The sequence below is a fragment of the Salvelinus alpinus genome, chromosome 17, assembly GCF_045679555.1.
Source record: "Salvelinus alpinus chromosome 17, SLU_Salpinus.1, whole genome shotgun sequence".
NCBI classification, from domain to species: Eukaryota; Metazoa; Chordata; class Actinopteri; order Salmoniformes; family Salmonidae; genus Salvelinus; species Salvelinus alpinus.
Window position 1 is genome coordinate 21325433 of NC_092102.1, and position 287560 is coordinate 21612992.

The window sequence follows — 287560 nt, forward strand, 5'->3', positions numbered from 1 at the left end:
GACTCGTAATTTAACAATTTTATTCGTATTTACTGATGGCATACAAGTTTGTTATTAAGGCACATGAAAGTTTACATGTTCCAGAAGGCATTTCTGCCCCCAAAAAATGCATTTCAAATGGCTCTCCTGTGAAGTACATTGCGTGCAGAATTATCAGGCAAGTGAGTATTCTGATCTTATCATTATTTCTATGCACATTTTCCAACTCCAAACCATATAAACTTCAATGCTTTTGGATTTAATAATTTTCAGGTGATATGTATTTGTGTAATGAGGGAGGGTGTGGCGAAAGTGAATAACACCTTATCAAGGTGTGCATAATTATTAGGCAGCTGCATTACCTCAGGTAAAATGGGCCAAAAAAGAGATTTAACTGACACTAAAATGCCTTTCAGACGGATGCAACACTCTTGAAATAGCTGAACTATTGAGGCGTGACCACCGGACAATCAAACGTTTTGTTTGCGAATAGTCAACTGGGGCGCAAAAAAACGCATGGAGAAGAAAAGGCGCAAATTAACTGCAAAAGACTTGAGAATAATTAAACGTCAAGCTACCAGGAACCCATTATCCTCCAGTGCCACCATATTCCAGAACTGCAACCTACCTGGAGTGTCCAGAAGTACAAGGTGTCAAGTGCTCAGAGACATGGCCAAGGTCAAGAAGGCTGAAACACGACCACCACTGAATAAGATTCATAAGTTGAAGTGTCAAGATTGGGCAAAGAAATACCTGAAGCCAGAATTTTCAAAGGTTTTATGGACCGATGAAATGAGAGTGACTCTTGATGGACCAGATGGATGGGACCGTGGCTGGATCAGTAATGGACAGAGGGCATCACTTCAAGTTAGGCGCCAGCAAGGTGGAGGAGGGGTACTGGTATGGCCTGCTATCATTAAGGATGTGGTAGTTGGACCTTTTCGGGTTGAAGATGACCTGAAACTCAACTCCCAAACCTACTGCCAGTTTGTTGAAGATTCTTTCTTCAAGGAAGATGTCCTCAGCATTCAAGAAGGCCATGATCTTTGTGCAGGACAATGCTCCATCACATGCATCCAAGTACTCCACTGCTTGGCCTGCCAGCAAGGGCCTCAAAGATGCCTGAATAATGACCTGGTCCCTTTCCTCACCTGACTTAAATCCTATTGAGGACTTGTTGGCCCTTCTCAAACGTGAGATTTACAGCAAGGGAAGACAATACACCTCTTTGAACAGCATTCGAGAGGCTGTGGTTGCTGCTTCAGTGAAAGTTGATTGTGAACAGATCAAGAAACTGACAGGCTCCATGGACGGAAGGCTCATGGCAGTTATTGAACAGAAGGGTGGCTAGTATATTGGTCACTGAATATTTTTGAAAGGCAAAAATGTTATTTAATTGTAATTTTGTGTTACTTATTTGTTACACTTACTCAAAAAATTGAGAATAAACAAGTGAGTTGGGAGAAATTATTTTTGTAATTTCATTGCCTAATTTAACCAGGTAAGTTGACTGAGAACACATTCTCATTTACAGCAACAACCTGGGGAATAGTTACAGGGGAGAGGAAAGAGAAAATTGTAAGCTGGGGATGATTAGGTGACTGTATGAGGGACAGCTTGGGAATTTAGCCAGGACACCGGGGTTAACACCCCTACTCTTACAATAAGTGCCATGGGATCTTTAGTGACCACAGAGAGTCAGGACACTCGTTTTAACATCCCATCCAAAAGACAGCACCCTACCAAGGGCAGTGTCCCCAATCACTGCCCTGGGATATTTTTTTAGACCTGAGGAAAGAGTGCCTCCTACTGGCCCTCCAACACCACTTCAGCAGAATCTGGTCTCCCATCTAGGGACCGACCAGGACCAACCCTGCTTAGCTTCAGAAGCAAGCCATTAGTGGGATGCAGGGTGGTATGCTGCTGACTGGTATCCTGCTGGCTATGCAGCTAGTGAAATGCAGTTAGTGAAATATGAAAGTGTAATGAAAATGAAATGGCCAATTGGCTTCTCAGCACAATTACCGTTTGAATATTTACTCATTTCAAATATTTAAATAGCCCCCCCACTCTCCAAATAACCAAGCATATACAGTATGCACACCTTGTTCTATCAGGCCACTGCTGAAATTATTTAAAGGTAGGCCTATACTGCAGCTATAGGCAGTGTATTCATCAGGATACAGGGCCAAGATTTTGGAATAATTAACCAACCTCACTCTTCAAAGGGCAATGCTGAGTCTTACTTTACCACTTCATGCTGGGGTCCAGAGAGGAAGTTTAAAGAGACAGAGCTCCCTGTGTGAAGTGCTTTAAAGAGACCCCTCTGTTGGGTTGAAATTGGTGGCAAAAGGACTTCAGGAGGTTATCGGAAATGATACGTCTATGCAGGGGCTCAATTTTGGTTTTAGAAGTGAGGGGGGGATTTTTTTCAGTTGGATAAACACTCCAAACAGCCTACCTGACCGCTTGTCGGCGTCCGCATGGTCCTAAAGCGCACCGTTGCCTCGTTTTATATGACATTCCAATGATAAAACTGTGGGTGGGGGGGGGGGTAAAAATGCAATTTCAGAATGTGGGGGGGGGGGCATGTCCCCAGTGAAAGTTGAGCCCATGCGTATATGTATCAACTATTTGACTCTTTAAACCTGGAGAATATAAAAAGTTGTTGGCTAAAGGATTCAATGATGCAATGGTCCCAGCAGGCCTGCCCTGGTTAGCCTAGTGCTGGAAGTTTGTTTGTGAACCCAAGTGATTGATATTGTTTGGCCTGCCTCTTAACACATTAAACATCTCCACAGGGAAAAGTGGATTTCTTTTAAAAGGGATAGAAATGATGAATGCAGGTCCCGGACCTGATATAAAGGCGCCGTACACACAAAGCTGCTCGTTTCTTTAGCGTCCGCTTCTCTACAGCTCAGGCCTATGCTGATTTATTCCTCAAGGGCAGAGTATGTGAGCAGAGTTGAGTGGTCAGAAATCCCGCTCATCTGTAATGGAGCGATGCTTGTGCACCACTCCAGCGCTCCATGTCCTTTCCAAATGCTCTGCTAAAAACCGTTCCGCACTCACAAAAACAAACTGTCACTCCAAATTCGCTCCATTCATTAAAATCACAATTTAACCAACACCCATCTATTTTTGGGACTATCTGGACCTACCATTTGGTTTTAAAGTATTGAAAACAAACTACATGGTTTGAGTGAAAAGTATTTAAATAAACATGAAAAGGTGAATGTAAGAAGCGCTTATCATTTCAAATAAACTACATGTCATATTAAACAGCATATAAACACAATAGGTCAGGAGCCAGACAGGGAGCCTAAAAAGCAACAAAAATGAATTATTTATTCTATATTATTTCAATTATGTCAAGGCTTAAGCCTACAAAGAAATACATTGTAAAGCATTTGTGAGTGCGACACAGTAGGCTGGCAGGGACATACAACTTTCAGCATTTAAACCACATTTTGTTGTATTATAGTCTATAAATTGCGCATATAGGCTGTTGCTTACTTAGAATTAAATGCAAATTAAACAAAAAATGCCTTATTATGTTCAGTCTACAATGCCTTGGAATTCAATTTTAGAAACACAAGTTTGGCCAGTCTGTGTCTTCAGGCTCATGTGATGGTGCCTGGAGAGCAGGCCAGCAGCCTTGCAGAGCCACTGAGGATGATAAACACCCTTTTGGCCACTCTTGCCAGGCTGGGCAGAGATGCCGAGTAGTTGTTTTATTTTTCTATAGGTAGTCCTAATGGTTTTTAGGCAAAATAACCCAATCGAAACGAATATGACCTATTGTATAGATAATAGAACAAAAATGAACACAACTTTTAAGAGATCCGATTTTTTGTTTATAAATACTTTGCTACAATGACACACTTACATGCTGACCACAACGCTTGTGCGCTTGCGTCCACGTGCGTCATCACGTGCATGTTGATTTTGTCCACCCATACCAGACACAATCAGGACACGCAGGTTGAAATATCAAAACGAACTCTGAAACAACTATATTAATTTGGGGACAGGTCGAAAAGCATTAAACATTTATGGCAATTTAGCTAGATAGCTTGCTGTTGCTAGATAATTTGTCCTGGGATATAAACATTGGGTTGTTATTTTACCTGAAATGCACAAGGTCCTCTACTCTGACAATTAATCCACAGATAAAATGGTAAACCGAGTTTGTTTCTAGTAATCTCTCCTCCTTCAGGCTTCTTCTTCTTTTTTGGATTTTATGTGGCAGTTGGCAACCAACTTTAAAGTGCATTACCACCACCAACTGGTCTGGAGTGTGTACCCCAGTTCATCTTTCAATCACCCACGTGGGTAAATGCTCCTAAAAACCAATGAGGGGATGGGAGAGGCGGGATTTGCAGCGCGTCAAGCATCACAAATAGAACCAACTTCTATTTTATCACCTGGCTACGCAGACGCTTGCGAACAGTGCGGATGCAATGATTGAATAACATGTATGTGTACATTTATTTTGCAACGCGAGCTGTGGTCAGCATGTGATTTATCTACCCACCACTTCTCTTTCTGTTAGCATGTGATTTATCTACCCACCACTTTCCTTTCTGTTAGCATGTGATTTATCTACCCACCACTTTCCTTTCTGTTAGCATGTGATTTATCTACCCACCACTTTCCTTTCTGTTAGCATGTGATTTATCTACCCACCACTTTCCTTTCTGTTAGCATGTGATTTATCTACCCACCACTTTCCTTTCTGTTAGCATGTGATTTATCTACCCACCACTTTCCTTTCTGTTAGCATGTGAGTTATCTACCCACCACTTTCCTTTCTGTTAGCATGTGATTTATCTACCCACCACTTTCCTTTCTGTTAGCATGTGATTTATCTACCCACCACTTTCCTTTCTGTTAGCATGTGATTTATCTACCCACCACTTTCCTTTCTGTTAGCATGTGATTTATCTACCCACCACTTTCCTTTCTGTTAGCATGTGAGTTATCTACCCACCACTTTCCTTTCTGTTAGCATGTGAGTTATCTACCCACCTCGTTCCTTTCTGCACATAGCACATAGTAAGTAGGACTACACCAGCATGCTTACAGGATTTCTTGAACTGCACTGTTGGTTAAGGGCTTGTAAGTAAGCATTTCAAGGTAAGGTCTACACCTGTTGTATTTGGAGCATGTGACAAATACAATTTGATTTTGATTTGATACGTGTCTTTTCAGATTATTTTTCAGAATTATTATTTAGTTGTGGACACTACGTCACCGCACTCCCTTTCTTGCGCTTAGTCCTGCTCATCTTTTTTAGTCACTTTGAATTTGCACTTGTGCGTTTTTATTAGTTTCTTTATGAAAATATTTTGCGAACTCCATGACAGTAGCTAATGCAAGGGGCTATAGCAACACACAAGTGCATGCTGGGACAGGAATGCACTGAGCTCATGAAGTGTGCGCTACTGGAGCGAATTTGGAGCGGGCGTGAAGGCCAACGCTCTAGCCTTTGGGAATCTCGTGCCATGCTCCAGTCAAATTGGGCACACTCCGCTCCATCTCTGCTCCGCTCACATACTCTGCTCAAGAGCAAATGACCTGCTTGCCTGCTGAAACTGGAGCCCAATCTGCCTCAGCCCTCCCTGCCTCCCTCTATCTTCTCCACACAGCCAGACCAGATTGGAGATACATTATTGAATGCACGTGGCCTTATTTACACATGAACAAATTGCCAGTCTGAAGGCGGAGACAGGATGCTCCATTACAACAGTGGATGTACTGTAATAAGACCGTCTATGCAGTGTGTTCACACTATACTTGTTTAATAAGGTATTCATTGATCAATGCGTGTTGTTGAGATTAAGTTATAATTGCGTTATTCTAACCTTGAAGTTTAAGGTGTCTGGCTCACCACTTAGTTTTGAAGTTCAACTCTATATTTTGTAAAACGTACTGTATTTCTTTTTCGTTCTTGTTGTGTTATGTTGTTTTGCTAGAGGGTGATATCAGTGTAGTGAATCAATTGCCGTGTGAGTCTGAAGGAGAGGTTGGTTATCACTGAGGGATCTGTGCTTCTTTGTGCTTCAAGACAAAAGAGCAGCCAGTCAGAGGACCTTTGGGGCTCCAGCCCTGTTGCTTCTGCTGTGATAGCACGCTCTGTCTGTCACTCTCTCTCTCTCTCACACACACACACACACTGCTTAGATTAATAAAATTGTCTGAAAAGCAGACGGGGACCAGAACTTCCCAAAAGTCTTGTAGTGCTGCTGAATTGATAAAAAACAGAGGACGTTTCAGCAGTCTGTTCTGTGCTGTAGTGCCAGACAGAGATCATTACTCACACTGGCTTTACAGTTTACACTGGAAAATGTTTACAGCCATAGTGCCGCACATTACTGTTAGGGTAGCTCAGCCGTCAATTAAAGAAATTGAGAAATTATTGGGAAAACTCGGAATCAACAACATATAGTGCCTTCAGAAACTATTCACACCCCTTGACTTTTTCCACATTTTGTTACAGCCTGAATTTAAAATGGATTACATTTCGTTTTTTTGTCACTGGCCTACACACAATATCCCACAATTTCAAAGTGGAATTATGTTTTAGATATTTTTACAAATTAATTCAAAATGAAAAGCGGAAATCTCTTGAGTCAATAAGTATTCAACTCCTTTGTTATGCAAGCCTAAATAAGTTCAGAAGTACAAATGTGCTTAACAAGTCACATGTAATAAGTTGCATGGACCCACTCTGTGTGCAATAAGAGCAGACATTGAATATCCCCTTGAGCATGGTGCAGTTATTAATTACACTTTGGATGGTGTATCAATACATCCAGTCACTACAAAGATATAGGCGTCCTTCCTACCTCAGTTGCCGGAGATGAAGGAAACCGCTGGGGGATTTCACCATGAGGCCAATGGTGACTTTAACACAGTTAAAGAGTTTAATGGCTGTGATAGGAGAAAACTTAGGATGGATCAACAACATTGTATATAGTTACTCCGCAATACTAACCTAATTTACAGAGGGAGAAGACGGAAACCTGTACAGAATCAAACATATTCCAAAACATGCATCCCGTTTGCAACAAGGCACTAAAGTAATTCTGCAAAAAATGTGGCAAAGCAATTCACTTTTTGTCCTGAATACAAAGTGTTATGTTTGGTGAAAATCCAATACAACACATCACTGAGTACAACTCTCCATATTTTCAAGCAAATTGGTGGCTGTATCATGTTATGGGTATTCTTGTAATCCTTAAAGACGGGGGAGTTTTTCGGGATAAAAAATTAACAAAATAGAGCTAAGCACAGGCAAAAAAAAACTGGTTCAGTCTGCTTTCCACCAGACACTGGGAGATTAATTCTTCTTTCAGCAGGACAATAACCTAAAACACAAGGCCAAATCTACACTGGAGTTACTTTCCAAGAAAACAGCGAATGTTCTTGCGTGGCCGAGTTACAGTTTGAAAATCTATGGCAAGACCTGAGAATGGTTGCTTGGCAATGATCAACAACCAATTTGACAGTGCTTGAAGAATTTTGAAAATAATAATGTGCAAATGTTGTACAAGCTCTTAGAGACTTACCCAGAAAGACTCACAGCTTTAATTGCTGCCTTTAATTGCTGCCAAAGGGGCTTCTACATAAGTATTGACTCAGGGGCTTGAATACTTATGTAAATTAGATATTTATGTATTTCTTATTCAAACATTTCTAAAAACAGGTTTTCACTTTGTCTCTGTGGGTTATTGTGTTCCAAGTCATTTTAATTTGGTAAAACTATTCCAAAGTATTCCTGCACATAATAGAGAGAGATACTGTAGATGTGATCGTATATACAAATGTAAGCAAGGTTTGAAATGATTATGTTTTAGTCATAAGTTTGAGAGAGAAAAATCTATTTCATCAATTTTGAATTCAGGCTGTAACACAACAAAATGTGGAATAAGTCGAGGGGCATGAAAACTTTCTGAAGGCACTGTGCGTTATTGGAGAAAACAGATGGTGTAACTGCATCTAATTGATTATATTTGTTGATCAGTTACATTGATGCATTAAGTGCCTATCCATTCAATTACAATGAGTGCTCTACAGTTATAGCGTTGGACCTCACTGGCCCTAAGGGGAAAATGGTTCATGATGGAATTAGTTCCAGTCAGATAGAATCTTATTCCAAACAGAAAAGGTCTCTGTGTCTCTGTGTGTCCAATCCTACATTCACTTACAATGATGGCTTTTTGAATTCTGTCTTTAGCATATTTAAAAATGAAGTGTTCTATATTGTCCAAAACTTGAATGTTGCTTGTATATAATGATCCAAGTTATGTTTTTGACTCTCTTCTTGTGGTATCAATGATCCTGCTTTGCCAGTGAGTCAAGTGGAACTGTCTGCCAGAGGAGGTGGCTACTCTGGCCAAATATTTACTGCAGTTAATCAATGAAACCAATCACTATAGTGATACAGAGACACAGTGCTACAGGCTTTAACACTGGCTGGTATCAGCTCTAAACAGCCCTCCTGTATTACTAGGGTTGTACTATAGCAGGGTTCCCCAACTGAATTTGGCCTGCAGTGATTTTACTTCATCCCCCCACCCCAAAAGTGTTCACACAAAAATAAAATAATAATATAAACAAATGTTTATAACATTTGTAGGGGGGCGTATAAGACTGTAAAAACACCAGCAAATCAGTTCCAAGTCATTTTAATTTGGTAAAACTATTCCAAAGTATTCCTGCACATAATAGAGAGAGATACTGTAGATGTGATCGTATATACAAATGTAAGCAAGGTTTGAAATGATTATGTTTTAGTCAAAAATTATATCTGTTTGGCCTTCTTGCGGTCAATTTCAAGTCTACAAATGATTAAATCTGGTCCCCTGACCATCCATCCGCTCAAGAAAAAATCATCCTGAGGCTGAATCTCCTTGATGATCCCTGTACTATAGTATACATTTTAAGGGAAGTTACTGTATGTTGAGTGAGTAGTAGTAGTAAGTAAGTAGTAAGAGAGAGTGGTACTTCTTCTTTTCTAGCTTTGACTCATATCTTGTAACTTGGAGCTCTTGGAACAGTTGACATCCTGGAGCTGGTGTGTGGTGTCTCTTTGTGAGAAGAGTAATGATCTGTTTGGCCTTATCAGTACAGCCACCAGCATTGGGTTGTTTGACCAGCTGCCTCAGAGAGGGAGAGAGACAGGGAGGGAGAGAGAGAGAGAGAGAGAAGAGTGAAAAACAAGTTCCCAGTAGATTGTGAAGATAAATAGCTGCATCATGTTTCTCACAACGTTGAACTTCTTGTTTTCTGTCATCTATGACATTACCTCCAATGACACTCCTTTTCTGTCCTCAACTACCTTGTATAAATAGTACTCTCATTATTTCTACCCATAAGCAAATTATTGAATTGTTCATTATACCCCCCCCCCCCCCTGTTTGTTAAGGAGGCATGAGAGGGGACGAGGGAGGGAGAGAGGGAGGGAGGGGCAGTGGAGCTGAGTGAACAGCCACACGCACTCCCTCTCTAACACACACAGTCAGCGTGAGGGAGTGAGTGACAGAGGTAGAGGCTCCATTCAGTGCCGAGTTGACTCACTCACTGTTGGTCTACTTCCCGCCCCATTAGCTGGCATGCCGCAGAGAAAGAGGAGTTTCACTTTTGGAGCGTATGGAGGGTAAGAGGGAATACGGTTCTCATTTACCGAGCTGAGCTGCTCAAACTACCTCTGCACAGCACCTTTGACTGTGTGTGTGTGTGTGTGTGTGTGTGTGTGTGTGTGTGTGTGTGTGTGTGTGTGTGTGTGTGTGTGTGTGTGTGTGTGTGTGTGTGTGTGTGTGTGTGTGTGTGTGTGTGTGTGTGTGTGTGGGCATGTGTGTGTGTGGGCATGTGTCAGCCTGCCTGCTTTTCACCAAGGGATGTGATTTCTGCTTGAATAGATTATTAGTCTTTCCTCTGTGCTTGTTAAAAAACATTCCGTGCTCCCATGTACATTACAATGCAGTTGACCCTGGTTGTGCATTATTTAACATCAGCTATGACAGACAGACTCAACACCAGCTAAACCCTGTTTTCCTGACTGACTGATAGTCCCAGGAAGCTTGGCAGGGTGCAGCGTGGTGAGGAGGGAGAGAACAGTGTTTCACTGGAAGCTGCACAGACAGGAACTCTGATAGAATAAGACAGTGTAAAGAACATCGTAGAGGGAGGCAGGCCCATGAGAGCTGAGGGTATGATTGAGTTTGGATTGAATTAGAGTAGACAGTGTGGCTCACTTTGCAGTTAAACACACACGCACACATACACACACACGGACAGGTTGTTAACTGTAAACAAATCAGAGTGTATTTACTCAATCTATCAAGCGATCTTGATTTGATTGACTCTCTTTATGCAAAAAGTTGCCTCACTTACAGACAAGCAGAGTCTATATGCAGTTTGTGTGTCGACATGTGTGTTTGTGAAGTCTTCTATGTCTCTGTGTTGTACTGTACAGTATCCTAGAATTCCCAATAGCAGCTAAGTGTAGATAGAGCTCTCAGGTGGCTGTAGTCTCCCCTCTGACTATACTGGATACTCCCCTATCGACAGAGACTATGTAGGAATTTACACCACATCCAACAGGTGCTCTATGGTATGTATGAATAGCTTCTCTCAAGGACAAGTTGTGGGTGTGTGTCATTCAGTCTGGGCAACCCTGAGGAGTAGAGATTATTCCACTTGCTTGTCGAAAACAGATTGGAAAGAATTAGGAGGATTTTAACTGTAGATCTGTTTGCTATGACAGGAAAACGACTTGGCATAGTTCCTTTTGGTATTGGCCTTGCACTTTGTACTTTTGGCATTTAGATAGGTCTGTCTGATTTCCCACATCACCAGGTGGCATCATCCTGGCGCTTGCGCACCATTGGTATTCACTGTGAGGAATTAAACTATTCTGTTGTCTACAGAGTGGTATTTCCGTGACTCGACTTTGTCTAATTTAAATGTCAGAAGAGCAGCTTCTCAACTCCAAACCAGGGCTTCCAACACCAGTTGTCACATCATCCTGTAGAGGTTTTTTAGTTTCAACCTCATGTAAGATATTTCTTGAGGTACATTTCATGGCTACTGATATTGATATGCTATCCTCTCAGAATGTACCAGTCTGTTCACAATCCAACGGATTTAGAGTGGAGCCAGCACCAGGATTCCCCATTCTAAACTATGTTTAAGGCATTGGGAAGAAATCTACAGTTGAAGTCGGAAGTTTACACACACTTAGGTTGGAGTCATTAAAACTCGTTTTTCAACCACTCCACAACAAATGTCTTATTAACAAACTATATTTTTGCCAAGTCGGTTAGGACATCTACTTTGCATGACACAAGTCATTTTTCCAACAATTGTGTACAGGGAGATTATTTCACTTATAATTCACTGTATCACAATTCAGTGGGTCAGAAGTTTACATACACTAAGTTGACTGGGAAAATTCCAGAAAATTATGTCATGGCTTTAGAAGCTTCTGATAGGCTAATTTACATAATTTGAGTCAATTGGAGGTGTACCTGTGGATGTATTTCAAGGCCTACCTTCAAACTCAGTGCCTCTTTGCTTGACATCATGGGAAAATCAAAAGAAATCAGCCAAGACCTCAGAAACAAATTGTAGACCTCCACAACTCTGGTTCATCCTTGGGAGTAATTTCCAAATGCCTGAAGGTACCACATTCATCTGTACAAACAATAGTACACAAGTATAAACACCATGGGACCACGCAGCCGTCATACCGCTCAGGAAGGAGATGCGTTCTGTCTCCTAGAAATGAAGGTACTTTGGTGCGAAAAGTGCGAATCAATCCCAGAACAATAGCAAAGGACCCTGTGAAGATGCTAGTATAAAAGTATCTATATCCACAGTAAAACGAGTCCAATATCGATATAACCTGAAAGGCCACTCAGCAAGGAAGAAGCCACTGCTCCAAAACCGCCATAACAAATGGGGACAAAGATCGTACTTTTTGGAGAAATGTCCTCTGGTCTGATGAAACAAAAATAGAACTGTTTGGCCATAATGACCATCGTTATGTTTGGAGGAAAAAGGGGGATGCTTGCAAGCCGAAGAACACCATCCCAACCATGAAGCACGGGTGTGGCAGCATCATGTTGTGGGGGTGCTTTGCTGCAGGAAGGACTGGTGCACTTCACAAAATAGATGGCATCATGAGGGAGGAAAATTATGTGGATATATTGAAGCAACATCTCAAGACATCAGTCAGGAAGTTAAAGCTTGGTCGCAAATGGGTCTTCCAAATGGACAATGACCCCAAGCATACTTCCAAAGTTGTGGCAAAATGGCTTAAGGACCACAAAGTCAAGGTATTGGAGTGGCCATCACAAAGCCCTGACCTCAATCCTATTGAAAATTTGTGGGCAGAACTGAAAAAGCATGAGCAAGGAGGCCTACAAACCTGACTCAGTTACACCAGCTGTCAGGAGGAATGGGCCAAAATTCACCCAACTTATTGTGGGAAGCTTGTGGAAGGCTATGCGAAACGTTTGACGCAAGTTAAACAATTTAAAGGCAATGCTACCAAATACTAATTGAGTGCATGTAAACTTCTGACCCACTGGGATTGTGATGAAAAAAATAAAAGCTGAAATAATTCTCTCTACTATTATTCTGACATTTCACATTCTTAAATAAAGTGGTGATCCTAACTGACCTAAGACAGGGAATTTTTATTAGGATTAAATGTCAGGAATTGTGAAAAACCGAGTTTTTAAAAGTATTTGGCTAAGGTGTATGTAAACTTCTGACTTCAACTGTACATGACACAGTATACATTACAATACCGCTATGTGTTGAGTTCCTTTCTGCCTAGCTGCAAGAGGTTTAATGGGGGTGTGGTTTTGGGGGTCACAGTTGAGGCTGTTCTGAGATGATCTTACCAGACGTGTGAATGTAATGCTGATGTTCTTAGTAAAAACCCATAAACGTTCATCGGTCTTCTGCTGTCCTTCCTACTATTTGAGAGATGTTATATGTATATTCTGTGGTGTTGCATTAGTCAGTCCTTCTCAGTTCCTCTTTTTTAAGGGGTTTCTTTAGGCCTGTTTTCTCCATGCAGGGGATTTTGTGTAGACTAGACACGGGTTATGGTTTGGTTTCCCCCGATCAAGCCAGCCCAATACATGGTGAGCCATGGTGAGCGTCAGTCATATCCTAAATGAGAGACAGTTACATTTGTTGTCTCTCTGTACTCTCCTCCATGTTGTCGTCTCCTCCATTGTCTCAACCTCAAGCCCACATCTCACAGGCCCCTTCCTCATACAGTCTTAATGGGACTCATGAAATAAACAGTGAAGTATGTCTTTGTCCCAGATCAGAACACTCTCCCCCCACTGGGCACAGACGTCAATTCATAATCTATTCCACGTTGGTTCAACATCATTTCATTGAAATGAACAGAAGAGGACGTGGAAACAACATTTAAATTAGGTGGAAACAACATTGATTCAACCAGTGTGTGCCCAGTGCGTCATCTTCCCCATGGCCCAAGATCACAGAACCACAGACTAATGATTGGCATCTTACATTCAAACAATGAATCCTGATCTAGGATAACTTTTAAAACATTAAATTATTTGGCTTGCTCTAAAAGGATTTGGCTAAAAGCAAATAAAAAAATAAATAAAAAGTAGGTGGTCACTGTGGATGCGCTCACTGTGGATTTTTACTCTCCTGTTCTCTTGTCTACAGTGCAATGTAAAGCACTGAGGGGAAAAAAGAGAAGGATTAGTGTGTGTAGACCAGGGTTCTCCAACTGGTGGTCTTATGAATTTTCCTTGTTGGATATAAAAGACTGTAAAAACACCAGAAAATCAGCGGCAAGTATTCCCACGCATAATAAAGAGACACGAGGGGGTGTGGTATATGGCTGTTTTATATACCACAGCTAAGGGCTGTTCTTATGCATGACGCATCGCGGAGTGCCTGGACACAGCCCTTAGTTAGCCATGTTATATTGGCCATATACCACAAACCCTGAGGTGCTTTATTGCTATTATAAACTGGTTACCAACGTAATTAGAGCAGTAAAAATACATGTTTTTTCATACTCGTGGTATACGGCCTGATATACCACGGCTGTCAGCCAATCAGCATTCAGGGCTCGAACCACCCAGTTTATAATATGCTTTAGTCAAATATTATTTCCGCTTGGGCTTCTAGCGGTCAATTTGCAGTCTACAAATGATTTCTAATTATGTTATGCTCCCCCGATCATCCGCACAATAACAAAACTGCCCGCGGATGTATGTACATGATGATCCCTGGTGTAGACTCTGTTCAATAACATACAAGTGGAAAGGGTCATTGTTGTGAATGTGGATCAGACCAACAGCAAATTATATTCTAAGCAGTCAGCTGATTTGAGTAGAGCAGCTTCCTCCAATGATATTCCCGGTCAGTTGATGAACAGATGCCTTACAATTTAATGTTGTTTAGGAGCAATACTCATCTACAGTACAAGAACACCCTGTTTCTTCCTTATGAGAGGGTTGTATCCAACCTTGTGGGTTTTAGTTTTTAAATTATTGAATTTTTTAGTCTCTACAGAACACAACAACAACATGGAGTGGGCGTCTATTCTTTGTCCTGATGGTCAAGTTTGCATGACAAAAGATCAGCCAATGATTACACGGGAAGGCAAGGCCTCTTGAGTTTTAGAGACTGTTCAAGTGGCTCTCTCAGGGCAGGGGCAAAACAAACAGGATATCTAGGCCATACAAGAGGGCTGGAGAGGGTTCTATTCAAACACTGTGAACAGTATTCATATTCACACTGACATTCACATTCACATATTTATTCACAACGGAAAGCTACCTTGCTTTGGAGAAAAAGGGGGAAGCATAGGTTGAACTAGGATGTACATACAGTAGGCTACCCTTAGGGCTAGATACCATGCTTATGATTGATGTAAAAAATAAAAAATCCACTGGGGCTGATTTGCTTGATCCTATCTTGCTGAAGCTTTCTACTCCCCTGATTGTGGAGTCAGTGACACATATTTTAAATCTGACGATTATCTCGGGTGCTATCCCCAGGGTTTGGAAGGCGGCCAGTGTGCTCCCTCTCGAAATTGTCTTGCCTAGCCAAAACCTTTGAATCATTAATCAACTGTCAGCTTAGATCCTTCCTAGCTACGAGATGTATAGCAACATCTCTGCTGCAACTTTGGTGTTAAATGATGTGGTAAAGGGTATGGATAAGAGGAAGTGCTGCCCTCTGACTTATCAAAGGCTTTTGATACTGTTGACTGCTTTTTATTGATTCAAAGATTGTCTGTAATCAGTATGGATCTGGTGCCATGTAATTGGTTTGAAAATGACTTGACAGAAAGGACACAATGTGTTTTTTCTGATGATGTTCAGGTTTCCTTGATTTTACGAAAGGTGTCCCACAGGGATTGATTTTAGGTCTTGTACTTTTTACTGTATATAAACAATGTTGGTCTATCTGCAAAAAAAGTGTAACATACACCTGTATGCAGATTACACTGTTGTGTACGCTATTGCCCCCAAGGTTGACCAGGCTCTTTCAGAGCTTCAATCTGCCTTTATTGTTTTGCAGAAAGCCTTTGTTGAACTGATGATTTATGCATATGTACATTAGATGGTGCCCTCATTGATTGTGTCCCCCTTTTTATAAATATCTGGGCATCTGGATTGACGAAAATCTATCTTTCAGAAAGAATGTTGATGAGTTAGTTAAGAAATTATTATTTATAAGGGGATTATGTCATAGGAATAGGTAATGCCAAATCATACCGGTTATAGACTATGGCGATATTGTCTATATGAATGCAGCTGCCACTGTATTGAAGCCATTGGATGCAGTTCATCATCATGTTTTATTACGGGCGATATGTTCAGTAGACATCACTGAATTCTGTATTAGAAAATAGGCTGGCCCTCTGAAGTCTCGTAGATCGATGCATTGCACTCTTTTTGGTTATACTGTAAAGTCCTACAGCATAAACTTCCGCCGTACCTTACTTCATTGATAATTTACAGACATACGAGATACCCGAGCCGGTCTCAGGGATGGCTAACTCTGGAGATCCCTTCTATCTCCACTGAGTTAGGTAAATCTCAACAAAAAAAAATTTGCACCTTCTTGTGGAATAATCTCCAAGGCGCTCTAAAATTGGATGAAATGGTGCCTCTAGGGCAGGGGTGTCAAACACATTTTGGTTGTACAGTGCATTCGGAAAGTATGCAGACACCTTGACTTTTTCCACATTTTGTTACTTTACAGCCTTATTCTAAAATTGATTAAATAAAAAAAACGAATCCTCATCAATATACACAAAATACACCATAATGTCAAAGCGAAAACAGGAAATCTATTAAAAATAAAAAAACAGAAAACCTTATTTACATAAGTATTCAGACCCTATGCTATGAGACTCGAAATTGAGCTCAGGTGCATCCTGTTTCCATTGATCATCCTTGAGATGTTTCTACAACTTGATTGGAGTCCACCTGTGGTAAACTCAATTGATTTGAGAGGATTTGGGAAGGCACACACACCTGTTTATATAAGGCCTCACAGTTGACAGAGCATGTCAGAGCAAAAACCAAGCCATGAGGTTGAAGGAGTTGTCCGTAGAGCTCAGAGACAGGATTGTGTCGAGGCACAAATCTGGGTACCAAAAACTGTCTGCAGCATTGAAGGTCCCCAAGAAGACAGTGGCCTCCATCATTCTTGTTTGGAACCACCAAGACTCTTCCTATAACTGGCCGCCCCTGCCAAACTGAGCAATCAGGGGAGAAGGGCCTTGGTCAGGGAGGTGACCAATAACCCGATGGTCAGTCTGACAGAGCTCTAGAGTTCCTCTGTGGAGATGGGAGAACCTTCCAGAAGGACAACCATCTCTGCAGCACTCCACCAATCAGGTCATTATGGTAGAGTGGCCAGACGGAAGCCACTCCTCAGCAAAAAGGCACATGACAGCCTGCTTGGAGTTTGCAAAAAGACACTTAAAGGACTCAGACCATGAGAAACAAGATTCTCTGGCCTGATGCAACCAAGACTGAACTCTTTGGCCTGAATGCCAAGCGTCACGTATGGAGTAGACCTGGCACCGTCCCTACAGTGAAGCATGGTGGTGGCAGCATCAATGCGTGGGGATGTTTTTCAGCGGCAGGGACTGGGAGACTAGTCAGGATCGAGGGAAAGACACAAACAAATGCTCTGTTCATGTCAGTCTCAGAGGTGACTGGTCTGATCTGTTATGGCAGGGCTAGCGACAGCATAGCCTATACGCATCGCCATGTTCTGCTCTGGTACCATTGTGTGTTCACAGTCCCAGCCACACTGTACTCCACTGTATTGGAGCATCAATGTGCACATTCAGCCACTTCACTCTCATTTACTCCGTCAATGGGCTCATTCAGCTGCCCACATTATACAGTACAGTCAGCCTGCTGGCCCTGGACCTGGGCTCATTCACTATTGTTGTTGGCCAATATTTGTTTGTCAGACATTCATTTGTCCAGAGGCTTTTTGTGATTTCTTTCTTTCCAATCTATTTTTATGAGAAGTTTCTATTTCCATCACAGTCATTCTAGTCAGTTGAATAGTGGAAGGGTGAATGATAGAATCAGCTTTATTCCGCTTTATTCAAATGCAGAATAGACGTTCAACCACTTCTACAATAGTTTAGACATTCAACCACCTCTAGATATTCACCCACCTTTTATTTTACTGAACTCTATTGTATACAGAACATCTGGCCTTTGAATTCATAGTTACCATACCTTTTAGAAATCCCATGTTCATGATGCAAATGATGTGTGAACGAGAGCACAATGTTGTACAGCTTACTGTCAACTTTAATTAGTTTACATGGGAAATATACTTCACAAGTCATTATTCCAGTGGTGTGTGTTCATGGATGCCAAGGGAAGCAAGGCTTTCCCCCAGAATTTACCAACAAAAAAACATACAGTACAAAATAATTGTATCTTTCGTCTAATTAATAAATAAATGTCCTTCAATTCACAAGAGGCTGAATGTATCTCACCGGAGAAAGCATCAGAGCGAACGAAACAGCGCCCCTCTGCCTCAGTACGTGTAGCGTATCTATCTGATGCTGTCTGGTCAGAAAGAGTATGACATTGTTGCTGCCCGTAGCATTGAATGCAAGGGAAGCCAGCGAGCATTTGGCCTCCCTTGATAAAAAAATTAATAATAGCCAATCAGCGTTGAGCTAAACTGAGTGAACTCAGCTGTGAATGGTCCTGGCGCACCAACAAAAAAAAAGTGTCAAGGGAAGCCAGTTTGGATTTGGCATCTGACCAATCACATCACAAGTCAAAGGTCATTATTGACAGGAATAAATAAAATTGTTGCATCTCATTGTAGTGTTGTCGTCAGGTGGCTAGCCTGCTAGCTAAAATCGTCCCTTTCCTAAATTAGCTATGGATGGAGATAGGGATTTGGACTTGTGGTTTTACTTAATTGTCCATACTGGCCAATGATTTATAATGGTGATTCTGATCCAACCATTAATTCATACATTGTGCCCCTGGACTGAGAGGATGGAAGTTCAACACGTTAATTGAACTAAATCGTCTTTGGTATCTTTTAGTTGTCGCTGTATTAGACTAAGCAAAGGTGAGAGGATGTTGAAGTTGAAATGGTGCTGGAATAGTGGAGGCAGCTCCTGTTTTCTTTGCGACTTGCGGTAACTCTCTGGTTCTAAATCAATAGTTGTTTTAGTAGTCCAAAAATGTCAGAAACATTACCTTGCTTGACCATGCTGTAGGTCATGTAACTGTTTGTTACAAGCAATCAGTTTTGTGGACTTCACTACAAGATGTTGCTCTGCGATTTTGTACTAAAATAAATGTGTGTTTGAATTTATTCTGCCACTGTCTCTTCTTATTGTCTCGGCCTTAGGCCTATATATCACAGTGCCAAGTTAAATGAACTAGCAGGTTATAGAGCAAACAACGCAATTTTCACAACACATAGGTTGTAATATGGCTTTTTCTCTGGATTGGCTTCCCCAGTGATTTTTCCATGCACCGCTACTGCATTATTCCAATGTTATTCTGCATTTCAAATGATCATCAAATGAAAAATAGATGGGACAAGTCCTGGTAGTGTTGCTATTCTGTAACCAATACACTGGAGCTAGAAGAAGACAGTTGTTTGAGCTTTCAGCTGAATTTTCTTACAATCTCCTCACGACCTCCTTTGCAATCTTGCCCGGTGATGACTCAATTGCTTAAATTGACTCTATAATAAGTGTTGGCATAAGTTTATTTTAGAAAATGACATTTCTATTCTTACATTTTTTTTAAATTAACAGAGATATGCAAAGCAGTTTTTATGCCAAGTGGAATTGTGTGTATTACGCTGTTGCCTGAAGTGACGTCCCATGTCATGGTGGAAGCAATGTGAGGGCCCTGCTGTGCTCCTCCTGTGTTTCTCTATGGGACAGTGAATCATCTCACAAATATAAGACAAGGTGGGAAATGGTCAATTGAAATCTGAGGGACATGTAAAGAGCTAAACTTTAACACTGACAACTTCTTGGATGCTACGCCATTCAAGGTTTGGGCCAGTATCTGTCTGTGAGACTAGCCTCAAGCTGTCTTTTCCTCGCTGTTTCCATGGAAATGACTAGCTTATTTTTAAGCAATAAGGCCTGGGGGGGTTTGGTATATGACCAATATACTGTACCACGGCTAAGGGCTGTTCTTTCACTATTAGTCCCAAGACCCCAGCAAAAATCAACTTTTAATTTATCTGACTTTCATTTATCTGCTTGTCCAGCCTTAATATTTACCCTCACAATGAAGTGTTGAACCATGTTATTTTCAGGACAACAGGGCTACAAGTAGAACACAAAACAATTTGACATAAACAGTTGCATTCATGATTTTATTGACATAAGGTCTGCCTAAGCAAAAAACCTGATAAAAATTTATTTATATGAATGCTGTAAGTACAAAAATGGTTTTCTCAGTGGAAAATGAATATCCAACTAGTCAGTGACAACTGTGTGGAGTTTGTGACAGCAACTATGTGAGCTTCTTACAGTATTATAGGCACTATGTCCTGGGATTTTCTGTGATCTTCTATGTAGAAGAACTCCTTACCTTTTAACGACTCTTGTGTAGCTTGTGAGCATCATAGAGCAAAACATGTTACACGTGCATGTTCGTGGGAGTCTCAGCTTTTCATAGATTTGAGTAGTTTGTAGCTCAAACCATTCTGACTCTACAGATGTTTTTGTAAAAAAAGAACCTTCCCCGGGCCCCTTCGGGATCCGCCCTTGTCTCACAAACACCGCTCTTGCTAAGCTCCCACTAATCACACATACAGTTGAAGTCAGAAGTTTACATACACTTAGGTTGGAGTCATTAAAACTCGTTTTTCAACCACTCCACAAATTTCTTGTTAACAAACCATAGTTTTGGCAAGTCGGTTAGGACATCTACTTTGTGCATGACACAAGTAATTTTTCCAACAATTGTTTACAGACAGATTATTTCAATTATAATTCACTGTATCACAATTCCATTGGGTCAGAAGTTTACATACACTAAGTTGACTGTGCCGTTAAATAGCTTGGAAAATTCCAGAAAATTATATCATGGCTTTAGAAGCTTCTAATATGTTAATTGACATCATTTGAGTCAATTGGAGGTGTACCTGTGGATGTATTTCAAGGCCTACCTTCAAACGCAGTGCCTCTTTGCTTGACATCATGGGAAAATCAAAAGAAATCAGCCAAGACCTTGCTGCAGGAGGGACTGATGCACTTCAGAAAATAGAGGACATCATGAGGCAGGAAAATGATGTGGATATATTGAAGCAACATCTCAGTCAGGAAGTTAAAGCTTGGTCGCAAATGGGTATTCCAAATGGACAATGACCCCATACATACTTCCAAAATTGTGGCAAAATGGCTTAAGGACAACAAAGTCAAGGTATTGGAGTGGCCATTACAAAGCCCTGACCTCAATCCTATAGAAAATTTGTGGGCAGAACTGAAAAAGCGTGTGCAAGCAAGGAGGCCTACAAACCTGACTCAGTTACACCAGCTCTGTCAGGAGGAATGGGCCAAAATTCACCCAACTTATTGTGGGAAGCTTGTGGAAGGCTATGCGAAACGTTTGACCCAAGTTAAACAATTTTAAAGGCAATGCTACCAAATACTAATTGAGTGTATGTAAACTTCTGACCCACTGGGAATGTGATGAAAGAAATAAAAGCTGAAATAAATCATTCTCTCTACTATTTTTCTGACATTTCACATTCATAAAATAAAGTGGTGATCCTAACTGACCTAAGACAGGGAATTTTTACTAGGATTATTTGTCAGGAATTGTGAAAAACTGAGTTTAAATGTATTTGGCTAAGGTGTATGTAAACTTCTGACTTCAACTGTACCACTGGTTGGTACCAACAGATGCTAGAAATATACAAATCTAATGGTACAACCCAGAAGTCTGTAGCTAAAATAACCTATGTTTTAGACGGTTTAGAAGTCCTAATTCACGCCAGCATGATGGTGGGACTCATTGGGTTAAGATACCGAACTGTGGAGGAGAGGCATGAAGAAACAGTATTCTTGCTTGGATCAGGTGTATTTTTCACCCTCTTAGCTGTTTCACACCAGCTGCAGATCTGCAGTCCATGTGTGTATTTACCTGAGCTCTACTCAACCATGACTTCTCACTTTAACAAGAGACTTAACTAAAGCCACAGTACCTCTTTGCTTGGGGGCCATGTGGTGCAAAGCGTGTTAGTTTGGACATGGCCAGGCAAACAGGCTGAGAATGTGAAAATACAGTATGACTCAGACTCGTATTATAATGCATATGCTGCCTTGCCCCAAACACTCCATCATGCTCGGAGTCATAGAGACAAACAGAAAGTACTGTTGTCCTGCTGATAAAGGTGAAGGCTATGAATCACCATTTAGTGCATGGGTGTCAAACTCATTCCATGGAGGGCCTAGTGTCAGTTAAGACCTATACAACCAGGTCAGTGGAGTTCCTTACTAGTCAGTGACCTTAATTCATCAATCAAGTACAAGGGAGGAGCAAAAATCCGCAGACACTTGGCCCTCAGTGGAATGCGTTTGACACATGTGATTTCAGCACTTTTCTATTCGAAACCCAGCCCAAGGTAAGGCTAGCTTTGTGTTGCTAGTGGAATTCCACTCTGTGCTGGTAGCAGTGATATTGAGTCAGATAAAGGTCAGGTTCCATTGTGGGAACATTTACACTTTTTCAGTTGATAACATTATACCTCCAACATAATGATAACATTATAGCTGACTTAAGGCTATCATATATTAATACTAGTATTTTTATTTATGATAGTAAACAGATGTTTACAGTTTCTTCTCCAGAGTAATTTCTCATTCCCTTTGTATTGGCCTCACCCTCAACCCAGTTAATATAACTAGGGCAATTATCCTGTCAAGTAAAGTAGGCTACACCTTACAGTACATAAGTACACAAACACTCACACCCCATGGAATACACCTCACACTTCAATAACAAGAATGAAAATGAGCAGCTTCATGTCCTTATCTGTCAACATGTCTTCTTCAGTTTGTCAAATGTTGCCTAACAAATATTTAGTGTAGGCCTAGCGACATGTTTGACAGTGTGTAGCTTAGTGTTTAGAGAGAGGTCAGAGTCTTGTTTTGAAGTGAACCAAAGCTTATGTTTACACTAGCTTGCAACCCATGTTCGTCTCATCACATTGTTAAGCTGAGCAACCCCATTTCTGATGGAAAATAGAACAGGACAGAACATATTCCCAGCAGGTATTTTAGGTTGGAGCCTGCATTGACCAAGAATCTAGCCGCACCCTGGCTTGATTTCATTTTATGGGAATTCCAGGCAACCTGAGAATGGGTGGGACCCACAATGTAAAGATTCCAAAATATTATGCTTGTGATGCTCATGAAGCCTGCACTACAATTCTTAACATAATATCCCGATGCAGTTAATGCTTACTCCTTCCAAGCAGTTTAAAATAATTTATTCTACCAAAGGAAATGCATGTATTTTTTGTACTGTAAACAGTGTTATAACTACAGCACACATGTCAGGCATACAGCACCCTCAGGACTATTGTCACCACATGACAATAGTCCTCCTTTAAAAATGAGAAGGACAGTGATTTGTGAAAGTACCTTTACCAATCATCCTACCCCTCTGGATTATTGTCCCTTTCCCCTCAGTGAGGCTGTATTTTCTTTCTTTTATTTTTGTACCTTTTCGCCCCAATTTCATGATATCCAATTAGTAGTTACGGTCTAGTCCCATCGCTGCAACTCCCGTACGGACTCGGGAGAGGCGAAGGTCGAGAGCCATGCGTCCTCCAAAACACGACCCTGCCAAGTCGCACTGCTTCTTGACAAGTGCACGCTTCGCCCTGAAGCCAGTTGCACCAATGTGACAGAGGAAACACTGTACAACTGGCGACTGAAGTCAGCGTGTATGCACCTGGGCCGCCACAAGGATTCGCTAGAGCAAGATGGGACACGGACATCCAGGCCGGCCAAACCCTCCCCTAACCCCTTGTGCGCCGCCTCATGGGTCTCCCGGTCGCGGCCAGCTGTGACACAGCCTGGGATGTAGTGACGCCTCAGGCACAGCGATGCAGTGCCTTAGACCGCTGTGCCACGCGGGAGGCGAGGCAGTATATTCTGAGAAAGAGGAAGTTGCTTTAAGGATTTTATTAGTTCTGTAAAGTGACCACATGGGTCTTTCCTCAAACGGAACAAAATATCAGTACATGATTAAATAAGGCTGTGGATATTGCGTGTGCTCCCTCTCCGGGCCTCTAGGTCACCAGGCTCATTATTGCGCACACCTGTCACCATGGTTACGTGCATAATGACACTCACCTGGACTCCATCACCTCCTTGATTACCTGCCCTATATATGTCACTCCCTTTGGTTTCTTCCCCAGTCGTCATTGTTTGTTTCATGTCTATGCGTTGTTCGTGTTTCGTATTATGTTTTGTTTATTGATTAAATCACTCACTCCATGAGGTTGCTTCCTGACTCTCAGCGCACATCTTTACAGTGGAAGTAACACTGTATTCTATACCGTAACATCAGTATTTCAATCAACCACGTCTATATTTACATGCATTTTAGTCATTTAGCTAGAGTGACTTAGTTAGTACAGTACTTCCAGTGGAAAATGCCTGTTGTGTCCATTCAGATTTGAAAAACCTTTGAGTTTTGCTGAAAGATTGAGCCGATAGACAAGGCTGAAGGTGAAAACAGTGTGCATGACATTGATTGATTTGTTTGTTTTTGCTTGCAGTTTGTACCAAAAACAAGTCTGGCTCAAGTGATATATATATACAGTGCCTTCAGAAACTATTCACAACCCTTGAATTTTTCCACAATTTGTTGTGTTACACTCTGCATTTAAAATGGATTAAATGTAGATTGTGTGTAAATCAAAATGGAATTATGTTTTAGAAATTAAAAGCTGAAATGTCTTGAGTCAATAAGTATTCAAAAAGCAAAAAGTTGCTTAACAAATCAGATAAGTTGCATGTGCAATAATGGTGTTTAACATGATTTTTGGATGGCTACCCCATCTCTGTACTCAACACATGCTGTACAGTGCATTCGGAAAGTATTTAGACACCTTGACTTTTTCCCAAAAAATGTACGTTACAGCCTTATTCTAAAATTGATCAAATAAAAAAAAATGTCCTCATCAATTTACACACAATACCCCGTAATTATAAAGTGAAAACAGATTTTTATAAATGTTTGCAGATTTATTAAAAATAAACTGAAATGTTTACACAATTATTCAGACCCTTTACTCAGTACTTTGTTGAAGCACCTTTGGCAGCGATTACAGCCTTGAGTCATCTTGGGTATGATGCTACAAGCTTGGCACACTTGTATTTGGGGAGTGTCTCCCATTCTTCTCTGCATATCCTCTCAAGCTCTGTCAGGTTGGATGAGAAGTGTCGCTGCACAGCTATTTTCAGGTCTCTCCAGAGATGTTCGATCGGGTTCAAGTCCGGGCTCTGGCTGGGCCACTCAAGGACATTCAGAGACTTGTCCCGAAGCCACTCCTGTGTTGTCTTGGCTGTATGCTTAGGGTTGTTGTACTGTTGGAAGGTGTACTTTCACCCCAGTCTGAGGTCCTTAGCGCTCTGGAGCAGGTTTTCACCAAGGATCTCTCTGTACTTTGCTCTGTTCATCTTTCCCTCGATCCTGACTAGTCTCCCAGTCCCTGCCACTGAAAAACATCCCTACAGCATAATGCTGCCACCACCATGCTTCACCGTAGGGATGGTGCCAGGTTTCCTCCAGATGTGATGCTTGACATTCAGGCCAAAGAGTTCAATCTTGGTTTCATCAGACCATAGAATCTTGTTTCTCATAGTCTGAGTGTCTTTAGGTGCTTTATGGAAAACTCCAGCCGGGCTGTCGTGCCATTTACTGAGGAGTGGCTTCCGTCTGGCCACTCTACCATAAAGGCCTGATTGGTGGAGTGCTGCAGAGATGGTTGTCCTTCTGGAAGGTTCTCCCATCTCCACAGAGGAACTCTGGAGCTCTGTCAGAGTGAACATTGGGTTCTTGGTCCCCTCACTGACCAAGGCCTTTCTCCCCCGATTTCTCAGTTTGGCCAGGCGGCCAGCTATAGGAAGAATCTTGGTGGTTACAAACTTCTTCCATTTAAGAATGATGGAGGCCACTGTGTTCTTGGGGACCTTCAATGCTGCAGAAATGTTTTGGTACTCTTTCACAGATCTGTGCCTCGATACAATCCTGTCTCGGGGCTCTACAGACAATTCTTTCAACCTCATGGCTTGGTTTTTGCTCTGACATGCACTGTCAATTGTGGGACCTTTCTATAGACAGATGTGTGCCTTTCCAAATCATATCCAATGAAAGGAATTTACCATAGGTGGACTCCAATCAAGTTGTAGAAACATCTCAAGGATGATCAATGGAAACAGGATGCACCTGAGATCTCATAGCAAAGGGTCTGAATACTTACTTTGTCGTTATGGGGTATTGTGTGTAGATTGATGAGGATTTTTTTTATTTTAACCCATTTTAGAATAAAGCTGTAACGTAACAAAATGTGGTAAAAGTGAAGGGGCAGAATTTCAAGCACAGATTCAATGACAAAGTCCAGGGAGGTTTTCCAATGCCTCGCAAAGAAGGGAACCTATTGGTAGATATGTAAAAAAAAATATATATATATATATAAAAATAAAGCAGACATTGAATATCCATTTGTTATTAATTACACTTTGGATGGTGTATCAATACACTCAGTCACTACAAAGATACAGGCGTCCTTCCTAACTCAGTTGACCGAGAGGAAGGAAACCCCTCAGGGATTTCACCATGAGGCCAATGGGGATTTTAAACCAGTTACAGAGTTAAATGGCTGTGATAGGAGAACTGATGATGGATCAACAACATTGTCATTACTCCACTATACTAACCTAATTGACAGAGTGAAAAGAAGGATGCCCGTACAGAATAAAGATATTCCAAAACATGCATCCTGTTAGGAACAAAGTCATCCTGAAAAAAATGTGTCAAGGAAATTTACTTTTTGTCCTGAATACAAAGTGTTATGTTTGGGGCAAATCCAATACAACACATTACTGAGTACCACTCCTCAAATTTTCAAGCATGGTGGTGGCTGCATCATGTTATGGATATGCTTGTCATCTGCAAGGACTAGGGAGTTTTGGAGGATAAAAAGAAAAATAATAGAGCTAAGCACAGGCAAAGTCCTAGATGAAAACCTGGTTCGGTCTGCTTTCCATCAGACAACTCCATCTTTCAGCAGGAATATAACTTAAAACACAAGGCTAGATATACACTGGAGTTAGTTACCAAGACAACATTGAATGTTTCTGAGTGGCCTAGTTAAATTGGCTTAAATCTATCGCAAGACTTGAAAATGACTGTCTAGCAATGATCAACAACCAACTTGACAGAGCTTGAATAATTTTTAAAGAATAATGGGCAAATATTGTACAATCCAGGTTGGCAAAGTTATTAAGAGACTTACCCAGAAAGCTGTAATGGCTTCCAAAGGTGATTCTGACATGTATTGACTCAGAGGGTAGAATATTTATCTAATAAAATATATTAGTGTTTCATTTTACCATTTAATTATAAAAATATATTTAATTCTTCTTCCATTTTGACATTACAGAGTATTTTGTGTAGATCGTTGACAAAAAAAAAGACAATTAAATACATTTTAATTCCACTTTGTAACACAACAAAATGTGGAAAAAGTCAAGGGGTGTGAATACTTTTTGAATGCATTTTAAGCATATCTTGTGATGCAAAGAGGTCAACCATCAGAATGTTCATACCAGCTCTATTTCCACTAATGGTACTGGGATTCCTGGGATGTAAGTTGGGTTGTGAGTCCATAGAAAATGCAAACGATTCCTGGTGACAGAATTGACAGAGATCCATGGAAAGATGAGTAAGAGGCCTGGATTCCTGAAACTCCACTGGGAGTCTGGGTGGACCCTGTCAGAGGCCCATCTGTGGCCAGAGGGGCCATGGTTAGGGCCACGTTGAGCTGGGTTTAGTCCCAAAATGGCACCCTATTCCCTACATAGTGCACTTCTTTTGTCCAGTCATATGGGCCCTGGTGAGGGTAGTGTACTATATAGGGAATAGGGTGCCATTTGGGACGTGACCCTGGACATCTGACCATGGACTGTCATCCCAGCAGGGGGGAAACATTAGCGTGAGATCAGATCCACAGTAGAGGAGACAGCTGTAGGAGGTCGTTTAGACATCTTAAACATCCCACTCACTAGTTCCCAACAATCACTACAGAGCACCAACCCCTTAGTCATGCTAGTCCTGGAGGTCCTGGAGAGTAGACTGTAGGAGTCCAAAAGCAAGACTAGGCCAGATCAGAAAATGTCATGTCAGACATTGGTTTGTGTACCAAGTCCCATTGTACCATCTACTGACATAAATTGAGAATCACAGGCTGGCAGTTGATTTAATTCACATCCACGGTGTATCATTTGATCATATGACTAGAGCCATAGGAACACCACTGGTTTCAAAAAGTCACATGAAGCTCAGGAGGTCTTTAGGAAGTCCTGGTCATGCTAGCATGCTTTGTCTGAAAGACAGGTGCACCCTGCATTCAGTAATGGAACAAGTGGAGTTTGTGTGTTAGGAAATGCAGGACTGGCACCGATCCCTACAAGTGCCACTTAGTTATTTAGAGTAACTGCTACTCCCCAACGCATTTTCTGTATTATAGTGTTTACAGCACTGAGCTGAAATGGCCATATTTACTGAACTGAAGTAGTGTTGTACACCATCCTTTTTCTCAGCTTGTTTTTCAAAGACTTATACAGTGTTGACTCAGATCAAACTTAAAGCAATGTCTTGTGTAGCCAAGCAGACTGCTGTACTCCCTGTGAGATCAATATAAGACCTTATGTATAGCATTGTCTCTCTTTGTTAGAAGAAAAAAAAAACATTAACTATTCATGTTGGTGCCAGTGCTCTTGTCTCTTGGGTTACCCCATATTACAGTGGTTGATTAAAATAGATTGAGAAAGCTGGATTGTGAGAAGCAGCATTGGTACAAATGCCAGTTTTAGACAGCTATTCTATAACTGTGGATCACAAGGACAGTATTAAACATTATTACAGTAAATGGATAATAGAGGCAGCAGCTAGACTAACTCTCACCTCTCTCTTTCTTTTCAGAGTGGACAAGACTTTCTCCAGGGCCAGAAGCATATGGTGAGTTCCTCTTCTTCTGATTCTGCGCCACGTAGTATCAGTTACACTGCAACTTAAGGACAACTTATTGTATGTGAAGGATACATACAGGCAGGGCTCTAAATGAACTGTTTTCATTGATAGCACTGTTGCTCCTAACTTCAAAAAGTAAGGAGGACCAGACACAATTTAGGAGCACCAGAAGAAATATATACTCTTTTTACTGAAAATGACTGTCCTATCATTCTCAATTGTCTTCAGTTGTTACCATGATTATGTAGAACGCATCACAAGAGAGTGGGAAAGACATTAGAATAAAAACAACTTTTAATAATTGTATTCAAAAGTGCAACAAACCTATTTATTTAGGGCGTGTTCATAAATTCACTCTTGCTATCTACTCCGATTTCAGAGCACTCTCGTCTGAGTGTGCCAGAGCACAGAATAACTGATGAATTTAGAAACGTTCAACACCCATTGAATATGGCCAGTGTCAGTAAACATTGGCAAAAAAGCATAATTAAATTGTTGACAGCAGCACGGTTACAATCACCAACGCTCTGGATAACATGAAAACAGCCTAACTAGCTCTGATACGGTGAGTAAAATGGTCAGAGTGAGGTGTTCTCTAATTTATGTCTGGAAATAGCTAGCTAACTTTAGCCAGTTAGCTTGGGTGTTGGACTGCCGTTGTGAGGTCAGAACGCTCGGATCAACCATACTACTCGGTCAGAGCGTCCAGTGTGCGCTCTAAATGCTCCGAGAGCCATCTGACAGAGCTCTGAATTTACGAATGCCCAGACCACACACTGAGCATTCTCTGGCACTCCAGAGTGAATTTACGAACGCACCCATAGGTTATTGGGTTTGGACAGACAAATGTAACATACAAAACAGAATATTGATTGTATTCAAAAGTGCAAAATAATATTTATATAGGTGATTAAAAGATAACCTTTATTGTATTTAAAAGTGCAACTGTAAACTGTTATCCATTACTGCATTTAGCGAACAGATAATAACAAATAATAATCCAATTTGTAAGTCGCTCTGGATAAGAGCGTCTGCTAAATGACTTAAATGTAAATGTAAATAAACATAATACAAAACTATGTAATAAAATGAATGTTGTAAAAAGGCAACAAGCTGACTATGAACTGATACTTAATTAAATAAATGTTTAGTCTCCTCTCACAATGACTAATCAATTTCTTAGATCTAGAATGTAGTTAATAAATCAACTTGCTTTTAGGGTTTGTGTTTAGGGTAGGGACGTCCTAAGGAACCGGGATAGCACTAACCCTCTTCCCGTATAGTATCCGCAATGGTGGCAATAATGTTTGCACAGGACATCACGTTTCCAAATGTTGAGTTGATTTGTCATAAATGTTTTTTCTGGGTGAGTAACATGGGTCTGAATTTGGTAAAAGCCATCTACTCTTTGGTAATGCAGTAAGCGGTGTAAAATGTAATCTCTAGCTCTGCCTGTTGACCAGCTTGGGCTGTCACCTGTTGCCTGTCAAATACTGCTGGTAGCTAGTAGACATAGCGATGTTGCTCTAGCCCCTGTCCCGATGCACTTGTCCTGGCACTTGATGTGCTTTTGGCTTAAGTAATGTTTTAGCAACGACTTGTAATTTAGGTTGCTGTGGCAAAATAAGTCTTCCTGCTGATATTACTCCACACTTTCGACAGTACTCACAGAACATTGTGTTGCTAATTTTGTCCCTCCTTAGCTACTTGAATTCGCAAAGCCACCCCTCTCGGAACATGTAGAGCTTTTTATTTAACTGAGGAGATGGATCTGTAGCAGCATCTCCGACAGTGTCATCATCATCTTCTGGTTGTGGTTGATCATTTTCATCATTTGTTTTTTGTCAAAGAAAGATTCAGTTACACCGCATTTCATTGTTGTTGTTCTTGCTAGCTAATGCCATTACTTAGCTGACAAAAAGGGAAAGCTGACAGTTCTGAGGGAATGTTTGCATGAAAAGGGCCTGGCGTTTGATTGGTTTAAATAGCTATATTTAAACATTTGAAGCATTATGATTGGTTATTATTTGTAAACAGTGTATCTTGTTTGAGCAGTGAATAATATATGTTTTATTGTCTCACACCGGATAGGTGCAATGAAATGTGTTGTTCTACACGGTCAGTCATAGTAGTACAGTGCCCCTGGAGCAATATAGGGTTAAAGGGATACTTTTTATATTTACCCAGAGTCAGATGAACATGTGGATACTATTTTTACGTCTCTGTGTCCAGTATGAAGGAAGTTAGACGTAGTTTTGCAAGCCAATGCTAACTAGTGTTTGCGCAATGCCTTGAAGTCTATGGGTCTCTACCAGCATTGACAGAGTTTTCACCTTGACAGCTCGGTATTCGAACCAGCAACCTTACCGTTACTGGCCCACACTCTAACCAATAAGCTACCTGACATATTGGATTCTTTCTTTTTTGTCACACGGTCCTCCCAAAATAAAGGTACTGGTCTCACAGCAAAAATAATTGTCAGATATGTGACCAAATTGGTCGCACTTTAGAGCCCTGCATACAGGTGAATGATTTCCACAAAGTAAGGCTTTTGTCTCTCTACAGGACATTCTGTTTGTGAGACACTAGTGAGACACTAGTAATCAGGCGTCATGCACCCATTATTTTAGAAAGGGCACAAAGTATGTGAGGATGGAGGGGGGTTGGTCTGGAGGGGGGGCTGCATATTTTTCAAAAAGGCATTTTTCAAACACCTGTAACAATCTAGAGCCATAATCATTATGTCCAATTCTATGTAAAAGAAAATCTGCATAGTCTATCTAAGCATACCTCTTTACCTCATTGTCATTTTAATGAATGATGCACATTGATTCTTTGAGAACTTATATGCCTTAGGAGTTTAGTATAACTGCCACACTGGGATATAGTAGCATAACCCTAAATATGCTTCTCTGCTAAAATCTGGGAAAAGATTGAGAGGAATATGAGTCTTATTCAGTACATTTAGTACATCCTTGCTTTTCTAAAGCATAACAAACTTGCCAGCAGGCATGCCTGCTAAGATAGTTAGACATGCTACTTTATTGATAGCCTGAAATGGCTTGGTAGCTAGTTATCAGGTTGGGATATTAGAAACCTATCTAGCTGGCTAGCTAAAGCTAACTTCATAACATTTCTAGGTGGTTAGTATTACAGAGAAACAATAAAGCATATTGGTTGTATTTATTCATCAAGAAGGGATAAATAGGCTACATAGCTTGATTCATTTACAAACAATTAATTTACAAATATACCTCCTGCGAATCCTGCCCATCATCGACAGCTAAAATCAAACCAAACGCTGTGTGTGTCACTCTACACTCTCTCTCCTCCTCCACTGATGATACTGTCTGCACACACTAGACGTAGACTATCTAGCGTCCTGCCTAGCATATCTTTGCTCCTTGGAAGGAAGTTTCAAGTTTTATTTGTCACGTGCACAAAGAACCACTTGCTAGGGAAAATAGGGGGGTGTACTCTTTGCTTGGTCCAGTCAGTGTGGCACCTCCGCAATACAGCTTATACATTTTTTGATAAATAATTATGATAAAACCTGCGCTTGAAAAGGAAGTTTAGTAATTAATTGAACATCTGAAATACCTGGATAATTTTAAACAGGACAAATCTGAGGGGGCATGACACCTGCCTCTACGACGCCTCTATGATAAGAACTTGAACAGTTTTACTTGAGAGCCGACAGACTGAGTAAAGTAATATATGAGCCACTGATAGAGAGGGAGAGCAGCATGGGACACCGTCCTGCCCAGCCGGTCTGCCGCACTCCCCCTCCCAAGTCCCATTATCACAGTAAAGGCACTGCCTAACTGTTCTGCAGTGTTGGCAGGACAGGGTGGCGCTGTGGCGCAGGCGAGGTAAGGCTGAGGCTCTGTTCTGCTGCTGAGTGGAGCCTGGCACCGACACACAGACACACGGACAGGAGCAGATGGATCTCACCTCTCCCTGGCTGTCCTGGAGGTTGAAGGGTGGCACTGGATGTCAGCCCGACCTCCAACCCTCTCTCTCTCTCGCTGTGTGACCGCACTAGGACAGAGGCTCTCTGCTTAGTCCCTGTGGGAGTACTCACTCAGGAGCATCCATTCTCTGTCTGGTCGAAACCAGGCCTGCATTACTCAGCACTACCTGGAACACAGGAGGAGAGCAGAGTAGAGGGGAGTAGGACCGCTTCCTGATACTGCAGAACATTCTTCGTGATACTGTAAGACAATTCGGGAATACAAGGTTTTTTACATTTCTATAGTAATACTTATTAGCTGAATGTAATTTAGAGCTCAATAGCAGTCTTGGATTGGTCTGCGCAACCTCTTGGCATGGCCAATTGGGATTAAATCAATGCTAAAACGGAGAAAAGTTGAATGACGCAGGTTGTACCTGGTATCAGCTTTCCTTCAATATATTCAGCTGAAAAACAATAGGTGGAGATGAGTCATTTTCAAAAGAACCTCAAAGACCTTTCCCAACATCTCTCCAATGTGGAAAAAAACTAACTGCTAACAAACCAAGGAGAATCATGTGGCTGCATGTAAGTTGCAGGCTTGGACAGAGGTCTCCCAGAAAGTGCTGTTTATTTTGTAGGCCCACAAAGAGGACTTGTTGCAGGAAGTTAATCTGCTAAAACTTCCAAAATACAGTTTTGAGATCTTGTAAAAGATGCCTGGTGTTTATCAGTTAACCTCTAGACAAGAACAATAAAAACACAAGATACCAACATGCCTTGCTCACCTTTCCGAATCGGAAGACCAAAGAAAATCTGGTGAGTTTCCCTTTGTCTGTGCTATAGAAAGTTATTCCCTATTGTTTTGGCGTGTAGAAATAGCAATGCATTTCCTTTGCATAATCGCATATTGATAAGGGTATTTGTTGAACCACTTTACTTGGGACAGACCTGAAGACCTCAGTTTAAAATTCACCAAGTGCCGATGTTTGAACATTGTGTTAACACCTTTGACTGGCCCATTGGTACACAGTAGACAACTATATCATAAACGTGGAATTTGATTAGCAATAGATGCTGCTAAAATGCTAGCGTGGTTTTCTCTACTTTTCCATAATGGTGCCATGCTGCCAGTTTTTATTTCTCAGATAGACAGTTTACTTCCAACAGCAGATAATTGGGATAAATGTATATTTTGTTGTTTTGCCACCTCCATCTGCTCTGTGACCAGTCTAGTTCTCTCTATCTGTCTGTCTTCCCTGTGAGTTATGTAGGTCAGTGACTGTCCCTACCTGAAGACATTAGCATTAATACTGAGTCGTACAATAAAGACAGTCAGAGTGATTAGCTCTCCTCATGCTGTTTGGGCTCATTAGCATTTACTGTGGAACCATGATTCATCCCTCTGTGTTTGCTCATTGCTCAATGTTATGTCATGCTTATGAAGGCTCATGTCAATTCATATCACAATACCAACAAGTTTAGATCTGTTAAGGACAAAGTAGAGTTTGTCACATTTAGCTGTGTCTATTTCCATCCTATATCCCGCAGCAATGGCAAATATGAAGTTATGTAGAGTAGAGTGATTGCAAACACCCTGAAGGGAATGAGAATTTAGATAAAAGAGAGGGCCAGTCTGTGAACGATCTACTTACTGCTCTGCAGTCTGCTCCCTCTCTGAGGCTCAGTGTGTGTGTGCAGCGGTCACTTGCGCCCTTTCCCCCGCCACTCTCCGCTCCCTCCCTCCCTAGCCTCTCTCTGCTCTAGCCTCTTGTCCTCTCCACGTTGCTGCAGCGAGTGAAGTGAATGTATTAAATCCGGTACTTGTTATTAAATGACACCACAGCTCTCCAAGGCATAAATAAGAATATTTTTTTATGTAAAAAAAAAAAACGTTTTCGAAAAAGGTTACACATTTTTTTCTGTGCTGTTTAATTATTTAATCGGTTCCTTTTTGTTCTCCTTCAAACATTATATTTAGTTTTGCTTTGGAGAATTTGTCATTGCATGAGAGACTGAGGGACAGCGTAAGTGTAAAAGTGACGTCACTATTACATAATGACGTCATCTAGCGACTAACGGAGCAACCAACAGCTACTTTCCTTGAAAATAGTTAGCAACTCTGCTTTTATCATTCCTGCTGCTTCTGCCAGATTTGAATAGTACTCTGAATACTCCTGTGAATAACTCACAACATATTGTCATGGTCATCCACATTTTGACGTTACTTACTAGGTCTTAGAGGGAGCACTTGTCACAGAGACAGCTGGACCCCCTCAATCTGTGTCTCTCTAAAATCCTTTTAAAGGAATAGCAATAATTAGTTGGAATCCTGTGTTGGTTGGTAAACTGGCAGGAGAGGTTCCTAGTCTCCCACGCATGCTTTCTGAAACTAAATCATATAAAAACCAAATCTACATATTTTTAAACAACTATAACTAAGTGAGTGAATGTTATTTATAATAAGGGTTATATTGAGAAAATTGGACCTCTCTGAAATAAAAATGGATGACCCTCCCTTCAGCAAAATATATTTTTCCTAAACCCTCCCTGAACACTTGAAGAAAAAAAAAAGTTACCCTCCCCTATACCAAAATATTAATTAGAACAAAGTGGATAGCAGAAAACATGTTTACCCTCACTTGGACAGATCAGAGTCTTATGCAGTTTTAGAAACTGTTCTTCGTCCTGTAAGCGTTACATGGCAACGCATGAATTTTGATAGCGCACAGTGTGTCTTGTTTGCAACGAAACTGTACCTGTTTGCAAGTAGTTAAATATGAAAAGTTAAAAGTTAGGCCTAGCTTTCCACCCCAGACAGAGTAGGCCTACCGATGCCGCTTTAATTTTAAAACCTCTTACAGCTACCCCCCCCCCCCCCCCCCCCTTCTTTCAATTTCCGCCTGAAGACATACCCAAATCTAACTGCCTCTAGCTCAGGCCCAGGAGCAAGGATATGCATATTCTTGGTACCATTTGAAAGAAAACACTCTGAAGTTTGTGTAAATGTGAATTGAATGTAGGAGAATATAACATAATAGATCTGGTTTAGATAATACAAACGTTTTTAATTTTTTATTGTTGTATCATCATCTTTAAAATGAACAAGATAAAACAAACATTCAGATATGAATATGGGGACAATTTCAGTGAAAGACATAAGAGGGCAACACTACTTGTGCAAAGTTTCAGAATGATAACTTCCAAAATGAGTGTGCTACATGACATTTATCATGAAGTCACCCAGGTGTCCCACACAAGTAGCCCAAATGTACCCAAGTGGCCAAATTGGTGAAGGTATACATTTTGAAACAAATAACTATATACAAAATACCAAAATGGTATTCTAACACACCCCCCCAAAAAATTGAGAAACAAAATGGGGGGGGGGAAATATTGGGGGGAAAAAATATATACAGTGGGGAGAACAAGTATTTGATACACTGCCGATTTTGCAGGTTTTCCTACTTACAAAGCATGTAGAGGTCTGTAATTTTTATCATAGGTACACTTCAACTGTGAGAGACGGAATCTAAAACAAAAATCCAGAAAATCACATTGTATGATTTTTAAATAATTAATTTGCATTTTATTGCATGACATAAGTATTTGATCACCTACCAACCAGTAAGAATTCCGGCTCTCACAGACCTGTTAGTTTTTCTTTAAGAAGCCCTCCTGTTCTCCACTCATTACCTGTATTAACTGCACCTGTTTGAACTCGTTACCTGTATAAAAGACACCTGTCCACACACTCAATCAAACAGATTCCAACCTCTCCACAATGGCCAAGACCAGAGAGCTGTGTAAGGACATCAGGGATAAAATTGTAGACCTGCACAAGGCTGGGATGGGCTACAGGACAATAGGCAAGCAGCTTGGTGAGAAGGAAACAACTGTTGGCGCAATTATTAGAAAATGGAAGAAGTTCAAGATGACGGTCAATCACCCTCGGTCTGGGGCTCCATGCAAGATTTCACCTCTTGGGGCATCAATGATCATGAGGAAGGTGAGGGATCAGCCCAGAACTACACGGCAGGACCTGGTCAATGACCTGAAGAGAGCTGGGACCACAGTCTCAAAGAAAACCATTAGTAACACACTACGCCGTCATGGATTAAAATCCTGCAGCGCACGCAAGGTCCCCCTGCTCAAGCCAGCGCATGTCCAGGCCTGTCTGAAGTTTGCCAATGACCATCTGGATGATCCAGAGGAGGAATGGGAGAAGGTCATGTGGTCTGATGAGACAAAAATAGAGCTTTTTGGTCTAACTCCACTCGCCGTGTTTGGAGGAAGAAGAAGTATGAGTACAACCCCAAGAACACCATCCCAACCGTGAAGCATGGAGGTGGAAACATCATTCTTTGGGGATGCTTTTCTGCAAAGGGGACAGGACGACTGCACCGTATTGAGGGGAGGATGGATGGGGCCATGTATCGCGAGATCTTGGCCAACAACCTCCTTCCCTCAGTAAGAGCATTGAAGATGGGTCGTGGCTGGGTCTTCCAGCATGACAACGACACGAAGCACAAAGCCATGGCAACTAAGGAGTGGCTCCGTAAGAAGCATCTCAAGGTCCTGGAGTGGCCTAGCCAGTCTCCAGACCTGAACCCAATAGAACATCTTTGGAGGGAGCTGAACGTCCGTATTGCCCAGCGACAGCCCCGAAACCTGAAGGATCTGGAGAAGATCTGTAGGGAGGAGTGGGCCAAAATCCCTGCTGCAGTGTGTGCAAACCTAGTCAAGAACTACAGGAAACGTATGATCTCTGTAATTGCAAACAAAGGTTTCTGTACCAAATATTAAGTTCTGCTTTTCTGATGTATCAAATACTTATGTCATGCAATAAAATGCAAATTAATTACTTAAAAATCATACAATGTGATTTTCTGGATTTTTGTTTTAGATTCCGTCTCTCACAGTTGAAGTGTACCTATGATAAAAATTACAGACCTCTACATGCTTTGTAAGTAGGAAAACCTGCAAAATCGGCAGTGTATCAAATACTTGTTCTCCCCACTGTACATTTACAAAATAACATGGGTAACTATTTACACACTTTCAATATTTGGAAGACCCTCAGTCCTCTATCAAATCAAATCAATTTATATAGCCCTCAAGAGTAAATATGAACAGTTTACCTCTAGATGGCCCGGGAGGTGTGGAGCCGGAGACAGCAGGGGTCCAGCTGGATGAACCAGCTTCAGAGGGGGATGGACACGTTGGGGATGGACACGTTGGCGGCAGACACACGCATCTCGACCATGCTCCCTCTAATCCATAATATGTAGACTGAGTTGAGGGAGCATGCCACTGGAGGAAGTATAGCCAATGTGTACTTTACACATTTCATTACATTTTTATATATTGCAAATAAAATGTAAAAACAATCACAAATAATATTTTATATTATTAATTTCAAACAACGGCATTAGCATGAGAAGAACTTACCAGTCCAAAACAATGTCCTCTCCGTTCAAAAAAATATGCTTCCATTTGAGTCATGGTCGCTAACTGAGTCGTCTTCCAAAAGCATATGTTTCACTTTCACGATCAATTTCCTCTATAATTTTGTCTACATTCGTATATCTAGTCTTAGATTTAGCTTTCCCTGACTTATTCGCCATGATGTTCGATATATAAACATCTGAAGATGCTTGTTACCGAAACAGTGCTGTGCGTAATGAGTATGGCTCCTTCCAGTATGAATCTTCAATGGCGAATGACGGTCTTTACGCCGGAGTTTACTACATGGGTTGGTCTTCCAAAACACAAACATTACATATTGCCGTTTACCTCTGCTCATTGGCAATCTACCCATCTAGATTTCAGGACGTTCAGTGGTCATTGAATTAAAATACAGTCAATCAACGAAACAGCGGTCATATAATTGGTGCACAATGAGGTCGTTACTTGTTGTCTTCCAATCGGTTTCTTTGGGTCAATACGTCCCGCGAAATGACCCATCAAGTTTGGTTGTGTTACAAACAAACAGTTGATTGCAAGGAAACCAAACATTGCAAGGAAACCAACAGGTTTAGTCTGTGTATTTACGTCGAATGTTTCGTTGAAAATTGAATGACATGAAATTCAACGAGATAAGCGTTCACAAAATGTTTTGTGTTAGGCTATAAAAATGGATGTAACCGAACAAAAGACCATTCATTGTGTAACAATGAGCCTTGGGATTGCAAACAGAGCAAGATCTTCAAAGGTAAACAATTTATTTCATTGCAATCTGTGATTTTGTTACGCCTGTGCTGGTTGAAAAAGTATATTGGTATGGGGCTCTGTGCTCAGATAATCACATCGTATTCTTTCGCAGTAAATCCTTTTTTAAATCTGACAACGCAGTTGGATTAGCAAGATTCTAGGCTTTTGAAGCATGTGAGACACTTGTATTTTCAGGAATGTTTAATATGACTATTTGTGGCGATCACCGTATGTTGTCGAATTTAAACCCGCATCCGGATCAGAGAAGTTTTAACGGCTGACTACTCTTATTCCGGGGCTTAACCCAACGACAAAGTGTTTCCCCAAAAGCTGTCTGGGTTTAAACATCTTCTACTGTACAGCAAGTGAATTGCTTAATAAGTTGATAGTGACAGAATTAGATTACTTCCCAAGCAAATCACTTTTTTTCTTCTCCGGCTATAGAAGCCTCAATGTCAAAGAAACGAAACAATGATATCCTCATATGCATCGGAGTCTAGTCTTTCCCGGGTATTTTACAGCTTGTTTCTAGCATAATGCATCGCGGACCAACGCGCTGTTTTAGATCACTTTATATAACCGGATACTTTTTATTTACTTTAAAATCTTAAGCTAACAAGGGTGCCTGTCTTTTTTGCCATTTTCTCTAATAAAAGATTGGCCTATGTCATACCCTCTCATACCCCCTCAATTTCGAGTCTTGGTTTTAACTTAACAGCCCTTTATTGACATGGAGGTAGGCTATTTAAAGAGTGCATGGTGGGTGGAGGAATTTACCGACAAAATCTATGGATAAAGCAGCCTATAGCCTAATTTCGTCTATCAAACAGATATGCCTAACTCTTATTTCTTAAATAGGAAGAAATAGGCTCCAGCACAAAGCCCTCTTGTGGTTAGTAAAGTCTAATTAAAATTTAGACAGTTGAAATTAATTATGCTTACTCGAATTTGCCCACTTTCAGCACCATGAGCTGTCCTTTTCCGATTGATTTTGCCGCTACTGCTGCTTCAAGTTATACCACCACAATGTAAATTCCTTGAATCTGGCTTATTGTGAGGTCAATACCTCTGATAAATACATCAGGGGCAAGAAAAATATTGTTTTTAATAAAATAATTTGTACTAGTAGCAAGCTATCAAATTTGACCTCCAGTTCCCCTCTCATCTTTGTGCTCTACTTCTCAAACTGAACAGAACACAAGGCAGCTAGTTCTCATGCAAGATAGGACATTTTTTGGACTAGGCCTAATCAAAAAATATTTTCAGAAGAAGCCTTTGACTCTCCTCCTGAACTGCCACCTTAGGCCTACATAGCACAGCCATTGGTTAGACAGCACACAGCAAGAGCAAAGCAGGTCTCAGGGTTGGAATATCCATTGCAGTGTGTAATGCAGCCTAGTTTTATTTACACCATCCCAACAGCTATCTTAGAAATATAACTTTGCTCCACTGTGACTCTGTTCATTAGACTAACTCCTCATCTCTGGACTCTGAGCTTCAGCCAGGGCCATCCATGCCTCAGCTTAGCCTGGAGAGACAGCCTTCACACAGGCAGGCTACTTCTGCAGATACACTCACTATAAATACAGGCCACAGGGCCCAAGGTTTAGATAACCACAACCTCTATCTCAAGGAAGGATACAGATTCTTGGAATTGGTTTCACGGGGAAAAAATGTATCATGCTTGTTGCCAAATTATCTGTTTCAATGCATGTCTAAATGAGCAGAAACTGTTAATTTGTTGAGACATATGTCACAATATTACACTTCAGGCAAAGTGGTTTATATAAGGGTGTTGTATGGTGGTGTATGCTGTGACTTTGCCTGTGGTTGTATGCCCTCTAGTGGCCCAGTGTACCCAACCCAATGGATTCAGCCTCTAGCATAAATTCAGCAGATGAAAGTCTAAAAGATTTGCATTTGATTTTGTAATTATGTTCTGTGAAAACCCACTGCTGTGTGAGCCCTCCCTCTGTGTTGGGTAAACTGAGGTTAGAGATGTCATTGTGCACATTCCTCTATTTGTGTACAGTATACTGTATACTAAGAGCCAGAGGTGTCATTTCACATCTCCCTCTGTTTCTGACACCATGCCGTGTACATTACTATTTTCTCTGTGCACGCTCCTCGGTTTGTGTGACTAACCCGGGCTTATGTCACCATGCATGTGTACGCTTCTCTGTGCACGTAGAGCTGAGTTGTCTGGCTGGCATAGAGGGGGACAAGAGCGGGGAGAACACTGTCATACCCAATCAGCCAAGACTGTCTCCTCTCATCTCCTTCAGCCCGCTGTCTGTCCTGTCTGACTAAATATAGCAAGAGAGAGACAACCTAGCCCCCTGGTTCTCACAGACACACCAGTCCAAAGACAGGTTTCATTATTATATATTTTTCAAAGTCACACACAGCACCAGAACAAGTGTCATCATCACCACCAAACGTACTGAGGAAAGCAGTGGACTGGAGGATGAGACTGTTTGACTGCACCAGTAATTCTTCACAGAAAATATTGTCCTTTTCTCATTTGATATCGGGCTTGAATTTGTCATGTTAGAAGAAGTCATTTGGTAACCTTTCGAGCAGTTCAGTCCTATTTTCCCCATAATATTATTTTCTTGTGTGCTGACATCTTTGAGAAGGTACACACTTTCTTTAGGGTATGCAGTATACATTAAGGTACTTTAAGGATAAAGCATTGGTGACGTGTTTGGATGGTTAAACAACATACATAGGGATGTTCTATGTGAAAAGTCTATTGATAGATACAGGAAAACTGGTGTTTTAAGCCAACAGAGGCCAGACACTGAGCTGAGGTCAGATCAGTCGTGTACAGTACTTTTAACACTCTTCCTGTTTAGAGGAGCTTTAAGCCTCTCCCTGGGGATTTGGGATGTAATCCATTTTCCAGCACTATGCTGCAGGGGTTTATCCTCCCATGTTGTTATTGTTATCTGATTGACAGACTGACAGACAGCACTCAGTGATAGGAGGAATGACGTTTCCTAGCAGAATAATACAACAACACGGAGAGATGCTAGCGACTGCTTTTGTTTCCCACTATTGTATAAAAGGCACTTCCGCATCATGGTGATTTCCCTTGGTTGTTGTTTCCCCACAGGATCTCACGGTTTTACCGATTTGACTTCAGATTCTGACGTTCATCCACGTTTATCCAAACATCACATTTCAAAGGGTTTTTGACATCCTGGGTTGCTTAACCTGCCTCAGCATCCTTCTAGTTCTCCAAACTGAAAATGTTGAAGTGTTTTTAAGTTAATGGTTTAGGTTTGGGATATGCTTAAAACATTACGTTTAGGCATTCATTCAGAATGGTTTAGGTTTCAGATAGGCTTAAAACATTACGTTTAGGCATTCATTCAGAATGGTTAAGGTTTCAGATAGGCTTAAAACATTACGTTTAGGCATTCATTCAGAATGGTTAAGGTTTCAGATAGGCTTAAAACATTACGTTTAGGCATTCATTCAGAATGGTTAAGGTTTCAGATAGGCTTAAAACATTACGTTTAGGCATTCATTCAGAATGGTTTAGGTTTCAGATAGGCTTAAAACCAACAATTAAAACAAAACATTTCAAAACAAAAAAGTCTCTACCACTGAACATGCAACCTTCACATCCAGAGTCATGGGATTACATCCAGAGTCATGGGATTACATCCAGAGTCATGAGCGAGTTTATTAGCAAGTGCATCGGAGATGTCGTACCCAGTGTGACTATTAAAACCTTTCCTAACCAGAAACCGTGGATTGATGGCAGCATTCGCGCAAACCTGAAAGCGCAAACCACCGCTTTCAATCATGGTAAGGCGACTGGAAACATGACCAAATACAAACAGTGTAGCTATTCCCTCTGCAAAGTAATCAAACAAGCAAAGTGTCAGTATAGAGACAAAGTAGAGTCGCAAATCAACGGCTCAAACACGAGACGCATGTGGCAGGGGCTACAGTCAATCACGGGTTACAAAAAGAAAACTAGCCCCGTCGCGGACATCGACGTCTTGCTCCCAGACAAATTAAACAACTTCTTTGCTCGCTTTGAGGACAATACAGTGACACTGACACGGCTGCGTAACAAAGCCTGTGGGCTCTCCTTCTCCGTGGCCAACGTGAGTAAAACATTCAAACGTGTTAACCCTCGCAAGGCTGCCGGCCCAGACGGCTTCCAAAGCCGTGTCCTCAGAGCATGTGCAGACCAGCTGGCTGGAGTGTTTATGGACATATTAAATCTCTCCCTATCTCAGTCTGCTGTGCCCACATGCTTCAAGAGGGCCACCATTGTTCCTGTTCCCAAGAAAGCAAAGGTAACTGAACTAAATGACTATCGTCCCGTTGCACTCACTTCTGTCATCATGAAGTGCTTTGAGAGACTAGTCAAGGATCATATCGCCTCCACCCTACCTGACACCCTAGACCCTCTCCAATTTGCTTACCACCCCAAAAGGTCCAATGACGATGCAATCGCCAACACACTGCACACTGCCCTATCCCATCTGGGATAGGGCAGAATGCTGTTCGTTGGCTACAGTTCAGCATTTAACACAATAGTACCCCCCAAACTCATCATTAAGTTCCAGACCCTGGGTCTCGACTTCGCCCTGTGCAACTGGGTCCTGGACTTTCTGACAGGCCGCCCCCAGGTGGTGAAGGTAGGAAACAACATCTCCACCCCGCTGAATCTCAACACTGGGGCCCCATAAGGGTGCGTTCTCAGCCCTCTCCTGTACTCCCTGTTCACCCATGACTGCGTGGCCATGCACGCCTCCAACTCAATCATCAAGTTTGAAGACGACACTACAGTGGTAGGCTTGATTACCAACAATGACGAGACGGCCTACAGGGAGGAGGTGAGAGCACTCGGAGTGTTGTGTCAGGAAAACAACCTCACCCAACGTCAACAAAACAAAGGAGATGATCGTGGACTTCAGGAAACAGCAGAGGGAGCACCCCCCATCCACATCGACAGCACAGTAGAGGAGAAGGTGGAAAGTTTTAAGTATTTGAGATTCTTCAAAGTAGCCACCCTTTGCCTTGATGACAGCTTTGCACACTCTTGGCATTCGCTCAACCAGCTTCTTGAGGAATGTTTTTCCAACAGTCCTTGAAGGAGTTCCCACATATGCTGAGCACTTATTGGCTGCTTTTCCTTCACTGTACGGTCCAACTCATCCCAAACTATCTCTATTGGGTTGAGGTCAGGTGATTGTGGAGGCCATGTCATCTGATGCAGCACCCCAACCCGTTGCTGACAGGTGTATAAAATTGAGCACACAGTCATGTAATCTCCATAGACAAACATTGGCAGTATAATGCCTTTACTGAGGAGCTCAGTGACTTTCAACATGCCACCGTCATACACTCTAAAAAGAAAAGGTTCCTGGAGTATCCTTTAGGGGTTCTTCAAATTGAAACTGTGGGGGAACCCCTATAAGTTATTCAAATAACCCCTTTTAATGGATCCTCAAAGAACCTTTTGAAGAACCTTTTGGGTTTAATTTTTGAACTATCCCATCACCTATTATTATTAATATGCATAACAATAACACAATATTTTAGTTGTCAGTGTTTATTATGATTTTTGGCAAAGAAAAATACAAATATGAGGTAAACTCGCAGCAGAGCCCCAAGTCCAGTGGGTTTATCCCCTGCCATGTTAATGTTAATGTGTTGATGTTCTCCGTATCCACAGCCAGAATGATTTTGCAGTGCATGGTGATCGAACAGATTTCCTGTTATATTCATCAGAGGTGTAGGGAGGGTGAAGTCTGTGAATCCCAAAAATAGTAATTAGACAGATTATTAACAAAACATGCACACAACAGTATTCATACCTTGGTTTTTGTTGTGAATGTGAATGAAAGAAACAGTTTTGATAATGGTTTTCATACACATACCTTGTCCATAATGTAGAGGCCTATGGGATATTCATTGATGAGGTAAGGAAGGAGGATGGTAAATGTGATCTGCATAACATACCAATACCAATTTACATATGTATGCCTCCTTGTCAGTTCAGTCATCTGCACCCAATACAGCTACAGCTAGCCTTCAACATATTCTTATAGCCTACATATTCTTACCTCTTTGATTGATATCCATTGAATTGTGTCCATTTTCTGTAATAGAAAGATTTGCACAAACATGAAAAGAAAGAGGGTATCATCGTAAAACAATATGAATTTAGATCATACAAGGGACAAACCTTACCTTAAATTGAGGAGATCTTTACATTTTTACAGTTAAGTGCCTGCACCTGCTGTCCATTCAAATCCAAATGTTTCAGTTGGGCAGTTAGGTTCCTACAAGAACCCCCACCAACTAAGGAGGTTCCTCGTTGAACCCCACCACCTATGAGGTTCTTGGAAGAATCTTTTGGGGGCCATTTTCAGTGCCAAGAACTTTGAGGATCTTAGAAGAACCCTTGTTGAACCCCTCATTTTTAGAGTGAGAATGTCACCTTTCCAACAGGTCAGTTAGTCAAATGTTTGCCCTGCTAGAGCTGCCCCAGTCAACTGTAAGTGCTGTTATTGTGATGTGGAAACGTCTAGGAGCAACAATGGCTCAGCCGCAAGTTGGTAGGCCACACAAGCTCACAGAACAGGAGCGCAGAGTGCGGAAGTGCGTAGTGCATACAAAACATCTGTCCTCGGTTGCAACACTCACTACCAAGTTCCAAACTGCTTTTGGAAGCAATGTCAGCATGAAGCTCATCGAGAGCTTCATGAAATGGGTTTCCATGGCCGAGCAGCCGCACACAAGTCTAAGATCACCATGCGCATTGCCAAACGTCTGCTGGAGTGGTGTTAAGCTCGCGGCCATTGGACTCTGGAGCAGTAGAAACACGTTTTCTGGAGTGATGAATCACGCTTCACCATCCGGCAGTTTGACGGACGAATCTGGGTTTGGAGGATGCCTGGAGAATGCTACCTACTTGAATGCATAATGCCAACTGTAAAGTTTGGTGGAGGAGGAATAATGGTCTGGGGGTGTTTTATAGGGTTCGGGCTAGGCCCCTTAGTTGCAGAGAAGGGAAATCTTAACGCTACAACATACAATGACAATCTAGACAATTCTGTGCTTCCAACTGTGTGGCAACAGTTTGGGGAAGGCCCTTTCCTGTTTCAGCATGACAATGCCCCTGTGCACAAAGAGAGGTCTATGTCAAGATCGGTGTGGAAGAACTGGCCTGTAGAGAGCCGTGACCTCAACCCTATCGAACACCCTTGGGATGAATTGGAACGCCGACTGCGAATCAGGCAAGGCTTAATCGCCAGGCCTAATCGCCCAGATGTCCACATACTTTTGATCATGTAGTGTATTACTTCAAATAGATTCTGCCGTTCTGTCATTGTGTCATGCGTTACAAATGTCCCCATTTGAAAAGTCATGCTTCAAGCTTTCCAGACTGTGGTTTGTTTGCCATGGCAGCCAAACACTTCAATTCTCGATAAGGGTTAAGAAACAACTAAGAGAACTGTTTTCTTATCTTTTAATGTTGTGCCAAATGGTCCTTTACCAAATGGCTTTTGTTGAGGAACCCATTAAGAATGTCTCTGAGTCAGACTAATCTGCCTTTTTGACTGCTGTCCAATATTTCCATTATTTGGTGCCTCTTAAGGCTGCAGGTAGATTTCATTTTGAAGGAGAGATATGGTCTTAAAACACACTGTGATGCCAGAGGAGAATGTTGAGAATTGTGCACTTTTAGTAGGATATGCAATTCATCATATTTGCCCAGAGGTGACCTGTGTGTCACATTGCTCTGAGTGGATGGGATAGGACGTGTGTGATGCATGTGACACATGATGCATGGCTCCGTGCAGGAAAAACACACACAGAGAGGAATACCATTACGCCCATGCCGAGAAGTACTTGGAGGAATGTTTGGAGGAAAAAGGATTTTCCAAAGACTACTCTTGGGATGTGATGCTTGTGTTCATTTCCTCAACAAAAAAGTGACAAAAATATTTGTCAAACACCTATTTCTCAGAGGCAATTGACAAGACTATAACTGACAAAATAGACCCAGAAAAAACAGGTGCAACGTTTATGGTCATGTGGCAGCAGTGTGTAGGAAGGAGATGTGGTAAGTGTGCAGGAGGGCATGGAAGGATGGTCAAGTGTTGGTGGATAAAGTTGTGTTTGTTAACTGTAGGGGTGTCCATGTTGCTGGGGATCGGAAGTGTCAGGTGCTAGAGAGACCGATTGAGTGGCCAGAGTCAAAGTAGTGCAGAAAGTGCCGTATGCTGAGGCACTCGGACTCGAGCACAGGGGATTTGGCACTCGATTCGGACTCGAGGTTTAGTGTCTCGAAACAGTCATTCGCTCTCGTTCAAAGTCATTAGCCCATTCTACTTTGAACACCAATGTGGCTGCGGCATCCGTGGAACGTTGATGACAACGTGGATAACGATGGCGACGATGCTGTGAAACTCCTACTACTCTTATACATGTTTGTCATATTTCTGCTGTTGGGAAGAGAATAGGGTGGTATGCAGAACAATATGTTGGTAGGACAAGGTTATGTACGTTTGTGCACATGGCAGTCAGTGATTTCTGTTTACTAGAGGTTAATGAGGCAATGCAAATGTGATGTGACTAAAAAGGGAATATAGTTGACTAAAATGGCCCACTGTTTTTGTAATTTTGACAATAGACTAAATCAGTATTCAACTGACTGACTTATTTAGTCAAAATGACTACGACTAGACTAAATCTAAATGAGGGCCAAAATGAACACTGTCACCCACGCCACATGCACACATGCGCGCACGGATGCACACACACACACACACAGAGAGAGGAGACAGTGATGCATCACATTAGCCTGTCTAAAGCACTGCTTAAAAGGAATAGCTTTTTTCCTCGGGGACAATCGCTCTCCCATCCATCTGAAATTGTGCCCATTTGGGCCAGCTCCATCATAAGGCCTGAGGGCTGAGATCGATATTTCAAGGGCCCCTGAGGGGAGCAGGTGGATCTTAGTCCAGCAGGCTTTATTTATGTGTTCATTCACAACACATGCTCTGCTCCTGTCTGTGGCTGTTAAAGGACAGACCAGGACAGACCAGGACAGGCCAAGAGTGACTGGTGGCAGCCAGGTCAGTCCAGCGCAGGACAGAGAAAGTTTCTAGTTTTATTAGATGGTATGTGCAGGATACACATGGTATACACCGTCCAACTAAACACATACTTACATGTTCCTTCTGGACAATGCAACAACAATGAGAAATAATATAATCTAAGAGTAAGAGCTGGACAGCATGATGGGATGTGACCTGTTTGGAACATAGATGAGGTTAGAGGGTTAGGAGTAGTGGTGGCTATTCAGCATGATACATGTTAATTGGGGTGGGGACAGGCTATATGTCTGTTGAGGGGGGGGGCTCTGTGTTGAGGATCTGTGTGGAGGAGGTAATGTTACCTACATTCACCTGGGGGCGGCCCGTCAGGAAGTCCATGACCCAGTTGCATAGGGAGGAGTTCAGACCCAGGGCTGTGAGCTTTGTGGTGAGCTTAGAGGGCACTATGGTATTGAAGGTCGAGCTGTAGTTGATGAACAGCCTCCTCTTGTCCAGGTGTGTGAGTGCAGTGTGCAGTGCATTGTCCGTGGGAGGAGGTGATGTGGTCTTTGACTAGCATCTCGAAGCAATTCATGATGACCAAAGTGAGTGCTACGGGTCAGTAGTTGTTCAGTTCCTTTCCTTTTCTTAAGCACGGGGTTGATAGTGGACATCTTGAAGCAGATGGCCTGAGCTAGAGAGAGATTGAAAATGTTAGAAAACACAGCTTGCTGGTCTGCTCATGCTCAGAAAGCGCGGCTAGGGATGTCGTCTGGGCCGGAAGCCTTGCGAGGGTTAATACTTTTGAATGACTTACTTACATCATCCTTGGAGACTGTAAACACGCAGCCCTCGTTGTCCTCCGGGGCTCTCCTCGGCAGCTCAGAGTCGTTTTGCTCGTGTGATAAGTGTGATAAAAAAGTGTTTAGCTCGTCTGGTAGGGTGGCATTGGTGTCCGCGACGTGACTGACTTTCTGTTTGTAATCCGTGATCGTTAAAACCCCCTGCCACATACGCCTTATTAAGCCAGAGGCCGACTGCAAACATCTGCCATGATGTTAATGTGTCTGAGGGAATGGGGGGGGGGGGGGGGGGCATGGGGACTGACAGAGACACTGGGAGTGTTGCAGAAAGCACATGTTTACTGAACATGTAGGCAAAAGTAGAATACTTCCTTTACATTTTACATCTATCACAATGCTACTGTATGAATGTTGTTTGGAAATGAAATTAGCATGTACTGTAGGCGCAAATATGACATGTAAGCCAGCCAATGTTCATTTTTTAAGCAAGAGGCTAGATTTATAAAGAAAGACACGAAGGAGGACACACGCAACATATGCTTGCTATATTTCAAAGCAACAGGTTTATTTCCTCCTCATGTTAAATATCAATTAGTTTTTTTCAAGTTGTTGGTGTTTGATTGAAATGCTTGATGACCCAGAGCGAGTGGAAGGAATTAGAGTTAGTGATGCTAGATTGCATTGGGTGGGCCGGCCAATGGTTGGTCCAATTCCTCCAACAGTGATGCTGGAGCGTGTTGCCTTGCGTAGGCTGGGCTATCCCTCCTACAGTGATGCTGGAACGTGTTGCCTTGCGTAGGCTGGGCTATCCCTCCTACAGTGATGCTGGAACGTGTTGCCTTGCGTACTGTAGGCTGGGCTATCCCTCCTACAGTTATGCTGGAGCGCGTTGCCTTGTAGGCTGGGCTATCCAATGGAGGGTGGGTGGAAGGAGGAGGGGATGGATGCTGGGGAGAGGACAGGCCTCTCAACCCCCTAATCAACAGTCAGTAATACCGCCAGGTATCCAAGGCAGAGCCATATCAACAGTCAATAATACCGGCAGGTATCCGAAGCAGAGCCATATCAACAGTCAATAATACCGGCAGGTATCCGAGGCAGAGCCATATCAACAGTCAATAATACCGCCAGGTATCCGAGGCAGAGCCATATCAACAGTCAATAATACCGCCAGGTATCCGAGGCAGAGCCATATCAACAGTCAATAATACCGCCAGGTATCCGAAGCAGAGCCATATCAACAGTCAATAATACCGCCAGGTATCCGAGGCAGAGCCATATCAACAGTCAATATACCGCCAGGTATCCGAGGCAGAGCCATATCAACAGTCAATAATACCGCCAGGTATCCGAAGCAGAGCCATATCAACAGTCAATAATACCGCCAGGTATCCGAGGCAGAGCCATATCAACAGTCAATATACCGCCAGGTATCCGAGGCAGAGCCATATCAACAGTCAATAATACCGCCAGGTATCCGAGGCAGAGCCATATCAACAGTCAATATACCGCCAGGTATCCGAGGCAGAGCCATATCAACAGTCAATATACCGCCAGGTATCCGAGGCAGAGCCATATCAACAGTCAATATACCGCCAGGTATCCGAGGCAGAGCCATATCAACAGTCAATATACCGCCAGGTATCCGAAGCAGAGCCATATCAACAGTGTAATGTTTCCTCTATCAACTCTGTCACATTGACACATCAGATGTAGATAGCAGCTGGCCTTTCATTCCTTCAGTTTTATCAAAGCTTGAAGTGGTCAAATATATCCCGTTTTTTCCTGTGAGAAATATCTATTTGTACTGATATTTTTCATCACAGGTAAGCTTGTGGTGATTAGCATGTTTGTTTGAAGGAGCTGGTACAGCGTTCTATGAGAAATGAGAGCCCCACCAGCTCCTCACTACACTATATTACTGGTGGTCACAGCAGAGCCCCACCAGCTCCTCACTACACTATATTACTGGTGGTCACAGCAGAGCCCCACCAGCTCCTCACTACACTATATTACTGGTGGTCACAACAGAGCCCCACCAGCTCCTCACTACACTATATTACTGGTGGTCACAGCAGAGCCCCACCAGCTCCTCACTACACTATATTACTGGTGGTCACAGCAGAGCCCCACCAGCTCCTCTCTACACTATATTACTGGTGGTCACAGCAGTGCCCCACCAGCTCCTCACTACACTATATTACTGGTGGTCACAGCAGAGCCCCACCAGCTCCTCACTACACTATATTACTGGTGGTCACAGCAGAGCCCCACCAGCTCCTCACTACACTATATTACTGGTGGTCACAGCAGAGCCCCACCAGCTCCTCTCTACACTATATTACTGGTGGTCACAGCAGAGCCCCACCAGCTCCTCACTACACTATATTACTGGTTGTCACAGCAGAGACCCACCAGCTCCTCTCTACACTATATTACTGGTGGTCACAGCAGAGCCCCACCAGCTCCTCTCTACACTATATTACTGGTGGTCACAGCAGAGCCCCACCAGCTCCTCTCTACACTATATTACTGGTGGTCACAGCAGAGCCCCACCAGCTCCTCACTACACTATATTACTGGTGGTCACAGCAGAGCCCCACCAGCTCCTCACTACACTATATTACTGGTGGTCACAGCAGAGCCCCACCAGCTCCTCACTACACTATATTACTGGTGGTCACAGCAGAGCCCCACCAGCTCCTCACTACACTATATTACTGGTGGTCACAGCAGAGCCCCACCAGCTCCTCACTACACTATATTACTGGTGGTCACAGCAGAGCCCCACCAGCTCCTCACTACACTATATTACTGGTGGTCACAGCAGAGCCCCACCAGCTCCTCTCTACACTATATTACTGGTGGTCACAGCAGAGCCCCACCAGCTCCTCACTACACTATATTACTGGTGGTCACAGCAGAGCCCCACCAGCTCCTCTCTACACTATATTACTGGTGGTCACAGCAGAGCCCCACCAGCTCCTCACTACACTATATTACTGGTGGTCACAGCAGAGCCCCACCAGCTCCTCACTACACTATATTACTGGTGGTCACAGCAGAGCCCCACCAGCTCCTCACTGCACTATATTACTGGTGGTCACAGCAGAGCCCCACCAGCTCCTCACTACACTATATTACTGGTGGTCACAGCAGAGCCCCACCAGCTCCTCACTACACTATATTACTGGTGGTCACAGCAGAGCCCCACCAGCTCCTCTCTAAACTATATTACTGGTGGTCACAGCAGAGACCCACCAACTCCTCTCTACACTATATTACTGGTGGTCACAGCAGAGCCCCACCAGCTCCTCTCTACACTATATTACTGGTGGTCACAGCAGAGCCCCACCAGCTCCTCACTACACTATATTACTGGTGGTCACAGCAGAGCCCCACCAGCTCCTCACTACACTATATTACTGGTGGTCACAGCAGAGCCCCACCAGCTCCTCACTACACTATATTACTGGTGGTCACAGCAGAGCCCCACCAGCTCCTCACTACACTATATTACTGGTGGTCACAGCAGAGCCCCACCAGCTCCTCACTACACTATATTACTGGTGGTCACAGCAGAGCCCCACCAGCTCCTCACTACACTATATTACTGGTGGTCACAGCAGAGCCCCACCAGCTCCTCACTACACTATATTACTGGTGGTCACAGCAGAGCCCCACCAGCTCCTCTCTACACTATATTACTGGTGGTCACAGCAGAGCCCCACCAGCTCCTCTCTACACTATATTACTGGTGGTCACAGCAGAGCCCCACCAGCTCCTCACTACACTATATTACTGGTGGTCACAGCAGAGCCCCACCAGCTCCTCACTACACTATATTACTGGTGGTCAGAGCAGAGCCCCACCAGCTCCTCTCTACACTATATTACTGGTGGTCACAGCAGATCCCCACCAGCTCCTCACTACACTATATTACTGGTGGTCACAGCAGAGCCCCACCAGCTCCTCACTACACTATATTACTGGTGGTCACAGCAGAGCCCCACCAGCTCCTCACTACACTATATTACTGGTGGTCACAGCAGAGCCCCACCAGCTCCTCACTACACTATATTACTGGTGGTCACAGCAGAGCCCCACCAGCTCCTCACTACACTATATTACTGGTGGTCACAGCAGATCCCCACCAGCTCCTCACTACACTATATTACTGGTGGTCACAGCAGAGCCCCACCAGCTCCTCACTACACTATATTACTGGTGGTCACAGCAGAGCCCCACCAGCTCCTCTCTACACTATATTACTGGTGGTCACAGCAGATCCCCACCAGCTCCTCACTACACTATATTACTGGTGGTCACAGCAGAGCCCCACCAGCTCCTCACTACACTATATTACTGGTGGTCACAGCAGAGCCCCACCAGCTCCTCTCTACACTATATTACTGGTGGTCACAGCAGAGCCCCACCAGCTCCTCTCTACACTATATTACTGGTGGTCACAGCAGAGCCCCACCAGCTCCTCTCTACACTATATTACTGGTGGTCACAGCAGAGCCCCACCAGCTCCTCACTACACTATATTACTGGTGGTCACAGCAGAGCCCCACCAGCTCCTCACTACACTATATTACTGGTGGTCACAGCAGAGCCCCACCAGCTCCTCACTACACTATATTACTGGTGGTCACAGCAGAGCCCCACCAGCTCCTCACTACACTATATTACTGGTGGTCACAGCAGAGCCCCACCAGCTCCTCTCTACACTATATTACTGGTGGTCACAGCAGAGCCCCACCAGCTCCTCACTACACTATATTACTGGTGGTCACAGCAGAGCCCCACCAGCTCCTCTCTACACTATATTACTGGTGGTCACAGCAGAGCCCCACCAGCTCCTCACTACACTATATTACTGGTGGTCACAGCAGAGCCCCACCAGCTCCTCACTACACTATATTACTGGTGGTCACAGCAGAGCCCCACCAGCTCCTCACTGCACTATATTACTGGTGGTCACAGCAGAGCCCCACCAGCTCCTCACTACACTATATTACTGGTGGTCACAGCAGAGCCCCACCAGCTCCTCACTACACTATATTACTGGTGGTCACAGCAGAGCCCCACCAGCTCCTCTCTAAACTATATTACTGGTGGTCACAGCAGAGACCCACCAACTCCTCTCTACACTATATTACTGGTGGTCACAGCAGAGCCCCACCAGCTCCTCTCTACACTATATTACTGGTGGTCACAGCAGAGCCCCACCAGCTCCTCACTACACTATATTACTGGTGGTCACAGCAGAGCCCCACCAGCTCCTCACTACACTATATTACTGGTGGTCACAGCAGAGCCCCACCAGCTCCTCACTACACTATATTACTGGTGGTCACAGCAGAGCCCCACCAGCTCCTCACTACACTATATTACTGGTGGTCACAGCAGAGCCCCACCAGCTCCTCACTACACTATATTACTGGTGGTCACAGCAGAGCCCCACCAGCTCCTCACTACACTATATTACTGGTGGTCACAGCAGAGCCCCACCAGCTCCTCACTACACTATATTACTGGTGGTCACAGCAGAGCCCCACCAGCTCCTCTCTACACTATATTACTGGTGGTCACAGCAGAGCCCCACCAGCTCCTCTCTACACTATATTACTGGTGGTCACAGCAGAGCCCCACCAGCTCCTCACTACACTATATTACTGGTGGTCACAGCAGAGACCCACCAGCTCCTCACTACACTATATTACTGGTGGTCAGAGCAGAGCCCCACCAGCTCCTCTCTACACTATATTACTGGTGGTCACAGTAGATCCCCACCAGCTCCTCACTACACTATATTACTGGTGGTCACAGCAGAGCCCCACCAGCTCCTCACTACACTATATTACTGGTGGTCACAGCAGAGCCCCACCAGCTCCTCTCTACACTATATTACTGGTGGTCACAGCAGATCCCCACCAGCTCCTCACTACACTATATTACTGGTGGTCACAGCAGAGCCCCACCAGCTCCTCTCTACACTATATTACTGGTGGTCACAGCAGAGCCCCACCAGCTCCTCACTACACTATATTACTGGTGGTCACAGCAGAGCCCCACCAGCTCCTCACTACACTATATTACTGGTGGTCACAGCAGAGCCCCACCAGCTCCTCTCTACACTATATTACTGGTGGTCACAGCAGAGCCCCACCAGCTCCTCTCTACACTATATTACTGGTGGTCACAGCAGATCCCCACCAGCTCCTCACTACACTATATTACTGGTGGTCACAGCAGAGCCCCACCAGCTCCTCTCTACACTATATTACTGGTGGTCACAGCAGAGCCCCACCAGCTCCTCACTACACTATATTACTGGTGGTCACAGCAGAGCCCCAACAGCTCCTCACTACACTATATTACTGGTGGTCACAGCAGAGCCCCACCAGCTCCTCTCTACACTATATTACTGGTGGTCACAGCAGATCCCCACCAGCTCCTCACTACACTATATTACTGGTGGTCACAGCAGAGCCCCACCAGCTCCTCACTACACTATATTACTGGTGGTCACAGCAGAGCCCCACCAGCTCCTCTCTACACTATATTACTGGTGGTCACAGCAGATCCCCACCAGCTCCTCACTACACTATATTACTGGTGGTCACAGCAGAGCCCCACCAGCTCCTCACTACACTATATTACTGGTGGTCACAGCAGAGCCCCACCAGCTCCTCTCTACACTATATTACTGGTGGTCACAGCAGAGCCCCACCAGCTCCTCTCTACACTATATTACTGGTGGTCACAGCAGAGCCCCACCAGCTCCTCTCTACACTATATTACTGGTGGTCACAGCAGAGCCCCACCAGCTCCTCACTACACTATATTACTGGTGGTCACAGCAGAGCCCCACCAGCTCCTCACTACACTATATTACTGGTGGTCACAGCAGAGCCCCACCAGCTCCTCACTACACTATATTACTGGTGGTCACAGCAGAGACCCACCAACTCCTCTCTACACTATATTACTGGTGGTCACAGCAGAGCCCCACCAGCTCCTCTCTACGCTATATTACTGGTGGTCACAGCAGAGCCCCACCAGCTCCTCACTACACTATATTACTGGTGGTCACAGCAGAGCCCCACCAGCTCCTCACTACACTATATTACTGGTGGTCACAGCAGAGCCCCACCAGCTCCTCACTACACTATATTACTGGTGGTCACAGCAGAGCCCCACCAGCTCCTCACTACACTATATTACTGGTGGTCACAGCAGAGCCCCACCAGCTCCTCACTACACTATATTACTGGTGGTCACAGCAGAGCCCCACCAGCTCCTCACTACACTATATTACTGGTGGTCACAGCAGAGCCCCACCAGCTCCTCACTACACTATATTACTGGTGGTCACAGCAGAGCCCCACCAGCTCCTCTCTACACTATATTACTGGTGGTCACAGCAGAGCCCCACCAGCTCCTCTCTACACTATATTACTGGTGGTCACAGCAGAGCCCCACCAGCTCCTCACTACACTATATTACTGGTGGTCACAGCAGAGCCCCACCAGCTCCTCACTACACTATATTACTGGTGGTCAGAGCAGAGCCCCACCAGCTCCTCTCTACACTATATTACTGGTGGTCACAGCAGATCCCCACCAGCTCCTCACTACACTATATTACTGGTGGTCACAGCAGAGCCCCACCAGCTCCTCACTACACTATATTACTGGTGGTCACAGCAGAGCCCCACCAGCTCCTCTCTACACTATATTACTGGTGGTCACAGCAGATCCCCACCAGCTCCTCACTACACTATATTACTGGTGGTCACAGCAGAGCCCCACCAGCTCCTCTCTACACTATATTACTGGTGGTCACAGCAGAGCCCCACCAGCTCCTCACTACACTATATTACTGGTGGTCACAGCAGAGCCCCACCAGCTCCTCACTACACTATATTACTGGTGGTCACAGCAGAGCCCCACCAGCTCCTCTCTACACTATATTACTGGTGGTCACAGCAGAGCCCCACCAGCTCCTCTCTACACTATATTACTGGTGGTCACAGCAGATCCCCACCAGCTCCTCACTACACTATATTACTGGTGGTCACAGCAGAGCCCCACCAGCTCCTCTCTACACTATATTACTGGTGGTCACAGCAGAGCCCCACCAGCTCCTCACTACACTATATTACTGGTGGTCACAGCAGAGCCCCAACAGCTCCTCACTACACTATATTACTGGTGGTCACAGCAGAGCCCCACCAGCTCCTCTCTACACTATATTACTGGTGGTCACAGCAGAGCCCCACCAGCTCCTCTCTACACTATATTACTGGTGGTCACAGCAGAGCCCCACCAGCTCCTCACTACACTATATTACTGGTGGTCACAGCAGAGCCCCACCAGCTCCTCACTACACTATATTACTGGTGGTCAGAGCAGAGCCCCACCAGCTCCTCTCTACACTATATTACTGGTGGTCACAGCAGATCCCCACCAGCTCCTCACTACACTATATTACTGGTGGTCACAGCAGAGCCCCACCAGCTCCTCACTACACTATATTACTGGTGGTCACAGCAGAGCCCCACCAGCTCCTCTCTACACTATATTACTGGTGGTCACAGCAGATCCCCACCAGCTCCTCACTACACTATATTACTGGTGGTCACAGCAGAGCCCCACCAGCTCCTCTCTACACTATATTACTGGTGGTCACAGCAGAGCCCCACCAGCTCCTCACTACACTATATTACTGGTGGTCACAGCAGAGCCCCACCAGCTCCTCACTACACTATATTACTGGTGGTCACAGCAGAGCCCCACCAGCTCCTCTCTACACTATATTACTGGTGGTCACAGCAGAGCCCCACCAGCTCCTCTCTACACTATATTACTGGTGGTCACAGCAGATCCCCACCAGCTCCTCACTACACTATATTACTGGTGGTCACAGCAGAGCCCCACCAGCTCCTCTCTACACTATATTACTGGTGGTCACAGCAGAGCCCCACCAGCTCCTCACTACACTATATTACTGGTGGTCACAGCAGAGCCCCAACAGCTCCTCACTACACTATATTACTGGTGGTCACAGCAGAGCCCCACCAGCTCCTCACTACACTATATTACTGGTGGTCACAGCAGATCCCCACCAGCTCCTCACTACACTATATTACTGGTGGTCACAGCAGAGCCCCACCAGCTCCTCACTACACTATATTACTGGTGGTCACAGCAGAGCCCCACCAGCTCCTCTCTACACTATATTACTGGTGGTCACAGCAGATCCCCACCAGCTCCTCACTACACTATATTACTGGTGGTCACAGCAGAGCCCCACCAGCTCCTCACTACACTATATTACTGGTGGTCACAGCAGAGCCCCACCAGCTCCTCTCTACACTATATTACTGGTGGTCACAGCAGAGCCCCACCAGCTCCTCTCTACACTATATTACTGGTGGTCACAGCAGAGCCCCACCAGCTCCTCTCTACACTATATTACTGGTGGTCACAGCAGAGCCCCACCAGCTCCTCACTACACTATATTACTGGTGGTCACAGCAGAGCCCCACCAGCTCCTCACTACACTATATTACTGGTGGTCACAGCAGAGCCCCACCAGCTCCTCACTACACTATATTACTGGTGGTCACAGCAGAGCCCCACCAGCTCCTCACTACACTATATTACTGGTGGTCACAGCAGAGCCCCACCAGCTCCTCACTACACTATATTACTGGTGGTCACAGCAGAGCCTCACCAGCTCCTCACTACACTATATTACTGGTGGTCACAGCAGAGCCCCACCAGCTCCTCACTACACTATATTACTGGTGGTCACAGCAGAGCCCCACCAGCTCCTCACTACACTATATTACTGGTGGTCACAGCAGAGCCCCACCAGCTCCTCACTACACTATATTACTGGTGGTCACAGCAGAGCCCCACCAGCTCCTCACTACACTATATTACTGGTGGTCACAGCAGAGCCCCACCAGCTCCTCACTACACTATATTACTGGTGTTCACAGCAGAGCCCCACCAGCTCCTCACTACACTATATTACTGGTGGTCACAGCAGAGCCCCACCAGCTCCTCACTACACTATATTACTGGTGGTCACAGCAGAGCCCCACCAGCTCTTCTCTACACTATATTACTGGTGGTCACAGCAGAGCCCCACCAGCTCCTCTCTACACTATATTACTGGTGGTCACAGCAGAGCCCCACCAGCTCCTCTCTACACTATATTACTGGTGGTCACAGCAGAGCCCCACCAGCTCCTCACTACACTATATTACTGGTGGTCACAGCAGAGCCCCACCAGCTCCTCTCTACACTATATTACTGGTGGTCACAGCAGAGCCCCACCAGCTCCTCACTACACTATATTACTGGTGGTCACAGCAGAGCCCCACCAGCTCCTCTCTACACTATATTACTGGTGGTCACAGCAGAGCTCCAGCAGCTCCTCACTACACTATATTACTGGTGGTCACAGAAGAGCCCCACCAGCTCCTCACTACACTATATTACTGGTGGTCACAGCAGAGCCCCACCAGCTCCTCACTACACTATATTACTGGTGGTCACAGCAGAGCCCCACCAGCTCCTCACTACACTATATTACTGGTGGTCACAGCAGAGCCCCACCAGCTCCTCACTACACTATATTACTGGTGGTCACAGCAGAGCCCCACCAGCTCCTCACTGCACTATATTACTGGTGGTCACAGCAGAGCCCCACCAGCTCCTCACTACACTATATTACTGGTGGTCACAGCAGAGCCCCACCAGCTCCTCACTACACTATATTACTGGTGGTCACAGCAGAGCCCCACCAGCTCCTCTCTACACTATATTACTGGTGATCACAGCAGAGCCCCACCAGCTCCTCACTACACTATATTACTGGTGGTCACAGCAGAGCCCAACCAGCTCCTCACTACACTACATTACTGGTGGTCACAGCAGAGCTCCAGCAGCTCCTCTCTACACTATATTACTGGTGGCTTGGGTGATATACCGTATACCGGGGTATTTTCAAATATCAACTGTATGATTTTCAATACTGTTCCCAAAATTTTGGGGGTTGGGGGCACCCCTGTCTCGCTGGGGCTGCGGTATTACGCCGCTGCTTATAACTAAGTGAAGTACAACTATAAGAAATCTGAGATGTGTCAAATAAATTATATCCAGCTCAGGGATCCAGCTATGCATTTGGTTTGCTAACTTGCTAGCTAAGTGGCTAGATTTCAAGATCAAGCTTCTTGGTTACAGAAGAGGCATTCAATCCCCTCCTGGATCAAGATCCCTGTTGCCTTAATTGTTTGGTGCGTAAAAAAAGTGCACATGCACATTTGTGGCCTGCTGGAGGTCATTTTGCAGGGCTCTGGCAGTGCTCCTCCTTGCACAAAGGGGGAGGTAGCGGTCCTGCTGCTGGGTTGTTGCCCTCCTACGGCCTCCTCCACGTCTCCTGATGTACTGGCATGTCTCCTGGTAGCGCCTCCATGCTCTGGACACTACGCTGACAGACACAGCAAACCTTCTTGCCACAGCTCGCATTGATGTGCCATCCTGGATGAGCTGCACTACCTGAGCCACTTGTGAGGGTTGTAGACTCCGTCTCATGCTACCACTAGAGTGAGAGCACCGCCAGCATTCAAAAGTGACCAAAACATCAGCCAGGAAGCATAGGAACTGAGAAGTGGTCTGTGGTCACCACCTGCAGAATCACTCCTTTTTTGGGGGTGTCTTGCTAATTGCCTATAATTTCCACCTTTTGTCTATTCCATTTGCACAACAGCATGTGAAATGTATTGTCAATCAGTGTTGCTTCCTAAGTGGACAGTTTGATTTTACAGAAGTGTGATTGACTTGGAGTTACATTGTGTTGTTTAAGTGTTCCCTTTATTTTTTTGAGCAGTGTATATATATATATATACACAATACCAGTCCAAAGTTTGGACACACCTACTCATTGAAGGGTTTTTCTTTATTTTTAATATTTTCTACATTGTAGAATAATAGTGAAGACATCAAAACTATGAAATAACAAATGGAATCATATAGTAACCAGAAAAGTGTTAAACAAATTTTTCAAAGTAGCATTCTCTCAACCAGCTTCATGAGGTAGTCACCTGGAATGCATTTCAATTAACAGGTGTGCCTTGTTAAAAGTTCATTTGTGGAATTTCTTTCCTTCTCAATGCATTTGAGCCAATCAGTTGTATGACAAGGTAGGGTTGGTATACAGAAGATGGCCCTATTTGGTAAAAGACCAAGTCCAAATTATGGCAAGAACAGCTCAAAAAAGCAAAGAGAAACGAAGATCAGTCCATCTGGATTGAAAACGGAAACACAGTGGGACAGGACAGCAGGTGTCAGAGGTAAAGATGTGGAGCGAGAGAGGGAGAGAAAGGGAGGAGTCCATCGACGTAAGAGCCTCTCTCATCGCCTCCTTCTCAAAACCCATTGGAGAAGAAGGCAGAAGGGAGGGACCTACCCACTGGGCACACACTGGTTGAATCAACATTGTTTCTACGTCATTTCAATGAAATTAATATAGACGTTGAAATTAATGATAGACGTTGAATTGACGTCTGTGCCCAGAGGGTATGGCTTTCTCATAAAATGGGTTTTGTGAAAAAGACGAGGAGAGAAGGACGTATGTGAAATTTGCAGTTTGACATGTGAAAATCACATTTTCAAACGTGAACTAGATGTAAATTTAATGTGAAACCATATTTTGACATTTTTAGTTCACATGTTAACACCACCTTTTCAAGGGAAGAGAATTAAAACAATTCACCTCACATGAATGGCAGATGATTTTTACGATACGCAAATATAAAGACTGTTCAATAAATCACTTGTAATCTCTCCTGGCATACCAAACACCACTAGTAGGATGCATCGTACTTCTCCTGTATGACTATGCTCCAGAGCACATGTTTTAGTAAAGGCAAGTCCACTTAGTGTTTCTACGTACCTGAAGGGACAAACAAACATATGCTTTAGATGAAGAGAACATCGCCAGGGACATTGTCGTCTGTTAGAAGCTGAATGTGGCAGGAGGACTCAGGAGACGTTCCAGTAATGGATGAAATATGAGCTTTCCTTTTTTATTGCAGGAGTGTAATCACTGTTTCTCTGGTATTAGTCATGAAATGCTCCTCTGCTTTTATCTTCTCAATCCAAATGATTCGCTCTTACTGGAAAACTAATGATAGAAACATCATAAACCCACATTCAATATATGAAGTCCACTATTCACTCTGTGTGTGTGTGTGCTTGCGTGCCTTTTTGCGTGTCTGTCCGTGTGTCGAGGGAAGGGCAGATCTATTATCTCTTGTGTGTAACTGATTTGGTTGCCAGAGCATCCGGTCCTAGCTAGAGAGGCATGTTGTTTAATTAAGGTGAGGTGTAATGAACGCAGAGGAGAAGAGAACAAACCTCCATCAAACAGCCCTGCCTCTCAGAGCGGCAGGCTTCACTCTCTCCCTCTCCCGCTCTCTCTCTCGCTTTCTTTCTCCCAGTCCAAGCATAGGCGGGGGAGGGGCACCGTGCCACAGAGGGAGGGAGGAAGGGAGGGAGGGAGAGAGGAGGGTGCCAACACAAGAGTTTTGAGAGAGAACGAATGGATGAGAGATCTAGAGAGAGAGCGCTAGAAAGGGAGGAAAAAGAGGGCCAGCCTAGCAGCGCGGAAGTTGGTGTGACAGCCCAGAGAGGCGCCGCTTGTCCAGCAGGAGAGTGAGAGTGATCAGACGGGAGGAGAGAGAGAGAGAGAGAGAGAGAGAGAGAGAGAGAGAGAGAGAGAGAGAGAGAGAGAGAGAGAGAGAGAGAGAGAGAGAGAGAGAGAGAGAGAGAGAGAGAGAGAGAGAGAGAGAGAGAGAGAGAGAGAGAGAGAGAGAGAGAGAGAGAGAGAGAGAGAGAGAGAGAGAGAGAGAGTCTTAGCCATCTGCTTCTTGACTGGTCTCTGATATATTTATCTGGGAGAAAGACTGCGTACAGCTGACACAGAGTGAGTAACTTACTTATTTCTTTGTGTTCGTCATGTTTGCTCTGATAGTACCTACCGCTTTTACTATATGCCCCACTAATTTCATTCTGTAGCATAATATATAGGTTGGATTTGTTTTGCAATCTGTGCTGTGTTGTTGTGGTGGGGGGATGAAGCTGCAGTGGCTTAGTGCTGCCTGTAAACTGATATGCAGGAGGTTTACATAGAGGCACGCAGCGAGCAGGCAGCAGGCAGGCAGGCAGGTGGCAGGCAGCAGGCAGGTGCACAGAGCATACAGTATGTAATGTGGCATGCTTTTGTTGTGTTGAACAGCTCGTAATGAGGAGGAAAGAGGAGAGTTCCCCCGCTGCTCTGATGAGATGTTTTTGTTATTTAGCTATGTGCTCTGGCAGTGTGGAGTGCTGCACGGTACGGTGTGTTTCCTCCTGCCTGATTCCTGTCATGGGGAAATAATTATTCATCTATATTAGAACTATGCACACTTGTACACAGACACACACACATACTCTATACAGTTGACCATTTCATTCCACTCTTCTGATAGACCCCTTACCAGACATGTCTTAATTCAATTCCTCCCACAACCACCAGCACCTCTTCCTTCTCATTGTCCTCCTCCTCAGGGAGTCATAGTGTCTGCTAGCTGGTTTGTGTGCGTGCTTGTTGGTGTGTTTCTGGGCTCCCACACCCGTCCATCCACAGTGTGTGTGTCTGGGCTCCCACACCCCGTCCATCCACAGTGTGTGTGTCTGGGCTCCCACACCCCATCCATCCACAGTGTGTGTGTCTGGGCTCCCACACCCCGTCCATCCACAGTGTGTGTGTCTGGGCTCCCACACCCCGTCCATCCACAGTGTGTGTGTCTGGGCTCCCACACCCCGTCCATCCACAGTGTGTGTGTCTGGGCTCCCACACCCCGTCCATCCACAGTGTGTGTGTCTGGGCTCCCACACCCCGTCCATCCACAGTGTGTGTGTCTGGGCTCCCACACCCCGTCCATCCACAGTGTGTGTGTCTGGGCTCCCACACCCCGTCCATCCACAGTGTGTGTGTCTGGGCTCCCACACCCCGTCCATCCACAGTGTGTGTGTGTCTGGGCTCCCACACCCCGTCCATCCACAGTGTGTGTGTGTCTGAGCTCCCACACCCCGTCCATCCACAGTGTGTGTGTCTGAGCTCCCACACCCCGTCCATCCACAGTATGTGTGTCTGGGCTCCCACACCCCGTTCATCCACAGTGTGTGTGTGTCTGGGCTCCCACACCCCGTCCATCCACAGTGTGTGTGTGTCTGAGCTCCCACACCCCGTCCATCCACAGTGTGTGTGTCTGAGCTCCCACACCCCGTCCATCCACAGTATGTGTGTCTGGGCGGTTGATCTCTCATAGGACAGACTAGAGCTGCTTGCCTGGCCTCATTGAATTCCACTGAAGACACACTGGTGTCAACTTCATCTCCTCAAGAGACTCACTGCTGTCTGTCAGGAAGGTCTCTCTTTCTCTGTAAGATGAAGAGAGCAGCTCTCCCAGTCAGTCAGTCAGTCAGTCAGACACAGCAGACGTGATAATGACTTTACCAACAGTTATATCTCCACACATACTGTAGTGTGGCTGATTTAATAGTCCTTGTTTACATTATTTAATAGCTCCTTAACATGGACAAAGACAGTGGCTAATTAAACATTGATTAGCTTTTAACAAGAGGGGGGGATTCAATTTCTTATTTCTGCTTAAATCTCTGCATGGGCTGTGCTTGATGACTTAACCTATGGGATAGTGAATCTGTCTGTACAGGAACATCCGTGCCTCCGTGCTACAATGGAGAGAACTGCTACAGCACCACGTGAGAGGGGGTTCACTCCAACGTCTGTCAGGAGGAATGAAAGACCGAGAGGGAGAGTGCTGTTTACACACACACCTCCAGACTAACAGCAGTGTTGATATCCGCGTGTGTTTTTACAGTCTTACTGTAGGAGTTCTATGTCAGATTAGAATTGTCATATGATGTGTCAGTTCCAAAACCACCAGCGATCATTTTCAGATCTGCTGGTCCTATATGTTTGACGTGTCTGTTGATAAAAGATGACTGATGCAGTTTGTACAGTACTGTGCCTATATGTGCGTATCCATTTATTGTAATAGACTTGACCCACTGGGCACGCCACGTCATTTCAACGTGTGTAGTATTTGGTTGATTACGTTGATCAATGAGATTACAACCTATTTTCACCCACTCAAAAAAGAGAGTCAAAAATGTGTTACATTCCCAATGTATTCTCACTGTGCTTTAAATCATCTAAAACCACAACCAAATTCCAGTGAAAAAGCAATATGTCAGATTTCTGGTTTAGTTGTCACCTAAATGTAACATCCCTGCGGTTTCAACCATTTAAAAGCACAGCAAAGTTCAAATATTTAGATTTTGTTTATTTATACAACTTAATGTGTTATCACTGTGCTTCATCAACTAGCACTACCACATTTCCTGGATTGTAATTGAGACTATTTAAGTACGTGGTGCCAGTGGTCAATGCCGTTTGAGATTTTGCATAGATTATTATAGGAATTGTCTCCACAGCCCTGCAACATTTGCATGCTTTCTATGATTACATAAGTAGGCGTTTATTGTTACAGTAACCTGTATTGTGTTTGGTTTACAACGCAACCAAATATGAAGATTTAAAGGAGACGTATCTACTTTGTATCCACTGAAGATGCTATTTCCATCGCTATTCACATGGCCGTAACACATCTGGACAAGAGGAACACCTATGTGAGAATGGTGTTCATTGACTACAGTTCAGCATTCAACACTATTGTTCCCTACAAGCTCGACACCAAGTTCAGAGCCCTGGGTCTGGTCACCCCCCTCACCTACCGCTGCACCATCGAGAGCTTCCTGACCAGGGGCCCTCCAGCAGGTGGTGAAGACGGACCAGTACATCACTGGGACCTGGGCCCTCCAGTGGGTGGTGAAGACAGCCCAGTACATCACTGGGACCGTGCCCCCACATCTAGGACACCTACTGGAAACGGTGCCTGAGGAAGTCCTGCAGCATCATCAAGGACCCCACACACCAGCCACGAGCTGTTCTCTTCCTTACCGTTGGGTAAGGTTTGATACCAATAGGCTCAGAGACAGTTGGACAATGTATACCATGCGTATCCCATACATACGACTAATAAAACATGAAACTTAGGGATTAATATTGTCCCGAAAATCGGCCAAATTCAATACCGGGAATAATTAATCATTCAAGTCGGAAATGCCCATTTAATGCCTTTAAAACAAAGATATGGTCACTATGCAGAGTTCTCCCCAAATTAGAGGGGCGCTGCACCACCTTGTCTGCTTGGCTGCACCACTATGTAAAGATTTTAGAGTTAATGAAACTGATATTTAATAATGATAGAATAACTATCTTTGATCACCAATGATCGCCGTTCATAAATTCTGAGCATTATCATGTTCCTCAATTTATTAGCGCATTTCAGCAGTAGGCTATCTGGACACAGAGCGCTCTCAGGACACACCGAGTGCAATGTTGTCAAATCGTACAAACTTGGTGACGACAGTCAAACAAATGTCAAATGACCAAAGTTGCTAAGCTTGCTAGATAACATCCTTCAACGAATGACAGAATATCCCCTATATTTGGCAAAATCGAGTTGATGATTATACAGATACATTTAACATTTAAGTCATTTAGCTGACGCTCTTATCCAGAGCGACTTACAAATTGGGAAGTTCATACATATTCATCCTGGTCCCCCCGTGGGGAATGAACCCACAACCCTGGCGTTGCAAGCGCCATGCTCTACCAACTGAGCCACACAGGACCTGATAGCAGATCAGTTCATGAATAACGAAGAATAAAAAGTGGAAATATACTGAACAAAAATATAAAGGCAACATGCAACAATTTCAAAGATTTTGCTGAGTTACAGTTCATATAAGGAAATCAGTAAATGTAAATAAATCCATTAGGCCCTTATCTATGGATTTCCCATGACTGGGCAGGGGCACAACCATGGGTGGGCCTGGGAGGACATAGGCCCACCTACTTGGGAGCCAGGCCCACCCAATGGGGAGCCAGGCCCAGCCAATCAAAATGTGTTTTTCCCCACAAAAGGGCTTTATTACAGTCAGAAATACTCCTCAGCATCCCGGTCCCTCTCCTCTCAGACGATCCCGCAGGTGAAGAAGCCGGATGTGGAGGTCCTGGGCTGGCGTGGCTACACGTGGTCTGCGGTTGTGAGGCCGATTGGACGTACTGCCAAATTCTCTAAAAAGACGTTGGAGGCGGCTTATGGTAGAGAAATAACATTCAATTCTCTGGCAACAGCTCTGGTGGATATTCCTGCAGTCAGCATGCCAATTGCACGCTCCCTCAAAACTTGAGACGTCTGTGGCATTGTGTTGTGTGACAAAATTGCACATTTTAGAGTGGTCTTTTATTGTTCCCATCACCTGTGTAATGATCATGCTGTTTAATAAGCTTCTTGACATGCCACACCTGTCAGGTGGATGGATTATCTCGGCAAAGGGGAAATGCTCACTAACAGTGGTGTAAACAAATTTGTGCACAAAATTTGAGGGAAATGCGTATGGAACATTTCTGGGATCTTTTATTTTAGCTCATGAAACATTGGACCAACACATTACATGTTGCGTTTATACTTTTGTTCAGTATTTTTTCAGTGTTGCTGACACAGCGTCTCCTGGTTTTGCTATTGAATGTATCTGACTGTAACATTTATAGGTCCCCAAGGTTAGCCCTCGCAGCATTGTGAATGTTGTACATCCGGCAGCTTGGACTCTATTCTATTTCAGTTCCTACAGTCAATCAATCCTGCTTGCTGATTCATGTTGAACACCACTACAAGTTGTATTTTCATTAGTACACGTCCAGACTATTGATTGCCATGCCAACAAATTAAACCTCCCCTAGTAAATTGACTGATTAATCACGAAAGTTTGATTACAGTTAGGCTACATTCGATGGACCACTACTGTCTACACTGTATTGGTATTGATTAAGGCATTGATGCTGCCTTGAGGTGTTTGTGGCTCAATGTCTCACACACCTATGGCATGGCTAGTGGTTTCAGAGAGAGAGCAGATTATTTCAGAGAGGATACAGTAGTGCTCAGGAGTGCAACATCCACATTGTGTGGCAGGCAGACAGGCAGTTTCCTGGGTTGGAGATTGTGAGTAGAGAGATGTGTGGCAGGGAGGGTGGCAGGCAGACAGTCTCCTGGGTTGGAGATTGTGAGTAGAGAGATGTGTGGCAGGGAGGGTGGCAGGCAGGCAGTCTCCTGGGTTGGAGACTGTGAGTAGAGAGATGTGTGGCAGGTAGGGTGGCAGGCAGGCAGAGAGGTAGAGATGTGTGGCAGACAGGCAGAGATGTGTGGCATGGAAGGTGGTAGGCAGGCAGTCTCATGGGTTGGAGATGGTGAGTAGAGAGATGTGTGGCAGGCAGGTAGAGATGTGTGGCAGACAGGCAGAGATGTGTGGCAGGGAAGGTGGCAGGCAGGCAGTCTCCTGGGTTGGAGACGGTGAGTAGAGAGATGTGTTGCAGGCAGGTAGAGATGTGTGGCAGAGAGGCAGAGATGTGTGGCAGGGAAGGTGGCTGGCAGGCAGGCAGTCTCCTGGGTTGGAGACGGTGAGTAGAGAGATGTGTTGCAGCCTGGTAGAGATGTGTGGCAGAGAGGCAGAGATGTGTGGCAGGGAAGGTGGCTGGCAGGCAGGCAGTCTCCTGGGTTGTAGACGGTGAGTAGAGAGATGTGTTGCAGGGAGGGTGGCTGAGTGTCCTCCCTGGATCCCTGAAGTGACTCTACTCTCCAGAGAGACTCCTGCTTAATGGGACATAAAGCACACTTAGAGAAAATAAGATATTATTCACAGCAGTAGTTTGCACACTTTGTGTGCTTGTTTGGTGTAAGATATCATTATCTTATTTTATGATTGTGACATTGTGAATATTGCTGATTATTTTTTAGAGATCATTGTTATCTATGTGACTGAGCTTGATGAGTTTGTCATTGCTCTGGGAGGTCAGTGGGTTAACATACCGCTAATGGATTTGTGTTGACATATACTGTATGTTGTGAAGACCTAGGAAGTATCTTTACAATCTGACATCCTTTTGTTAGTGGTTTGTTTTGGCATGTAGATCATTCTAAATAATTTCACATTCACCCACACTACTCACCCCGGGCCCCTTACAAACAGTGCCACCCAAATCGGCTAAGTCTGGTCTAACTCTAGTTTTTAGAGATATAGTTACAGAATGTGAGGTTAGTATTACCTGTTAGAGCCTATTTCTCATCCTCTGTGGAATTTCACGTTTCCTGGGTAGCTAGCTTCGTAGTCGATATTCCACATTGTGTAGTGGTTTTATCTCAAGGTTAATAAAAGCTGCATCTTGTCAGCCTTGACAAACAAGGAGGTGAAATGGTGGACGTGAAGGTAATGCATTTACTCAGGAGTGTGGCGGGCAAGCAGCCCAATCTGGAGAATAATCACATTTCTGCTCAGAGAGGTTGTCTGCTGTGTGATGGATGGGGCCTTGGAGAGGATACCTGGGCACGCTGTTCTCGTGCACTATTTAATCAAACATCTGGAATAAAAGGACATGGGCTCACTCAAGACACTTTCTGATATTTCTAGGTTGACCCCAGTCAATCTCTCACACCACATTGTGCCACTTCAGGCGCAGTTAGATTGTGATCAGGACTATCTTGTCACAGTGGGATTCAAACTCGGGGCGTGGAATGGCAAAGAATTCACCAAAATGTTGACAAAATGTTGACTGTAACAAGTCTCAAGGTACGCTTGTTTCACATATAAAAACGTTGACTGTAACAAGTCTGAAGGTACCCTTGTTTTACATATCCAGTCTTTTGGAATGGTTTCTGTAAGAAAGAGAGCTCAACTCTCATAGCCCCGGGAACCGCTTTTGTGTTTTTCTCCAGTCACATGAGTCAACATGTATCTATGATATAATAATACTCCTGTCAGAACAATAGAGGAAGGAAGACAAAGCAGAGAAGAGAAGGGTTGGAATGATATTGGATTAGTTTACTCAATCTCTTCATATCGCTCTTCAACCTCAGTTCACTTTTTACACCATAGGCCAGAGATGGGAATCTTTGGTAGGGGTGGGGGCCACAAAAAACGGAACTCATTATGAGGGGCCGCAGTGGCTCATGGGTCTGCGTACCCACACCCACCCTTGTGACAGTGAAAAGAAAATTGCATTTCCTGCAATTCTACACATTTTACCATGGTGCGGAGAGAAGATTTTTGAAATTGTATAACTCATTTCATGGTATTCTTCTAATTTTGCCATGGGGCTGAGAGAAGTGTGCAGTTTTAGAGCTAATATCCTGAAATTCTACACATTTTGCCATGGAGGCAAATGTTGGCAGTCTTTAACATGATAACTGATGATCAATGGGCCCCACCCCGGTTGGTAATTTGACCATGGATGGAGGGGTTTGGGTTTGGGTTTGGGTCAGAGTGCTAAGAACCTTGGCGTGATCCTGGACAACACCCTGTCGTTCTCAACTAACATCAAGGCGGTGACCCGTTCCTGTAGGTTCATGCTCTACAACATTCGCAGAGTACGACCCTGCCTCACACAGGAAGCAGGTCCTAATCCAGGCACTTGTCATCTCCCGTCTGGATTACTGCAACTCGCTGTTGGCTGGGCTCCCTGCCTGTGCCATTAAACCCCTACAACTCATCCAGAACGCCGCAGCCCGTCTGGTGTTCAACCTTCCCAAGTTCTCTCACGTCACCCCGCTCCTCCGCTCTCTCCACTGGCTTCCAGTTGAAGCTCGCATCCGCTACAAGACCATGGTGCTTGCCTACGGAGCTGTGAGGGGAACGGCACCTCCGTACCTTCAGGCTCTGATCAGGCCCTACACCCAAACAAGGGCACTGCGTTCATCCACCTCTGGCCTGCTCGCCTCCCTACCTCTGAGGAAGTACAGTTCCCGCTCAGCCCAGTCAAAACTGTTCGCTGCTCTGGCAGCCCAATGGTGGAACAAACTCCCTCACGACGCCAGGTCAGCGGAGTCAATCACCACCTTCCGGAGACACCTGAAACCCCACCTCTTTAAGGAATACCTAGGATAGGATAAAGTAATCCTTCTAACCCCCCCCCCCTTAAAAGAGTTAGATGCACTATTGTAAAGTGGTTGTTCCACTGGATATCATAAGGTGAATGCACCGATTTGTAAGTCGCTCTGGATAAGAGCGTCTGCTAAATGACTTAAATGTAAAAATGTAAATGTTTGTGTACTGTTAACGCCGGTCTGTCTGTCTGTCTCTGTCTGTCTGTCTGTCTGTCTGTCTGTCTGTCTGTCTGTCTGTCTGTCTGTCTGTCTGTCTGTCTGTCTGTCTGTCTGTCTGTCTGTCTGTCTGTCTGTCTGTCTGTCTGTCTGTCTGTCTGTACTCACCCCGTCTGTCTTGTTTGTCTGTACTCACCCCGTCTGTCTTCTTTGTCTGTACTCACCCCGTCTGTCTTGTTTGTCTGTACTCACCCCGTCTGTCTTGTTTGTCTGTACTCACCCCGTCTGTCTTGTTTGTCTGTACTCACCCCGTCTGTCTTGTTTGTCTGTACTCACCCCGTCTGTCTTGTTTGTCTGTACTCACCCAGTCTGTCTTGTTTGTCTGTACTCACCCCGTCTGTCCTGTCTGTCTGTAGTCCCTATTTGCTCTGCCTGTTCCGCTGGGCTCATTCCTATGCTCACACTATCAACTGACTTCTGTATAGTCCTTCATTGACTCTGCAATATTCAACACTCATTGGGAGGGACATGTAACCGTAGAATACCAATTCTTTTATAGTAATCTTTTCTACAAGTTTAGATAGCTGGCCGCTAGACTAGCTGACCAATCTAAAATAAAAATGCTGACATGGGCTACGTAATTGAGTGACTGCTGATGCACAACCATATTATTCTAACTCTCAACATTAAGTTGAGACCTCGACTGAGTCCCCCCCCAACATTTTCAGAATTAAAAAAAAGAATAATAATATTGGTCTGCGGGTCTACAAAAGGGGCGGTTGCCCATCCCTACCGTACGCCATTGTGATGCTTCTCAGAATGGGCACCATGCAGCAGACAGTGTTTCCTAAATAGCTGTGTTGTATTGTGTTGTGTTGCCATTGTAAGTTCTGCTAATCGCTAACCCTAAAACAGTGAGGCATCCAGTCACATTGTTTATTCCTGTTCTCTCCCCTCATGACCTCAGTGTGATATACAGTATGGGACTTCGTCTGATCTGTCTGATGTTCATGTTTCTCTCTCTGTGTTTTCTGTGTTTCTAGGAAACAAGATGGGGGTGAACCCCGGATCTCAACCACACTAGATCCTCCGTTGTTACAGCCCCCACTGTCCCCGCTCCCGTACACCGCTCCACCGTTCCTCAAGGTAGGAGGGGAGGGAGGGAGTGGATGGAGGGGTTTGGGTTTGTGTACTGTTAACGCCGGTCCTCAGCTCCCAGCCCCAACATAACCTGAACTCACTCACCTTATGTGCTCTGTGTGTCACTTTTCTTGTACTCACCCTGTCTGTCCTGTCTGTCTGTACTCACCCTGTCTGTCCTGTCTGTCTGTACTTACCCTGTCTGTCCTGTCTGCCTGTACTCACCCTGTCTGTACTCACCCTGTCTGTCTGTCCTCACCCTGTCTGTACTCACCCTGTCTGTCCTGTCTGTCTGTCCTCACCCTGTCTGTACTCATCCTGTCTGTCCTGTCTGTCTGTACTCACCCTGTCTGTACTCACCCTGTCTGTACTCACCCTGTCTGTCTGTCCTGTCTGTCTGTCCTCACCCTGTCTGTCCTCACCCTGTCTGTACTCACCATGTCTGTACTCACCCTGTCTGTCCTGTCTGTCTGTACTCACCCTGTCTGTACTCACCCTGTCTGTACTCACCCTGTCTGTCCTGTCTGTCTGTACTCACCCTGTCTGTACTCATCCTGTCTGTCTGTCTGTCTGTCTGTCTGTCTGTACTCACCCTGTCTGTACTCACCCTGTCTGTCCTGTCTGTCTGTACTCACCCTGTCTGTGTGTCTGTCCTGTCTGTCCTGTCTGTCTGTACTCACCCTGTCTGTACTCACCCTGTCTGTATGTCTGTCCTGTCTGTCTGCACTCACCCTGTCTGTCCTGTCTGTCTGTACTCATCCTGTCTGTCTGTCTGTCTGTCTGTCTGTACTCACCCTGTCTGTCCTGTCTGTCTGTCTGTCTGTACTCACCCTGTCTGTCCTGTCTGTCTGTCTGTCTGTCCGTCTGTCTGTCTGTACTCACCCTGTCTGTCTGTCTGTCTGTCCGTCCGTCCGTCCGTCCGTCCCCCTCCCTATGCGACCTGTGTTCCTGTAGTCCCTATTTGCTCTGCCTGTTCCGCTGGGCTCATTCCTATGCTCACACTATCAACTGACTTCTGTATAGTCCTTCATTGACTCGGCAATATTCAACACTCATTGGGAGGGACATGTAACCGTAGAATGACTATTATTTGATATTCATCTTTTCTTTGACTTGTGGAATTAAAGTACGTGTTTGGCAGCTGTTATGATTACATTAGAATGATTACATTAATATCCAAATTGAACAAACCCAGTCCTATTTCATAAATGTGAACAAAAGAGCACCTGAATAATTGTCATTCCAAAGGTAAAATGTCCCTGTGCCAAAACTAGAATATGTCACTTATAAAGACTGGCTTGCCTTCTTACCTCACTAATGTACTATTCTGCTTATGGCTTACAGTTACCTAGCTCTAAATTAATTCACAATTCAAATTGTATCAATAGTACTTTTCACGATACATGTCAGCAGCACACATTTCCAAATGATCCCATTTCAAAGAATCTCTTTTGACACGTCTTACATCTGAACCAAAAGGATAACTAATCTTTCTTAGATATGTTGGGACGTATTAGATTGAAGGGAGCAGAGATTGGAAGATTAAGAGGATACAGTCTTGACGATATCAGTGAGGTTTAAGAGGGCCCTGTACACTTAGGAAGGAAGGATTTACACTTAGGTTAATCCTAAATGAATCCCACCCGTGAAGGATTGGACAGGGCTCGCCACCATGAAGTTCAAACCTTTACAGTCATCTGTAGTGTCACTGTGAGGAGATGATGTGTTAAGGCATTGCTGAGAAATAGTAGATTGTGCTTATTGATAGTTGTTGGAATGAGAGGTACTGTGGGGCAGGGCTGGGGTCAATTCGTATTGAAGGCAGTCAATTTAGGAAGTGATTTAAACATTTGTATAAAATAAATTGTAACTTTTGAAATAAATAGCTTCTACTCTTCAGTTTATTCAGAAGTAATTGAAAATAGAGGCAGTTCTTTCCAATTTTGAATTGTTATTGAAGTGTACTTCCTGAATTGACTGCCTTCAATTCGAATTGACCCCAGCCCTGCTGTTGGGGTCAAAGCCCTCTGCATAGGGCAGTCTTTCTTGTGCACACACACACCTAGCGTCAAGGTTGGTCACAGACTGCTTTGCATGTCACACGACTCCTACCAACTATAATTGAATAAAGTAAATATAATTTTTATCCAACTGTAGAGATTAGATTAGATATGACCTGCAGCTTCCTCTTCTAAATGTTTCCACTCTGAAATTACAATAAAACATGTTTGTTCTGAGTTCATGTAGATACATTATATTTCACTTGACTTTGACGTGAGGTGATGAACAGGGAGAAACATGATATTGATAACATGATATTGTAGCAATCACATAATTTCACAAGATGTAAACATTGTTGTCTATTCAGACCTGCTGCACTCAGTATCAATTGTCATTTTAACTAGTTGTTGACGAGGCTGCAGTCATATAAGTACAGTCATCTCTGCTTTCCATGACGTTTCACTCAGATAAACTGGAATGGCAATGTCTTCATGATTCTTCATGGTTCATTTACTGTATGTGCCCAGTACATTATAAAAAGAGGATGCAAGTCATTATACAGTTCCAAGCTGTTATTCTTTATCTTAGAAATACTCATGGATAATGAAGCATAAACATTGTCTTTACATAGTTACAAAACATATATCAAGAAAATAAGAGGAGGACAAATGAAATAGAGAGCTCTCTATATAGTGGACTGGACCCAGTAGACACACATACCCAGATAGGAAATAGAGAGCTATCTATATAGTGGACTGGACCCAGTAGACACACATGCCCAGATAGAGATACTCCTCTCCAAAGTTGTAATGATGAGCTCAGCTCAGACAGAAAGTGGGTGTGTGGAGTAGCAGCTGCCAGACAGGTCTGGTAGAGAGAGGAGTTATTGTTCCTTATCCTTATGAGAGGCCTATTAGTCCTCTGTAATGAGAGGTCCCATTTCTGACACCTGCACTAGGCCTACATACTGGGCAATGTGGCTGTGGCTGTTCAGACCTCCTCCTCTCTGGCTGGCTGTCTGGCTGGCTGGCTGTCTGGCTGATTCTGCTAATTCTGTGTTCTTTATTTTCTCTTTCTTTCTGAAAAGTCTTTGAAATGATGAATAGCCAAAAAGGAATTGCATTGGAATTGAGACATTTGATTAAGTTCCAATGAAGTTATTCCTAGCAATATGACCCCAAAACATTGTCTCTATTGTTATATAGTGGTGCTATCTGTCCACAACTTCTCTATCTCCAGTGTTGGTAGGAGGGTGCTGCAGGGACTTGTCTGAGCAGTAGAGTACATCACAGCCTGAGGAGTTGGACCATGCTCTACCTCTGGCCATCTGCCAGACACTCAGAGAGAGAGAGGGCTGGGGGACAGGGACAGGAGGAGTAGGGTTGTGCTCATAGTGCACTTTCAGAATGCATTACCTCCTTCTCTACTTCCTAGACAGAGTGGCATAGAGAGAAAGATAGTGAGGATTGCTGACCAATTCTTTGGACACACGGACAGTTGGACACACACCTGATGACACTTGCTGTGTACACACAACTCCGTGACTCTCCTAGTTTGGCTGTAGTTGTTTGGGTAACTTCTACACTGTGGGTGAGGGACTCTGCCTTAACGCAGTGGAATACAGGCATGCCTCTGGGGCAGCAGGCAATGTGCTCTTCTAATACTGGACACTTGAACTTAACAGTTGAACTCACAAACCAGTGACCGTGATTTATTTTCTGCTGGAGGATTTTGTTTCATGGAAAATAGCCTACTTGAAAAATGTCTAAAAGTTGTCAGATCCATCTCAATGCTCCACTGGTGACAGTGGGACCGTGGAGGAAGCACAGCAAAGTAAGTACTCGGATAGACTAGTCACACCTCTGACAGAGAGCTCTCCTTTGATTGTCTGATAATTATTAGGACCAGAGTAAGAACTAAGCAAGGGATCGTGACTCTAAACAGTCATCGGCTATGAAAAGCCAACTGACATTTACTCCTGAGGTGCTGACTTGTTGCACCCTCGACAACTACTGTGATTATTATTATTTGGCCATTTATGAACATCTGGCCACCCCTCATAGCCTGGTTCCTCTCTAGGTTTCTTCCTAGGTTTTGGCCTTTCTAGGGAGTTTTTCCTAGCCACCGTGCTTCTACACCTGCATTGCTTGCTGTTTGGGGTTTTAGGCTGGGTTTCTGTACAGCACTTTGATATATCAGCTGATGTAAGAAGGGCTATATAAATATATTTGATTTGATTACTCATTAGCTACCATGTGTGTGTCAGGAAAAGTGCCCGTTCTCTCTGGCAAGCATGCTAAATTAGACAGGGAAGAAGACAAGGACCGTGGTAGATTTAAGACCCCCATTCATGGCCCTTTTTTTTTTTTTAGATGTGAGCCTTGGGTTATTGTCAGTTCAAATTCAGGTCGGTGTTTTAGACTGAGGATGGATATAGTCAATACTACCCGGATTGTTGTATTTCCTTGCTAATTCAGTTGGAAAGGAAAAATATATGTGTATGTGGGCCTTTAAGAAAACTCCTATACTGTTGTGTTTCTGACAGCTAACAGTTCTGTAAGAAGTAGCAGCAAACAGTTCTGTAAGAAGTAGCAGCAAACAGTTCTGTATGAAGTAGCAGCAGACAGTTCTGTATGAAGTAGCAGCTGACAGTTCTGTATGTAGTAGCAGCAGACAGTTCTGTATGTAGTAGCAGCTGACAGTTCTGTATGTAGTAGCAGCAAACAGTTCTGTATGAAGTAGGAGCAAACAGTTCTGTATGAAGTAGCAGCTGACAGTTCTGTATGTAGTAGCAGCAGACAGTTCTGTATGAAGTAGTAGCTGTCAGTTCTGTATGTAGTAGCAGCAAACAGTTCTGTATGAAGTAGCAGCAAACAGTTCTGTATGAAGTAGCAGCTGACAGTTCTGTATGTAGTAGCAGCTAACAGTTCTGTATGAAGTAGCAGCTAACAGTTCTGTATGAAGTAGCAGCTGACAGTTCTGTATGTAGTAGTAGCTGACAGTTCTGTATGTAGTAGCAGCTGACAGTTCTGTATGTAGTAGCAGCTAACAGTTCTGTATGAAGTAGCAGCTGACAGTTCAGTATGTAGTAGCAGCTAACAGTTCTGTATGAAGTAGCAGCTGACAGTTCTGTATGTAGTAGCAGCTGACAGTTCTGTATGTAGTAGCAGCTGACAGTTCTGTATGTAGTAGCAGCTAACAGTTCTGTATGTAGTAGCAGCTGACAGTTCTGTATGAAGTAGCAGCTGACAGTTCTGTATGTAGTAACAGCTGACAGTTCTGTATGTAGTAACAGCTGACAGTTCTGTATGTAGTAGCAGCTGACAGTTCTGTATGTAGTAGCAGCTGACAGTTATGTATGTAGTAGCAGCTGACAGTTCTGTATGAAGTAGCAGCTGACAGTTCTGTATGTAGTAACAGCTGACAGTTCTGTATGTAGTAACAGCTGACAGTTCTGTATGTAGTAGCAGCTGACAGTTCTGTATGTAGTAACAGCTGACAGTTCTGTATGTAGTAACAGCTGACAGTTCTGTATGTAGTAGCAGCTGACAGTTCTGTATGTAGTAGCAGCTGACATTTCTGTATGTAGTAGCAGCTGACAGTTCTGTATGTAGTAGCAGCTGACAGTTCTGTATGTAGTAGCAGCTGACAGTTCTGTATGTAGTAGCAGCTGACAGTTCTGTATGTAGTAGCAGCTGACAGTTCTGTATGTAGTAGCAGCTGACAGTTCTGTATGTAGTAGCAGCTGACAGTTCTGTATGTAGTAGCAGCTGACAGTTCTGTATGTAGTAGCAGCTGACAGTTCTGTATGTAGTAGCAGCTGACAGTTCTGTATGTAGTAGCAGCTGACAGTTCTGTATGTAGTTGCAGCTGACAGTTATGTATGTAGTAGCAGCTGACAGTTATGTATGTAGTAGCAGCTGACAGTTCTGTATGTAGTAGCAGCTGACAGTTCTGTATGTAGTAGCAGCTGACAGTTCTGTATGTAGTAGCAGCTGACAGTTCTGTATGTAGTAGCAGCTGACAGTTCTGTATGTAGTAGCAGCTGTCAGTTATGTATGTAGTAGCAGCTGTCAGTTATGTATGTAGTAGCAGCTGACAGTTCTGTATGTAGTAGCAGCTGACAGTTCTGTATGCAGTAGCAGCTGACAGTTATGTATGCAGTAGCAGCTGTCAGTTCTGTATGTAGTAGCAGCTGTCAGTTCTGTATGCAGTAGCAGCTGACAGTTATGTATGTAGTAGCAGCTGACAGTTATATATGTAGTAGCAGCTGACAGTTCTGTATGTAGTAGCAGCTGACAGTTCTGTATGTAGTAGCAGCTGACAGTTCTGTATGTAGTAGCAGCTGACAGTTCTGTATGTAGTAGCAGCTGACAGTTCTGTATGTAGTAGCAGCTGACAGTTCTGTATGTAGTAGCAGCTGACAGTTCTGTATGTAGTAGCAGCTGACAGTTCTGTATGTAGTAGCAGCTGTCAGTTATGTATGTAGTAGCAGCTGTCAGTTATGTATGTAGTAGCAGCTGACAGTTCTGTATGTAGTAGCAGCTGACAGTTCTGTATGCAGTAGCAGCTGACAGTTATGTATGCAGTAGCAGCTGTCAGTTCTGTATGTAGTAGCAGCTGTCAGTTCTGTATGCAGTAGCAGCTGACAGTTATGTATGTAGTAGCAGCTGACAGTTATGTATGTAGTAGCAGCTGACAGTTCTGTATGTAGTAACAGCTGACAGTTCTGTATGTAGTAGCAGCTGACAGTTCTGTATGTAGTAGCAGCTGACAGTTCTGTATGTAGTAGCAGCTGACAGTTCTGTATGTAGTAGCAGCTGACAGTTCTGTATGTAGTAGCAGCTGACAGTTCGGTATGTAGTAGCAGCTGACAGTTCTGTATGTAGTAGCAGCTGACAGTTCTGTATGTAGTAGCAGCTGACAGTTCTGTATGTAGTAGCAGCTGACAGTTCTGTATGTAGTAGCAGCTGACAGTTCTGTATGTAGTAGCAGCTGACATTTCTGTATGTATTAGCAGCTGACAGTTCTGTATGTAGTAGCAGCTGACAGTTCTGTATGTAGTAGCAGCTGACAGTTCTGTATGTAGTAGCAGCTGACAGTTCTGTATGTAGTAGCAGCTGACAGTTCTGTATGTAGTTGCAGCTGACAGTTATGTATGTAGTAGCAGCTGACAGTTATGTATGTAGTAGCAGCTGACAGTTCTGTATGTAGTAGCAGCTGACAGTTCTGTATGTAGTAGCAGCTGACAGTTCTGTATGTAGTAGCAGCTGACAGTTCTGTATGTAGTAGCAGCTGACAGTTCTGTATGTAGTAGCAGCTGTCAGTTATGTATGTAGTAGCAGCTGTCAGTTATGTATGTAGTAGCAGCTGACAGTTCTGTATGTAGTAGCAGCTGACAGTTCTGTATGCAGTAGCAGCTGACAGTTATGTATGCAGTAGCAGCTGTCAGTTCTGTATGTAGTAGCAGCTGTCAGTTCTGTATGCAGTAGCAGCTGACAGTTATGTATGTAGTAGCAGCTGACAGTTATATATGTAGTAGCAGCTGACAGTTCTGTATGTAGTAGCAGCTAACATTTCTGTATGAAGTAGCAGCTAACATTTCTGTATGAAGTAGCAGATGACAGTTATGTATGTAGTAGCAGCAAACAGTTCTGTATGCAGTAGCAGCTGACAGTTATGCATGTAGTAGCAGCTGACAGTTATGTATGTAGTAGCAGCTGACAGTTATGTATGTAGTAGCAGCTGACAGTTCTGTATGTAGTAGCAGCTAACATTTCTGTATGAAGTAGCAGATGACAGTTATGTATGTAGTAGCAGCAAACAGTTCTGTATGCAGTAGCAGCTGACAGTTATGTATGTAGTAGCAGCTAACATTTCTGTATGTAGTAGCAGCAGACAGTTCAGTATGTAGTAGCAGCTGACAGTTCTGTATGTAGTAGCAGCTGACAGTTCTGTATTTAGTATGTAGACCATAAGGACGTCATGTGCTCTCTAAACCGTTCAGCTGGCCAAACTGTTTTGTGAATGTCATTGTTTTCGACAGTGTGTTTTCCAGGCCAGTGATGTTTGTCTGTAGGGTTTGTACTAGTTTGTACTGTAGCCGACATTTGTTGTTTGCGTATAGCGGAGGACTTTACTCATACTCACCCTGAACACTCAGACCATGTAGTACTGTACACAAACGGTTTGGTCAGCCTTGAGGGAGTGTGCCTTTTGGCTGGACAGCTTCTTTTGACAAACAACACATTTGAGACTGGAATTATCATACTCTTTAGATACTGAGTAACAACCTTAATCAACGCTACAATTTAAAAGAAATAAAACGTTACAATTTAAAAGAAATAAAACGCAACTTGTCCTAACTTCTCAGCGTGCGAAATGGTGAGGGAATGTTGTTACATGGAGATACATTCATTGTTGTGGTTAATCAGTTGAAACATGAATGAGCGTGCTTTAGTTTTGAAAAACAGGTCAGTCAGTGTTGAGTATGGAACACGGTCAACTTCAACCAGGGAGGGGTGGATTAGTTCACACAGATGGAATCTGTCAAAAGGTCCAGTAAAAGTGTTGATAAGAAATGGAGGATGACTAAATTCTACTGGGACGTTTTAGTCCTACATAACATGTGACTGTATCATACAGTACATGGAAGATGCTGCATTTTCCAAACTGTAGTTTTTTTGATGTTGATGAATGGTGTACTGGCAACCTGCCGAAGACTGATGCAGACCGACTGAGCGAACATGATGCAGACCCGACTCCTAACGTATAGCTTAGAAGCTTTTTGTGTCAGACTATATACTGTACCTCTTGGCAATACAGTATATCTCAGACATACAGTAGAGTGTCATGTTCTTGTTGTTATTGTCATGGAACATTGTCTTAACTGGTGTCATCATCAGTGGGAGAAAGATGTGGCTTGGACTGACTCTCTCTGTGAGATGGGGTGAGTCCCTCCATTCAGGCTCACAGCCCAGGCCCTTTAATATACTGTATCAATTGATGAGTACCACGCTGGTGATTTTACGTATGTGTTGCTCTCTGAGATGTAAACACCCTTTTAAAAGGAATATTCCAGTAAAAGAGGAGTCTCACTTCTGAGGGAAAAAAACTTAGGCGAGTGTGTGTTTCAACGGGGCCAGATGTGTAATGCCGTGGAGAACTAATGCATAACAAATGAATTGTGTGACGGTGCTATGAAAGCGTATGTTATAGTACAGAGTTCACACAGTCAGTATTCAGACATTGGAACATGTCCCTCTCTAACACTGATAAAGCAACTATCATAGAGTTTAATTCATGTCCACTTTCTCCTCTCTCCAGACCACAGATTTATTTGAAATGATTGAGAAGATGCAGGTAAGGTATATTGGATTTATTTTTGTTGCTTTTAAAAAATCTAACCTAAGCTTTCCAAGCAAGGCAGTGTCACTAACCAGTGAATTAGTATCTGTGAGCTCTGTTGGCTTTGCATTTCAGTAACAATGGCTTGTCTTACCTCTGTACTCAGGGTCAGCAGGGCTGGGTAAGACAGTGTTAAAGGAAAGATGTCAGGGGTGATATGTCTGGACAGATGATACTTATGATACTTCTACCCAGCCTCCCGCGCTGCTAATTATCTTGCTTCAAAGAACACCCGATAACCCTCTGTCCTTTGAAAGCCATTACCATCCTCCCTACCCAAAATAGAGGAATATAGGTTAACATGACAGCCTTTGCACTACTACAACACAAGATAAGACCGTGTTTGATACACTACTAAAAATTGGGGAACAGGGTGTCCTTTTTACACTGTCTGAAAGTACATTTTTACTTTAACAGATGACTTTATAGTACTTACTGTAACAGCATCAACATTAATATGTGATGTTCATCTCTATTTATGATGTTTTACTTCAAGATTATTATGAGAAAAGGAAACCAAATATGGACTTGAAGAAAAGGGGTTTTTATGCTCTGTTGACAGAGTTATGTGTAAAGGCATGTCTTTGAACAGAAGATAATCAGTTTGTTTGCCAAGTGCTCCAGGAATCCCTCCTCTCCTCTATCTCAGACAGCATATCAAACAGACAGCAGCACCTATCAGCTCCATCATATCAGACAGACTCACAGCCCTCACATGGTCAGTCCTTTACCCACATGTCTGTAGCCAGTATCTGTACACACTCATGGACTGAGGAACAAACACTCCACTTGTGTTTTAGGGGTATTCAGGCCTCATACTGTCCGTATGCCAAGTCTTTATAAGTGACACAGTCCCAAAGGTCTTATTACTGCATCCATGCCTTTGTCTTTCAGGTTAACTGGCTGCTCTTTTCACAGAATAATGAATTCTATGCATCTCCTTACCTAACTCTCTATCTCTCTCCAACTCCTCACTCTGCATCCCTTTGCTCTTTTGCCCACTTTCTGTATTACACACATGGATGGCTGTGTTACCTCTTAGTCTGTTGATAATATGATTAGTCATCCCTGTACTTTGTTACTCCCTCTGGAACTGTGGATTCAAATGTAACTAATCTGTCAGATAAGATGTACGACACGGTTGTGAATCAGTAATAATGATGAACGTCTCTGGACCTCTGATGACCTGGGTTTGGACTGTAACATCAGCTATCATGTGTAACTAGCATTCTCTTCTTCTTCTCTCTCTCTCTCTCTCTCTCAGGGCAAAAGAATGGAGGAGCAGCGATGCACCTTTCCTCCCCCACTCAAAGTACGCTGGCTCTCAAGACCTCTCTCACACTGACACACAGTACCTCCATTGTCTTACTGCTCCTCATATCTCTCTGTATCTGACTGCTGACAAGAGAAAAATGTTGTCCATGCTTACAGTCCACAGCACTCCAAATGCTCAAATCTAGCAGCCCTCCATATCTAATAATGTATAAACTAACATGGTTATAAGGATATAATAAATGTTACAGAGTAATATAATCATCACATCCCCGCAGCCTCATTGTCTGTATCAAAGCTGATAGGCACTTTGGCTTGGATTTAATGGTCACACAGCATCACATCATTCAATTAGTAGTATCACTGAAGACTACTGAGAGACAAATGTCTTACTTGGTGTGTCTGTGTTGTTCTCTCTGCAGACTGAGGAGGACTACATTCCTTACCCCAGTGTCCATGAGGTATGTACAGACTCAACTTAAATGCAGTCATTTCACCAGTAACATGGATTTGGGGTATTTGTGGTTCATGGTTGATATTTCAGAATTCATTAGAAATCACTATCACACTGCTTGGGCAAAAAGCCCCCAACCTCTCTGTGCTCATCTCCATGTTGTGAACCAGGTGTTAGAGAGAAAGAGCGGGTTCCCCCTGATTCTGCTACCTCAGTTTGGGGGTTACTGGATCGAGGGGAACAACCATGAGCTGAGTGATAGTACTGACCCAGACCAGATCCAGCCTCTGTCCCCCACCACACGCAACAAGCTGGAGAGTAACTGCACCGCCAAGATCTACAGAAAGCACTTTCTGGGCAAGGTGAGCCTGAACACTGGGACTGTTGTGAAGGAGTTTTCATTTCAGCATTTCTGTACTTTGTCTTCTCCTTCATCCCCCCTGTCCTTCCAATCACTTCCAACTGCCCCTACAATAATATGGCATTCTACTAGTATGGAGAGACCATAACTCATATAGGTAAGTGTTTTACAATCAATGTCCATTGCTATTCATTACAGTAATGAAAGTGAATGAGGGTTAGAACAATCCCACCTGGTAACCTAATAAGAGCAACTTATCGTGCCGGTTGACACTTCAGAGACTGGTGCTAATGAAGATAATGAAGATGCATTAGGCTTTGCCACATGTTTTACACCAGCCAGAGTAATAGGAAACACATTTAGTCTGCTCATAGAGGTGAGGAAAGATTCTGAATGGAATAGCAGCAGTTGCCTGGCACAGAAAGCCTACTGTTAATGAACTAATTAAAAGTGTGTGTGTGTGTGTGTGTGTGTGTGTGTGTGTGTGTGTGTGTGTGTGTGTGTGTGTGTGTGTGTGTGTGTGTGTGTGTGTGTGTGTGTGTGTGTGTGTGTGTGTGTGTGTGTGTGTGTGTGTGTGTGTGTGTGTGTGTGTAACCGCGCTTGTGTGTGCAATTTTAGAGAGAAAATGGTCTCTTCGGCTGACTGTGTGCTTGTGCTGCGTCACCAGGAGCACTTTAATTACTACTCAGTGGACGGCGCTCTGGGACATCTGGTGTTCTCCCTGAAGTATGACGAGATCGGAGACCAGGAACACCTTCGCCTCATGCTCAGGTAAAACAACCTTAGCCTCCCACCACCATCATCATCACCACCGCCACCACCAGCATCATCATCATCACATCCTTCTCTCTGCTGGCTCTCATCCCTCTCCCCTCCTCCCCTTCCATCCCCACGTTCTCCTTTATCAGGACACTGTGTATACATACAGTACATACAGTACTAGACTGTAAACATACTGATTCTGTTTACAGAAGTCTGTATCTCTACAGCTGAGTAATGCACAGTTGTAGCTCTGCTGTAATCAATGGAAAGCTGCTCAAATTAGAATTTCCATTCACTTCCAGTGTTTATATAAGTCGTTCCCTGGTGTTTATATAATCCCATTCTCCAACTGATAGTCCTGTCATAGGAGTCATGAAGCCAGAGGGAGAGTGAAAACACCGCACTGTCATTTCCTCATCCGCATGATGTGACAGATGGACTATTTAGGTCAGTGGGTGGGTGGAGGGATACGGACGCAGGGACAGAAGTGTTGCATCACTATGATCATCGTGAGAACATGTTGTTATGATTGTCATCACCAGGACCAAGCTGAAGACCTATCATGATGTGATCCCCATATCCTGTCTCACGGAGTTCCCTAACGTGGTGCAGATGGCCAAGGTGAGAGCATGGTTAGGAACAGTTTATCAAAACACATGTTCAAAAGTTGCAGTGTCATAATAGTATCATAATGACACTTGATGAAAGCGTCCATGATTTCATGTGTTCTTTTTGACAGCTTGTCTGTGAAGAAGTGAATGTGGATCGCTTTTTTCCTGCCCTTTACCCAAAAGTAAGCCTTGTGTTTTGAAGTGTTCTACTTCTGAGATATTTAACAACAGAAATCTACCTTTTACATGGATAGTTAACATCTGATTCTGACTATTCATTCAATCTGTGATCTGTCAATAGGCTTCAAGACTCATCGTCACTTTTGATGAACATGTCATTAGCAACAACTTCAAGTTTGGAGTCATCTACCAGAAGTTTGGACAGGTGAGCCTTGGTACATCAAGACCAGTTAAAACTATTGGTAACACTAAATACAGAGCACATCAAATCATCATCAGGCCGAACTCAAGTACTGACTGAGTCCTGAAGTTAGTTCATTAACATGAGTACCCTCTCTTGCAATTCTCATAAGAAAATTAATATGCTCAAAGGGTGATTAAGCAACATTTTGTGACTATCAACAGTGGACTAATTAAAAAAACATGTTTTTAGTGGAGTTTCCCTTTAATGCTTATACTCCTCCCCCATTACATTCATATAGTCTCTCTAAGCCTAAGTCAACTATATGTTTCTCTTCAGTATTCCTTCTCATTACAATCACAACACTATTGTTTACTGATAAGCTACTGGAGCCTCAATAGAGGGCCCTTGTATCTTTTCATGGAGCCTAGGGAGTGGAGCTCCACATCCTTGACCTTTAAACTCTAAAGGAGAGGACCACACTCAGCAGATATAGGCTCCATCTCACAGAGGCTCCAGGGGCCTCAATAACCATCTCCTCAGAACCCAGAGAGACATTAACATGCAGGAGAAACACTGGGGATTGAATACACATAGAAAAGCAAAGGAGAGAGGGAGGGTGGGAGGGAGAGAGGGCAAACAAAGATCTGAGTGGTCCCTCTCAACCTCACTCATAGATGTGTGCACACACACAGAGCCACTCCAGTCACAGCACAAACAAACTCACTAGAGAGACAAAAGCACTCTCTCTCGTCCGTCAAAGTGAAGGGCCTCTCCTGTCTTCTCATCTCACAGAGCTGTGTAATTGACAGCCAGGAGTGATAAACTAACCCTCACCTCATGATCTTCGCATCCTCTATACGTTTATTGAAAGCTTGGTCTTCCTTCCTCCAGGCACCTTAGAGATCTAACTGTGTTAAATGAGAACGGTGTGATATTATGATTGACCATGCTCCCTGTACTGTACGTTTGTAGTTAAGCCCAATGCTAATCATGCATTATGCTGATGGATGCTAAGGGTACTTCTGTCAGACGCCACTATAGATTTTCTAATGCAAGTGTTGTTGACAGTGTTTTGTCTTGATGTTTGTTGACGGGTCCTGAAGTATAGTTAGATTTTTACACAGCTCCCTATTTTCTGTGTATTCTGGGATCAGGGACAAAAGTGTTATTATTATTCACTCATTATTCTAGTTTTGTATTAGCCATAATAATGATAGTATTCACAATACAGCAAATAACTTACATCTTCTCAAGTATGTCATCATGAGACCTTCATATATATGACATGATAATAGGTTATGTAATCCTCATAGTGCTTTAGTCAATGGCAGTGTTTTTCTTCAAATGTATGACTGCCGTTAACCTCTACAAAATCCTTGTTTGCAGACATCAGAAGTAGAGTTGTTTGGAAACAGTGCCGAAAGTCCTGCCTTTGTTGAATTCCTAGAGTTTCTGGGGGAGAAGGTCGAGCTGCATGACTTTAAAGGGTAAGAAGTTGTTAATATACTCATTCAATATCAAACAACCAGGATCTTGTATGGATATCCTGAACAGTGTATTTGAGAAAGAGGCAGGTTTCACTGAGTGGTCCTATCTATTGGTCTAGGTTTCGTGGTGGGTTGGACGTGATCCACGGCCAGACAGGCTCTCAGTCCGTCTACCACAACTACCGCAACAAGGAGATCATGTTTCATGTGTCTACCAAGCTGCCTTACACCGAGGGGGACACACAACAGGTACTGTACCAGCCTCCCCTGCTCTACCTCTCCTGCTCTATACATTTGATGCAGACTGTCATCATCTGTCATGGATCACGTTTTAAAGATGGCTGTAGGACATGAGTATTGTTATTCATATGATCCATTATGATTGGAAACATCATGGAAACATTCATGCAGCGTATATATATTTCAGTCCAGTCTTACATGAGTCACTTTCTCAGTCTTCGCTCATCAGGGGAAGTGTCACAACTCAAACACAGACAGACACCTTATCCGGACTCATACACAAACAATGTCTTAAGCCGCTGCAGCCGATTGAGAGTAAAGCCAATCAGAGCTGTTGTCCAAGTTGATATGGTGGAGCAGCAACATTTCCCCAGGTGTTTGTTTGTCCTGGCTCATCTGCTGTGAGAGAGAGGGACGGAGAGGGGAGAACAGACAGACAGACAGACAGACAGACAGACAGACAGACAGACAGACAGACAGACAGACAGTTACACACACACACACACACACACACACACACACACACACACACACACACACACACACACACACACACACACACATACACACACATACACACACATGTTCTTGACCATTGCATGTGATATGAATGCAGAGTTTTTTAAAAACAAGTTGCTGTGTTGTGTTGCAGTTGCAGAGAAAGAGGCACATAGGGAACGACATCGTGGCCATAGTGTTCCAGGAGGAGAGTACACCCTTCGTACCAGATATGATCGCCTCCAACTTCCTCCATGCCTACGTGGTGGTGCAGGTGGAGAACGCCTGTACTGACAACGTACTGTACAAGGTGCTGTATCCGTCCCTGATCTTCATTAATAAACACATAGACGGTCTCATGTCGCCCACCAAACTATCATACCACACACATATTATCACCATTCATGGCACATCTGATTGTCACCTGTTAGGTGTCAGTGACAGCTCGAGATGACGTACCTTTCTTTGGACCTCCCCTGCCAGACCCGGCCGTTTTTAGAAAAGTGAGTTGGTCCAACTACAATCCCAACTCCGGTGGACTTTGGTCAGCTTCAGTGTTTTCTCCCCTCTCCATCATCTTGTCTGTCATTCAGTCCATTTCCTCTTTTATCCCAGGGTCCAGAATTCCAGGAGTTCCTCTTCACTAAGCTCATCAACGCTGAGTATGCCTGCTACAAAGCTGAGAAATTTGCCAAACTGGAGGTGAGTTATTCTCCTTCTCAGTCATGGTTTTCAATGTCAGACATTTTTTTTGGGCAGACAGTGTTTTCAGTGTTTCTCTGCCAAGGTATGACACCTACCATTACTTATCATCTGTGAATGCTTTTCTGGGAATTTGTAACTTTAACTAGGTGTGTGTGTGTGTGTGTGTGTGTGTGTGTGTGTGTGTGTGTGTGTGTGTGTGTGTGTGTGTGTGTGTGTGTGTGTGTGTGTGTGTGTGTGTGTGTGTGTGTGTGTGTGTGTGTGTGTGTGTGTGTGTGTGTGTGTGTGTGTGTGTGTGTGTGGTTATGCGTGTGTGTGATCAGGAGCGTACGCGGTCCGCCTTGCTGGAGACGCTGTATGAGGAGTTACACATCAACAGCCAGGCCATGATGGGTCTGGGAGGAGACGAGGATAAGATGGAGAACGGGTCCGGAGGAGGAGGGGGCTTCTTTGAGTCCTTTAAGGTAACCTGGCACAGCTGGGAAAAGGCTTGGGGCAGTAGGCTTAGTATACACTGACTAATGTGTTTTTACACATCAACACTTGTTCCTGAATATGTCACTTGTGACACAATAGTTATACAGTTATAGATGCACATAATGCAGTTTCAAATCAGTTTGAATTGAATGTGAAACTGAAACTAAAACAGAGAACCTTTACTATCTTATAGTGACAGTTGTTTCACTATTTCTCTGCTGTTCCCTCTTGGTTGTACAGGTTGTTGTTTGTCTGGTGGTGTCCATAAATAATACAGGACACTGGAGTAAAATGCTTGATCAATCTCCATTAGTCTGTCTGGGGAACAGCTCTGTCTCTGTGCTCTGCTGCTCTGTTCTGTGGGCTTACTGAATGAATGGCTCACCAGCTTCTCAATGTCAGGCTTCATATGTTGTAGTGTGTTCTTTCTGCAGCATGTCCTGTGTTTGTGACAACGCTGGCTTTATCTCCTTCTCTGTTTCACCTTTCCAGAGACATACAATACTAGTTCTGACAATGGGAATACAGTCATGTATCTCTCTCTCCATCAGATGCTCTATCTCTGCTTCTCTGTCTCTACCTCCAGCCAGGTCTCTTCTACAGGGCTACTCTGGGTTCATTGGTTTTGGATGCTCTCTGACTGGTGTTTAGTGTGGACACATAAGCAGGCAGATATCTCCCTCACTGCTCTACAACCCCGCCTTCTCTTCCCACCCGCCCACCCACACTGACTCAGCCCCTGAGTCCCCTTGGGGGTTACAAGCTTAGTGTTTCTCCTTGCAACTACCTTAGTGCTTGATGGGAACTTACTGGGTTATGTATCTTGTAGTTCCAGTGTCTTTCTCCTCGCTTGTCCTTCTCACTCTGACTGAAGTGGTTAGTTAGAGTTAGTCAGTGTTAGACCCAGCTCAACGTGTCTCCTCCTTGTCTCTCTCTGAAGTGGTTAGTTAGAGTTAGTCAGTGTTAGACCCAGCTCAACGTGTCTCCTCCTCGTCTGTCTCTGTAGCGGGTGATTCGCAGCAGAAGCCAGTCTATGGATGCCATGGGTCTCAATTTCAAGAAGCCACTCACTGTCTCCACTAGTCTCAGCGTCAACTTTACCCACAACCCACCTGAGAGTCCCAAATTCCCAGGGATAGTAAGTACACTAAAGTAACAGTCCCACTGACAGCTCTGGTCTTGAGTGAGATGAGCGACGCTCTCTCTCCCTTCCCTGAGAAACCCTTGATAGAGCCCATTCCTTGCCTCTTCACACGCCTGCCTAACTCACTAACCTCTCACACAATAGAAATAGATAAGTCTTCACTCACACAACCTCTATAAGCTAGAGTTACTAGACACTCACAACTGAGCCTTGCGTTGATATTTGTAGTCCGGTGAGTTACCTTGGATCAAAGGTGCTTTTAACATTGAATGCATTCTAAAATTGTTTTCATTTTGAAAATCTCCTGCCTATGCATTGCATCTGAAACGCTCCCTGCACTGTGTGCTCTGTGTACATGCCAGCTCCAGCTTGTGCTTGATGCTCTGTGATGTTTATATCAAGAACACACCTGCTTGTTATAAGAGTTCAAGGGGAGTATGTAGTGTGTACGTGATGTTTAGTGCGTACATGGTGAGTATTTCTGAGGCATTTGTCAGACAGATTGAATGATATGTCTGACACTCCAGTGACATTATCAAAGGGGGGTTTCTGGTTTATGATTGTCTCAATAATGTATGTGAAATTCTGTATATGTGGGGTGTAGTATTTCACTGACACTAACTTTGTTAATGAAATGTAGGATATTATTTTATTCATTATAACACCTCTATAACAAATCTAAGAGGAAGCTAATTTGTTCACTCACAAGATCATTGTCTACTATATAGCCTCTTGAAGCCACACAAATGTTAGTCCAAGATTTCACATCAAAAGGACAGGCTCAATGATACCCAATATGACTTATTGATCATTCAAAGCATAACACAAACAACAAGTGCTTTTCAAACGTGTATCTGACAGCACTGGAGGCTTTCTTCATGTTCCTGTCTGTTGTACTCTCTTACCCTGTAACGTATGTACTGCTGTGTTCTTCTATCCCCTTTCTGTCCTTCTCTTCGTTTCACTGCCTGTGTCGCACCCACGGTGCCCAAAGTCTCTTTCTCGGTCTCTGTTTTATTACTGCGCTTTGATTTGTAACCTCCAGCTGTAACATGTGCTTTAATGTATTTTGTTTTATTAACATAACTTGCTGCATGAAGTCTCATGGGGTTTTTATCTCCTCTCTCTCCCGCTCTCTCTTTCTCTCTCTCTCTCCCGCTCTCTCTTTCTCGCTCTCTCTCTCTTTCTCTCTCTCTCTCTCTCTGACTCAGTCATTGCTTGTCCCAGGGAAAAGTCCCAGTAAATATGGCCGTCGAGGCAGTGCCATAGGGATAGGAACAGTAGAAGAGGTTCATATCTAATTCTAACTACTTCCTCCTTACTACTCCTCCCCTCTGTCTCTTTTTTTTCTACTTGACTCCACTGCATCGTGACCAAACACTTTTCCTGTGGTTGATCAGTGAACCATAACATTAGGATTCCAGGGCAAACACTCCATCAATGCAAAAGGACAACTCCTCGTCTAGTGAAATGTATGACTTTCTGAGGAGGAGGTTGCATCTATAAAGTATTGTACACATACAGTATTTTTAAGCTGTAGTTTTACTGAAACAAGTGAAGTTTCTTGTCTCTCTCAACTGTTTGAACCACATCACACACTTTACATTAGTCTTTGATCCACGTAACATCAGATGAAGACACAACGCTAGCACAAATAATGTTTCGTATCACTGCATAAAGACACGTGGTCAGTTTGATGCTGTAGCACCTCCCCTTGGCCCTCACCTCACTAGTCTGTGTTGTCTTGCATATTTCCTTGTTTTGACGTTACATTGTATTGTGTGTTCCCCCTCTGTACTCTCCACACGTATCGCTCAACATGTAATTCTTGTTTAGCTAATTCTCCATTTGTTTAAAACTATGAATATTTATGGTTTAGAGAACCCCCCCCCCAAAAAAAAAGAGAACTGAAATGATCCTCAAGCTCTTTGAAGCTCACATGAGATAAAAGCTCTTTTTCAAGTCCTTATTTTGAAAGCTTACAAAGGGAGATTGAGTGAACAAAGCGTTCAGTCAGAAAGCACATTTTAGTGGTAAGCCCTGGAGTGCTAGAATCCATCTTTCATCTCATGCTCTGCTCTGCTCTCACTAGTCTAGCTGAAGCTAAACCTAATATTCTAACGTCTTCTTATCTGTGTTAGCTTCAACTCCAAGCCACGAGTCCCATTACTCTGTAGTCTGATAATAATGATGAACTCTCTTGTATTTTTCCTGTGTAGATGGTCTATACTCTCACTATTTAGTTCAACGATGATCCTGTACCTTAAAAGCTACGGCATTTTGAAAATACAAGTGATGATATATAATAGTACCTAACATAATAGCATTAACAGAAAAAGGAACAGCGCATAATGATGCAATAACCTTAGCGTTGACAGTAGACACAGATGCCATGTTGGGCTATTGATAGGCTGTTATTGTGATAGAAGGGATGTCATGGTTCTCACTGGTTGTTCTTACCCCTGCCCTCTCAGTCTCTGATCATCCCTGGGAAGAGTCCAACCAGGAAGAAGTCTGGTCCCTTCAGCTCCAGGCGCAGCAGTGCCATCGGCATCGAGAACATCCAGGAAGTCCACGAGAAAATGTGAGTGTGAACTCAGAACTCAGAGACATGAATATTGTAAACATGATGTTGATATGTTAGTGACTATGCCTCTGTGTTTCTCTCTGATACCCCGTCCCTGTATTTGTGTCCAATGCCCTGTCGCTTTGTTGGTATGTACCCTCCTGCCCTTCTTATTCAGCATTGTTCCCTCCCCTCTCAGCAGCAGCCACAGCAGTAGGGAGTGTTTACCTGGAACACAGAAGACACCTGACAGTGGCCACGTGACTCAGGACCCCAAGTCTGAGAACTCCTCCAATCAGAGCTCACCAGAGGTGCTCACCACAAAGAACATGTGAGTAGATGCAATTCCAGATATAGGCCAATATGATGATTCACATTCAAATGTAATCGTCATATCAACATGAAAGTTCAACATCACCAGGACAATGTGATTTAGGTACACCAAAGTAACCTCAAATATGTAAAAAAAAAAATTAAACTCAGTTTATTCAGTTTTACACACATAATGAGACAACACAATAAACAATATAAATAATATACTCAACTTGAAAACCAAAAAAATAAGAAATAACTACACTACTGGTCAAAAGTTTTAGAACACCTACTCATTCAAGGGTTTTCTTTATTTTTACTATTTTCTACTTTGTAGAATAATAGTAAAGACATCAACACAATGAAATAACACATATGGAGTCATGTAGTAACCAAAAAAGTGTTAAACAAATCAAAATATATTTTATATTTGAGATTCTTCAAATAGCCACCCTTTGCCTTGATGACAGCTTTGCACACTCTTGGCATTCTCTCAACCAGCTTCACCTGGAATGCTTTTCCAATAGTCTTGAAGGAGTTCCCACATATGCTGAGCACTTATTGGCTGCTTTTCCTTCACTCTGCGGTCCAACTCATCCCAAACCATCTCAATTTCGTTGAGGTTTGGGGGATTGTGGAGGCCAGGTCATCTGACGCAGCACTCCATCACTCTCCTTCTTGGTCAAATAGCCCTTACACAGCCTGGAGGTGTGTTGGGTCATTGTCCTGTTGAAAAACAAATGATACTCCCACTAAGCCCAAACCAGATGGGATGGCGTATCGCTGCAGAATGCTGTGGTAGCCATGCTGGTTAAATCACAGACCGTGTCACCAGCAAAGCACCCCCACACCATAACACCTCCTCCTCCATGCTTTACGGTGGGAAATACACATGCAGAGATCATCCGTTCACCTACACTGTGTCTCACAAAGACACGGCGGTTGGAACCAAACGTCTCCAATTTGGACTCCAGACCAAAGGACAGATTTCCAGCAGCCTATTAGGGGTGGAGTAATGGAACCACTCACAGACAGTAATGGCCATAGACTGACCATCCACTGGACCAAAATTAAAGTTTCCAAGTTTTTTAAATATTTTTTTTATACAATGTAAGTGTAAACAAAATAAGAAACAGGGCAAAACAAGCTCACATTTTAGGCTCTGACATGGCAAGAGGAATAAGGCATGCATAAGTCACGTTCAATAAGAATCAATAGGCACATCAACCAACCTCAATGTCCTCCCCCCAAGAAACACAAAGAAATGCTCCTCCAACCAGTAAGTCACAGGGGTGTCAAATACAGACTTATTTTTGTTTTAATAAGAATGCCATCTGAGGGTGGACTGTTCAAAGTAAGACCGGAATGAAGCCCAAGCATCATAAAACAGTTTGGAGTTCCTACGTGTATTGAATTGAAAAATAAATAAATTCAGAGAGCACAACACATCTCCTACCCAATATTTATAAGATGGGGGAGCTGCCATCTTCCAGTTCTGTAGTATTAGCCGTCTAGCTAAAGAGTTGTAAGAGCAACAGTGTCCAACTGAATTCTTGACAGGGGGGTACCTATGGGCAGTACTCCAAAAAGGGCTGTAAGGGGAGATGGCTCTATTACAGTGCCATATATATCAGAGAAAAATTGTAAGTAATTGTTCAGCTTGTCTGGTAGAGACCTTGTCAAATCCAGATTGGAGTAGCTGGCGTTCTTTATATAGATCAGAGGAAGGATCTGTAGCATAGATCCAATGTAGCCTTGGCTTCGCTCACATCTCAAAGCCGCTGAGAGTGAGCTTTGTTTTTCTTGGCTGTATAAGAAATAATTTGGCCATGTAGGTATGCTTTGAGGGACTCCCATATAGAAGAGCAGGACATATCTGGGGTTTTCAGCAGGGGTTTTCAGCAGAAATCAAATTGACAAACTCCTTAACTGAGAGTAAAATGGAGTTAAGACACCATCGATAACACATAGGAGGTTGCTGGGGTAACTCTAGCTCAAGCAGTAATGGTGAATGGTCAGAAATAACAATACTCTCATAAGTACACCTCTGAAGGTTAGGCAGAAGTGTTTTGTCCAAAAATAAGTAATCAATACGGGAGTATGTTTGATGAACATGAGAAAAAAAAGAATTCTGTCTATCTGTAGGATGTAGGAAACGCCAGGCCTCACACATACCATTTTTCTGAAGAAAAGATTGAATAAGTAGGGCACATTTAGATGGGCCTGTAGTTCTTCATGAGAACTTGTCAAGAACTGGGGATATTGTACAGTTGAAATCCCCCCCCCTAAAATCAACAAATGGGAATCTAAATTGGGTATAGCAGATAAAATGGTAGAAATTAAACTTGTATCATCCCAATTGGGGCATAAACACTAGCCAAAACAAGAAGGGTAGAAAACTGTTTACCAGTTACTATGACGTATCGTCCCTTAGGATCAGGAATAACCTCAGAAGCTACAAAGGGAGTACATTTATCATCCACAATGTCAGCACCTCTTGATTTACTATGAAAGTCTGAGTGGAACAGTTGGCCAACCCAGTCCCTGCGAATCCTACATTGCTCACCAGTCCTCAAGTGAGTCTCTTGTAGAAATGCAAAATGTGCCTTCAAACCCTTTAAATGTGTCAGCACCCTCTTACGTTTCACAGGGTTGTTAGCCCCTTTGATGTTCCACGAAATGTACTTGATGGTATTATTTTGCCCACCCTGAGCATTCCCGTTATACAACCCTGTCATTAGAGCGTAGAGTGGAAAAGCAATGAATACCCAAAAGCCCCAGGACAACTTGTCTCAGAGTAATAATGTACAGTGTAAGATATTTGTAAAAATTTACAGAAAAAGAAACTAAAAAGAAGACAGTGACAACATTAGAACTAAACAATTCAACCTCCTTCCTCCCCCCATCCATTCATAAACTAACTCAATAGGTCAATGAGACAGCATGGGAAAAAATGAATTACGTAAACCCTTAATAAAATAAAATAAAAATTACTGAATGCTTTTAAGGCAAGCACACTGGACCAAAATATTAAATCACATCAAATAAACCTGAGTGGGTTCGTCAACTCCCGAACTATACAGGAATAGTCCAAGTATAACTAAACATAAGAATACCACAGGTGGGCTACTTACTTACTATCAACAGTTAGCGAGCAACAGTTTCTAATCTATGAGCTTATTCAAGACTTCTTGATGTGACGTTGAATGTGAGCCATAGCCTCCTCTGGAAAATTGAAAGGTGTAGTCTTTACCATCATGAGAAAGCCATAGACGGACTGGGAATCGCAGTCTGTACTTCACACCTGGATGGTCCCGTAGTAGTTGTTTGGCCTGCCCGAAAGCTGTGCGTTGCCTGGACACAGTGGGGGAGTAGTCCTGGTAGATGGAGAAGCTCTGTCCTTGAAAGCTCAGAGTGGTATTGCGGGCTCGTCAGAGAATCTACATCTTCTCATGGAAAGAATGATGTCACAGAGCCTCTCACCGTCCCGGGGCATTGGGCGCAGCAACCAGTGGGCACGATCAATCAGGGACTTCTCATCCATGGCGAGAACCTATTTCAGTAGCCCGGAGACGAAATCCGTGGCGCGAGGCATTTCCGCTGACTCTGGGACTGATTCCAGTCTCCGGTTACTGCCGGGAGAAAATCCTTCTAAGTTCACACAGGTCTCCTGTACCTTTTTCAGATCCGCAGTCAGGCGTTTGACGTCAGCCTCCAGGGAGGTAGTTAGGTCAGAGACACTGGTAGTGGAGGTCTCCAGTGCTGCAATCGTCATAGTGTGCAACTCTGTTGTTGTTTTGTGTGATGTGATTGCTGGCACCGTCTCGTTTCGCAGGAGAGTTAAATATGCTTTTAAAGTATCAGAAACCTATTGTATTCAAACCTCAATCATAGCAGCTACCTCTGTTTTCATTTCAACTATCTCCGAGTGTAACGTTAGTAGCTTGATGGCCTCGAATGTTAATTTCAGCTCCACCAGGCAAAGCCGCACCCGCAGGTAAAGTGCTAGTCTCCGGGTCTTGGTTATTACGGAAAGGAATCACCAAACTAATATTTGAAAATAAATACGGTTTTGCTGCAAAATTCACAAACTTTAAGGATACTGCGGGATCAAACAAAAAACACGTCAGTCGTACATTGCGCCAATCAAATATGTACATCTTCTCTAGACAGTGTATGTGTAACTCATTGTATAGTTCTATTGGTGTATCAATAACCCAGTCATGGTTCTGTCATAGTGTTGCAGGCTGACTCAGGGTGTAGGTTTGCTCTTTGTAACAACAGGGCCCAGTCTATCCCTGAGGGTCACGACCTTTCCCGCTCCTCCTCCAACGCCAGCAGCTTTGCCAGTGTGGTGGAGGAGAATGAGACAGAGGCCATTGAGGACTACGACACTGGCATGGTGAGTGTGCGTGCGTGTGTGTGTATGCTAATGTTTGTGTGTTTTGCCATGCATCTAACTGCCAGCATGTATGTGTTCCCCAGGAGAGCCTGTCTTCAGCGGGGACGCCCCACAAGCGGGACTCGTTAACCTACAGCACATGGCTGGAGGACAGTATGAGCAGCACGAGCACCACCAGCCGAGGCTGCTCGCCAGGTGAGAGGAGAGAGAGAGATGGCAGTGGGGACTAGGGGGCAGGGTGGAGATTGAGAATATACATAAAAGAGAGCATAAGGTACATATGAGGTTAGTCAATTACAGTTGCTTGCCAGGTCGTGTTTGTAAAAGAAAAGATCTTCCCCATTGGCGTCGGCTAATGGGGATCCTAATAGATCCAAATAAATGACCTACCTGGTTAAATTAAGGTCAGCATTTGGCAGTTTGATGATGTAGGAATATCTGATTTCTAGCCGTATTGAGTCAGAGAAGGCTATATGTCTCACATAGTGCAGCCTGATCCTGGAGTTTCACTATTCAGGTCATGTGTTTTATTACCCAGGTCCTGGTAAATCTGATGGGGGTAAAGGGTCAGAAATCCGTATCAAACTGGACCGGCCACAGGATCATCAGTCCTCATCGGTATGAAATCCTCCATCCCGAGTCTGGGCCTGACACTTTAAATGGATGTCTGCTCTCTCCCTTTGCATGAATTATTCTTCTGTTGTGTGTTGTATGCACTGGTATTGTAACTTCTGATGTCGTTGTACTTCTGAAGCAGTTGTACTGTAGTTGATCTGCTGTTCTATCAGTGCTGTGTGCTGTGGTTACCACTGTTGTTGTGTAATTCTTCCTTGCTCTCTCTATGCATCTCTGTCTGTGTGCCCTTCCTGTCCAGAACTGTTAGCCTCTCCCACCTGATTGTTTCCTGGATGTCCATCTGCAGGTTAGCACTTTCTTCATACTGTCTTGAGTCTCTCTCTCCAATAAGTACCCGTACGTGCACATAGAACAAGTTTGTCAATGATATTTTAAAGGTTACTCCAAAGAAGAAACAAGACCTGCATTGCTTATTCTCATAAAACATTGTATGATGTTTTCACATGTATTTCTATATTTTGCTGTCAGCCTTTAGTAAGAGTCTGATGTCTCCTATCCCTAAAGCATTCCCATAAGACACAATCCTTCTGGGAGATGAGACGAGCGCAGGCTTTCGCCGTAACCAATGACGACGATGAGGAGGTGGACCCTGGCCAGCCTGCTGGTCAGTGAGGCCAGACCACCCCTTCCCAGAAGCCCCGGCGGTGGCGTGGGCGGCGGCTGGCATGCCAGGGAAGGAAGTCAGTGTTGTTTATTTCTGCTCACTCCCTTACCTGTCTGTCTGTACACACATCTTCTGCCTGGCTTTGTGTTTCAGAAGCACTCTTTTTGTTACCCATTAAGTAAATAGGTTTATTTGTCCCAGTGAACAAATGGTACCTGTGGTTCAGTTTTGTTGAGGCCTACTGTATATAGCCATGCAGATCACACAGTGTAGCCACAGTGCCATTGAACTCAGTGACTTTGTTAGGTGACTTTGCCAGTGACTTTGTTAGGGGCATGTTGGTGTTGTCGTATGGATTGTACATTATAGTGACAATTTGATTGAACCCATTCAATCTCACATACCAAATATCCAACAACAAAGATGTGTGCTTTTTAATTAAATGTCCATTATTGGTTATGTTGAATGCAGTTGAATGTGTTAGTGATTTTTCAGGTAAAGTGATTGTAATGTGTCTGTTAGCCATAGCTTTAACTTACTGTATAGAACTGTAGAGCCAAAAACAGTTGCTCTGACAGAGTGAATATTTTCTTCTCAATATACAATAACTGGGATATTGTCATCACAATATACAATGTACTTCAAGCCTCACCTGCTCATACTGCAAATTAAAATGAAGATGGACATCTAACAAGAAAGAATGGAAATATAGCCTTGAACCTTTAAAATGCAGTTTTTCTATAGCTTCATTATTCATTTATACCCTTATCAACATGGTCAGAAGCAGACAGTAATTGGACAATGCATGGTTTCAGATTATATGTTATATGATCACACTGTTTTTGCACACAGGATGCTCATTGCTAACTGCTACCGATTTATTATTATTATTGTGAACCACCGTCATTTTGTGTAATTGTAACCTAACAGGCAATTTTAGCTTTGCACTTTCTGTCCACAGAAATAGTTGTCTATTTTGTTGTGTATCAAGCAGGTTACTGAGGTCAGGTATGTAGAGATGTGTTGATGACTACAGGGGTAATTCATAACTGAATTGAATAACGTACTGTATTAGTTCATCCAATCAGCTAGTTTGCCGGTCTAATCTACATTACAAACCCTGCAGCCTAAGTGTTGCCATCAGTACCCGCGGAGAAATATGTTTGTATTTATTTATTTGGGGATGGGATGGGGGACTACTGTATTATTATACAGTATATTTGCTGTTGATATATTTCTAGTATATTATGGGAGAGATGTACAGAGATGAATACTACAGTTTGTGCATGTTATACAGTATAATCCTACCCTCCACTCCATGCCAAATCTAATGTAACCTGACAATGACATTTATTTTTGTGAAAATCATGATGGGGTTCTACATTATACATTTACATACAACTCTGTTTCTTCTGTTGAGCACTGCCAAATGAACACAGTGTGTGGCATGTACAATTTGAAAAGTATGTTTTAAAATAAACAAAAACTATCCCACACTGTCTGCTCAATAAAAGAGAACAACGCATTACCATGACAGAGCTGACAAATGTGTGAAGAAAGGTATCTGAGCTAAAGAGTTTGAATGGAGAACATATTGAACAGAAACTGTATATGTCTATCTAACTAAAATTGCCCTGATAGCTTTTATATTCAACTGCCTTTTGGATATGATTTCATTCTTAGATCTTTAGTTTGTGAATAATGTTACTGTACACATTCATCTCTTGCCCTAGATCCTTGTTTAGAGATGACTTAAAGACGCCATCATAACATTTGTGACAGTTAAACAATGAAAAGTGTGTTGCCTACTGTTTACCTCTTTATCATTTTCCTGAACTGAATGAAACCGTTGAAGGAATGTCCTATAAATAAGTTATTTGATGTGGCTAACCACCACCAGTCTCTAAAAGTAGAGCGCTGTAAAAGTTGAGGCTTCTCTCCTCTCCTCTTACATAACTGTGCCACATGTACGAGATCAGCATAAAATATGATTGAGTCAGTAACTCATCATCATCAAGGCGGGAAGAAATGGTATCAATGCGTGAAAAGGACTGAGACGGATGCAGTTTTTTACAAATATAAATGATATACTGGTACTACTCGCAACTTCTAACCTTACCTATGTCTTTATGTTAGACTATACTCTTCGGTCTTCACATTAGTCCAGTGTAGACAGAAAAAGCTACATTTCCAATAACTCAACAGAGTGATGGTGCCCTCCAGTGGTGTACACTTACTTATATGTGCATATTATTGTTTTATGCGAGTTGCTGTGCTTATGGGATAGTCACATTGGAGATGGGGATCTAGTAAAACACAATGCCGCACTGTCACATCAGGTTACTGGAATTTAAATTATAAATTATTTAGAAAATGTATGAACACTGCTTCAGTGTGATCTATTCAACAGATTGTATTTGTGTTCTGTCTTATTAGTGCATTCCTGTAAGAAATTAACTTGTAAATATGTTTTCCTTCATTTGTAAATATAGCCAAAATATGAAATAAAGAGCCTGGATTCATTCAGATGTCTTACTGAGTTTTCTGCAGAGAATTGTATTATGTTTAACTCACTACTGTATCCTAAAGTTGTCTGTTTATAAAGGTTTTATGGTCATGGCTAGAATGGATCCAGCTTTGGTCAAATTAACGTCAGAATTAGGAGAATTAGGTTAGGAAAAGGGTTAGGGTTAGCTAAAATGTTACGTTAATTTGACAAAAGCTGCATCCCTTCTAGCCATGACCTGGTTTTATGGGAGGCATAGTTTGATGGATCCGTTCCATTTATTTATTTAACCTTTATTTAACTAGGCAAGTCAGTTAAGAACAAATTCTTATTTACAATGACGGCCTACCAAAAGGCAAAAGACTTCCTGTGGGGACAGGGGCTGGGATTAAAATACATAAATAACATATAAATAGAGGACAAAACACACATCACGGCAAGAGAGGCAACACATACTACATACTACAAGAGAGACCTAAGACAACAACATAGCAAGGCAGCAACACATGACAACACAGCATGGTAGCAACACAACATGACAACAACATGGTAGCAACACAACATGGTAGCAGCACAAATCATGGTACAAACATTATTTGGCACAGACAACAGCACAAAGGGCAATAAGGTAGAGACAACAATACATCACACAAAGCAGTCACAACTGTCAGTAAGAGTGTCCATGATTGAGTCTTTGAATGAAGAGATTGAGATAAAACTGTTCAGTTTGAGTGTTTGTTGCAGCTCGTTACAGTCGCTAGCTGCAGCGAACTGAAAAGATGAGCAACCCAGGGATGTGTGTGCTTTGCAGACCTTTAACAGAATGTGACTGGCAGAACGGGTGTTGTATGTGGAGGATGAGGGCTGCAGTAGATATCTCAGATAGGGGGGAGTGAGGCCTAAGAGGGTTTTATAAATAAGCATCAACCAGTGGGTCTTGCGACGGTTATACAGAGATGACCAGTTTACAGAGGAGTATAGAGTGCAGTGATGTGTCCTATAAGGAGCATTGGTGGCAAATCTGATGGCCGAATGGTAAAGAACATTTAGCCGCTCGAGAGCACCCTTACCTGCTGATTTCAGGGTTAGTTTGGCAGCTGGGGTGAAAGAGGAGCGATTACGATAGAGGAAACCAAGTCTAGATTTAACTTTAGCCTGCTGCTTTGATATGTGCTGAGAGAAGGACAGTGTACCGTCTAGCCATACTCCCAAGTACTTGTATGAGGTGACTACATCAAGCTCTAAACCCTCTGAGGTATTAATCACACCTGTAGGGAGAGGGGCATTATTCTTACCAAACCACATGACCTTTGTTTTGGAGGTGTTCAGAACAAAGTTAAAGGTAGAGAAAGCTTGTTGGATACTAAGAAAGCTTTGTTGTAGAGCATTTAACACTAAATCCGGGGAGGGGCCAGCTGAGTATAAGACTGTATCATCTGCATATAAATGGATGAGAGAGCTTCCTACTGCCTGAGCTATGCTATTGATGTAAATTGAGAGTGTGGGGCCTAGGATTGAGCCTTGGGGTAGTCCCTTGATGACAGGCAATGGCTGAGACAGCAGATTTTCTGACTTTATACACTGCACTCTTTGAGAGAGGTAGTTAGCAAACCAGCCCAAAGACCCCTCAGAGACACCAATATTCCTTAGCCGGCCCACAAGAATTGAATGGTCTACTATATCAAAAGCTTTGGCCTAGTCAATAAAAATAGCAGCACAACATTGCTTAGAATCAAGGACAATGGTGACATCATTGAGGACCTTTAAGGTTGCAGTGACACATCCATAACCTGAGCGGAAACCAGATTGCATACCAGAGAGAATAGTATAGACATCAAGAAAGCCAGTCAGTTGATTATTGACAAATTGTTCCAACACTTTTGATAAACAGGGCAAAATAGAAATAGGCCTGTAACAGTTAGGATCAGCTTGATCTCCCCCTTTAAATAAAGAACGAACCGTGGCTGCCTTCCAAGCAATGGGAACCTCCCCAGAAAGGAAAGACAGGTTAAAAAGGTTGGAGATAGGCTTGGCAATGATAGGGTCAGCAACCTTAAAGAAGAAAGGGTCTAAACCATCTGGCCCAGATGTTTTTTTGGGGTCAAGTTTCAGGAGCTCCTCTAGCACCTCGGACTCAGTGACTGCCTGAAGGGAGAAACTTTGTAGTGGGGGAGGGGGAAAAAGAGGGAGAATCATCGGGGATAGTCGCATTAGAAGGGGTGGGAGATGTTGGACGGGCAAGGAGGCATGGCTGAGTCAAATAAGATTTCTGACTTAAGGAAGTGGTGGTTAAAGAGCTCAGCCATGTGCATCTTGTCAGTAACAACCACATCATCAACTTTAAGGGACATGGGCAGCTGTGAGGAGGGTTTATTCTTTAACAGGTCTTTAACCGTTTTCCAGAACTTCTTTGGGTTAGATCCACAGAGACAGAACTGCTCCTTAAAGTAACTAACTTTGGCCTTCCGGATAGCCTGAGTGCACTTATTCCTCATTTGCCTGAACGAGAGCCAGTCAGCCTGAGTATGCGTGTGCCGAGCCTTCGCCAAATGCAATTCTTGAGGTGGAGTAACTCTGCAAGATCACAGTCGAACCAGGGGCTGAACCTGTTTTTAATTCAAATTTTCTTTACGGGGGCGTGTTTGTTAACAATACCAATGAAAATATCAAAAAATAAGGTCTTCGACAGAGGGGATCAAGCTGATTTTATACCATTTTACAGAGGCCAGTTCATGAAGGAAGGCTTGCTCATTAAAGTTTTTTAGCAAGCGTCTATGACAAATCAGGACAGGTCGTTTCACTGAGCAGCCATTACGAACACAGTCTGTAAAACAGTGATCACTAAGGTCATTACAGAAAACACCAGACTGACACCTATCAGGATTATTTGTGAGGATAACATCAAGAAGAGTAGCCTTTTCTAGGTGTTTGGAGTCATACGTTGTGGGATTGGTAATAATCTGAGAAAGATTTAGGGAGTCCCATTACTTTAGAACTTGGTCAGGTGGTTTCAGCATGTCCCAGTTTAGGTCACCTAGCAGGACAAATTCAGGTGTAAGGGGTGTAAGGGGCCAGGAGAGAGCTTAGGGCAGGTAGGGTACAGGCCGGTGCTGATGGAGGACGATAGCACCCAGCAACAGTCAACAAAGAGTTATTTGAAAGTTTAATACTTAAGACCAGAAAATCAAATTGTTTGGGGGCAGACTTGGTGGAGACAATCAACACTGAAGGTGATCCTTGGTATAGATTGCCACTCTCCCACCTTTGGAAGATCTGTCTTGCTGAAAAAGGTTATAACCAGAAAGGTTAACATCAGTATTCAAAACACTCTTCCTTAACCACGTCTCAGTAATGACCAACACATCTGGATTGGAGATCTGAACCCACAATTTCAATTGATCTATTTTAGGTAATAAGCTTATAGTGTTAACGTGCAGAAAACCCAGGCTTTTACGGGAGCAGAAATCAGTGAAGCAGATATCAGAGCACAAGTCAGAATTGGGGCTAGCAACAGCAGATGCTTCCCATCAGAACATGCCTCCCTCCTTCAAGAATGAGATTTTAGACAATCCTACAAGAGCCCGAATTATACGAAAGAAGTTATTGAATTTATTTAGGTCATAAAGCCTTTGTTCAGGGTTACCATAATAAACCAAATATATACCGTGTATTTTCAAATATTGAGCACATTCAGGTCATTACTGAAGCGGAAACATGTCGAGGGAGATTTTGTAACAAGAAAAGAGGAAGAGTGTTTTAGGTGGACCGGAAGTTGTCTCCCAGAGTCACATTGAAAAACGAAAATCATTGATAACGTTAGCCTCGCGTGTAGCTAGTGTCAAGTAAGTCATTGCGAAAATATGAATTTAATTACCGATTTAATCTTGTGTTGTTAGTACACAGCATAACTTTTTATACGTGTGAAAACTGTTTGGGATTATTCCCTGAGACGAGTACTCCATGATAGTGTTAGCTAGTTAGCAAGAGAGCTAACAACCAGTCATAGAAATCAACAGAATCTCTAAGCTAACGTGTCAGCAGCTAGCTACTATTTTTACGCCACTTTGATGTCGAAGTGACTATTTCGTAGCAGGTTGGGAGAATTTACGCAGTAGAATTAGGATAATTAACGTAGAAGGTCAGGAGACTTGGGTGGTAACAAAAATGCTTTCATAACGTACTACGAAAATTACCTTGTATCAAAGCGGTATGAAAAGATTGTGTCTCAGCTAAATTAGTTAAGAGAAATACTATTTTCAGTTACGATAGTGACTTTTTCGTAGTAGGTTAGGATAATTTACGCAGCATGTTATAATAATTAACGTAGCAGGTTAGGAGACGAAGGTTAACGTTAGAACATAGTAGGTTAAGTTTAGCGAGAATACTTTCCTACCCTGCTACGAAAATTACCTTGTATCAAAGCGGTCTCCTCAGGGGGAAAAGGTTTTGTCGTGCCCTCTTCACGACTGCCATGGTGTGCTTGGACCATGTTAGTTTGTTGGTGATGTGGACACCAAGGAACTTGAAGGTTTTTACAATTGACATGAATGGTCTTTTCCATAGGGCACGCACTGGAGCAGCCTACAGACTCATTAATTCCTGATGACTCCACTTGAATAATCGTAGATATGTTTATCTCAAGGGTGGCCCCTCGCCTCAGTCTGCTTTGCAGAGCAGCTGGTAAGTTTGTCAAGACACACATCATATCTATAGCTAGCTTAAAGTGGAACTGACAATGTTTTAACTACTTTGCAGATGTGAAACAGACATTCATAATATCAGTAAAAAATATCAAATGACCAGTTTATGCTACAAAACCAACTTTATAAGAGGTTTTAAAAATAGGTTATATTTCACTCAACATTCCATGACGTACACTAAAGCATTGTTGGCAGAATAGATGGATGCAGGTTAATGCATGATTAATATAATTCACCACTACATTTCTTGGTAGTCCCAAAAATATTGCTATCGGGTTGTAATTCACAGCTGGCCTGGTGCATTGTTTGCTGCCTCCATTCGGTTGTTTCGTTTTCCATGACAAAAACGGACAATGTAACTAAGGCTGGGAATGTCAATACAATCAAACTAGCATGGGCAATGATCACTAGTCAGTCATAACATAGGCTTGCATATCTATTTGTGTAGCAAGCTAAAAACACAGCGCCTAACGCTAGCTAGCTGGGAGGATGTCATGTCACTTTCTCCTCATATCGTGTTTTTGGTGGCTATACATAGCTAGAGATCCAGGTGTCATTTGGTTAGCTAGCAAGAACTTGAACGACTTATCCAGTTAGCATATCTCATGCGATCGCAACTTCACTCAACTCGATTTCGGAGCACTTTCGTCTGTGTGCCAGAGCGCAGAATAACTGATGAATTTTCGACCGCGAACAGCGGTTGAAATATATGACCGATGTCAGTAAACGTAGGCAAAACAAATAAGTTAGTCACAAAAGCTCTAGATAACATGTAACCAGCTCTGCTAGGGCGAGTAAAAAGGTCAGAGGGAGGTGTTCTCTCATTTGTGTCGAAGTAGCTTGCTTGCCAACTTTAGCCGCTTATCTTGGTTGCAGGCAAGCTGCAGAAGGATGAGTAGGCTACAATTCCCCATATTTTATCAGTGGAATTTTGACGGCCAACTAGCTGAAACAGTTTGAGAGGGTTGATCTATTGTTCCTTCTAGAGGTCGACCGATTATGATTTTTCAATGCCGATACCGATTATGATTTTTCAATGCCGATACCGATTATTGGACGACCATAAAAAGCCTATACCGATTAATCGGCCGATATAAAAATATATATATATTCAATTTTTTTTATTTCTAATAATGACAATTACAACAATACTGAATGAACACTTTTATTTTAACTTAATATAATACATCAATCAAATCAATTTAGCCTCAAATAAATAATGAAACATGTTCAATTTGGTTTAAATAATGCAAAGACAAAGTGTTGGAGAAGAAAGTAAAAGTGCAATATGTGCCATGTAAAAAAGCTAACGTTTAAGTTCCTTGCTCAGAACATGAGAACATATGAAAGCTGGTGGTTCCTTTTAACATGAGTCTTCAATATTCCCAGGTAAGAAGTTTTAGGTTGTAGTTATTATAGGAATTATAGGACTATTTCTCTATACCATTTTTATTTCATATACCTTTGACTATTGGATGGTCTTATAGGCACTTTAGTATTACCAGTGTAACAGTATAGCTTCCATCCTTCTCCTCGCCGCTACCTGGGCTCGAACCAGGAACACATCGACAACCGCCACCCTCGAAGCAGCGTTACCCATGCAGAGCAAGGGGAACAACTACTCCAAGTCTCAGAGCGAGTGACGTTTGAAACGCTATTAGCGTGCACCCCGCGAACTAGCTAGCCATTTCACATCGGTTACACCAGCTAATCTCGGGAGTTGATAGGCTTGAAGTCATAAACAGCGCAATGCTTGACGCATTGCGAAGAGCTGCTGGCAAAACGCACAAAATTGCTGTTTGAATGAATGCTTACGAGCCTGCTGGTGCCTACCATCGCTCAGTCAGACTGCTCAATCAAATCATAGACTTAATTATTACATAACACACAGAAATACGAGCCTTAGGTCATTAATATGGGATCCGGAAACGATCATCTCAAAAACAAAACATTTATTATTTCAGTGAAATACGGAACCGTTATGTATTTTATCTAACGGGTGGCATCCATAAGTCTAAATATTCCTGTTACATTGCAAAACCTTCAATGCTATATCATAATTATGGAAAATTCTGGCAAATTAGGTAAACACAGTCCAGTTCAAAGTGAATGATTGCAGGCCTGTGTGGAAAATGGCTTGTTTGTATAAAGGCCTACTGTAGCTCTGATTGGCTTTGGTAAACCGGTCTGTGTAGTCTCCGGTCCTGGATGAGACATGTTTTTATTCTGTTTTATTTACTGCAGTGTCTATTAATTGTCCAAACGCATGGCTGATTTCCCACTCTATATTGCTATAGAATTTCACCAAATGCCTTAGTAAAAGCAATTCCCAAACATTTTAAGAATTGATCAAAATGACCATAGCTAAGTGCTTGCTTGTCAGAAAATGTTTTAAAAGTGGTATATTCTTCCTGGGGGTCTATATGAACAGATTTAAATACCATTTTATGTTGCTAAAATGCTGTCAGTTCCACTTTAAAATGTGGCACTATCACTTAAACGGTACACTGATACAATTCTGTTTATTCTCCTTCAACGCTCAGGTGCACTTCAGACTCCAGTACAGTCATTGCGTGGGGCTCTACTGCCCGTCTTCCCTGCTTGCTGCTCTTCTCTAAATGGAAAACCTAGAAACTATGGAACAGCAGCAGATAACTCGCAGCCTCCTCAACCATGGGTGGCACTGGAGCCAGAGCTGGAAGAGTTCCTCGTCCCTCGTAATCTATCAGTGTCCCCACTGGAGAGCTGGCTCTCCCTGCACTACTCCCTCCCTCCCCTGCTAGAGGCTCCTCAGCCCCTGGAGGAAGGAGATGTGATGGTGGACACCAAGGTGTTGCCCCCATTTGCAGTCCCTCTACTGGAGGAGGGTGATGGCGCCGTCACGCCCCTCAGCTGTAAGAACGTGCTGGAGATCCGGCGGCGGAAGATGAACAGGCACAAGTACAAGAAGCTGCTGAAACGCACCAAGTTCCTGCGGAGGAGAGTGTTGGAGGGCAGGAGGAAAAAGAAGCAGGTCAGTGTTTTGGTTGGAGATGGAAGGAGAATGTTGTGCTCTTAATTGTTGTTCTTATGAGTATAAACTCTTAAAGGGATACTCTGGGATTTTGGCAATGAGGCCCTTTATCTACTTCCCCAGAGTCTCTGGGGAATTGTCCATTATGAAGGAAGTTAGAGGTAGTGACCTCCGATGGACTTCCAATGACTGGAAGTCCATCGGTATCTGTTGGATGCTACCTCTGAATGCAGTTTGAAGGAAGTTAGAGACATAAAAATGGTATCCACGATTTCATCTGACTCTGGGGAAATGGATAACGGGTGGCAGGTAGCCTAGTGGTTAGAGCTTTGGGCCAGTAACCGAAAGGTTGCTAATCGAATCCCAGAACTGACATGGTAAAAATCTGTCGATCTGCCCCTGAACAAGGCAGTTAACCCACTTTTTCCCGGTAGGCCGTCATTGTAAATAAGAATTTGTTCTGACTTGCCTAGTTAAATAAAGGTAAAATAAAAAATGACAATCCTGAAGTATCCCTTTAACTGCTCATCACTCACAGCTTATGTTACCTCAGTAATTATGTCCCCACTGCTTTGAACAGATTGTAACACTTATTACAGTCCCTGTGAGAGCTCTAATAGTGTATTTTCTGTACTTGTGTGCAGAAACGCTTCGAGAAGGATCTGCAGAGGATCTGGATGAGAGCTGGACTGAAGAAAGCCCCAGAGGGATGGAACACACCCAAAATCTTCATTAAACAGTACAAGTCCAAGAGGGGATGAAGAAGAGTACATGCAAGGCTGAGAGCCTTCTGGCACACCGCTGACTGACCCACATACTGGGTCATAACAGGACACGTACGCTTTTCCTCAAACACAGCAGAGCAGCCTGCTCTCCTTTGCTACTTGTCAGTGATGTGGACATTTTCCAGATGTTCTCTCCTGTTGAGAGTGATGTTCATTGTAAGTAAGTGAAAATAAACAATAAAGCTTTGTTTCCCATCCTTATAATTGTATCTACTCATCTTATTTAATATATCATACCAGTATGTTCATACCTGCTTAGCATAGGCTGCTATATTATTTTATACCTTTTCCTTTGCTATTCCGTGAGAAAAACTGAGTGGCAGTATTGTACAACCTCTGTTTCATTGAACTTGGGAGTCTGAAAGATGTTAAGCTGATTATAGTCCATTGCTGTTCAGTGAGTGACAAAATGATAAAACAATATTCCGGTAAGGTATCACGTGATATTAGGTCAGAAGAATTGGTCACTTTCAAAGATGCCAATGTGAAGCAGGAGACTAGAAGATGCACTCCGTCTGTTCACTCTGTCGCAGTGTCAGAAGGTGTAGGGTTTCACAGGCACGTGTAGGAGGGGCATACACTGCTGGTCTAGACTCTGGAGAAGTCTGTCGTTTTGTTGATGAACTTTCTTCAGGTGTTGCTTTCTTCTGTCCGTTGATGCGCCACCGTGTTGCAGCCTACCATCTTTTCTCCCATCTTTTGAGGAGAAGTTGAAAAAGAAAAACAAAGACATGTTGCTGCTGTTTCTGAGTAAGTTCCAATTTCTGTTTTTACTGTATCGGAACAAAAGCTTCAATGTTTGTCGACCCTGCGCCAAAGTGATAACGCTAGTTGACCCTGCGCCAAAATTATAACGTTAGAAGACCCTGCATCAATGCAGTCAATGCAGATTAATTTAAATGTATTTAGTATAGTATTTATCTATCCTGATGCCTAGTCACTTTACCCTGCCTTTAGGTACAGACAGTATCTACCTCAAATACCTTGTACCCCTGCATCAATGATCTGTTAAATGTACTCTCTGTATATCACTAAATTCTTATGTTAAATAGGTAAAGAAGAATGGGCAATCATGTCTGCCTCGGGTATTTGGTGGCGGTTGGGTGCTTTTCTTATGGGTTCACTCCAATGTGTTTTGAGTTAACTGCGGTCAGAGTGGGAGAGTCAGCACAATCCCTGTAGCCTGTCATTATATGTGCCAGTAAATGAGGGAGTGTCTCACCATAAGTGGGCTGGAGTTACTCAAGATACAGGGATTACCACTTAAACTCAATTTAGGGCCTTAGACAATGTTATTCAACATAGGAGGCTATCAAAATGTAGAGTCACCGATTTTCATGAATTCTTACTTAAAATTGTAATTAAAATGACAATGTTCATTGAATGATTTACCAATATCGTGGTTGTTGCAGAAATTGGTAGGAAGGAAACCAACTTATTCTGCGTATCAAGCGTCCATGCATGCCCTAGCCTAGAGGCAAACTGCGATTACAGGAATGGACAGGAAATTCACACCCTCCTGTTAGGGACGGTTTACAGATTCAGATATTGACTGATTCCAGTCTCAGCATAATGTCAACAAAATGGTGCTTATCAGGCAGGATGTGCCTTCTAGAGCAAAGAGTGTCTCTGAGTTGACCCTTGTGTGTATATGTAGCTGAATCTGCAGCTTGGTTGAGTTATTACTGAGCTGTGCTGTGTGCTCATCAAACTACAGTGTCATTGGGGGAGAGAGAAATTCCTGCACATAGTTAAAAATAATAATAATAATTTACAAACTGTCTCTGTGCAACTAAACTATGCATTACCCTCCTGAGCAAAATAATACAGCATGTACATGTTTTTTTAGTTAAATTATTTTTCCACATTCAGTAATGTGTATCATTGCTGTAGCGATTCACCTTCAGATTTAAGTTATTGTGAAAGTGGCAGTCATTTAACATGGCAATTCAGTAGCAGGTAGTTAAATCTTTAAGTGTTAGCTTTGTATGTCTGCACTAGAGACCAAGGAGACATTCACAGGGTTTGATTATTATTTATTTTTTCTGTCCACAGAATAGTTTATATCCTTCAGTGCTGCTCATACCACAGTTGTCCAGTATGGTGGCGCACATAACCAACCTTGGACTATTATGAGCTCATGGACTCGCATAAACATGTTGATCATAGAGATGAGACATTGCCTCGTCTAGATGGTTATATCATAAGAACCTTCAGCATCTCAAGTTCAATGACTTCACCAAACAAGAAATAGTAATTTTAATCGTAGGAGAACCTTTGAAAGAAATGTTATTTATAGAGACCAGCAACTAATCACATAGGGAGTAAGTTTACTGACCGTAAATAAGTAAAAACCACAGTTGATGTGAAACCATGACAGGACTGTATTGGAGGTCATCAGAGGAGATGAGCAAGCATTTCCTGTTAGTCTACACCAGTTGTATTTGGAGCATGTGACATTTGACATTTTAGTCATTTAGCAGACACTCTTATCCAGAGCAACTTACAGGAGCAATTTGGGTTAAGTGCCTTGTTTAAGGGCAAATTGACAGATTTTTCACCTTCTGGGCTCGGTGATTCGAAACAGCGACCTTTCGGTTACTGGCCCAACGCTCTTAAAACACCTTAAGGATCCGTACCTTTTCAATTTTTGCCTAAAATGACACCCAAATCTAACTGCCAGTAGCTCAGGACTTGGAGCAAGGATATGCATATTCTTGATACCATTTGAAAGGAAACGTTGAAATGTTAAATGAATGTAGGAGAATATAACACATTAGATCTGGTAAAACATAATACAAAGAAAAAAAACATGCATTTTATTTTTGTCTTTTTTTTGTACAATCTCTGAAATGCAAGAGAGAGGCCATAATGTATTATGAAAGACCAGGCGCAGTTTATATTTTGTCCACTAGATGGCAGCAGTGTATGTGCAAAGTTTTAGACTGATCCAATAAACCATTGCATTTCTGTTAATTTTATTTCAAGACTGCCCAAATGTGCCTAATTGGTTTATTATTATTACATTTTCTTTTACATTTTCAAGTTCATAACTGTGCACTATCCTCAAACAATAGCATAGTATTATTTCACTGTAATAGCTACTGTAAATTGGACAGTGCAGTTACGTTAACAAGAATTTAAGCTTTCTGCCAATATCAGATACGTTTATGTCCTGGGAAATGTTCTTGTTACTTACAACCTCATGCTAATCACATTAGCCTACATTAGTTCAACCATCCCGCAGGGGACCTACCAATCCAGTAGAGGTTTTTAACCACTTGATTTGACGAGTGTCCCTGAGTCATATCACTTTTCCTTATGTGAGGGGATTCTGTCATATCAGCAGATGAACAAAACACCTGGTATCTACTGTCTCTGAAAACCCCACAACTACCCCTTAAAAACAGCATAGTCCTACTCAACTGTTAGGACTTTCCATTTTTATGGTGTTAATTTAAACAAAACATAAGCCTGCCTGCTAAACCTCTAGGATTGAATGAGAATAGCTCCCCTAACATTGGTGTATGAAGTACAATAGGCATCTATGATCTAAGTAATGGTCACCCAGTTGTAGCACTGGGCTGTGGCAGTGGGCACGTTGACTGGTGAGGGCTGGCTGGCTGTGTTTACCCCCAGGACTTTGGCCTTGACAGTTTTTAGCAGGGGAATGAATAGAGCCTCTGTGTTGCTGCCTGGGCTGTATGCTTCTCTCTGCAGCCAGCCCCTAGGTAAACAGCAGATGTAATAGCGCTTAGTGAAAATCTGGGTTAGAAATAGCAGACTTGCTACAGGAATGCCTTCAGTCCCAAAAGGCGAAACATTGAAATATAGAGAAGTGTATATACTTCTCCCTGTTTCATTCTTCTTCTTGTTGTTTTTCTCTTGACCTATTTTTCACTCTTCCTCCACCCAGTTGTCTCATTGAAGCAGCTGTTATACCAGTCAGCCTTAACTACTGTATAAGCTATCCGTTCACAACAGCGCAGTGACCACCACTCTGTGGTCAGCTCAGGTCCAACCCTGCCAGATGGATAGTTATGGTTCCTATGATGACAATGGCATTTTCTGTTATTTGTTTCAGTTTCTGCTGTCTTCTTCATGCCCAGTGGTAAGTCCCCATAACATGTAACCTTCATTGTATTACACATGTTTATCCACAACATTTATGCATCTATTTGCTGTTTACATTTTAGTATAAGTGTGTGATTTTTAGGGTTATGTTTTTTTTTCTCCCATGATCTTGTTGAGAAATGTTTTAATTTTGTGTATTTTTTTCTGTTGCAAAATGTACAAATAAGTCCTGTGTGTGTTGCATTAGCATGGGGCCAGAGCAGCAGCAGTCTAGGTGTGGTGGTGGTGGAGGCCCGCAACATCACCCTCCCAGCCGGAACACAGGCGGTACTGCCCTGCAACAGCCCCCGCATGGTGTGGACCCGGGACCGCCTGAAGGACCGGCAGAGGGTGGTCCACTGGGATCTGGTCCGGAGCATACCAGAGTACTCTGTGGAGAGGATACTGGACATGTCCCCCGGGGTCAAAGAGAGAGTCTACAATGGGTTCAACAAGGGCCGCATAACCATCCCCAAAACCGCCTTCACTGACGGGAACTTCTCCCTCGTCATCAACAGTGAGTTGGGCCCGTGGTATACTGTATGCTCATGACTGTATATAATATTACACTCATTTATATTACTCAAGAAAATGTCATTGGAATGTGTGTTATGCCAGATGTGGGAGCAGCTGACCGAGGTGTTTATAGTTGTAACCTGCACCACCACTACTGCCAGCTGCACCAATCCATCAAGATACAACTCAACACCACCAAGTCAGGTGACTATCCACAATATGTATCTGAATCATGATGATTTGAATAGTCTTCCATACAGTATCTATTATGCTTAAATCAAAAACGCTATTCACCCTGTTCCATCTCAGCCCGTAAGGAGAAGCGGTACTGGGACGGGGACAAGACAGTGTTTGTGGTGTTGCTGGGGAGCTCAGTGGTGTTGCCGTGTGTGAACCGGCGGCCCCTGTGGACGGAGGGCCAGCAGGAGGACCAGCAGCAGGTAGCCCACTGGGACTGGCAGCCCCCTGGGGTGAGACCTGATTTGGCTGACCGCCTGGTGGACCTGTACGCTTCCGGAGAGCGCAGACAGTATGGACCGCTCTTCCCCGTGGATAAGATGAGTGTTTCTGAGGATGCCTTCTCTGTAGGGGACTTCTCTCTGACCATCTCTAACCTGCAGCCCATCGACAAGGGCCTGTACTCCTGCCACCTGCACCACCACTACTGTGGCCTGCACGAGAGACGTATCTTCAGACTCATGGTGGGGTCTCCACTCCCCCCACCTCCTCTGGTCCTCACTGCAGCTCCTGCTGTCCCCCACGCACTCCCCAATGACGACCCAAGTAAGACACTCGGCATATCTCTTTCTCTTAGGATTTATTCTCTGATTGGAAGTGTGAACCATTTTTAAACTTCATTAGAACATGGCGGGCATAGTTAGAATAAAGCCCTTTCTCCTTTCGTTTCAACTATAAATCATTATATCTTCTCTCTATATTCTCTTTCACATTTTCCCTGAGCTTCGTTTTCTCTAATCTGATTGGTGTGTGTGTCTGCCTGTCTTTACAGCAGCCTGTGTGTAACTGAGAACACTGTTCCTGGGGTATATTTATAGGTCATATTTATAGGCATTTTTGGTCAGTTATGTCAGTGCATCTTTGTGCCAGATCTCTTCTCAAACCTTTTCTCTGTCTGCACAAGAGGAAGGGGGAGAGAAAGAGGGAATGAAGGAGTGGGCGAAAGAGGCAACAAAAGAAAGATGGAGAAAAAGAGGGTGAGGGAAAAAAGAATGAAAGAATGCATTTGGCCGCAGATGAGCTGACAGCGAGGGGGAGAGAGCGAGAGAGCATTGAGAGCTCTGGAGTGTTGAGAAAGGGAGGGGGTTTTGTTTGGGGAATCTGGCTGCAGGCAGCCTGTCTGAAAGTCTGTCTGAAAGGCCACTAATTGGCCAAAACGGAAGTGCTCTCATTTTCATTGGAGACCTTTTTCATTTTTCTGTAGTTGAGCAAATGGCTTAGTTTACAGGAGGAGCCATTATAGCTCAACAGGGGCAGTAAAGCCAGACTCCAGGGGAAGGATGGAGCATGGTGAGGCTTTGCAACTGGTGAATTGGGATTTCTGTCAGTCTCTTTAAGTTTCATTATCTCTCGACAGTAACCTGTCTACAGAGCAGTCTCTCTCCATCACTAGTCTGATTCTCTCCTTCTCTCTGGCCCTCTGGTTGGGGCGTGTTTATCAGCAAAAGGAGGAAATGTGCTACATCTGTTCCGCACCTGGACCAGCTGGGACATGAAAGGGAACAGTGGGGGGGGTGTTGGCAGGGGTTCAGTGTTAGATGTGGATCCTCCTTTGTCCTTTTAAGATGGGTTGATCCATTTAACAGCATTGTAAAGTATGCAGGAAGAAATTCACGTGGATCAATGCAGACATGTCTTGAGTTCTTTGCTTTGATTTTTACTTTTTGACTTCAGCTTTCTTCTACTTAGTTGTGCTTTTTCCTTTGTTCAGTCCAGCCAACTCTTATCTGCGTACTCTGCAATTGCAACAGCCATTGTCCCACTTTTTTGTTACACTGTAATCATTTATGGCAAGCTAAAGTAGAGCTCGGTGTTGTTGTGAGCGCCAGAACCTGGATAAGGCAGCCAAAGCATTTAGAATAGAAAATAACCAGAAATGCAGACCAGGTCGGATTCCTTCAGCTCATTGGCTTGCTAATTAACCACAGTCTTTCAACAAGACTAAAACCACTAGCTGTGTGACCTCTGCACGGCACATGTCACATTGTGTTTCTGCGTGTAAGTTCTTGTCTGATCTGCCAGGGGAATGGGAACAGGCAACAGCTGAGATACGGAGAGAGAACTGAGGCAAGACTAATTGTTCTCCAGAGATAGTTGACCTTGACCATGACACTGCAGTTTCATGCATATTAACAACATTCAAAACAGACGAGATAATTAGCAACTCTGATGCCACTTGGGAAGTGTTAAATTAGATTAATTCAATACAATTTGTTCTGTAAGACTGGTGCAGTTTTCAAGATCCACCCAGGGATGGTATCTGTCCTCTGCTAATTTCTTATTTGAAGCCTGCCTCAAGCTAATACCTATCCTCAGGCTAGTTTAATCAGTCATGATGTGTCATAACATACAGTACCAGTCAAAAGTTTGGACGCACCTACTTATTCAAGGGTTTTTCTTTATTTTTACTATTTTCTACATAGTTTTGATGTCTTCACTATTATTCTACTATGAGATAACACACATGGAATCATGTAGTAACCAAAAAAGTGTTAAACAAATCAAAATATATTTTAAATTTGAGATTCTTCAAAGTAGCCACCCTTTGCCTTGATGACAGCTTTGCACACTCTTGGCATTCTCTCAACCAGCTTCATGAGGTAGTCACCTGGAATGCAAGTTAACAGGTGTGCCTTGTTAAAAATGTGTGGAATTTCTGCGTTTGTGTGTTTGAGCCAATCGGTTGTGTTGTGACAAGGTAGGGGTGGTATATAGAAGATAGCCCTATTTGGTAAAAGACCAAGTCCATATTATGGTAAGAACAGCTCAAATAAGCAAAGAGAAATGACAGTTCATCATTACTTTAAGACATGAAGGTCAGTCAATAAGGAAAATGTCAAGAACTTGAAGTTTCTTCAAGTGCAGTCGCAAAAACCATGAAGCGCTATGATGAAACTGTCCCTCATGAGGACCGCCACAGGAAAGGAAGACCCAGAGTTACCTCTGCTGCAGAGGATAAGTTCATTAGAGTTAACTGCACTTCTGATTGCAGCCCAAATAAATGCTACAGAGTTCCACTGTTCAGAGGAGACTGTGTGAAGCAAGCCTTTATGGTTGAATTGCTGCAAAGAAACCACTACTAAAGGACACCAAGAAGAGACTTGCTTGGGCCAAGAAACACGATCAATGGACATTAGATAAGGTCATTAGAGTAAACTGCACCTCAGATTGCAGCCTGAATAAATGCTTCACAGAGTTCAAGTAACAGACGCATTTCAGCATCAACTGTTGAGGAGACTGCGTGAATAAGGCCTTCATGGTCAGATTGATACAAAAAAAACACTACTAAAGGACACCAATAATAAGAAGAGACTTGCTTAGGCCAAGAAACACGAGCAATGGACATCAGAGCGGTGGAAACTTTAGATTTTTGGTTCCAACCACCGTGTCTTTGTGAGATGCAGAGTAGGTGAACGGATTAACTCTGAAGCATGGAGGAGGTGGTGTGGTAGTGCTTTGCTGGTGACACTGTCTGTGATTTATTTAGAATTCAAGGCACACTTAACCAGCATTGCTACCACAGCATTCTGCATCGATACACCATCCCATCTGGTTTGCGCTTAGTGGTGCTATCATTTGTTTTTCAACAGGACAATGACCCAACACACCACTAGGCTGTGTAAGGGCTATTTGACCAAGAAGGAGAGTAATAGAGTGCTGCGTCAGATGACCTGGCCTCCACAATCACCCGACCTCAACCCAACTGAGATGGTTTTGGATGAGGTGGACCGCAGAGTGAAGGAAAAGCAGCCAACAAGTGCTCAGCATATGTGGGAACTCCTTCAAGACTGTTGGAAAAGCATTCCAGGTGACTACCTCATGAAGCTGGTTGAGAGAATGCCAAGAGTGTGCAAAGCTATCATCAAGGCAAAGGGTGGCTACTTTGAAGAATCTAAAATATATTTTGATTTGTTTAACACTTTTTTGGTTACTACGTGATTCCATATGCGTTATTTCATAGTTTTGATGTCTTCACTATTATTCTATTCTGTAGAAAAACCCTTGAATGAGTAGGTGTGTCCAAACTTTTGACTGGTACTGTATCTGCGGATGGGCCAAGGAGAACAGATTTAAAAGAAACAAATGCCTCTAGGTGATGGAAAGCAAAAGTATTTTAGTGTCATCAGCCTTCCCAGGCTTGGTTAATACAGGTCTCCACCATCATTATCCCCAATGACTATAATTTCTGTTATCACCCAGCAGGTGAGAGAGACCTGTGTAACAGTGGCAAGCTGATTGATGGTTATGGTGCAATAAACGTGTAATGGGAAGGTATGGTACATGTTATTGTGTGCAGACGGTTTGAGTAGATCCTAGCCAGTGGAAGAAACACCTCAGTGAGGGAAGTAACAATTTGATATGCCAATTTGTAATAGCTATTTTCATTGATTTAAATCACATGGTTTTCACAGTTAGCAAATCCCGTTCTCCCCCGTCTGTTATTTAGCTTAATTAATTGTCTGAAACCTGGCAGAAGTGGTGTTTGTGTTGCACAGAGCATGACTGTGAGGTGAGTGTTGTCAAATGTCTGCTTACACTGACCAGTCGAACTGGTGGAGTTTCAGTGACTGAGAGAGACAGCAACAGCTAGGGTTAATTCTTTATACTTTGCAAAACATTGTCTGTGTTTATGAGAAAAGGTAAATATCTGGAAAACTAATTCGGACAGGCTGACCGCACACAACAGAATTCCTCCCCTCTGTCCTTCCTTTCCTCCCTCTCCTCTTTCTTGGGTAATAGGTATTTCTCTTTTTAAGGTATGCAAGTCGTTACAGCTGAACCAGGTCAACTCTTCCTTTACTCACGGTTTCTGAAAGAAATGAAAACCAGCTTAACAATTGTTTTTCAATGATGCAGAAAAAACATGTAATTGTCGTTCAAAATGCAATATCAATGGCAAACACTGAGTGTACAAAACATTATGAACACCTGCTCTTTCAATGAGACTGACTGGGTGAAATCTATGATCCCATTATTGAATGTCACCTGTTAAATCTGCTTCAGTCAGTGTTGATGAAGGGGAGGAGACCGATGAAAGAAGGATTTTTAAGCCTTGAGACAAGTTGGGGGGGGGGGGGGGGTTCGCAACTCAATATTAGGAAGGTGTTCTTAATGTTTTATACACTCAGTTCAAATTAAACACTATGTATTGGTTATATACTATCATTATTTTCACTCAACATGGATATAACAAAATGTGACTAATATAATGTTCCACAACCAGCCTGTGTTTATAACACAATGAGTGTTAATAGCAGACCAGTGAACCCACAGTGTTGTCCTTACACCTTCAGGCCACAACGTGGTTGAACTTGAGAGGCCACGAGTAGTCAACGTCATCCTCCCTGAGCACCGAGGGCACTTCTTCCAGCAGCTGGGTTACATCCTGGCTACCTTCTTCCTCCTAGCCTTCATCATCACAATAGTCATTGTGCTTACCACACGACGCAGAAAGAGAGGTAGCGTGTGTGTGGGTGTCTCTACTGTATGTATCTCTGCATGTCTCTATCACACACAGACACACTTTGAATGTCCTCAATTTACACACTTTATATTTGTATAAATGTCCTTGATTTAATATTTAAATCAGTTGAATGGCTGTGTGATTTTGTGACCTGTAAATGGTATGTTAAAGGTGTGTTAATCTTGTTTTAGGGCTGGAGTATGACTTGCAAAGATCTAAACGGTGAGAACCGATTTAGTAAAGGTGGTCAGCGGTCACACTTGATAATGAGAATATTACTCATTTTAAGGAGGACCTGAACTCACTGAACTTTGACGACTAACCACCTCCCTCTCTTACTGGTAAACAGGAGGGGTCATGTGACTGGCCATGAGGACATTGCATTGGACGCCACAGAGCTGAAGGTCTGCAACCAGGAACACCTGAATTCAGGTAAGGCTCTCATGCTGCCTGTAGGCCCTACCTCATATAGACTAGAGAGTTTGAACAGGGCGACTGGTATCAATAATGGCTGTTGCTGCACAGAGCTCATACCGTATATCATGACATGTCAAATTGAATGACCAACCCTTTTGCATTTCTATCCTTAGATTACAAAAACAACTTACTGAAAGAGAGAGATATGTCCAAAGACCGCAATAAAGGTAAATATATGTGACATTATGGGTTCCAAACAACAATTTCATGCCTAATTGAATGGCTTTCTTTTTGTTAATGTCACTTCTCATTTCTTTCCTCTTATTCTCTTCCTCCGTATCTCTCTAGAAATGGATGGAAAGTTGTGGAAGTGAGACAGAAATAGCTGATATGCTGCTGGCTGGTCCAGGGCAGACATACAGGATAAGGAAGTAAAGGATTATAATGGTGGAATTCAAAGCAGAGGACAGGAGGGGGGGGGGGGGGGGCGTTCTCTTTTTATAGACACCCCCTTACCAAACTCTCTTACCAAAACATTTCTATTGCTGCGCCAGTCAATGGTTTTTTGTTTTATATTTTCATACTGGTAAAGTCTGTATTCTGATCTGCTGTGATTTCAACATGGCTAGATATGTCTTCAATTTTATATTACACAGATATTTGATGTCAAGTATTTTATATAACAAAAACACAGTGTACTGTACAACCTTCCTTTTTGTATGTAACAAAACACTTTCTATCACTGTATTCCTTTAATTCACTCTTCAAACTTTTCATTTTCAGAATGCATGTTGTCTTTTATTGTGTGTGGGAAAACTGTCATGCTCCATGTATGATTTGAGTGCAGCAAGCTCATAACGCGTTGAGTATGTTTATTAAAATATTTGCACAAACCTTTCTGTAATTTACTGTTAACACATTACATTTAGCCAACGTATCCTTTCTGTAAAGAGTCATAAGTAGTTTATAGCCAGGCTTTTAATTATTCATTGGTAGATTGCTTATAAATGAGTAATAAGCCGTTATAACTGTATTCTTACCAAGTCCATTTGTGATTGATGATCATGGACCACAAAGAAGGCTATACATGTAATGGAACTCAGGAAAACAAGCCTTGAACAGAATCCAGATGTGTTTTTTAGGAATGTATGTTAGGATATGTCCGTTTGTATGTGAGTGATTGTCTAATTGTGTAATGCAGGCTTGCAATACACTGTAAAGTTTGGAGCTGTCAAGTTGACAAGACAAAGAATCTTGCAATCTGGGTTATTAGGATTCGTGTAGAAACGGGAACGAAGAGGACTAAGTAAGTTTGTAGAAGATGTCATATGTTTCAATTACTGTAATTGAATAAAGGGGTCCTGACACTTTCAGTTTGGAAGCTTTACTTGCAAGCAAGTTATCTGTGCAGTAGCATCTGGTTCATTATCTTCGCTCTAATAAAGATTAATAAAAAAACAATACTGGGTTGGCCATTATTTAATAATTGTATTACAATGTGTACATTGTGTTACTATTGTACGAATAGGAAGAAAATATAAAGCCAAGCCCATAGCTTTAAATGATTGGTTAAATAAGCTCTCTTTTCAAGAAAATCTTATCAAGAAAAATTGAAATGAACCTTATTCAAGAAAATAACTTTTGGCATTAATGGTCAAGAGTATTTGCTGGTAGAGGTTAGAAACCACCATTCATTCCATATCTTTCAAGCAAGTTGCTGTAGATAGACGCTGCTGCCACTGTACAGCAGCACAAGACTACCACCTACTGACAAATTGGATGGAAAGGTGATCAAGAAAATTTGTACACCTTGATGATAATATTGATAATAATTATCATAATTATTGTAATGAATTAGTAATTATTACATTGATTTACAGTGATATCGGGTATTGGATATATTGTATCTAGGTTGTAATAATTAGATGACTGTAAAGAAGGCTAATAATAACGAAGATAATGATTTAATATATTTAGATATATATCATTTTAGTAATCAATATAATTATCAATATTATCAACAGTTAAAACTATTACTGAAAATCACCACCAAAGGTTTACTGAATAAAATGTGTTCTCCAAACCCTTCTCTCTTTATGGTGCAGACTGCAGTACTATCTGTGACTAGTACCGTATAATGGAGAACATTAAGCAGTCTAGCCTCAACACACCACTAGATGACAGCACTGTCTAACGAATTACTGGGAAAAATTGAAATATTCCCAACTCGATATCGCAAGGATGTGGACCGTCCCTTCCTGTTTTAGTACCGAGAGAGCCACCGTACCGAGACACATTGGAGCTGGAATACAGTCATTTAGAACTCGATTATGTCTAGATTTCTACTTAATTTATCAAAGACAAGGTTATTTATTTTCCAGCGTGAGGTCTACAGTTATATTTATTCATGCTGTCACGGTAGCATTTCGTCTTAGACAGATAGATAGACAGATAGCCTCATAAACCTATTTATTATTGCACTGCCAACCCTTGTTCCTTTCCTGTGTCAATGATTGTCCTACCCTCACTCTCATGGCGGAGACTAAAATAATATATCACATTGACGAGGAGGAGACTCCTTATCTAGTGAAATTATCCGTTTCTCCTGAGAAAGTCACTTTAGCGGATTTTAAAAATGTCCTTAACAATCGTCCGGTCAATAGCTACAAATTCTTTTTCAAATCCATGGACCAGGATTTTGGGTAAGTAGCCACCATGAAAGCTTACAATTTCTTCGCCGTGTATGTTGTAGTCTTGTTATTTTTTTTATCATAGAAGTAAACATGTAGCCCAGCCCTGGTTGGTTACACTGACAACCATGTGTCCAATTTCACAACAAAGGTTGCAACATTGTAACATTCGCGCAGGACTGTGCGGTGTCTAATCTGCTGTTGGCACCTGTTCATTCATTGTATCCAATGCGCAATAGAATAGATCATCCTTTGAAGTTCGGACCCGTCACACCAATATCCCATGATGACATTTAACATGATCCGCTTATATTGTAGTCGATGTTGGTTGAGAGGTTACTGTAGACTAGACGTTTATAAGGCGGCGCTGTGTTGTCATCATCATGTAATAAGCATATCTAATATGATATGTTACGTTGACAAAGCCTCCACATGTTCGGTGTTTGGCATTAACTCGGTATCGATTCCAAATTAATTATTGCCAGACAGGTTTCTCTTGTGTGTTTATGACTATGTAGCACGTATGTGAATAGGGAATAAAGAGAGAAGAACAGAAAAAGTAGAACGGAGATTGATGCCGATAATGGTCACATAGCCTAACTGTAGCCAATCATGATTTTCAGGAGACAGTCATCAAACGTGACTGCATGACTATATGATGACAACTTTGACATATATATGTCTTGTTAATCTTACTTAATGTAATAAAATAGGCTATTACATTTCATCCGATGCGTCAAATAAGCTTCTTAAATATTCCAATTGACTGAATGGTCACAGTAGGGATCATGTATCCCTCTCATGGCCCTCTGTTTTACAGGCACGAGCACGCGCACGAACACACACACACACACACATCGTTTACATACAAAGGTAATGTCCTCCGATGCTAGGCAGAAGGTGAATCAAGCGAACATGGAAAACACAACGCGACATATGCTCGTCATACATGTTACAACGAATGGGTTAAACATCACCTCATTGATTTAAAAACTTACTCTTCGTTGTTTGGATTTGACCATTTTTGTCATTTTGCCATGGGACTGTAGGCCGCAAATCAGCTGAAAATGCTCTGAGTAGAAACATGGCTGCCCGGTAGAAGAGCACCCCCAGAAAGAAGCGAGTGTCGTGGACTGACGGCCTGGCTTAATCGTCTAATATAGCGCAAGAATTTGCTTGACATACCTCACGTAAATGTGCCGAACAACCTTCCTAACACTAATACTCTATTTAATAAATAACGCGCGTTTTAATTGCCCATGTCACTGCTTTTATAGTTATGCCTATTGTCCTGTGAATGGACAGTGTACAGTGGACTATATTGGCCAATAGATTTCCAGTGATAGCAATATAACTTTATTCTTTGTGACATGGTGGCATGTCATCAGACATTTAATGAATTATCACTGACATCAAATAGGTTGGTATATAACTGACTGACTGATTAGATGTTGAATAGAGATGTTTTTATTATAACCTATGGTCTATTCACAGATTGTTTTATTTATTGTAGAGGGGATATACCCTCTTTTTTTTCAAACGGTATTTACTAGTATTAGTTCAGAATTAATACAGGAAATGTTCATGAGTAATTCATCATACATGCTAAATATAAGTATGAATGATTGTAGTTACTTTTTATTATAAGTAGTATATCCTCTCAACCTTTTCTTTGCGCTCATTATTATGTTGTCATCACTCAGTCTTTCTACACAGACCGATACTCCCCCAGTCATACAGGCCTATAGAGATGGTAACGTTTCTTGTTATGGGCCTGTTAATAGAAGGTGTTTGACCTCTCTTTCCCCTGCCCGCCCCCTGCTCCCATACATTCAGACAACATGGACACCTCCAATAGTAGGAGGTCAGAGGTCCACTTGTTATAGAGTTCTCCTTGGAGGATGACATATTTGTGTCAATGTCTGTTTCTCCTCTGACAAGCTCACACCATCACAAGCATGTTGCCAAGCACCACGCACGCAGGCAGGCACGCACGCACACACACAAAGTCATAGTTCTATAGAAGCCCTAACTCTCCATCTGGTGTGAATATGATTGTACTATCCTTATTTGGATTGAGTCATCACATTGAGTCATCACATTGACTGATGTATTAGCTGGTGACTTTATACTGAATGCAGTCAGCAGCTATCCAGTAGCCAGTAAGGTACACTTAATTCCTTTTACCAATAGGTTATTGTGCTACTGGACTATTGTTCCAGTTATTCTGCTATTGAAGATGTTTAGAGGCGATTGGCGAGCCAAGCTGTTTTTAGTACCAGGTTATCACAAACATCAAAAGATGAAACCCACACACAGAGAGACAGGCAGTCCTTTGTCAAACACACACAGGCTAGAAACGTCACTACCTCGGACGTTTCCCACAGCAGGCAGCACGACCTTGTGAGGGAACTGGTTTTTTCTGGTAGCAGGTTAGTTAGTTCAATTCAATTCAATTTTATTTTATATAGCCCTTCGTACATCAGCTAATATCTCGAAGTGCTGTACAGACACCCAGCCTAAAACCCCAAACAGCTAGTAATGCAGGTGTAGAAGCACGGTGGCTAGGAAAAACTCCCTAGAAAGGCCAAAACCTAGGAAGAAACCTAGAGAGGAACCAGGCTATGAGGGGTGGCCAGTCCTCTTCTGGCTGTGCCGGGTGGAGATTATAACAGAACTATGCCAAGATGTTCAAAAATGTTCATAAGTGACAAGCATGGTCAAATAATAATCATGAATAATTTTCAGTTGGCTTTTCATAGCCGATCATCAAGAGTTGAAAAACAACAGGTCTGGGACAGGTGGCGGTTCCATAACCGCAGGCAGAACAGCTGAAACTGGAATAGCAGCAAGGCCAGGCGGACTGGGGACAGCAAGGAGTCACCACGGGCGGCAGTCCCGACGCATGGTCCTAGGGCCCAGGTCCTCCGAGAGAAAGAAAGAGAGAAGGAGAAAATTAGAGAGAGCCAAGATTTTCAAAATGTTCATAAATGACAAGCATGGTCAAATAATAATCAGGAATAAATCTCAGTTGGCTTTTCATAGCCGATCATTAAGAGTTGAAAACAGCAGGTCTGGGACAGGTAGGGGTTCCATAACCGCAGGCAGAACAGTTGAAACTGGAATAGCAGCAAGGCCAGGCGGACTGGGGACAGCAAGGAGTCACCACGGCCGGTAGTCCCGACGTATGGTCCTAGGGCTCAGGTCCTCCGAGAGAAAGAAAGAGAGAAGGAGAAAATTAGAGAGCGCCAAGATTTTCAAAATGTTCATAAATGACAAGCATGGTCAAATAATAATCAGGAATAAATCTCAGTTGGCTTTTCATAGCCGATCATTAAGAGTTGAAAACAGCAGGTCTGGGACAGGTAGGGGTTCCGTAACCGCAGGCAGAACAGTTGAAACTGGAATAGCAGCAAGGCCAGGCGGACTGGGGACAGCAAGGTGTCATCATGCCCGGTAGTCCTGACATATGGTCCTAGGGCTCAGGTTCTCAGAGAGAAAGAGAGAACGAAAGAATTAGAGAGAGCATACTTAAATTCACACAGGACACTGGATAAGACAGGAGAAGTACTCCAGGTAACCAACTGACCCTAGCCCCCCGACACATAAACTACTGCAGCATAAATACTGGAGGCTGAGACAGGAGCGGTCAGGAGACACTGTGGCCCCATCCGAAGAAACCCCCGGACAGGGACAAACAGGAAGGATATAACCCCACCCACTTTGCCAAAGCACAGCCCCCGCACCACTAGAGGGAAATCCTCAACCACCAACATTACAATCCGGAGACAAGGCCGAGTATAACCCACAAAGGTCTCCACCACAGCACAAACCAAGGGGGGGCGCCAACCCAGACAGGAAGATCACGTCAGTAACTCAACCCACTCAAGTGACGCACCCCTCCTAGGGACGGCATGAAAGAGCACCAGCAAGCCAGTGACTCAGCCCCTGTAACAGGGTTAGAGGCAGAGAATCCCAGTGGAGAGAGGGGAACCGGCCTGGCAGAGACAGCAAGGGCGGTTCGTTGCTCCAGAGCCTTTCCGTTCACCTTCACACTCCTGGGCCAGACTACACTCAACCATATGACCTACTGAAGAGATAAGTCTTCAGTAAAGACTTCAGTAAAGACTTATCACTAGTTGGGTCTATACTGTGGCCTCAGCAGGGCCTTCTGTCCTGTCCCTCTCCCTCCAGTCAATCCTAGTGCAGGGCCGGGGCAGACTGCTCCATGGGGCCCCAGGAGAGATGATCCACCACCTGATTAGGAAAGCAAACACAACATGTTTGCTCTAAAGAGTTAAAGTTAGGGTTTGGAGTTGTTGAACGCGCTACAGTACAGTGTTTTAGGCCTATTCAATCGTTCACAAGAGCTGGTGCTATGTGTCTTGTCATGTCAATCAACAAATTCTATCTATTGGTATCTGTACTAGGATATCATTGTTAGATTGTTTCACACACTGAACATCACATGTGAAAGTGAAATCCTTGAGCAGGCAGTGTTGTACTGGCTGTACAACTGGCACAGTATGGAAACAACACTGATGGTCAGGGACACACAAAGGATAATATGGCTGGTATCACATAGACTGCATAGGTTGCCTTTAGACACTAATTGGTCTTTTGACCAATCAGATCAGGTCAGATAAAGATCTGATGTGAAAAGATCTGATGTTATTGGTCAAAAGACCAATTAGTGGGAAAAAAGATCAGAATTGAGCTGCCTATGTAAACGCAGCCATAGAGTTGCAGACAGTACTGTATGGCTGTTAGAGAAAATAACTGGGGAATAATAAGACTCCAATAGAGAGGAAACACAACGAATCCCTTGCAGTTATAGACAGTGTTTGATTTGTAAATGTTCAGTCAGTGCAAAGTCTTACATAGTAGACCCCCTGTTGTGAAGGGGAGGAAGACCATGTTTTATTTAATTGTAATGAAATATTAGTTTTGTGCTAATGATATCAGGATTAGTGAATGTGCAACACATCATTTTTTAGGAATTGTTTGCCCAGAAAATGTATGAAGTCCGTCTGTGTATGATTATGCATAGAATGTTTAGCTTATATCTCTTGACGTGTTGTGTGTCTGTAATTAGCAGTTAAAGCATAGATTTGTGTAGCATAGAATTTAAATCTGGGTTGCTGTTGAGTTTTTATCCCACAACTGCCTGGTAAAATACTACATTATACTGTAATGTTGTTCCACCACACAAATTAGTAGTGATTTGTATTTTCCCAGCAAATGTACAGTAAATGGACAATTCATTCAACCCATGTAGTAAAATAGCCTTACAGTCTCAGTATCATTTGATAGCTTTGATGTTGATAATATGCTGTTTTGCCGTGGCAATGGTTGAGATGTTTGTTTGAGACCTTAGTAAAAATCTTTGTCATAGAGGCTCACTGAAGCTAATGATATAAGGAAAGGACGTCAGTGCTCTTGGTATGATGAATACTCAGCTCCATATGGAGGGTCAAATCTGCTGGCTTTGCACATGCTCTTCTCATTTACCTCACTTAAAATATTCATGTTGTTATTATTACTGTACAGTAACTTGATGGATACGTTTGAGAACCTGAAGTTTCAGGAAGAGGAGGGAGGGTTGAGGAACTGATCCTCTTCAATTATTAAAGACATTTTCATCCTCATTTGAATCACACATATTTTGTGTACTCTGTTATGGTGAGTGAAAGCCTTGGACTATAGGCCAGTGTACAGTCGGCTGGTTGGTCGCCCCTCCTGACCCTGTGCTGTTGGCCCAGACTATAACCAGCCGGCTGGTTGGTCGCCCCTCCTGACCCTGTGCTGTTGGCCCAGACTATAACCAGCCGGCTGGTTGGTTGTTCCTCCTGACCCTGTGCTGTTGGTCCAGACTATAACCAGCCGGCTGGTTGGTTGTCCCTCCTGGCCCTGTGCTGTTGGCCCAGACTATAACCAGCTGGCTGGTTGGTTGTCCCTCCTGACCCTGTGCTGTTGGCCCAGACTATAACCAGCTGGCTGGTTGGTCGCCCCTCCTGACCCTGTGCTGTTGGTCCAGACTATAACCAGCTGGCTGGTTGGCCCAGACTATAACCAGCTGGCTGGTTGGTCGTCCCTCCTGACCCTGTGCTGTTGGTCCAGACTATAACCAGCTGGCTGGTTGGTCGTCCCTCCTGACCCTGTGCTGTTGGTCCAGACTATAACCAGCTGGCTGGTTGGTCGTCCCTCCTGACCCTGTGCTGTTGGTCCAGACTATAACCAGCCGGCTGGTTGGTCGTCCCTCCTGACCCTGTGCTGTTGGTCCAGACTATAACCAGCTGGCTGGTTGGTCGTCACTCCTGACCCTGTGCTGTTGGTCCAGACTATAACCAGCTGGCTGGTTGGTCGTCCCTCCTGACCCTGTGCTGTTGGTCCAGACTATAACCAGCCGGCTGGTTGGTTGTCCCTCCTGACCCTGTGCTGTTGGCCCAGACTATAACCAGCTGGCTGGTTGGTCGTCCCTCCTGACCCTGTGCTGTTGGTCCAGACTATAACCAGCCGGCTGGTTGGTTGTCCCTCCTGACCCTGTGCTGTTGGCCCAGACTATAACCAGTCGGCTGGTTGGTCGTCCCTCCTGACCCTGTGCTGTTGGTCCAGACTATAACCAGTCGGCTGGTTGGTAGTCCCTCCTGACCCTGTGCTGTTGGCCCAGACTATAACCAGCCGGCTGGTTGGTCGCCCCTCCTGACCCTGTGCTGTTGGTCCAGACTATAACCAGCCGGCTGGTTGGTCGCCCCTCCTGACCCTGTGCTGTTGGTCCAGACTATAACCAGCCGGCTGGTTGGTCGCCCCTCCTGACCCTGTGCTGTTGGCCCAGACTATAACCAGCCGGCTGGTTGGTCGTCCCTCCTGACCCTGTGCTGTTGGTCCAGACTATAACCAGCCGGCTGGTTGGTCGTCCCTCCTGACCCTGTGCTGTTGGTCCAGACTATAACCAGCTGGCTGGTTGGTCGCCCCTCCTGACCCTGTGCTGTTGGCCCAGACTATAACCAGCTGGCTGGTTGGTCGCCCCTCCTGACCCTGTGCTGTTGGCCCAGACTATAACCAGCTAGCTGGTTGGTCGCCCCTCCTGACCCTGTGCTGTTGGCCCAGACTATAACCAGCTGGCTGGTTGGTCGCCCCTCCTGACCCTGTGCTGTTGGTCCAGACTATAACCAGCTGGCTGGTTGGTTGTCCCTCCTGACCCTGTGCTGTTGGCCCAGACTATAACCAGCTAGCTGGTTGGTCGCCCCTCCTGACCCTGTGCTGTTGGTCCAGACTATAACCAGCCGGCTGGTTGGTCGCCCCTCCTGACCCTGTGCTGTTGGCCCAGACTATAACCAGCCGGCTGGTTGGTCGCCCCTCCTGACCCTGTGCTGTTGGCCCAGACTATAACCAGCCGGCTGGTTGGTCGTCCCTCCTGACCCTGTGCTGTTGGCCCAGACTATAACCAGCCGGCTGGTTGGTCGCCCCTCCTGACCCTGTGCTGTTGGTCCAGACTATAACCAGCCGGCTGGTTGGTCGCCCCTCCTGACCCTGTGCTGTTGGCCCAGACTATAACCAGCTGGCTGGTTGGTCGTCCCTCCTGACCCTGTGCTGTTGGTCCAGACTATAACCAGCTGGCTGGTTGGTCGCCCCTCCTGACCCCGTGCTGTTGGCCCAGACTATAACCAGCCGGCTGGTTGGTTGTCCCTCCTGACCCTGTGCTGTTGGCCCAGACTATAACCAGCCGGCTGGTTGGTCGTCCCTCCTGACCCTGTGCTGTTGGCCCAGACTATAACCAGCCGGCTGGTTGGTCGCCCCTCCTGACCCTGTGCTGTTGGTCCAGACTATAACCAGCTGGCTGGTTGGTCGCCCCTCCTGACCCTGTGCTGTTGGTCCAGACTATAACCAGCTGGCTGGTTGGTCGCCCCTCCTGACCCTGTGCTGTTGGCCCAGACTATAACCAGCCGGCTGGTTGGTCGCCCCTCCTGACCCTGTGCTGTTGGCCCAGACTATAACCAGCTGGCTGGTTGGTCGCCGCTCCTGACCCTGTGCTGTTGGTCCAGACTATAACCAGCTGGCTGGTTGGTCGCCCCTCCTGACCCTGTGCTGTTGGCCCAGACTATAACTAGCTTTCCTCCTGTCCTGGATATAAATAAACAACTCTAATCCCAACAACACACACACGCACACAGACACATACACACAGCTGGCCCACCACTAGAATATGTAGCAATCTCCCTGTAAATCTTCTGTCATTATCCTGTAAAATAAATCTGTTAAGACTCGTTTAAACTGCCGGCTTTGAGAAGTGAGAGTTGTGAGGATGGGATAACCAAGAGTCTGACACCATGTCCCTTTTTAAACGCAGCCCTCCTGTGTGTGTGTCACCTACTGAGACAGCTTCTGGATGTATTTAGGCATTGGGGAACTCGGTGTAGCAAATTCTGCTCCTGAATTCTGTTTGAATATGAAAGTATGCATGAAGAAAGGTCATGGTTTACAGAGTGCACGTCATTTTGTTTGCTTTGGATGTGTGTCTGGATTCCTTTGGTTTTAATGCTTTTAACAGAAAGTGTGAGAGAGAGAGAGAGAGAGAGATGATTCATGTTATAGGTATCCTATTTGATCAACTTATATCACAAACGCAGGATACTTTACCATTAATTGATCAATATTATGTTGTTAAATTTGGAACAGGATTCAATTAGCACTCACTTCTAACAATATATAAGAGGCCCATCCCAAGACCTTAAGAGTTAAAAACTGTTGATTTTGACTGTAGGCTATTTGTTTGTATTGACCGCTCCCACATCCTCCCAAGTTACCTACAGTTGGTCATGTGGCTCTACAGCGAGGATGCAAACACTTCCTACCTAATGATGTGAATCACACCCCCTCTTCCTCTCTGTGGTGGAACAGAACAGGCCACACACACAGAAGCATTCTCTCTCTGTGTTAGTCAGTTCCAGCCACAAGACTATGTTATCTCTCTCTTCCACTCCCACAATACAGTATAATACAACCACAGCAGCACACACAGTCACTCGCTGTCGTCATGTGAGTAGGAACTCCTGGAAAAGTGAAGGGGAAAAACTGTAAATCAATAGAGCAGCAGTTTCAGAGAAACCCGGTGTAAAGTTTTCATCAGAGACTTTGTTGCTTTTCTTTGAAGTAGTGTCTTTGTCCTGTTCATGTTCCAAGACTCTCTGGGAGACAGTGAGATGTTGTTGGGTGAACTATATTGGTTAGATGAACTGAACTGATCTTTTCAGAATTCACACCTATATTAGCTAATTATTAGCTATTAGTTTCCCACCTCTAAAATAGGCATAACTGCAGCCCTGTAGCCCAGGATCCAGGATACTATGTGTTTGTGTGTATCCCAGGCCTCCAGACCAGGGGCCTGTTGCACAAAACTAGGATAAGGGATTAAGCCAGGATATCTTGGTGATCCTGGCTCAATTGATCCGTAATCCGGTTGCACTAAAGATGGATAGGGGGCAGGAGGATATGTTATGGTATAAATTACCATGGAGATTTATTCTGTGGAGCTAGCCTGCTCCAGACCAGGCTAAATTCCAGGATCTATTTAATCTCATCCCTAATGTCAGTCAGCAGTCACCACAAATGGAAACCAATAGTTATTTCACTGCTCACTATACATTGTTATCACATATAACTAGACCCACTGTTATTATTTAAACGTTTGTGATCATTAATTTCAATGATTTTGGATAAAAAAATGATTTTTAGATGATGTTGCTATCATTAGATAATTTACAGTTTCCCATAGACTATAAGGCTATATATAAAATGATAGAATATTAGGGCCACAGAGGGGAAAAAAACACAAGTCATAATATTGTAACCAGTTGTTTTAAAGGAGGACAGTTGTTAAAATGACAGATGTGGGGCATTTCGTGAAATTGTACTTCAGTATGGTTTCATAAACAAAGACATGCTGATGTGCCAGAATATTAAGTATCACATTGTCATAAGTATCAAAACTGTAAAAACAATATGTAGCTTTTCTGCAGAAAGAACCAGCCTCATAAATTTATGACTTTATCCTTTTTCTTCAGTGTGGCCCTAGTACTCTGTCATATAAACAAATACACATTCCATATGAATATAAAAACACAATGTGTAACATTATGTTCCTTTATTGAATAAGGACAAAACAAAGCAGGTAAACCATCAGCTCCTTTCGAAACTGAAGTCACAGTGACTCTACAAGATGGAAAGCACAGAATCCAAGCATATTATACAAAATGATACATACACATTCAAAGGTCTGTATATAACACACCCTGCATGTCTGCACACTAAAATAAATGCAGGACAAATCCATACACATCAACTGAACAGACAAATGAATGGATGCAGTAGCCTCCCTGCAGCCTTGTATTACACACAGTATACCGCACAAACATCATAAGAGGCCAAATTCGTCAAAAAACGAACCCAAAAAAACCCAAATTCCTCTGCCACCGCAGGACATATTTAACCAAAATTGAAAGCACACATACTAACTAAAATAATTCAACACATATTGGTCCCTCAGCAGCCGACCACTGTCGTCATCAGGGAAGATTGCCGGATTGTCCCAGTCCATGGCTGGTGGCACTCTGGGGGCCCTCTCCTTCCTCAGGCAGGCCACATTGTGGAGGACAGCACAAGCCACAGTAATATCACATGCCCTAACAGGGCTGACCCTTAATTTGTGAAGGCAGTGAAAGCGTGCCTTCAGGAGGCCAAAGGTCATTTCAACTCTGGCCCTGGTCCTGGCATGGGCATGGTTGTAGGCCTGCTGTGCTTCCTGGGGGTCTGTGAAAGGTGTCAGGAGAAAAGGCTGGCAGCCATACCCCCTGTCTCCCAGCAACACACCAGAGAATTCACCTGTCAACACAAAATCTCATCATTACTACCTCATAAACACAGTGATATTCTTGACACAGCCATGATGGTTATAAATAGGGGTTGTGTGGCTTACCTTGTGATAGGCACTGATAGATTTCAGAGGCCCGAAAGATTCTGGAGTCATGGACTGAGCCAGGCCATTTTGCCACAACATTGCTGATCACACAGTCAGCATTGCAGACCATCTGAAATCATAAGATGAGGAATATTACACCAATCAATGCACATCACTGGCAATGCAGAGTGTTCGTCAATGGACAATATCAAAAAGTTATGTTCACCTGAACATTAATGCTGTGAAAGGATTTCCTATTCACAAAATCGGCCTCATGGGCACCTGAGGGGGCTTTTATCCTTATGTGTGTGCAGTCCACTGCACCAATGACATTGGGGAAACCTGTCACACAAAGTAATGAGTATCCTACTATGTGTTAACAGTTGTCCTGTAATTTGTAGATCCTCTTACCTGCAATCCTATAGAACTCCTCTTTGATGTCACAGAGTCTTCTGTGGCCAGGGAAGGAGATGAAGACATCTGCTAATGCTTTGATAGCCAGACACACACTCCTTATTGTGCGGCAAATTGTGGCCTTGTTCAGCTGTTCTGCATCCCCCACTGAGTACAGGAAGGCTCCACTAGCAAAAAAGCGCAAGGCCACACAAACCATTTGCTCCACACTCAGTGCATGGCTCCGTGCAGTGCGGTGCTTAATCCTGGGACCCAGTAGTCTGCATAGATACCTGATGCCATCTGCAGAAAACCTGTATCTTTCATATAGATGGTCATCAGGGAAGGCCAGTGGGTCCAACCGGTCCCTGAAGACCCTTTCTCGCCTGAAGGCTCTCCTCAGCACAAGTGCTTCTTCATCCACCACATCTCGCACGAATGGGCATGCCATTGTCAGAGCAGAAAGGAACACACAATTTTGGGCCTTCATATAGGCAAGTGGCGACACCTGGTGCTGGGGGGGTGGGCAAAAGAGGGCGATGCCTTATAACGATGACTTGGTTGTACTGATTGCTGGGAAAATAAAAAAAACCTTAGAAAGATGCCACCGTCCTGTGTGCTCACAATAAGAGCTCATATGTCATGGCTCACTTGACTTTACGAGAATATACCTAATTTTTATTTTGAGCTATGTCATCTTCTTGGAGCTGGGGGAGGAAAGAAAAATAATGATTAATACATTTGTGTTACAGTTAGCATACAGTGTACATTGAAGGCATATCTCACCTCCCTCTCAAGTTTTTTTATTTCAAGGTCCAGTTTCCTAATTGTCCTCTTTTTTATTTCGGACTCCAGTGCAAGATTTTCCATCTTTTTCTTCTTGTACTGAATGTCTATGTCTGCCAGTTCTATTTGGCGCCGGAGGTGGTTGCCATACAACTTTCTGATAGCTTGTGAGCTCTGTGAACACAATACAATTAGCGCAGCTGGAATTTGGCAGGATGTGGTGTCCTTTTATTAATACGCACTATGTTGCCAGGCTGGTTTTCCCACTGTATAGCATCTGGGTCCTGTAAAAGAAATTAGATTTTTTGATTTTGATGAGGACTCCTCACCATTGTAGAGTAAATAGTACTTTCACAGTCTTAACATGATACCTCATGCCTTCTGGAATCCAGAGAGATGGTCTCCTCCTCATCATCGTCTCTATCATGTGCTGTTGCTGCTGCACTGGGGCCTTCACCCTATCACATTTAATCGGATTCATATTGAAGCTAGTAGACAAGACATGCCAGGCCTACAGTATGCCTTTGATGGAGTACTCACTGGATCAGCATCGTCTGGTGCTTGTGCTGGTGGCTCTAACAGGAACACAGTGCTGCCAGACACTGCAAGGCAATAGGTAAACCAAAGTCAGACAGTCCAAATTGATTCAATATGAATGTGGTTGTATCCCATGTAGAGATGGAAGGACATACCTTGAATGAAGCGGGTGGCATCTTGGGAGGAACCTATGCTCGTCTCTTTCCCCCCAGGGATCCCCTCTAAGACGGGCCTGCCTTTATTTAGCTCCAAGGCCATGTCCTCTGCTGGGGTAAGGTCAGCCTTTGGTGACCCACCACCCGTGCCTTGTCTGTGGGTATTCTTTTTCACTGCTAAAACAGTACAGACAATGTGTGAGCAGGCACCTTCTGGGTACAATATATGCTTGTGCTTTGTTAAATATTAGTCAGGGACCATACCATTCTGCAGAATGTTCTTGTATTTGATTTTGACCTGCTGCCATGTCCGTTTTGGCCCGTTCATGTTTAATCTACACACACACACACACACACACACACATTTAATGGAGTCACACTGCAAAAAATTACTTGGTATTTTTGTCTTGTTTTCAGTAAAAATATCAAAAAATGTATCATAGCTTTATACAGTGTGATGGAGTTACTTTACACAATTTCACTCATATCTGCAGTGCATTTCAATTAAAAATTTAACCGTTTCATAATTACAGTACAACTGCATTTTTGGAGATGTGAATTAAATATTTGAATTGTAATTGTGATGTTTCAGCGAGTGTGTAATTGTGCACTACTTACGCATTCAGGCGGTCTGCAATACTTTGCCACGCTTTTTCTCTTTGCTTTATCACTGTGGCGGTGTTGCCTTTCTTCTTAATTATATCTTTTACCTCCTCGTATGCCTCCATGAGGATTTGTGCTTCCGACGGGGAAAAGTACGCGGCTCTAGTTGCCATGGTAAATCAGTTAATCTGTGATCTGTGGCGGGGTCTATTTGAGTGAGCCGTGAGCGCGCACCTATCCAGGATTGGTTTCACCTGGCTTAATGAATCCGTGTCTGCTCATCCTGGCTTGGTCTTTGTGCAACCAATTAAGCCTGGACGCACATGTTTTGGCTTCATTGAGCTCAGCTGAGTCATTTATCCCGGATGTCTTAATTCTACTTTTGTGCAACAGGCCCCAGGCCTGCTCTGAGTCTGTAGTCTGTACTCTGTGACAGGAGCCCAGCAGGTGTGGCTGGTTAATTCTAAACGCTGTCCTACGGGTCAGAGGGTAACTAGGAGGTATTTTTGTGGGGAATTTACGATCTGAGATGTACACACTGAAGTAGACTCACACTCAATCCCTCTATTAATACCCCTTTTAAATCCTGACAACCTGGCAGATACTACCCTGTCCCTGGGTGAAGAGGTAGGGTATAGCCTATTTGGAATGTGGATATATTATGACGATAATGTATACTGAAAAAATATGAGCGCAATATTTAAAGTGTTGGTCCCATGTTTCATGAGCTGAAATAGAAGATCCCAGAAATGTTCCATATGCACAAAAAGCTTATTTCTCTAAAATGTTGTGCACAAATTTGTTTACATCCCTGTTGGTGAGCATTTCCCCTTTGCCAAGATAATCCATCCACCTTACAGGTGTGGTATGTCAAGAAGCTGATTAAACAGCATGATCATTACACAGGTGCACCTTGTGCTGGGGAATATAGAAGGACACTCAAACGTGCAGTTTTGTCACACAACACAATGCCACAGATGTCTCAAGTTTTGAGGGAGCGGGCAATTGGCATGCTGACTGCAGGAATGTCCACCAGAGCTGTTGCCAGATAATTTAATGTTAATTTCTCTACCATAAGCTTCCTCCAAAGTCGTTTTAGAGAATTTGGCAGTAAGTCCAACTGGCCTCACAACTGCAGACCACGTGTAACCACGCCAGCCCAGGACCTCCACATCCGGCTTCTTTACCTGCGAGATCGTCTGAGAGAAGTCACCTGGACAGCTGAAGAAACTAATGAGTTTTTCTGTCTGTAATAAAGCCCTTTTGTGGGGAAAAACTCATTCTGATTGACTGGGCCTGGCTCTCAAGTGGGTGGGGCTATGCCCACCCATGGCTGCGTCGTGAAATCCATAGATTAGAGCGTAAAGAATTTATTTCAATTGACTGATTTCCTTATATGAAATGTAAGTCAGTAAAATCGTTGAAATTGTTGCGTGTTGCGTTTATATTTTTGATCGGTATATATTGTGCGCAAGATAAATACAAATTCAATGTATTTCCCCAATGCCCAGACCTGTCACATATACACGCCAGCACAATGCACATGCTGTTGAGCGGTGTGCTTGTACATGTCATGTTTCTGCACCATTATCATGTTGTTGTGCTTAGTCAGGGCCAGCAGATCACTTATGGAGGATGAGGCTCAACATCTATCTGCATTCAATGGACTAAGTCAACCGTAACTATGTGGTGAAGCTCGTTACGGTTAAAAAGTGGAAATTCAACTTATTAAGCATGAATCACTCGCGACATGCTTTAGCTGTGCAGGGCAGGCTAGTAGAGATGATTCCTGGGTGTTAGGCTAACAGCTGTGCAGGGCAGGCTAGTAGAGATGATTCCTGGGTGTTAGGCTAACAGCTGTGCAGGGCAGGCTAGTAGAGATGATTCCTGGGTGTTAGGCTAACAGCTGTGCAGGGCAGGCTAGTAGAGATGATTCCTGGGTGTTAGGCTAACAGCTGTGCAGGGCAGGCTAGTAGAGATGATTCCTGGGTGTTAGGCTAACAGCTGTGCAGGGCAGGCTAGTAGAGATGATTCCTGGGTGTTAGGCTAACAGCTGTGCAGGGCAGGCTAGTAGAGAGGATTCCTGGGTGTTAGGCTAACAGCTGTGTGCCTAGTGTTGACTCATTCTCTCTCTCTCTCTCTCTTTGTGTGTGCTTGTGTGTTTGTCTGTCCGTTCCACAGGGTTGTCAAAGAGGAGATTTCCGATGACAACGCCAAGTTGCCCTGCTTCAACGGGAGAGTGGTGTCCTGGGTAAGTGAGACGGATGGCGCGTCGTTTCCCCACGTCGTTTCCCCCTGTCCAGTAGCCCCCGCTCCTGTTGCTCTCCTCTCCTCCTCGCTGCGGCTCGCTGGCTCAGCGTGTAGATAAACATACGTGTAGTGTAACGGCCCGTATAGTGTATCTACCTAGAGAGATCACACTGTCACGCCTCCACAGTACAGCACTCAAGACTCTACAGTAGAGAGGGATTCACTCGTTGTTGAGCTTCTATGCTATGAGCCTTATACAGGTGTGAGCTCAGCCAATGGGAGATGAACCAAGGCATGGTTGCACAACGACATCACACCTGACCAGGCTTGACAGTTTTACTAACAATATTATACAGTATCGACATATAATGACAGTTAACAATAATTGCATCTTATCACAAGGCTAACATAGGCCTTCATGATACCATACACAGGTTAGTTTGGTATAGTTGTACATGGTGCTAGGAGCAGTGATGCATAACATTATCATGACAGGCAGTTTTACATACACATGACATGCTGTGATGAGAGAATACTTCCATCCTGTCGAACAAGAGGGTGATTTACTGTATCACCATCAGGAAACCAAGTCAACTGTAACACAGCACAGTGGTGAAACAAGGAGAGTAGGGTAAGAACGTGCCAAAACAATTGTGAGACCTTTTTTAAGAAATAGGATTGTCGGACAATCCCAAAACATAACAGGTAGATGAAAAGTCAAGTATTGCAAATTTCTAATTGAGATTTTGATAAAAGGCTGTATTTTACCTGATGTTTTCCCCGTGTCTTAAACATGTCTGGGTTATTAAGTTCTCCTTCCTTCCTTTAACACTCATTATTATGGTTCACATGAAAGCGGAGCAGCTGTATCTATGGGCCATTTTACATAAGCCTTTGTGCTCACACACACACAGTCACCAGAGTGAAAGCAATGTGCACGGTGACGTTTCCTAAGTTATTTATGCATAGCAACCAGTTATTCCTCAGGACCCTTCAATGTGTCTAATTTAATGCGTCTAGTTTCAACGTAATTTGTCAACTTATTGTTACGGGGAATCTACACGGAAAATACATTGGATTTGCAAAAAGTCATCAACGTAAACTGTTTTGAGGGTGAAATTTCAACCACAGGACTATGTCATCATGGTAACCAATTTTCAACCTAGACAAACCTTATATAAAATATGTTACCTTTTTTACCTTTGAAACAACTTCAGATTTTCAAGTTGTATCCACTGTCAGAAAACCCAATAGGCTGGGACTTCATCTGGTCTCCCATCCAGAGTCAAAGTTAAAGAATAGGACAGAATGAAATCACACTTTATTTAAAGTGCATTCAAAGTTTGATTTGGTTTTGTCCTATTCTTTAACTTAGATTTTTGGTTGAGATGGAGACGTGAATCCAACATATTATTGAAATCAACCATAAGCTTGAAACTCATAGGTCTGTATGTATTGTCTATTATTAGTTGAATCCTGGGCTGAATTGAAAAAATAGCTGTTGACTTCACAAATGTTATATTGGCCTAAATAGTATCATTGATTATATTTAACTTCTGAAGCATGGCTATGTTTCATTTGCTCTGTTAAACCTTCCCTTTGGAAATACTTCGATAGCAGCACTGAATCTATTTAGTTAGTAAGTGAAGATCTCGCAATAATCATTCTCAAGATAGCACGTTGGTAGTGGTCAGTGACAAATATCAAATGAGATCCAACATATCAATTATTCATTTGTAGACACACTGGATATTGAATTGTGTTTGGTTGTTAACACAACCAAATATCAACATATACTGTATCTTCTGCTTGGATAGTTCCACCTGTGCCACTGATTTATATTAGTCTGGCTTTAATTCCAGTTTATCTACAAATGAATCATTCATATGTAGGATTCACGTCTCCATCTCAACTAAAAATCAAAGTTAAAGAATAGGACTAAATCAAATCAAAGCTAATTTTAAATGCACTTTAAATACATTTTGGTTTGATTTAGTCCTATTCTTTAACTTTGATTTTTAGTTGAGATGGAGACGTGAATCCAACCTATCAATTATTAATTTGTAGACAAACTGGACTAAGTCAGTGCGCAGAAGATACTCCTTGAAATGTTAATATTTGGTTGTGTTGACAACCAAACACAATTCAATATCACTTTTGCAATGCAGAAATAATAACCTATTAACAGCCTATTAACTTGTCGACAAGTTAACAAATGATATATTGGATTCACGTCTCTAACTAAACCCAAAATAAAAGTTAAAGAATAGGATTAAGCTAAGTAGCTCAGATGAAACTATCCAAGCATTAGATGCATTTCCTTCAAATTGAAATTGTGCATGTTCAAGATATCATGCAAAGGTCGCAGGTCTGTGGAGATCTTGCTATAATATCTGTGCAGAATCTCCGACAGCATTGGTCACTTGCACTATGTACTTTTAATGTCATCTCAACTGCAATCAACGTCATTTGGTTGTGCTATTAGATGAAGCACAGGGATAACACATTAACTTGTTATCTGATATTGTTTTCTCATTTGAACTTTCTTGTACTTTAAATGGTTGAAAGCGCAGTGATAAAACATTTACATGACAACTAAACCAAAAATCAGACAACAGTATATTTTTTATTGTTTTATTTTTACTCACACCAAATACAAACATACACATACGAACAACAATTTACAGACTGACACAAACAACGACTATATCTCCACCTTTTTCCATTGGATTTTGGTTGTGCTTTTAGAGCATAGTGATAAGTTGAAATGTCATTGATCAGCGTCTCAACCAAATATTACCCAATTATCCACGTTGAAATGGCATGGTGTGCCCAGTAGGGAATTTGTCTCTTATGTCTGTCAGATAACTCTCTTAACTATGTATGTTTGTGGCTCTGTGTCTGTGCCTGGATCTGTCTCTGTGCCTGGATCTGTCTCTGTGCCTGGATCTGTCTCTGTGCCTGGATCTGTTTCTGTGCCTGGATCTGTTTCTGTGCCTGGATCTGTCTATGTGCCTGGATCTGTCTATGTGCCTGGATCTGTGTCTGTGCCTGGATCTGTCTCTGTGCCTGGATCTGTCTCTGTGCCTGGATCTGTCTGTGCCTGGATCTGTCTATGTGCCTGGATCTGTCTCTGTGCCTGGATCTGTCTCTGCATGTCTTATGTATGTTTCTATGTCTGTTTTTGTGACTGAATATATATGTACCTCTCTTTGTCTGTTTTGTACCTCTTTTTCGAACCTCGATTTCCAGCTTTCAATACAAGACTTGGGAACTATAGCAACACATGAATGCTCTTTTTCAGTCTGTCTCTTTTTTTGTGCATCTCTATGTCCAAATTGGTCTCTGGTATTCTGTCTCTGACTCACAATCTCTCTCTCTCTCTGTCTCTGACTCTGCAGCTGGTCCTGGCAGAGAGCTCCCACTCTGATGGGGGGTCCCAGTGTACAGAGAGCCACCCAGAGCTGCCACCCCCCCTGGAGAGGACAGGGGGCATCGGTGACTCCCGCCCACCCTCCTTCCAGTGAGTACACTGCTCTGGCTGCGTCTGTGTCCTACTGCACATAAACACCATGCACACATCATTACACACATTACACGCACAAGTACACACAAATACGCACACACACACCATGTGCACCATGTGACCTTTCTAATTCACCACAAGCCATATGCTAATCAGAATCTGGAGAGCTCATCACAGAGATTCAACTCACACGGGGGCCGAGCGCATACGGGAGGTGGAGGTTTGTGTGTTTGTGCGTTCTTCTGTGTGTGTATGTGTGCCAAGGTTCACGCTAGCTAACTCTCACTTACTGCTCACCAATGAAGTGGCTGCCCACCCATCTGTGTGGTAACACGCTAGTCTGCTCATCTATGTAGCTAGCTAAGAGTCGTCATGATGAATATGCACCCAGAGCGATGGCAGAAATAGCTATGATAGGGTAAACATCTTCAGGGAGAGACTGCTGCTATTCAATGTTTCCCATTGTGTAGAGCCACTAAAAGCACCCATCCAGACCCATACTGCAGTTAATCGTTAATAAAGAGATATGAGGACAGACAATGTGTGGCATAATTACATAGCTGGGTTAAACGCTTGGAAGCCAGACCCTGTTTCTCAAAGCTTGTTTGACCCGAATGCAAGCACTAGACTGACTTCAAACAGACTTACAGATTCTCACTGCACTTGTTAAAGGAAGGCCCCAAAGCTAAATGTAGCAGGACAGGCTGTGGGCCCATGGGCTGAAGCTATTACCATTATATTACAGCAGTGTTTTAGCTACTGCAGGAGTCTGTATTGAGAGCATGCAATCTGTCATGTTTCAGTATCTCTTTATCCGCTGTTTGACGTCGTGGCTCTTTCTTGTCCTCTGCGGCCTGCTGGTCGCTGCTGCTTGGGTGTCAGCCTGCCTGATGATTTTATTCTTCAAGCCTCTGCTCTTTCTGCTGCATCTAGTGCCACCTTGTGGTCAAACATAGACATGTCGGCTGTCAGCTCCCTCACCACCACACTGCTGTCACTTTAAGGGCTTACTTTAAGGGCTTACTTTAAGGGCTTTATTTAAGGGCTTTATTGGCATGGGAAACATATATTCTACATTGCTAAAGCAAGTGAAATCAAATCAAATCAAATTTTATTTGTCACATACACATGGTTAGCAGATGTTAATGCGAGTGTAGCGAAATGCTTGTGCTTCTAGTTCCGGCAATGCAGTAATAACCAACAAGTAATCTAACAATTCCACAACTACTACCTTATACACACAAGTGTAAAGGGATAAAGAATATGTACATAAAGATATATGAATGCGTGATGGTACAGAACGGCATAGGCAAGATGCAGTAGATGGTATAGTGTACAGTCTATACATATGAGATGAGTAATGTAGGATATGTAAACATTATATTAAGTGGCATTGTTTAAAGTGGCTAGTGATACATTTTTACATCATTTCCATCAATTCCCATTATTAAAGTGGCTGGAGTTGAGTCAGTATGTTGGCAGCGGCCATTACATGTTAGTGGTGGCTGTTTAACAGTCCGATGGCCTTGAGATAGAAGCTGTTTTTCAGTCTCTCGGTCCCCGCTTTGATGCACCTGTACTGACCTCACCTTCTGGATGATAGCGGGGTGAACAGGCAGTGGCTCGGGTGGTTGTTGTCCTTGATGATCTTTATGGCCTTCCTGTGACATCGGGTGGTGTAGGTGTCCTGGAGGGCAGGTAGTTTGCCCCCGGTGATGCGTTGTGCAGACCTCACTACCCTCTGGAGAGCCTTACGGTTGTGGGTGGAGCAGTTGCCCTACCAGGCGGTGATACAGCCCGACAGGATGCTCTCGATTGTGCATCTGTAGAAGTTTGTGAGTACTTTTGGTGACAAGCCGAATTTCTTCAGCCTCCTGAGGTTGAAGAGGCGCTGCTGCGCCTTCTTCACAACGCTGTCTGTGTGGGTGGACCAATTCAGTTTGGCCGTGATGTGTACACCGAGGAACTTAAAACTTTCCACCTTCTCCACTACTGTCCTGTTGATGTGGATAGGGGGGTGCTCCCTCTGCTGTTTCCTGAAGTCCACAATCATCTCCTTTGTTTTGTTGACGTTGAGTGTGAGGTTATTTTCCTGACACAACACTCCGAGGGCCCTCACCTCCTCCCTGTAGGCCGTCTCGTCGTTGTTGGTAATCAAGCCTACCACTGTAGTATCGTCCGCAAACTTGATGATTGAGTTGGAGGCGTGCATGGCCACGCAGTCGTGGGTGAACAGGGAGTACAGGAGAGGGCTCAAATAGATAATAAACAACATTTAAATAAACAATAAAAAATGTACAGTAAACATTACTCACAAAAGTGCCTAAAGAATAAAGACATTTCAAATGTCATATTATGTCTATATACAGTGTTGTAATGATGTGCAAATAGTTCAAGTACAAAAGGGGGAAAAAATAAACATGAAAAAAAATATATATATTTACAATGGTGTTTGTTCTTCACTGGTTGCCCTTTTCTTGTGGCAACAAGTCACACATCTTGCTGCTGTGATGTCACACTGTGGTATACAGGAGTTTATCAAAATTAGATTTGTTTTGGAATTCTTTGTGGGTCTGTGTAATCTGAGGGAAATTTGTGTCTCTAATATGGTTGTACATTTGGCAGGAGATTAGGAAGTGCAGCTCAGTTTCTTCTCTAGCAAGGCTATGCTCACTGAGTCTGTACATAGTCTGTACATAGTCAACGATTTCCTTCATTTTGGGTCAGTCACAGTGGTCAGGTATTCTGCCACTGTGTACTCTCTGTTTAGGGCCAAATAGGATTCTAGTTTGCTCTGTTTTTTTGTAAATTCTTTCCAATGTGTCAAGTAATTATCTTTTTGTTTTCTCATGATTTGGTTTGGTCAAATAGTGTTGCTGTCCTGGGGCTCTGTGGGGTCTGTTTGTGTTTGTGAACAGAGCCCCAGGACCAGCTTGCTCAGGGGGCTCTTCTCCAGGTTAATTTCTCTGCAGGTGATGGCTTTGTTATGGAAGGTTTTGGAATCGCTTCCTTTTAGGTGGTTGTAGAATTTAACTGCTATTTTCTGGATTTTGATAATTAGCGGGTATCAGCCTAATTCTGCTCTGCATGCATTATTTTGTGATTTACGTTGTACACAGAGGATATTTTTGCAGAATTCTGCATGCAGAGTCTCAATTTGGTGTTTGTCCCATTTTGTGAATTCTTGATTGGTGCGTGGACTCCAGACCTCACAACCATAAAGGGCAATTGGTTCTATAACTGATTCAAGTATTTTTAGCCAGATCCTAACTGGTATGTCAAATTTTATGTTCCTTTTTATGGCATTGAAGGCCCTTCTTGCCTTATCTCTCAGATCGTTCACAGCTTTGTGGAAGTTACCTGTGGCGCTGATGTTTAGGCCGAGGTATGTATCGTTTTTTGTGTACTCTAGGGCAACGGTGTCTAGATGGAATTTGTATTCGTGGTCCTGGCAACTGGACCCTTTTTGGAACACCATTACTGAGATTTACTGTCAGGGCCCAGGTCTTACCGAATCTGTGCAGAAGATCTAGGTGCTGCTGTAGGCCCTCCTTGGTTGTGGACAGAAGCACCAGATCATCAGAAAACTGTAGACAATTGACTTCAGATTCTATTAGGGTGAGGCTGGGTGCTGCAGACTGTTCTAGTGCCCTCACCAATTCGTTGATATATATGTTGAAGAGGGTGGGGCTTAAGCTGCATCCCTGTCACACCCCCCGGCCCTGTGGAAAGAAATGTGTGTGTTGTTTGCCTATTTTAACCGCACACTTGTTGTTTGTGTACGTGGGTTTTATAATGTCGTATGTTTTTCCCGCAACACCACTTTCCATCAATTTGTATAGCAGGTCATCATGCCAAACTAGTCAAAAGATTTTTTTAAATCAACAAAGCATGAGAAGACTTTGCCTTTGTTTTGGTTTGTTTGTTTGTCAATTAGGGTGTGCAGTGTGAAAACGTGGTCTGTCATACGGTCATTTGGTAAAAATCCAATTTGACATTTGCTCAGTACATTGTTTTCGCTAAGGAAATGTACGAGTCTGATGTTAATGATAATGCAGTGGATTTTCCCAAGGTTGCTGTTGACGCGTATCCCATGGTAGTTATTGGGGTCAAATTTGTCTCCACTTTTGTGGTTTGGGGTGATCAGACCTTGGTTCCAAATAGTCCTTGGTTCCAAATATTGGGGAATATGCCAAATCAAATCAAATGTTATTTGGTACATGCGCCGAATACAACAGGTGTAGACCTTACCGTGAAATGCTTACCTACAAGCCCTTAACCAACAATGCAGTTAAAGAAAGTGGGTGGGGGTGACTATCCTCGTCTGCAGGACATTTTGAAGAGGTGTGATCAGATTCACTCAGGATGGAGGAGTCGTCACAGAGAGAGAGCTTTTCCTGCTGTAATCTCTCTTTGATCCCGTAAAAGGCCTGCTGGAATTCTATGAGGATGCCCTGCACCATTACTGTCCTAGACTTGTACACGTTGACAGAGGTTGTTTCAATTTCCTCAATGTCTGGTATTCTGAGTTTCCACCCTGAGCCAATACCCTCTCTCTTGACATAGGGGTAGTGTGCTCTTATAGCACAGTGCAATGCCAGGGTGATGGTCTGTGTGGAAAATGAAGTTGCTTACATTCCCTTCTTTGTAGCAGTCAGCAAATAGTGTCTCTGGATTGTGCTTGAGGAGCCTTTTATGTACTTATTCCGTGCAGTGTTATTTTTAATATCCATGGGGTACTGTATTGTAATGACCTTTGGACAGAAATAAGCTATTGGGGCTTCAAAGGCCTCTGCATTTGGGTGGGTGGGGCTGTGAAACTCTCCTGCCATTGTTAGGCTCAAAATCATTTTCACACCTCTCACGTCACACTTCAGTGCTAATTGAAGTTGCAGCCAGCTCTCTGTCTCTGTCTCTCTGTCACTTCCTTCTCTCTCTCCCCCTCCCTCTCTCCCTCTCTCTCTCTCCCTCGCCTGACTCTCTCACTCTCTCTCTCTCTCTCCCCTGTCTTTCTCTCCCCTCACTCTCTCTCCTCTGTCTCTCTCCCTTGTCTCTCTCCCCCTCCCTCTCTCCCTCTCTCTCCCTCCCCTGACTCTCTCTCTCTCTCTCTCTCTCTCTCTCTCTCTCTCTCTCTCTCTCTCTCTCTCTCTCTCTCTCTCTCTCTCTCTCCCCCCTGTCTTTCTCTCCCCTCACTCTCTCTCCTCTGTCTCTCTCCCTTGTCTTTCTCCCCCCACTCTCTCTCTCTCTCTCTCTCTCTGTCTTTCTCTCTCCTCACTCTCTCTCTCTCCTGTCTTTCTCCCTCTCCCTCTCTCTCTCCCCTGTCTTTCTCTCCCCTCACTCTCTCGCTCTCTTTCTCCCCTGTCTCTCTCTCTCCCCTCCCTCTCTCTCTCTCTCCCCTCCCTCTCTCTCTCTCTCTCTCCTCCCTCTTCCCCTCTCTCTCTCTTTCTCTCTCTCTCCCCTCTCTCATTCTCTACACTTCAGGCTCATTCTGGAAATAGCCAGTATTTGACGGGGATAGAATTTGGTCTGAGTGTGGTGTAGAGCGTGCAGAATTGATGCGCTTCTGCCTCGTAATCCTGATTAGCGGACAGGCATTAAAAGCACCCATCTCTGTCTTCCAACCCAGCCCCCCTCCCTTGGTAATCTCACACAACATCAGCCAACACAGGCGATCAGCCAGGTGTCTCTTACCCTGCTGCCCTGAGGCTAAAGCCTCTCACCCCCTCTGATAGAATAACCTGCCGTCTAGCATATCCCATCCAGCCCTGTACATGTCTCAGCTCAGCCTGCTCTACCCGTCCACCATACGCGCATGCACACACACCACACACACACACACACACACACACACACACACACACACACACACACACACACACACACACACACCTCCACAGGCACCATCTGGGCTTTCAATGGCCCTCCTCATTAGTATCAAGCAGCTTTGGACAGAACGCATCCATCTCCTCTCAGGGTATCTGGTCATTAATGACACTTAGTGAAACACATACCACACACACACAATAACACATCATTTCATTTGAGATGAATCCCTGTGAGGTTCTCCTCACTGTACAGATAGTGCCAGACAGAGGTGCATTGAACTCGGGACAATGTAATAGATTTGGAGACATGGTATGGAATTATGATGGTGTTTTGTGTGTGTTTCATTGTGGATCCAAATAAACTGTTTAAATGTGTGTATTTCAGTGCCAACGCAGTAAGCAGTCGGGATGGCCTGGACACGGAGACGGGTACAGAGTCCCTCCTGAGCCACCGTAGGGAGAGGGAGAGAGAACGCGCACGGAGGAGAGCACGAGAGACTGAAAGTGAGGAACAATACACACATGATTGGGCGAACTACCTAAGTACAGTACGTGTGGTACTGTAACACCAACAACACAAATCACAACATTATTACACTGTATCAATATACCAATCTGGTGACATTGTTCACTCATATCCCAAAAGGGTGGAGAGTAAACAATATCTGAAACAAATCAGAGGGTTCACAGAGTGCAGAATTGTGTGAGAACAATAACAACATAGATCCTTTGGTGGCAGGTAAGTGGGATACTTTGACCAGGATTGCTTGTGGCGCTGTCTGTCTTTCCCAGCAACCTATCTTGTGTTACCTAAGTGGGACTCAGGTTCATGGTCAGAGGCTATTTTCCACCTGATGGTTTAACCTCAGGATCTATGGGAGTGTGTTGATCTCATGACACTGCATGATGTATAGCTGCCTCTTGGTTATCGTGGAGATATGAAACCAGCATTGTATGTTTTTCCTATTGGGAAAGTACTGCAGTTTGTATTTAAAGAAACTCTTTATTGTTGGCTATTTTATCCTTACTGCGTGTACACATGTCATAAACAATGGACATGGTAAACTGTCAGTAAACTCACAAGACAATTGGTTCAGAATAAGTCATTCAGTATGTATTTGGTTCAGAATAAGTCATTCAGTAGTGTAACGACCCTGGGTTTATAAGCGCGGAAATCGACTCTGCCGTTTGAGCATGCTTTTGCGGCACAGTCGATAGCGCGCCGGACCTCGGGCTAGGAGGTCGAGGGTTCGAGACCTGCTCCCTGCCTGTTTCATTACATTGGTGTCAGAAGTGGGATCGGACCTTGCATCCACGACAGTGCGTGTGCTTGGCCGGTGAGCGCGTTCCTGTAAGACGTAGAGTCGCAAGCTAGCGCGAGGACGCGCTCTTTGAAAGGAGGGAGTAGTGTAACGACCCTGGGTTTATAAGCGCGGAAATCGACTCTGCCGTTTGAGCATGCTTTTGCGGCACAGTCGATAGCGCGCCGGACCTCGGGCTAGGAGGTCGAGGGTTCGAGACCTGCTCCCTGCCTGTTTCATTACAGTATGTATTTGGTTCAGAATAAGTCATTCAGTATGTATTTGGTTCAGAATAAGTCATTCAGTATGTATTTGGTTCAGAATAAGTCATTCAGAATGTATTTGGTTCAGAGTAAGTCATTCAGTATGTATTTGGTTCAGAATAAGTCATTCAGTATGTATTTGGTTCAGAATAAGTCATTCAGTATGTATTTGGTTCAGAATAAGTCATTCAGTATGTATTTGGTTCAGAATAAGTCATTCAGTATGTATTTGGTTCAGAATAAGTCATTCAGTATGTATTTGGTTCAGAATAAGTCATTCAGTATGTATTTGGTTCATAATAAGTCATTCAGTATGTATTTGTTGTTATTAACCATGTTTGCTTCCACAGTTCTTTTTTTGCGTATAAAAAAATCACGACAGTTGTGATGGAAACAGGTAGATTTGGTACAATTTTATAAATGCAGATATATACTTATTTTTTTTGACATCGTGGGATCTTGTTGTGTCTGTAAAATGAATTATGCAAGAAATGGTGGTGGAAATGTCTTTATGTGCAAATATTGATATAATAGCCTTTATGCGCAAATACACTTGGAGTCACGCGATGACATGTTGTGTGGTCCTCCCACTACGACTCAGGAAACCATGCAGTGTATTAGGCGACAGATGAAATAAGTTATGGGGAACTTCACTGGGTGGTGAAAGTGCACAGTGATGAGCTTGATGCACCTTTCAATAAATATGGAGTGGCTTATTCTGGTGACATGATGCTTGACTGCTGTTTGACAATTGTAAATATTCTCTCTCTTATCCATAATAATCTCATACTATCCTACCCCCACTGAATCTGCCAGCCGTTGGCTAGAGTGCACGTACGTAGACCAGAGTAGACACATTTTCTATTTTACCCAACAGTTTCTGTGTCAAAACTATCAGTAGAGTAGAAAATGTGATGGAAACACATTGAACTTTCAATTTTTATTTGGTCCATGAAAACTTAAGCGAAAAAGTACATTTTGTGTGCACTTATCCACAACAAGTCCGTTTGGTGTAAATACCACTGTTGGAAAATGCATATATTTTCTTTATGCAGATTTTAGAATCTTCACGTGAAAATCCGTCGCCAATTGGATGGAAACCTAGCTACTGTCATGGACATGTTTTGGCACGGCGCTCAGTCGAGAGTTCTAAGAAGGTTACTTGAAGAGGAGGAAGGCTTCCTCTCTGTATCCTCCTTCAGGGACATTCCTCTCATCACACCACTCTTATTTGTCAGAGAGTAACTAACCACAGGACATACCTACACTCTTTCTACACTCACAATTCATTTGTGCAGCGTGGTGCTTTAAGAAATACAAGGTGTGTTTAACAGCGTAGTGTGAAAAAACAATGACAAGATTTAAGATGTCCGTTTGGACAATTGGTATATTACGAGCAAGCCTGGTTCTTCCAATGATGATAGTCACTCATTCATCCACCCTTATTCCTGTTTATACAATACTCCTGGATGTGGTTAAAGAGTGACGATATGGGTGTCTATATTTTCCATTCAACACAAGGTGAAGGACTTTGTCTCTACTGTAAAGTGTCAGCTTCCAGTCCCTGCTGTCCCTCTGTTTCTCCTCTATCCATGCCCACAGCAGATAGAGACGGTCCTTTATCTCTTTATCTCATCACTCCATCTCTTCCCCCACTGATCTGCTGTTCACAGCGAGCCTGGCTGTGTGGATCCTGCAGCTCCAGGCTCATTAACCAAATAGTCATTCATTTATGTGGCTTAATTAGGAGGAGCATGATAACAGATCAGGCTGGTTGGTGCTGTAGGGAAGAGAGAGTACAACTCAGGAGCATCTGTGTGTGTTTGTGTACGTGTGTGTGTATCTGTTGTCCTACGGGGAGGCAAACTACAGAACTGGAATCATGTAACCTGACTCTTCTCCTTTCACTACAGCCTTTGTTTTTATAGTCAGTCTCTTAAGTTCTGATTTGAGAAACAGAAAATAGGGCTGTGTGTCATGTCCCTGTGTCCTTCTCTAAAAATATTAGCTATTAGTAGCCCCTATGTTGAAGGAGTAGTAATCTCTCTCTCTCTCCTCACCCCCTACCTCCCTCCCCTCCCTATGTTTGGTTTCCCTGCCAGCCTGCCTGCTAGTTAGTTAGTGGTAATTAAATGAGTGTCAGGGAACAGGGCATGTCCCTCTTGGTGAACACACTGCTTAATGGATCATAAAAGCTGCCCTACACTGCTCAATATAGTCCAATTCAATTAGGCTTTATTTGTTTAGGGCTCTTTATACAATGTCATGGTGGCCACTCTGTCTGTGTCCTTGACTTAGAGACTCACGCCCATGCAGCACCGTGTAAGTTATCCTGCCTGGCCCTGCAGCGGTAGAATAGCAGGAATTCCCCTCTTTCTTTAAGTGCCACTGTGTGAATGCAGTGAACAGAGAAGGGTGAATCAAAGTGTTTTAACCGAGGTTAACATATCCCCTGTTCTCTCGTTTCTGGCTGTAGGTATGTGAGAATGAATGGATGAATAATGCAGTGTTTGACAGGTAGAGGAGTGGACATAGCTATAGGGCCCGCAGGATACTGTGGATGTATGTGAGAGGATCTGTTCAGGGGTTTTAGCTCTGCTACCTGCACTGGGAGAGGAGGGGGGTAGGATGTGAACTGACGTCCATGACTGTCTGCCTGGGTATATCACGCTATGGCTTTGGCAGGACTATTTTGACATCTACAATAAGTGTATTGATTCTGGAATAGTCTTACTATTCACTGTATAATAGCCTAATCAAAATGTAGACAACATTAATGCAGTATATTTCTGTTCAATAAGAAAAGTAATGGAGGTCAAATTATAAATTCCTATATTTTTTATATACTTGGAACCTAGTGTTTTGCAAAAAAAAATTGTTTAAACATTTGCTATTATGCGAAGTGCATTGTGATCCAGGCTTTGGCGTTAATGACCTGATAGCACAATCACCTGTGGCGGTCAGAGGTATGCTTGTGCATAATATCAAATCCCTTCACTTGCTGGGCTCTCTCTACACGCTGTGGAAGGCATTTCTCTGATAGGTCAAAGAGGGATTATCAAACATTCTATAGTCGCGCGCCATGGGATGGGAGTGCTGGGTAAAAAATGTGCGCGCTCCCAATTTCTTCAGTTTCTCAGTGCGTCGCAAGAGAGCACTGTCTCTCTCATCTGACTCTCCCGCGTTTGAGGTAAAGCAATCAAATTTACTCATGGAATCGCTGTATAGGATGGTTTGTAGTTCACTAGCTGTTAAATTATAGATAGATGTGATGTAATTAAATAATAGCATTTGTTTTATTTTAGGTTAATGCAGGTTATTGTGAGTCTCACCTATTCAGCAACACATTGAAAGGCTATCTGTAGATTACCTGTTATTTTGTGTTAGATTATTTAGACAATTTTATATGTTTGCAATACTAGTAAAGAAATGCATTCTACTATATATGGCTGAACGTGGAAGGAACTATTAATTGTCTTTCAGCTGCAGAAGAAAATATAGATGGGCTACTGTTTATGCTTAAGAAAGTGTTTTCTTCCTGCTGTAGACTCTACCTTCGATTGAAGAGGTTGCCACATTTATTCATGGATTAAGGAAATGTATTTTTGGAGAACCTAATGTATTCATTTTCTCCTGTCATAATTCTTTATTACTTATCAATTATAGCCTACTTAATGACCTTATAATACCGTAGGCTAATACCTTAGTTTGAGCCGACATATGACATTTCCATCCCTCAGGATAATTACTTCATGGCTCAAAAATAATGAAATTGGAATCTCCAAATCCAATCTGACTAATGGAGGATAACAGCCAGCTTTGACACGAAAGGTGTTATAGTTCACAGCACAATATGCCAAAACAGAATAGGTTTTATTTTTGTATTATTGTTTGTCGAGTATTGTATCAGATAAATCATGTGTAGGCCTACCACAATGCCCAGGACTGTAAGAGTCAGACATTTGCAGAATTTGAATAAGTCAAGATATCTTGCTGTGATATACCTGAGAAAAACTGAGAACATATTATATTGAGTGATTGTGTTATCTCTCCTCAATTCACAGTACCATTCTCCACATTTACTCTTTTCTTTTGGTCTTTTTTCACCGCCTTCGTTGTAGATAAGGACTGGAGTCTGCCAGCAGCCTGTCATTGGGCAGAGATCCTGATCCCTCTCAAAGGGGTTGAGAGAGAGAAGCACAGGGACAGACAACTACACAAACACCAGGCAGTCTGAGTTTTGCACCTGAGACAAAACTCTGCTGTTTAGGTGTGTGTGTGTGTGTGTGTGTGTGTGTGTGTGTGTGTGTGTGTGTGTGTGTGTGTGTGTGTGTGTGTGTGTGTGTGTGTGTGTGTGTGTGTGTGTGTGTGTGTGTGTGTGTGTGTGTATCCTGGGAGGAGGAGGATTGTACAGCTCTTTTGAGAGTCAGAGAGTATGTGTTTGCACCCTTTGGGGTCAGTCAGTAATGGGCACCACCACACTATTGGAATGTTTTGGTCGCTCGCGGACAACGCAGGGTCAGTCACGCCCTCGGCGCTTTGCTAGAACCTTCCAGCCAATCCGCTGTCACCCTGCTGAGACAGGACCCCGCCTCTGCCACTGTACGTATGGGTGTGGGGGAGAAGTGTTATGAATTTGGGACACAGATGTTATTGTTTTGGTTGATCACTGTCTCTTATTAGAACATGAATAAAACATGAATTGAAGCCTATCATAATGGTATCATAATCATGTCACGATACACTGACTGCACAATTCAAAATGATCATGTTCATTCTGTTAAGTCCATTCAGTGAAAATGTGTTAGTCATAAAACTGCCATACAGGTACTTTGCCATGTTTGTAACAGAAATTCCCTCTGTGATTGTGAATCCTCTGTGATAACGAATCCTGTGTACTAGTGAATGTTCTGTGATAGTGAATCCTCTGTGTACTAGTGAATCTTCTGTGTACTAGTGAATCCTCTGTGTACTAGTGAATCCTCTGTGTACTAGTGAATCCTCTGTGTACTAGTGAATCCTCTGTGATAGTGAATCCTCTGTGTACTAGTGAATCCTCTGTGTACTAGTGAATCCTTTGTGATAGTGAATCCTCTTTGTGATAGTGAATCCTTTGTGATAGTGAATCTTCTTTGTACTAGTGAATCCTCTGTGCACTAGTGAATCCTTTGTGATAGTGAATCTTCTTTGTACTAGTGAATCCTCTGTGTACTAGTGAATCCTCTGTATACTAGTGAATCCTCTGTGTACTAGTGAATCCTCTGTGTACTAGTGAAGCCTTGCTCAAGGGCACATCCACAGATTTTTCACGTAGTCGTCTCAGGGATTCGAACCAAAGACGTTTCAGTTACTGGCCCAACACTCTTAACGGCTAATCTACCTGCAGCCTCAATTTGTTTCTGATATCCTCTTGGGTTGATGATATTTCAAGCTTTTTCAGAAGCCAAGTGCACTGGTTGGTAATCTCTCACCTCTTTCTCTTTCTCTGGTGCTTTCTACACTGGCCTTTCACCTCTTCTGAATCCTTTTCTTGATTTCCCATTTAGATGTCCTGATCCTGTCCTTAATACTAAAATCTCCTCTTGGTGGTTTGCTATAACGCTGGGAAATGTTTCTCTCATCGTTTTTAATATCATCTCTCCAACTCATTCAGCTCTGAGTTGTCCTTCACAGTATTATGTCATGATGTGAACTTGTATCAAAGTGTTGATATCTTACCTGTGGTTGTTGTTGTGTGGTTCTCTCCTCCCCAGTCCCTCGTATCAATGGCCACTCTAAGTCGGAGCGCACAGTGAGGGATTCTGCCATGGGCTACGACAGCGCCTCAGTGATGAGCAGTGAACTGGAGTCCAGCTCCTTCGTCGACAGTGAGGAGGATGAGGACGCCAGCAGGTAGATGGTCTTTCTCTCTCTCTCTCCCTCTCTCTGTCTTTTCTCTAATTTCCCTCTTTTCATCAGTGGTTCTTTACTGAAATCAACAAATCCCTCCGCTTTTCCTGCTCCAGGGGAGCTGCCCTGCGGCTGACCCTGTGCTGTTCCCCAGTCGTGTATGTTGTGTGTTGGGCTGGGTACTGTGACAGCAAAAGTCACCAAATTTCCGTTGTCTCTGTATAATGGACCATTAAAGATTACATTGTATTGTGTCTCAGACTCAGCAGCTCCACAGAGCAGAGTTCGTCTTCTCAGCTAATGCGCAGACACAAACGCCGCCGACGGAGGCACAAAGTGGCCAAAATAGACCGGGTAAGCTCACCTTGAAAATTGTACTGTTGCACATACGTGTGTGTGAGTGAGAAAGGGAACAAGAACAGTTATGTGAGTATGTGTCTGACACACTAAGTTTCTCCCTCTCTTTTCCAGTCTTCGTCCTTCAGCAGCATCACAGATTCCACTATGAGCCTCAACATCATCACTGTCACACTCAACATGGGTAAGGACTTCCCCTTTTCCTCTCATTTTCTTTAATTTATGCCTTTCTTTGTACACAACTATTTTTAAACCCCATAGTCTTTAAACTACAGTGCCTTGGGAAAGTATTCAGACCCCTTTACTTTTTCCACATTTTGTTATGTTACAGCCTTATTCTAAAATGGATTAAATAAATACGAATCCTCAGATATCTACACACAATACCCCATAATGACAAAGGGAAAACAGGTTTTTAGAAAATTGTACAAATGTATAAAAAAACTAAAACAGAAATACCATATTTACGTAAGTATTCAGACCCTTTGCTATGAGACTCGAAATTGAGCTCAGGTGCATCCTGTTTCCATTGATCATCCTTGAGATGTTTCTACAACTTGATTGCAGTCCACCTGAGGTAAATTCAATTGATTTGAGAGGATTTGGAAAGGCACACACCTGTCTATATAAGGTCCCACAGTTGACAGTGCATGTCAGAACAAAAACCAAGCCATGAGGTTGAAGGAATTGTCCGTAGAGCTCCTAGACAGGATTGTGTCGAGGCACAGATCTGGGGATGGGTACCAAAAACTGTCTGCAGCATTGAAGGTTCCCAAGAACACAGTGGCCTCCATCATTCTTAAGTGGAAGACGTTTGGAACCACCAAGACTCATCCTAGAGCTGGCCACCCGGCCAAACTGATCAATCAGGGGAGAATGGCCTTGGCAGGGAGGTACCAATAACCCGATGGTCAGTCTGACAGAGCTCTAGAGTTCCTCTGTGGAGATGGGAGCTCAACCATCTCTGCAGCACTCCACCAATCAGGCCTTAATGGTAGAGTGGCTAGACGGAACCCACTGCTCAGTAAAAGGCACATGACAGCCCACTTGGAGTTTGCCAAAAACCACCTAAAGACTTTCAGACCATGAGAAACAAATCTCTGGTCTGATGAAACAAAGATTGAACTCTTTGGCCTGAATGCCAAGCGTCACGTCTGGAGGAAGTCTGGCACCATCCTTACGGTGAAGCATGGTGGTGGCAGCATCATGGTGTGGGGATATTTTTCAGCGGCAGGGACTGGGAGACTAGTCAGAATTGAGGCAAAGATGAACGGAGCAAAGTACAGAGAGATCCTTGATGAAAACCTGCTCAGGACCTCAGACTGGGGCGAAGGTTCACCTTCCAACAGGACAACGACCCTAAGCACACAGCCAAGACAATGCAGGAGTGGCTTCGGGACCAGTCTCTGAATGTCCTTGAGTGGCCCAGCCAGAGCCCTGGGCTTGAACCTGATCGAACATCTCTGGAGAGACCTGAAAATAGCTGTGCAGCAACGCTCCCCATCCAACCTGACAGAGCTTGAGAGGATCTGCAGAGAAGAATGGGAGAAACTTCCCAAATACAGGTATGCCAAGCTTGTACCGTCATACTCAAGAAGACTCTAGGTTGTAATCGCTGCCAAAGGTGCTTTAACAAAGTACTGAGTAAAGGGTCTGAATACTTATGTAAATGTAATATTTGTAATAAATTATTAACAATTATTAAAAATCCTGTTTTTGGTTTGTCATTATGGGGTATTGTGTGTAGATTGATGAGGGGAAAAAACAATTGAATCAATTTTAGAATACGGCTGTAACCTAACAAAATGTTGAAAAAGTCAAGGGGTCTGTATACTTTCCGAAGGCACTGTACATGAGACTTTTAACTGACCTCCTCTCTCCCCTCTCTCTTACAGAGAAGTATAACTTCCTGGGTATCAGTATTGTGGGGCAGAGTAACGACCGGGGGGACGGCGGGATCTACATCGGCTCAATCATGAAGGGAGGAGCTGTAGCTGCAGATGGCAGGATAGAACCTGGAGATATGCTCCTACAGGTATACGACACGACCACCCACTACAAATGAGCCTTAGGTTCATTTTCTAGGAACTATTATAAGCTTAAAGTACATGTTGTGTTCTTTATGAGTTATTTTTTTGGTTCTATTTTTATGGTCCGTTGAGGGAAAGCAAATGTGCACAAATGTCCTGTGAGCAAATTGCTTTGTGATTATTATAGCATTGGCAGTGATGATCGGATACTGTGTTTCAAACAATGTTTATGTTAATGAGTTCTAACAATAAGGTAAAGGGGAAACTGGAACCTATGACCTATTAAAACTATGACCTATTGAAACTCTGACCTATTGAAACTCTGACCTATTGAAACTCTGACCTATTGAAACTCTGACCTATTGAGACTATGACCTATTGAGACTATGACCTATTGAGACTATGACCTGTTTACAACCAACTCTAATGGTCCTCGTCACCTTCCTTCCCGTAGCCCTCTATCCTACATGTTGCCTCTCCTTTTCCTTCCTGTTGTTTGTTCTCTTTGATGTCTGTATGGCTGGACTCAGACTAACCTCTCTGGCCACGCCTCCTCTTGTACACACAGTGGCTGATCACTAGTTATTGTAGATCCAGAATGTCTCTTTAACAACATGTATTGTAGATCAGCATGTCTCTTTAACAGCATGTATTGTAGATCAGCATGTCTCTTTAACAACATGTATTGTAGATCAGCATGTCTCTTTAACAACATGTATTGTAGATCAGCATGTCTCTTTAACAGCATGTATTGTAGATCAGCATGTCTCTTTAACAGCATGTATTGTAGATCAGCATGTCTCTTTAACAACATGTATTGTAGATCAGCATGTCTCTTTAACAGCATGTATTGTAGATCAGCATGTCTCTTTAACAACATGTATTGTAGATCAGCATGTCTCTTTAACAACATGTATTGTAGATCAGCATGTCTCTTTAACAACATGTATTGTAGATCAGCATGTCTCTTTAACATCATGTATTGTAGATCAGCATGTCTCTTTAACAGCATGTATTGTAGATCAGCATGTCTCTTTAACAACATGTATTGTAGATCAGCATGTCTCTTTAACAGCATGTATTGTAGATCAGCATGTCTCTTTAACAGCATGTATTGTAGATCAGCATGTCTCTTTAACAGCATGTATTGTAGATCAGCATGTCTCTTTAACAACATGTATTGTAGATCAGCATGTCTCTTTAACAGCATGTATTGTAGATCAGCATGTCTCTTTAACAGCATGTATTGTAGATCAGCATGTCTCTTTAACAGCATGTATTGTAGATCAGCATGTCTCTTTAACAGCATGTATTGTAGATCAGCATGTCTCTTTAACAACATGTATTGTAGATCAGCATGTCTCTTTAACAGCATGTATTGTAGATCAGCATGTCTCTTTAACAGCATGTATTGTAGATCAGCATGTCTCTTTAACAGCATGTATTGTAGATCAGCATGTCTCTTTAACAGCATGTATTGTAGATCAGCATGTCTCTTTAACAGCATGTATTGTAGATCAGCATGTCTCTTTAACAGCATGTATTGTAGATCAGCATGTCTCTTTAACAACATGTATTGTAGATCAGCGTGTCTCTTTAACAGCATGTATTGTAGATCAGCATGTCTCTTTAACAACATGTATTGTAGATCAGCATGTCTCTTTAACAGCATGTATTGTAGATCAGCATGTCTCTTTTCAACACACAGTATAAAGCTGCGTAGGATTTATTAGCTTTCATATGCGTCTGAACGCCTTACAACAGTGCCTGGAGATGAACTTGTAGAGAGCTGATTTCAGTAGCAGAGTCCTAAATCATTTTATGTTTCTTTATTCACTTGTCCGTTTTGTCCAACTACTTGTTCATTTTAAAGGCATGAACCGTGAAAATGTACGTTAACTGTTTGGTTGTGATCCTCAGGTGAACGATGTGAACTTTGAGAACATGAGCAACGATGACGCTGTGAGGATCCTGAGAGAGATCGTCTCCAAAACAGGGTAAGAACAGGACTGTGTTACAGTGCAGGATTGTTAGAGATAACCCAGAAAACATTTCAAGAGATGTTAAACTGTTGCATGTGAAGATGGTCACAGGTCAGGACAGACAGACAAAGGACATGGCTATTGGGTAAATACAGGATTTAAAAGATGAGCAATGGTAAGACTCTGCAGTACATTAGGGTTGTATTAGCATATCAGCGATATGCTGACTGGTTAGATTAGATAAACAGTGGGCTTGAATTTCAAGCAGCTTCTGCATTGTGGACTGTTGTATAATACAGACTAATATTTCTCTCCACAATCCTTCTAGTTCAACCAAACATGACTTAATTTTTCCTATCGTTTCCTCTTGTGCTTTTAACTGCACAGGAGCTACAGAATTGAGTTGAAGGTATTGTGACTGACTGTCTCCCCATGTGTCCTTCAGTCCTATTAGTCTTACTGTGGCCAAGTGTTGGGATCCGTCTCCACGAAGCTACTTCACCATCCCCCGGGGTAAGACACTTACCAATGTTCCACCAACAACAGGTTATTACCATTTACAAACAGGGCTCTCAAACTCAGCTGGAAACTCGCTTTTTAAAACCTTTTGAAAAACAAATTGGATGTGCTTGTAACTTATAGCAGAGGTTTGAGCACAAACTAGCAAACTTACAGTAGATGATGGAGATTGTGTGTGTCCAGCTGAACCAGTGAGGCCCATCGACCCTGCTGCCTGGATCTCCCACACAACCGCCCTGACCGGACCCTACCCACACTACGGTATGACCACACTATCACCACAGTCACACACACAAACTACTGCAATCACTAGACATAGCTGCACTCTCACAGTCCTAGAAATGCCACATACTGAACATTTTGTCAGTCACTGTCTGTGAATGTGCTGTGTCTCAACCTCCTCTCCCCTTCAGAATTTGACGACTTGCCGCTATCTGCGAGTAAGACGGACATGGCAACCATCGTCAAGGTGATGCAGCTACCTGACTCTGGTCTGGAGATCCGGGACAGGATGTGGTTGAAGATCACCATCACCAACGCTGTCATCGGTGAGAGGGAGGGGACGCTGACTACCAGTAATACTGTATTATTAATATTACTTTTTTTCAGTAAAATGGCGCCGGAAGAAATGGCAACAGTTTTACGGGCGCCCAAGGAATTGTGCTAATATGTGGGGGTTTTTCACGTTATTTGTAATTTATTTTGTACATAATGTTTCTGCAACCGTATCTTACGGCAAAAAAAGAGCTTCTAGATATAAGGACAACGATCACTCACCTCGGATTAGACAAATAATTTTTCTACAACAAGCAGGACGCACAGGACATTCTCCAAACACCCCACAGGGCCGATATCCCCATTATTTGCAAGAGGAAGTGATGCAGGTACAGAGGACAAAGAGCCGGATGCCTCGTGGTGACCCGGAGAAGGCGAGTGGGAAAGCTGCCGTTACCGTGAATACTACTCGCAAACGTGCAATCATTGGACAATAAATTAGACGAGGTACGATCACGAATATCCTACCAACGGGACATCAAAAACTGTAATATCCTATGTTTCACGGAATCGTGGCTGAATGACGACATGGATATTCAGCTAGCGGGATATGCACTGCATCGGCAAGATAGAACAGCACACTCCGGTAAGACGGGGGGGGGCGGTTTGTGCATATTTGTAAACAACAGCTGGTGCACGAAATCTAAGGAAGTAGATTTCTCTAGATTTTGCCCGCCTGAAGTAGAGTATATTGTGATAAATTGCAGGCCACACTACTTGCCTAGAGAGTTTTCAGCTATACTTTTCGTGGATGTTTATTTACCACCACAGACAGATGCTGGCACTAAGACCGCACTCAGTCAGCTGTATAACGAAATAAGCAAACAGGAAACCACTCACCCAGAGGCAGGGACTTTAATGCAGGGAAACTTAAATCAGTTCTACCAAATTTCTATCAACATGTTAAATGTGCAACCAGAGAGAAAAAAATCTAGATCACCTGTACTCCACACACAGAGATGCGTACAAAGCTCTCCCTCGCCCTCCATTTTGTAAATCCGACCACAACTCTATCCTCCTGATTCCTGCTTTCAAGCAAAAATTTAAGCAGGAAGCACCAGTGACTCGGTCTATAAAAAAGTGGTCAGATGAAGCAGATGCTAAACTACAGGACTGTTTTGCTATCACAGACTGGAACATGTTCCGGGATTCTTCCGATGGCATTGAGGAGTACACCACATGGCTTTATCAATAAGTGCATTGAGGACGTCGTCCCCACAGTGACTGTACGTACATACCCCAACCAGAAGCCATGGATTACAGGCAACATTCGCACTGAGCTAAAGGTTAGAGCTGCCGCTTTCAAGGTGCAGGACTCTAACCCGGAAGCTTACAAGAAATCCTGCTATGCCCTGCGACGAACCATCAAACAGGCAAAGCGTCAATACAGGGCTAAGATTGATTCATACTACACCGGCTCCGACGCTCGTCTTTTGTGGCAGGGCTTGCAAACTATTACAGACTACAAAGGGAAGCACAGCCGCGAGCTGCCCAGTGACACGAGCCTACCAGACGAGCTAAATCACTTCTATGCTCGCTTCGAGGCAAGCAACACTGAGGCATGCATGAGAGCATCAGCTGTTCCTGACAACTGTGTGATCATGCTCTCTGTAGCCGATGTGAGTAAGACCTTTAAACAGGTCAACATACACAAGGCTGCGGGGCCAGACGGATTACCAGGACGTGTGCTCCGGGCATGTGCTGACCAACTGGCAGGTGTCTTCACTGACATGTTCAACATGTCCTTGATTGAGTCTGTAATACCAACATGTTTCAAGCAGACCACCATAGTCCCTGTGCCCAAGAACACAAAGGCAACCTGCCTAAATGACTACAGACCCGTAGCAATCACGTCCGTAGCCATGAAGTGCTTTGAAAGGCTGGTAATGGCTCACATCAACACCATTATCCCAGAAACCCTAGACCCACTCAAATTTGCATACCGCCCAAACAGATCCACAGATGATGCAATCTCTATTGCACTCCACACTGCCCTTTCCCACCTGGACAAAAGGAACACTTATGTGAGAATGCTATTCATTGACTACAGCTCAGCATTCAACACCATAGTACCTTCAAAGCTCATCACTAAGCTAAGGATCCTGGGACTAATCACCTCCCTCTGCAACTGGATCCTGGACTTCCTGACGGGCCGCCCCCAGGTGGTGAGGGTAGGTAGCAACACATCTGCCACGCTGATCCTCAACACTGGAGCTCCCCAGGGGTGCGCGCTCAGTCCCCTCCTGTACTCCCTGTTCATCCATGACTGCATGGCCAGGCACGACTCCAACACCATCATTAAGTTTGCAGACGACACAACAGTGATAGGCCTGATCACCGACAATGACGAGACAGCCTATAGGGAGGAGGTCAGAGACCTGGCCGGGTGGTGCCAGAATAACAACCTATCCCTCAAAGGAGATGATTGTGGATTACAGGAAAAGGAGAACCGAGCACGCCCCGATTCTCATCGACGGGGCTGTAGTGGAGCAGGTTGAGAGCTTCAAGTTCCTTGGTGTCCACATCAACAACAAACTAGTATTGTTCCAAACACACCAAGACAGTCGTGAAGAGGGCACGACAAAGCCTATTCCCCCTCAGGAAACTAAAAAGATTTGGCATTGGTTCCTGAGATCCTCAAAAGGTTCTACAGCTGCACCATCGAGAGCATCCTGACTGGTTGTATCACTGCCTGGTACGGCAATTGCTCGGCCTCTGACTGCAAGGCACTACAGAGGGTAGTGCGTACGGCCCAGTACATCACTGGGGTTAAGCTGCCTGCCATCCAGGACCTCTACACCAGGCAGTGTCAGAGGAAGGCCCTATAAATTGTCAAAGACCCTGGCCACCCCAGTCATAGACTGTTTTCTCTACTACAGCATGGCAAGCGGTACCGGAGTGCCAAGTCTAGGACAAAAAGGCTTCTCAACAGCTTTTACCCCCCAAGCCATAAGACTCCTGAACAGGTAATCAAATGGCTACCTGGACTATTTGCATTGTGTGCCCCCCCCCTACCACTCTTTTACGCTGCTGCTACTCTCGGTTTATCATATATGCGTAGTCACTTTAACTATACATTCATGTCCATACTACCTCAATCAGCCTGACTAACCGTTGTCTGTATGTAGCATCGCTACTGTTATTTTTCAGTCTTTTTACTGTTGTTTTATTTCTTTACTTACCTATTGTACACCTAATACATTTTTTTGCGCTATTGGATTGGGCCTGTAAATAAGCATTTCAGAGTAAGGTCTACAGCTGTTGTATTCGGGCACACGTGACAAATAAACTTTGATTATGATTTATTTGCCATTTAAAATGACTAAATTAAGGGTTTTAAGTTGGACTTAAACCAGCAAATACTTCCCTTACTGTTAGTGAAACTGTGACGTCTGTGCAATACATTTTCTTGATATTGTCGACATCACATCAATCAATGTAAGTAGATGTTGTGTGGTTAGTGCTATCAATATTATAGTACAATAGAATCATATTGTCACGCTGGTATAAAGGATTTTGGAGACAGGTGCAGGAATACACAATAGGGTTTTTTAATACACCCAAAACAAACACGTATACAAAACACTGGGCTGTACCCAAACAAAAGAACGAGGGTAAACCTCGTAGAACGACACAGGACGAGACCCGTAATACACAATGCACAAAACACGCAGCACAGGTTGAGACAATGCATAGGTACTCACACCACCAACGGACATGGGAACAATAATCAACAGCCAATGGGGAAACAAAGGGCACATTTATGCAAGTACTAATCAATGGGAATAGGGGACAGGTGTGCGTAATGAGAGTTCCGGAGGGATCCGTGTGCTGTTGTAGTGAAGACTACCGTCTTCTTGACCAGTGTGTTGTTGCTCTGTCAGGTGCTGACGTGGTGGACTGGCTCTACTCCAGGGTGGAGGGCTTCAAGGACAGGAGAGATGCCAGGAAGTATGGCAGCAGTCTGCTGAAACATGGCTACCTGAGACACACCGTCAACAAGATCACCTTCTCAGAGCAGTGCTACTACACCTTTGGAGACCTCTGCCAAAGTACTGACACTGAGCCACTTTGGCAAGAATATATTATGTACTGTATATTATTATTACAGGTGTATTATACCTGTGTTAAATGTACTGTAGAGACCAATGGCAGTGTTTTTATTTACCTGTCGTGAGAGGGACTACCTCACAATAGATGTCACTAACTCTGTCTGTCTATCTGTCTGTCGCTCTCTCTCGCTGTCTGTCTGTCGCTCTCTCTCGCTGTCTGTCTGTCTGTATCTCTCTTTCTCTGTCTGTCGCTCTCTCTCTCTCGCTCTCTCTCTCTTTCTCTCACCAGACATGGCGTCTCTCAACCTGAATGAGGGTTCCAGTGGTGGGGGCTCTGAGCAGGACACCCTGGCCCCCCTCCCTCCCCCTGCCACCAACCCATGGCCCCTGGGGGGCCAGCCGTTCCCCTGCCCTCCCTTCCCCTCCGCCCCTCCAGGCTTCCCACCAGGCTACTCAGACCCCTGCCACAGTTTCCACAGTGGGAGTGCAGGCAGCCACAACAGTGAGGGTGAGTCTGCAAGACTACTAACACTAGCAATAAAAACAAACTTGATTTGTTTTTATTGATATTTTAGAGGAATCGTCACATGACATTAGGGCTGTTACTATTCATGACAGCTAATGTCAACTGTTGACAAAGTATTGTATTTAAATTCCATAAGGCATGTGCCTGTTAACCTTAGCCTGTTTGCCCTGCCGGGAAATTAAGTTGCCACGCACACAGACACATATTTATTTGATAGAGTGTGTTTTTAAATGGTCTTATATTGTCAATGTCGATCATGATTCAACATGGTTCATGCAGGGGACAGCTCTTCAGTACTGGCTGTGTAAACTAAGGACCTTATCTGCTTATGGCTGATTTTTGCTAGCATGAACATATCAACTGAGGTCACAGCCTCCCATCAATATTGACTGAGCCTATGTTTGATAGCAACATTAGACAGTACAGTGCTCTGTTGCTGCTGCACTGTTTGTAATTGTGCCGACATACCACTCTCCCTCAGTGCAGTGCTATCAGGCTGGTGTGGTAATTAGTCAATATGGAGGATAGTTTCTCGTCTGTTTTACATGTGTCATCATAGTGCTCTTCAGTCTGATTTCCCAGCTTCTGTTCAAATCACCAAGAAATCAATCACCCAGACATTGTTATTCCCATTGCATCCCATCCTTATTGTCCTGGGGTGTTCTGAGTGGCGGAGAGGTTTGATACAGTAATGATACAGAGGAGGGATCAGGATTAACTATCAGTAGGACAGTTGTAGGACTGAGGCTATGTTTACATCTCTTATTTATCTTTTACATAAATTGTTTTGATTGACATTTGCAGTTTTTTTATTTGGCAATTCCAGGTGTGTGTGTGTGTGTGTGTGTGTGTGTGTGTGTGTGTGTGTGTGTGTGTGTGTGTGTGTGTGTGTGTGTGTGTGTGTGTGTGTGTGTGTGTGTGTGTGTGTGTGTGTGTGTGTGTGTGTTTTCCATGAGTAGAACAGTATCTGAGGACATTTTCTAACTCATGGTTCGGTGAGAGAGCTGTACAGGTTAGGACACAGTTGGACCAGAACAGGATGGGGATAGACTTCACTAGAGGTAGGTAGACAGGTTAGGCTGGGCTTGGAAGTGACAGCAGTAGACTGGGGTTGGGCTGGGAGGTGACAGTAAGTAGACTGGGTTAGACAGGCTGGGCTGGGAAGTGACAGCAGTAGACAGGTTAGGCTGGGCTGGGAGGTGACAACAGTAGACTGGGTAAGACAGGTTAGGCTGGGCTGTGAGGTGACAGTAAGTAGACTGGGTTAGACAGGTTAGGCTGGGCTGGGAGGTGACAGCAGGTAGACTGGGTTAGACAGGTTAGGCTGGGCTGGGAGGTGACAGCAGTAGGCAGGTTAGACAGGTTAGGTTGGGCTGGGAGGTGACAGTAAGTAGACTGGGTTAGACAGGTTAGGCTAGGCTGGGAAGTGATAGTAAGTAGACTGGGTAAGACAGGTTAGGCTGGGCTGGGAGGTGACAGCAGTAGACAGGTTAGGCTGGGCTGGGAGGTGACAGTAGTAGACAGGTTAGGCTGGGCTGGGAGGTGACAGTAAGTAGACTGGGTTAGACTGGGAGTTGACAGCAGTAGACAGGTTAGGCTAGGCTGGGAGGTGACAGTAAGTAGACTGGGTTAGATAGGTTAGGCTGGGCTGGAAGGTGAGAGCAGTAGACAGGTTAGGCTGGGCTGGGAGGTGACAGCAGTAGACAGGTTAGGCTGGGCTGGGAGGTGACAGTAAGTAGACTGGGTTAGACAGGTTAGGCTGGGCTGGGAGGTGACAGTAAGTAGACTGGGTTAGACAGGTTAGGCTGGGCTGGGAGGTGACAGTAAGTAGACTGGGTTAGACAGGTTAGGCTGGGAGGTGACAGCAGTAGACAGGTTAGGCTGGGCTGGGAGGTGACAGTAAGTAGACTGGGTTAGACAGGTTTGGCTGGGCTGGGAGGTGACAGTAAGTAGACTGCGTTAGACAGGTTAGGCTGGGCTGGGAGGTGACAGCAGTAGACAGGTTAGGCTAGGCTGGGAGGTGACAGCAGTAGACAGGTTAGGCTGGGCTGGGAGGTGACAGTAAGTAGACTGGGTTAGACAGGTTAGGCTGGGCTGGAAGGTGAGAGCAGTAGACAGGTTAGGCTGGGCTGGGAGGTGACAGCAGTAGACAGGTTAGGCTGGGCTGGGAGGTGACAGTAAGTAGACTGGGTTAGACAGGTTAGGCTGGGCTGGGAGGTGACAGTAAGTAGACTGGGTTAGACAGGTTAGGCTGGGCTGGGAGGTGACAGTAAGTAGACTGGGTTAGACAGGTTAGGCTGGGCTGGGAGGTGACAGTAAGTAGACTGGGTTAGACCGGTTAGGCTGGGCTGGGAGGTGACAGTAAGTAGACTGGGTTAGACAGGTTAGGCTGGGAGGTGTGTGTAACTCTGTTGTTCCCTCTGTTTCTGTTGGGCAACGGTAGACTGATGGACCAGGTAGTCTCAGGACTCTGGGGAACCGGTAAGCTAACAGCTAACCCACTCTCTGCTACCTCTCTCCTTCTCCTTTTTATCTCTCTCTCAATCCATCACTATACATTTTTTATCTTGCCTTAATTCTTGCCCTTTGCGCTCTCCCATCTCTACATCTCAATTTCTTCCTATCTTTCTCTCTCTATATCTCTTTCTCTTGATATATAAATATACACCACATTCTCCTCATACCACAGCTTACGGTTTTTGTTTCCCCGTGCCTCTCCCTCTCAGTGTGTTGGTGTCCATACTGTTTCTGCTCCTGCAGCTGTGTCTGTGTGACTCTCCTGACCGTCTGTTCTCCCTCTCTTGGTCCTGTGCTGCTCTAATCTCAGAATGAGAGGTGCATGATTCAGGATGATCAAATCAGGCAAAATCATGCACTATCATTCTCACTGATAGGGGGCAGTCATGAACCACTTTACCCAGTACTGTTGTGCTCATAGCTTATTGAAAGGAGGGGGAAATGTTTGATAATGTGATAATAATTATGTAATGTTTATACCTGTATCAATACGATCAATGTGATCTTTCTCTGTACAATTCAACAATGGAATGCTCTTTCTTTTTAAAAGCAAATCATAAAAGCACCATTTGTGTTGATATTATCAATGCAGTATGTTCCAATTTTAAAATGTGTCTTTGATGCAGGTGTATCGTTACATTTGCCTGTGACTGTTGGCAATGAAGGGCCTGATTCAATCAGATCTGCATAGCTGATGTTTTGACGGTGTTTGAGGTGGAGCTGTCAAATCCACAACAGCTCCCGGCATTGTACCTAAAGAGGACATTGCCATTGGCTGCACGGCGTCACATTAACAAAAATCCCATGCAGCCTTGTTTACAAATTTGAACACTGGAATGTGAGATGTAATCTACACCTCGATTAGGCTGATAGAAATCCTCATCATTTAATTGAATGATTTTCAATTTGAGCGTCATTATTTCTATATGGCCTATACTTTCTCCTTCTGAACTTCTATCGGGAGTGGGACGGGTGTGACTGCCTGAAAATGATCACAAGAGAAGCTTCTCCCTGATTTGACAGCTTCAACGCAGTTACACCTAAATTACGACACCGCCAAAACATCAGCTATGCGGCTGTTGGCTATCGCCGGTTAAAGCTTCAACTGATTGAATCTAGGCCTAGGTCTGTAAAGTGGATGAGAATTATAATGAATGTCCAACCTCCATGATTATCATAGCAATGGCAGCCAATTCAGCCAACTGTTCAAAATCAGTAATAAGAAGCTGGTGACTTGGAGCTGCTGTTGCGTGCCTGGTGTGGTTTAACCAGGTGTGTGCCTGGTGTGGTTTAACCAGGTGTGTGCCTGGTGTGGTTTAACCAGGTGTGTGGCTGGTGTGGTTTAACCAGGTGTGTGGCTGGTGTGGTTTAACCAGGTGTGTGGCTGGTGTGGTTTAACCAGGTGTGTGGCTGCCCAGCTGACGTGTGTGTCCCTCTCTCCTCTCCTAGGAAGCAGAAGCACTGGATCCAACCCCAGCGCAGGGACAGGGAAGGTCCCTGACCAAAACTCCTCCCCACAAGTGAAGGGTCACAGGTCCACATGCAGTGAAACCGAGCCAATGGGCATCCGAGGAGCGAGGCGCCCTTGCGATAAGTCCGCCAGCCAGCAGAGTCATCACAGTCATCACAGCAGCCATGCCCACTCAAGTCACAGCCACGCCCGCTCTGGTTTCAGCCACGCTCAGTCTCACAGGAGTCACTGTCACTCACAGAACAGCCACACCCACAGCCACACATCCTTCATCTACAAACACGCCCCTTTCACCAAGCCTGGGCCCGGCTCGTGTGGCCACAGCGAGCGAAGCCACGCCTCCTCCTACGGCCCCCCCGGCCTGCCCCCCCCATACTGCCTGTCCCGGCTGGCCTCTAAGACCTCCGTCAGCAGTAGCACCCCTCCCGGGGCTCCCCCGGTACGGGAGCTAGGAGCCGTCCCCCCTGAGCTCACGGCTAGCCGCCAGTCCTTCCAGCACGCTATGGGCAATCCCTGCGAGTTCTTTGTTGACATCATGTGACAGACAGGACAGTGCCTTTTAAAAACTTGCTGAGCACAAACAAGCCCCCCCGTCCTACCGCTCGTCCGTCCCACCTCACCTTCTCTTCTTTACCCCATTTGCTACTGACTATTCCTGAGTTGAGAATGTAGATGCTGGTCCCCTCCTTCCCCATGCTATCACAACGGCCCCTCGGATGTCGGAGCAGGGGAGGACAGGAGACAAGAGCACAACAGAACTGAAGAGAGTCCTGCTATCACAAAAACACACAGAGCCTCAGTGTCTGATCAGAACCCCCAGCCAGCTCTTTTGTATTGATGTGACGTGAACAGTTTGTGAAATCGATGTGAGTGGTGTTCAAAGTGGTGATCCTTGTGAGCTGCCACAGACAGTCCAGTCCCGAGAGCATGTAGTTACTCTATGTGGAGTACAAGCACCTGCTGTTTGTTGAACCAGACGTCCAAGCCAACTGACTGGGTCTGGATCTCAATCCCCCAGACCCACCTGGACACAGAGCTCTGGAAGAGGGAAGCCTCACCGGAGGCTCTGGACTCTGAGTCAGCCTCCTAGAATGTCGCCCTTGACACAAACTTCTACTATTTGGCCAATCATACCAAAACTCCTGCTCTAACTGACTGACCTGCTATCTTATCCGGTCTGCAGGGGGACCGTGACATATTCTAACTAGTCAAAGCTAGCCTTGGCCTATTTGACAGCCCTTGTATTTGTCCAACTAAGAAAGGCACTGTAACCAGTTGTTAGTTTAAACTATAGGCTGCTTATCTTCATGACTATCTCAACTGCTTTAAAAGGAAAAAACGTATTAATTTTGTTAAATATTGGGGCTTGGGCCTCTCGCCAAAGGTCTAAAGGAAGAATCCATACACTGGAGAATGTGTGATGTTATTTATGTGATCATGATGTTGCATTGACGGTCAGTGTCATACCTTGTCTCGCTCTATGGCTGACACACGTAGACACTCAGTCAGACATCGTTTCCCTCTGTGACTCAGTGGCCAGTATATGACCACTGTCCTAGCTGTGCTTTGTCCAATGCATCATTATTATTGCAGTCAATTGACTCCTGACCGCCACAACAGACTCATGTTGTGAACACATTTGATTTTTTACTCTTTCTACATACACTATATATGCAAAAGTATGTGGACACCCCTTCAAATTTGTGGATTCGGCTATTTCAGCCACACCCGTTGCTGACAGGTGTATAAAATCAAGCACACAGCCATGCAATCTCTATAGACAAACGTTGGCAGTAGAATGGCCTTACTGAAGAGCTCAGTGACTTTCAACATGGCACAGTCATAGGATGCCACCTTTCCAACAATTCAGTGCGTCTGTCCTCGGTTGCAACACTCACTACCAAGTTCCTAACTGCCTCTGGAAGCAACATCAGCACCATAACTGTTCGTCAGGAGCTTCATGAAATGAGTTTCCATGGCCGAGCAGCCGCACACAAGCCTAAGATCACCATGATCAATGCCAAGTGTCAGCTGGAGTGGTGTAAAGCTCGCCGCCATTGGACTCTGGAGCAGTGGAAATGCGTTCTCTGGAGTGATGAATCACGCTTCATCATCTGGCAGTCTGACGGACAAATCTGGGTTTGGCGGATGCCAGGAAAACGCTACCTAGCCCAATGCATAGTGCTAACTGTAAAGTTTGGTGGAGGAGGAATAATGGTCTGGGGCTGTTTTTCATGATTCGGGCTAGGCCCCTTAGTTCCATTGAAGGGAAATCTTAACGCTACAGCATACAATGCTACATTAACGCTACAGCATTCTAAACCATTCTGTGCTTCCAACTTTGTGGCATCAGTTTGGGTAAGGCCCTTTCCTGTTTTAGTATGAAAATGTCCCTGTGCACAAAGCAAGGTACATACAGAAATAGTTTGTCGAGATCGGTGTGGAAGAACTTGACTGGCGTGCACAGAGCCCTGACCTCAACTCCATCGAACACCTTTGGGATGAATTGGAAAGCTGACTGCGAGGCTGAGAGTGTAGCACCAAATGGGGACCGACTCCATATTAATGCCCATGATTTTGGAATGAGATGTTCAACCCATCGAAAACCTTTGGGATGAATTGGAACGCCGACTGCGAGCCAGGCCTAATCGTCCAACATCAGTGCCCGACCTCACTAATGCTTGTGGCTGAATGGAAGCAAGTCCCCGCAGCAATGTTCCAACATCTAGTGGAAAGCCTTCCCAGAAGAGTGGAGGCTATTATAGCAGCAAAGGGGGGACCAACTGCATATTACTGCCCATGATTTTGGATTGAGATGTTCGACGAGCAGGTGTCCACACTTTTGGTCATGTAGTGTAGCTGCAAACAGAGTTGCAAACAGTGGCCGTCCACCACAGATCTACTACCTAAAACAGATCTGATCGTCATCAGTTAAAGTCAACAGAGTCTCTTAAAAGTGGATGGATGTCCCCGTCCAGTCATCAGTGTTGACTGAAACAGAGATCAGAGTGATAACCAATGCTTCTCACAGTGAGGTGTGCAGTTCTGTACAGTGTAGGTATTTTTCTGTGATATCACCAGATCATTTTTTATGAAATTCCAGCCCTTGATTTGAAAGTCCTTCTTGTGAAGGTTGGTTAATTGGTTAAGCTGTGTTTAAGGCCTAAGATCCAGCTTTAACTGGCGATAGCTGTGCAGCCAATGGCAATGTCCAATTTAGGTATAATGCCAGGAGCCACTTGTGGATTTGACAAGTCTAACGCAGTTCCACTTCCAACACCGCCAAAACAAACGCTATGCGGATGATGGCTTAAGCAGATCTGATTACAGATTCTGCCATAGAAATGTAAAGGTAGTTTCCGATTGAGCCGACATATGCAATGTTTACCATGAATGTAGTCTCCGCAAACGTGGGAACATTGCCTTTAAAATCCACAATGCCTATAACCTGCAATCGGATTGAATCCCGGCCCAAGTCTATCGACAACACAGAAACGGTGTGATGCATAAGACCTTTCTGTCGCAGCACTCTAATCATTATTGGAGCACTTGTTCATTCTCTCTCTTGCTCTCTCTCTGGCCCTTTAGTATGAAACACTGTTTGCAATCAAAGCTTTGTCTTTCGTTTTATTTCTTTACAAAAACAGGAATAAATTGTACATACAAATGTATTATATATAAGAATAAAAAATATATATGTACAAAGATTTTATCTGAATTTCTTTAAAAAAAAAAAAAACATTGTGAACTGTGCAATTGATGTGCTGTTCGGTTGTGGATTTGAGTTTTTTTTGCAGAAACAAGTAAAAAGGTTGGTTTGACAACTTTTAACTGTATTACATGACGGTAAGTGCTGTACATATCTAAATGGAAGCCAATATGCATATTAGTTGCATTTACTATATTTAACCAGCAGTAAGAGCCCATACACATAGGCCTACACTATACACCGTGTTTCGATAATGTGGTGTTATTTCTGTCAAGGAAGTGTGGAGTAAGTTCTGTAACGTCTTATTTTACTGTACTTGCCCTCAAAGCCCTGATGAAATGATCTGCTTTGATGTTAAATCTACCCGCCTCTGAGTGGAACTTACTGGTACAAACACTGCTGTACTTTCCCTGTGGGCTGATGGTCTGAGGCTGAGGGAGGCTAACACCAGGCCAGAGCAGACCCCGCTCTGACGCCATGAGACCCTGCTGAAATGCTATCTGTCACAGTCACATGTGTGAGAGGATGTGGTGTTTCTAACAGGAAGTGATGTGTCTGCTGTGGCCCAAGAGGCGAGGAGGCGACCCCAGATGCAGAGGCGGAGCTTCTACTGTAGACTCACTAGAGCAAGGTTCTCCAGGGCTACAGATCAGAACACGCAGTGACTAATATGGCTGTGTTGCACAGCTGGTGGAATCTATTGTGAGAGATGTGGAGTGACTCAGTATGACCCTGTTCGATGCAAATATCTAAACCCACTATATAAAAAGGTTCTGTTATCTGTGAATAACTATTCCAAACCGCCTAAGCCCACACACTGACTATGAGCAGCTCTTATTTGGTCTACCATACAGTGTTTCAATTTCTCTTTTACTATGATAAGCTGTAGTGTTAGGGGTCTACACTACGGCTTTCTGTCTGTGTACGCAAGTGTTGTCTAGAGTGGGAGACGTGGGTGTTTGCTATTGACGTAAGGTGTTTAGGCAGATGAGGTGTTGACATTTGATGTCATGACCTTACATCCTACGCCCCTGTGTGTAGGACGAAGTGGGGGGTGTGAAAGGTAGAAAGAAGATCAAAGACAGATACTTAGAAGCAACACACAAAGGTGCAAATAGTTTACCCCAACAGTTCAACCAGGTTACCCAGTGGGATCTAACAATGTAATTGTTTGAGAGTAAGTAATCCCAAAGGATGGGATCTAACAAGATACCTACTGTTAGAGCTCATCCTTCGAAGGTGCATACACAAATAGATAGGGAAGTGGTGAGAAAAATGTAGCAAATGAAAAAAAAGAGACAGTGACAGGAGAAAAGAAAGTGACAGGAGAAAAGAACCCTAGAATGGCATTACAATGTCTCCACAGCTGTAATGCTAGCCCCAACCCTAACCCTAGCTTCATGTCCACATCCCGGCTCAACCCCAACCTTAGCCATAACCCTAACCTCAACCCTAGCTTCATGTCCACACCCCGGCTCAAACTATTCAAAGAGGGCTTGATCTGTCTGCTTGGAATTTTATGCAGTAATGTGTTTTTCATGCAAATTTTGGAAGGAGTCATTGGTACTTTCACGACAAAACAAGTTGCTTTTTGTTTCACTTTCAATTTCCATGCTTCGTCAGTCCATCACAGGCAACTATTTGTGGAATAATAGTAATAATAGTAGTTGTAAACTCCCAAGTCAGTCACATGGGTGAGTCAGTCAAAACAACAGCTGATATGCACAAGGGCATGACAAAGAAAGTTTAAAAGTTGTGTAATGCCTTCTCCCAAACCAGGTGTTGCACTGCACTATATACTATGTAATGCCCTGACGCTTCTTTCTCTCTGTCTCTCAGTCTGGCCTTGTTCTCACCTGAGAAATACATTTGGCAATGTCTTCCTCTCTGTCCTAAGAGGACATTCCCATTTTCCCATTGTGTGAGTGTGTGAATAATTATAACATATTTTATCTTTGTTCTTCTGTCAGTACAATGTCATCACATTCCCTTGAGACATTCACCAAGCTTAAAAGCATAAACTGGGCTCAATTCTGACCCCAGTGTGTCAAAAACGTCATCATTTTGAAACCCTTTCTTTGACCCATTTTCAAACTTTGTCAAGCAACTAGTCACCAAAAAATAATAAAGACTGCTATGATTTCTTTGTTAATATGGAGGAATGAAAATATATAATTATATTTTGTATACTAGTGGGGAGCTTATGTCACGCCCTGGCCAGAGAGAGGCTTTAATTCTCTATTTTGGTTAGGCCAGGGTGTGACTAGGGTGGGCATTCTAGTTTCTTTATTTCTATGTTTTCTATTTCTTTGTGTTTGGCCGGGTGTGGTTCTCAGAGGCAGCTGTATGTCGTTGTCTCTGATTGGGAATCATACTTAGGCAGCCTTTTTCACCCCTGTGTTTGTGGGTAGTTGTTTTAGTTACATTACAGAACTGTTCGTTTTTCTCATTGTTATTTTTGTTCTAGTGTTCAGATTTAATAAAATATCATGAACATGTACCACGCTGCGCTTTGGTCCACTCCTTCTTCATCAGATGAGTGACAGCTTAAGCAAAAAAATTACTAAATTGTGCACTGTGATAAAAGCACAACATTTGGCACATTGGTAGATGTATGTAGTACAGTATACCCTGAAAATATATAGATATGGAGCCACCATTGGCCCCATGGGGTCCTGGCAGACATTTTTTTAAATGGCAGCCGATGGTACAAAAATTGTACCGGCGAACTGAAAAGTGAAACTGAAAAGCTGTCATTTGTGACTGAAACTTGTAAACGTGTGCTGTTAACAATGTACATTTGTTGATTGCTAGGCATACAAATAAGATTATTTATTGATACATTTGAAACGAGGTCTAGTTGTGGCTGCACCCGGACTAGATTGTGAACGACTCTTGGAGGAATGCATTGCTTGACTGCCATGAGGGTGATAAGTAGCCTGAAGACTTACACTAAATTCTTCAGGTGCATTGTTGTTAGCCACAAGGCCTATCTCTCACGGGGGTGGGCCATGGTTGGCGTTTCATTCACTACCGAAAATGTTGACAAGAGGACACCCAACGGCCGGCAGTGGGAGTTGATGGAGCAGAGGTTCTGCTAATTTTCTCATTGATAAAACATTTGATCTCCATACAGTTTTCTGTTTCCAAAACTAGAATATGTAACTAACAGAGTGGACTGTGTTTTGTAGACTTTACCCTTTGCCAACGTTTCAAAATATTGGCTTGTTTAGGAGGAGTGCAAGGACGAATTGAGTTATTGCAGACGCGCAACTCACAGAGTAGGCGTTCCCTAACAGAAATATGCAAATAAAATGTTTAGAACACACCAATAGAACCTCACTAGCTCATGCTTGGCTCTGCCCACCTCCTTAGTTATGAAAATATTTGCTATGGACAGATAGAACAAGGATTTAGTTATACAAATCTTTGCTATGGTGGATCAAAAGTAACTCTCCTGTAAAAAATAAACTTCAGTCTTTCTTCTAAACTAAGCTAGAGTGGTTTTTACAGCAATTTTATATCGGCTCTACTTGATGCTAGCTAGACGAACGTTTGCAAAACTAGCTAGATAAATACATTACATGACCAAAAGTATGTGGACACTTGCCGGTTGAACATCTCATTCCAAAATCATGGGCATTAATATGGAGTCGGTCCCCATTTGGTGCTACACTCTCAGCCTCGCAGTCGGCTTTCCAATTCATCCCAAAGGTGTTCGATGGAGTTGAGGTCAGGGCTCTGTGCACGCCAGTCAAGTTCTTCCACACCGATCTCAACAAACTATTTCTGTATGGACCTTGCTTTGTGCACAGGGACATTTTCACGCTAAAACAGGAAAGGGCCTTACCCAAACTGTTGCCACAAAGTTGGAAGCACAGAATCATCTAGAATGTCATTGTATGTATGTTGCAGCGTTAAGATTTCCCTGTACTAGAATGAAGGGGCCTGAAACATGAAAAACAGCTCCAGACCATTATTCCTCCTCCACCAAACTTTGCAGTTGGCACTATGCATTGGGGCAGGTAGCATTCTCCTGGCAAACCCAGATTCGTCCATCGGACTGCCAGATGGTGAAGCGTGATTCGTCTCTCCAAAGAATGCATTTCCACAGCTCCAGAGTCCCAATGGCGGCGAGCTTTACACAACTCCAGCTGACGTTTGGCATTGAGCATGGTGATCTTAGGCTTGTGTGCGGCTGCTCGGCCATGGAAACCCATTTCATGAAGCTCCCGTCAAACAGTTATTGAGCAGAAGTTGCTTCCAGAGGTAGTTTGGAACTCGGTAGTGAGTGTTGCAACCGAGGACGATTTTTACACGCTTCAGCACTCGGTGGTCCCGTTCTGTGAACTTGTGTGGCCTATAAATTTGCGGCTGAGCCGTTGTTGCTCCTAGATGTTTCCACTTCACAATAACAGCACTTACAGTTGACCGGGGCAGCTCTAGCAGGGCAAACATTTGACGAACTGACTTGTTGGAAAGGTGACGTCCTATGACGGTGCCACGTTGACAGTCACTGAGCTCTTCATAAGGTCATTCTACTGCCAATGTTTGTCTATGGCGATTGCATGGCTGTGTGCTCGATTTTATACACCTGTCAGCAACGGGAGTGACTGAAATAGCTGAATCCACTAATTTGAAGGGGTGTCCACATACATTTGTATATATAGTGTAGCTAGCTATTTACATCCTATCAAACCTGTCGTCTTCTGTGTTTGGTTAGCCTCCTATGTTTGGTTAGCCTCAATGCCAGGGCAAGCAAGGTTAGGCATCAAGCTAGCTAACTTATCCTAGCAATGACGCTCGCAGTATATCTAGCTAGCGAGAAAGTTAAACATTTGGCTAGCTGGCATCGGGAGTATGGGGTAACGTTAGTTACAGTAGTGAGGGTGAATTAAATGATTTCTTCAACATCTGGCTAGCTAGTTATCTAGCTAGCTAGTTGTAGCCAAAGGACTTTCTACAATTTCTAGCTAGCTAGCTAGCTAGCAACATTAGTCTGGCTCATCTGGTGTCCAGTGTGAATTTAAGTATGCTCCCTCTAATTCTCTCTTTTTCTCTCTCCTCTCGGAGGACCTGAGCCCTAGGACCATGCCTCAGGACTAACGTAAACTCACTCACTTTTGTACATCGCCTTGGTCTGTACAATTGACCTTATTTTAGCACCACAAAAACGTAATACTTCCAGATCAACTGTAATTTCAATACCATTGTAAAGCACATTTCTCCCCTTTCCAACAGAATTCACGCCGAGACCTTCACGCTGCCCGTTTCTGCATAATTCAAGAAGGCAATGAGCTCCTTCGGGTCTTTTTAAAAATGGCGGGTGGGGAAGCGAAACTAATGCGTGATAGTGAGAAGGAGAGGAGATGTATGGGAAAACTTATCACCTTATCGCCTCTAAAATGAAAATAAAACACTATAAAGAGTTTATATAATGTGTCATTACATACCTATTTGAAGGTTTGTGTCGAATTTGAATCAGGTTTTTAGGGCGATGCTAAAGTGATCTTCAGATGTAAACAGCGGCTTTGAGATTCATGATCGCTTACAGTGATGACCCAAAAATGACTAGGTATCCCCCCTTACCCCGTCACTGTCCATTTCTTGTTTTTAAACGATGCGAGAAGTGCTACACCTGGTGGAGAGATTGTAAGACAGAAATAGTTGTTTTACTTGCTGTACGTTACGGCATGACACATCACGATGTAACGGAGGGTCCGTTTTTTTCTACTTTTCTCCAATACTATAGAGCCATTACCATGTTGATCAACGCTTGAATAGAAACATAGATTACACCCCAGATTTTGAAGTCAACACAGTCGCTACAGTCCCATTAGTTTTCTTTGTAGCCTCGTTTGAATGTCGCGGTTGCGCACATTTGTACTGAATGGGTTGAGTTTACATTACCTGGCCTGATGACTCCTTGCTGTCCCCAGTCCACCTGGTCATGCTGCTGCTCCAGTTTCAACTGTTCTGCCTGCTGCTATGGAACCCTGACCTGTTCACTGGAAGTGCTACCTTGTCCCGGACCTGCTGTTTTGTCTACTCTGAATGATCGGCTATGAAAAGTCAATATGACATCATTCATATTCTTGAGGTAGTGTTAACGCAATTCGAGCTAGCCCACCAAGACCAGACCAACCCTGTTTGACTTCAAAGTAGAGGCATTAGATACAGCTTTTTTTCTTGAATTTGAACAAAGAGGTACGCTACAACAGGACTTGGTTTTCGCCATTTGTATTGAGAAAAGACCATAAGCCTTAGATCGGATATATAATTCACCAATATCTACCCCAAAACCGACGTCCCAACCAGGAAACGAAAGAAGAAACTAACGGGCGTAGCATTTGACGGGAGCATGGAGTCTGGGTAGCCAGGCAAGATGATACGCAATACGATTCGTTCTCGAGTTCGCTGAGCACAGGCTGTATGTTTTAGTTTCTCATTCTGGCACAATGCGATCAATTATCCGTTCTAAACATGTATTTCTATGCTCATGATCCATTTTCCTTCGCGCATTGGAGGTCGGTTTAAGTCTCTGGAACCGCTGAGCTGGAGGAGCGAACGGCTAAAATAAACGTCGTTCAAAGAGAACGAATCGTTCAACTGCACATCACGTCTCCACTCGTGGACCGCAACTTCAATGAGTAGGCTACAGGACAGAAGATAACGTGTTATCATAGGAAACTGAAGACAAACTGTTGATAATCTTTTCATTCTCCAATGTAGTTTCGTTACTTGTATTTGTCATTTCAACTTTTTATTAAACATCTCCCTGCTTCCAATTAGTTCTGTTGACATATCCCTTTCAAGCACTTAATCTGCGTCTCAAATAGTTTATTTTACGCATGCAACAAGTGACAAATAGATAAACGTTAGGATTTGTCGGCGGCAGGTAGCCTAGTGGTTAGAGCGTTGGGCCAGTAACCGAAAGGTTGCTGGATTAAATCCCTGGGTTGACGAGGTAAAAATCTGCCCCATCATTGTAAATAAGAATGTGTTCTCAACCTATTTGCCTAGTTAAAAAAAAAAATGTGTCCACGCCCCCCCCCAATCTACATAAAGGCAGGAGAGTTTGAAGTCTCATCATATGAGAGGGTGCTTTCAAGTAGGGTACTGCTGTTGTCTATTCCATTTGGATTATTATTACTGTCAAGCAACTGCACTGCTGTCACCTGGCATCCATAGCCCTTCTGTGTTCCTAATTTTCTGTGTGAATTGGAGGGCAGCGAGAGAAGATGCATCTGGTCCTCAGGGTACTGTGTATCTCTATGCTCACACTGTGTTGCCTGAGTAGCGCTGGTGAGATAGGTTGTAAACAATGGACAACCTCTGCTGGTTCTCCTGATGTCTGCTGTGAAAGGTGCAATCCAGGTAAATGTCTAAACTAGGCTACTGTAAATGGCTTAACTTTAAATGTAACCTATAAATAATCAAGAATTAATGTAATAGGGCTTGGATTTTGAGAAGTAAATTCTCAAGGCTTTATCTGGTTAAATGATCTCTTTCATGGGGATGAACAATCTAGTGTATCCCAGGTTAATTAAATCATATGTATCCTTTAGTGGGTATACCACAGTGACCCAGTTGAGTTTCAGTGGCTTCTATTAGTACCACAAGAGGGGAGTGTATGGATAATGATCAAACAACTGTATCTGGCATGTGGAAGAGGACTGGAAATAGTTTCCTATCAAATATATTTACCGTCCACTGCAATTGCTACTGATGGAGCGATTGTGATGTTATTATGGATGTAGATGTGTTTTCAATTGTTGTCTGTGTATTTTGTGTAGGGAACCGTCTGGTGACACGCTGTGGACCAGACCCAGAAAAGCTCTGCGTTCCATGTAGGAATGAGACCTACACAACTGATGGTACATCACACTCCTGTCTCAGGTGTACTCAGTGTGTAGGTATGTCACCAGAGATTTACCCATTTGATAGAATCTATTCTCCTCTATACTTAAATATCTATTGTTGATGAGCGAGACATTTTAACATATATTCATTTCACTCCTCTTTCGCTTGCTTGTGTGTGTGTGTAGGTGGCGCCCAATTCCTTAAGAAGGCCTGTACAAAAAGCAAGGACACAGAATGTGACTGTAGGGCAGGATTCCGATGTGGTGATGACCACTGTTCCTTCTGTGTTGAGGAGTGTGGGAAAGGCCAGGAACCTCTTCCCGCTGCACGTAAGACACACATCTGTACCTGCAGACATTAAAGTCGAAGAAGTTATCTGGCATGCCTAGTAAGACACATGGAAAATGTTCACCAAGTCCGACCCTTTGCATGTCTGTCTCCATAGGGTCCTGCCGGAATTGTCCAGATGGGACCTTCAATGACAAAATCCATGAGAAGTGCAAGTCTTGGAGAACAAGGTTAGATTTAATCCCCCCCTTTAAACTCTGAGTTTGCGTCAATATTGGAATTACCGATAGTACTAATGCCATTGCATAAATTACCGTATGCAGCAAAACACTTGACTTAATCTCAGCAACTCAGAACTAAAATCCTCCGCCATGGCTACTCAATGTAATCTGATATTGGAGAGCCAATCCTTAATCTTTATTTCTCTGTCCTAGCTGTCTGCATCCCAAGGAACACATTGTTGCAGTGGGAGATGCAGTTAGTGACAGCAAGTGCGGCATTGCCAACATTGTAACGCCCGAAGTCAACACCTTACCTTCAACACAGGCGGACCCTGAGGGTAAGACCAGTGTATCTAACCCATAGCAAAATGTATGTTATATCACCTTGTTTTTAAAAAAAGATGACAAAGCCTCTTTCTTTGATGGCACAGGGCTGGTTTGGGCTATAAGTGCCTCATTTGGGGTCTTTATCATCCTTATCATCTTGTTTCTGGTCATCATCACTAAAAAGAAGCCAGAGAAGACAGCCCCCAAGGAGCCAACCCTTAATGAGCTAACTCACCCTACAGGTAATTAATGCTTATACAATTTTATTCATTCCTACTCATCATACTGCAGTGCAATATAATTCTTCGTCAGCTTTCAAACTGTAATCCTGAACGAAGCGTCAACATAATTTAATCTGAGATTGAGCCAATCTTCACCTCCGCTCTCCCTCCATCTCAGATGAACCCAGGAGCCTGGTGGTGACCAGTTTCCATCACCCTCAGCAGGAGCAGGGCAGCAGCTCTGAAATCCTGTGCTCCCAGGACTTTGAGACCAAGCTCCTGCCTGTGTGAGTGGCAGTGGACTTACTTTCTCGTGTACTTATTTCTACTTCATGTGTTTTTGTTCCACTTTATTTTTTTAATTTATTTTTTTAATGTATTACTGATATTTATTGTTGCATTGTTGGGAAAGGCATTTCACTGTACTTGTGCACGTGACAATTAACTTGGAACAGGGTCATACTATTGATCACTACTTCACACTGGCACTCGGATGCCTACACATTGCTAGCTGACGCTACTGCTGATACAGTTGGACTCCAGCTCTGCTGGACCATGCTACTGAGTCGCTGGGAATAAGACATTGAGGCTTAGATCATTTTTTGAATTTGTGATATTTTTAATACCCCAGTCATTTTCTTATCTCACAGGCACATTCAAAGGTAAACTAGGTCACTATGTTAAGATTATGTACATGTCAGCTAGCAAACTGATATTCAAATGTCAGTAGTGATGGGGAAGTTTAGGGGGAAAAACAATGTCACTATATGACATATGCATTAGCAATTGGCTACAGCTGGACTAGTTCAACTATTTACATTTTCTGGTTTCATAAAGGACATTTGCCATCAGTTTATGGCCTGAATATGAAATACTACTCTTGAAATGTGTATGAAGGTAGTATCAGAGCCATGACCTGTCTTAATGTAACAGTGAATGAGGGGGTACAGCAGTAAAAAAAAGACAGGAAGCGCTGTATAGTTGTGACTGGCAGCCTCCATGCCTCCCACTGGCTTATACAGTATCATAGTCACGTTTTTTTCTCAGTTCCCTGAATGGCTAAACCTAGCTGCCCACAGTTTCTAAGCTGAAGGGAATACCCCTACTTAATATACTGTACAACCCGAAGTGTGACGAACGTTTTATTGCGCAAGGTTTGACGAAGAGCAAGTGCAGAGTAATGCCTCAGCACTTTAAGAATTAGATTTATGATAAATGTACCAATGTGGTACCGTATGTGACTTGGAGCCACTTTCCTGTGTGACTGTACTGCTTTTGTTGACTGGTATCGAGTCAAGGACATTCCACTTGGATCATTCATCCCACCCTCCCCTGTAACCATTCCAAGTCATTGCTGTAAATGAGAGAATGTGTTTTCAGTCAACCTACCTGGTTAAATAAACATTGACAAAGACATTGAAATGTGTGCAGGATACAGTATGATGTTATAATAAAGGCAGCTTAAAATCTACCGAACTTGACATTTCCAGGAAGAGATTTAGAAAAGGGTCTGGACATTCCAAATAATGTAGGGGAAATGCTAAGGTCAGAGAATCCTCTCAGGTGGGGGTTTCCCCTTTACACAGAAGTGTATCTAAAGTAACTGGAAAAGTCTGTTAAATAATACAAATATTAATTGCGCTTGACACACAATTTACAATGTAGGCAATAGGCGTTGAATGTGATCAAAGGGATTCCTTTAACCTAGTCTGATAAAATCAAAACCAGAGTGAACTCTTTCACCACTGTAGGTTTGCAATCATAAGCATTATCTATCGGTGTTCCTTCGGCTTGCTGGAAATGCTTAACTCAAGCCCACTTAGCCCTGGTTGTAAAAAAGAAAGAAATACTCCCTCTGGGCTTTCTGCTAGGCAGAGCTGGGAAAGCCGAGAGGATTATGATTAAATGTGTCATATTAATCCCATTGTACTATCACTGCTGGGAAATGACACGAGGAGTAAATAAAGCTAACAGAATCATGAACGCTGTATGACTAATAGGAGTCACACAGGGAAGAGGGGAAACAGTGTCAAACACGCTGGAAGAGCATCTCAGGCAGAGGATCCTATAGAAACTTCCCTTTCAGATCTGTACTAATGTAACCTTTACTTTTCATGCAGCCTGGTCTCTGACCAGACGTAGCATAGTAAATGTAAATCCAGAATACTCAAATTATATAGTATGATATGTTACGGTTACTTAAGGCAAAAGTAGGGTTGTTGGTCGGTGTGGCTGGATGGCCGTTTAACGCGAACATCTCGCACAAGTTCGAATCTCACCGCGGACAACTTAACTTTTTACTACCTTTTAGTTACTTTGCAACTACATAGCATGTTAGCTAATGCTCCCCCTAACCTAACAACCACTAGCCCAGCTAATGTTAGCCAGCTGGCTAGAATTCGTAACATATCATACGTTTTGCAAATTTGTGACGTATGAATTACAATTAATAACATATCATACAAAATGGGTGATGGACAGCCACATTAATACATACCATACAAAACATCATACTAAATGGAGTGTCTCGGATTCATGTACAGAATAATACGAAATGCTCAGAGACCAGGTTGCCCTTTCAGATCTGTACTAATGTAACCTTCACTTTTCATGAGTCTACAGAGAAGCAGAGTAGTGCATCACAGTTCACACCCACGCTTAGTTACTGTATTTTTCTAGTTTGACAGGCGTAGCCCACTGAGATGGAACATCTCACATTTCACAATTAGGGCCTACACGGTGGAAAATGTGAACCCACACTCATGGAATGGGCCTACAGTAGTAGTAGTGTAAATTAGTCATCACCACCACAAATTACTGTCACAGTAATCCGAGGACAGGCCTTTAGAAAGCCAGTTACACTAAAGATGAGTCACATTGATGGATTTTTAGAGTGCCGTCCATGTGAATATCCTTAAGTACTTGGACTGGCCGGATCCTGGGATTTTATTATGAATTGTATGTCTTCTCACTTAGGCTCAGAGATTTTGTTGATTAAATAAGCAATATTGTTTCATATTTTGATATTCTTTTTAAAAATAAAGAACTAGCAAATACCACTGGATTGTCTTATTGTATCTATCTTACCACAAAGATGGTGGCAGGAAATGTGCCCCGTGTGGCTTAGTTGGTAGAGCATGGCGCTTGCAATGCCAGGTTATAGGTTAGATTACCACAGGTGAACCAGTACAGAAAAATGTATGCACTCACTACTGTAAGTCACTCTGGATAAGTGTCTGCTAAATGACAAATGTAAAATTGTAACTTACATCAATATGACTTATTGATGACCTTGAAAAAATAAAAGATCAGCTACATTTACTGCAGCACATTTGTCTCGTCAGCATCAGCTTCTCTAAGAGGAAGTAATGTCACAGCTGAGGTGTATCATGGGTGTTCATTTTATTCAGAAACACTTCAGAGAAACCTGAGAGCACTGATCCCAGTGCTATAAAGATAACAGTTCTAGCAGTGACTTGTCTAACATGTAGTTGCTGTATTACTGTGTAAAAAAAGTATGTTTAAATAAAAAGGAATGAAAATGTAGAGTATGGAACTCTGTTGAATGTACTCAATTGACAGTTTGAGTGGTGCAAAATGACCAGAAGCAGAGAGTTGGTGGGAAAACTAGATTGAGGAAGGATGCAGTTTAGTAGTTGCATTTACATAACTACTCAATGTAAAGTTTAGGTTCATGGGAGAAGGTGGAGTTACCTCATATCAGCAGCATGCTCGGTTTGCCGTGATCTCCTGTCATACAGCATAACTTAAGTGTTCACAGCATAACTGTAAACACTGAAGATGTGGAGTTAGAGGATGACTACAGTACAGCAAGGGGATTCCAGGTCATAAACATATGACTTGACAGCCTAGGCTTAGACAATCCAGTATTTCCCCAATGGGCTAACAGTGACAATTTTATTTCCCAGTCATTGGGAAACTTATTGACACTTTAGATGCGAATTACATGATAAGTCTGTTCTCAAAGATCCCCTCAGGTCTTTCTCAGACAGATATCAAGAGGGGATAGCATCTCTAAAATAGGGTTTAAGAAGTGTTGCCATGTGAATCGGAGTGTTACTCAGATCTCCCCTTAATAATACTAAATAAGAAAACAAAAAAGTCAAACAATAAAACAAACTGATTGATATTAACCTTCTCTCATCAACACAGAAGGCAAATATGAATAGGCAAGGCCAACTATACTGAACAAAAATATAAATGCCACAATTTCAAATATTCTCCTGAATTACAGTTCATATAGGGAAATCAGTCAACTGAAATAAATTCATTAGGCCCTAATCTATAGATTTCACATGACTGGGCAGGGGTGCAGCCATGGTTGGGCCACCCACTGGGGAGCCAGGCACAGCCAATCAGAATGAGTTTTTCCCCACAAAAGGGCTTTATTACACACAGAAATACTGTTCAGCGCCATGCTGTTTAATCAGCTTCTTGATATGCCACACCTGTCAGGCGGATGGATTATCTTGACAAAGGATAAAATGCTCACTAACGGGGATGTAAACAAATGTGTGCACAAAATTTGAGAGAAATACGCTTTTTGTGTGTATGGAACATTTCTGGGATCTTTTATTTCAGCTCAGGAAACATGGGACCAACACTTTACATGTTGCGTTTATATTTTTGTTCAGTGTACAATTCTTCCCTTTGAATATTATTGGGTTATATGAACACAGTAAGAAAAAGTACAAAAATCTATGCACTCACTACTTAAACGACTCAAACGTAAAAATAAAGTATCTGGACCAGTCCTTTTAACAAAAACCCCAATTCTTTTTTTTAACTGGTTAAAGTGCTAGTTGGGATAACTAAACAATTTTCTTTACATCCTCTTGCAGCCCGGTAAAGTAATGTGAGGGGTGTGCTGTTATACTCCCGGGCCCATGGTCTCAGACTGACATCACTGCTGCTTACAGTTCTCCTTCTTCTCTTTGGATTTGGCGCGTACAGATTTGTCGCTTTGCCTCTTGGTGGGCGGGATGAACGTTGGCTCCTCCATAAAATCATGTAAGCCGGAGTGAGGAGTGGGATGAGACTGGCAGGAGGATGTGCCTATAAGGAACAACAGGATGTCCTATAACTGCTCATTACCTCTACAGTATAAACTACATGTTATGATGATGATCCGCAGTGTTGTTATTCCTACCAGAGATTGTCGGTCCCGCTCTGATGCTCTCCTTGCCTTGTCTACTGGCCTTGAAGGTTGGGTCCAGTTCCTCTGCAATGTTTCTGATTGGCTGTTGTGGTCTGTAAAGATATGAGTAGTTGGTTGAAATATAGAACTACTTTCATAGCCAAATCTACCACGACATGATTGCAGCCCACTCAACGGATATCTAGCAATTACTTTTTCAAAAGCCCCATACTTCTTCAGCAAATGATAATCAGTCAGGTGCTAAGGAGGGCACTTCCAGCCTGGGGTTTCCCAGTGTTATATACACACACAGAGTGACTCACTGGGTTGTGGGTCTAGGGGCCTGATAGTCTGGAGAGCAGTCTTCAGTAGGAGATGGAAGGTCCTCTGAGTCCAGTCTCTCCCGCTCGATCTGAGACACAGGACAGTAAACTACAGTTATAATTATAAACAATAATATTCGTATTGAAAATGTTGTTTTGAAATGACAGACACTTAATTCAAAAGTAGTGTCAATAGTTAACACTACGTAGGCAATGGCTCATTATAGTTTGTTTTATTCTTCCCCCAATCGCTTTGGTGTGGTACATTTTCACAACTTAGTATTCAACTCAAAATAGATCAAAAAGGCAGGTATTTTAAAACTAAGCACATTTTCCATTGACTAAGTATAACATCCTCATCAGTCACTTTTTCACTAAACTTAAAATCAGTTTAATCTAGAAATACATGTTTCACATTGCAATACATGTTCATATAAAGTAATTCTTCCATAATGCAATGCTCACATTACTTTTGATAGGATCCTCTTCACATTTGTTAAAAATACATTTCACTAGGACTTAAGTGATTATCAATTAAGAGCAGTCGGATTAACGGTTTGGTAAACCTATAGATTTTAAACTGGTTTGTCTACTACACATTTTAAGAACTACATAATGAAAATGGATGTTTGAAGTAAAAATATATTTCTAAACATTTGTAAAAACCTGTTTTAGCTTTGTTATTATGGGGTATGTAGATTGTAGGATTTTCTTTTTAATCAATTTTATAATTTTTTAAATTTGGTATAAGGCTGTAACGTAACAAAATGTAGAAGTCAAGGGGTCTGAATACTTTCCGAAGGCACTGTATGTAACAAATGCATCCTCTAAACATGTGTCCAAATTGCTTTACTAAAATTGCATTGGCCAATGCAGTACTGTAATATTAGTAGGGTGTTCTCCCACTCTGCCCAGTGGGTGAAAACGTGCTTAGGCGATGACATTACACTTCCTTATGTTAAAAAACATGTTTTATATCAACCTATGACCGAATACTCAGGACAGGCTTGTTGCAAACTATTGCGTGATAAACATTGACATAAGTGAAAGAAACAACAGTATGTTGTGTTTATTTCAGAACACCACTTGTATTTTTTGCATCATGATTATGAACGATGTCTTCAATGATCACACACCTTTGATCAAACATGGGAGAAATGGAAACGTGATGGTCAGTCAATTTCAATGGGTAGTGCAAGTGTATTGCCTAGGGGCAGTTTTGAAACATGCATCTTGCATTTATTGCTAATGGATTAACTGGTTGTTAAAATAATTAACTGGTTGTTAAAATAACTACATTGAGAAGATATCATTAAGTTGGTGATGATTAAATCAATGTTCTTATAATCTTATATACAGTGGGGCAAAAAAGTATTTAGTCAGCCACCAATTGTGCAAGTTCTCCCACTTAAAAAGATGAGAGAGGCCTGTAACTTTCATCATAGGTACACTTCAACTATGACAGACAAAATGAGAAGAAAAAAATCCAGAAAATCACATTGTAGGATTTTTAATGAATTTATTTGCAAATTATGGTGGAAAATAAGTATTTGGTCAATAACAAAAGTTTATCTCAATACTTTGTTATATACCCTTTGTTGGCAATGACAGAGGTCAAACGTTTTCTGTAAGTCTTCACAAGGTTTTCACACACTGTTGCTGGTATTTTGGCCCATTCCTCCATGCAGATCTCCTCTAGAGCAGTGATGTTTTGGGGCTGTTGCTGGGCAACACGGACTTTCAACTCCCTCCAAAGATTTTCTATGGGGTTGAGATCTGGAGACTGGCTAGGCCACTCCAGGACCTTGAAATGCTTCTTACGAAGCCACTCCTTCGTTGCCCGGGCGGTGTGTTTGGGATCATTGTCATGCTGAAAGACCCAACCACATTTCATCTTCAATGCCCTTGCTGATGGAAGGAGGTTTTCACTCAAAATCTCACGATACATGGCCCCATTCATTCTTTCCTTTACACGGATCAGTCGTCCTGGTCCCTTTGCAGAAAAACAGCCCCAAAGCATGATGTTTCCACCCCCATGCTTCACAGTAGGTATGGTGTTCTTTGGATGCAACTCAGCATTCTTTGTCCTCCAAACACGACGAGTTGAGTTTTTACCAAAAAGTTATATTTTGGTTTCATCTGACCATATGACATTCTCCCAATCTTCTTCTGGATCATCCAAATGCTCTCTAGCAAACTTCAGATGGGCGTGGACATGTACTGGCTTAAGCAGGGGGACACGTCTGGCACTGCAGGATTTGAGTCCCTGGCGGCGTAGTGTGTTACTGATGGTAGGCTTTGTTACTTTGGTCCCAGCTCTCTGCAGGTCATTCACTAGGTCCCCCCGTGTGGTTCTGGGATTTTTGCTCACCGTTCTTGTGATCATTTTGACCCCACGGGGTGAGATCTTGCGTGGAGCCCCAGATCGAGGGAGATTATCTGTGGTCTTGTATGTCTTCCATTTCCTAATAATTGCTCCCACAGTTGATTTCTTCAAACCAAGCTGCTTACCTATTGCAGATTCAGTCTTCCCAGCCTGGTGCAGGTCTACAATTTTGTTTCTGGTGTCCTTTGACAGCTCTTTGGTCTTGGCCATAGTGGAGTTTGGAGTGTGACTGTTTGAGGTTGTGGACAGGTGTCTTTTATACTGATAACAAGTTCAAACAGGTGCCATTAATACAGGTAACAAGTGGAGGACAGAGGAGCCTCTTAAAGGTCTGTGAGAGCCAGAAATCTTGCTTGTTTGTAGGTGACCAAATACTTATTTTCCACCATAATCTGCAAATAAATTCATAAAATATCCTACAATGTGATTTTCTGGATTTTGTTTCTCATTTTGTCTGTCATAGTTGAAGTGTACCTATGATGAAAATTACAGGCCTCTCTCATATTTTTAAGTGGGAGAACTTGCACAATTGGTGGCTGACTAAATACTTTTTTGCCCCACTGTAGTTGAAGTCGGAAGTTTACATACACCTTAGCCAAACACATTTAAACTCAGTTTCACAATTCTTGACATTTAATCCTAGTAAAACTTCCCTGTTTTAGGTCAGTTAGGATCACCACTTTATTTTAAGAATGTGAAATGTCAGAATAATATTAGAGAGAATTATTTATTTCAGATTTTATATCTTTCATCACATTCCCAGTGGGTCAGAAGTTTACATACACTCAATTAGTATTTGGTAGCATTGCCTTTAAATTGTTTAACTTGGGTCAAACATTTTGGGTAGCCTTCCACAAGCTGCCCACAATAAGTTGGGTGAATTTTGGCCCATTCCTCCCGACAGAGGTGGTGTAACTGAATCAGGTTTTGTAGGCCTCCTTGCTCGCACACGCCTTTTCAGTTCTGCCCACACATAGGATTGAGGTCAGGGCTTTGTGATGGCCACCCCTATACCTTGACTTTGTTGTCCTTAATCCATTTTGCCACAACTTTGGAAGTATGCTTGGGGTCATTGTCCATTTCGAAGACCCATTTGCGACCAACATTTAACTTCCTGACTGATGTCTTGATGTTGACATTTATTTTGTGAAGTGCACCAGTCCCTCCTGCAGCAAAGCACCCCTACAACATGATGCTGCTACCCCCGTGCTTCATGGTTGGGATGGTGTTCTTCGACTTGCAAGCGGCCCCCTTTTTCCTCCATACATAAATGGTCATTATGGCCAAACAGTTCTATTTTTGTTTCATCAGAACAGGAGACATTTCTCCAAAAAGTAAGAGCTTTGTCCCAATGTGCAGTTGCAAACCGTAGTCTGGCTTTTTTATGGCGGTTTTGGAGCAGTGGCTTCTTCCTTGCTGAGCGGCCTTTCAGGTTATGTCGATATAGGACTCGTTTTGCTGTGGATATAGATACTTTTGTACCCGTTTCCTCCAGCATCTTCACAAGGTCCTTTGCTGTTGTTCTGGGATTGATTTGCACTTTTCGCTCCAAGGTACGTTCATCTCTAGGAGACAGAACGTGTCTCCTTCCTGAGCGGTATGATGGCTGCATGGTCCCAAGGTGTTTATACTTGTGTACTATTGTTTGTACAGATGAACGTGGTACCTTCGGGCATTTGGAAATTGCTCCCAAGGATGAACCAGACTTGTGGAGGTCTACAATTCTTTTTCTGTGGTCTTGGCTGATTTCTTTTGATTTTCCCATGATGTCAAGCAAAGAGGCACTGGGTTTGAAGGTAGGCCTTGAAATACATCCACAGGTACACCTCCAATTGACTCAAATGATGTCAATTAGCCTATCAGAAGCTTCTAAAGCCATTACATCATTTTCTGGAATTTTCCAAGCTGTTTAAAGGCACAGTCAACTTAGTGTATGTAAACTTCTGACCCACTGGAATTGTGATACAGTGAATTATAAGTGAAATAATCTGTCTGTAAACAATTGTTGGACAATGACTTGTGTCATGCACAAAGCAGATGTCCTAACCAACTTGCCAAAACTATAGTTCGTTAACAAGTAATTTGTGGAGTGGTTGAAAATCGAGTTAATGACTCCAACCTAAGTGTATGTCAACTTCAACTGTATTTTGGATCAATGGTTGTATGGTGAAAGATGTCTTCAAAATGAATGCACAATAAATACTTTTTAATATGAGACTGCTGCGTTACAAGTGTTAAAATCACCACACACACACGTGAAAATGGCACCAAAAAGCGATTGATAAAAACAAAAAACAGCAGCAGCTACCCGTCTCTCTCTGGCAGTTCTTCTGTCATAGGGGTCAGCCAGGTCATGCGGTTCACACCGTGACCCCGGGCCATCAAGGTCACGTGAACGACGCTTTGACTTCATTTCCTGCTTCTGCATGAAGCGGGCGATTTCCTGACAGGTGAGACAGTGACCACAAAGTGTCATAATCACACCTTAGGCTTTGAAGGCTGCATTTTCTGATGGTTTTGGTAAGCCTATTATTTATCTGATGAATAGTGAGATTGGGTGATAATAAGGTCCTACAGACTTGAGAGGAGAGACTCCCATTAAAGAAACTCTGACTAAATCATTATATTTACTGCTTTACCTCTAAAACAACATCTTACCTCATCCTGAGCCACTTGTGCAACTCTGAAGTCTCCCGCTGGGTAGGAATCACGTTGATAGTGGGTGGGACGGGCTGGAGGGCTCTGCAATGACAACACCAGAGAAGAGTGGTTAACACTCAGCAACAGTAGTATTAGGGCGGAGCTGAAAGTACATCCAGCAGGCGGCACTGTGGGGGTGGTATACTTCCTGTTCCTTACCCTCCTCAGCAGCTTCTCCTCCTCCTGCAGCCTCCTGGCCAGCTCCTCATCCAGCAGCACCTGCTGCAGCTCCCCCAGGTCCAGACACGCCCCCTTCTCCGGCTGCAGTGCGGCTCCTGTGGGAGGAGAGACTTGGGTTCAGGAAGGTTTAGAGAAATAAGGGGTGTGATGCTGTGATGTGGTATGATAAAAGGTATATGAAATAACAGACCTTGTGAAGATGAAGACAGACATGTAATTAGAGGAAAGAAACGATACAGCACATGCTGTTAGATCATTTCAAGAGATGAGAGGACAAAGAAGATGAAGGCTGGAGAGGGGTTGAAGAAGAGCAGCTGTTCTCTAAAAGGAAATCCAGGTTAAGATATTTCCCAGACCATCAGAATGACCAACAATACAGAGGAAATACCACACTTTTGAAAAAATACCCTTATTCAAAAAGGCCCGCCCTTAAACACAAGGAAAACAAGAGTTGATTTTCCCAGATTTGATTGATGAAGGATGTGAAGAGTAGGTGTACACAGAGAGAGGCTGTTGGGGAAGCTTTGGGTATAGTAGAGTACAGTAGCTGCCTCCCTGCAGGTCTGCCTGTTCAGAGCACTGAGGTACCTGCAGCCTGTAGCTCTGGGTGTTACCTGCTCTGGGGGTGTGCTTGGATCTGGCCCTGATGGAGGGCCCTCTGCTGCAGAAGCTTTGGCTGCGCTGGGAGACTTTCTGTGAGGGTCTCTCCTCCTCCGAGTGGTACGGCTTATCCTCCTCCTCATGCTGGTGTTCACTCTCACTCCTCACCCTGCGCTCGCTATGGTAGTGCCTGTCGCCCCTGCCCTCCTCCCTCTCCTGGTCCCCACCTGAGCTGACCTTGTGTCTGGGGTCACCACTACTCCTCCTGCTCCCCTCTCTCTCTCTGCTGAACAGCCTATCATCTCTACTGTGTTCATCATAGACCTCAGTCCCACTACCCTCCACTATGGTCAGGTTTTCATGGATTTTTTCTCTCCCCCCCTCATGGCCACGGTGACAGAGGCTTTCTCTTTGTGAGGCACTCCTTTCCCTAACATCTCCATGGTAACTGGGCCTGTTGCGGATGGCTATTTGAAAAGCCCTCTGTGGTTGAGAGTTGTTACAGGCGATGGTATTTCCCCCATCATGCACCTGGCTGTCTCTGCCCTTACCCCTTGCCCCCTGTGACCCCCCGTTGAAGCTTTGCCTCAAGGCCACACCCCGTTCTCTTAAGTCATGGGCAATCAGCTCCCAGACATTTCCCGCCCGCCTGCTGTCGCCATGGAAGCGGACTTGTTTCTTGTTGCTGGTCTCTCTGTGGGTCCAGCTCCTTCTGACCTCATCTCGGTCTCTATCCTGCACCCCTCTGGCAGGGTCACTAGTTCTTCCTCTGTAGTGCCGCTCTCTGCCATCGTCTGACCTGGGGTCCCTGTCATAACCCCCATCATGCTCTACCCTGGGATTCCTGTCCCAAATACTATCCCTGTCGTGCAGACTCCCCCTTTCTTCCCTCTCTCCTCTGCCCCTCACCCAAACCTTGCTATGGTCCTCTCTGAAGCGGTTGTGGCGGCTGAGACTCCCGCTGCTTCTCTCTTGTGGCTGGTGCACAGGAGTCCTGTAACCACTAGTGGCAGTGTTGAGACGTTTCTCCAGTCTACACGGCCAGGATGGAGGGAGGTGTTCAGGGAAAAAAGTGTCTATGTTCTCTGAGCCTTCATCACTCAGATAGTCAGGTGGAGGAGGTATTTGGAGGTATTTTCTGATGAGTCTAGGGGGATCCATGTGTCTATCATGTGATGCTAGAGTTCTATTATTCTGTCCTGCTGTCCTGTAGGGCTCAGACAGAGGCGCAGCTGTAGAGTCTGACTGTGGCTGTGTGTTAGAGATAGAACACTGCCACCTGCTGGTAGCAGGCTGATGGTGCAGCTCTTCTCCATGTATGGGGCTGGTGCTGAGAGCAGGCTGGTGTGGGCAAGGCGAGGGTGAGGCAGGGACGCTGGCACTGTCTTTAGTCAAGCCAAACATGCAAACACAAAAGCAGGTGAATGTGTGTGTTTTACATGTAGTATTAGGCAGGTGCAGTAAATTGTGCAAGACAGACTTGGGCTGCATGTCAAAATACAAGGGTGCCTTCTAAATTAAATACATTTATTATTATTTTTTTTTCACTTCTTAACCCTATTGGGCCCAACAGAGGCATGTCATTAAATTATCATAGATTCTTTAGCTATAAGTGCACATTCAAATACAAGCTTGACAGACAAAACAACTCATAGTGCCATGGTCCATGTTATTAAGGAGATAGCTAGCTGAGTGATTGCCAAAGTGATAAGGCTGACTATCTATGCTGCCAGGAGACCTGTGGGGTCAAGTGGATGTAGATGGGAATGACAGCAGTCAAGCATGCAGAGCAAAGCAGAGTTCGATTAGGGCCCAGCCTCCCATGCAAGAATTAGATTTTACCACACAGCATCTATGATCTACACCTACAACGCAGTCACAATGATCCAGGTGTGGAGGGCATGATGGTTTGTCACTTTCAGCGTTTGAAATGAGAAACAATGGGGTTTATTTAGTTTATTAAGATTTCAAGTTCCTCAGTGTCATTTTGTCCTTGTTGTGATCATAAAAGAAAACAGCACACACCCCAATCATGGCGGGGAAAAAATCAGTAACAGAATTATCAGGACCGGTCAGAATAACACGCAACACCCAAAGTATGATTCAAACCAAAGCAATCAATCATTAGACATGATTTCAGAAATAAAAGAAGCCACAGAAAGGAGATTATAAAAAGGAACCCTAAAACAAATGGCCTTGTCAACACAGGAGCCTTTTACACATTAAGTACACCGTTAGATAAGACATTATTGGAATGGTTAGCAATATTTGGAAAGTGACAGTATCAGTTGCTTCCCTTATACAACAAGATAAACAAAGTGTGACCGTACCGTCACTGAGGCTCTCCTGCCTACTCCTCCTCTGTCTGACCCTCAGCTCCTCCTCTTCCTGGATTCGTTTAGCCATTTCCTGTGGGAACAATGTTATCAAATTTCAATGGTCACATACACATGGTTAGCAGATTTTATTGCGAGTGTAGCCAAACGCCCGTGCCTATCTTTTCATCCATGGGACCAGAACAATAAACTCAGTCAGCACGTGTCAATAAAATGAATAGTTTTGAGATCATAGAAACAATTGTCTACAGCAGGTATCAAATATCAAAGTAAATAAGAGTGATTTGAGGTCAACTCAGAGCAGAACAGACTCTTCACACACTCAGTTTGGGCTCAGTTGCCATACGGAGTCAAAAATGTCAGCCAAGTATTACGGGTGAGGTTAACTAGGCCTCTGCCAGTACGTGGGCAAATGTTGGCATCAATGACTGCTTCCTATTTAGCTTCCACCCATCTAGCCTTCATTCAAAAACCCTTTCCACTGATTTCCCTCTTTCCTGCCCATGAAGGAGGTCATTAATATGTACTGTACAGATTAGCACCACAAGATGTCAGTATAATATTGCCCACAATCACCGTACAAAGACCAAAGCAATTACTCAAGATGGCACTAGCAGTTAACAGAAGCTTCAAAGAAATCTGCAAAGAATGAATGGTGAGAGTGATGTGAAGCATCAACAGAACAACATGGCTGTGTATGTTGAATGCAGAGCCACAGTAGGTCACTTGTCTCCATTATGAGTGAGATCTGGCAGGTCCACAGTGGCCGCTCAGCACAAAACCAGCTCTGGGTTAGCATGGTCCCAGTTCAGTTTGTGCCGTCTTACCAACTCTTATGGTCAATGTGGCAAGACGACACAAATAGATCTAGGACCAGGCTCCTGGTGGCCTGGCGAGGCTGGTTATTTCAGGAAGGCCTGGGGGCTGACACAATGGAAAATAATAGACCAGGCAGACCAGAAGACCAGAGACAGACAGACCAACCTGGCAGGCAGAGACTGGGCTCTGGTCTGGAAAAAGAGCTAAGAGGACTGCTTCACTTTCACCCAACACCTTGTCAACTGGGTATGCCAGAGCCACCCTGTACAAGAGCAGCTCTAATAGACCTCCAGAGACCTGGGCTATGCCTTCTATCCCCAGAGCCACCCTGTACAAGAGCAGCTCTAATAGACCTCCAGAGACCTGGGCTATGCCTTCTATCCCCAGAGCCACCCTGTACAAGAGCAGCTCTAATAGACCTCCAGAGACCTGGGCTATGCCTTCTATCCCCAGAGCCACCCTGTACAAGAGCAGCTCTAATAGACCTCCAGAGACCTGGGCTATGCCTTCTATCCCCAGAGCCCTCCTGTAAGACAGACATCTATCCATTGTATTGAAGAAGCCCTGTATAAATATACATAGGTTCTGAATGAAAGTTGAAAAGACGTATTTTCCGGATGTTAAATGCTCATATTTTCCGGACGTTGAAATCATGTACATTTTCAGTACTGAATGAAAGTCGAAAAGACGTCATTTATAGACGTCTATGTTTGGACCAAATCAAGGCTGGTCCAGACTGGACTAAAAACCAACGTCCGTGGACGTGGAAATCAAGGCCGGTCTGGATTGCACCAAAAAAATGCTAGTGCGGACAGGTCCAAAAAATGCCGTCAGCATCGGTCCATGCTTACTGGGTGGTGTAGCCTACCTAGTCGGACTGCAATGGAAATGTATGTATGCCCATCCATGTGTTAGGTCCACCGTTTGTAAAACATGCTGTTGCATTGGCTTTATTAGTCCTTATTCCTGTGACTCATCAATTCGGTTATTTAAGCTCTGAATTTCATCTACCCTGAGCCTATTTACAATGTGTTTATACAGGAGGAAATTTAGAAATATTCTCTTTTTCACTATGATCAGCTCGTAAAAAAAAATTAAAAAAAAATTGAAGGATACAAACTTAAAACTACTGATCATGACAATTTAGCCTACCTGGTGAAACTCCTGGACAGCAGTTGTGAGTAGCCGGATTATCAATTCCATATTGTTCCTTTTACTTTGACCTGTTTTTAGGATATGTTAACATGTCTGCATATTTTTTTATATTTTTTTTATTGGGCGCCATTTAGGTTAGGCTATTGGATCGGAGAAACCGGCATGCGGTAAAACGTGTCTGTCTCATTACATTATATAGATTTGATCTCCAGCCTGTAGGCTACAGAAAAGGCCACACTTTCTACCATATGCTATATCTGCTACATGATTTATGTTATATATAAATGTATTTATTTATTTTCTCCCCAATTTCGTGGTATCCAATTGTTAGTAGTTACTGTCTTGTCTCATCGCTACAACTCCCGTACGGGCTCGGGAGAGACGAAGGTCGAGAGCCATGCGTCCTCCGAAACACAACCCAACCAAGCCACACTGCTTCTTAACACAGCGCGCATCCAACCCGGAAGCCAGCCGCACCAATGTGTCGGAGGAAACACCGTACACCTAGCGACCTGGTAAGCGCGCATTGCGCCCGCCCCGCCACAGGAGTCGCTAGTGAGCGATGAGACAAGGATATCCCTACTGGCCAAACCCTCCCTAACCCGGACGACGCTAGGCCAATTGTGCGTCACCCCATGGACCTCCCGGTCGCGGCCGGCTGCGACAGAGCCTGGGCTCGAACCCAGAGTCTCTGGTGGCACAGCTAGCACTCTTAGACCACTGCGCCACCCGGGAGGCTTGTTTTTTTGTTTTTTTTGACGGAACATTGGTGGAGCACCGCAGCGATGCATCTCTCCAACAGCACCCTGGCACGCTGGGAATGGACAAGCTAAATATTTTGCACCCCTGCCTTTGACAAAGTGGGCATTGCTTATCACAGGGCGGCATCAGCGCTCACCTAAAAAGCCCATATGCCACTGGTTGAGAGAAATTTAATTATGTGAGGTTGTGTGTGTTAGAGGTGCATCTTGGTCAGTTTAGCTCAGAAAATGCCAACCTCTTCAATCTGCCGCCATAGTCGGCCGGCCTTGCCTGTACTAGCTGACCGATACAGCAAGGGGAGAGAAATGCCCCCCCCCCCATGTCGTCATCACTGGGAAATATAAATGATTGAGATTGATATTATTTAAACGCTTACAAACAGGGTTGTCAAACTATTTTATAATTTCTTTAGAATTAAAATTACATTTAACCTTAAACGTCAATTATCTAAAAGCGTTTCTCCATATTCACAGATGTAGCTTAGACCCTACATCAGAGGTTTGTGTGTTGTGCCAGCCATTGATTGAGACACAAAATACTCGTGTCTTGTGTCAGGGTGGGCGTCATGTTTTGGCTGATAAGCGTACTGAAATGGGAATAAAATTTAAATGCCGACATTCAAATGGTACCACAAAGATGGTTATACTGTCAATCCTCCATAGCAAACCTTTTGAAATCATAGAAATGTCAATAATAGAATAGACAGGACCATTTAAGTTGACATTCGACGGTGGGTAGTAATTATTAGTTAAAATGTAAATTTCAAAATGGTGGACCATTTCATTGGCCTGAAGGGATAAATCCATTCTACTTGTATGAATGAAATGACACCTGTATTCAAGAGCATGTTGTGTCTCCACCGATGGTGGGCACAACACAGACTCAACACAGATTATGTAAAGTAAGGTCTAAGCTACACCATAGGAAACAAACAAAAGTTTATGCGTTTTTAGATCAACTTTTTTTACTGTCTGCAAAAAAGGACAACAATCCCAGTCAGTATAACCTCTCGACACCACTTGTAGATCAAACGCTGCAGGTTTAGAGGGTTCTCAGTTCAACATCTCTAATGACACAACAAGTGAAGTGTTAAGAAAGACCATACGAGCACAAGCCCTGTTTCTCTAGCTTGAATCACAGAGCACTTCGCCAGCTCAGCGTTGCCAGCCTCAGCAGACAATTAGCAGCTTGACATGGCAGGTTAGCTCAGGAAGTGCCATGGGGATCTGGCATTTAGACTGACTGCACCGCCTGGTGCCGTCTGTTCTGCTGTGCAATTAAACAGTCAGCAGGGATGCTAATATTTAATCAACACACTACATCAGCCAATCTTCCATAAAGGTGAATTTGCTTGGAGTGTGTTTGCGCATCGTTATAATTAGCTAACACTGATGCTTCTGAAATTGATTTAGCACTATTACGTCCATGGAGTAAAGACTAAGCTTAGTCAAGTGATTCTACAGACGAGCAAAGACATTGACCTTCAGACATCAAGTCTTTAAAGAATTAATTAAAATTAACAAATTGCTGTCTTTTGGGGACTTGCAATAACCTTGGAACTGGAATATGTATACACAAACAGGACTGACAACATGAAAGACCACCACTTACAGCAATACTACTGTTCCTGGGCCAAGCTACTAAAAGATTTCCACCCTACCCCTAGAATGATGGACACACCCACGGTCTGCTCTGACTTCACTCACTCTGAACAAGGATCCTTTATGAGAGACTGAGGCATCTAAGCTTCATCTAAAAAGGGATAATCCAGCCCAAACCACTAATACCTATGATTTACAGTGGTAAATAACACTAATGTGACTACAAAATCTAATACAACACATCCATAGTTTCAACCATAGTGGTGGCTGCATCATGTTATGGGTATGCTTGTAATCGTTAAAGGAAAATTCCACCCACTGCTGATGTCAAAAGGGCTTTATAAATTTGATTTGATTAGTCCATTGTTGACATGGACCCAAAATCTTTCGCTTGTCAGTAATAACATTAAGATATGAAACTTTCAAAATACAGGAATCATCCGCGTATTATGCTTTTTGGATCATATGACGCAAAAAGCGCCATCATATGATGTAAAATACATCATACTGGTATCAAGTCTCCATCGTCGTATTGTGTACATTCCTCTCTCAGGCGGGAGCATATGCGGTCTGTGTATCTAACCTAACGTAGCATGCGTAAAAGTGTATCCATCTGTGTCCGAGTTGGAAATGAATCATGGTAATTTAATTAATTACCATGTTTCTGCGCTGAACTAGGTTGAATATTTGCTTAATGAAAACTACAACTTCCTTCTGCCATGTTTCCCATATAGTTCTGGACTTTTCTCTCGTGAATGATTTGATTTCTCTAGAGAAACGGTGTGTTGGGCTCACAAAAATCCCGAAATGAAACGTTCAATTACTTGAATTCCAATGTCGCTCAATTAGTTGTTTAACCTCTCTTGGGAAGGGGGCAGTATTTTCCCCTCCGGATGAAAAGTGTGCATAAAGTAAACTGCCTGTTACTCAGGCCCAGAAGCTAGGATATGCATATAATTGGTAGATTTGGATAGGAAACACTCTAAAGTTTATAAAACTTTATAATGTCTGTGAGTATAACAGAACTAATATGGCAGGCGAAACCGAGGACAAACCATCCAGGGAAGAAATAAAATTGAGGTCATAGGATTTTCCAAGTGTTTTCTATGGGATACTCTTATTATTAGGAACCTGGTTGCAGTTCCTATGGCTTCCACTAGATGTCAACAGTCTTTAGAAATTGTTCAATGTTTTTCTTTTGAGAAATGAAGAAGTAGTCCTATTCATTGTAAGTGTCACTCCAGGTGGACTCCACTGTTTTGGTGTGCGTGAACTGGAGCGCGCTTCACGTTGTTTTTATCCGTTATTAGAAACAGTTTATTCTTAAATTTTATGATTATTTACGTTTTAGGGTACCTGAGGTTGGATTAGGAATGTTGTTTGAAATGTTTGGACCAAGTTTACAGGTAACTTATTAGATACTTTGTAAGCATGTTGGGCGAGTTGAAACCGATGTATTTCTGAATGAAACGCACCAAATAAATGGACATTTTTGGGACATAAAGAAGGACATTATCGAACAAAAGGACCATTTGTGATGTTTCTGGGACACTTGTGTGCGCCAACAGAAGAAGATCTTCAAAGGTAAGGTATTAATTATGTAGCTATTTCTGACTTTGTGGCGCACCTGCCTGGTTGAAATATGATTTTCATGTGTTTGTATGCGGGGCGCTGTCTCAAATCAAATCAAATCAAATTTTATTAGTCACATACACATGGTTAGCAGATGTTAATGCGAGTGTAGCGAAATGCTTGTGCTTCTAGTTCCGACAATGCAGTAATAACCAACAAGTAATCTAACCTAACAATTCCACAACTACTACCTTATACACACACACACAAGTGTAAAGGGATAAAGAGTATGTACATAAAGATATATGAATGAGTGGTGGTACAGAACGGCATGGCAAGATGCAGTAGATGATATAGAGTACAGTATATACATATGAGATGGGTAATGTAGGGTATGTAAACATTATATTAAGTGGCATTGTTTAAAGTGGCTAGTGGTACATTTTTACATAATTTCCATCAATTCCCATTTTTAAAGTGGCTGGAGTTGAGTCAGTATGTTGGCAGCGGACGCTAAATGTTAGTGGTGGCTGTTTAACAGTCTGATGGCCTTGAGATAGAAGCTGTTTTTCAGTCTCTCGGTCCCTGCTTTGATGCACCTGTACTGACCTCGCCTTCTGGATGATAGCGGGGTGAACAGGCAGTGGCTTGGGTGGTTGTTGTCCTTGATGATCTTTATGGCCTTCCTGTGACATCGGGTGGTGTAGGTGTCCTGGAGGGCAGGTAGTTTGCCCCCGGTGATGCGTTCTGCAGACCTCACTACCCTCTGGAGAGCCTTACGGTTGTGGGCGGAGCAGTTGCCGTACCAGTCGGTGATACAGCCCGACAGGATGCTCTCGATTGTGCATCTGTAGAAGTTTGTGAGTGCTTTTGGTGACAAGCCGAATTTCTTCAGCCTCCTGAGGTTGAAGAGGCGCTGCTGCGCCTTCTTCACAACGCTGTCTGTGTGGGTGGACCAATTCAGTTTGTCCGTGATGTGTACACCGAGGAACTTACAACTTTCCACCTTCTCCACTACTGACCCGTCGATGTGGATAGGGGGGTGCTCCCTCTGCTGTTTCCTGAAGTCCACAATCATCTCCTTTGTTTTGTTGACGTTGAGTGTGAGGTTATTTTCCTGACACCACACTCCGAGGGCCCTCACCTCCTCCCTGTAGGCCGTCTCGTCGTTGTTGGTAATCAAGCCTACCACTGTAGTGTCATCCGCAAACTTGATGATTGAGTTGGAGGCGTGCATGGCCACGCAGTCGTGGGTGAACAGGGAGTACAGGAGAGGGCTCAGAACGCACCCTTGTGGGGCCCCAGTGTTGAGGATCAGCGGGGTGGAGATGTTGTTACCTACCCTCACCACCTGGGGGCGGCCCGTCAGGAAGTCCAGGACCCAGTTGCACAGGGCGGGGTCGAGACCCAGGGTCTCGAGCTTGATGACGAGTTTGGAGGGTACTATGGTGTTAAATGCTGAGCTGTAATCGATGAACAGCATTCTCACATGGGTATTCCTCTTGTCCAGATGGGTTAGGGCAGTGTGCAGTGTGGTTGCGATTGCGTCGTCTGTGGACCTATTGGGTCGGTAAGCAAATTGGAGTGGGTCTAGGGTGTCCGGTAGGGTGGAGGTGATATGGTCCTTGACTAGTCTCTCAAAGCACTTCATGATGACGGAAGTGAGTGCTACGGGGCGGTAGTCGTTTAGCTCAGTTACCTTAGCTTTCTTGGGAACAGGAACAATGGTGGCCCTCTTGAAGCATGTGGGAACAGCAGACTGGGATAAGGATTGATTGAATATGTCCGTAAACACACCAGCCAGCTGGTCTGCGCATGCTCTGAGGACGCGGCTGGGAATGCCGTCTGGGCCTGCAGCCTTGCGAGGGTTAACACGTTTAAATGTTTTACTCACCTCGGCTGCAGTGAAGGAGAGCCCGCAGGTTTTGGTAGGGGGCCGTGTCAGTGGCACTGTATTGTCCTCAAAGCGGGCAAAAAAGTTGTTTAGCCTGTCTGGGAGCAAGACATCCTGGTCCGCGACGGGGCTGGTTTTCTTTTTGTAATCCGTGATTGACTGTAGACCCTGCCACATACCTCTTGTGTCTGAGCTGTTGAATTGCGACTCGATTTTGTCTCTGTACTGGGACTTAGCCTGTTTGATTGCCTTGCGGAGAGAATAGCTACACTGTATTCGGTCATGCTTCCGGTCACCTTGCCCTGGTTAAAAGCAGTGGTTCGCGCTTTCAGTTTCACGCGAATGCTGCCGTCAATCCACGGTTTCTGGTTTGGGAATGTTTTAATCGTTGCTGTGGGTACGACATCGTCAATGCACTTCCTAATGAACTCGCTCACCGAATCAGCATATTCGTCAATATTGTTGTTGGACGCAATGCGGAACATATTCCAATCCGCGTGATCGAAGCAGTCTTGAAGCGTGGATTCAGATTGGTCGGACCAGCGTTGAACAGACCTGAGCGCGGGAGCTTGTTGTTTTAGTTTCTGTTTGTAGGCTGGAATCAACAAAATGGAGTCGTGGTCAGCTAAGGTATTAATTATGTAGCTATTTCTGACTTTGTGGCGCACCTGCCTGGTTGAAATATGATTTTCATGTGTTTGTATGCGGGGCGCTGTCTCAGATAATCGCATGGTTTGCTTTCGCCGTAAAGCCTTTTTGAAATCTGACACAGAGGCTGGATTAACAAGAAGTTAAGCTTTATTTTGATGTATAACACATGTATAACACATATTTTCAAGAAAGTTAAATATTTCAATTTGGTATTTTTGAATTTCGCACTCTGCAATTTCACCGGATGTTGGCCAGATGGGACACTACCGTCCTACCTGGCCATATTAATAACCTCCCCAAAAAACACAATTTTGGTTAAAATCGCTCAGCACTAGCTCTTCGAGACTTATCCAGAAATACACTCAGCTGTAATCGCTGCCAAAGGTGATTCTAACATGTATTTACTCAGGGGATTGAATACTTACCTAATCAAAATAGTTTTTTTTTCTTCATATTATCATAATATTATTTTTTACAAATGTTAGAATTTTTCACTTTGACAGTTTGACATACATTGCCATTTTTTGGCAACGATCTACTCAATCAAATACATTTTAATCCAATTTAGTAACAACAAAATGTGGAAAAAGTAAAGGGGTGTGAATACTTTGCAGGCAATGCACACATTTTAGACAAGATATTTTACAAAGTTGTACAGATAAAGCCTCTGCATCCATCTAGCCTGTTTGTCATTATACTATCCTTCAGTGAGACAGTAAAAGGGATGGAGCATAATCTGGAGTAAATTACCAGGAAACTGCTCAACTTGTTATTCACGCTAAAAGCGCACAAGTTGTCTCTCCGGTGGCCTTTGACCCTGCTCAAATCTGAGTGGGTAAACCAGGGGCCCATAGCAGCATTCAGCTCCACTGGGACCTTATTCATTACAGAGCCACATTATATATCAAGCCACTTGGACCCCACAGAACTAAAGTAGATACAGGAAGCTAGTGGAAATCCACTTGGATTACTGAGCAGTGAGTACACAATCAGTATTGTAGAGAACCACTATGAACCGTCACTCTCTCCTCAAATCAAATTAGAAGGCATCTGCAGTTTACCTCGTCCTCCTGCTCCCTTCTCTGAGCCTCCTCATCAGCACATCTCAAGATCTCCTCCTGGATCATCCTGGCGTACTCCGAGTCCTCCTCCTGACTGTGTACACGGAAGGGACAGGGGAGAGGGCAAGGATTACTACGGAGAGATCAGACCACCCTGTGTTTCATATACAGTATAGTATATGAAACAACATGCTGCAAGCCATATGTACACTATGCCAGAGTACACATTTTAAATGATGTAAGAATCAAATCAAATGTATTTATATAGCCCTCTTACATCAGCTGATATCTCAAAGTGCTGTACAGAAACCCAGCCTAAAACCCCAAACAACAAGCAATGCAGGTGTAGAAGCAAGAAGTGTTTATGGAAACCGTCTAGATCAGTCGGGGTCAAACTGCAGAGGGTCACAATTATTTTGGGGTTTGTTGAGAAAGATACATTAGGAAAAAAACTATTTTTTGGAACATTTTTATTTTCATTTTGATAAGAGATTAAAATGTAATGAATTTAAGGTTATTTGTTGATGTAAAATTAGAAGTGTTTATATTTTATGGTTGTGTCATTAGATTTGGAGTGGGGTCACACAAATATAGGGTCCCCAGAAATTCTGGTGGAAAAAAATGGGGTTCTCGCTGAAAAGTTTGAATACAGGTGGACTAGACTGTTTGAGATAATGACAGACTGGTAAGTACAATAAATGCACAGACGTAATATGGAGTGTATCAGGTAGTGTGTGTGTGTGTGGTTTTACTATCCTTGCAGGGACAAGAAGTCCTCACAAGGATGGTAAACCAAGGAAAATTCAGAGAAGTGGGGACATTTCACCAGTCCCCACAAGGAAAAAGGCTATTTTAGGCTTAGGGGTTAGGGTTAGAATTAAGGTTAGGGGATAGATTTAGGATTTAGGGAAAATAGTATTTTGAATGGGAATAAATGTTTGTCCCCACAGGGATAGTAAAACAAACGTGTGTGCGCATGCACACCGAGAGTATGAGGTGGAGAACGTGTGTGTGTGCGCATGCACACCGAGAGTATGAGGTGGAGAACGTGTGTGTGTGCGCATGCACACCGAGAGTATGAGGTGGAGAACGTGTGTGTGTGCGCATGCACACCGAGAGTATGAGGTGGAGAACGTGTGTGTGTGCGCATGCACACCGAGAGTATGAGGTGGAGAACGTGTGTGTGTGCGCATGCACACCGAGAGTATGAGGTGGAGAACGTGTGTGTGTGCGCATGCACACCGAGAGTATGAGGTGGAGAACGTGTGTGTGTGCGCATGCACACCGAGAGTATGAGGTGGAGAACGTGTGTGTGTGCGCATGCACACCGAGAGTATGAGGTGGAGAACGTGTGTGTGTGCGCATGCACACCGAGAGTATGAGGTGGAGAACGTGTGTGTGTGCGCATGCACACCGAGAGTATGAGGTGGAGAACGTGTGTGTGTGCGCATGCACACCGAGAGTATGAGGTGGAGAACGTGTGTGTGTGCGCATGCACACCGAGAGTATGAGGTGGAGAACGTGTGTGTGTGCGCATGCACACCGAGAGTATGAGGTGGAGAACGTGTGTGTGTGCGCATGCACACCGAGAGTATGAGGTGGAGAACGTGTGTGTGTGCGCATGCACACCGAGAGTATGAGGTGGAGAACGTGTGTGTGTGCGCATGCACACCGAGAGTATGAGGTGGAGAACGTGTGTGTGTGCGCATGCACACCGAGAGTATGAGGTGGAGAACGTGTGTGTGTGCGCATGCACACCGAGAGTATGAGGTGGAGAACGTGTGTGTGTGCGCATGCACACCGAGAGTATGAGGTGGAGAACGTGTGTGTGTGCGCATGCACACCGAGAGTATGAGGTGGAGAACGTGTGTGTGTGCGCATGCACACCGAGAGTATGAGGTGGAGAACGTGTGTGTGTGCGCATGCACACCGAGAGTATGAGGTGGAGAACGTGTGTGTGTGCATGCACACCGAGAGTATGAGGTGGAGAACGTGTGTGTGTGCATGCACACCGAGAGTATGAGGTGGAGAACGTGTGTGTGTGCATGCACACCGAGAGTATGAGGTGGAGAACGTGTGTGTGTGCATGCACACCGAGAGTATGAGGTGGAGAACGTGTGTGTGTGCATGCACACCGAGAGTATGAGGTGGAGAACGTGTGTGTGTGCATGCACACCGAGAGTATGAGGTGGAGAACGTGTGTGTGTGCATGCACACCGAGAGTATGAGGTGGAGAACGTGTGTGTGTGCATGCACACCGAGAGTATGAGGTGGAGAACGTGTGTGTGTGCATGCACACCGAGAGTATGAGGTGGAGAACGTGTGTGTGCATGCACACCGAGAGTATGAGGTGGAGAACGTGTGTGTGCATGCACACCGAGAGTATGAGGTGGAGAACGTGTGTGTGTGCATGCACACCGAGAGTATGAGGTGGAGAACGTGTGTGTGTGCATGCACACCGAGAGTATGAGGTGGAGAACGTGTGTGTGTGCATGCACACCGAGAGTATGAGGTGGAGAACGTGTGTGTGTGCATGCACACCGAGAGTATGAGGTGGAGAACGTGTGTGTGCATGCACACCGAGAGTATGAGGTGGAGAACGTGTGTGTGCATGCACACCGAGAGTATGAGGTGGAGAACGTGTGTGTGCATGCACACCGAGAGTATGAGGTGGAGAACGTGTGTGTAAGTAATAATTATTTAAATCAACACAGTGCCCTTACAGTTGTCTAGATGCCTGGCTCAGGAGGGCTCTGTGCTGAGTGCTCTGTTCCTCCTCCTCATTCTGCAGCCTCTTGGCGATGCGGATGTCATTCTGCACCAGCTGGTTCTTCTGCATGTTGGTAGTGTAATACTTCTCAACTGGCACAGAGGGGAACACAGGGTTACACAAAAACAGATAGAGTGGACCAACTACTACTGTAACGACTCAGATTACTGTGAGGGACTGGGATTGATAAAGTTGTACTTACTTTCCTGTTCCTGTAGGTTGTGTGCCAACGCTCCATCCTCTAGGACAGCAAAAACATGGCACACTGAAAAAAAAAAAAAATGGCAGTTAGTCAAAAGCCATTTTAACATTTCAAATCACAAAAGAAACCAAAAAAAAAACATTTATTTTTACAAAAAGGAGTAAATGTCTTTATTTCCATGTCATAAAATGTGGCCATAGCTTTGGGGGGGAAAAAAATATTAGTTCCTTAATGAGAGAAAGACAAGTGACGTCAAATACTTCTATGCTATGTTTTGATGTACAGTAGATTCAATACTGAAAGAAACATAATACTGAAATTGCAACTGTCACTGTGGTACAGTAACAAAATATCTGACTGGTGCTGAATTGCGCTGGAAGGAGACAATGTAGTGGGCAGTTGCATTTTTGGCACAGCACTCCCACAGACCACATCAATAGTCACCCATGGCATGACATCCTACACTGCCTGTTCCAATCACATTTTGTACTAACAGGCCAACAGAAAGGGTACAAGTAAAAGGAGTGAGTACACTGCCATTACATTAACTACATCTAAACAGGCTATACAAACAAACCCTCCCTGTGTGTTTGGGTATGTCTATTATTGTAGTGTGATGACCAGAGTCAATGAGTTTCATGGCTGGAGCTGGAGGACTGCCCAGTGAGTCTCAGAGGAACACCCAGTCTGGAATTGTGCCAGCAGCTGCAGTGTAACTGTGCACCAGAGCAGACCACGCCAGACCAGACGTTGTTGTGTGCTGTGTGTAGGGTCTGAGCCTCTGTGTCTCTACCGTCACTACTCCCTACAGCCACACACTAAAAAGGTTTGCCTCATGGCAGTGTACTCACTCTTTCACACAAGCACCCAAAAAGCATTCTGGAATACATAGTGAAGAAACAAAAATACATGCCAGAGATATTTTAAGTGTATTCATACTGAATAAAAATATAAAAACGCAACATGTAAAGTGTTGGTCCCATGTTTCATGAGGTGAAATAAAAGATCATTCCACAGGTGCACCTTGGGGTGGGAACAATACAAATGTAAGGTTGTGTCAGACAACACAATGCCAGATGTCAAGTTTTAAAGGAAGCATGAAATTGGCATAATGACCACAAGAATGTCCACCAGAGCTGTTGCCAGAGAATTTATTTATTTTCTCTACCATTAGCTGCCTCCAACGTTGTTTTAGAGAAGTTAGCAGTATGTCCAACCGGCCTCTCAAAGTGTAACCACACAAGCCCAGGACCTCCACATCCGTCTTCTTCACCTGCAGGATCGTCAGACCAGCCACCCGGAGAGCTGATGAAACCGAGGAGTATCTGTCTGTAATAAAGCCCTTTTGTTGGGAAAAACTCATTCTGATTGGATGGGCCTTGCTCCCCAGTGGGTAGGACTATGCCCTCCCAAAGACAACCACAGCTGGGTGCCCCTGCCCAGGCATGTGAAATCCATAGATTAGGGCCTAATTAATTTTAAATGACTGATTTCCTTATATGAACTGTAACTCAGTAAAAATAATTGAAATTGTTGCATTTATATTTTTGTTCAGTATATAAAACCGTAAAGTAACTTTTTACAGACTGTCTACCACATAAAGACAACTCTAGTGGACACCAGGAAGAGTAGCTGCTGCTTTTGCAACAGATAATGGGGATCCTAATAAAATACCAAATGTATTTTACCTTTATTTAACTAGGCAAGTCAGTTTAAGACTAACAGCCTAGGAACAGAGGGTTAACCACCTTGTTCAGGGGCAGAACGACAGATTTTCATCTAGTCAGCTCGGGGATTCGATCTTGCAACCTTTCGGTTACTAGTCCAACGCTCTAACCACTAAGCTCCAATAAATAAACAGCAAAACACAACAAATAAATTGCCAACTCGTAAATGGAATGAACCAAACCTTGTTTCTCACATGTGTAGCCTAGGTTGTGTGCTCTGTAAACAAAGTGTCCACTCTGACAATGAGAATTGTAAAAGACTAACAATAATAATAATAACAAATTTAATGCGTTACAGGAAATGACAGTAACCAAACAAACATTGTAGACGGTAAAATGTACTACTGGTGTGCCAAGTAAAAAAATCTGTCGTTCTGTCCCTGAGCAAAGCAGTTAACCCACTGTTCCCTGGGTGCCGAAGACGTGGATGTCGATTAAGGCAGCCCCCCACACCTCTCTGATTCAGAGGGGTTGGGTTAAATGCTGGAGACACATTTCAGTTGAATTCTTTCAGGTTGTACAACTGACTAGGTATCCCCTTTCCCCTTCTTTTTTCTTTGCAACTGCTCGAACAGCCTATCGACCAAACAATCAATCAGTTGGCTAAATGGGGTCAGCCCTAAACAGCATGTCTGAGTCCTTCCTGAGGAGAGGCCAGTGTGTACAGATCTATTTTTAGATCTGGTGCCTGCTGGGGCCCCCACAGCAGCATCTAAAGACCCCCCAATTCAATCAAACTGCTGCATTATGGCCCGGCCGTGTTACACAGCGACAGCTCCCCCATCCCAGTGACTGAGATATACCGGCCACCTGCTGAACATAGTGATGCACCAGATCAGATTACAACCAGATCGTTAACCATTCCCCCCAGTCCATAAGCTACCAGAAAGTTAGAGGGAGAGAGAGAGAGAGACAGAGACACCAGATTTGCAGAGGAGAACTTTAGTGGGGAGTCTGGTTGCTGTTAACGGCTTTAGTGGGGAGTCTGGTTGCTGTTAACGGCTTTAGTGGGGAGTCTGGTTGCTGTTAACGGCTTTAGTGGGGAGTCTGGTTGCTGTTAACGGCTTTAGTGGGGAGTCTGGTTGCTGTTAACGGCTTTAGTGGGGAGTCTGGTTGCTGTTAACGGCTTTAGTGGGGAGTCTGGTTGCTGTTAACGGCTTTAGTGGGGAGTCTGGTTGCTGTTAACGGCTTTAGTGGGGAGTCTGGTTGCTGTTAACGGCTTTAGTGGGGAGTCTGGTTGCTGTTAACGGCTTTAGTGGGGAGTCTGGTTGCTGTTAACGGCTTTAGTGGGGAGTCTGGTTGCTGTTAACGGCTTTAGTGGGGAGTCTGGTTGCTGTTAACGGCTTTAGTGGGGAGTCTGGTTGCTGTTAACGGCTTTAGTGGGGAGTCTGGTTGCTGTTAACGGCTTTAGTGGGGAGTCTGGTTGCTGTTAACGGCTTTAGTGGGGAGTCTGGTTGCTGTTAACGGCTTTAGTGGGGAGTCTGGTTGCTGTTAACGGCTTTAGTGGGGAGTCTGGTTGCTGTTAACGGCTTTAGTGGGGAGTCTGGTTGCTGTTAACGGCTTTAGTGGGGAGTCTGGTTGCTGTTAACGGCTTTAGTGGGGAGTCTGGTTGCTGTTAACGGCTTTAGTGGGGAGTCTGGTTGCTGTTAACGGCTTTAGTGGGGAGTCTGGTTGCTGTTAACGGCTTTAGTGGGGAGTCTGGTTGCTGTTAACGGCTTTAGTGGGGAGTCTGGTTGCTGTTAACGGCTTTAGTGGGGAGTCTGGTTGCTGTTAACGGCTTTAGTGGGGAGTCTGGTTGCTGTTAACGGCTTTAGTGGGGAGTCTGGTTGCTGTTAACGGCTTTAGTGGGGAGTCTGGTTGCTGTTAACGGCTTTAGTGGGGAGTCTGGTTGCTGTTAACGGCTTTAGTGGGGAGTCTGGTTGCTGTTAACGGCTTTAGTGGGGAGTCTGGTTGCTGTTAACGGCTTTAGTGGGGAGTCTGGTTGCTGTTAACGGCTTTAGTGGGGAGTCTGGTTGCTGTTAACGGCTTTAGTGGGGAGTCTGGTTGCTGTTAACGGCTTTAGTGGGGAGTCTGGTTGCTGTTAACGGCTTTAGTGGGGAGTCTGGTTGCTGTTAACGGCTTTAGTGGGGAGTCTGGTTGCTGTTAACGGCTTTAGTGGGGAGTCTGGTTGCTGTTAACGGCTTTAGTGGGGAGTCTGGTTGCTGTTAACGGCTTTAGTGGGGAGTCTGGTTGCTGTTAACGGCTTTAGTGGGGAGTCTGGTTGCTGTTAACGGCTTTAGTGGGGAGTCTGGTTGCTGTTAACGGCTTTAGTGGGGAGTCTGGTTGCTGTTAACGGCTTTAGTGGGGAGTCTGGTTGCTGTTAACGGCTTTAGTGGGGAGTCTGGTTGCTGTTAACGGCTTTAGTGGGGAGTCTGGTTGCTGTTAACGGCTTTAGTGGGGAGTCTGGTTGCTGTTAACGGCTTTAGTGGGGAGTCTGGTTGCTGTTAACGGCTTTAGTGGGGAGTCTGGTTGCTGTTAACGGCTTTAGTGGGGAGTCTGGTTGCTGTTAACGGCTTTAGTGGGGAGTCTGGTTGCTGTTAACGGCTTTAGTGGGGAGTCTGGTTGCTGTTAACGGCTTTAGTGGGGAGTCTGGTTGCTGTTAACGGCTTTAGTGGGGAGTCTGGTTGCTGTTAACGGCTTTAGTGGGGAGTCTGGTTGCTGTTAACGGCTTTAGTGGGGAGTCTGGTTGCTGTTAACGGCTTTAGTGGGGAGTCTGGTTGCTGTTAACGGCTTTAGTGGGGAGTCTGGTTGCTGTTAACGGCTTTAGTGGGGAGTCTGGTTGCTGTTAACGGCTTTAGTGGGGAGTCTGGTTGCTGTTAACGGCTTTAGTGGGGAGTCTGGTTGCTGTTAACGGCTTTAGTGGGGAGTCTGGTTGCTGTTAACGGCTTTAGTGGGGAGTCTGGTTGCTGTTAACGGCTTTAGTGGGGAGTCTGGTTGCTGTTAACGGCTTTAGTGGGGAGTCTGGTTGCTGTTAACGGCTTTAGTGGGGAGTCTGGTTGCTGTTAACGGCTTTAGTGGGGAGTCTGGTTGCTGTTAACGGCTTTAGTGGGGAGTCTGGTTGCTGTTAACGGCTTTAGTGGGGAGTCTGGTTGCTGTTAACGGCTTTAGTGGGGAGTCTGGTTGCTGTTAACGGCTTTAGTGGGGAGTCTGGTTGCTGTTAACGGCTTTAGTGGGGAGTCTGGTTGCTGTTAACGGCTTTAGTGGGGAGTCTGGTTGCTGTTAACGGCTTTAGTGGGGAGTCTGGTTGCTGTTAACGGCTTTAGTGGGGAGTCTGGTTGCTGTTAACGGCTTTAGTGGGGAGTCTGGTTGCTGTTAACGGCTTTAGTGGGGAGTCTGGTTGCTGTTAACGGCTTTAGTGGGGAGTCTGGTTGCTGTTAACGGCTTTAGTGGGGAGTCTGGTTGCTGTTAACGGCTTTAGTGGGGAGTCTGGTTGCTGTTAACGGCTTTAGTGGGGAGTCTGGTTGCTGTTAACGGCTTTAGTGGGGAGTCTGGTTGCTGTTAACGGCTTTAGTGGGGAGTCTGGTTGCTGTTAACGGCTTTAGTGGGGAGTCTGGTTGCTGTTAACGGCTTTAGTGGGGAGTCTGGTTGCTGTTAACGGCTTTAGTGGGGAGTCTGGTTGCTGTTAACGGCTTTAGTGGGGAGTCTGGTTGCTGTTAACGGCTTTAGTGGGGAGTCTGGTTGCTGTTAACGGCTTTAGTGGGGAGTCTGGTTGCTGTTAACGGCTTTAGTGGGGAGTCTGGTTGCTGTTAACGGCTTTAGTGGGGAGTCTGGTTGCTGTTAACGGCTTTAGTGGGGAGTCTGGTTGCTGTTAACGGCTTTAGTGGGGAGTCTGGTTGCTGTTAACGGCTTTAGTGGGGAGTCTGGTTGCTGTTAACGGCTTTAGTGGGGAGTCTGGTTGCTGTTAACGGCTTTAGTGGGGAGTCTGGTTGCTGTTAACGGCTTTAGTGGGGAGTCTGGTTGCTGTTAACGGCTTTAGTGGGGAGTCTGGTTGCTGTTAACGGCTTTAGTGGGGAGTCTGGTTGCTGTTAACGGCTTTAGTGGGGAGTCTGGTTGCTGTTAACGGCTTTAGTGGGGAGTCTGGTTGCTGTTAACGGCTTTAGTGGGGAGTCTGGTTGCTGTTAACGGCTTTAGTGGGGAGTCTGGTTGCTGTTAACGGCTTTAGTGGGGAGTCTGGTTGCTGTTAACGGCTTTAGTGGGGAGTCTGGTTGCTGTTAACGGCTTTAGTGGGGAGTCTGGTTGCTGTTAACGGCTTTAGTGGGGAGTCTGGTTGCTGTTAACGGCTTTAGTGGGGAGTCTGGTTGCTGTTAACGGCTTTAGTGGGGAGTCTGGTTGCTGTTAACGGCTTTAGTGGGGAGTCTGGTTGCTGTTAACGGCTTTAGTGGGGAGTCTGGTTGCTGTTAACGGCTTTAGTGGGGAGTCTGGTTGCTGTTAACGGCTTTAGTGGGGAGTCTGGTTGCTGTTAACGGCTTTAGTGGGGAGTCTGGTTGCTGTTAACGGCTTTAGTGGGGAGTCTGGTTGCTGTTAACGGCTTTAGTGGGGAGTCTGGTTGCTGTTAACGGCTTTAGTGGGGAGTCTGGTTGCTGTTAACGGCTTTAGTGGGGAGTCTGGTTGCTGTTAACGGCTTTAGTGGGGAGTCTGGTTGCTGTTAACGGCTTTAGTGGGGAGTCTGGTTGCTGTTAACGGCTTTAGTGGGGAGTCTGGTTGCTGTTAACGGCTTTAGTGGGGAGTCTGGTTGCTGTTAACGGCTTTAGTGGGGAGTCTGGTTGCTGTTAACGGCTTTAGTGGGGAGTCTGGTTGCTGTTAACGGCTTTAGTGGGGAGTCTGGTTGCTGTTAACGGCTTTAGTGGGGAGTCTGGTTGCTGTTAACGGCTTTAGTGGGGAGTCTGGTTGCTGTTAACGGCTTTAGTGGGGAGTCTGGTTGCTGTTAACGGCTTTAGTGGGGAGTCTGGTTGCTGTTAACGGTTTTAGTGGGGAGTCTGGTTGCTGTTAACGGCTTTAGTGGGGAGTCTGGTTGCTGTTAACGGCTTTAGTGGGGAGTCTGGTTGCTGTTAACGGCTTTAGTGGGGAGTCTGGTTGCTGTTAACGGCTTTAGTGGGGAGTCTGGTTGCTGTTAACGGCTTTAGTGGGGAGTCTGGTTGCTGTTAACGGCTTTAGTGGGGAGTCTGGTTGCTGTTAACGGCTTTAGTGGGGAGTCTGGTTGCTGTTAACGGTTTTAGTGGGGAGTCTGGTTGCTGTTAACGGTTTTAGTGGGGAGTCTGGTTGCTGTTAACGGTTTTAGTGGGGAGTCTGGTTGCTGTTAACGGTTTTAGTGGGGAGTCTGGTTGCTGTTAACGGTTTTAGTGGGGAGTCTGGTTGCTGTTAACGGTTTTAGTGGGGAGTCTGGTTGCTGTTAACGGTTTTAGTGGGGAGTCTGGTTGCTGTTAACGGTTTTAGTGGGGAGTCTGGTTGCTGTTAACGGTTTTAGTGGGGAGTCTGGTTGCTGTTAACGGTTTTAGTGGGGAGTCTGGTTGCTGTTAACGGTTTTAGTGGGGAGTCTGGTTGCTGTTAACGGTTTTAGTGGGGAGTCTGGTTGCTGTTAACGGTTTTAGTGGGGAGTCTGGTTGCTGTTAACGGTTTTAGTGGGGAGTCTGGTTGCTGTTAACGGTTTTAGTGGGGAGTCTGGTTGCTGTTAACGGTTTTAGTGGGGAGTCTGGTTGCTGTTAACGGTTTTAGTGGGGAGTCTGGTTGCTGTTAACGGTTTTAGTGGGGAGTCTGGTTGCTGTTAACGGTTTTAGTGGGGAGTCTGGTTGCTGTTAACGGTTTTAGTGGGGAGTCTGGTTGCTGTTAACGGTTTTAGTGGGGAGTCTGGTTGCTGTTAACGGTTTTAGTGGGGAGTCTGGTTGCTGTTAACGGTTTTAGTGGGGAGTCTGGTTGCTGTTAACGGTTTTAGTGGGGAGTCTGGTTGCTGTTAACGGTTTTAGTGGGGAGTCTGGTTGCTGTTAACGGTTTTAGTGGGGAGTCTGGTTGCTGTTAACGGTTTTAGTGGGGAGTCTGGTTGCTGTTAACGGTTTTAGTGGGGAGTCTGGTTGCTGTTAACGGTTTTAGTGGGGAGTCTGGTTGCTGTTAACGGTTTTAGTGGGGAGTCTGGTTGCTGTTAACGGTTTTAGTGGGGAGGCTGGTTGCTGTTAACGGTTTTAGTGGGGAGGCTGGTTGCTGTTAACGGTTTTAGTGGGGAGGCTGGTTGCTGTTAATGGTTTTAGTGAGGAGGCTGGTTGCTGTTAATGGTTTTAGTGGAACACAACATTTGAAACTTTAGGTAGAAAAATGACCACTGTGTTGCTCCCCTCCTTTGATCTTGTTTTAATAGCTAGTTTTAAGAGACCAGTGGGTGGGTTGTTTACAGTAGCCCAAGGAGTGTCTAAACATCTCTGCCTGCAGTGTGTATTTGTATCTGGGGCTGACATGGTAAAGTCACTCTGGCAAAATAAACACTACATGCTTGACAGACAAATGGCTCCACCCCATAGCCAGTCACATTCTCCTGTTCCTCAGTTCTGACCGAACAGACAGTCTATCAGAGCTTTTACAGTCCTTTTTTCAAACACACACATCAAATAGCCTACACTACCGATGTCATGAAAAGGAGTAATTTCTTTGAGCAGATTGTGAAATTCCAATTAAAACACCCGTTCTCATCATCGACTGGGAGAGTCATGTTAACGGTCAATGATCAACCACCTGTCTCTGTCAGGCTCCATGTATCCCTCTAGCTTGTCTCGACCTCTCCTTTCTAAATAGGTTGAGACTGAAGCCACTGTTTCTCTGGTGAACTGTAGTAGCAGGGAAATGTTGCCCTGTAGTTACCTGCACTACACCCTGCTCTAACAATGCCATGTTACATTTTGGGTTTACACAAGCAGTCCGAGTTCAGTCAAATCGAGGATGTCTCCCTTTCTTCTTGTTCTGTAAACAGGGAAGGGAGGACACGCCCACGACCCTTTCATACAGGGGTTCAAACCATGCTCCGCAACAAAGACTGACGTTTCTAGTTGGTCAATTTAGGCCGGGATTCAATTAGATCCTGCTTTATTTAAAAAGGTCCTTTCCGATTGCACCGACATCTGCAGCATTTGCCGTGAATATTGCCTTTAAAACGTGCATTGCCGACAAAGCATAATCAGATTGAATACCGGCCGTAGTCTTTTTGAAGGCAGCATGCAAAAGTGCTCAACAACACTGTAGGTCAAAAGGTGACCACTCTCTCTGACCACTAAGCCGAGATGCATTAAGTTTCACGATCACTGTGGAGGAATGCCAGTCTGAGTCTGGCCAGCATTAACCCTCATCCAGACAGACAACACACTTACACCTGCCATATGGCTAAAGAGACTTTACCACTAACTGGATCGACCAACTGCCCTTGTGTCCAGTCTGCCCATTGTGCCACGGAAGGAGTAGGATTAGGCCCTAATCTGGCTTGGAATCAGGACAGCTCAGGAATTGAAGTCTTTTTCCAGGCCTCAACTCACTCAGAGAAATTATATTGATGGGACACACGAGGAAAAAGTGCATCCATCTTGAAATGCATTATTTTAATCCAAAATCATCATGCTAAACAGAAACAGAAGGCAGTGACAGCTCAACTCAGCTCACTCAGGCCCGAGAGCAGTGGAGGTGGAAGTGACTGGCGGGCTACGTGGGTAGGTGTGTTAACCAACTTGTTTTCTGGAACTCATTCAACACTTAAACTACGCTCAAGTTCCACATCCAGGGGTGTGGATGGGGAGGGACACACACTGCATGACAGGGAGGGAGTAGTCTGTGGTGACAACAAAAACAGAGCGAGGAGGATAGATTCAGCACAAATATGTTGTTTACATGATCTTACAGGGGAGGGGATCTTAAGCTTCTTTACAAAGGCACTGACTTATAAAGCATGTTTCGTAAGAGGATAGGGAGTAAGAGGTCAGGTGGAATTGGTAGTGGCACTTGAAGGAAGGACGAATTGGTGGGTAGGGGTTACAAGGTTATCAAATTGTCAAGATGAGGGAGTCAGAGGGAGGACATCCAGGGTTTCTGATAGACCCAACAATGAAGAAGAGAGAAACAGGTTGATAAGGGTTCCACACAGTAGCTGTTTTCCAAAGTCTGCTGTTACAGCCTCTCCAGAGGAAGAGTCAGTAAAATGAAGTGCAGAGTCAGAAGCAGGAAGCCATGACCTTTACGACCTCTGGGTAAAAACAACCTCCCTTATGAATCTTCCTCCACCGGAGATGTCAATCATGCACGAGGAAAATGACTGGTGTTAAAACAATGAATAGAGTGCAAATCTGTCCAACCAACCTAAAGTGCGAGGAAGCCACTGGTGAAACACACTTGGATTTTATCTCCACAGCCACTAGGCCTGTGGATGTAAAGTGGCTGGTTGACAAAAGAAGCGGAGGAGGGAGAGTGGGAGAAAGTGAAAAGGGGTTCTATTTTAGGCCAAATCCCCCCCCCCCCCCGCCCCCACTCTTCCTTCACCACTGTTCCCTTCCTGGGCCCGGTTGCATAAAACATCTTAAGTGTTTCTCTTAAGGGTGTTGCATAGAGCCCCTTAAACATTTCCTTAGGTAATTGCATAATTTAAGATATTTTAGAGTAGTTTAAAGGCATGTATGGCAGAAAGAGTCTATGATTACCATGGAGATGACCTGATTCACCGAATGAATGTCTCGTCAATGAGAATGCATTTATTTTGGGAGATCGCAAAATATAACTTCTACATTCAACAAATTGATTCAGAAGATAACGTTTCTTTTAGTAACTTTTTGCCTCAACTTGTTTCTTTTACTTTCTAGCATGTCACACTAACTTACAGACTAGGTAGCTACAGTAGCTAGCTTTGTAGCCATGGATTGTGCACCTTCCATTGTTGAGCTAAGCAGCTAGCTTGCTGGTATACGTTTTCCTTTTGAAAACAGGGCAGAAGAAAACAATATTCAGCTCCACAAACATTGTTTACATTGATATCCATACTTAATGAGGCACTTAAGGGACCTCATGGGCACCCTTAACCTTTTCATTTAATTTAAGGGGAAAATTCACCTTTAAATATTTTGTGCAACTGACTTTAAGTCAAGGAAACTTTAAGGGGGGAAAAATGAGGAAGTTAACTTGATGTTTTATGCAACCGGGCCCTGCTCTTTTTATTTATTTATTAAAACCCAAAATGTTTTACCTTTTAACTAGGCAAGTCAGTTAAGAACACATTCTTATTTACAATGACGGCCTACCCCGGCCAAACGCAGACGACGCTGGGCCAATTGTGCGCTGCCCTATGGGACTCCCAATCACGGCCAGATGTGATACAGCCTGGATTCGACCCAGGGACTGTAGTGACGATGCAGTGCCTTAGACCGCTGCGCCACTGCCTTTCGTCCCTCTCTATAAGTTTGAATGTTTTAACTAGAGTTGGGACCATCAGCTCCTGTGTGCTCAGACACTGTACGGTAAATATCAGTGGGCTAGAGCTGTCACAGAGCAGAGAGGAAGAGCGAGGGAGGGCTGTGTGGACTGGGAGAGAGAGTAACTGGGTCGTCACTAGTTGCCACAGCCAAAGTCATAAACCCCCTCGCCCATTTCTACAATTTCTCTCCTTAAAATGTGATTTTAAACCTAACCACACTGCTAACAGTATACCTAACCCTAACCTTAAATTAAAACCAAAAAGCACAAGTTTGTTTTCATGAATTTTTACGATATAGCTAATTTTGACTTTGGCTGTGCTATATAGTGGAAACCAAGTAACTGGGATGGGGGTCAGAGGGGGGTGGGGGCCTTCCTTAGGGAGCTACATTCCTCCGATGAGGCAGACTATATCAGGAAAGCAGAGAAGAAAAAACAGGAACAGATAAGGGGGGAGTGAAAACAAAGCAAGTTGACTTGGCTGAGCTTCTAGAATTGGGAAGGACAATTGGGACAGTGGGAACAGCACTTCAGGAAATTGAGGCAAAATACAAACTAGCAGTAGGAAATTAAATAACTTAACCCTTTTGAGTAAACCAAACTAAAACAATGAATGCATTCTGACAAATCATTTTGGTAAAAATGTATTGTGATGGTAAAGTTTAAAGTGATCAGACATCTTTGAGTGCTGCTATTGTTTTAGCAAGTAGTGTAGTGGTGCAATAGTCTACAGTGGGCTTTGTGTGTCCACTGTTCTCTGCTTAATAAAGCATGAAAACGCTCTCTTACACACTGTGCCCATTGTCAATGGAAACAAGTACAGAAAGAGCAATTATTATCTCAACATCTATTGCTGTCCTGCTCATTAGTTAGCTTTTATGCAGAAATGCCAAAGAAAAAAAAAAAGTTACACTACCCAAGCTATGACCGTCTGTCATTACAGTGTAAGAAAATGCGAACCCATCGGTTTAAAACAGTAAGTTTGTATCGGTACTGCATTAAGTGCCAACAAAAAAGTAGCAAGTTAAAAAAGTAAAGTTTGCTTACAATACAGAGTGGGGAAAGAGAGAGATCTAACGTGCACCTAGCCAGTGGGGCCATCCTCCACCCTCAACTGCAGTGAGAGGGGGGGGGGGGGCTTTCTGGAATGGCCATCACATTCCAGGCTCTTATCTTCAGTGTACAGGCCACTCGCTACAAAGCAGCCTTGGCTCTGACAGTGTACAAGCCTGCCTGCCTGTCTTGCTAAGACATCACAAGCACCTCTTATCCCAGATGGGAAAAAAAGCAAAGCCCTTACTGGTGGAGGACAGATAGGACAAGGCCACAACACGTAACCTTTTGCCGAAACACATTTACAGGCTTCTGGGTAGCTAACTAACACCCACCTCCCTCCATGATATCCCTCAGGAGTTCTACATAATGTGGGTCTGGCTTTTTTTAGTTTCACAGTAATCCAAAGTCACACACACATCGGCACATTATTTGAAGTGAGGGCGAGGTGGTATGGTCAGGGCATATGTAGCCTGGCCTGAAGTGTTACGCCTTTATTTCCACACACACCTGTTGACCTGGCCAGTGAGTCTAGTTCTCTACTTACCTTCCTGGACCCGTGGCAGGTGGGACTGATCAATCTCCAGCTCTGTCATGGCTGCAGGAGGCCAGTCACAGCCTCATTGTCCTCAGTGCTGCCCACAGCAGTATCAGTACAGCAAGACCCTGGGGAATGATGGGTATATCATAAAGATAAGTGAGTCCAGTACCATAAAAATAGTCATGTTCAACACTGATCTGCAGTAGTAACTCTTATAAGAGACAACACATTTCACAGCAGGCACGTCAAGCAGTTGACTTTCATAGTCCTCAAATCTAAATGTGCTATTTGGCTTACAGGTGTTTATTTGGACAGAAGACTGTACAGTAGGCATTCAGTTGAAGAAGCACACATTACATCATTCCTATAGACTCTCCTATGTTTATGTTAAACATTCAAGAACTATTATGAAGGTTGTTGACTGACATAAGCTGTTATGGTTGGAAGATAGTCTAAACTCGAGACAATGTTGTAACGTTTAATACTGTTACAAATGTAACCACCATGTAATACTTACACTCTACTGAACAATAGTGAAAAGGTCGAGAAACGCGCACCTAAATGCAAAGGCTTTCTACAGCAGGATCGCTACGAGATGGACCTAATTCCATTCCAAAGGCAATGTACAAAATTGTAATGACATTTTTATTATGATAATGAGAACAGACAATGTGCTCTTTGTCAAATGAATAAAAACATCAACAATTGTTTAATGCGTGTCTGTCAAGCTCATCAATCAATCGCTAAAAACATTCCCAACCCGAAACAAACAAAAGCCAACAAACAAAACCTAAAGCTGTAACCTACCTGTATCCGCAGCACACAGTCCTGAATATCGTTTGTTCGCGCACACAAAAGCGCATTCAACAATAAACATGACAGTGAAGTCTAAACTTTGAGATTCTGTCGAAGTTTCTTATTTTCAAGACACTTTATCCGCAGTTATCCTTTCATGTTCGCCATAGTCTCCGATACGTCTCGCAAACCTATTCCAGGCGTCTCGACCTAATACAACTATCCTTTTAGCTTATCAATTAAACAAAGCCGTCAGTCTGGTAGTTTGATGGGAAGCCAGCGGGGACAAACTTAGCACACTATCTCTGTCAAGTTGTTTGGCTCGTGGCACTAAACACTGGCAGGAGCAATCCGGAATCCTTGGGACGCCCTTAACCTCTAACCCTTAACTCCTACCTTTACCACAACCCTTACCTATCCCTAAACGTAACATTTACCTTAACCATTTTACATTTTCACCTCAACGGGGTAGCAAGTCCCATGGATTCCAGATAGCTTGGACCGTAGCACTAGACAGCAGCCATGTATATATACAGCGTGCGGGATCCCGTTTTTTTAACCTGTGCTCTCTCACAAACTCGTGCACGCACTTGTAAATATTTATATAGGCGTTTATTATCAAGATCATTTTTATTTTAGAATTATACAGACTTGTGTATGTGGCTGGGACTGGACACTACATCGTTTTAATAATTGTTTGTGATTGTTCCCTTCTAATTCAAAGTTCAAATTAACAGTTTAAAATAGGAATGATATTTTTATGCATTAAAGTTGAACAATGCATATTTGAATTAGGTATTTTCTGCCGTCTGTTGGTGCTATCTAAAAACAACAATCTGTGGTCATGGGATGACAACATGGGTGACAAGTGAGTGGCCTGAGTTGTTTGTGGAACAGACAAGGTTAAAAGTCAGCCACACTGCAACATTTAGGGAACTGTTTAGCAAAGTGTGGGGAGTGTTATACATCAAACATGAATGTGCATTCTTTATAAATGCAATGTGTCAAGGGGATCTATTGGTTATAGTCTAACATTTGATAGTATCCAGGCTACTCCATTAATATGTTAACAAATAAGCCTTGCTATTACCAGCCTCCATTTGAATCGCACCAGATAATGTGCCATATCCTTATAAAAAATAAAGGAGACAATTATTTTGGTGGTGTGTGACACCCTCTTCTCAGCCTTTCCTCCCACCATTTCTCATCTGTTTCTCACACAATCATCAGCCATCTCTGGATATCGCGTTGTACTCCTTTATGCATGCTACAGACCTCTCTACTCTATACAACATTCAAGCCATTTCTCTTTTAAATCTCTTTTAAATTTGCTCTGTTGCTGCAAAGTCCTTAAATATTCCTCAGGTCAAAATTGAGACCATCGTCTGAGCCTATTGCACTGGGATACAATCATACCAATTTAAAACTAAATAGACTTTATTAAAACATGCTCTTTGAATGGCAATAAAACTGAGATTAATTAGATGGCCATTGACTTATACAGTCTGTAAATCGCCAACAAACAAATTGTTTGGCCTTCCAACAGTAAAGTAAATGTCACCGGTTGCTTCCGTCACCCTCATTATCATACGAGAGGCCAGGGGACTGACGTCAGAGACCTCTAATAAAATGTTAAAAAAGGAGGACGTACGTCAGTACGTTTGTTGGAAAATGTTACCTTCTAATGAACACACCCCCACTTGTCTCTCCAGCGTCTCAGCCAATGGCTACGGCTGCCTGTGTCTAGGCCTATTTGGTATTGACGCACACATAAAAAAGGGTTTATTGCAGGACTAGGCAAAAGTGAAAGCCCAAATATAACATCCTGCCAGAAGAAGGCCATTGAACAGTTTGAGAATCAATCAAACTGATTAAATGACCCATGGCAAACCCTGCTCTGACTTAAACTGAATTCAAATGTCATCTGGGCCAATGGGCCTTCTGGAGGCGTATAAAATCCTTTATAGGCATACAGTGCCTTCAGAAAGTATTCATACCCCTTGACTTATTCCACATTTTGTAGTGTTACAGCCTGAATTCAAAATGGATAAAATTGACTTTTTTTCTCATCCATATACACACAATACCCCACAAGGGGCATGTTTTTAGACATTTTTGACAATTTATTGAAAATGAAATACAGAAATATCTCATTTACATTTGTATTCACACCCCTGAGTCAATACATGTTAGAATCAGCTTTGGCAGCGATTACAGCTGTGAGTCTTTATGAGTACGTTTCTAGGAGCTTTGCACAAGTTGGTTGTTGATCATTGCTAGACAGCCATTTTCAAGTCTTGCCATAGATTTTCAAACTGTAACTAGGCTACTGAGGAACATTCAATGTCGTCTTGGTAAGACACTCCACTGTATATTTGGCCTTGTGTTTTAAGTTATTGTCCTGCTGAAAGGTGAATTTGTCTCCCGGTGTCTGTTGGAAATCAGACTGAACCAGGTTTTCCTCTAGAATTTTGCCTGTGCTTAGCTCTATTCCATTTATTTTTATCCTAAAAAACTATTTTAGTACTTGCCGATGACAAGCAGCATACCCATAAGATGGTGCAGCCACCACCATGCTATGAAGAGGGTACTCAGTGATGTGTTGTATTTGCCCCAAACATACCGCTTTCTATTCAGGACTTAAAGTTAATTTCTTTGCAGTATTACTTTAGTACCTTATTGCAAACAGGATGCATGTTTTTGAATATTTTTATTCTATACAAGCTTCCTACTTTTTACTCTAGCATGTAGGTTAGTATTGTGGAGTAACTACAATGTTGTTGATCCATTCTCAGTTTTCTCCTATCACAGCCATTCAACTCTGTAACTGTTTTAAATTCACCATTGGCCTCACGGTAAAACCCTGAGCAGTTTCCTTCCTCTCCAGCAACTGGCTTAGGAAGGACGCCTGTATCTTTGTAGTGATTGGGTGTATTGATATACCATCCAATGTGTAATTAATTCACCATGCTCAAAGGGATATTCAATGTCTGCTTCTTTATATGTATTTTTTCTCTACCAATAGGTGTCCTTCTTTGCGAGGCATTGGAAAACCTCCCTGGTCTTTGTGGTTGAATCTGTGTTTGAAATTCACTGCTCGACTGAGGGACCTTACAGATAATTCATTGTATGTGGGGGGTACAGAGATGAGGTAGTCATTCAAAAGACTTGTTAAAACCTTTTACGGCTAGGGGTTCCGCTAGCGGAACGTTTCGACAACATCCGGTGAAATTACAGAGCGCGAAATTAAAAATGATTCGAAATATTTAACTTTCATAAAATCACAAGCGCAATACACCAACATATAGCTTAACTCCTTGTTAATCCAGCCACCGTGTCAGATTTCAAAAAGGCTTTACGGCGAAAGCAAACCATGCTATTATCTGAGGACAGCACCCCATCGAACAAACACATGACAATCATATTTCAACCCGGCAGGCGCGACACAAAACTCAGAAATAACGATATAATTCATGCCTTACCTTTGAAGATCTTCTTCTGTTGGCACTCCAATATGTCCCATAAACATCACAAATGGTCCTTTTGTTCGATTAATTCTGTCGTTATATCCCCAAAATGTCAATTTATTTGGCGCGTTTGATTTAGAAAAACTCTGGTTCCAACTCGCCCAACATGACTACACATTATCTAGTAAGTTACCTGTAATCTTGGTCCAAACATTTCAAACAACGTTCCTAATCCAACTTTAGGTATTTTTAAACGTAAGTAATCGATAAAATTTAAGACGGAATAAACTGTATTCAATAGCGGATAAAATGAATGTGGAGCGAGTGCCAGGTCGTGCGCCCCAAACACAACAGTACACTAGACTCGACACTCAGTCTGAACAGCCGTACTTCTTCATTAATTACTCAAAAGAAAAACATCAACCAATTTCTAAAGACTGTTGACATCTAGTGGAAGCCCTAGGAACTGCAACCGGATGCCTCAGAAATCTAGATTCCCATAGAAAACAATTGAAAACACAGTCACCTCAAAAAACTAAAATTCTGGATGGTTTGTCCTCAGGGTTTTGCCTGCCAAATAAGTTATGTTATACTCACAGACATAATTTTAACAGTTTTAGAAACTTTAGAGTGTTTTCTATTCAAATCTACATATATACACATCTGCATATCCTAGCTTCTGGGCCTGAGTAGCAGGCCCCTACTGTTTACTTTGGGCACGCTTTTCATCCGGATGTGAAAAGCACTGTATCTCCATAACTTTGATTCTCATTTTCTTCTGTTGTAGTACGATCTTAATTTCATCACCCTGTTGCAGGATAAGTGGGGTTTAATAAGGCTTCTGAAATTTGTAATTTCCACTTTGAAATTTCAGACTTGATTTTCCCTTACAAAAAATCTATCAACCCCTACAAAAATGTCCATGAATTATAATCCACATTTCCTGTTGCTGCAGGATTTTTTTTCCCTGCTCTAGGAAACTGGGTCAAATTAATATCCTACATCTGTAGGACATTTCAGTCAGATATTGTATTGTAGTATAAATATCAAAATAAATATAAAGATTTGTAATGTGTTATACTGTATGTGTTAAATGTGATTTACTTTAAGAGAAGTTTGCATGCATTTTAACATTAGCCCCAGTGCAACTCAGGGGGAATTCAGACCTGAGTTACGCGCACGTAAATAGAACTTAATTCCCTTTTAATGCACTTTCCTCCCTAACCATTTCCCTGTTTCTCTGCTAGGTTTAATGGGTATTATGACACCTCCACTGTGGAGCTCTATTCCACCACCTCTAAGCGCAAGGAAACTATAAATAAAGTCGAGCAACCTCTCGGTTTCAAGAAATAATACCATTCTCCATAAGAACTATTGATAAGAGTTAGGTAAATGAGTAATCAGTTTGCTTTGGGTGATAGTAAATAAATAACAATTGTTATAGATACATTTTACCTTATGATCGCTGGAAACAAATGTGAAACCAGTCACATGGCAGCAAACTGAAGCATATCACCATGTTATGTGTCCCCCGTTTCCAGAGTGAAATATTAAATGCCGTGCCTTTATGCAGAATCTAAATTGTATGGCCCTATAACTTAAAGGGAGGAATCTTGGTGATGCAAGCCAAATTAGACGACAAGCCAAAATTGTGCAGAGTGACAGTTGAGCCAAATTTGACCTTTGCGCACTCTATAATGTTTTAATTTCACACATTTTTTAAAACAATTTGTATCATGTTAAATATTAGCCACTATTGGTAGCCACCATCATTAATACTCACACACATTTTTAACTCTCACTTTAGTGTTAGTTCCCTTCAACTTGTAGCCTTCATTTGGCATCATTCGATTCCATTCAATTGTTCCCGTTCTTTCCTCTGTCACGTGCACGTGGTTGATCCTGAGGGTTGCTAGCAATAGTGGATAATATTTAACATATTACAAGTTGTTCAATAATTTGGGACATGTAGCCCACACCTAAAATAAGGGCTGTGTTTCGTGTAGGTTTACCCTGGCGTGACGTTTTAATAACCGTGTGAATCTCTCTAGGACAAGGTGACTTTTACCAATATATTCACCTGTACACAATTCAACCACAAAGACAAAGCCTGGCAGTCAACTGGACCATTGTCATATAAGTTCCATGATCAGTTAGGATTAGGGAAGATTAACATTTTATAGGAATATTGGTCAACACTTATTGTTGCAGTTTTCTCCCCTTATAATATTTCATGGATTGATCAACTGAATGGCAACTTTCAGGATTAATCAAATCACTGTGTTTTTGATTCACCAGTATATTTTGTGTGTAAAGGCTCTCCAACCCTGTTTTTTATGAAGTAGGTAAATTCCTAAATACACTGAACAAAAATATAAACGCAACATGTAAAGATTTGTTTCATGAGTTGTGAAGTTGTGCTGCTGCTCCAGTTTCAACTGTTCTGCCTGCGGCTATGGAACCCTGACCTGTTCACCGGACGTGCTGCTGCTCCAGTTTCAACTGTTCTGCCTGCGGCTATGGAACCCTGACCGGTTCACCGGACGTGCTGCTGCTCCAGTTTCAACTGTTCTGCCTGCGGCTATGGAACCCTGACCGGTTCACCGGACGTGCTGCTGCTCCAGTTTCAACTGTTCTGCCTGCGGCTATGGAACCCTGACCTGTTCACCGGACGTGCTGCTGCTCCAGTTTCAACTGTTCTGCCTGCGGCTATGGAACCCTGACCTGTCGACCGGACGTGCTGCTGCTCCAGTTTCAACTGTTCTGCCTGCGGCTATGGAACCCTGACCTGTTCACCGGACGTGCTGCTGCTCCAGTTTCAACTGTTCTGCCTGCGGCTATGGAACCCTGACCTGTCGACCGGACGTGCTGCTGCTCCAGTTTCAACTGTTCTGCCTGCGGCTATGGAACCCTGACCTGTTCACCGGACGTGCTGCCTGTCCCAGGCCTGCTGTTTTCAACTCTCTAGAGACAGCAGGAGCGGTAGAGGTACTCTTAATGATCGGCTATGAAAAGCCAACTGACATTTACTCCTGAGGTGCTGACTTGCTGCACCCTCGACAACTACTGTGATTATTATTATTTGACCTTGCTGGTCATTTATGAACATTTGAACATCTTGGCCATGTTCTGTTATAATCTCCACCCGGCACAGCCAGAAGAGGACTGGCCACCCCTCATAGCCTGGTTCCTCTCTAGGTTTCTTCCTAGGTTTTGGCCTTTCTAGGGACTTTTTCCTAGCCACCGTGCTTCTACACCTGCATTGCTTGCTGTTTGGGGTTTTAGGCTGGGTTTCTGTACAGCACTTTGAGATATCAGCTGATGTAAGAAGGGCTATATAAATATATTTGATTTGATTTGATGATTTGAAATACAAGATCCCAGAAATGTTCCATATGTGTTTACATCCCTATTAGTGAGCATTTCTCATTTGCCAAGATAATCCATCCACCATTGACAGCAGTGGCATATCAAGAAGCTGATTAAACAGCATGATTATTACACAGGTGCACCTTGTTCTGGGGACAATATAAGTCCACTCTAACATGTGCAGTTTTGTCACACAACACAATGCCACAGATGTCTCAAGTTTTGAGGGAGTGTGCAATTGGCATATTGACTGCAGGAATGTCCACCAGAGCTGTTGCCAGAGAATTTAATGTTAATTTGTCTACCATAAGCCGCTTCCAACATAAATTTAGAGAATTTGCCAGTACGTCCAACCGACCTCACAACCGCAGACCACGTGTAACAACGCCAGCCCAGGACCTCCATTCTAGCTTCTTCACCTGTGGGACCTGAGACAAGCCACCCGGACAGCTGATGAAACTTGCACAAATAAATAATTTCTGCACAAACTGTCAGAAACGTCTCAGGGATGCTAATCTGCATGCTCGTCATCCTCACCAGGGTCTTGACCTTACTGCAGTGGGAAAATGCTCACCTTCGACGGCCACTGGAATGCTGGAGTAATGTGCTCTTCATAGATAAATGCCGGTTTCAACAGTACCGGGCAGATGGGAGATGAGATCCTGAGGCCCATTGTTGTGCCATTCATCTGCTGCCATTCACCTCATGTTACAGCATGATAATGCATGGCCCCATATTGCAAAAATCTGTACACAATTCCTGGATGCCGAAAGTGTCCCAGTTCTTCCATAGCCTGCATACTCACCAGACATGTCAACCATTGAGCATGTTTGGGATGCTCTGGATTGACGTGTACGACAACGTTTTCCAGTTCCCACCAATATCCAGCAAATTTGCACAGCCATTGATGAGGATTGAGACAACATTCCACAGGCCACAATCAACACTATGTGTTGCGCTGCATGAGGCAAATGTTGGTCACACCTGATACTGACTGGTTTTCTGATCCACCCCCCTACCGTTTTTTAAGGTATCTGTGACCAAGAGATGCATATCTGTATTCCCAGTCATGTGAAATCCATAGATTAGGGCCCAATGAATGTATTTCAATTGACTGATTTCCTTATATGAACTGTAGCTCAGTAAAATCTTTGAAATTGTTGCATGTTGCGTTGATATTTTTGTTCAGTGTACGTTTGTAACCATAAATAATCTACAAGATTAGAGAATTTTTGAATCTACCAATTGCTGCTGAAACAGAGATATGCATATGCCTATATTCTGATGGCTTTCTTTCATTGATTACATTTACATTTTGGTCATTTAGCAGACGCTCTTCTGAACCTGTTCTCTCTATATATTAGTGAGTCTGTTCGAGAAAATTCAAATTAAAGGTAGGCTTTTGATAAATGTACTGAAAACCCCATGAAATGAAAACTTTATGAGGAAATCTGTTGGAAGGCAAGTGGGAGGGTTTTCAGCAGTTAAAAAAAGAAGAAGAAAATTATGTTTTATTGTCACATACTCAGTGTGCATAAGTGAGCCACTCCTAAAGAGCTTGTTGCGCACCTGTATATGTCTGAATACCAAAATACTGAGAAGTGCTTAAATCAAAACCCGTAGGAATTTCCTAAATCTGAATCGGGCGGGCCCTTGATAAATAGTCCAAATAATCCAATGTGAGACAACAACATGACACCTCCACCAAGAGAGTAACATTGACTGATATTCATAAACACCTCAATCCTCATGTAGTGGATGGTGGGTTGAGCCGAAGGGGTAAATTAAGCCACCCTTGTTTCAAGGAAACCATACACAAAATGAATAATTTGACCAAATATTATACCAAAAAGAGGCAAGTTAGGTCAAAAAAACATATTTTCACCAAGTTAAATGAATTCATTATGTTAAGAGGTTTCATGATTTGTGTATCTAAAGTAGATATTTTTAAGATTGTTCTATAAATCAGTTGGGGTTTATATACACTTCAATATGAGGTCTTAAACCTAGCATGAAAGTGCATCCTGTGTGGGCTAATTAAGTAAGTTGAGCCAATGGCCATGGGGTAAGTTGAGCCAATGGCCATGGGGTAAGTTGAGCCAATGGTTGAGCCAATCGCAAGTTGAGCAAATTTTCTTCCCAGGCGTAATGCAAGGCATTATCGCGGGGACATGACGTAACTACCGGCCTGGACTATGTTCAAAGTGTTTAAAAAAGCACAAAGCGTTTGTTTGGTGTTAAGCCAGTGTTAAAATATGATTAAAATTATTAAAAGACAAAAAAGTGATTGTGATAGTGGTAATATTTCATTCAGTACAGAAATGTGTAAAAGGCTTAATTTACCTTGTCCCACGGCTAAACGTACCCTATACCCGGACAAGCTATGTTTTATAAACTGTTATGTTTACATGAATTCTGATTACTTCCAGGAATACACAACATCCTGAAATACAGTTGAAGTCAGAAGTTTACATACACCTTAGCCAAATACATTTAAACTGTTTTTCACAATTCCTGACATTTAATCCTAGTAAAAATTCCCTGTTTTAGGTCAGTTATGATCACCACTTTATTTTAAGAATGTGAAATGTCAGAATAACAGTATTGCGAATTATTTATTTCAGCTTTTATTTCATTCATCACATTCCCAGTGGGTCAAAAGTTTACATATTAGTATTTGGTAGCATTGCCTTTAAATTGTTTAACTTGGGTCAAACGTTTCGGGTAGCCTTCCACAAGCTTCCCACAATAAGTTGGGTGAATTTTGGCCCATTCCTCCTGACAGAGGTGGTGTAACTGAGTCAGATTTGTAGGCCTCCTTGCTCGCACACGCTTTTTCAGTTCTGCCCACACATTTTCTATAGGATTGAGGTCAGGGCTTTGTGATGGCCACTCCAATACCTTGACTTTGTCGTCCTTAAGCCATTTTGCCACAACTTTGGAAGTATGCTTGGGGTCATTGTCCATTTCGAAGACCCATTTGTGACCAAGCTTTAACTTCCTGACTGATGTCTTGAGATGTTGCTTCAATATATCCACAAAATTGTCCTTCCTCATGATGCCATCTATTTTGTGAATAGCAAAGCACCCCCACAACATGATGCTGCCACCCCCGTGCTTCACGGTTGGGATGGTGTTCTTCGGCTTGCAAGCCTCCCCCTTTTTCCTCCAAACATAACAATGGTCATTATGGCCAACAGTTCAATTTTTGTTTCATCAGACCAGAGGACATTTCTCCAAAAAGTACAATCTTTGTCCCCATGTGCTTTTGCAAACCGTAGTCTGGCTTTTTTTATGGCGGTTTTGGAGCAGTGGCTTCTTCCTTGCTGAGCGGCCTTTCAGGTTATGTCGATATTGGACTCGTTTTACTGTGGATATAGATACTTTTGTACCTGTTTCCTCCAGCATCTTCACAAGGTCCTTTGCTGTTGTTCTGGGATTGATTTGCACTTGTCGCACCAAAGTACATTAATCTCTAGGAGACAGAACGCATCTCCTTCCTGAGCGGTATGATGGCTGCGTGGTCCCATGGTGTTTATACTTGCGTACTATTGTTTGTACAGATGAATGTGGTACCTTCAGGCGTTTGGAAATGGCTCCCAAGGATGAACCAGACTTGTGGTGGTCTATAATTCTTTTTCTAAGGTCTTGGCTGATTTCTTTTGATTTTCCCATGATGTCAAGCAAAGAGGCACTGAGTTAGAAGGTAGGCCTTGAAATACATCCACAGGTACACCTCCAATTGACTCAAATGATGTCAATTAGCCTATCAGAAGCTTCTAAAGCCATTACATCACTTTCTGAAATTCTCCAAGCTGTTTAAAGGCACAGTCAACTTAGTGTATGTAAACTTCTGACCCACTGGAATTGTGATACAGTGAATTATAAGTGAAATAATCTGTCTGTAAACAATTGTTGGACAAATGACTTGTGTCATGCACAAAGCAGATGTCCTAACCAACTTGCCAAAACTATAGTTCATTAACAAGAAATTTGTGGAGTGATTGAAAATCGAGTTTGGGGGGCGCTAGAGAGCGTGCTATGGAGTAGATGTGCTTTGCTCGAGCTCCGCTCTATTTTGAAACAAATTAGTATTTATCTTAACCTCTCACAACCTATAACTTCAAACAAATATGACAAAGGGAAAAGGGACCAAAAAAGGGGGCGCTAAACAAGATAATTTGAATGAGATAGACAACGAACCAATTTCAAGTCGCCTACCCACTAGGAGTTAGCTGAAGGGGCTAGCTTCCAAGAGTTCCCCACAGATCCTACTCAAAGTGACATACTGGCTGCCATAAACTCACTAAGCAAGAAGGTGGACACAAGGTTGGCTGATATCTCAAAGAGTATTGGGACTTTGGCCGAAACTGTGAAGGCAACTAAGGGAAGGGTGCATGAGGTTGAGCAGACGACAGTCGATCACGAGGCCAGACTACAGGACATAGAGAAACTGTGCGCAACGCTAAAAAATGACAACAAAACCCTGAAGGCCCGACTGGAAATGCTCGAGTCGCATTCAAGACGCCAGAACATCCGAATATGTGGGATCCAGGAGGACACTGAGATAGGGAAACCCACTGAATTTGTCTTGGAGCTGATACTGGCATTGCTGGCGAGTGAACACTTCAAAACGGCCATCCTGATCGACCGCGCACACAGATCTCAGGCAACGAAGCCGGCCAAGGGCGGGCCACCAAGGCCATTCATTGTACGGCTGCACTATCCCCAGACCAGGGATCTCATCCTCAAGCTGGCTAGACAAAAGTTCACCCTTAACTAAAACAGAGCCAGGGTGTCTTTCTACCCAGATCTTACCTTGGAGGTGAGGAACCAACGGAAAGAGTATGATGAGGTACGCAACAAATGCAGGGAGGCCAACATCCGATATGGATTCCTCTTCCCAGCCTGGTTTAACGTGGCAGCCGAGGGATCAACACGTACGTTTGACAACCCAAAAGAGGCCGATCTGTTCTTGACAAGCAAGCTCCCTGGCTGAGGATACAGAACGGCTGTGTCAGCCGGCTAAATGGCCAAATACAGGCCAGGAATGTGTTTGAATTTCCGGCCTATGTCTTTTCGATCAGAAGATCAGAAATTGGGACTTATATGATAGGTGAGATGTTGTGGCTAATATAGCATTGTTTAGCATATCATGTTTTAGCGCCACTCACCCCCTAACGTGAGAGTTAAGTGTTATTTAATATTAGTTTATATGCAGAGCATCTGTAACAGTATAACTTTAAACCGTCCCCTTGCCCCGACCCGGGCGCGAACCAGGGACCCTCTGCACACATCAACAACTGACACCCACGAAGCGTCGTTACCCATCGCTCCACAAAGGCCGCGGCCCTTGCAGAGCAAGGGGAAACCCTACTTCAGGTCTCAGAGCAAGTGACGTAACCGATTGAAATGCTATTAGCACGTACCCGCTAACTAGCTAGCCATTTCACATCCGTTACACTCACCCCCCTTTCAACCTCCTCCTTTTCCGCAGCAACCAGTGATCCGGGTCAACAGCATCAATGTAACAGTATAACTTTAAACCGTCCCCTCGCCCCAACACGGGCGCGAACCAGAGACCCTCTGCACACATCAACAACGGTCGCCCACGAAGCATCGTTACCCATCGCTCCACAAAGGCCGCGGCCCTTGCAGAGCAAGGGGCAACACTACATCTAGGTTTCAGAGCAAGTGACGTAACTGATTGAAACGCTACTAGCGCGTACCCGCTAACTAGCTAGCCATTTCACATCCGTTACACATCTATAGACGACGAGTTAGTTCAAGGTGTATGTCTAGACACCCTAAGGTTTGTGTGTTAGCCAAGGAGTGCCAAGGAGTCACTCAGTAATGGGACGGGAAGGGGGATGGGGTCTGTGTTTTATGTTCACGTTTATTAATACAGGTGGCATGACAAGCTCCCGCAAGGCGGGACGTTTTTCTTCTAGGTTTTGTATGACAGCAACAATTTGCTCTAAAATAAGAAATGCCACATAGTGACAGAGCACAGAGTAGACCAGGTGGAATAAAGATAGTCAGCTGGAACTGTAATGGCATGTCGTGAAACGAGCTAAGGTTTTTTCTCATCTTAAATCACTGGGTGCTGACATAGTGCTTCTTCAAGAAACTCATATTAAACGCTCCGCTCAGGCCAAGCTACGAGTCGGCTGGATCGGTCAGATATACCAGTCTAACTTTGATGCAAAAGCGAGAGGGGTAGCAATCCTGATAAGGAAAAACATTCCTTTTGTTTACTCATCCTCGATTTCAGATCCTAATGGTCGGTATATTATTGTGGCTGGTACACTGAATTCGAAACCAATAACCTTGGTCAATTTATATGGACCCAACTTCGATGATCCATTATTTTTTCAACGGGTATTTAAGGCCATACCAAATATCTCGGATACAAGTGTTATTGTTGGATGTGACTTTAACTGTACGTTAGATCCTCTTTTAGATAAACAGCTATCAAAGTCACTTCAACAATCAAATGCCAGTGTCTGTCTAAATACATTGATGACAAACCTTAACATTGTCGATATTTGGAGACTGACGCACCCAACAGACAGGGATTATTCTTTCTTTTCATCAGTTCATAAATCATATTCCAGAATTTACCATTTTTTGTTGGACTCCAAACTAATTTCAGCAGCTGAGTCGGTTACCTATCACCCCATTCTAATTACGGACCACTCTCCTCTGTCCATGGTGCTGAAACTCGACAATATGTCGACAGGTCGGCGACCGTGGCGCTTAGACGCATACCTGTTGAAAGATGAGGCTTTTTGTCAGTATTTGAAGGAGCAGATTGCCTTTTTCCTCGGAGCTAACGACACGGGGGATGTTGACGACTCCACCCTTTGAGAATCGCTAAAGGCTGTGATTAGAGGTTACATGATTTCTTATACATCAGAAAGGAAGAAACGCGCCAATACTAGGCTGAGAGAAAATGAAAGAGAGTTAGGGGAACAGGAGAACGTTTTTAGGACGAATTCCTCGTATACAGTCCTTGAGAAGATCACAAAGTTAAAATATGAATACAATACCATCCTTTCGAAACGGGTGGGCTCTTTACTTGCTAGAACGCAACAAAGTTATTTTGAATTGGGTGACAAACCACATAAATTATTAGCAAGACAGCTAAGGCATTGTCGTGGCTGAATCAGATTTAGCTATGTAACATAGATAGATAAGATGTTATTTTCATCATATGCTTGTGAGATACTTGTCATTAGAATGGGGCCAGAGAGGGGAGAGGTCAGGCTTGTCTTCATATGTCAATGTATATGTTAAACCATGTGACGGGATGGAGTTATTAATTGGGGAACCAGTTAGTTCATACAATGTCTGTACGCCAGTCACTCCCTACTTTTCTCATAGGGGGAAGGAGTTTGGCCGTGTTTGGAACCATTGTATGTCCCCTCTGAGGTTGCCCTTATCTTGACCTAGTATTTGACCTAAGGGGCTCACTGTCTGATTTTGAGTTTGTCCAGGTTTGGGAGTATCTAGAAATGACAATTGATATGCCATTGGATGAGGTAATGTTTTGGTAGACAGTGAAGTATCAAGCATGAGATTTAAACCTTGTCTTGGGAGATCAAACTGAACGATGATTTATAGCTGATGCTGTCTAGCGATAGGATACTCTTCTTTCGGGTAAAGGATTCTTTGTAAGTTGAGAGGGGTGTATCTTGGCTATAAATGAAACTAAGAATTGTTTTGTAAGGACTCTCAGAGAATTCATTTATAGACACTGAATTGATCTGAGAGTCATTAAAGGGCTTTGGTGAAGCTTGTATATATATTAAAGATGGAATATATAATTTAACTCTGACTTGTGTGTGGTTGGCTCTCTCTCTCTCTTTATTGAGTATACAGGAATTTTCCACGACAGCATGTACAGGCATCTAGAGCTATTCACAAAATAAAAGACAAGAAGTGTCACGATCGTCTTGCTGAGAGAAAGTGGACCAAGGCGCAGCGTGTGCAAAATACATTCTCTTTTATTGTAGAGAAAGGGAAAAAACACGCAACAAACTGAAACAAAACAACAAACGAATCGTGAAGCTAATAACGTAAGTGCACACACAGGCTACAAACGTACAACATAGACAATTACCCACATTAACCTAGTGCCTATGGCTGCCTTAAATATGGCTCCCAATCAGAGACAATTAATGACATCTGTCTCTGATTGAGAACCATTCAGGCAACCATAGACACAGCTAGACACCTATATTAAACACAAACCCATCTACTCTATTTAACCCCCTAAACCATACAACCACCCTAGACACTACAAAAACACATACATTCCCCATGTCACACCCTGACCTAACTAAAATAATAAAGAAAACAAAGAATACTAAGGCCAGGGTGTGACAGTACCCCCCCCCCCCCCCCCCAAAGGTGCGGACTCCGGCCGCAGAACCTGAAACAGAAGGGGAGGGTCCGGGGTGGCCCCCATCATGGCGGCGGCTCGGGCTCGGGCGCGGGACGAGGCCCCCACTCCACCATTGTCAATACCCGCTTTGGTGGCGCCTCTGGAGCGGCGACCCTTGTAGCAAGTCCCGGACTGAAGACCATCCCAGAGGGCGCCACTGGACGGAGGGGTAGCTCCGGACTGAGGGGCAGCAGCTCCGGACTGAGGGACGGCAGCTCCGGACTGAGGGACGGCAGCTCCGGACTGAGGGACGGCAGCTCCGGACTGAGGGACGGCAGCTCATGGCTGGCTGACGGATCTGGCTGCGCATGGCTGGCTGACGGATCTGGCTGCGCATGGCTGGCTGACGGATCTGGCTGCGCATGGCTGGCTGACGGATCTGGCTGCGCATGGCTGGCTGACGGATCTGGCTGCGCATGGCTGGCTGACGGATCTGGCTGCTCATGGCTGGCTGACGGATATGGCTGCTCATGGCTGGCTGACGGATCTGGCTGCTCATGGCTGGCTGACGGATCTGGCTTCTCATGGCTGGTTGGCGGCTCTGGCGGATCCTGGCTGGTTGGCGGCTCTGGCGGATCCTGGCTGGTTGGCGGCTCTGGCGGATCCTGGCTGGTTGGCGGCTCTGGCGGATCCTGGCTGGTTGGCGGCTCTGGCGGATCCTGGCTGGTTGGCGGCTCTGGCGGATCCTGGCTGGTTGGCGGCTCTGGCGGATCCTGGCTGGTTGGCGGCTCTGGCGGATCCTGGCTGGTTAGCGGCTCTGGCGGATCCTGGCTGGTTGGCGGCTCTAGCGGCTCCTGACTGACGAACGGCTCTGACGGCTCGGGACAGACGGGCGGCTCTAATGGCTCGGGACAGACGGATGGCTCTAATGGCGCTGGGCAGACGAATGGTTCAGAAGGCGCTGGGCAGACGGATGGCTCAGAAGGCGCTGGGCAGACGGATGGCTCAGAAGGCGCTGGGCAGACGGATGGCTCAGAAGGCGCTGGGTAGACGGATGGCTCAGAAGGCGCTGGGCAGACGGATGGCTCAGAAGGCGCTGGGCAGACGGATGGCTCAGAAGGCGCTGGGCAGACGGATGGCTCAGAAGGCGCTGGGCAGACGGATGGCTCAGAAGGCGCTGGGCAGACGGATGGCTCAGAAGGCGCTGGGCAGACGGATGGCTCAGAAGGCGCTGGGCAGACGGATGGCTCAGATGGCGCTGGGCAGATGGATAGCTCAGATGGCGCTGGGCAGACGGCAGACTCTGGCCGGCTGAGGCGCACTGTAGGCCTGGTGCGTGGTACCGGAACTGGAGGTACCGGGCTAAGGACACGCACCTTCAGGCTAGTGCGGGGAGAAGGAACAGGACGCACAGGACTCTGGGGACACACAGGAGGCTTGGTGCGTGGTGTAGGCACTGGGGGTAATGGGCTGGAGACACGCACCACAAGGCTAGTGCGTGGAGGAGGAACAGGGCTCTGGAGACGCACAGGAAGCCTGGTGCGTGGTGTAGGCACTGGTGGTACTGGGCTGGGGCGGGAGGTGGCGCCGGAAATACCGGACCGTGCAGGCGTACTGGCTCCCTTGAGCACTGAGCCTGCCCAACCTTACCTGGTTGTATGCTCCCCGTCGCCCGACCAGTGCGGGGAGGTGGAATAACCCGCACCGGGCTATGTAGGCGAACCGGGGACACCATGCGTAAGGCTGGTGCCATGTAAGCCGGCCCGAGGAGACGCACTGGTGGCCAGATGCGTTGGGCCGGCTTCATGACATCTGGCTCAATCCTCAATCTAGCCCTGCCAGTGCGGGGAGGTGGAATAACCCGCACCGGGCTATGAACACGTACAGGAGACACCATGCGCTCTACTGCGTAACACAGTGTCTGCCCGTACTCTCGCTCTCCACGGTAAGTACAGGGAGTATGCGCAGGTCTCCTACCTGACTTCGCCACACTAACTTTCAGCCCCCCCCAAGAAATGTTTGGGTTGTACTCACGGGCTTCCAGCCTTGCTTCCGTGCTGCCTCCTCATATCGCCTCCTCTCGGCTTTAGCTGCATCCAGCTCTTCACGAGGGAGGCGATATTCTCCCGGTTGTGCCCAAGGTCCCTTTCCATCTAATATCTCCTCCCATGTCCATGAATCCTGTGTAGGTGGGTCCTGTTGCTGTTTCACACGCTGCTTGGTCCTTTGGTGGGTAATTCTGTCACGATCGTCTTGCTGAGAGAAAGTGGACCAAGGCGCAGCGTGTGCAAAATACATTCTCTTTTATTGTAGAGAAAGGGAAAAAACACGCAACAAACACTATAACAAACTGAAACAAAACAACAAACGAATCGTGAAGCTAATAACGTAAGTACACACAGGCTACAAACGTACAACATAGACAATTACCCACATTAACCTAGTGCCTATGGCTGCCTTAAATATGGCTCCCAATCAGAGACAATTAATGACATCTGTCTCTGATTGAGAACCATTCAGGCAACCATAGACACAGCTAGACACCTATATTAAACACAAACCCATCTACTCTATTTAACCCCCTAAACCATACAACCACCCTAGACACTACAAAAACACATACATTCCCCATGTCACACCCTGACCTAACTAAAATAATAAAGAAAACAAAGAATACTAAGGCCAGGGTGTGACAAGAAGGGTAAAATAGTAACAGATCCGCAGGATATTAATAAATGCTTTGCGCAGTTTTACTCAGAGCTATACCAATCAAAATGCGATGCTACTGATCCACAAACTATGGAACGCTTTCTCGCTGAATGTGAACTTCCTAAACTAGACAGGGGGGCAGCTGCTGCACTATAGGAAATTAACACAGCGATAGCACAATTTCCAAACAGCAAGGCCCCTGGGCCCGATTGATATGTAATAGAATTCTATAAGAAGTACTGCGCCAGTCTATCTCCACTTATGTTGCGAATGTTTAAACACTCCAAAGAAAATGCCAAACTCCCGCAAACACTGTATGAGGCTACAATAGCACTGATCTTGAAAAAAGATAGAGATTCCATGGAGATGTCGTCGTATCGCCCCGTGTCGTTACTCCCCATAGAAAACAAGGTGTTGACTAAGATATTGGCAAACCGATTGAAAAAATATATTTCGACATCATACACCCTGACCAGACAGGTTTTATCCCGGGCCGACATATATACTACAATTTGAGACGCCTTTTCAACGTAATGTATCATGATCATAAGGTTGAGGCAGTGGTAATAGCTCTTGATGCAGAGAAGGCGTTTGATCAGATTGAGTGGAAGTACTGTATATGATGTTGGTTCTGGAGCATTTCGGGTTTGGAAAGGAATTTATTAATTGGATAAGAATTATTTATGCACACCCAATGGCGGGGGTGCCGACAGGGGTGCCCTATTTCGCCTGCTCTCTTCGCTATAGCCATGGAACTCCTTGCTACTCGCATTCGGGCATGTGCCGATATAGCTTCTGTTAAAATAAAAGACACACAGCACAAAATTTCCCTATATGCAGACGATGTTCTTTTGTTTTTGTCCAAGCCTAAAACTTCTATTCCACCCTTACTTAACTTGATAAACACATTTGTCTCCTTCTCTGGCTACAAGAAAACTGGCAAAAAAGTGAGTTGATGCCAATATCACGGCCTGTGGATATGCAATTTCTGCAATCTACCCCGTTTAGAACAGCGAGGGACAAGTTCACAAGCCTTGGCATTGTAGTGACAAGAGACCTTGATCAGCGATTGCAAGCGAATTGGTACTTGAAAATATATCAGCTTAAACAAAATATAGATTTTTGGAAAACTCTGCCTATTTCCTTGGTTGGTCGTATAAACGCTATTAAAATGGTTGTCCTACCCAGGTTTCTTTACCTCTTCCAATGTCTACCCAATTTCATACCACAAAGCTTTTTTAAGAAACTGGATTCAATAGTAACTCAATTTTTATGGGATAACAAGGCAGCCAGAATTTCAAAGAAGCATTTATGCAAGTACAAGATAGAGGGGGGCTTTGGCCTTCCTCACTTCAAACTGTATTATTGGGTTGCTAATCTGAACATTGTGTTTTACCTGCGATGAGACAGAAGGATATGCCTTCATGGCTTTTGATCGAGCAGGCCTCCTGTCAACGTTCCTCACTCCCTGCACTTGTTAATAGCCCATCATATGTGAAAAAAGACACTTATGACTCTAATCCAGTCATTTGTCATACGCTTAGGATCTGGAAACAGATTAGGTATTTTCTTAACATACCCACTGTTTACATAGACAGCCCGATTAGCCTGAATCATGCTTTCCACCCTGCATTGGATGATGTGGTGTTTTCACAGTGGAGGGAGAAGGGGCTCACAACAATTGGTAATCTATACATAGATGGTCAGTTAGCTTCATTTCAACAATTACAGGGAAAGTTCAACATGCCAACAACACATTTTTTCAGATACCTCCAAATCAGGAATTTCTTAAGGACACATATCCCACAGTATGGCATAAAGCCAAATAGTCCTACATTAGATAGGTTGATCCTTGTCAAACCCCATTCAAAAGGGTCGGCCTCTAGACTGTATGATCTGCTACAGGCCCATATAGAGGTATCCACAGACACCATTAAAAGGGCTCGGGAACAAGAACCTGGTTCAGAAATCTCAGATGAGGACTGGGTAGAAGCTCTCAGGAATATAAACCACAGTTCAGTGAATGCCAGACACAACCTTGTACAGTTTAAGGTGATACACAGGTTACATTACTCAAAAGTAAAACTGCATAAAATATTCCCGGACACCTCACCACTGTGTGAGAGGTGCAAGCAGGAGGAGGGGACGTTGACCCACTTATTCTGGACATGCCCTAAATTACATGCTTACTGGGCTCTCATTTTTGATGACTTATCTAAAGCCTTTGATAGAGTTCTAGCCCCAGACCCATTGATCACTCTGTTTGGTACAGTTGATGGGAATAACCAGGAAGGGAAAGCTGTCTCTCTTTGTACTCTATTAGCCAAAAGGCTCATGTTGCAATTTTGGAAATTGGAGACTGTACCTACCTTTGAAATGTGGAAAAGATTCGATACAATGCCTCCAATAGGATTTAGTTTTATTTTGTGTATGTGTGAGTTAAGTTTTGTTTTGTCCTCTAAATTGGCCATCCCATTCAACAGTACAATGAATGTCATTGTTTGTATTGCTGTCTTTTTATTTTTATTTTTATTGGAAAATAATAAACATATTATATATATATATTTTTAAATCAAGTTTTAATGACTCCAACCTAAGTGTATGTAAACTTCAGACTTCAACTGTATATGTAAATATCTTTGTTAGACATAATACTATATTTCCCTTGATGGAGTAATGCCGAATGTAAAAACACCTCACCTTACCCCACTCTTCCCTCAACTTACCCCACTCTCCCCTCACCTTACCCCACTCTCTTCTCACCTTACCCCACTCTCCCCTCACCTTACCCCACTCTCACCTCACCTTACCCCACTCTTCCCTCAACTTACCCCACTCTCCCCTCACCTTACCCCACTCTCTTCTCAACTTACCCCACTCTCCCCTCAACTTACCCCACTCTCCCCTCACCTTACCCCACTCTCACCTCACCTTACCCCACTCTCCCCTATATAACCTCCCACTAACTGCTTTCAATGCATTGAACAGCGACCAATGAGTCCTGTGTTTGGGTAGGAAGCTGGGGTGAAGGAGCTAAATGCTATTCCATAAAGCCTGCAAGTCACGCATTGAGTCGGTTAATGTGATGAATGTGAAGTCACAGAGCATGTTGATTAATTAATAAAATAAACTGCCATTTGTCTGCCCTAGTCTATCCACCTGATCCCCCTCCACAGGCAGATGAGAGGAGGGCGTTCTGAACACCTGGGCAAATCCAATTTACAGATTCAGTAAAACTAGTCAATCAATCCACCGGGATGGTAAAATACGTCTTTGGCCCTGACGCATAGACCCACGGCCCTTTTTATAGTTCCCAATAACTCACCTGAGTGACTGGATGTTGATTTATCATACAGAGAGAGAGAGTGAGATCAGATGGGCCTATGGTAGTGTCACCCTATTGTGGTGACACTAAGGACGGCGTGGGGACGTGAGGTGGAGTGGGGGCAGTCGATGGGGTATATAACCTATTGGGGGACAGAGCAGAGAGAAGACCACTCTCTCCAGACCTCAGGAGGACCCATCACCCACCCAGAAAACCCAGACACAACCGGCCCGTGGAAATTATGTGTAACCTGCTCCTATCATGGACCTTCCTGCTGGTAGCCTCTGGCTCGCTATTGGCCCATCCCATCACAGACTCTGCAGAGATGCCCTACCTGGGTCCTGGTGAGTACCAGATCCTCCACCCTTATAAACGTACTCCTCAACAGGCCACGCTGCTGGGAAAGTCTAGTGTACTATGAGGTTATTAGGCAGAGTAGTTCAATAGTCACAGATGTAATTAAGGCCTGTGTGAGTCTTAATTAAACTTCAATCAAACAAGTTGTAATCAGTGACCTTCTGTTATGGTATAATTGCTTTGAGACCTGGTTGATTGTGTCTGAGAACTGTAGCAGTGTTCATATCGAATGTGCAATATGATGTTTTCACTTTTAATGCCATCAAAGTGTCGCTGCTTCTTAGTCATTAGTCATTAATCATCATGGTTGGATTAACATAAACACAACTGTACCCTTATCATCGATTATTCAGTGGAGAGTGAAGAGCCAGAGTGTATATCTAGACTAGATTGCTGCGTGTTGACTGTGTATTGACTGTGTGTTAACTGTGTGCTGACTGTGTTTTCCTCTGTGCTCAGTATCTCTGGAGGATGGTGGTGCAGGTAGTCCAGACGAGCTGTCTTTCTCTGAGCAGACATACCTGCCCCAGTCTGGCCCTGGACTCAGATACTCATCCCTACTGTCTGGAGAGCTGAGCAGAGATGGTGAGATCACACAAACTAGTTGGACACCTGCCTAAAGAGTTACATCATAAGTGTATAGACTGTGATACTTCAATTCAAGAGAAATATTACAACACATCCTCTCTCACCCTTCGTCTCCCTCAGGTCTCAGTGCAGCTGGACTACTACCAAGACAGATGAAGACAGATGTGAGTTTTTAAACTAATAGAAGATAAGAAGCATATATTGAGATACTATCATGTTTTGTTTTGGGAACACCTGTTTGATGACTCATGAAGTACTACAGCTGTAATTCTTCTCTGTTTCAGGTGTTGCTGGAAAAACAGAGTCACCTAAGTCCCGTCAGTCGCTTCTTTGGCATCAGGAAGCCATTCAGAAAGAGAGGAGGCAACTCAGAGTGTTTCTGGAAGTACTGTGTCTAACACAGTCAACCGTCCTTAGAGAAATGCATTCCCACCGTACATTATGACAAAGAGATGGGGCTTGTACTGAGACACAACCCCTCTATTGCACACGAAAAAGCATACACATACGCACATTTGTAAATACACACACACACACGCACACACACACACACGCACACACACACACACACACACACACACACACACACACACACACACACACACACACACACACACACACACATACACGGATGCTGCACACAGACAGTGATGGACTGAATCAATATCCCACAGGTTGATATATTCTACAGTAGGGTTGAGGACTGTTTAGTTTTGATGCAGTTTTCTATATTTCCCTGTCATGCCTGTATGTTTAAAATATAACTGTTTGATATTGCAACGTGACCAGGATGAAGAACTAAATGGCTGTATATTAAACAGAAATAAAATCATCTATTTGGAAAAGCTTTTGGTTGGATGTCTGGTCCCTGAAAAAATGTCTGTTTTTAAAAAAGATTTGAATTGTTTTTCAACATTCAATGACTCATTGAACTACCAAATGCAATTACGCACCGTCTAATGTGACAAAATAATAATTGAAAAGAGATGTAAGAAGAACATGATTTAATATCTACATGAGTCTTTATTTCAATCATAAGTGTATGTGGTTCAGTGTAGAAGACATGTAAATAAGTCCTACTGTTTACTGTAGTTCTGAGAAGCAGATATTTCGAATATCAGGTGAATTAGTAAATGATACGGAGATATAATCTCATTGTGTTGCAAGGCAGTCCATCGACCCCGGAAACAGTCCATCGACCCCGGAAACAGTCCATCGACCCCGGCAACAGTCCATCCACTCCATTGGAAAAGCAAATATAAACTATTGGAACCAAGAATTAAAAATAACTGATATTGACACAAGATGGAGTGTTGGAACATAACTAATGAAATTACAGTTAACGAAAATGTACGCATCCAGTATGAACTAATGTATATAATGTATTATACAATAGACAAAGTTCACCAATTCTACATCACAAATGCAGAGTCATGTCTTAAGTGTAAAATGAACAATGACTCAATAATTCATGCCTTCTGGAATTGCTTTAAAGTCCATAAGTTATGGGCGGGAGCTAGAAAGTGGAAAGTTGTCTGTCGGGAGTTTTACAATGTACATGTACTTTTAATCCATCTATCTGCATATTTCAAGACATGGCATATGATGGTGCGATGAGATACCCAATAGGTTGGACCATACTTTTCTCGTCAATCATTTTGAAAAAAACGTTTACTTAAAACCTGGGAATCAAATGATCCTTCATCATTAAGACAGTGGAAGAATCAAATGCATTATTATTGAAATATTGAAAATGTGTGGGCGATAGAGAAAAACAGAACAGCACCATTTGAGGCCATACGGCATAGAGTCTTACAAGCACTGGAGATAGATGCGGTGGGAACATGTGGGTCTAGGCGGGTGTGATGTCGTTGATGTTTGTGTGCATCTGTCTGTTGTCTTTTGTCTGTATATGTAAAAAATAAAAAATGAAGGGAAAAAAATGAAAAGCAGGTTGAGACTTCTGGACAACGGAAAGATAAAGAGGGGGAGGGAAGAATGGAGGGAGAGAAGGAGAGAGAGACATTCTAAGAGAGAGAGATTGTGAGCAGGAGAGATTATGAGAGAGAAACAGAGAAACAGAGACAGAGAGAGAGAGAGAGTCATTAACAGTAATTAAAATCAAGATCCTCTTTAATATGCATGGTGGTTGGACCACTTACAAGTACACATTACATAATACAAGTACAGCATTAATGTTATTTGTTGTTATGTTTGTCTTTCTGACCTGCTGCTGAGAAAGGCCTTTTGTATATAGAGACACCCAGCCTTGGGAGATCTCTCTTCTGCTAAGCACTGTGCCATGCTTCATCCTCACTGGTTGTCTCCAGCATGGTCCCCTCTTCACCTGCTGGCACCAGAGAGCCACTGACTGGAGGAGCTCTAAAAGCTATGAGATAGAGGCATGGACAGAAAGGGAGGGAGGGAGGGAGGGAGTATGGGAGGGGGAGTATGGAGGGAGTTAAGAGGGGAGGGGGAGTATGGAGGGAGTTAAGAGGCGAGGGGGAGTATGGAGGGAGTTAAGAGGGGAGGGGGAGTATGGAGGGAGTTAAGAGGGGAGGGGAGAGTATGGGAGGGAGTAAAGAGGGGAGGGGGAGTATGGGAGGGAGTTAAGAGGGGAGGGGGAGTATGGAGGGAGTTAAGAGGGGAGGGGGAGTATGGGAAGGAGTTAAGAGGGGAGGGGGAGTATGGAGGGAGTTAAGAGGGGAGGGGGAGTATGGAGGGAGTTAAGAGGGGAGAGGGAGTATGGAGGGAGTTAAGAGGGGAGGGGGAGTATGGAGGGAGTCAAGAGGGGAGGGGGACTATGGAGGGAGTTAAGAGGGGAGGGGGAGTATGGGAGGGAGTTAAGATGGGATGGGGGAGTATGGGAGGGAGTTAAGAGGGGAGGGGGGAATATGGGAGGGAGTTAAGAAGGGAGGGGGAGTATGGAGGAAGTTAAGAGGGGAGGGGGAGTATGGAGGGAGTTAAGAGGGGAGGGGGAGTATGGGAGGGAGTTAAGATGGGAGGGGGATTATGGGAGGGAGTGAAGAGGGGAGGGGAGAGTATGGGAGGGAGTAAAGACGGGAGGGGGAGTATGGGAGGGAGTTAAGAGGGGGGGGTATGGGAGGGAGTTAAGAGGGGAGGGGGAATATGGGAGGGAGTGAAGAGGGGAGGGGAGAGTATGGGAGGGAGTAAAGACGGGAGGGGGAGTATGGGAGGGAGTTAAGAGGGGGGGTATGGGAGGGAGTAAAGAGGGGAGGGGGGAGTATGGGAGGGAGTTAAGAGGGGAAGGGGGAGCATGGAGGGAGTAAATAGGACCGGGGGGGAGTATGGGAGGGAGTTAAGAGGGGAGGGGGAGTATGGGAGGGAGTTAAGAGGGGAGGGGGGGAGTATGGAGGGAGTTAAGAGGGGAGGGGGGAGTATGTGAGGGAGTAAAGAGGGATGGAGGGAGTATGGGAGGGAGTAAAGAGGGATGGAGGGAGTATGGGAGGGAGTAAAGAGGGAAGGGGAGTATGGGAGGGAGTTAAGACAGGAGGGGGGGAGTATGGGAATGAGTTAAGAGGGGAGGGGGGAGTATGGGAGGGGGGTATGGGAGGGAGTTAAGAGGGGGAGGGGGAGTAAGGGAGGGAGTTAAGAGGGGAAGGGGGAGTATGGGAAGGAGTTAAGAGGGGAGGGGGGAGTATGGGAGGGAGTTAAGAGGGGGAGGGGGAGTAAGGGAGGGAGTTAAGAGGGGAAGGGGGAGTATGGGAAGGAGTTAAGAGGGGAGGGGGGAGTATGGAGGGAGTTAAGAGGGGAGGGGGGAGTATGGGAGGGGGGGTATGGGAGGGAGTTAAGAGGGGAGGGGGAGTATGGGAGGGAGTTAAGAGGGGAGGGGGAGTATGGGAGGGGGGGAGTATGGGAGGGAGTTAAGAGGGGAGGGGGAGTATGGGAGGGAGTTAAGAGGGGAGGGGGGGTATCGGAGGGAGTAAAGAGGGGAGGGGGGAGTATGGAGGCAGTTAAGAGGGGAGGGGGAGTATGGGAGGGAGTTAAGAGGGGAAGGGGGAGTATGGGAGGGAGATAAGAGGGGAGGGGGAGTATGGTGGGGGTAAAGAGGGGAGGGGGGAGTATGGGAGGGAGTTGAGAGGAGGGCGAGTATGGGAGGGGGTTGAGAGGGGAGGGGGGAGTATGGGAGGGAGTAAAGAGGGGAGGGGGGAGTATGTGAGGGAGTAAAGATGGGAGGGGGGGAGTATGGGAGGGAGTTAAGAGAGGAGGGGGGGAGTATGGGAATGAGTTAAGAGGGGAGGGGGGATTATGGGAGGGGGGTATGGGAGGGAATTAAGAGGGGGAGGGGGGAGTATGGGAGGGAGTTAAGAGGGGAAGGGGGAGTATGGGAAGGAGTTAAGAGGGGAGGGGGGAGTATGGGAGGGAGTTAAGAGTGGAGGGGGGAGGGAGTTAAGAGGGGAGGAGGGAGTATGGACGGAGTTAAGAGGGGAGGGGAGAGTATGTGAGGGAGTAAAGAGGGGAGGGGAGCTGTATGAAAGGAGTTAAGATGGGAGGGGGGAGTATGGGAGGGAGTAAAGAGGGGTGTGGGGAGTATGGAGGGAGTTAAGAGGGGAGGGGGGAGTATGTGAGGGAGTAAAGAGGGGGTGGGGGGAGTATGGGGGGAGTTAAGAGGGGAGGGGGAGTATGGGAGGCAGTTAAGAGGGGAGGGGGGAGTATGGGAGAGAGCTAAGAGAGGAGGAAGGGAGTTTGGGAGGGAGTAAAGATGGGAGGGGAGTATGGGAGGGAGTTAAGAGAGGAGGGGGGGAGTTTGGGAGGGAGTTAAGAGGGGAGGGGGGAGTATGGGAGGGGGGGTATGGGAGGGTGTTAAGAGGGGAGGGGGAGTATGGGAGGGGGGAGTATGGGAGGGAGTTAAGAGGGGAGGGGGAGTATGTGAGGGAGTAAAGAGGGGAGGGGAGCTGTATGAAAGGAGTTAAGATGGGAGGGGGGAGTATGGGAGGGAGTAAAGAGGGGTGTGGGGAGTATGGAGGGAGTTAAGAGGGGAGGGGGGAGTATGTGAGGGAGTAAAGAGGGGGTGGGGGGAGTATGGGGGGAGTTAAGAGGGGAGGGGGAGTATGGGAGGCAGTTAAGAGGGGAGGGGGGAGTATGGGAGAGAGCTAAGAGAGGAGGAAGGGAGTTTGGGAGGGAGTAAAGATGGGAGGGGAGTATGGGAGGGAGTTAAGAGAGGAGGGGGGGAGTTTGGGAGGGAGTTAAGAGGGGAGGGGGGAGTATGGGAGGGGGGGTATGGGAGGGTGTTAAGAGGGGAGGGAGAGTATGGGAGGGGGGAGTATGGGAGGGAGTTAAGAGGGGAGGGGGAGTATGGGAGGGAGTTAAGAGGGGTGGGGGGTATGGGAGGGAGTTAAGAGAGGAGGGGGGGAGTTTGGGAGGGAGTTAAGAGGGGAGGGGGGAGTATGGGAGGGGGGGTATGGGAGGGTGTTAAGAGGGGAGGGGGAGTATGGGAGGGGGGAGTATGGGAGGGAGTTAAGAGGGGAGGGGGAGTATGGGAGGGAGTTAAGAGGGGAGGGGGGTATCGGAGGGAGTTAAGAGGGGAGGGGGGAGTATGGAGGCAGTTAAGAGGGGAGGGGGAGTATGGGAGGGAGTTAAGAGGGGAAGGGGGAGTATGGGAGGGACATAAGAGGGGAGGGGGAGTATGGAGGGGTTAAAGAGGGGCGGGGGGAGTATGGGAGGGAGTTAAGAAGGGAGGGGGGAGTATGGGAGGGAGTTGAGGGGAGGGCGAGTATGGGAGGGGATTAAGAGGGGAGGGGGGAGTATGGGAGGGAGTTAAGAGGGGAGGGGGAGTATGGGAGGGAGTTAAGAGGGGAGGGGGGAGTATGGGAGGGAGGTAAGAGGGGAGGGGGAGTATGGGAGGGAGTTAAGAGGGGCGGGAGAGTATGGAGGGGGTAAAGAGGGGCGGGGGGAGTATGAGAGGGAGTAAAGAAGGGAGGGGGGAGTATGGGAGGGAGGTAAGAGGGGAGGGGGAGTATGGGAGGGGGTTACGAGGGGAGGGGGGAGTATGGGCGGGAGTTAAGAGGGGAGGGGGGGAGTATGGGAGGGAGTAAAGCGGGGAGGGGGGAGTATGGGAGGGAGTAAAGCGGGGAGAGGGAGTATGGGAGGGAGTTAAGAGGGGAGGGGGGAGTATGGGAGGGAGTTAAGAGGGGGAGGGGGGAGTAAGGGAGGGAGTTAAGAGGGGAAGGGGGAGTATGGGAAGGAGTTAAGAGGGGAGGAGGGAGTATGGAGGGAGTTAAGAGGGGAGGGGGGAGTATGGGAGGGGGGGTATGGGAGGGAGTTAAGAGGGGAGGGGGAGTATGGGAGGGAGTTAAGAGGGGAGGGGGAGTATGGGAGGGGGGGAGTATGGGAGGGAGTTAAGAGGGGAGGGGGGAGTATGGAGGGAGTTAAGAGGGGAGGGGGAGTATGGGAGGGAGTTAAGAGGGGAGGGGGGAGTATGGGAGGGAGTTAAGAGGGGATGAAGGGAGTATGGGAGGGAGTAAAGAGGGAAGGGGAGTATGGGATGGAGTTAAGAGAGGAGGGGGGAGTATGGGAATGAGTTAAGAGGGGAGGGGGGAGTATGGGAGCGGGGTATGGGAGGGAGTTAAGAGGGGAGGGGGAGTATGGGAGGGAGTTAAGAGGGGAGGGGGGGAGTATGGAGGGAGTTAAGAGGGGAGGGGGGAGGGAGTTAAGAGGGGAGGAGGGAGGATGGACGGAGTTAAGAGGGGAGGGGGGAGTATGTGAGGGAGTAAAGATGGGAGGGGGGGAGTATGGAGGGAGTTAAGAGGGGAGGGGGGAGTATGTGAGGGAGTAAAGATGGGAGGGGGGGAGTATGGAGGGAGTTATGAGGGGAGGGGGGAGAATGGGAGGGAGTTAAGAGGGATGGAAGGAGTATGGGAGGGAGTAAAGAGGGAAGGGGAGTATGGGAGGGAGTTAAGATAGGAGGGGGGGAGTATGGGAATGAGTTAAGAGGGGAGGGGGAGTATGGGAGGGGGGTATGGGAGGGAGTTAAGAGGGGAGGGGGAGTATGGGAGGGAGTTAAGAGGGGAGGGGGGAGTATGGGAGGGAGTTAAGAGGGGGAGGGGGGAGTAAGGGAGGGAGTTAAGAGGGGAAGGGGGAGTATGGGAAGGAGTTAAGAGGGGAGGGGGGAGTATGGAGGGAGTTAACATTTACATTTTACATTTAAGTCATTTAGCAGATGCTCTTATCCAGAGCGACTTACAAATTGGAAAGTTCATACATATTCATCCTGGTCCCCCCGTGGGGAATAAACCCACAACCCTGGCGTTGCAAGCGCCATGCTCTACCAACTGAGCCACACGGGAGTATGGGAGTATGGGAATGAGTTAAGAGGGGAGGGGGGAGTATGGGAGGGGGGGTATGGGAGGGAGATAAGAGGGAGGGAGATAAGAGGGGAGGGGGAGTATGGGAGGGAGTTAAGAGGGGAGGGGGAGTATGGGAGGGGGGGAGTATGGGAGGGAGTTAAGAGGGGAGGGAGAGTATGGGAGGGAGTTAAGAGGGGAGGGGGGTATCGGAGGGAGTTAAGAGGGGCGGGGGGAGTATGGAGGCAGTTAAGAGGGGAGGGGTAGTATGGGAGGGAGTTAAGAGGGGAAGGGGGAGTATGGGAGGGAGATAAGAGGGGAGGGGGAGTATGGTGGGGGTAAAGAGGGGAGGGGGGAGTATGGGAGGGAGTTGAGAGGAGGGCGAGTATGGGAGGGGGTTGAGAGGGGAGGGGGGAGTATGGGAGGGAGTTAAGAGGGGAGGGGGGAGTATGTGAGGGAGTAAAGATGGGAGGGGGGAGTAAGGAGGGAGTTATGAAGGGAGGGGGGAGTATGTGAGGGAGTGAAGAGGGGATGGGGGGAGTATGGAGGGAGTTAAGAGGGTAAGGGGAGTATGGGAGGGAGTTAAGAGGGGAGGGGGGAGTATGGGAGGGAGTTAAGAGGGGATGGAGGGAGTATGGGAGGGAGTAAAGAGGGAAGGGGAGTATGGGAGGGAGTTAAGAGAGGAGGGGGGGAGTATGGGAATGAGTTAAGAGGGGAGGGGGGATTATGGGAGGGGGGTATGGGAGGGAATTAAGAGGGGGAGGGGGGAGTATGGGAGGGAGTTAAGAGGGGAAGGGGGAGTATGGGAAGGAGTTAAGAGGGGAGGGGGGAGTATGGGAGGGAGTTAAGAGTGGAGGGGGGGAGTATGGAGGGAGTTAAGAGGGGGGGAGGGGAGTTAAGAGGGGAGGAGAGAGTATGGACGGAGTTAAGAGGGGAGGGGAGAGTATGTGAGGGAGTAAAGAGGGGAGGGGAGCTGTATGAAAGGAGTTAAGATGGGAGGGGGGAGTATGGGAGGGAGTAAAGAGGGGTGTGGGGAGTATGGAGGGAGTTAAGAGGGGAGGGGGGAGCATGTGAGGGAGTAAAGAGGGGGTGGGGGGAGTATGGGGGGAGTTAAGAGGGGAGGGGGAGTATGGGAGGCAGTTAAGAGGGGAGGGGGGAGTATGGGAGAGAGCTAAGAGAGGAGGAAGGGAGTTTGGGAGGGAGTAAAGATGGGAGGGGAGTATGGGAGGGAGTTAAGAGAGGAGGGGGGGAGTTTGGGAGGGAGTTAAGAGGGGAGGGGGGAGTATGGGAGGGGGGGTATGGGAGGGTGTTAAGAGGGGAGGGGGAGTATGGGAGGGGGGAGTATGGGAGGGAGTTAAGAGGGGAGGGGGAGTATGTGAGGGAGTAAAGAGGGGAGGGGAGCTGTATGAAAGGAGTTAAGATGGGAGGGGGGAGTATGGGAGGGAGTAAAGAGGGGTGTGGGGAGTATGGAGGGAGTTAAGAGGGGAGGGGGGAGTATGTGAGGGAGTAAAGAGGGGGTGGGGGGAGTATGGGGGGAGTTAAGAGGGGAGGGGGAGTATGGGAGGCAGTTAAGAGGGGAGGGGGGAGTATGGGAGAGAGCTAAGAGAGGAGGAAGGGAGTTTGGGAGGGAGTAAAGATGGGAGGGGAGTATGGGAGGGAGTTAAGAGAGGAGGGGGGGAGTTTGGGAGGGAGTTAAGAGGGGAGGGGGGAGTATGGGAGGGGGGGTATGGGAGGGTGTTAAGAGGGGAGGGAGAGTATGGGAGGGGGGAGTATGGGAGGGAGTTAAGAGGGGAGGGGGAGTATGGGAGGGAGTTAAGAGGGGTGGGGGGTATGGGAGGGAGTTAAGAGAGGAGGGGGGGAGTTTGGGAGGGAGTTAAGAGGGGAGGGGGGAGTATGGGAGGGGGGGTATGGGAGGGTGTTAAGAGGGGAGGGGGAGTATGGGAGGGGGGAGTATGGGAGGGAGTTAAGAGGGGAGGGGGAGTATGGGAGGGAGTTAAGAGGGGAGGGGGGTATCGGAGGGAGTTAAGAGGGGAGGGGGGAGTATGGAGGCAGTTAAGAGGGGAGGGGGAGTATGGGAGGGAGTTAAGAGGGGAAGGGGGAGTATGGGAGGGACATAAGAGGGGAGGGGGAGTATGGAGGGGTTAAAGAGGGGCGGGGGGAGTATGGGAGGGAGTTAAGAAGGGAGGGGGGAGTATGGGAGGGAGTTGAGGGGAGGGCGAGTATGGGAGGGGATTAAGAGGGGAGGGGGGAGTATGGGAGGGAGTTAAGAGGGGAGGGGGAGTATGGGAGGGAGTTAAGAGGGGAGGGGGGAGTATGGGAGGGAGGTAAGAGGGGAGGGGGAGTATGGGAGGGAGTTAAGAGGGGCGGGAGAGTATGGAGGGGGTAAAGAGGGGCGGGGGGAGTATGAGAGGGAGTAAAGAAGGGAGGGGGGAGTATGGGAGGGAGGTAAGAGGGGAGGGGGAGTATGGGAGGGGGTTACGAGGGGAGGGGGGAGTATGGGCGGGAGTTAAGAGGGGAGGGGGGGAGTATGGGAGGGAGTAAAGCGGGGAGGGGGGAGTATGGGAGGGAGTAAAGCGGGGAGAGGGAGTATGGGAGGGAGTTAAGAGGGGAGGGGGGAGTATGGGAGGGAGTTAAGAGGGGGAGGGGGGAGTAAGGGAGGGAGTTAAGAGGGGAAGGGGGAGTATGGGAAGGAGTTAAGAGGGGAGGAGGGAGTATGGAGGGAGTTAAGAGGGGAGGGGGGAGTATGGGAGGGGGGGTATGGGAGGGAGTTAAGAGGGGAGGGGGAGTATGGGAGGGAGTTAAGAGGGGAGGGGGAGTATGGGAGGGGGGGAGTATGGGAGGGAGTTAAGAGGGGAGGGGGGAGTATGGAGGGAGTTAAGAGGGGAGGGGGAGTATGGGAGGGAGTTAAGAGGGGAGGGGGGAGTATGGGAGGGAGTTAAGAGGGGATGAAGGGAGTATGGGAGGGAGTAAAGAGGGAAGGGGAGTATGGGATGGAGTTAAGAGAGGAGGGGGGAGTATGGGAATGAGTTAAGAGGGGAGGGGGGAGTATGGGAGCGGGGTATGGGAGGGAGTTAAGAGGGGAGGGGGAGTATGGGAGGGAGTTAAGAGGGGAGGGGGGGAGTATGGAGGGAGTTAAGAGGGGAGGGGGGAGGGAGTTAAGAGGGGAGGAGGGAGGATGGACGGAGTTAAGAGGGGAGGGGGGAGTATGTGAGGGAGTAAAGATGGGAGGGGGGGAGTATGGAGGGAGTTAAGAGGGGAGGGGGGAGTATGTGAGGGAGTAAAGATGGGAGGGGGGGAGTATGGAGGGAGTTATGAGGGGAGGGGGGAGAATGGGAGGGAGTTAAGAGGGATGGAAGGAGTATGGGAGGGAGTAAAGAGGGAAGGGGAGTATGGGAGGGAGTTAAGATAGGAGGGGGGGAGTATGGGAATGAGTTAAGAGGGGAGGGGGAGTATGGGAGGGGGGTATGGGAGGGAGTTAAGAGGGGAGGGGGAGTATGGGAGGGAGTTAAGAGGGGAGGGGGGAGTATGGGAGGGAGTTAAGAGGGGGAGGGGGGAGTAAGGGAGGGAGTTAAGAGGGGAAGGGGGAGTATGGGAAGGAGTTAAGAGGGGAGGGGGGAGTATGGAGGGAGTTAACATTTACATTTTACATTTAAGTCATTTAGCAGATGCTCTTATCCAGAGCGACTTACAAATTGGAAAGTTCATACATATTCATCCTGGTCCCCCCGTGGGGAATAAACCCACAACCCTGGCGTTGCAAGCGCCATGCTCTACCAACTGAGCCACACGGGAGTATGGGAGTATGGGAATGAGTTAAGAGGGGAGGGGGGAGTATGGGAGGGGGGGTATGGGAGGGAGATAAGAGGGAGGGAGATAAGAGGGGAGGGGGAGTATGGGAGGGAGTTAAGAGGGGAGGGGGAGTATGGGAGGGGGGGAGTATGGGAGGGAGTTAAGAGGGGAGGGAGAGTATGGGAGGGAGTTAAGAGGGGAGGGGGGTATCGGAGGGAGTTAAGAGGGGCGGGGGGAGTATGGAGGCAGTTAAGAGGGGAGGGGTAGTATGGGAGGGAGTTAAGAGGGGAAGGGGGAGTATGGGAGGGAGATAAGAGGGGAGGGGGAGTATGGTGGGGGTAAAGAGGGGAGGGGGGAGTATGGGAGGGAGTTGAGAGGAGGGCGAGTATGGGAGGGGGTTGAGAGGGGAGGGGGGAGTATGGGAGGGAGTTAAGAGGGGAGGGGGGAGTATGTGAGGGAGTAAAGATGGGAGGGGGGAGTAAGGAGGGAGTTATGAAGGGAGGGGGGAGTATGTGAGGGAGTGAAGAGGGGATGGGGGGAGTATGGAGGGAGTTAAGAGGGTAAGGGGAGTATGGGAGGGAGTTAAGAGGGGAGGGGGGAGTATGGGAGGGAGTTAAGAGGGGATGGAGGGAGTATGGGAGGGAGTAAAGAGGGAAGGGGAGTATGGGAGGGAGTTAAGAGAGGAGGGGGGGAGTATGGGAATGAGTTAAGAGGGGAGGGGGGATTATGGGAGGGGGGTATGGGAGGGAATTAAGAGGGGGAGGGGGGAGTATGGGAGGGAGTTAAGAGGGGAAGGGGGAGTATGGGAAGGAGTTAAGAGGGGAGGGGGGAGTATGGGAGGGAGTTAAGAGTGGAGGGGGGGAGTATGGAGGGAGTTAAGAGGGGGGGAGGGGAGTTAAGAGGGGAGGAGAGAGTATGGACGGAGTTAAGAGGGGAGGGGAGAGTATGTGAGGGAGTAAAGAGGGGAGGGGAGCTGTATGAAAGGAGTTAAGATGGGAGGGGGGAGTATGGGAGGGAGTAAAGAGGGGTGTGGGGAGTATGGAGGGAGTTAAGAGGGGAGGGGGGAGCATGTGAGGGAGTAAAGAGGGGGTGGGGGGAGTATGGGGGGAGTTAAGAGGGGAGGGGGAGTATGGGAGGCAGTTAAGAGGGGAGGGGGGAGTATGGGAGAGAGCTAAGAGAGGAGGAAGGGAGTTTGGGAGGGAGTAAAGATGGGAGGGGAGTATGGGAGGGAGTTAAGAGAGGAGGGTGGGAGTTTGGGAGGGAGTTAAGAGGGGAGGGGGGAGTATGGGAGGGGGGGTATGGGAGGGTGTTAAGAGGGGAGGGGGAGTATGGGAGGGGGGAGTATAGGAGGGAGTTAAGAGGGGAGGGGGAGTATGGGAGGGAGTAAAGAGGGGAGGGGGGTATCGGAGGGAGTTAAGAGGGGAGGGGGGAGTATGGAGGCAGTTAAGAGGGGAGGGAGAGTATGGGATGGAGTTAAGAGGGGAAGGGGGAGTATGGGAGGGACATAAGAGGGGAGGGGGAGTATGGAGGGGTTAAAGAGGGGCGGGGGGAGTATGGGAGGGAGTTAAGAAGGGAGGGGGGAGTATGGGAGGGAGTTGAGGGGAGGGCGAGTATGGGAGGGGGTTAAGAGGGGAGGGGGGAGTATGGGAGGGAGTTAAGAGGGGAGGGGGAGTATGGGAGGGAGTTAAGAGGGGAGGGGGGAGTATGGGAGGGAGGTAAGAGGCGAGGGGGAGTATGGGAGGGAGTTAAGAGGGGCGGGAGAGTATGGAGGGGGTAAAGAGGGGCGGGGGGAGTATGAGAGGGAGTAAAGAAGGGAGGGGGGAGTATGGGAGGGAGGTAAGAGGGGAGGGGGAGTATGGGAGGGGGTTAAAAGGGGAGGGGGGGAGTATGGGAGGGAGAAAAGCGGGGAGGGGGGAGTATGGGAGGGAGTAAAGCGGGGAGAGGGAGTATGGGAGGGAGTTAAGAGGGGAGGGGGGAGTATGGGAGGGAGTTAAGATGGGGAGGGGGGAGTAAGGGAGGGAGTTAAGAGGGGAAGGGGGAGTATGGGAAGGAGTTAAGAGGGGAGGGGGGAGTATGGAGGGAGTTAAGAGGGGAGGGGGGAGTATGGGAGGGGGGGGTATGGGAGGGAGTTAAGAGGGGAGGGGGAGTATGGGAGGGAGTTAAGAGGGGAGGGGGAGTATGGGAGGGGGGGAGTATGGGAGGGAGTTAAGAGGGGAGGGGGAGTATGGGAGGGAGTTAAGAGGGGAGGGGGGGTATCGGAGGGAGTTAAGAGGGGAGGGGGGAGTATGGAGGCAGTTAAGAGGGGAGGGGGAGTATGGGAGGGAGTTAAGAGGGGAAGGGGGAGTATGGCAGGGAGATAAGAGGGGAGGGGGAGTATGGTGGGGGTAAAGAGGGGAGGGGGGAGTATGGGAGGGAGTTGAGAGGAGGGCGAGTATGGGAGGGGGTTGAGAGGGGAGGGGGGAGTATGGGAGGGAGTTAAGATGGGAGGGGGGGAGTATGGAGGGAGTTATGAAGGGAGGGGAGAGTATGTGAGGGGGTGAAGAGGGGATGGGGGGAGTATGGAGGGAGTTAAGAGGGTAAGGGGAGTATGGGAGGGAGTTAAGAGGGGAGGGGGGAGTATGGGAGGGAGTTAAGAGGGGATGGAGGGAGTATGGGAGGGAGTAAAGAGGGAAGGGGAGTATGGGAAGGAGTTAAGAGAGGAGGGGGGGAGTATGGGAATGAGTTAAGAGGAGAGGGGGGATTATGGGAGGGGGGTATGGGAGGGAATTAAGAGGGGGAGGGGGGAGTATGGGAGGGAGTTAAGAGGGGAAGGGGGAGTATGGGAAGGAGTTAAGAGGGGAGGGGGGAGTATGGGAGGGAGTTAAGAGTGGAGGGGGGGAGTATGGGAGGGAGTTAAGAGGGGATGGGGGAGTATGGGAGCGAGTTAAGAGGGAAGGGGGGGAGTATGGAGGGAGTTAAGAGGGGAGGGGGAGGGAGTTAAGAGGGGAGGAGAGAGTATGGACGGAGTTAAGAGGGGAGGGGAGAGTATGTGAGGGAGTAAAGAGGGGAGGGGAGCTGTATGAAAGGAGTTAAGATGGGAGGGGGGAGTATGGGAGGGAGTAAAGAGGGGTGTGGGGAGTATGGAGGGAGTTAAGAGGGGAGGGGGGAGTATGTGAGGGAGTAAAGAGGGGGTGGGGGGAGTATGGGGGGAGTTAAGAGGGGAGGGGGAGTATGGGAGGCAGTTAAGAGGGGAGGGGGGAGTATGGGAGAGAGCTAAGAGAGGAGGAAGGGAGTTTGGGAGGGAGTAAAGATGGGAGGGGAGTATGGGAGGGAGTTAAGAGAGGAGGGGGGGAGTTTGGGAGGGAGTTAAGAGGGGAGGGGGGAGTATGGGAGGGGGGGTATGGAGGGTGTTAAGAGGGGAGGGGGAGTATGGGAGGGGGGAGTATGGGAGGGAGTTAAGAGGGGAGGGGGAGTATGGGAGGGAGTTAAGAGGGGAGGGGGGTATCGGAGGGAGTTAAGAGGGGAGGGGGGAGTATGGAGGCAGTTAAGAGGGGAGGGGGAGTATGGGAGGGAGTTAAGAGGGGAAGGGGGAGTATGGGAGGGAGATAAGAGGGGAGGGGGAGTATGGTGGGGGTAAAGAGGGGAGGGGGGAGTATGGGAGGGAGTTGAGAGGAGGGCGAGTATGGGAGGGGGTTGAGAGGGGAGGGGGGAGTATGGGAGGGAGTTAAGAGGGGAGGGGGGAGTATGTGAGGGAGTAAAGATGGGAGGGGGGAGTAAGGAGGGAGTTATGAAGGGAGGGGGGAGTATGTGAGGGAGTGAAGAGGGGATGGGGGGAGTATGGAGGGAGTTAAGAGGGTAAGGGGAGTATGGGAGGGAGTTAAGAGTGGAGGGGGGAGTATGGGAGGGAGTTAAGAGGGGATGGAGGGAGTATGGGAGGGAGTAAAGAGGGAAGGGGAGTATGGGAGGGAGTTAAGAGAGGAGGGGGGGAGTATGGGAATGAGTTAAGAGGGGAGGGGGGATTATGGGAGGGGGGTATGGGAGGGAATTAAGAGGGGGAGGGGGGAGTATGGGAGGGAGTTAAGAGGGGAAGGGGGAGTATGGGAAGGAGTTAAGAGGGGAGGGGGGAGTATGGGAGGGAGTTAAGAGTGGAGGGGGGGAGTATGGAGGGAGTTAAGAGGGGGGGAGGGGAGTTAAGAGGGGAGGAGGGAGTATGGACGGAGTTAAGAGGGGAGGGGAGAGTATGTGAGGGAGTAAAGAGGGGAGGGGAGCTGTATGAAAGGAGTTAAGATGGGAGGGGGGAGTATGGGAGGGAGTAAAGAGGGGTGTGGGGAGTATGGAGGGAGTTAAGAGGGGAGGGGGGAGTATGTGAGGGAGTAAAGAGGGGGTGGGGGGAGTATGGGGGGAGTTAAGAGGGGAGGGGGAGTATGGGAGGCAGTTAAGAGGGGAGGGGGGAGTATGGGAGAGAGCTAAGAGAGGAGGAAGGGAGTTTGGGAGGGAGTAAAGATGGGAGGGGAGTATGGGAGGGAGTTACGAGAGGAGGGGGGGAGTTTGGGAGGGAGTTAAGAGGGGAGGGGGGAGTATGGGAGGGGGGGTATGGGAGGGTGTTAAGAGGGGAGGGGGAGTATGGGAGGGGGGAGTATAGGAGGGAGTTAAGAGGGGAGGGGGAGTATGGGAGGGAGTAAAGAGGGGAGGGGGGTATCGGAGGGAGTTAAGAGGGGAGGGGGGAGTATGGAGGCAGTTAAGAGGGGAGGGAGAGTATGGGATGGAGTTAAGAGGGGAAGGGGGAGTATGGGAGGGACATAAGAGGGGAGGGGGGGTATGGAGGGGTTAAAGAGGGGCGGGGGGAGTATGGGAGGGAGTTAAGAAGGGAGGGGGGAGTATGGGAGGGAGTTGAGGGGAGGGCGAGTATGGGAGGGGGTTAAGAGGGGAGGGGGGAGTATGGGAGGGAGTTAAGAGGGGAGGGGGAGTATGGGAGGGAGTTAAGAGGGGAGGGGGGAGTATGGGAGGGAGGTAAGAGGCGAGGGGGAGTATGGGAGGGAGTTAAGAGGGGCGGGAGAGTATGGAGGGGGTAAAGAGGGGCGGGGGGAGTATGAGAGGGAGTAAAGAAGGGAGGGGGGAGTATGGGAGGGAGGTAAGAGGGGAGGGGGAGTATGGGAGGGGGTTAAAAGGGGAGGGGGGAGTATGGGCGGGAGTTAAGAGGGGAGGGGGGGAGTATGGGAGGGAGAAAAGCGGGGAGGGGGGAGTATGGGAGGGAGTAAATCGGGGAGAGGGAGTATGGGAGGGAGTTAAGAGGGGAGGGGGGAGTATGGGAGGGAGTTAAGATGGGGAGGGGGGAGTAAGGGAGGGAGTTAAGAGGGGAAGGGGGAGTATGGGAAGGAGTTAAGAGGGGAGGGGGGAGTATGGAGGGAGTTAAGAGGGGAGGGGGGAGTATGGGAGGGGGGGGGTATGGGAGGGAGTTAAGAGGGGAGGGGGAGTATGGGAGGGAGTTAAGAGGGGAGGGGGAGTATGGGAGGGGGGGAGTATGGGAGGGAGTTAAGAGGGGAGGGGGAGTATGGGAGGGAGTTAAGAGGGGAGGGGGGGTATCGGAGGGAGTTAAGAGGGGAGGGGGGAGTATGGAGGCAGTTAAGAGGGGAGGGGGAGTATGGGAGGGAGTTAAGAGGGGAAGGGGGAGTATGGCAGGGAGATAAGAGGGGAGGGGGAGTATGGTGGGGGTAAAGAGGGGAGGGGGGAGTATGGGAGGGAGTTGAGAGGAGGGCGAGTATGGGAGGGGGTTGAGAGGGGAGGGGGGAGTATGGGAGGGAGTTAAGAGGGGAGGGGGGAGTATGTGAGGGAGTAAAGATGGGAGGGGGGGAGTATGGAGGGAGTTATGAAGGGAGGGGAGAGTATGTGAGGGAGTGAAGAGGGGATGGGGGGAGTATGGAGGGAGTTAAGAGGGTAAGGGGAGTATGGGAGGGAGTTAAGAGGGGAGGGGGGAGTATGGGAGGGAGTTAAGAGGGGATGGAGGGAGTATGGGAGGGAGTAAAGAGGGAAGGGGAGTATGGGAAGGAGTTAAGAGAGGAGGGGGGGAGTATGGGAATGAGTTAAGAGGAGAGGGGGGATTATGGGAGGGGGGTATGGGAGGGAATTAAGAGGGGGAGGGGGGAGTATGGGAGGGAGTTAAGAGGGGAAGGGGGAGTATGGGAAGGAGTTAAGAGGGGAGGGGGGAGTATGGGAGGGAGTTAAGAGTGGAGGGGGGGAGTATGGGAGGGAGTTAAGAGGGGATGGGGGAGTATGGGAGCGAGTTAAGAGGGAAGGGGGGGAGTATGGAGGGAGTTAAGAGGGGAGGGGGAGGGAGTTAAGAGGGGAGGAGAGAGTATGGACGGAGTTAAGAGGGGAGGGGAGAGTATGTGAGGGAGTAAAGAGGGGAGGGGAGCTGTATGAAAGGAGTTAAGATGGGAGGGGGTAGTATGGGAGGGAGTAAAGAGGGGTGTGGGGAGTATGGAGGGAGTTAAGAGGGGAGGGGGGAGTATGTGAGGGAGTAAAGAGGGGGTGGGGGGAGTATGGGGGGAGTTAAGAGGGGAGGGGGAGTATGGGAGGCAGTTAAGAGGGGAGGGGGGAGTATGGGAGAGAGCTAAGAGAGGAGGAAGGGAGTTTGGGAGGGAGTAAAGATGGGAGGGGAGTATGGGAGGGAGTTAAGAGAGGAGGGGGGGAGTTTGGGAGGGAGTTAAGAGGGGAGGGGGGAGTATGGGAGGGGGGGTATGGAGGGTGTTAAGAGGGGAGGGGGAGTATGGGAGGGGGGAGTATGGGAGGGAGTTAAGAGGGGAGGGGGAGTATGGGAGGGAGTTAAGAGGGGAGGGGGGTATCGGAGGGAGTTAAGAGGGGAGGGGGGAGTATGGAGGCAGTTAAGAGGGGAGGGGGAGTATGGGAGGGAGTTAAGAGGGGAAGGGGGAGTATGGGAGGGACATAAGAGGGGAGGGGGAGTATGGAGGGGTTAAAGAGGGGCGGGGGGAGTATGGGAGGGAGTTAAGAAGGGAGGGGGGAGTATGGGAGGGAGTTGAGGGGAGGGCGAGTATGGGAGGGGGTTAAGAGGGGAGGGGGGAGTATGGAGGGAGTTAAGAGGGGAGGGGGAGTATGGGAGGGAGTTAAGAGGGGAGGGGGGAGTATGGGAGGGAGGTAAGAGGGGAGGGGGAGTATGGGAGGGAGTTAAGAGGGGCGGGAGAGTATGGAGGGGGTAAAGAGGGGTGGGGGGAGTATGAGAGGGAGTAAAGAAGGGAGGGGGGAGTATGGGAGGGAGATAAGAGGGGAGGGGGAGTATGGGAGGGGGTTACAAGGGGAGGGGGGAGTATGGGCGGGAGTTAAGAGGGGAGGGGGGGAGTATGGGAGGGAGAAAAGCGGGGAGGGGGTGTATGGGAGGGAGTAAAGCGGGGAGAGGGAGTATGGGAGGGAGTTAAGAGGGGAGGGGGGAGTATGGGAGGGAGTTAAGATGGGGAGGGGGGAGTAAGGGAGGGAGTTAAGAGGGGAAGGGGGAGTATGGGAAGGAGTTAAGAGGGGAGGGGGGAGTATGGAGGGAGTTAAGAGGGGAGGGGGGAGTATGGGAGGGAGTTAAGAAGGGAGGGGGGAGTATGGGAGGGAGTTGAGGGGAGGGCGAGTATGGGAGGGGGTTAAGAGGGGAGGGGGGAGTATGGAGGGAGTTAAGAGGGGAGGGGGAGTATGGGAGGGAGTTAAGAGGGGAGGGGGGAGTATGGGAGGGAGGTAAGAGGGGAGGGGGAGTATGGGAGGGAGTTAAGAGGGGCGGGAGAGTATGGAGGGGGTAAAGAGGGGCTGGGGGAGTATGAGAGGGAGTAAAGAAGGGAGGGGGGAGTATGGGAGGGAGGTAAGAGGGGAGGGGGAGTATGGGAGGGGGTTACAAGGGGAGGGGGGAGTATGGGCGGGAGTTAAGAGGGGAGGGGGGGAGTATGGGAGGGAGAAAAGCGGGGAGGGGGGAGTATGGGAGGGAGTAAAGCGGGGAGAGGGAGTATGGGAGGGAGTTAAGAGGGGAGGGGGGAGTATGGGAGGGAGTTAAGATGGGGAGGGGGGAGTAAGGGAGGGAGTTAAGAGGGGAAGGGGGAGTATGGGAAGGAGTTAAGAGGGGAGGGGGGAGTATGGAGGGAGTTAAGAGGGGAGGGGGGAGTATGGGAGGGGGGGGTATGGGAGGGAGTTAAGAGGGGAGGGGGAGTATGGGAGGGAGTTAAGAGGGGAGGGGGAGTATGGGAGGGGGGAGTATGGGAGGGAGTTAAGAGGGGAGGGGGAGTATGGGAGGGAGTTAAGAGGGGAGGGGGGGTATCGGAGGGAGTTAAGAGGGGAGGGGGGAGTATGGAGGCAGTTAAGAGGGGAGGGGGAGTATGGGAGGGAGTTAAGAGGGGAAGGGGGAGTATGGGAGGGAGATAAGAGGTGAGGGGGAGTATGGTGGGGGTAAAGAGGGGAGGGGGGAGTATGGGAGGGAGTTGAGAGGAGGGCGAGTATGGGAGGGGGTTGAGAGGGGAGGGGGGAGTATGGGAGGGAGTTAAGAGGGGAGGGGGGAGTATGTGAGGGAGTAAAGATGGGAGGTTGGGGAGTATGGAGGGAGTTATGAAGGGAGGGGGGAGTATGTGAGGGAGTGAAGAGGGGATGGGGGGAGTATGGAGGGAGTTAAGAGGGTAAGGGGAGTATGGGAGGGAGTTAAGAGGGGAGGGGGGAGTATGGGAGGGAGTTAAGAGGGGATGGAGGGAGTATGGGAGGGAGTTGAGAGGAGGGCGAGTATGGGAAGGAGTTAAGAGAGGAGGGGGGGAGTATGGGAATGAGTTAAGAGGAGAGGGGGGATTATGGGAGGGGGGTATGGGAGGGAATTAAGAGGGGGAGGGGGGAGTATGGGAGGGAGTTAAGAGGGGAAGGGGGAGTATGGGAAGGAGTTAAGAGGGGAGGGGGGAGTATGGGAGGGAGTTAAGAGGGGATGGGGGAGTATGGGAGCGAGTTAAGAGAGAAGGGGGGGAGTATGGAGGGAGTTAAGAGGGGGGGGGGGGAGTTAAGAGGGGAGGAGGGAGTATGGACGGAGTTAAGAGGGGAGGGGAGAGTATGTGAGGGAGTAAAGAGGGGAGGGGAGCTGTATGAAAGGAGTTAAGATGGGAGGGGGGAGTATGGGAGGGAGTAAAGAGGGGTGTGGGGAGTATGGAGGGAGTTAAGAGGGGAGGGGGGAGTATGTGAGGGAGTAAAGAGGGGGTGGGGGGAGTATGGGGGGAGTTAAGAGGGGAGGGGGAGTATGGGAGGCAGTTAAGAGGGGAGGGGGGAGTATGGGAGAGAGCTAAGAGAGGAGGAAGGGAGTTTGGGAGGGAGTAAAGATGGGAGGGGAGTATGGGAGGGAGTTAAGAGAGGAGGGGGGGAGTTTGGGAGGGAGTTAAGAGGGGAGGGGGGAGTATGGGAGGGGGGGTATGGGAGGGTGTTAAGAGGGGAGGGGGAGTATGGGAGGGGGGAGTATAGGAGGGAGTTAAGAGGGGAGGGGGAGTATGGGAGGGAGTAAAGAGGGGAGGGGGGTATCGGAGGGAGTTAAGAGGGGAGGGGGGAGTATGGAGGCAGTTAAGAGGGGAGGGAGAGTATGGGATGGAGTTAAGAGGGGAAGGGGGAGTATGGGAGGGACATAAGAGGGGAGGGGGAGTATGGAGGGGTTAAAGAGGGGCGGGGGGAGTATGGGAGGGAGTTAAGAAGGGAGGGGGGAGTAAGGGAGGGAGTTGAGGGGAGGGTGATTATGGGAGGGGGTTAAGAGGGGAGGGGGGAGTATAGGAGGGAGTTAAGAGGGGAAGGGGAGTATGGGAGGGAGTTAAGAGGGGAGGGGGGAGTATGGGAGGGAGGTAAGAGGCGAGGGGGAGTATGGGAGGGAGAAAAGCGGGGAGGGGGGAGTATGGGAGGGAGTAAAGCGGGGAGAGGGAGTATGGGAGGGAGTTAAGAGGGGAGGGGGGAGTATGGGAGGGAGTTAAGATGGGGAGGGGGGAGTAAGGGAGGGAGTTAAGAGGGGAAGGGGGAGTATGGGAAGGAGTTAAGAGGGGAGGGGGGAGTATGGGAGGGAGTTAAGAGGGGAGGGGGGGAGTATGGGAGGGAGAAAAGCGGGGAGGGGGGAGTATGGGAGGGAGTAAAGCGGGGAGAGGGAGTATGGGAGGGAGTTAAGAGGGGAGGGGGGAGTATGGGAGGGAGTTAAGATGGGGAGGGGGGAGTAAGGGAGGGAGTTAAGAGGGGAAGGGGGAGTATGGGAAGGAGTTAAGAGGGGAGGGGGGAGTATGGAGGGAGTTAAGAGGGGAGGGGGGAGTATGGGAGGGGGGGGTATGGGAGGGAGTTAAGAGGGGAGGGGGAGTATGGGAGGGAGTTAAGAGGGGAGGGGGAGTATGGGAGGGGGGGAGTATGGGAGGGAGTTAAGAGGGGAGGGGGAGTATGGGAGGGAGTTAAGAGGGGAGGGGGGGTATCGGAGGGAGTTAAGAGGGGAGGGGGGAGTATGGAGGCAGTTAAGAGGGGAGGGGGAGTATGGGAGGCAGTTAAGAGGGGAGGGGGGAGTATGGGAGAGAGCTAAGAGAGGAGGAAGGGAGTTTGGGAGGGAGTAAAGATGGGAGGGGAGTATGGGAGGGAGTTAAGAGAGGAGGGGGGGAGTTTGGGAGGGAGTTAAGAGGGGAGGGGGGAGTATGGGAGGGGGGGTGTGGAGGGTGTTAAGAGGGGAGGGGGAGTATGGGAGGGGGGAGTATGGGAGGGAGTTAAGAGGGGAGGGGGAGTATGGGAGGGAGTTAAGAGGGGAGGGGGGTATCGGAGGGAGTTAAGAGGGGAGGGGGGAGTATGGAGGCAGTTAAGAGGGGAGGGGGAGTATGGGAGGGAGTTAAGAGGGGAAGGGGGAGTATGGGAGGGACATAAGAGGGGAGGGGGAGTATGGAGGGGTTAAAGAGGGGCGGGGGGAGTATGGGAGGGAGTTAAGAAGGGAGGGGGGAGTATGGGAGGGAGTTGAGGGGAGGGCGAGTATGGGAGGGGGTTAAGAGGGGAGGGGGGAGTATGGAGGGAGTTAAGAGGGGAGGGGGAGTATGGGAGGGAGTTAAGAGGGGAGGGGGGAGTATGGGAGGGAGGTAAGAGGGGAGGGGGAGTATGGGAGGGAGTTAAGAGGGGCGGGAGAGTATGGAGGGGGTAAAGAGGGGTGGGGGGAGTATGAGAGGGAGTAAAGAAGGGAGGGGGGAGTATGGGAGGGAGGTAAGAGGGGAGGGGGAGTATGGGAGGGGGTTACAAGGGGAGGGGGGAGTATGGGCGGGAGTTAAGAGGGGAGGGGGGGAGTATGGGAGGGAGAAAAGCGGGGAGGGGGTGTATGGGAGGGAGTAAAGCGGGGAGAGGGAGTATGGGAGGGAGTTAAGAGGGGAGGGGGGAGTATGGGAGGGAGTTAAGATGGGGAGGGGGGAGTAAGGGAGGGAGTTAAGAGGGGAAGGGGGAGTATGGGAAGGAGTTAAGAGGGGAGGGGGGAGTATGGAGGGAGTTAAGAGGGGAGGGGGGAGTATGGGAGGGAGTTAAGAAGGGAGGGGGGAGTATGGGAGGGAGTTGAGGGGAGGGCGAGTATGGGAGGGGGTTAAGAGGGGAGGGGGGAGTATGGAGGGAGTTAAGAGGGGAGGGGGAGTATGGGAGGGAGTTAAGAGGGGAGGGGGGAGTATGGGAGGGAGGTAAGAGGGGAGGGGGAGTATGGGAGGGAGTTAAGAGGGGCGGGAGAGTATGGAGGGGGTAAAGAGGGGCGGGGGGAGTATGAGAGGGAGTAAAGAAGGGAGGGGGGAGTATGGGAGGGAGGTAAGAGGGGAGGGGGAGTATGGGAGGGGGTTACAAGGGGAGGGGGGAGTATGGCCGGGAGTTAAGAGGGGAGGGGGGGAGTATGGGAGGGAGAAAAGCGGGGAGGGGGGAGTATGGGAGGGAGTAAAGCGGGGAGAGGGAGTATGGGAGGGAGTTAAGAGGGGAGGGGGGAGTATGGGAGGGAGTTAAGATGGGGAGGGGGGAGTAAGGGAGGGAGTTAAGAGGGGAAGGGGGAGTATGGGAAGGAGTTAAGAGGGGAGGGGGGAGTATGGAGGGAGTTAAGAGGGGAGGGGGGAGTATGGGAGGGGGGGGTATGGGAGGGAGTTAAGAGGGGAGGGGGAGTATGGGAGGGAGTTAAGAGGGGAGGGGGAGTATGGGAGGGGGGAGTATGGGAGGGAGTTAAGAGGGGAGGGGGAGTATGGGAGGGAGTTAAGAGGGGAGGGGGGGTATCGGAGGGAGTTAAGAGGGGAGGGGGGAGTATGGAGGCAGTTAAGAGGGGAGGGGGAGTATGGGAGGGAGTTAAGAGGGGAAGGGGGAGTATGGGAGGGAGATAAGAGGTGAGGGGGAGTATGGTGGGGGTAAAGAGGGGAGGGGGGAGTATGGGAGGGAGTTGAGAGGAGGGCGAGTATGGGAGGGGGTTGAGAGGGGAGGGGGGAGTATGGGAGGGAGTTAAGAGGGGAGGGGGGAGTATGTGAGGGAGTAAAGATGGGAGGTTGGGGAGTATGGAGGGAGTTATGAAGGGAGGGGGGAGTATGTGAGGGAGTGAAGAGGGGATGGGGGGAGTATGGAGGGAGTTAAGAGGGTAAGGGGAGTATGGGAGGGAGTTAAGAGGGGAGGGGGGAGTATGGGAGGGAGTTAAGAGGGGATGGAGGGAGTATGGGAGGGAGTAAAGAGGGAAGGGGAGTATGGGAAGGAGTTAAGAGAGGAGGGGGGGAGTATGGGAATGAGTTAAGAGGAGAGGGGGGATTATGGGAGGGGGGTATGGGAGGGAATTAAGAGGGGGAGGGGGGAGTATGGGAGGGAGTTAAGAGGGGAAGGGGGAGTATGGGAAGGAGTTAAGAGGGGAGGGGGGAGTATGGGAGGGAGTTAAGAGTGGAGGGGGGGAGTATGGGAGGGAGTTAAGAGGGGATGGGGGAGTATGGGAGCGAGTTAAGAGAGAAGGGGGGGAGTATGGAGGGAGTTAAGAGGGGGGGGGGGAGTTAAGAGGGGAGGAGGGAGTATGGACGGAGTTAAGAGGGGAGGGGAGAGTATGTGAGGGAGTAAAGAGGGGAGGGGAGCTGTATGAAAGGAGTTAAGATGGGAGGGGGGAGTATGGGAGGGAGTAAAGAGGGGTGTGGGGAGTATGGAGGGAGTTAAGAGGGGAGGGGGGAGTATGTGAGGGAGTAAAGAGGGGGTGGGGGGAGTATGGGGGGAGTTAAGAGGGGAGGGGGAGTATGGGAGGCAGTTAAGAGGGGAGGGGGGAGTATGGGAGAGAGCTAAGAGAGGAGGAAGGGAGTTTGGGAGGGAGTAAAGATGGGAGGGGAGTATGGGAGGGAGTTAAGAGAGGAGGGGGGGAGTTTGGGAGGGAGTTAAGAGGGGAGGGGGGAGTATGGGAGGGGGGGTATGGGAGGGTGTTAAGAGGGGAGGGGGAGTATGGGAGGGGGGAGTATAGGAGGGAGTTAAGAGGGGAGGGGGAGTATGGGAGGGAGTAAAGAGGGGAGGGGGGTATCGGAGGGAGTTAAGAGGGGAGGGGGGAGTATGGAGGCAGTTAAGAGGGGAGGGAGAGTATGGGATGGAGTTAAGAGGGGAAGGGGGAGTATGGGAGGGACATAAGAGGGGAGGGGGAGTATGGAGGGGTTAAAGAGGGGCGGGGGGAGTATGGGAGGGAGTTAAGAAGGGAGGGGGGAGTAAGGGAGGGAGTTGAGGGGAGGGCGATTATGGGAGGGTGTTAAGAGGGGAGGGGGGAGTATAGGAGGGAGTTAAGAGGGGAAGGGGAGTATGGGAGGGAGTTAAGAGGGGAGGGGGGAGTATGGGAGGGAGGTAAGAGGCGAGGGGGAGTATGGGAGGGAGAAAAGCGGGGAGGGGGGAGTATGGGAGGGAGTAAAGCGGGGAGAGGGAGTATGGGAGGGAGTTAAGAGGGGAGGGGGGAGTATGGGAGGGAGTTAAGATGGGGAGGGGGGAGTAAGGGAGGGAGTTAAGAGGGGAAGGGGGAGTATGGGAAGGAGTTAAGAGGGGAGGGGGGAGTATGGGAGGGAGTTAAGAGGGGAGGGGGGGAGTATGGGAGGGAGAAAAGCGGGGAGGGGGGAGTATGGGAGGGAGTAAAGCGGGGAGAGGGAGTATGGGAGGGAGTTAAGAGGGGAGGGGGGAGTATGGGAGGGAGTTAAGATGGGGAGGGGGGAGTAAGGGAGGGAGTTAAGAGGGGAAGGGGGAGTATGGGAAGGAGTTAAGAGGGGAGGGGGGAGTATGGAGGGAGTTAAGAGGGGAGGGGGGAGTATGGGAGGGGGGGGTATGGGAGGGAGTTAAGAGGGGAGGGGGAGTATGGGAGGGAGTTAAGAGGGGAGGGGGAGTATGGGAGGGGGGAGTATGGGAGGGAGTTAAGAGGGGAGGGGGAGTATGGGAGGGAGTTAAGAGGGGAGGGGGGGTATCGGAGGGAGTTAAGAGGGGAGGGGGGAGTATGGAGGCAGTTAAGAGGGGAGGGGGAGTATGGGAGGGAGTTAAGAGGGGAAGGGGGAGTATGGCAGGGAGATAAGAGGGGAGGGGGAGTATGGTGGGGGTAAAGAGGGGGGGGGGAGTATGGGAGGGAGTTGAGAGGAGGGCGAGTATGGGAGGGGGTTGAGAGGGGAGGGGGGAGTATGGGAGGGAGTTAAGAGGGGAGGGGGGAGTATGTGAGGGAGTAAAGATGGGAGGGGGGGAGTATGGAGGGAGTTATGAAGGGAGGGGAGAGTATGTGAGGGAGTGAAGAGGGGATGGGGGGAGTATGGAGGGAGTTAAGAGGGTAAGGGGAGTATGGGAGGGAGTTAAGAGGGGAGGGGGGAGTATGGGAGGGAGTTAAGAGGGGATGGAGGGAGTATGGGAGGGAGTTAAGAGTGGAGGGGGGGAGTATGGGAGGGAGTTAAGAGGGGATGGGGGAGTATGGGAGCGAGTTAAGAGGGAAGGGGGGGAGTATGGAGGGAGTTAAGAGGGGAGGGGGAGGGAGTTAAGAGGGGAGGAGAGAGTATGGACGGAGTTAAGAGGGGAGGGGAGAGTATGTGAGGGAGTAAAGAGGGGAGGGGAGCTGTATGAAAGGAGTTAAGATGGGAGGGGGGAGTATGGGAGGGAGTAAAGAGGGGTGTGGGGAGTATGGAGGGAGTTAAGAGGGGAGGGGGGAGTATGTGAGGGAGTAAAGAGGGGGTGGGGGGAGTATGGGGGGAGTTAAGAGGGGAGGGGGAGTATGGGAGGCAGTTAAGAGGGGAGGGGGGAGTATGGGAGAGAGCTAAGAGAGGAGGAAGGGAGTTTGGGAGGGAGTAAAGATGGGAGGGGAGTATGGGAGGGAGTTAAGAGAGGAGGGGGGGAGTTTGGGAGGGAGTTAAGAGGGGAGGGGGGAGTATGGGAGGGGGGGTATGGAGGGTGTTAAGAGGGGAGGGGGAGTATGGGAGGGGGGAGTATGGGAGGGAGTTAAGAGGGGAGGGGGAGTATGGGAGGGAGTTAAGAGGGGAGGGGGGTATCGGAGGGAGTTAAGAGGGGAGGGGGGAGTATGGGAGGGAGGTAAGAGGGGAGGGGGAGTATGGGAGGGAGTTAAGAGGGGCGGGAGAGTATGGAGGGGGTAAAGAGGGGCGGGGGGAGTATGGGAGGGAGAAAAGCGGGGAGGGGGGAGTATGGGAGGGAGTAAAGCGGGGAGAGGGAGTATGGGAGGGAGTTAAGAGGGGAGGGGGGAGTATGGGAGGGAGTTAAGATGGGGAGGGGGGAGTAAGGGAGGGAGTTAAGAGGGGAAGGGGGAGTATGGGAAGGAGTTAAGAGGGGAGGGGGGAGTATGGAGGGAGTTAAGAGGGGAGGGGGGAGTATGGGAGGGGGGGGTATGGGAGGGAGTTAAGAGGGGAGGGGGAGTATGGGAGGGAGTTAAGAGGGGAGGGGGAGTATGGGAGGGGGGAGTATGGGAGGGAGTTAAGAGGGGAGGGGGAGTATGGGAGGGAGTTAAGAGGGGAGGGGGGGTATCGGAGGGAGTTAAGAGGGGAGGGGGGAGTATGGAGGCAGTTAAGAGGGGAGGGGGAGTATGGGAGGGAGTTAAGAGGGGAAGGGGGAGTATGGGAGGGAGATAAGAGGTGAGGGGGAGTATGGTGGGGGTAAAGAGGGGAGGGGGGAGTATGGGAGGGAGTTGAGAGGAGGGCGAGTATGGGAGGGGGTTGAGAGGGGAGGGGGGAGTATGGGAGGGAGTTAAGAGGGGAGGGGGGAGTATGTGAGGGAGTAAAGATGGGAGGGGGGGAGTATGGAGGGAGTTATGAAGGGAGGGGGGAGTATGTGAGGGAGTGAAGAGGGGATGGGGGGAGTATGGAGGGAGTTAAGAGGGTAAGGGGAGTATGGGAGGGAGTTAAGAGGGGAGGGGGGAGTATGGGAGGGAGTTAAGAGGGGATGGAGGGAGTATGGGAGGGAGTAAAGAGGGAAGGGGAGTATGGGAAGGAGTTAAGAGAGGAGGGGGGGAGTATGGGAATGAGTTAAGAGGAGAGGGGGGATTATGGGAGGGGGGTATGGGAGGGAATTAAGAGGGGGAGGGGGGAGTATGGGAGGGAGTTAAGAGGGGAAGGGGGAGTATGGGAAGGAGTTAAGAGGGGAGGGGGGAGTATGGGAGGGAGTTAAGAGTGGAGGGGGGGAGTATGGGAGGGAGTTAAGAGGGGATGGGGGAGTATGGGAGCGAGTTAAGAGAGAAGGGGGGGAGTATGGAGGGAGTTAAGAGGGGGGGGGGGAGTTAAGAGGGGAGGAGGGAGTATGGACGGAGTTAAGAGGGGAGGGGAGAGTATGTGAGGGAGTAAAGAGGGGAGGGGAGCTGTATGAAGGGAGTTAAGATGGGAGGGGGGAGTATGGGAGGGAGTAAAGAGGGGTGTGGGGAGTATGGAGGGAGTTAAGAGGGGAGGGGGGAGTATGTGAGGGAGTAAAGAGGGGGTGGGGGGAGTATGGGGGGAGTTAAGAGGGGAGGGGGAGTATGGGAGGCAGTTAAGAGGGGAGGAGGGAGTACGGGAGAGAGCTAAGAGAGGAGGAAGGGAGTTTGTGAGGGAGTAAAGATGGGAGGGGAGTATGGGAGGGAGTTAAGAGAGGAGGGGGGGAGTTTGGGAGGGAGTTAAGAGGGGAGGGGGGAGTATGGGAGGGGGGGTATGGGAGGGTGTTAAGAGGGGAGGGGGAGTATGGGAGGGGGGAGTATGGGAGGGAGTTAAGAGGGGAGGGGGAGTATGGGAGGGAGTTAAGAGGGGAGGGGGGTATCGGAGGGAGTTAAGAGGGGAGGGGGGAGTATGGAGGCAGTTAAGAGGGGAGGGGGAGTATGGGAGGGAGTTAAGAGGGGAAGGGGGAGTATGGGAGGGAGATAAGAGGGGAGGGGGAGTATGGAGGGGTTAAAGAGGGGCGGGGGGAGTATGGGAGGGAGTTAAGAAGGGAGGGGGGAGTATGGGAGGGAGTTGAGGGGAGGGCGAGTATGGGAGTGGGTTAAGAGGGGAGGGGGGAGTATGGGAGGGAGTTAAGAGGGGAGGGGGAGTATGGGAGGGAGTTAAGAGGGGAGGGGGGAGTATGGGAGGGAGGTAAGAGGGGAGGGGGAGTATGGGAGGGAGTTAAGAGGGGCGGGAGAGTATGGAGGGGGTAAAGAGGGGCGGGGGGAGTATGAGAGGGAGTAAAGAAGGGAGGGGGAGTATGGGAGGGAGGTAAGAGGGGAGGGGGAGTATGGGAGGGGGTTACGAGGGGAGGGGGGAGTATGGGCGGGAGTTAAGAGGGGAGGGGGGGAGTATGGGAGGGAGTAAAGCGGGGAGGGGGGAGTATGGGAGGGAGTAAAGCGGGGAGAGGGGGCGTATGGGAGGGAGTTAAGAGGGGAGGGGGGTTAATGGAGGGAGTTAAGAGGGGAGGGGGGAGTATGGAGGGAGTAAAGAGGGGAGGGGGTAGTATGGAGGGAGTGGGGGGGGTATGGGAGGGAGTACAGCGGGGAGGGGGAATATGGGAGGGAGTTAAAAGGGGATGGGGGAGTATGGAGGGAGTGAAGAAGGGAGTATGGGAGGGAGTTAAGAGGGAAGGGTGGAGTATGGAGGGAGTTTAGAGGGGGGGGGGTATGGGAGGGAGTTAAGAGGGGAGGGAGGGGGGGAGTATGGGAGGGAGTAAAGAGTGGAGGGAGAGGAAGTAATTTTCCTTTGTAACATCTTTACACAAGCTACAGTCAATAATCCATTTAATAAAGCAGTTCTAATAGACTAACCACTGTGTTCCATGACATATTAAGCCAGAAACCTTGTTTAATATGTCATCCATGTCCATAAACAAGATTTGAGTCAGGATAAGCTCAGTCTTTGAATCGGTCTGCAACGGCTTGCCATCACATATCCAGAGGGACAGCACCAACAGTCAGCATTCCCAGCTTCATCATCTCTTCTTTGATATAAAGAGGAGCATCTCAAATGATCAGAGTCCTCATCACAAAGTATAGGTAAAATAGACATGCTCCATAGGCCTACTAGCATAACTAATATCAAGGCAGTAAGTACAATATAAACTTTTCCTTTCTAATACATTCAGTAGATAGAAGAACCCAATATAGTCCTACCTGAGTCACCTGTGTGTTGTTGATTATCCTGAGTTCTTTCTGATTGCAGTAGTGAGTTCCACTGAAGTTAAGTGAAGCCTTGGTACCCCAACATTTGTTTTATAGTCTCCCCTGACCAATCCCTGAGACTCCTGGGCCACCCCTAGGCAGGTGATCTCTCAGCCCCTCACTGCCATCCTGACGTGACGCTGTACCTGCCACATTCTCAATTAATCTACAGTAGACAACTGCCTATTCTCCTTCTCCATCCTGGACTGAATTAATCTACAGTAGACAACTGCCTATTCTCCTTCTTCATCCTGGACTGAATTAATCTACAGTAGACAACTGCCTATTCTCCTTCTCCATCCTGGACTGAATTAATCTACAGTAGACAACTGCCTATTCTCCTTCTCCATCCTGGACTGAATTAATCTACAGTAGACAACTGCCTATTCTCCTTCTCCATCCTGGACTGAATTAATCTACAGTAGACAACTGCCTATTCTCCTTCTCCATCCTGGACTGAATTAATCTACAGTAGACAACTGCCTATTCTCCTTCTCCATCCTGGACTGAATTAATCTACAGTAGACAACTGCCTATTCTCCTTCTCCATCCTGGACTGAATTAATCTACAGTAGACAACTGCCTATTCTCCTTCTCCATCCTGGACTGAAGAACTGCAGTCATCAGAGGGGACATTGACTGTATTACTCCAGTGACTCAGAACTATAGTAAGTGGGACCTCTGTGGATCAGTTAGTCCACAGTTTTGACCCCCCTGGCACTAGCTTGACTGCCTGACGGGCTAGTTTGGGACAGGCCAAGGTCACACAGAAAAATGGGCTGAGTAAGATAGTCAGGTTTTGAGGGAAAATCATTGGGGCAGCAATAGCAAGAGCTGTCATCTCTCTATCTAGTCAGAGCCCCCAGAAAGAAAACAAAATTGCATTTGACTCTTCCCACCTCCCCCACGTTGAGTTCTAGTCCCTAGCTTCCATCTGGCCGCAAGTAGAGACAACGAAAAGCCACAAATGACTTTATTCCAAATGCAATAATGCAACTAAATCAGATGTTGGACTAATCACACATTAACCTGTACATGTAGTATAATCAACATTTGTATGAAATTGTACTCATCCAGCCTACTGACTTGTAATCACCCTTTGCTATTCTGATGTTGTTTTTAAATATGTATTTTTCATCTGTATGTATTGTGATTAGTGCAAAATGAATTGCCTCATTGAGGACATTCAAGTTTTCTGAATTTGAACCTAATCAACTGCGATTTGAGGTAAAACACCATATCAAGTTTATTTTTTATATTTTTATATAGCCCTTCGTACATCAGCTAATATCTCGAAGTGCTGTACAGACACCCAGCCTAAAACCCCAAACAGCAAGCAATGCAGGTGTAGAAGCACGGTGGCTAGGAAAAACTCCCTAGAAAGGCCAAAATCTAGGAAGAAACCTAGAGAGGAACCAGGCTATGAGGGGTGGCCAGTCCTCTTCTGGCTGTGCTGGGTGGAGATTATAACAGAACTATGCCAAGATGTTCAAAATGTTCATAAGTGACAAGCATGGTCAAATAATAATCATGAATAATTTTCAGTTGGCTTTTCATAGCCGATCATCAAGAGTTGAAAATAGCAGGTCCGGGACAGGTGGCGGTTCCATAACTGCAGGCAGAACAGCTGAAACTGGAATAGCAGCAAGGCCAGGTGGACTGGGGACAGCAAGGAGCCATCACGCCCGGCAGCCCCGACGCACGGTCCCAGGGCTCAGGTCCTCCGAGAGAGAGAAAGAGAGAGAGAAGGAGAGAATTAGAGAGAGCCAAGATTTTCAAAATGTTCATAAATGACAAGCATGGTCAAATAATAATCAGGAATAAATGTCAGTTGGCTTTTCATAGCCGATCATTAAGAATTGAAAACAGCAGGTCTGGGACAGGTAGGGGTTCCATAACCGCAGGCAGAACAGTTGAAACTGGAATAGCAGCAGGGCCAGGCGGACTGGGGACAGCATATGCGTTTTTATTGCCACATTCTAGTCTACTGAATAGGATAATACTCTGTATGGGTGTGAAGTGAGTATCAGATAGACAGAATTCCATTATTCATGATATTACCCATATAACAGTGCATGTAAAATCTGAATTTACAGTACTAAAATGATGCCGTGTTAATATACTGCAGAACAATTAGTAGGCATGTAAATAAGTTGGCTGTGGGTTATTACAACAAAATGTGGCTAAAGTACAGGCAGTGGACGATACTGTAGAGGGAAAAGGAGACAAAATCAAACTTTGTTTGTTATCTTCATTTTTTTCTTTTTTTATTATTTTACAGCAGAAAGAATATAAAGCATTCAGAAAACATCTTCCATATTTTAAGGGCATTTCAAAACGTTTTGCATGGCTTCAGCAGCTGAAATCTCTTATTATTATTTTTTTTTACATATCCATCGAGTCAGTGACACTTGTACATGCACAATTACAAAAACAAAACTAACAAACAAGAAAGAGGGGGAAGAAAAAGAGGAGAAAGCAATACACATTAGGAGAACGGAAAAAAGGAGTGGTTGAAATAATAGGGGAAGGAAAGAAAGAGAGGGTCACAACAGGGAAAGACAGAGAGAAAGACAGTTATAGAGGAGAGGAAAATGTATCTAACACTAGTTCACATGCAAAGTGTCGAGGAACCACGACTTTGTTTAAAGAAGGGCAATTTTTTTCTTCTTGGTTTGGAATTGATGAAAACGTGCAGTTCGGTAAAGGGTGCCATATAATTGCTGTCCATAAACTACTGAATGCTTGTCTTGCAATACTGGCATTTGCATAAGAGTACGTCAACTAAATGTGTCCAATCATTTTTATCTTCACTAGGTCTATAGGTCTCCACAAAATAATGCTTATTGCTCTGTGTCCACAAGTGGAAAACGTTGTGAGATGGTTTCTGCTCTGTGGTCCTGATGTGCCTACCTTTCAGTAGTTTGGGTGCAATGACAAAGGTAGAGGAGGAAAGGTAGTCCCTCAGGTCAATTAGCAGAGTGTAATGAAGGTAATCAAATCCATATGAAGTGCCTGTTTCTATAGCTAACCTGTCATACCATCCAGAAAATGGCTGTCAGCCATTCCTGAAGGGCTTTTTTCTGAAACAACTGTCCCTTTAATATCTGGTCATCTTCAACTGCCTCAAAGTCTCAGGAAGACCCCACTCAAATGTTTCAACATGTCATCACCCATATCTTAACTGAGATGAAATGTATAACTGAGAATAACTCGATAGACTATTTGAAGCTGTGTGTGATATTTTTATATAGCAAGTCCTTGTTTTACTGAGAAACATCAAGTCAGAGGAGGTCAAAGGTTGAAATGTTACTATACTCATTAGCATAGTCTATAAAAGAAAGTTAAGCATTTCCATTAGACTTTAAGCCATAGTGTCCCATAATGCAAACTCCTTTCTGTCTGAGCTATAGCCAAAACAGAAATAATTGACCATACTGTCAATTGTGATCAACTTGTCTCAATTATAATTAGCTACACTACAATGTTTTGTATCCCCTATTTTTGATTTAGTGTCCTTACATCTCTCCTCAGTTCAGCTTACTTATCTGAGAGGAAATGGATAACAGCAATGTATCCAGGATCATAGTAATCATTTGCCTGTCTTGACCAGAAAGCTCTGTTGAGGGGCATTGCATCTTCCTATTTCAATACAGTATGTCCTCTCTCTGCAGTGAATCACCAATCAGTGTCCTGCTCCACTTCCTCCTCCCCATTTTGGCACCCTGAGTAAAAGACGGAAGGGAGGTCAGCCGTTCCCTAGGACTAGGAGCAGGCTAGGAAAATAACACATGATGAGCTCCATCTGCTGAACTGTGTACAAGTGATACTGACTGTGCCTTGACATACCTATCTGTATATCTGGATGTGTCCAGTGCAGTGTACTGTTTCCTGTGTGTGTGTGTGTGTGTGTGTGTGTGTGTGTGTGTGTGTGTGTGTGTGTGTATTGTTGTCTAGTAAAATACTTGCAGTAAACTGCCAAAAGAGTGTCCAAACTGTTCAGGTATTTGAAGTTGAGAGCACACTATCTCTAGATCCAAATGAATGAAAAATAAAATGTGTTAAAAAAAAGTTTAAACTTGCTTCTAGAAAAACTTGCCCTCATGCTACCCCTGGAAATATGGTCAGTAAATACTGCAGATTGATCATAGTTTGTATTTTAAGGGTTCTCCTCTTCCCTCCAATCACATGCCCTCCGTCTTTCAGAGTTCTGTGACACGTCAAACCAACGTTCTTCGTTTTACAGAACAGCAAGTCTTTAAAAGTCTGACTACCGATTCTAGAAAAATAAGCATGCTTTGGGTGCAGTTCAGTCACCCAGTTAACTATTTTACCCATGCAAGCATAATAAAACCTTCTCATATGGCCAAAGCAGTGTATTGGCTGGCATTCTTACCACTACCAGAATGATGAATGCAAGGCAATAAAACCACAGAAGTTATGGAATCTAATTCTCATGGTTTCAACAGGCAGTTCCAATAGAAAATGAACACGCTTAGAATGTTGACAAGATGGAATGCGCTCCGTGGGTTAAGGGAACACTGCCACCTGACTGATTTTGGTGATGGTTTTGGATTGATATATTGTATGTACTTGATATACAGTAGTCCTAAAGAATGATGGATCACTTGCTATTGGTATCTCCAAAGCCATGTTTTCCTCCTTAGGTACCTTGCATGCTTCCTGACATTGGCTTTGTGCGATCAATCAGGATATGATTCGGCACTTTCTACATAAACACTCTGAAACTAGGTTTACATATCAAGTCTCTGTGAAATAAACACAAACATACAGACAAATAAACCCAGAGGTACATAAAAATAAAAACATCAGAACAGCCAACAGTGTCTGAGATGAAATTCAGCAATTAAAACAACAAAATGTAATTGTCCAATGGCATGTTCTTATAGGAATATAATATATTTCAGCAAAACTGCAAGAACCAGCAGACACTTATACTAGGCTAGGATTGAATACCATTGGATAGTCTCTATCATGCATTCATAGATACAGTATAATCAACTGGTATCAATGGGTCTGTTCCCACATCCCACATTTCATTTCATCATCTTTCAAACACTGCCCTCACATATCCCATTATGAACCAGACACATACATTGTATTCTTCCTCAGAAGTTGCTATAATAGTAGTGGTGCATCTTGTTACGTTTACAGATCACTCCCTTTGGCTCATTGACTTAGCTGCAATGATCCATAATGGTTCATGTGTTTCCCCATAACCCCATCCGTTCTTTTTTTTTTTAGCACTTTCGATTGTTTAAAGTGTTCCTTCTGCAAGTAAATGACTCATTTACTTTTACAAAGAATACCAGCGATGCTACACATCATTCACTGTGGCCACATTACATGTTGACAATAAATAATTCTGGTCTGTCCAGACCCTGACATCCTTGGTAAAGTTAAGCTTCAGCCCAAACTTAAAAACAAATGTCTTGTGTCAGCAGTTTGATAAGTTGATATCGTCTATTTCATCACCTGTGAGTTGTCCTATGAAACACATGTTCAATCAACCTCAATTATAAAAAATAAAAAAACAGGGCTGAGATTCCCATAGACAAGGTTGCCATTTACAATCTTTATATGAACACAATCCATACGAACATGCTAAGAGACATTGACACCACAACGCTTCTCTCATACGGATAAAATAAAGCACACATTTCTTTTGCATTTGAAATGTTACTGACAAAGTGATCCCTGTGTATTTGGTGAAGATGGCAAAATAATCTTGGGTTGTTCTGACGTGTGATAATGGATGAGAAACGAGAGACTTAAAAGTTGCTGTAGAAATATTTCTCCCTCTGCAATGTGTATCTCTATCTGTGATTCGCTGCCAGTCGTGATGGGACCTTGTGGTCTTCAATGCTAGTGTCTATTTCATTGTATGATTATCTGTTCTGATAAGATTAACTTAATTCTCTTGTTAAGCAATATAGCATTCACATTACTTGGCACCATTGGCAAAAGATTCTTGGTAGCCCAAAACAAAAATGTAAACATAACCATAATTGTCTTAAGATAATTTTGCAGATTTCTCCTATCTCTAAATACATTATATATATTTTTTTTACTTTTTAGTATTCGCAATAATGTCATGCTTTAGCAAAATGTTCTTCTCAAGAACAATCAAAATAAAATAAAATACTCTTATAGTGAAATAGTTAGAATCATTTTACAGAGCATAGCCACTTCTGCTTTTGTTTAGTGTTTTTTAAACCTTTGTTCATGTTTTTCATGCACATAGCTCATTTTTATCCCAGGTATTTACACTATATACAATCAATACAACCATACTTCTTAGGCATTCAAACAAAACTATACAAATATTCTGTTTTTGTCTCGTACCTGTTTTTGACCCCTTTTTAATGAATAAAATAATATATTTCTAAAATACAATCCCCTTTGGGTAAATGTTTTCCCTACGTACCTTCAGCCTTCTTTATATACAGAAACCGCTCAATTGTCAAAAATATGGATTTGTCTAACCCCTATTTTGGGACTAGCTTAGGGACCCCTCAAAGAATCTCTAAGACGTCAAGGCAATGTATGTGATCTTCCCCTCAAAAGCCCTCACAGGCCCTGAAGTTCATTTAAAAAGAACAACAATAACCTTCATGACTGTTATCATTACAACACAAAAGAGGCAAGTTTTCTTTCTTTTTAGAATACTGAGTAAACAAATAAGGCAAATAAAAAAGAAAAGAAGAGGACAATGTTGGTATCATTCAGTAACTAGAGGGTATGAATGACTCTTGGGGAAGTAGGTGGGTACATGGGAGACTGTTGCATTTTAACATGAAGACAAACGCAAAACATTGAAAAACAGAGGTTACAGACCTAATTTCAAGCACGCAGGCGAAGACTTTCACCCATAGGCATGCACATTTGATAAAATCGACAACACATAATTTTTAGGAGACAAGTCAGTTATACCGGTAATGGGTATAAGCACGGAACAGATTCAAGCAAAGAGGAATTAAACATATATTTTTTTTAAAACCACACAATTGAATCCCTTTATCTCTTGCCTCACAGTGCCCCCTAAATGAAGATAACAAAATAAGCCATTCTTTTAATAAGCCCCGCCCATTCCTTCTCACACCCCTCCTACATTCATATGCAGCCCCACCCCTTCGGACTGACTGGCGGAGTAGAACACAGCGTAACAGAAGGAGGCTTGATCTATTTTCAGTTACTATACTGAATGTATTCACATACTGTTGATAGGGAGAGTAAGTTTGCAAATGGATCAATATATTACCGAGAATGTTTGGTTCATTAGATGACATGTTTTCTCCTTCAAATGGATGAATCAGTTCACTTAAAAAATTATGAAATACAATTAGAGCCATGTCCCAATGTGTTTCTGTAATGTTTCCTTATGTTCTGGCCGGCGTCTGTCCTCCATCCTAGGTGTCCTCCATCTTATCCTTTTGGTTTGATCCACTGATGGCAGGGACCTTTTCAACATGTCCAACATTCCTCTTCCTTTACCATCTAAAAACCTAGACTCCGATACTCCCAAAAAGACAAAACAATCCATGAAAAAGTGCAAAAAATGTCATGAAGCTAATGTTCTGCCCCCCACAGCTTCTTCTCCTTTACTTTAGAATTCTACAGAAGAAGTTGCCACTCTCCAACATACACAACGATAGATAAACGTGAAAAATGCTGTTGTTGTTGTACATGTAATAGAAGTGGAATCAGTCACGCTGCCATAGTCGTAATAATAATCGCAGTGTTTTCACTGAACTGTTTATTTTCTTCTCTTGTAAAATGTCTTGGGTACAAAGGGGGGAAAGAAAAGGAGGAGAGTGATGTCACATTGTGAGGGGGCTCTTCTGAGGGTTCTCATGTTCCTTGGCCCTTTTCGATTCGTTCACTCTGAAACACAGACGGAGAGACAGACGTCATTTAAACAGGGGTCTATGATCACCGTCACAGATCAGCTCTCACTGGATGGTGATATACTCTAATGTCTCAAACCATTCTCCTCCATAGAGGACACCATCCCCCCCCCCCCATAGAGGACACAATTCCCCTCCATAGAGGCCCCCATCCACCCCACCCCCCCATAGAGGACACCATTCCCCTCCATAGAGGACACCATTCCCCCCCCCCCCCCATAGAGGACACCATTCCCCTCCATAGAGGACACCATTCCCCTCCATAGAGGACACCATTCCCCTCCATAGAGGACACCATTCCCTCGAGAGAGGACAAGAGACATGGAGATCGACACAGCCCTCGTCAACGGGAGCTGGTGCTGGTCTGGAAAGAAAACACTGATAAATCTGACAACTATCAACATTGATAAAGACTTATTTGGATAAGATCTCGTTCAGTCTAAATGATTCTGTTGAATCACTAAGTCTTACAGCTCACTGAACCCATTCCTTCAATACTCTAGATTTTCTAACAGGTCAACATTGAAACTTGAAAACGATTCTTAAAGCAGTTTGATTTACTTTTAGACTCTTGAGAATATAATGTGATTGAAATAAGGTGTCTTGATAATTTACCTCTCTCCAAAACAAATCTCAAGAGAGGAAACAGTCCCTTGACAATTCCACCAAATATTTGTTGGGCTGAAAGAGACCATCAAGGCAGGCAGAGGTTAACTAATTGGTTTGTATTTGGAACATTGCTATGCACCAGATAAATGACTTTATCACTCCAGAATTGTGTTTAAATGAGTTTAATCAGAGGACTGTATTATCGTGTCTATCACTAAATGATGAACTACTAACACAATTGAAAACGTAACGCATTCAATTTGCGAAAGAGGAGAACATGTAATAGATATATTCAGACAGAAATATCCTATCCAATCTTGTATTGTGTTTGTATTGCATTATGTACACTGGGAAGTGACAGTACCTTGGCATTCCACTTGTGAACCATGTCCAAACTGAGCCAGAGCCAAACTGATGGCTCAGTAAACACCACACCTAATCAGTGTGTACAATGGACTCAGTAGATCTCACCGTACTGTAAGTCATTAGCCAATTACTGTGTTATATCATAATCAATATACCTACTGGCCCGTGGTGCTTGTACTGCTGACCACAGGAACACTATGACTGGTGTATTTGCTCTGTCTGGATTTACCTTCTATACTGCTTCTGAGAAAAGTCTGCTCACATGCATTTAGGATGAGTGGACAATGAGTGGATAGGACCAAGGTAATGTCCGTTTTTTACCATTCAGGACCACATTTTTATCACCAAGGACCAGTTTTTACCACTGAGGACCAGTTTGGAAACAAGTGTTTTAATTTGTACTTTTAAGTGCTGTCCTCTGGGAATATATTGTACATATTGTTGTATATGTTTTTTACCCAAATAAATTCAATTCAGAATGCGTTACATTTCACATGGGTTTACACGTGTATCAACCCAAAAGTCATTTAACTCTACAGAGCTCAGTGGTGAGCCCCCACCCACACTGCTATTTCTGTAGGTTTAGTGATTCTCAGTGTGCTACTTCCTCTTCCCCTGGGGTGTGAATCCATTACTGGTACCACTACTGCTGTTCTAACTCCCTGGAGGTGCATGGCAGGGACTTCCCATCGTTTGCTTGGTACTGCTAGTCTGACCTATTTGTGCTATCACATCTTTATAGTACTGTAGCTACCTCACCTGCTCTCAAAGCACAGTAACCCATACCGTACAGTAAGGATTTTTCAGATACAGAGGAAGTTAAGTTATCTAGGGTATAGCCTTATCAACCTAGCAATTTGTCATATAGAGATTGTGCTGATATATTACAATGAATTGATTCACACAATGAATTGATTCATACAATGAATTGATTCATAAATTCAAAATTCCCCCTTGTCTAAGAAGATGAACGACAGTGTTTGTGAGTCATAAAGATGATGACGCTGATGATAACCGTCACATACTGTCGGTATTTTTGTCAATATGCCCGAAGACTTTCCGGGGGAGTAGTCGGACAGACAAACCGTTTCCACCCATGAAGAATTTCTTCAATATTTTCAGTGATGACGCAAGTGTCATTGAACCAGGCCTGAAATAGTGACAGATACCAATGCAATGCCGAAAGGAGCTCGTACAAGACAGTTTCGACAGTTTGAGTGAACAAAACCAAAGGGGATCAAGCCCTCCCTCAACTCTGTCATGTGGGGCGCAACAGGACAGACAGTAAGACAGACAGCTGTTTGGGAGAGAACATCCGGTCCATAGCATGCCTGGGGGTACATGTTAAAGAGCAAGGCCCGTAGAGTCATGCAACATAGTAAACATGATACAGAAAACACCCTTCCGGTCTGTAAATAGGCATTTTCACAACCACATAAATAAAACAGAAGAACAATTCAACTCCTTTCCAGAGAAGAGAAAGAGGTGCCTGTTAAGTGTTGCGGTGACATAGTCATTCATAAGCGGTGGTTAGTTGGTTTAATAAGAGTAAAGTTACGTCTGCTCTGACTCTGAGCTTCTCAGTCAGTCCACCTGTGGCTCCAGTAGACAGCCATCATGCAAGCAGGCATCAAGCAACAGTGATGGACAAGATACAGGGAGGGGGAGAGAGAGAAAGAGAGAGGGAGAGAGGGAGGGAGAGATGAATGGAAAGAAAGTGAGAGAGAGAGAGAGCGAGAGAAAGAGTGAGAGAGAGAGAGAGAGAGAGTGGTCAAGGACTCAGGATATATAACTGTATTGTTAGAGAGAGAGAGGCAGAGACATACAGTGTAGACAGGGAGGAGAGAAAGAGAAGGACGAACTGAGTTGCTGAGGCTGCACTCACCCGCTTGAACAGTCTATGGTCCATCAAGGGGCTTCGCATAAACAGCAAAACAATACCAGACAGCTATTAGCACACAGTAGGCACTGTGAGGGAAGGAATGGGGGCGAGGAGAGGAGAGGTGGGGGCCAAATACAGTGGAGGGGAAGTGTTGTATATAACCCACCTAGACCTTTTATCAACCCCAAAATAAATAAAATAGACAAATGAAAACAGAGAACTGTCCCTCTCATCTGTGCAGACTCCTTCTTGCCATCTAACGTGTAGTAAACCATTCATATATCTTGCAAATCCCTACACTGAAAGAAGGTATGTATTTGGTAGTGTGTGTGTGTGTGAATATAACAAACATATTTGGAAACCCATACGAGTTAGTGTTGTGGGCGGGGCTTACCTGTGGCGGCAGCGGCGTAGAAACCTGATGATCTTCCTGGCAGCCTGATCCTGCCTCTTAGTGAGCACACTACTTCTACAACACACAAGACAAGAGAGAACATTGGCGTTTGAGAGGGTCCACAATATTCAAAGATACTGTGGTTGTTTGGAGCTAGTGTAGTTTACAATGCTTGTGCTCTTTTTCAACCATGCTTTTAACCTTGACTTTGGAGATTCTGTATAGCATGGATACTGTCCTCTACAGTACTCAAGAGCCTTGGTGTCTTCATCAATATAAAACATATTTACAGAAGTCGTATGTTCAAAATCTCAACCAATTATGCATGAACACAGAAGGCCACTATGATCCTAGGGACTGAAAATGGGACTGCGGTCGTTCGTCCCTTATAAATTGATTTCCCCAAGTGACGTCTGCAACGTTAAAGCGGCAGTCAGCAGTTCCCTTCTCCCCACCCCTGTTCCATAAAAAAGCTGAGGGATGGGGCTGGAGAAATGTATCACTCTCAAATTCATAGATGAACTAAGCTCATGAGGCATTTATAAGTTATATTCTTCAAGAATCATCGGTATATATCATTCATTTATAAGTCCCAAAATAGATGTAACAACTGCAGACTGCCACTATCCTGTAATGAGGCCCGCCTCCTGTATCTGTGTATTACTGTGTGTGTATCTGTGTATTACTGTGTGTGTATCTGTGTATTACTGTGTGTGTATCTGTGTATTACTGTGTATGACTGTGTGTGTATTACTGTGTGTGTATTACTGTGTGTGTATCTGTGTATTACTGTGTGTGTATTACTGTGTGTGTATCTGTGTATTACTGTGTGTGTATTACTGTGTGTGTATTACTGTGTGTGTATCTGTGTATTACTGTGTGTGTATTACTGTGTGTTTATTACTGTGTGTGTATTACTGTGTGTATTACTGTGTGTGTATCTGTGTATTACTGTGTGTGTATTACTGTGTGTGTATTACTGTGTGTGTATTACTGTGTGTGTATTACTGTGTGTGTGTCACGTTCCTGACCTGTTTTCTGTTGTTTTGTATGTGTGTGATGGTCAGGGCGTGAGTTTTGGGTGGGCAGTCTATGTTTTCCGTTTCTATGTTGGTTTTGGGTTGCCTGGTATGGCTCTTAATTAGAGGCAGGTGTTTTGCGTTTTCCTCTAATTGAGAGTCATATTAAGGTAGGTTGTTCTCACTGTTTGTTTGTGGGTGATTGTCGCTGTGTCTGTGTTTGTTGCACCACACGGTACTGTCTCGTCTCGTTCATTCGGTCGTTCCTGTTCATGTGTTCTTCGTTTCATGTAAGTTCGTAGTTTAGGTCTGTCTAGTTCGTTTTGTTATTTTGTTTATTTAGTCAAGTGTATTTCGTGTCTGTCTTCGTCTTAAAATAAAGTCATTATGTATTCATCACCCGCTGCGCCTTGGTCTACTCACTCACCGAAAGAGAGCCGTTACAGAATCACCCACCAAACCCAGATCAAGCAGCGGGTTAACGGACAGCCACGACAGCAGCAGTGGGAAAAGGAGGATTGGACATGGGAAGAGATCCTGGACGGTAAAGGACCCTGGGCAGAGCCAGTGGAGTGTCGCCGCCCCAAAGCGGAGCTGGAGGCAGCGAAAGCGGAGAGGCGACGTTATGAGGAGGCAGCACGGAAGCAAGGCTGGAAGCCCGCAAGTACTACCCTAAAATTTCTTGGGGGGGGGCTAAGAGGTGGTGGGCCGAGGGCAGGTAGGAGACCTGCGCCCACTTCCCAGGCTAACCGTGGAGAGCGGGAGTACGGGCAGACGCCGTGTTACGCAGTAGAGCGCACGGTGTCTCCTGTACGGGTGCATAGCCCAGTGCGGGTTATTCCACCTCCCCGCACTGGTAGGGCTAGATTGAGCATTGAGCCAAGTGCCATGAGGCCGGCTCTACATATCTGGCCACCAGTACGTCTCCTTGGGCCGGCTTACATGGCACCAGCCTTACGCATGGTGTCCCCGGTTCGCCTACATAGCCCGGTGCGGGTTATTCCACCTCCCCGCACTGGTCGGGCGACGGGGAGCATTCAGCCAGGTAAGGTTGGGCAGGCTCGGTGCTCAAGGGAGCCAGTACGCCTACACGGTCCGGTATTTCCGGCGCTACCTCCTCGCCCCAGCCCAGTACCACCAGTGCCTACACCACGCACCAGGCTTCCAGTGCGTTTTAAGAGCCCTGTTCCTCCTCCACGCACTCTCCCTATGGTGCGTGTCTCCAGCCCAGTGCCTCCAGTTCCGGCACCACGCACTAAGCCATCTGTGCGTCTCCAGAGCCCTGTACGCACTGTTCCTTCTCCCCGCACTCGCCCTGAGGTGCGTGCCCTCAGCCCGGTACCTCCAGTTCCGGTACCACGCACCAGGCCTATAGTGCGCTTCGAGAAGTCAGTGTGCCCTGTTCCTGCTCCCCGCACTAGCCTTGAAGTGCGTGCCGTCATCCCGGTACCTCCAGTTCCGGCACCACGCACCAGGCCTATTGTGCGCCTCAGCAGGGCAGAGTCGGCCGTCTGCCCAACGCCTTCTGCACTGCCTGTCTGCCCAACACCGTCTGAGCCATCTGTCTGCCCAGCGCCGTCTGAGCCATC

The 287560-nt window shown here is 45.1% G+C and overlaps 9 protein-coding genes and 1 long non-coding RNA gene across 39 annotated transcripts in view; 6 read left to right on the forward strand and 4 right to left on the reverse strand.

Annotated features, from left to right (window-relative positions):
• The first annotated feature begins 9518 nt into the window (after positions 1-9518).
• On the forward strand, positions 9519-101124 carry rap1gapa (RAP1 GTPase activating protein a). 13 transcript variants are annotated; one of them, XM_071347957.1, is made up of 26 exons: positions 9519-9643; positions 28761-28796; positions 72206-72308; positions 81630-81665; positions 82975-83022; positions 83405-83443; positions 83607-83798; positions 84465-84568; positions 85102-85180; positions 85299-85352; positions 85472-85555; positions 86921-87021; positions 87141-87270; positions 87914-88069; positions 88191-88262; positions 88375-88461; positions 88785-88925; positions 89945-90076; positions 91294-91371; positions 92557-92666; positions 92848-92979; positions 97224-97362; positions 97446-97557; positions 97901-97980; positions 98237-98284; positions 98503-101124. In XM_071347957.1, the coding sequence occupies exons 1-25, from the start codon at positions 9600-9602 to the stop codon at positions 98243-98245; spliced, it is 2298 nt and encodes a 765-aa protein (XP_071204058.1). In that variant the 5' UTR covers positions 9519-9599; the 3' UTR covers positions 98246-98284; positions 98503-101124. The 13 variants fall into 13 exon arrangements, with proteins under 13 accessions (XP_071204058.1, XP_071204060.1, XP_071204059.1 ...); XM_071347959.1 differs by having other exon boundaries at positions 97245-97362; XM_071347958.1 differs by having other exon boundaries at positions 92851-92979.
• LOC139542493 (uncharacterized) lies at positions 44552-62336 on the reverse strand. The gene is made up of 4 exons (XR_011668511.1): positions 61832-62336; positions 45069-45104; positions 44883-44951; positions 44552-44753 (listed from the first exon to the last, which is right to left on the reverse strand). It is a non-coding gene; the product is annotated as an uncharacterized lncRNA (long non-coding RNA).
• Positions 101125-104792: 3668 nt separating the features above from the next.
• aurkaip1 (aurora kinase A interacting protein 1) lies at positions 104793-109807 on the forward strand. The gene is made up of 4 exons (XM_071347971.1): positions 104793-104950; positions 105672-105788; positions 108352-108821; positions 109466-109807. The coding sequence occupies exons 2-4, from the start codon at positions 105737-105739 to the stop codon at positions 109580-109582; spliced, it is 639 nt and encodes a 212-aa protein (XP_071204072.1). The 5' UTR covers positions 104793-104950; positions 105672-105736; the 3' UTR covers positions 109583-109807.
• Positions 109808-110072: 265 nt separating this feature from the next.
• LOC139542494 (matrix remodeling-associated protein 8-like) lies at positions 110073-121726 on the forward strand. Its single transcript, XM_071347970.1, has 10 exons — positions 110073-110356; positions 113691-113717; positions 113928-114236; positions 114338-114439; positions 114545-115018; positions 119767-119931; positions 120128-120158; positions 120286-120368; positions 120527-120580; positions 120702-121726. The coding sequence occupies exons 1-10, from the start codon at positions 110338-110340 to the stop codon at positions 120725-120727; spliced, it is 1290 nt and encodes a 429-aa protein (XP_071204071.1). The 5' UTR covers positions 110073-110337; the 3' UTR covers positions 120728-121726.
• A 904-nt stretch (positions 121727-122630) lies between these two features.
• On the forward strand, positions 122631-173242 carry LOC139542499 (segment polarity protein dishevelled homolog DVL-1-like). 2 transcript variants are annotated; one of them, XM_071347983.1, is made up of 16 exons: positions 122631-123055; positions 138656-138725; positions 142126-142247; positions 148461-148579; positions 155393-155531; positions 155789-155882; positions 156000-156069; positions 157781-157920; positions 159836-159912; positions 160343-160410; positions 160600-160677; positions 160830-160964; positions 164856-165023; positions 165313-165531; positions 167993-168030; positions 169516-169584. In XM_071347983.1, the coding sequence occupies exons 1-15, from the start codon at positions 122886-122888 to the stop codon at positions 167995-167997; spliced, it is 1674 nt and encodes a 557-aa protein (XP_071204084.1). In that variant the 5' UTR covers positions 122631-122885; the 3' UTR covers positions 167998-168030; positions 169516-169584. The 2 variants fall into 2 exon arrangements, with proteins under 2 accessions (XP_071204084.1, XP_071204083.1); XM_071347982.1 differs by lacking the exon at positions 167993-168030 and having other exon boundaries at positions 169516-173242.
• On the reverse strand, positions 133152-136892 carry LOC139542496 (putative nuclease HARBI1). Of its 4 annotated transcripts, XM_071347975.1 has the most exons (11): positions 136490-136874; positions 136136-136206; positions 135872-136048; positions 135720-135781; positions 135551-135637; positions 135422-135463; positions 135180-135353; positions 135065-135100; positions 134412-134966; positions 134019-134130; positions 133152-133924 (listed from the first exon to the last, which is right to left on the reverse strand). In XM_071347975.1, exons 1-8 carry the CDS (start codon positions 136645-136647, stop codon positions 135065-135067), a joined length of 807 nt encoding a protein of 268 aa, XP_071204076.1. In that variant the 5' UTR covers positions 136648-136874; the 3' UTR covers positions 133152-133924; positions 134019-134130; positions 134412-134966. The 4 variants fall into 4 exon arrangements, with proteins under 4 accessions (XP_071204076.1, XP_071204073.1, XP_071204075.1 ...); XM_071347972.1 differs by adding an exon at positions 134227-134342 and having other exon boundaries at positions 134412-135353; positions 136490-136892; XM_071347974.1 differs by having other exon boundaries at positions 135065-135353; positions 136490-136875.
• Positions 173243-179190: 5948 nt separating the features above from the next.
• LOC139542500 (tumor necrosis factor receptor superfamily member 9-like) lies at positions 179191-183588 on the forward strand. The gene is made up of 7 exons (XM_071347984.1): positions 179191-180623; positions 181043-181162; positions 181295-181438; positions 181555-181627; positions 181832-181956; positions 182050-182187; positions 182345-183588. The coding sequence occupies exons 1-7, from the start codon at positions 180488-180490 to the stop codon at positions 182455-182457; spliced, it is 849 nt and encodes a 282-aa protein (XP_071204085.1). The 5' UTR covers positions 179191-180487; the 3' UTR covers positions 182458-183588.
• Positions 183589-185551: 1963 nt separating this feature from the next.
• LOC139542498 (coiled-coil domain-containing protein 50-like) lies at positions 185552-222491 on the reverse strand. Of its 5 annotated transcripts, none has more exons than XM_071347978.1 (13): positions 222355-222491; positions 221129-221247; positions 208337-208399; positions 208088-208226; positions 205365-205458; positions 195844-195922; positions 193528-194898; positions 192893-193008; positions 192692-192775; positions 192342-192476; positions 187648-187736; positions 187337-187437; positions 185552-187242 (listed from the first exon to the last, which is right to left on the reverse strand). In XM_071347978.1, the coding sequence occupies exons 2-13, from the start codon at positions 221175-221177 to the stop codon at positions 187091-187093; spliced, it is 2472 nt and encodes an 823-aa protein (XP_071204079.1). In that variant the 5' UTR covers positions 221178-221247; positions 222355-222491; the 3' UTR covers positions 185552-187090. The 5 variants fall into 5 exon arrangements, with proteins under 5 accessions (XP_071204079.1, XP_071204077.1, XP_071204080.1 ...); XM_071347976.1 differs by having other exon boundaries at positions 221930-222491; XM_071347979.1 differs by having other exon boundaries at positions 222377-222463.
• A 20856-nt stretch (positions 222492-243347) lies between these two features.
• LOC139543253 (urotensin-2-like) lies at positions 243348-244671 on the forward strand. Its single transcript, XM_071349501.1, has 4 exons — positions 243348-243520; positions 243993-244118; positions 244242-244285; positions 244406-244671. Exons 1-4 carry the CDS (start codon positions 243418-243420, stop codon positions 244517-244519), a joined length of 387 nt encoding a protein of 128 aa, XP_071205602.1. The 5' UTR covers positions 243348-243417; the 3' UTR covers positions 244520-244671.
• A 31339-nt stretch (positions 244672-276010) lies between these two features.
• The window catches only part of LOC139542501 (calmodulin-binding transcription activator 1-like), a 505455-nt gene continuing 493905 nt past the window's right edge, over positions 276011-287560 (reverse strand). For 6 of the 10 annotated variants that reach the window (XM_071347989.1, XM_071347995.1, XM_071347990.1 and 3 more), the window contains 3 exons: positions 284953-285027; positions 284562-284592; positions 276011-281678 (listed from right to left, as the gene is read on the reverse strand). In XM_071347989.1, coding sequence (XP_071204090.1) covers positions 281646-281678; positions 284562-284592; positions 284953-285027 — 139 coding nt within the window. In that variant the 3' untranslated portion in view covers positions 276011-281645. Of the gene's footprint in view, positions 281679-284538; positions 284593-284952; positions 285028-287560 lie in introns of all 10 variants that reach the window. The other 4 variants (XM_071347988.1, XM_071347986.1, XM_071347994.1 and 1 more) reach the window with 3 other exon arrangements.

Bases quoted from the DNA above. Each gene is read 5' to 3' on its own strand.
- rap1gapa (XM_071347957.1), top strand. From the start codon at position 9,600: ATGCCGCAGAGAAAGAGGAGTTTCACTTTTGGAGCGTATGGAGG. The intron at 88,070-88,190 runs GTGCTGTATCCG...GTCACCTGTTAG, and splicing joins CTGACAACGTACTGTACAAG to GTGTCAGTGACAGCTCGAGA. The intron at 88,462-88,784 runs GTGAGTTATTCT...GTGTGTGATCAG, and splicing joins AGAAATTTGCCAAACTGGAG to GAGCGTACGCGGTCCGCCTT.
- aurkaip1 (XM_071347971.1), top strand. From the start codon at position 105,737: ATGTTTATCTCAAGGGTGGCCCCTCGCCTCAGTCTGCTTTGCAGAGCA. The intron at 105,789-108,351 runs GTAAGTTTGTCA...TTCAACGCTCAG, and splicing joins TCTGCTTTGCAGAGCAGCTG to GTGCACTTCAGACTCCAGTA. The intron at 108,822-109,465 runs GTCAGTGTTTTG...ACTTGTGTGCAG, and splicing joins GCAGGAGGAAAAAGAAGCAG to AAACGCTTCGAGAAGGATCT.
- LOC139542494 (XM_071347970.1), top strand. The intron at 120,369-120,526 runs GTAAGGCTCTCA...TTCTATCCTTAG, and splicing joins CCAGGAACACCTGAATTCAG to ATTACAAAAACAACTTACTG. The intron at 120,581-120,701 runs GTAAATATATGT...GTATCTCTCTAG, and splicing joins GTCCAAAGACCGCAATAAAG to AAATGGATGGAAAGTTGTGG.
- LOC139542499 (XM_071347982.1), top strand. From the start codon at position 122,886: ATGGCGGAGACTAAAATAATATATCACATTGACGAGGAGGAGACTCCT. The intron at 142,248-148,460 runs GTGAGTACACTG...TGTGTATTTCAG, and splicing joins TCCCGCCCACCCTCCTTCCA to TGCCAACGCAGTAAGCAGTC. The intron at 148,580-155,392 runs GTGAGGAACAAT...TCTCCTCCCCAG, and splicing joins GAGAGCACGAGAGACTGAAA to TCCCTCGTATCAATGGCCAC.
- LOC139542496 (XM_071347972.1), bottom strand. From the start codon at position 134,883: ATGAAGGCCCAAAATTGTGTGTTCCTTTCTGCTCTGACAATGGCATGC. The intron at 134,343-134,411 runs GTAAGAGGATCT...TTTGTGTGACAG, and splicing joins GGAGTTCTATAGGATTGCAG to GTTTCCCCAATGTCATTGGT. The intron at 134,131-134,226 runs GTGAACATAACT...TTATGATTTCAG, and splicing joins TTCACAGCATTAATGTTCAG to ATGGTCTGCAATGCTGACTG.
- LOC139542500 (XM_071347984.1), top strand. From the start codon at position 180,488: ATGCATCTGGTCCTCAGGGTACTGTGTATCTCTATGCTCACACTGTGT. The intron at 180,624-181,042 runs GTAAATGTCTAA...TATTTTGTGTAG, and splicing joins CTGTGAAAGGTGCAATCCAG to GGAACCGTCTGGTGACACGC. The intron at 181,439-181,554 runs GTAAGACACACA...CTGTCTCCATAG, and splicing joins GGAACCTCTTCCCGCTGCAC to GGTCCTGCCGGAATTGTCCA.
- LOC139542498 (XM_071347978.1), bottom strand. From the start codon at position 221,177: ATGACAGAGCTGGAGATTGATCAGTCCCACCTGCCACGGGTCCAGGAA. The intron at 194,899-195,843 runs GTACGGTCACAC...GCTTGACTAAAG, and splicing joins GCAGGAGAGCCTCAGTGACG to ACAGTGCCAGCGTCCCTGCC. The intron at 187,243-187,336 runs GTAGGAATAACA...TGTTCCTTATAG, and splicing joins AGCGGGACCGACAATCTCTG to GCACATCCTCCTGCCAGTCT.
- LOC139543253 (XM_071349501.1), top strand. From the start codon at position 243,418: ATGTGTAACCTGCTCCTATCATGGACCTTCCTGCTGGTAGCCTCTGGC. The intron at 243,521-243,992 runs GTGAGTACCAGA...CTCTGTGCTCAG, and splicing joins GATGCCCTACCTGGGTCCTG to TATCTCTGGAGGATGGTGGT. The intron at 244,286-244,405 runs GTGAGTTTTTAA...TCTCTGTTTCAG, and splicing joins CAAGACAGATGAAGACAGAT to GTGTTGCTGGAAAAACAGAG.